This window comes from Myripristis murdjan, chromosome 2 (assembly GCF_902150065.1).
Source record: "Myripristis murdjan chromosome 2, fMyrMur1.1, whole genome shotgun sequence".
In the NCBI taxonomy this organism is placed as follows: domain Eukaryota; kingdom Metazoa; phylum Chordata; class Actinopteri; order Holocentriformes; family Holocentridae; genus Myripristis; species Myripristis murdjan.
In genome coordinates, this window is record NC_043981.1 from 9,106,683 (window position 1) to 9,372,500 (window position 265,818).

Here is a 265,818-nt window from a genome sequence, read left to right on the forward strand (position 1 = left end):
ACTTCAAGCCACCAAGGAAGTCTGTTGCTGTAGGTTTCCTTGGGATGTTGACTTCCAAAATGAGCTTCATCACTGAGGATTGAATCCCTAACCAGCCATAAGGAACCAGGTCTTACAGGCTCATAGCGTCTTTTCTCAGAACTTTGCAATATTTGCTCTCAGGAGGCTGGCTTTGAAAAACACAGCGTCTTAGGCTTGAGTTGACCTCCTCAAAATCCTCATGGTGACAGCCATTTCATCAAGCCACCATGGCATACACCTGCAAAGAGCTGCTGTGAGAGCTTTTTCACTCTTTAGACGTTGGCTTTCAAAATGGAGTTACTGTGGAGTGGAACCACAGAGTCAAAAGCTTATGTAGCCTTCACACTCCATAAGCCACTGGATCACACTGCTTTACAAAGTTTTTCACAGCAGCAACAACATCGTCATTGTTTCCTGCAGGGCAGTGGTCACGCTGGCCTTTACATGTTTTCATATCTCTTCGCAGTATATCACATGATGTTTGTCACTCTTACCATCTCAGAGGCCGACACTTCACTCTGGCGCTTTGCATCTTTTACTGACATAATACTGAATTTGTGTCTTTTCGTAATATGCAAAAGCTAGCTCTGAAGCCAGTTAACATTTTGAAAACAAACTCTAGTTCATGTGTTTAGTGTGGATAAATGGTAAACTAACAAACAGCTGCAAAATGCTAGCATGGCGACCAAAATCCAAACTTTTTCCAGGGTTAAAATAGAGAAACTCATGCATTAAAAATTAACAGTTATCTTGCCTGTTATGTTAGGTTATCAAAGGCCACTGGTTCCTAGCATTCAGCCTGAGACGTTTTATTGTATGCAAAACAACTTGTGTCTTGTGTGTTATCAGTTCAACAGTATGACAGTTAATATCTAAAGGTGATGTGTAGAGATTCAAAACATAGAAATCATGAGGTTATACTGGCACTTGCGGTTAAATGTTTTCCATGATACTTTAAGAAACAGGTTTTACAATACATCCAGCTGGTATTTAAGGTATTAAATGTGTGGGGAAAGGGCTGTTTGCAGCACTCAATGAATTCTTCCTTATGCAGTAATTTAAAGGCTTCCCTATCCTCATAAAAGTGCCCTTCACATTCTCATGAGTGTTACTTGATATATTTGATTTATGACTTTCTCACAGAGCATCCAGAGGGCATTCAGTGAGAGCTGGCAATCAATTGATATTGAGATGCACAACTATGATGGTGAGTATGTTTTTTTTTTTTTTTTTTAATATAAATTTAACTTTTATTGTACGTCATGACTGGATCCCACAGTGCATGTTAGTGTATGCTCTGTGCTCTGAGGCAAACTGAGTAAAAAGAAAACTAAAAAATAAACAAATAAAAAGAGTCTAAAGGTATGTCAGTTTTGAATTCCGGATGATTCCTTGTGAGATAAACCTTACAGTCGTTCATTTTTAAATTTGTGTCGTTGGTCTTTGGGCAGACGTCGCTTTATGCAAATGATGGAGTTGAAGGTTAACTTCTCAAACAGTGTGAGCTTGAGCTTTTTGTCTAAAAAAGAAACTAACAGGAAAACACAGGTTGAACATAAAAGGCTGAATCAAAAGAACTGCCAACATAAATATTACTGTTTTTTAAGGAAAGTGTTTCAGTCATTTCTTAGACATGAGATTTTATGATTTAATTGTATGACCTTGTTTTGCTGTTCAAGCAGCTGCTTTTGGTCTAGAACTGTGGATTTTGACCTGACAGGATAATGATCATACAATATAGTTGAAGGTTAACTTCTCAAACAGTGTGAGCTTGTGCTTTCTGTCTAAAAAAGAAACTAACAGGCAAACACAGGTTGAATATAAAAGGCTAAATCAAAAGAACTGCCAACATAAATATTACTGTTTCTTAGACATGAGATTTTATGATTTAATTGTATGACCTTGCTTTCCTGTTCAAGCAGCTGCTTTTGGTCTAGAACTCAATGAGAGGTTAAATATAGCTTCTAAAACATTCTTTCAAAACGAAGCTTTTCCATTTGCATACTTTACATTTGTATTTTTCACAATCCAAGCACAAATTATGCAGGATTCTTTTCCCTGGTGCAACTTTTTGACCGATTGAATGTATGAACCCAACTAATTTCTGCTCTTGCGAATTTTCTGACAAATTGATCTCGAAAAGACACAGTGATAACGTGGTTGTTGTCTCCCCTCAGGTTTAACCCCACTTCAAGCAGCAGTTTTGTCTCACAACAACATCGTTAAGGAGGTGAGGTGTCTGGAAAATCCCTGCTCGTTCATCATGACAGAGCTCATACACAGGAAACAACTGTATATGGAGTGCATTAGGACTCTGATGCTCATGGGAGCCCGCTGTGGGACAAAGGTAACTATGACAACTGCTATATGGATTTTACTAAGAACATGCAACTCTGGTTTCGACTGCACGTTGGCTGTGGGGTGGCACTCAGAGACATGGAGGCTGCAGCGGTCACCTGGTGCTCATCCCGTCTTTCTCCGTTTTGTTCCCGCAGGATCTGAAAAGTGGGCGGACTTCGCTTCACATGGCTTCTGAGGAGGCAAACATAGAGCTGCTCCATTTTTTCCTTGACCAGCCACTTGCACTGGCTCTCGTGAATGTCGAGGTTAGTCATTTTGCTGGTTTCAAATATGTTTCTGAGTAATATTCTAACATTACTCCAGTGCTTTTCCCGGACAGACAATCAACCTGATGAAAAGAAAAATGACAGAAAGATAAACTTAAAATAACTTATTTCATGATGAAAATGCAAAAAGAACAACTGGTCAAAAGCTGCTGTATGACTAAGTAAAAACAGTTGCTGAAAAGTGATGTTGAAAGAACTAAGCATGAGTTGTGTGACATGATGTCGGTGTGTTTTTCAGACATTCAATGGAAACACGGCGCTGCACATCGTCAGCTCTCTGCAAAATCATGAAGCTCAAGTGGACGCAGTGAAGCTGCTGCTGAGGAGAGGAGCCAACCCCAGTGCCAAAAACATCGAGAATGAACAGCCTGCCCACCTGGTGCCTGAAGGACCCACTGGGGAAAAGGTACAACATGTCAAAGAACATAACCCTAACTAACCAGATTTTGATTGATGGACATGCAAATATAAAAAACCTTATCCCTATGAATCCAAACTTCCACTTTTAAATACGACACTATTCAGTATCACAGATAGAAACATTTACTATTTGAGTTTAATCTCCTATGTTGACTTGCTTAAGTAAAACCTATTTTTCCACAATGGACTGTTAGGAGAAAACATGAAAAACAACCTTTTTTTTCACCAAATCAACCTAAGGAACGAGGGCAGTGACTGCTAGCCAATCAAGGGCAGTGTAGGGCAGGTGTGCAGGCCCAGAAAGTCAATAGTCTCTCAGCCATTCACTCACCCTGCGTTCCAATACTCATACTACCATACTATTTAGTAGGGAAAAAAAAGAATTAGCATGCATATTTCATACTAAACTACATACTTTGTAAGGGCAGCTGCAGTACATACTAAAAGTAAAAAGTATAAGTATGCGATTTGGAACACAGGGTCAGTCATTTTCAAAACTAAGAAAGTGATGTATGATCAGCTCCACCAATCACAGTGCCTCTCACATGTACAGCGGGTTAATCAGAGCTTGGATTGCCGTCAGCTGACTAAATTAGACATTCCTCCCATTTCAGCAGTTAAAAACCAATGATGTACTCACAAGGCTTTGCTTGCAAGAGGTGTGCTTACACCTGCTGCAGGTTAGGGTTAGGGATTTGACCCAGATTGTGGTTGATGGATAGAATTATACATCTGCTACCTCAGGAAGGGTTTCGGAAATGTTTGTGAAATCACTTGAGGGGGGTTTTCAGTCATGAAATGTGTTTTGTGGAGAAAAAAACCTTGACATTCTGCATAACCGGGATGTGTTGTGTGTTCCTCACAGGTGCTGCAGATCCTGAGGGGGAAAGATGTTCGTGTTTAACTCAAAACTCAAAACCACTGTCAGTCAGACAGTCCACATCTATGAAGACATAATTTGCCGACAGGAGGCAGATGTTTGTTGTTTCAATGAAACATGTCCAGTTGTTCATTACAATGTAGTGTTGAAAATGAAAGTGAAGATTTCATTTAATTTTTTTTCTCATTTCATGTGTTGTGATTTTGCATTTACTGTGTATTTTCGGCTCTGAGCTGACTCAGTTTTAAACTGGCAGATAATGAGCAGAGATGGGTTAGGTATTTGGAAGAGTTTAGAGACTTAGACAGTTTTAATGATGATTAAATCATATGAGCAATTTGATTTTGTTAGTTTGTGTTAGGAGCTTTAAAAATGTTATGTATTATCTTATGTTTGGTTGTTAACATAATATAGATGATTGATTGATAGATGATTGTAAAATCAGTTTACTATTTTAATAATATGTGGAAAGTTATGTCTCTATAATCAAACCTGGTTTCTCAAAATCTTGATAGTGTAGAAGAATTAAATGAAAGGCATGTTAACATATTTCATGCTTAGATTACATGGAAAATACATTATAATGTGCAAATAAATGTTAAATATTTCAAAGTTTAAGGTGCATTTAAGCATTTAAGGTGTGATTTTCAACTAATAAAATAAAAATAATTAAACACTGAAACCTTTGAATTTGAAATATTCTCTCATTTTTCTGGAATAATAGTTTATAGAAATTTCAGACATACAGAATAGATTGGAATGATGGTGATGTTTAATTTTTGGGATCTCTGGTTTCTGGACATGGTCAGATTATCCCACAAGGAGTCCTAGTTGCATTTGAAAAACCGGGGCATAAAAACAGCTTCAACTGTAGTCTCAAATCTTTCTGTTACCTTGGATCACTCTGACAACAAGCTACAGAGCTCGGGTCTCATCTGTGCTGTCACACCAAACATAAGTAAATTATTTTGAATGGGTGGGTTATGGCACCTCGATACACTGCAAAACAATCTCCAATAAAAAAAAATGTATTGAATTGTGGGGCTCATGGGAGGGAGGTATTGAAGCGGAAGCTGTCATGGATCAGCACTGCTTTTCTGAGAAAATTACTTCTCTGTTATGTTAAACACAAACCAGCAGTAATCGAATATCACCCCTAAAAACTTTCTACATTTTCTTCGACCTCAGAGAATTAGACATATCGAGAGGGCTTCTGTAACACCAGTTTGCTTCTCTACATCTCGATTTAGTGGCAACTCTTTACACAAGTATTCCTGGTGTGTGTGACATGAGGTCAAACAATCAGCTTAGAGGCTGTGGTGCAAATACAACTCATGGTGTCATAGGTGACAGATAATCCAGAGCGCCAACTGCTCACCAAACTGAGATAATCTGCTGAGGCACAACTGCCCCCTTAGATTCAGTTTTAGATTTAGGATGAGGTAAACTAAGGGTTATTACTAATAAAATTTAAAAATAGCAGTGAGGAATGGATACCTGGCAGTGGATCTCTGACATTTCTGTAATAATGGTTAATATTTATGACTGTGTCACAATCCAATTGTTGTCATTTAGTTTGGATTTGTTTGCAAAATATGAACACTTTTTTTCATAGTTTGCCTCCATTTATCCTTCATCTGCGTGCTGTGCATATTATTATTGCTGTTTTAACTATTGTTGTTTTGACTATTCTCATGGGCTTTGTTTGCTTGTTTGTTTTTTCAGTTTACTTCTTGTGTTAGTCGCACATGTGCGAAATAAAGCATTCATTCATTCATTCATTCATCTGCGTGTTCCCAATCGAATTATGGCTTGTTTTCACTGTGGAATATAGGACAGGGTAATTATGGATACATGCATAGCAGTTAGGATCAGAGGGGAAACTCTTGCCTGTGGATTTCTGAAACCTCTACATATTATAACTTACTGTTGGCATGCCAACTCCCGACATATTTTTCTATCTGCTGTCATGGTGTGAAGAAGTAAAATGCTAACCTTTTAATGCTGAGTGACATAAAGTCCTGTAACAACACTGGCCAATTAGCTGTACTGTGCAAGTATACGGATGGCTTGTTTGAATTTATTATTCATGAGAAGGACAGAGGCATTCATGTACAGAATGATGGTGGCAGTCACAAAAGTCCAGAGAATGACCTGCAATGGACATTTGAACACTAAGATCATCACGGTCAAGCCTTATAAATATAGAAAAAGCAGATTTCAGCACAACAATGCTTTCGGGGGACATCTCTTTGTGGCCTTGGCTGACTGAACCAGTCAGGTATTGATTGTGTCTTCCTCTTCTCCGGCAGCAACAGTTCAGAAACTCATTTCACCGCTGAGCTTTAAAGACACTCTTAGTCCGCACAGGCCAACAAACTCACACAGATGATCTTGGTATTAGGAACGCTTTGTTGGGAACCTCATTTCTTCTTCTTCTCCTGTGTGGTGGTGAACCACTGGTCCAGCAGCTTCTTGCTGTAGTAGATCTGCCAGGCGTGCACCTGCACGGCAATGACGATCACCAGGTACATGACGGACACGGCCGAGAAACCGAAGATGAAGCGGTAGGCCTTGCCGTGCCGGTAGAGCTGCTGCGCCACGGGGAACATCTCCATGGCCCCGTAGATGAGCGGAGCCACGCAGAAGAGGCCGGCGCTGATCATGGAGATGACGAGGTAACTGATGTTGTTGCGTGGCAAGGCCATGAAGCTAAAGATGGAGGGAATTATACTGAGAAGGTAGGGGTACTCCCACTGGTATGGGGAGGCCACCACCTTATGGGACACCAGGCTGAGTTGACTCACCGTCACCTGAGAGAAGACAGATAACACAGACTATCACTACAAAACCTGCTGTTATTACTGGTAAAGCAAAAAACTAGTGTCTGCTGGATTTCCTCTTTGCACTATTCCTGCTGGTGTCTGCGCTTCATCACAGCGGAAAATGTCAGGGTTTGTTCTCCAAACATCAGAGGAAGCCATCTGCTGACGTTCATGTCTGCACAGTGTAAACAACTTGAAAATTGCCCAAACTAGACAGTGAATCAAATTAAACACAATGCATTTGTATAAGATTCGGTTTTATAGTTTTTTTGTTATTAAAGTGTGTCCATTTAGAGAAAGAAAAAAAGAAAGAGTTTGCCATTACCTGAGCAGCCATCAGCACCCAAATCAGCACATGGACAATATTAAGTTTACGGATTTCAGACTTCAAGGCAACACTATGAAAAAGGACACATTGAGGTGTTCAGTCAGTGGGAGTAAGTTAGATATAAATTGCAATACATGTCATTACATTTCTTTGCTTTATAAATAATGTTTACGGTATCCTATGCATTCTATTCAGTGATGTGGTGGGCATCTTGGATCTGCTGTGCTCAAAAACTCTCCCAATCACTTCATCATTTTCCTCTGAGGACTGTAACTACTTTAGTTGAGTGGTAAAAGCATCAACCTCATCTGGTAGTGCTTGGCGACCCTCTCGCGGTGCTCAAAATCACTGCCGTCCGTGCCTGCTGCTCTGGGACCTGCTCGAGAAGCCATGATGGATCCCTGAAAAAGAACATGAATTACAAAATGAAAGCTTCCTATCCACTTCCACTATAGGGATCAGTTCCAACTCTCATCTTTTGAAGCGTGTTTAGTCTGCATTAACACATTTGGATGACTTATGCAGCAAAAGAACATGGCAGGGATTAAACCTAAAGCCACTTTCCTTGCATTTCCATTTCCCCTTCACATGTAATTTATACATTTATAAGCCTTTTCTCATCATTATGGCAGCTAGAAAACAGTAGTGAAGTCTCTCTTGCCTTCTTAATGTTTACAATGATCATAAACACATTTACATCGGGCTCAGTATCACAGGTTTTGATACTGGTGACGCTTGTGGAGGGGGGCGTCAGGTCGCACTTCATCTCAGATACAATCCCATGTATTGTTGTCGTGCTAATCTGGCTCGATCTGGAAACACTTGCCTCTCAATACAAATCAAGCGCCTCGAAAAAGCTTTAAAATGCTCTCCAGGCTGCAACACCACAATAGCGATGCCCATTCATTTGGCATTCATTTAATTCGCACTTACGAGTTGAACCTCGCCAGCTCAGATAATATAGCGGCAGCCACACATAGCTAATTGGGTGTCAACCTGAATAAGTGTCAAATCACCCTTATTTACACTGTATGTGCTAACACTGAAGCAGCAGCAACCCTCGTTTATGGTGTGTATACGTCTGTTGTATCGTTAGCATGTTAGCGGCTGTGCTAACACGGGATAACTTATTAACCGTGTTAGCCGGGGGGAAGGTCTCCGCCAGGAAATATAACTACGACTCAAATGACTTACTTTTATCCACTGTTGCTCTGGAAATACAAAGTACCATCCAATGGAAAGCCTAACTACCACCAGCCACTGCAATGTTAGGCAGTGAAAGTGTGGAAAACAAACCGGAAGTGTGACACCGCAGCTGGTGATTGGCTGTTTGGTTTAGCCTGCAGGGGTTGGAGGTCATTTATCATGCGTTTGAGTTATGGCAGCTTAAGGTCATACACAGAAAGAAATGAGTCTTTCTCACCTTAAAATATTCTTACTTGAACCCCGAGAAAATTAAGATTTTTTTTTTTTTTTTTTGTTCATACATTAATGAATAAGAACTAATGTTAGAGGCTAATGGCTCCCTTACCTAATCAAGAGCAAATCAAGTTATTATTTCCACCTTGGTTTGACTTTGATTCATCTTAAAATATTATTCCTGAATTAATACCTGAAATGGCACATAAAACTGAACACTTAAATTCACACCTATAAATGGAAAATAATATTTTCAGTTGGCTACACTGTTTCGGTATTGTGAAATGACATTTCAGCAGTTCCAGAAAAGCTGTACTAAGGGATATGAAGAAGGCCTCGATTGTCCCTGAATTAAAACAAAGACTGAAATGCCCCTGAAATATCCCTTAATTTTTTTTTATTTTTTTTTTTTTTTTTAAGTCAATTGTCTTCTTATGTGAACTTAAGGGGTTCAGTCATTTCAGACAGGTTAAGAAATCAAGGATTTTCTGTCATCTATTTCTCTCTCTCTCTCTCTCTCCCTCTCTGTCACACACACACACACACACACACACACACACACACACACACAATCATATTAGGCATTAATCATGGGACGCTGTCTCCTGTACAGTTAGGCATGACAGTGATAAGACAACTGATGTTTTTTTTTCCAGTTTATTGTTTTGTCTTTATTAAAAAATAACCAATAAAAGCAATAAACAACAAAACTCACAAATGTTAAGTATTGTTTCACGTTTGCTTATGCTGAGCACCATTGTCCAAAGTGAAAAAAAAAATCAATAAAGATAAAACATTCTTTACATTTAGACATGTTCAGTTCAAAATGAGACATTCATTTTTTGAAGAAGAAGAAGAAGAAGTAGAAGAAAAAAAAATCTATACTAGCATGATGGCAAAACTCATTGAGGAATATTACTTTATCTTTATTTTTGCCAACAAAACAGTTTTTCTGTCTTTTTTTTTTTTTTTTTTTACCGTTCAACACATGTAACACAATTCCAAGTAATCAGTAGTCAAACAAATAAATTACGGAGAGGAATACTGACAAATGCACAACTGCTGTTGAAAGGATTTGTTGTTAGATGACAAATTATGACTTCTAAAGGAAATATATATATAAAAAAATGCTCTCCTACAAGATTATTTTTTGGGAGTTTGGGATGATATTCAGATTGAATGAAATTGTCATACATATGCTTATTTTTAATCAGAAAAGAATACTTTTCATCATATAAAATAGCTGCATTTTCAAGATTCAGAAAAAACAAAACAAAACAAAAAACACTGACGGTTCCTCATGTAATCTAAATTCTTGAACTACTTCATGACCACCCCTCCTGTAAACATAAATGAAACAGAAACAAGTTGTTGTATATTGCTCAAAATGTGAGTAAATGCATTGGACAACAAACACCAATACACTCTTAAGTCCCCCAAAAATATATCCATAATGCAAACAGGCAATGTCTAGAAATGTATTCTGCACTGATATCCTGACATACTAGGTGAATACAATGAACGATTGACTTCTGCAGTATAAAACAACATTATTCCAGAATATGCTTATTTACGCATATAGTATTGATATACTGTGTGGATATTATGATGAATGCATGATGTAAAAAATATAGTCCTCAATTCAAAAAATGATGACAAATGATCTACTTTGACAGGTGTAACAGAAAGACTGACAGACAGAATACTGCATGTAACATGATTATAGTTTGAATTTAAAAATTCATACCCTTGAAAATTATGGATTCTTATATTATCTCAGAATTTCCTCCAGACTCTCAGTATTTCTTCTCATCTACTCTTCAACAACAGCACAGCAACAGACTTTGCTTTCTGCAACAACCAATATAAATGACTACTTATCTGAGGATTTATTTGCATATTTGTTGTTCCCTTGACTGTTCCCTTGGCTCATTTAATTTCAGATGTAATGTGTGTGATACAAAGAAATACTCAGCTGAGTACATTATTACTATGGCACTGATTACTCTGCCACCACCCATTCCAAAACAATTCCACTGCACATACATACGACCTTTGAACCTAAAATAGATTTACCATCATACTGCCATCCCTGTAGTCAACAGCTTGGGTTGATAATGTGACATTATTTCCTCCTTTCTTTAGACACTTTCTTTACATTACATACAATAAATATCCAGAAAAAGTGGAGTGGACATATTCTGCAGCATAAAGTCCTGCTGCCTGATCAGATGGCAGCTGTAAATGCACTTTGTCCCCTTGTTGTAATGGGAGCACTGCACTTCCTGAAGCCTGGTCCAGAGAACCCTTTTTGTACTCATCGTATGTGAACATTACTGGCTCATTGTTCTTCATGAGTGCCACCCACACATTACCTCCTTTGCAGTGGACGTGGTAAGCAAAGTAGTAGATCCCTGGTATGCTACAGGTAAAGATGCCAGTTTGGGGACTGTAGTCCTGATTGCCATTGTGCAGAAGTTTGTCAAAGATGATGGGAGATCCAACAGGAGGGAAAGGATTTGTGAGCTTAGCTGTGAATGCTGGCATCTCTATGCCACTTGCACGAATGTCCCCTCCATTCTTTGGCTTCTTGTGACCTTGTTTTTGGCCATTGTATGGGCCTGTCACAGGAAGGATCTCTCCAAGCTCGGGAGCTACAGCAGGTAATCCTGGAGGACCAGGGGGTCCAGGCTGGCCTGGTTGTCCTGGAAGGCCAGGGAGGCCCCTAGCGCCAGGCTTACCTTGAGGACCGATACGACCTGGGAGTCCTGGTTTACCTTCACCAGGATACCCAGGTTTACCAGGTGGGCCCATTTCGCCCTTTGGCCCTGGGATCCCAGGAGGACCCATTGGTCCCCCTGGTCCTGCAAGCCCGGGAATGCCCTTTGGTCCTTGGTGGCCTTTCTCTCCAGGTTGTCCACCCTCTCCTCTTGGCCCAGGTAATCCTGGGACACCTGGAAGACCAGGTAAACCCTTATGACCATGTTCTCCTTTTGGGCCTACTGGCCCTGGCAAACCTCTTGGTCCTGGTTGTCCACCCTCTCCTGGCAAGCCTCCCTGTCCTGGAGGTCCTGCAAGCCCTTGATCACCTTTTATCCCTGGTGGTCCTTTCTGCCCCCCAGCACCACCTTCCCCTTTTGGACCTGGGAAGCCAAGACCTCCAGGAGGCCCCATTGGACCTGCTGGACCAGGCCGACCAGTGGGACCAGGAAGACCAGTGACTCCTGGCGGGCCTCCATAACCTTTGTCACCCTTTGGGCCTGGAAGTCCTGGCAGACCACCATGTCCTTTGTGACCTTTAGGTCCTGGAAAACCTGGTTTACCATAACCTGGCAAACCTGGACCCCCTGGTGGACCAGGAGGGCCAAGTTCCCCTTTCCTTCCAGGAAGTCCCGGTTGCCCTGGAAATCCATCTATTCCTGGTTTTCCAATTCCTGGCAAGCCTGGTGGTCCTAGTTCACCTTGTTCGCCTTGCGGCCCTGCAAATCCTGGCTCTCCAGGGGCACCAGGTTTTCCAGGTATCCCTGGCTGTCCAGGAAGTCCATTCAGACCAGGTTTACCAACTCCAGGGAGTCCCACTTGTCCAGGGGGCCCTGGTGGGCCAGCAGGCCCTTTCAAACCTGGCAAACCAGGCAGACCAATTCCATTTTCTCCCTTGACACCTGTGAGACCAGGAAGCCCAGGTAGTCCCTTATTACCAGGCTCTCCCCGAGGTCCAGGTTGTCCTGGAAGCCCCTGAACTCCTGGCTTTGCAATCCCTGGAAGACCAGGGGGGCCTGGAAGACCTGCTGGTCCAGGCAGCCCGATTGGTCCCTCATCACCACGTAGGCCGGGCTCACCCCTTGGTCCTTGTAATCCAGGTCCTGCAGGTTTTCCTGGCAATCCTGGCATTCCAGGTTTTCCTATCCCTGGGTAACCCTGGGGACCAGGGGGGCCTGGCTTCCCTGGTGGCCCTGTCAAACCATGGCCTGGCAGCCCATGGGGGCCTTGGGGTCCAGGAGGGCCCGGAAGTCCAGGTGGTCCTTCTCGGAGACCCTCTCCACCGGGACCTGGGGGAGGGGGCCCTTTAGCTCCTCTGGGGAACGTCTCTCCTGTGAACAAGAAGGTAAATCTGATAAATGAAGGTAAAAATTCACCCACTAATCTCATCAAGACTGCTTAAGAAAAGAAATTACTCAGAAATGGTTAAGTATGACTCTTTTTGGTGGAACATGAAACACATTTATGACTGAGTTTATATAAACATATTGAAAATGGTAAGATATGCTCTAAAGGAAATATCTTTACCATTACATGAATGCTGATTGAGTTTATTTGTGATGTGCTCTAGGTCAAATCACTTAAATGTTAAATCAGGAGCAAATCATGATGTTAAAAGGCAGAGGGGAAGCAAGTCAAGTGTCACAAGGATTACTGTGTTTGGAATGTTATCCAGCATAGTTTGGCTGGGCTGGTTGGAAAGAAAGAGATGAGGCCTGTAATACAGATGGTACTGAGTTCAAGACCCACATCAGGGAAATTGCCTTTCAACATGCCAAATGTATACCATGACATAGTTGTTTCATAGCAAAGGAATATCTGTGACCCAAATCTTTTCTGTGATGTCAATCACAGAGAAGTTGCTCCTTACACTAAGCCAGCGCCTTTGTTGCTTTACCCTATCCTTGGCTGAACTAACAAACGTAATCCATGACCAGACAAATACTAAACTTCCATAAAAATCCATCCCAGTGTTTCAAATGAACAGAATGAATGATTAGCAGGTGTAGCTGCTTGTATATACATCATATATTCTGAAACATTCTGCTAAATTGTGTTTAGATATGTCAGAGCAGTGACTAATGATTGGCCAGTTCTGTTCAGAATTACAGTGTATTAGGTGCACCCTGTGGTGCACACACAAATTGAAAACAAACATTATGAAAAGGTCCCATATGGCTTCCATTTGAATTTGGAAAACCCCCTCTGTAAAGCCAAAAGTAGACTGTGTTGCTGCTTTATTAATAACAGAGAAAATCCTTATGTGAAAAAAAAAACAAAAAACAAAAACGTAATAATTATTAAGATTTTTTTTTTTCAACAGTGAGATGAAGTTTTAGGAAAATGCTTGAGCCTCACCTTTGCCCTCAGTCAGCAGCCTCTCTTTGCCCATGTGCAATGGCAGCTGTGGAAGATCTTTTCCAAACTGAGGCAGCACTGGCATCTCATTGCCCAAGTATTGTTGTTGAGGATAACCTTCATTGAATTGAGGCAAGGGTTGGTGTTGCTGAGGTGGCTGCTTGTGTCCATAATATGCCCCACCATGGGCGGGGCATAATAAACACAGCTGGAGCACTGCGACGAGTAGATGGAAAGAATGGAGGGGTACAGCTGCCATTTTCTGCAGTTAAAAAGAGCACAAGTGTTATGAAGGAGGTAGTCATGTAGCGATGTTTCACTGTGTTTGAATATCTTAATACTATAGGATTTCAAGAGCAGTTAACTGAGTGACCAGCACTGCATGTACTAATATTGCAGTCTGCTGATCCAGTTTAAGTTGAGAATGAAATTGAAGTTTTGACATTTTTTTTTTTGGTTCAAACACAAATATTGTCATAAAATGGATTTTCAAACAGCCACTTTTATGCTGCAAACTATGTCAAAATTTCCGTCCTGATGCTACATTGATCCTGCAAGATGTCACTTAAGAATTGATCGCTCAGACTGAGTCCTTCACTGGTTCACACTGTAAAAGTTGTGGTCCTGACCAAATGTTAGAATCACATCTCAGATTTTCCCCCTTATTCCAAAAACGTATCTGGGACAGCCAGTCTGGCCAAAATCAGGGCTAAAATGCTGTAGTCTGAGCCTCACCTGAGTAAATACAAAGGCATAGCTGTCATGTTGATGATTCCAGGATAAATCTCAATGTTATTGTGCTATACACTGCACCACACTTCCTGCTCTGGATCACAAAAGCCAGTAGCTAAAGAAAAGAGAAAGGGATGACATGCAGCAGTGATCCTGGGTCTAATCTGAATCCAGGATGTTTTAGTTAAAGGTACACGGTACACACCTTTCCTGCTGAACCACCAGAATTACAAATCTGGCTACATCATTACACACTAAAACCTAATGAATACCTTGTATATGCTGGAAAATTTACTCGCACGTTTCTGCACTGTGCCTTACATTATGCTCATAATAGAGGCTCTTGGCAACTGTAGTGTTTGACAAATCTGTGGTTGGCTTTGGCCCTCAGCAAACTGCGTGCTCTGATTAGACTCAGAGGTTTAGCTGACGAAAAATCATAAAACAAGGAGATAAACAAAATCTCTCAGAGTCTAATTGTGCACGGACAGCTGTTTCTGAAGCAAGCAAGAACGTCTGCATAGATTCTCAGTCGTAGATAAACAAGAAACAGCAGCACTCGATTACTATTTTTTATTCGTTCAGTATATGGGCCCGTTTACACATACATGGGTATTTTTAAAAACAGACATTTCCCTTCGTTTGTGCCCTTCTTTTACACGCAAACAGCGAATTCGCCTCTGAAAACGATTCTTTCTAAAACTCCGGCCAGTGGAGATTTAGGAAAACTCCCGTTTCACGTTTGCATGTAAACTGAGAAAAACAGAGAAAAACAGAGTTTTAGGCAGCCGATGTCACATTATGCACCATCTGATTGGCTTGCATGGCTTTCTCCTTCTTTCTACACTGCCGCCTATAGCCTTAGCGTAGTTATGATGGCACTCGACAGCGTATTTATGTGGGTTGATGTAAATGAAAACTTTTTTGAAAACTATGCTGTGTGCACGATGTTATTTGGGAAAACAGATGGAAGGAAATATTCGTTTATCAAAATACTCGACTATGTGTAAATGTAGCCTAGGTGTATGTCTCATTAATAAACTACTACTACTCTCTCTCTCTCTCTCTCTCTCTCTCTCTCTCTCTCTCTCTCTCTTTCCCTGCTGTGTCACTCTCATTAGTGTTTTCACCTGTGTCTTGTTACCCAGTTTGCTAGTCCCGCCTCCTCTGTTTTCCCAGCCAGTCAGCTTCAGTGTCTGTTTCCATGTGTCTCCCCTTGTTTACTCCTGCACACCTGCTCTGAATTGGTCTTATTTGCTCTGCCCTTGTGCTGCTCCCTTCCACACCTTCATTGTCTTCCCTCTTAGCCAAACCTCTGTCTATCCCTCCCCTCTTCCAGGTGTGTCCAGTTTTCCCATCAGTTCAGTTCGTATTTAAATCTTTCTGTCAGGTCCATCAATTTTACTTGGTGTTGCAACTGTTTATGTTCTCTGTGTTTTGCCCTGTGTGTTTCAAGCCTGCCAGGATCCTGAGTCTTTACTTCAGTTCCTTTGCCTGAGTTACAAAATGCCTTTCAATTTCACCAAATGTGGAATAACACTTCAGTATAGTTTTGAATATATGAAAAGTGTGGATTCCTTATGCATATGTTAGCATGTTGTGCCATATTACCACAATAATTTATATAAGAAATATTTTCCACATGGAACAAGTAGTTCTATTAATCATTAGAGTATTACATTTCTTTGTAATTAGGGAACTAGCAAGAACAATAAAAAAAACACAAACGTACTTGCCTAAAACTGAGGTAATTAATAGGTCAACTCTACTGAAACTCACCTGTGTGTGTGTGTGTGTGTGTGTGTGTGTACATTCATGTGGTGTGTAAGCATGGATGATATTGGGTCTATCCCTTCATTCACCACTGGGGGGCACTCAACTCATTGCTTTACTCTCTACACAAACACAACGAGGAGACAGCCTGGAGTCTTTGTAGTGTGCTACTGACAGCTCTGGAAAATATATGGTGCTAGTTGCATTTAAATCTGCCATAAATGCAGAGCTTGCCATACCAACACAGACAGAACAGCCTTAATGATGTTTCAAGGCCAGTCGTCTGTGTGCTTCGTCCATCCTGCCGGGGCCAGGCATTATTTCAACAGTGACACATCAACTCTTACAAGACCAACTTCCAATCGAGGGTAAAATCCAAAGAAATAAAACCCTCTGTCTCCTGAATGTGTGCATTCTCTGCCTCTGCCTTTTTTCCCCATATTTACACGTCCAAACAAACCAAGTAAAAGCCTTGGTCTCATTTCCGTGTACTGTGTTACACAGGTCACATGCTACAAAATGAGATCTTGCAATTAGAGGCCCTGCAGAGGACCTGTGGTTGGTTTTGACCAGCGAGCGTTCTTGCAGGGTGCCATAATCCTTTAAACATGTCCATGCTAAAGAGACTGGCGAAACGCTGCCAAGGGCATGGTGTGAAAATAAACGGTGATGGGTGAATGTATGTTTTCCCCTGCTGTGTTAGTTGATTCTCCTACAGAGCTAGCAGAGAGATCAAAGCTTCTCTTTTTAGGGAGCTGAAATAATAGAAACCAGGCTGGATTACATTTTTCTGCACAATTAGTATAAAAAAGTGAGCTGTGGACAGAGTTACTGCAGAACACTTAGGGGAACATAGTCAGAAGTCTGAATGGACCGACTACAGTGTTACAAATGCACAAGGGACTTTACCTAAAGCATGTAAGGAACCTGAAGCAAAAAAGTAAAACTCAATCCATCTGAAATAGAGATTATTCATTCCTGTGAAACAAAAACTCCATCCATGCACTCCCAAGAGTAAACAGTAATTTCACAAACCCTCTTTGTTGTTCTCTCCTGGTCTAAATAAGCAAGATACTGATGTGATACTTTATCGATCACATTAGAGAAATTCTCTCACCCATTCTCAGTGAAGTCAGAGGTCAAGTACAGATCAAAATCTCTTTGAATGGCAGGGACTCAGTGTGTTGCTCAAGAACACTAAAGCAGCTCATTAACACTTAAAAAATAATATATTTCATCAGGAACCATGTACCGACAAGTTTAACTCAAAGAGAAAGTTTTGCACCAGATTTAGCCCAAAAGCTAATTTCTATCTTCAATCTCAGGGCAAGTAAATGTAAACATAATAAAATCACATTACAAGCAAGGCAATAACAGCAGAGGTACAGCTCTGGTTCCATTATTCCTTCCCACCCACAAAGCTCTATCACGTGACACCTCAAAGTCCACAGTGACTAGTGAAAGTGTGTGGGATTTGCTGATAAGCACTGAGAATAGTGCACACAACAGTCAGCTTGATCCAGTGTGACACACTGTCCATGCATTTCAGTAACTGCTGTTTTGACGCCTGTATGCAGTCCTCACTTACAGCAGCAAATTACTCAAACACTGATCCCTTTCCCACCGCAAATAGACTCTCCACCAAAGAGCTGATCATATCATTTTATGGCCAAAGCTCTCACAGAGACATGCTTTCCTGCCATTAAATGTCTTCTCCTCTCCTTTGTCGGGGTTTGTTAATGTAGCCAGGTGTTGCACAGTTTGGGTTTGTGACCCTATATTTCCCCCTTATTCTGTGGCACTCCTCTGGTGCTTGAGGCATGAATGGGACTCTGGACATGCAAGCGATTGAGAGTGTTAGTTACAGTCCAGATGATGAATGACAGGCAGTGATGCAATGCAACATTTCACAGAGGGCTGGGGTTTGTGGTACTTTCTGGCCTCAATGCAGTTCCTACAAGGCACAATTCTGTCTTTGTTTCACAGAGGAGGTGGGATTTTACAGATGAATCTAATAGAATGGTCCACTCTATGATTTTACTTTTGCATTCCTTCTGGGAGGGCGGTATAAATGTGAAACTTCTTCCTTTTTTGGTTGTTTCACTCAATATAAGTGTGATGCAGGTTCAGTGAAGTGGTGCAACCATCAGATTAAATTATGGGGAAAAAATTCTAACTTTGATGTGAGCTAGCCGGGGGAAATTATGGGTTTAATGGGTTAAACAAGTTCTATCTATTACCTCTCCTTTGCTCAAATATAACCCAAAAAGTAAAGGTTCTTGGTTCTTGGTTGGTGCTTTTAACGCAGGACTAACATCTCGAAAAAGCATCTCTTAAGATATTCAGATGGTGAATATCATGTTGAAGGAGATGTAATTGAAATGAAAACATTCTCTTGGCTGCATAGTTGTGGAAAATATTAAAAAAAAAAAAAAAAAAAAAAAGACTGCACGACCTCTAAAACCTCTGTTCAAACAGATTTTAATCACTTTAAAGCTGGAGACTGTAAAGGCTAAAACTGAGTGCACTGAGCAACACAGCACAGGAGGGAGAGGATACTATGTGCAACATATAGATCTAGCACCATGGACAGAGACAGTCTCTCTGTGAGACTGTATGCATGCATACATCCAGGCTGCAAGAAACCTGATACCCTTCATGACACAATGTAAAGTGTGGGGACGCTTGTGCCACTTTGTTTATGAGATCTTTTTCTAGAAGTAGGGAATGGGGAACTAATTATTCAAATACAAAGCACTAATGGAAAGGCCGGTTTATTCAATAGCAAGCCAGAGAAGTATTAATACTAGAAAAGTTGACAGATTTAGGGAATCTAAGATAAAACCAACAAGGTGTCAAATGAAATGATCTCTCTTGTTTCCCTAAGCGCCAATGCAGGAAAACTCTGACGGACCAAATTTTAGTTCCATAATTTATAGGGTTATAATCCATAAGTATTGATTTTCCTAATATCAAACATAATGTTAGACATGTGTTTGCTGAGCTGGATCTCACTGCAGTCATAATCCCTTGTGTTCTCACAATGCTAGTTATTGTGCGCAGGCAAAAAACTGGAGCATGTGCTTGGCTCGGAAATCAGACGTTCTCGATAAAACAATAAGTCAGCGAAACAAAGAGGATGGATCGGTGCTTTGAAACACATGTTTCCCCCCGACCTCCAAGGATATGTCAGTCTTCTCGTTTTTGTTGAGAGAAACCAGACGAAAACACATCCCATTTCATTTACCAGACGCTCTGCGCCATGAGTCATCGGGCTCATTTAGGAAGTTGGATGCAGATTTTTGGGCCGAGCATTGTCTCACAGTGACCCGGTGCGTTAGAGGGACACGGAGCGAGGTTAAGGACGTTTTCAGTTTCAATTTAGGTACGCAGACTCAAGCCAGTCTAAACATTATGTGGTCCATGTCAGTGGCACAAGTTAGTCTATTTCTGAGGCAAGGAAGAGGACTAATTCAAGGGACACCTTGGCATTTTGAACGTATAAACTGGAAGTTTGGCACATTTGGGGAAAATGTTCAGACAACTGGCCTTTAGATAAATATCTTATAGAGATTGGCCCAATGTGGATACTCTGATGTGTTTTCCTACAGTGGAAATACTGAGAACCACACTGGATAATACCTCTTTTTAGCACGTTCATATGTTTTCCAAAGGATACAGCATCATAAGTACTGTTACATCCATGCTTCAGTCTTTGCCCAAGATAAATCCAAAATGAAATTAATCAAACACTTCAAACCCTAATATTTCAATCAAAACACTAGATGGAGTTGGCTAAGGCTTTATTATCTAGGGTCATTGAATGTTACCTGAAACAACATTTCTTTGATTCTTATTGCTGCCAATGAAGATTCACAGCTTGGCTTCATGTTTTAAATATTAAAACAGTGAAGCAGTGACCATTTTAGCCCAATGTCTGACCTCTGTGGCAGCAATCATTGCTCCCTTTCATCCACTTGCTTTAAGAAATGGGGAAAAAAGCACTTTCACCTCTATTCTAATCTAACTTAGCACAATTTCTCGGTGCCACTCACTCCACGGCAGCTACCAGCTACTTTGAAGAGAACAAGCTTCGAGTGCACCGCATGTCATCAGTTCATATCCATTAGTCATGTTTTGGTTTCAAGGCAGCAAAGTGTAATGGGAAGGCATTTCCATGACTGTGACCGTGACTGTACCACAAACCCATTTCAGCATAGACTCAAATTCAAAGTACAGACTGAAATATGAGAGCATTATACCGTACAGAACAACATGTACCTTTGCTTATGATACCAGATTACCTTTCACATCAAATATTTCAGCACTGAATGGGCCACTACTATTGCACTATTAGATATTATCACTGAATATTTCCAGTTTTACACATTTTTTGTGGGTACAAAAAAAGAAAGGGGACATTTGATCTATAGTGGAAGATCTGGGCACTTCTTCCACTGCTGCTAACTTTTATAGAGGCAGATGGGAAAGTGATAGATCTAGGTCAAATAAATACTTGATGCCATTCGGGTGAGGTTGGTGACTCTCATACAGAAAGTTTAGCTATGTCAAAGAACTATTTGGAAGTCAATTTAGTGTACTTTGCAGTAATAGAAGTATCTTAAAAGAGATCGAGGGCGTTTGCTGCAAAAATCTGTTTTTACATGTCACTCTCACACTGAGTTTTACAAATGTTGTTTTTCTTAAAACAAGTGAAAAATGTCTCAGTAGGCTGAGATGTTCCCACTTGTTTCCAATGCAGTTTCATTTGTTTTCTGGGAACAAGTATAAATATGTTGAAACAAGACAGAATGAGGCAAATCAGCCCACCAGGATCAAGAAAATGCCACACACTCAAGACTAATTCAGGAATTCAGGAAACAAGTTGATAAGCATTGCACAGAAGAGGGATTATCTTATCAAAATGACAGATTTTTTAACTTGTTTGAAGATAAACAATATTTTAGGACTAAATATGAGACTAAATGACTTATTAAGATGGAGATCTTTTGCAGAGATTAAACGTGCAGCTATGATTCCAGTCAGGTCTGGAAAGAAACGTGGCTCATAGCTCACAGTGGCTCACACAGCAGCTGCAGAGATTGGTCCAAACCTTCAGCTACAAAAGAAGAGTATCCCAAAAACGACCTCATCCCCCTTCCTGCTCTCTTTTATTTTTTAGTGTTCGTCACGTTAACGAGCTGCAGTAAAGTTTTCACTTCGCTACTCCGGTTCAGATGTTGGATTAACTCAGCTGTCAGCCATTACAATTCCCAAAAGAGGAAACTTTTCCTCCCCCTGCTGGACAGTTTCTGATTCTAACGAGCTAACGGACGGTTTCCAATGGCAATTTTGATTCAAGCCATCTTCCAATTACAAATTATTGATTGTACTGCAGAATCTGTTTTTGGCTAGGAGGATTATGATGGGAAAGATTTATTGAGCCGTTTAAGGAGGACGGCCACTCGGGAATGGAAATTTCATGCAATTCCTGATCTTTGACAGTGCAGTCAATATTTGTAAATGTAAGCAAGTCCTTTCCAAAGCTGGGAACTGGGAAAGCTTGAGTCTGTGGTGTCTTCACAGGACAGAACCTGGAGCTAAGCCATCCTCAGTGCATTAGAGGCTGACTTTGAACTCATGTGTTTTGGGGTTTCTACATCCAAATGAGCAGAAAATGTGCCCGTGTCTGTGCAAAATCAGACTTGTTTATGGTCTCCCAATCACTGTGAGTCGAGCAGCTCCAGGATGGGCTCGGTCTCTGGACGTGACATCATCTGGACGGTATCGGATCTCTTGTTTCCAGCTTTGGGAGAGACCTGATGGTATTCAGCACTCCAGCCTGACCTATCTCATCTCATTTTTACCCCTCTACTGATAGAGGGGTTTTCCCTTTCATCACTAAAAATGTAATCTGTGCCAAATTTTAGGGATCCCACCCAATCAAAGCATCTTCAAAAACACTGAAATAGCATAATCACTCAATATGTCTTGTCAAAATCTGAGTCTCTTTCACATCATGATTCTTCCACACACCCAAAAGCAAGCAGAAATAGCTTATTGGACATCTTTCCCGCTACATTTTTTCACTTTTCATCTCATGCCCTTCTCTGATGAAAACCTTTCAGATACCTCCACACCCTGGACATGATGACACTCCCACGCAACAAAGCCCGCTCGCCCCAGAGTGGATGCCGGCTCTTCTGAACGTCTTTGCCAACACTTACAACCACAGCCGGCTCGGCTTGGTGATGAGCCACAAGTCTTTTATCACCTCTAGCCTGGCTTTGAAAATAATCAAATTTCCATTTCTCCCTCCGTGTTCTTCCCCTGACCGATTCCAGATGGGAGCCTCTACTTCTCAGTAAACAAACCATGAGGAACAGAGGCATGTCATTGCTTACAGATACGGGTGCCAGTCTTAATTGCCTGTGGTCAGGCCTGCTTTTTGTGTTTCAGCGGGTTTGAAGAGGTTTGTACTTCTTTCTTCTCTTGGGGGCACAGACCACTGAAAAGAGTTGTTGACTTATATGAGCCCCTCAGTACAATTCAACAAGAACCTCATCAGACTCATTAAATGAAATGAAGACGGCCTGTGTCATGTAGAAGTGATTTTGTATCATTCAAGAGTGCTTGACACAGAGCACAAACAAACACATGCAAACAAACACAGACAGGCACACCATTTGTACACAGTAAAAGATTTCCATCACAACAAGTCATTTAGTCTTAAAAATGTTTTTCTTGAAAAAAAAAAAAAAAAAAAAAATCTGCCAATGGGATGAGATAATTCACTTGTTTCAAATGTGGTTTCACTTGTTTCAGGATTTTTTTTTTCTGGTAACAGGTATAAATATGTTCAATCAAGACAAAATAAGGCAAATCAGACCACTAGGATCAAGAAAATGACTTGATTCAAGAAAATTCTAGAAACGAGTTGATCAGCATTGAAAACAAGTGGGACAATCTCATCCTGCAGGCAGATTTTTTTTACACACATGTGGACGCGCACACACACACACACACACACACACACACAAATTCACAGACGGAATGTCATGATGACCTGACAGAGGAAAATTAGGTGCCAAAGCACACATCTGGGGAATGCACCTGTGTGTGTGTGTGTGTGTGTGTGTGTGTGTGTGTGTGTGTGTGTGTGTGTGTGTGTGTGTGTGTGTGTGTGTGTGTGTGTGTGTGTGTGTGTGTGTGTGTACGCTTGTGTGCCGAGTGAGTTGTTGCTAGACTCTGTAAGAAAAACAATTCACCTCCACAGTGGTTCTCTTGTGTGATCACCTGCTCTTGCCTCCCCTGGAGACAATTCAGAGCCTAAATATATTTAATTTCCAAATATTCAATCTACTGCATAATCACACATCTGAACCCAATGTAAATCTATTGTCAATACACAAAATAAGAACCTCAAACTGCACAGTCTCCCCTCCTTATTGCATGAGCTTGACTGATTAAATTCAAAAGACACCCATTCAATCTGATAGAGGTAAATAAATTCTGAAGATTGGGCCTTCATAAAATGAAAATAAATGGATAAATAAAACTGATGGTAGTATGTTGTAAAAGTGGCATTAAATCTAAAATAACCAGAAGAATAAACCAGCCATGAGTTTTCTGCATGCATGCCATTTTTAAATCTACACCTACCTTTATATCTTTCTCTGTCTGAGTTTCTTAGTCTTAGTTTTCTTCCACATCCACAATAGCTACAACAAATATTTTGAGCATGCACTGGACATTTTTGACTAATACTGCTTTTGCTCTGTATTCACCGGCTGTCTGGCCCTGTCCAGGTGATTTATCCCAGCTCAAACATCGCTCAGCGCTGCTGTGCAAAGGTCAGTGGCCTTAGCCAGACTGCACACAGAGATTTTTGGACGGGCAGAGGTTCAAGAGGGAGGAAGCAGAAGAAGAAGAAGAGGAGAGAACAACCTGAACCGGATATTTTGATTGAAGGTTTCGCTTTGATTCGCTTAACTTATTAACATCCTTTCTGCTTTAAGGGAAGATGGAGGAAAACAATCCATTCATTCACATAATTCACACAGGAAATACGTGCATTTCGCGGTTTTTCCCATCCTACCTTTCCCTGATGGTAAGTTAATCTCATCATGTTTTCTCACGCAAAAAGAAAGCAAAATGTTCCTGTGATCCATGCCTGCTCCACCCGTCCCGGTTCCCCTCCAACCTGTGTGTGTGTGTGTGTGTGTGTGTGTGTGTGTGTGTGTGTGTGTGTGTTTTGCACTTTTTCAGCATTCCTTCACACCTACTCGATCTCTTTACAGAGTGAGGGCCGGAGTCGCCTTTGCAGATCCCCACAGGCCAAACTGGGGTCACACAAGTGGCTCAGCTGACCTGAAGGGGAAATGAAAAGCTCCGTTTTACGGCGGCTGCACATTTTCAACAGTCGTCCCGAATGACAAAATGACCACGAAGGGAAGTGGAAACCAGGGGAAGCGCCACTGATTTGGAAACAACAGTAAGCAAACATGCGACACCCGTGTTTGCTTACTGTTGCTCTGACCTCTGACACACACTCATTAACATTGCTGCACCCACACACACACACACACAGGTTCACACAGTCTTTTTGACCTCTTCACCCATCTCATCGACAGATTTTCCCTTTCCTACAGTTCTGGGAACCACAAGTCACCGAAAGTCTGACCACAATTTTCATTTCAGGCAGAGAACGGACTGGGAGGAGAATTATTTTCCTATTAGCCTTGAGTTCTGTCAAAACAGAGTATCTGGTGTCAGCGGACGGCATTTAATAGCAACTCAGAGCTAAGAACCACTTCAGGTTTGTGCGGACGTGCGCCAGCAGTTGTTCTCATGTTTAGAAAAAAAATCAATGGGAACCAGGGATGGGAAAAATGCATATTTGAATCAGAAAATATTTACTTTGAAGAGAGCTTATTTTACATGACAAGGGGTTGTTTCCACATCCAAAGCCGTTCCACTATCTTGCAAAGCTGGAACAAACATTTGTGAGGCTTCACAGAATTTTCCAGGCTTTTAGTTTTGCTGTGCACCTCCGAGTTTGCATGTAATGTAATCGCTGCCAGTGGAATAGAAAATTAAAAAACAACACCAGCCTGACTTACATGTGTCTTTTTAATGTCGTGTGGCACGACTGAGTTCCATGCTTTAGATTAACCCCACATTTGTGCTCAGAATGCATCATCTACACTGAATTATAACTTTTTTTCTGCTCTTTTGTGATTTGACTGATGAAATATCGATGTGAAAAATTGTGAGAAAAAATTGTGTTGCAAGGTGTTAATCTGTAATGTACAGAGTTGGTTTTACTAATTTGTCAGCTTATAATTTTTTCAGCTTTTTTTTTTTTTTTTTGTCAGTTATGGCTTTAAGCTGGAGTAGTATTTCAAAAGTAAATGATTATTTTCATTTCCAATAAACCGACCTGATCACTTTCATCTCATGTTTGAACCACAGGATTCTATCAGATTATTTTATTTATGTATTTTATGTAGCCTACATGCTGCTCCATACAAATTGCCCCTTGAGGGACTAATAAGGTTGTTTGAATTGAATTCTACAGTTTGCAGCTGCATAAATATACAGTATGTGAATGATCCTGTGCAATATAACACTATATATAACACACACTACACACTACACTACACTACACTACACTACACTACACTATTGAATCGCTGTTTTAAGAATGGGGTCCACTGAGTGCAAAGAGCAGCTTTCACTCATCATAACTTTCTATGCCAAAAAGAAAAGGCTAACTGCTTACACGGCGGGACACAAAATGGGCAGTGCAGGGTGTCCCGGTGGGTCTGTCCTGTCTCTTTACATAGTATCTGTCTGATAAGGGGAAAAAAAGGCTCAAAGAAAGCCATCACAGAGCAGCTATAAATGTCACCACATTGGAAAAACATCCTCAGATTAAAACGTTTTCACTTCAAACAGACAGAGTGCTCAACAAAACTGAAGCTAAGCACAAATAAAAACCTCCAGACAAATAAAAACTTCCAGTGAAATAATAATAACTGGTAAATGTCCCAGGCTGGGAGCACTCAAATATAATTCGAAAATGACTGGGTGGTGATTATATGTTGCCTTGGGAAACGGATTTCTTCCTGAATTTACTGCAGACGGTTCAACTTTGATGACGCCTTCCCAGGAGGATTTTTCTAACTCATATTTTACCGCTCAGGCTTTTATTAATGATCAGTCGTGGAGGTTTTTAGTAGTCCACGTTTGCAAATTTCTTACATTCTTCCATGTGTCAACTGATTTAATGAGATCATAAAACGGCCAAGGATCATTGAGGCCTTGCTGCAACACGAATGTATCGACTGACCAGTGATAGTAATGGGATGTGACGACTGTCCCGGGAAGCTTAATGTGTTACACAGTCATACTGTAAAATCTGCCACTCAAGGAAAAATATGATCCTCGCTTCCCTACTGTCCAGATGTTTAAGCATTGGAGTATTTTCTCTGTAGATGGGGGATAATAACCACTAGTAGTCCTCTGAGCAGTTTGCAGATACTAGATAAGAAATATTACACCATAAATGTGCCAAATTAAAGCTAATTTTCACTTTGGGGGAACAGTTTCCGGGGTCTAAAACTACCACTTACTATACACAAACAGTGCAAAGCAGAGTCAGGTGACTTTGATTTCATTCTGCATTCAGCTTCTTATTTTTTCAAGCAATTTTCCCCCTCTGCAACTGTCAGTACGTACATCTGGAAAAATAGCCTGAATACCGGTGGTGACAACGGATCCCCAGAGCAACTAATGTCAGAGACTGACTGCTTCTGAACTGGTGTGGAGGTGTGTCAAGAAATGAGAAAGCAAAATACAACTCCCCACTTCGTTGTTTGCAGAGAGATTAGTGACGCAAAAGTGCAACAAATGCTTTTGCGAGAAGTGTGTGTTTATTTTTTTTTCTCCTTTTGTGACATTTCTCAACTGCAAAGTGGCATTTTTTCACTGCAATCCATGTCGTAAATCTGGCCAGAATCGTGGCTGTGTGTGTTTATGGACGTCGTGTGTCGCGTTTGAGAGTGCACGGTATAAATCTGAACTTAGATGACAGGGCACAGAGGCTGTACTGTTCTGCACGGTAGCAAAAAGAGTGTTTAGACACATGGCCTCAAATCACAGCGAGTGCAGCTGTGGGATCCAGAGGCACATTCCCTCCGAGCTACACAAACACTTCCTATTCAGCGAGCGAGAACTGGGAAGGAGTCTGGGTCGAAGAAAGAAAGAGGGAGAGAGATATTATCAAGAGAAGTTATCAAGACGTAAACAAGTCGGGGACATTAACAAAAAAGAAATGAGGAATTTGGGAGATTGCTGGCCTCAGCAGATTGATTCAGATTTACCTCAGGTGTCCCTCAGTTGGTAACAAGATAAAATATTTCAACTCCAGTGCACACGGTGTAGCAAGAGTTCATGAAAGGGTCAGTCACCAATATGTGCTTCTCTCAGGCCCTACAGCCACCACGCTTTCATTTTGCAAACCCAGTCCGAAAAAGCATATCTCAGATACATTCAAACAGCACGGCCAGACAGAGTCAGGCTACAACATTTCATTTTCTGCAGGGTTTCTTCTGCAAAAGTGAAAAATAGCTTGAAGATATTGAGTGAGGCTTTTTTCTTATTAAGGTTCTCCTCACTGGAAATAATGGATTTAGGCCCAGATCACCTCAAATCCCTCAATATTGCAAGTGCAGGGTGTTATCATTTTGCATAATCCTTATTTAGGCATTAAACATGCAATAGGTAAATTTTCTACTATCCCATAGCTAAAGACAGAACCATATGGTATGATATAGTCGCTGATCAATACAAATTAATCAACAATTACCTGGCCAAGCACTGCGGTATCTCAGTTTCCGGTCTGTACTCTGTTTTGGAACCAAAACCCAACACCCGCTGGAATTTTGAAACGCTCCCAATTTAAACAACACTGTATTATCCTGTAATGCCCCTTTAACTTGGAAGGCCGTCAAAGAACACTTTGTTATTTACAGCAACGGCCGTACACAGATATTCAGACTTGTGAGCTGCCCAGTGTAAACACAGTCTTGTACTGTTGGGCACTGAGCAGCTGTCCTGGATCAGCTGGGGGTTAAAGAGAGTGCATCCCATTAAAAACCCGCTTAACCCCTTAAACCTTCATTTTCCATTAAACCTCCCCTTACACATCTTGCAGGTTAGAAAAAACAAATTTTTTTCATATTGTTTGACAGAGGTGTCAGCACTTAAATGAAGCTACATCACACTTATACTGAGCGAAATATTCAACCCAAGAGGCCATTGTTTTATGGCTGCAGCATTACATCATATAGAAAGTATCTAGATGTCTTGTGCATCATTTTATACACATTTCCCTGTTATTCAGTAGGACATATTTGGTATCTTTGTTGGGTGCCATGGTGCCACACTGTGTAGAGTGCACACCCCCATACAACTGAGGCCAACTTAGCCGCAGAGGCCTGGGTTCAAAGTCATCCTGGACCCTGTCTTGCCTCTCACCACTAGAATTTAAAATGTAGTTCTGTATGTTTGAGCAAGAAGAGAAAAGCCGCTGAGGCGATTCGGGCATCTAGTTGGGACGCCTCCTGTGTGCCTCCCAGTGGAGGTGTTCCGGGCACGACCAACTGGGAGGAGACCTCAGGGCAGACACAGGACCCGATGGGGGGATTATATGTCCCGGCTGGCCTGGGAATGCCTTTGGATCCCCCAGGAAGAGCTGGTTGATGTGACCGCGGAAAGTACCGTCTGGGTTGACCATCTTCAGCCTGCTACCATCACGACCTGGTCCCGGATAATCAGCAGAAAATGGATGGGTGGATAGATGTTTGAACAAAGTATAGATTGCTTATGATGAGACAGTCTTGGGATTCAAACTTGAAACCTGTCAGTACAGAGCTCACTTCTCCGGTCAACATGCAGCCGCTGCCCCTCCAGTTTTCTACCTCATAGCAACCAAAACACAGCAAACTGTTTACACAAGAGCCAAGGAAACCTGTGAAAAAAAAGATCCAGCAACAGCCTCTTTTGCGGATTCCAGTTGAGGCATTCTTGTACAATACCGGACCAATTCCAAAAATTTCCCTCCCTATCATCTGGACCCCAAAAGGTGGAAAAATAGGACCTGAACTGTCCTTTAAATTGTCCTTTAAGAGCGATAGTTGTTGCAGTGCACTGGCAGGGTTGCCTGGTGGGTTTGGTCTTTATACGAGAAAGAATCTCACCATCTTCATGGCTACTCTTCTGTAGCTGAGCCTGACCTCTGACTTCCCTGTGGAGGAGAGGGAAGTAAAACAAAGATTTCCTAACGGGGATTAATTAACTATTAGGTGAAAAGTAAGAAACATTATGTCAAATCCTCAATATTTTTGGAGATACTGTGCAGGGTTTTTATCTGACAACAGCGTTACGTGAGGACTTGGAGTGGTGCAGCTCGCCCCTAGCCAACACTCAGAATCAGCTTCCTCCTCTGGTAAGCCGGGACACCCTGAGGCGCTGTAACTACGGACACATGGTTCATCACCTCTTCCAAAATTGTTAGGCATACATCAAGTGTACCGCTGTCTGTTTAAAAAAAAAAAAAAAAAAAAAAAAAAGCTGTGGCCGTACTCCAGGATCCCGCAGCTTTAGATTCTCTCAACTTGAGCTTCTTGACCTCATCTCCTCACATCTGCACGACTGTGGTGTACTTTTCCAGGGTGCTGCTGCTTTGCAGTGAATGAGGAAAGTCCATTTGAATGTCTTGCTGATGCAAAGAGCCCTCTCTACTATTTATTTCATGATTCCCACTGAAGTGCATTGGAAACTATAGCTCTGGCCTGATTTTTATGGATCTTCTATATAATGCTATTCATTCACAGAGAAATCCATCAAATGATTAGAAACTATAAGTTTTCTACTAATTTAATTGCGTGTTTATGCACAATAGCTCCTACCATAAGATTTCACAAAAATATCCAGCTTCACAGGTCATTTAGTCTCATATTCAGTGTTAAAATTTTGTTTTTCTTCACCCAAATGAAAAGATCTGCCACTGGGATGAGATCATCCCACTTTTATCCAATGCTAATCACCTTGTTTCCTGAATTTTCTTAAATCAAGTCTCACTTTCTTGATCCTAATGAGCCTAATGCCTTATTCTGCCTTGTTTCAACATATTTATACTTGTTCCAGTAAAGTTCCCCCAAGAAGTGAAAAGAAAATTCTGGAAACTAAGTTAATTAACATTGGTGACAAGTGGGATTATCTCATCCCACTGGATTTTTTAAATCTCTGAATTTGAGACTAAATTGCTTGAAAGGATAGAGATGTTTTTGCAATGTAAGAGGCAAATGTAATGCTCTTCAGGGTTTATCTGTGTGTGTGTGTCAATTGAATTCCCAGTGCAAAAAAGCTGGGCATGTTCAATATAGTGATAGTTCTGTGTGAGGTGGGGATTACCAATTTTCTTTTGGTAGTGGAACACATGGCCGTGACCCCAATATTTAAAACACTCATAAATTGTGTGTTCACATTGTGCTGAGTGAATGAACAGCGTTTCCCTCCCCAGACAGGCAGAAATCTGGCTGCTATTGTGGGGAGGTTAATACGTGCAGACAGGCTCTATGGCTGCACGGTGGCTGCTGTTGCAACTGGCAGCAGTTTATCACTTCAAACTACAGATTTTGTCCCAGGCACCGTAGTGTGGTGAGGAACGTTACTAGGGAACCCGTTTTTCCCAAACTTGAAGGAAGGTTTGGGAGTGTAAAGGGAATAGAAATCATTGTATGTATGAGATTCATGCTAAAATATCTTAATGCAAAGGTTCCATCCCTGGCACATTTTTTCACTCCAAGATGCTGTCACACAGTAGAAATCTCCATCTTCTGAAAAAATCATTTAGTCTCATAATTTTTTTTCAACCAAGGTACAAAAAATCCCCCAGTGGGATGAGATAATCCCACTTGTCCCCAGTGCTAATCAACCAGAATGTACTTGAATCAAGTGTTTCTTGGTTCAAGTGGGCTGATCTGCCCCATTCTGCCTTGTTTCAACATATTTATACTTGTTCCTAGAAAATAATCTGTCACAAGTAAAAGTGCACTGGAAACAAGTGGGATTATTTCATCCCCTGCTAGCAGATTTTTTTCACTTGGTTGAAGGAAAACAAGACTGAAAATGGAGCTAAATGCCTTGTTACAGCTGAGTGTTTTTATGCAGTGGAGTGGCATGATAATCCCTCCTGTTCCAAACGTCATTATATTGCAAAAGAGGCACAACAACGCAAGACATCTACTAGAATCAAGACAATGGCTCAACAAAACCGATGAGATTATCACACTGGTAGATTTTTGTCAGTTTCTGAACCAAGTGAAACCACATTGGAAACAAGTGAGATCATCTCATTCTAGTGACAGTTTTCTATATATTTTTTTTAACCTTGTTGAAGGAAAATGAGACTTGACTTGAATATGAGACTAAACTACTTTTTTAGATGGTCAAAAATTAATTAATGAAATGCTAACCCTAATTGTCTGTTGTCTTTTCTTTGATTGGTGGGGGGATACCTTTGACATTCTTGATCTTTCTTCTCCAGACCCTTGTCAAAAGAATTCAACATTTTTTCCTTTGGTTTCCTTCAAACGGCTTGTTCACCGCGTTTACATTCCACACTGGAAAGGGAGAAGGAGCACCGAAAGCCTCAGTGTGATGAATGCTGGGTGTAGAGAAACATCATGCAGCTAAAATCCAACATGTCATGACATCCCATTTCCTGGGATTCGAGATGCTGTGGTGTGCATTTATTCATTCTAACAAGTTTAAGCCAATGCTTTTATTCCTCGCAGGTGTCAGCTCTGGATTTCCTACGGATTTGGCAAATGTCAAACCTTATCTGTAGTGATTTTGAAGCCTCTCGGCGGAGGCTTCCCAGCGGTGATCACTGTGAAATACGATGTTTTATGAAACCTTTTGGACATCAAAGAGAGGAGAATGACTATTGAGGAGACTTTCCACCTCCCCATCCCCATGTTCCCTGCCTCACTCCCAGCTGCGGGAATCTCATGTGGGACCTTCAAAAGCAATTATAAATCTGAGGTTGTTTTTCTGTGACACCATGCCAAATCTCTTAAAAAAAAGAGAGAGACAACGATCCAAGTCAACACATTCCAATCAGACGCAGCAGATCTCCCATGCAAGAAAAACATGACACCACAGATATCGAACAGCAATACTGCTACTGTGCATCTCAAGTGCTGAACATGCACCAAAAAGAGCGGAAATAGGCTTCATAACCAAAATATCAGATGACGCTGCACCAGTGGTGACGTACCCCTTACCTCTGTCAGTGTTCTGCTGCTGGGTGGAAATATCACAGGAGTTTGAGGAGTGTGGGACAGGCGCTGAACGGCACCGCTGGTGTGGGCTAGGCTTTTATCTGCAGGTGGGCGGAGCTGCACAAGCTATGGGAGAGGGAAGCACTGGATCTGTGCATGCATGTGTGTGTTTGTGTGTGTGTGTGTGTGTGTGAGAAAGAGGGAGGAATAAAGAGAGGGGGGGAAAGGGGATAACGGGATCTGCGTGAGAGAGGGAGAGGGAGAAAGAGAGAGAGAAACCAATACTTGCATGTTTGGTAGAGAGAAGGAGAGGGCAGTAGAGGAGCTACTAAAGACAGAAAGTCTCAAATCATATCACCTGCGTGGGATTATATCACGAGGAGGAAGATCCTCGTTTGACTTGGACCTCTGAGTGCATTCTTTGCACGGCAGAAAGCTTTAAAAGCAGAGTCTCACTTTAGTTTGCCAGCGTTGGCTGAGGCTGAGAAACTCAGAGAGCAGTCTAGACAGGGAGCAGGCATTTTGTCACTCCTGCACTGCAAAAATGTCCATATTAATAAACCATTTAGTCTTATATTTAATAGTAAAAATCTTGCTTTTCTTCAAAGAAGATAAAAAAAAAAATCCACCACTGGGATGAAGTAATCCCAGTTGTCTCCAGCGCAGATCAATTTGTTTCCACAATTTTTTTTATTTATTTATTTTTTATTTTTTTAAATGAAGTGCCATTTTCTTGATCCTAGTGTGCTAATCTGCCTTATTCTGCCTTATTTGAACATATTTATACTGGTTCCCAGAAAAATTCCTAAAACAAATGAAACTGCATTGGAAAAAATGGGATTATCTCATCCGACTGGCAGATTTTTTTCACTTGGTTGAAGAAAAACAAAATTTTTTGGACTGAAAATGGGACTAAATGTCTTCTTATAATGGATTTTTGTTCTTTTTTTGGTGCAGTGGCAAGATAATCCCTCCTTTTTCAAGCATCATCATCTTGCAAAGAAGGCAGACCCAGGCAGGACATCAATTAGATCAGTAAAATGACATGTGAATTAACAAAAATGATGAAACAAGTTGATCTGCATTGGAAACAAGTGAAATTATCATACTGGTACAGTATTTTTTTTTTCTCCTGTTGTTAATGAAGGTATAAACCTTATGGACAGAACCATGGAATGAACTGAATCCACAGGCTGTTCTCCAAGATCTATTGGAGACAGCTATTTACAACAACTGGTGTTATTGTGAGTAGAAATGTGTTTACAAAATGTCAGCCAGCGCGGTGGAATAAAGCTCTAAAAGATCTCCAAATGCTTTGCTGTACCGAAGTGAGAGGGAAAGACAAAGGGGAGGATTCACATTTTGAACAGCTGGTTCACGTTTGACGAATTAGCAAGTACGTGTTTTTGTTTATGTTTCTCCTCTGGTTTTTAATATGTTCTCCCTCTGTAGGTATTATAAAGGTTTATAAAGAAAACACCCGGAAAACCCCCACCGATTTCACTGTCAGCCACCCTGCGCTGGATCTCACATCAGTAATTTCTGCTTGTTAAAGTCATTTACAATGCAAATAGTCGCGACTTCACGTGGGCATGAAAACACACACACGACATGTTAATATTGATACATGCACGCACACACACAGGCATGCGCAACACACACATGCTTACATTCCTTTGCACTTCAAAAAATCAGTCTTGAAAATCTGTATTTCTTGAAACCAGTGAAAAATTCTGCCATATACCTAATATACCTAAATTTTGCTCTGAATTAATTTGATTCTGTTAAGCTTGATTGCATGAGCATGATGCTAACACTATGGAGGTTAGGTGTTCAATCTTCCATGGGACCACCCATGTGAAAAAACATGAGCACACACGGCACTGCGAAGCCTTATAGATGACCAAATGTATTTATCATTTGTGATTTTAGAGTTTCCAGATAGCGGTCTGTTTTTTTTCCAAATACAGCAGGAAGAACAACAAGGAGCCAGCTGGGTGGAAATACTGACCTCATACCTGCTTGCGTGCAGACTTCCTGTTCATGTACTTATTAACCTGCCACTTAGATCTCAAGGCCAAGTGGCCGCAGCGGAGGGAAAGGTACAGAAAACCTTTTGGCAACACACAGATATTACTCTCTGTTTCCTGTCGCTCAATCAGCTCGCTTTCATCTTGGGGTTGGCGGCCGGCGGTCATGAGTAATGCTAACAGGTGGATGGATCATAAGCACCGTTACAGTATGTTACATGTGCATGCACACACACACACACACAAGTATCCACAGCAAACCAAATTGCTGATTGCTCGGACGTGGTGCGCTGCAAAAGAATCCACAGCAACAAGTCATTTAGTGAAAAAATCAGCCACTCTGTCTGAAACTGTGATAAGGACATTTTTCCAGGGTGTGATTTATGAAGCACTACCATTCTTACTAGCACGAGTCACTAATCAAGCCCGCTCTTACGACATTCACACAATTTTTCCAACGTGAGTTTTTGTGCTCGAGAATTTGGCTGCGGCCCCGTCTTCGCATTTGTTTGCAATGATAGTCCGTGCCTTCGCTCTCATAAATGCCTGTGCAGTCCTTCCAAACACTTCTGTTACTTTTTCCTACTGTTCCTATGCTTCCGTGTGATTGACTGAAACCTTATGAGTCCAGTCGTAAATTTCATTAGTTTAGTGGACACAGATTTTGCCTACTACTTTTAACATGGAGTACGCTGTGCTCCAAAACCAACACTGTGCTAAAGTCAAATGAAATGGACGTAGGAAAAAATCTCTTCTACCTCTCTTTAGCACTAATTTTACTGCTTTTTCCCATCACGTCTCTCTTACATGATTATTCTAGGGGAACAGGATTATTGTTGGGGCACTGTGGCTGTTATCCTTGATCACGTTCCCATTTGTTGCTTACACCACTGTTGCACTCGTTATAAATTGTTCTGGATAAACAGCAGCAAAATGTCTGAATTATACTGTAATATAAAATTTAAAACTAAGCACAAAATCATAGAAACCACAATGACCTCCATCACCTTTAGTCATTTTTATTCTTTTTTTTTTTTTTTTTTAACTTTATGACCATGCAAATCCAAGAGGCTGGAGAATGTTTTTAACCCATTGAGGAGCATCCAAGTGAAAATGTTAAGCTATACAAAGCTGGAGTTACTAGGCTTTCACACAACAGTGTATGTTGTTGAGTGATGGTTAAGAGCAGAGCTGTCCAACCTGAGGTCAACAGGTCAAAATCAACCTCCAAAAATTTCATCTGGGTCTCCCAAATGGTTCCAGTGTTGAAATATTCTATATTTATTTGGTTTTAATGCAACTAAATTATGTGCCAAATTGTGACCAAAATCTGATTTTGAGAACATTTGCTTGTTACAGTGCGTATTATCCAGCATGTTCATTGTACTGGTAAATAGCTGATAGTAAACTGTGCATTACTCATATTGGCCTATTTTGCTCCGTTTATTGCTCCTGATAAGTTTATATTCTCAGTCCGAAGACAGAGTCTTTTTCCCTCTACAATGAGAAGTTTTGGAGACAAAGATTATATCCAACAGCACTAAGGTGATTGGAGTGTTGCTTTACATCAGAATATTTAAATCAAATCACTGATATTAACTCCATCAGGAACAGGGTACAGCCTATAATTTGCTATTTTTGATTTGATTTGGGAAATTTTCCTTTCACTTTTCCCTTTCCTCAGTTAGGCACCAAGCAGCCCTCCTGAAGCTGTTTAGGATTCAGCGACACTTCAGCAGAGCAAATTCTTGCTGAAATGGCTGCTCCAGCCTAAGCTGCCCTGGTTTTAATCACTCGCAGTGCCTGTTTCCAGCCCCTAAATCACACCAGGCTTTTCTAATTTGTTATACTTGCACAATTAAAAAAAATTATGTGTCATTTTTTAAAATATGCACTTTGTATGAGGATGCATCTTGGGACAGCGCATCTTGTGTTACTTTTGAATGCAACATGTGTTAATATTGTACCAGCAGCTGCTGCCAGTAACACATCTGTAACATATGATGCGTCTGGGTGAAACATTTCGTGTATGTTCTCTCAAAAGACACCATGGAGGCAAAGTCAGACGTGCTGTCAGACTGTGTGAGAGGGCAAAGTAAAATCCACTTGAGAGAGAAAGAAAAAGAAAGAAAAAGAAATGCAGCCCTTAGAACTAAATCCGACAGACAAACATTTGGTCGACAAATGCTCCAGAAAATAAAGGGGAAGTGACAAAAAGGATTAACTGTTCAAATGTTGAAGCTTGTAAATTCACATTTTGTGCAGATGCTCGATGGCTAAAATATGTTTACCGGCGTTCCACTGAGGATATGTAGGGATCACAGTAAAAGTGAGACAATTCAGACACAAGACTATGACCTATTTCACAGGCATGGCATTGCAGTCTTTTGAGCTGTGGGTTCTGCAAAATGTGACCACTGCTTTGGCAAAATGTGTCACTAAAGAAAAATGTAGAAAAAGGGTTTAGTATTACAGTGAGCTGACTGCTCCCCAGTGCCTGAAGCACATTTTTATAAAATGCTGGGATTAATTGCGAGATGAGAAGAATTAAACATCATAAACAACCAAATATCACCAAAAAAATCAAGTGCGTTATGATGCATTTCCATAATTTACATCTGTTTAAGAGAATTAATTGAAAAAAGCAAAGCAAAAATCAGCCCCCTGGGGGTTTTGAATGATGATGTATCCCACAAGCAAGTATACATCACAAACAGGAGAGAAGATAATGACAAAAATAGCACATTATGTAAAAAACAAAAAGGATTAAAGCAAAAAAGATCAATGCTATGAGGCATAAACACCATAAATAACGTGAAAATTAAGTAATAATGATAATATGAAGTGTGCTTGGTAGCTCAATGCCTATGTAAAGATGGACAGACTATGCCATAGTTGTAGCTTCATTGTGCTGCTGTTTTCCCATCTGATCATGTGGTTTTCTTCTTTGCATATCTTCATCTGTCCACCTGCACCGTTCCCATCATCCTCCAAGGCAGCAGTTCTGTCTGAGGTCAGAGGTCAAACAGCAGCTGCTCATGTGGTTAAAATTTATGCACATGTGCTGTTTTTTTATTTCGGAAATATGTTTCCATTGCAAATTATTACTTATTTTCCCACTTCCACTGTTCCTCCTTGCTGCGTGTGTGTTTAAGTCTTAGAAATATGAATCCTGGAAGGCTTGGACAGTCTGCCTGATAAAACAGTGTTTTGTTAGTTAGCCCCATTGTAAGTGATGAGACCTCTTGTTTGATATGAATGTTCTGAAAATGCCCTTGTTTACAGGCTCTGTAAGGCTGATAATTGCAAGTGATCTCAGATGTAGATCAGAGAGCCCGAACAGCAAAGTCTGATCTGTATCTTTGTGTCTCCATCCATCATCGGCCCATGACTATGATTAACTCAAAGGCTTTATGGAGGGAGATTTATGAAGTCTCAGCGGATTTCCTGTCTCACTACCACAAGACAAGACCAAGACTATTTGCAAATGTTCATATATCAACCCGGTGTTGAGACATTTCCTCTTGTTACCTCTTGTTTTTTGGCCCGGCACTGTGGAAAAATGCGAATGTCTTAATTTTTTCCCACCAGCCAGTGTTAGTTTTGTAATTCTTTTTATTTGCATGTGTAACCTTGACCCCTCTTAAAAGACACCTGGAAGATTCTCTGATGATGGTTTTGACATTAAAAAAACATTTTTTAAGCCTTTTCTGTTCTGTACTGCAAGGTCAAAAAAGAACAACATGGCAACTTCCAAAGCTCGAATTAAAATCACAGTATGATACTTTGTGTGTGTGTGTGTGTGTAAGAGTGTGCATTCTGTATATACTGTATGCACATTCATTTGTGACTGGTTCACAGAGCTTCCTGTTACATTCTGGGTTCGTTTTCCGTCTTTGCACTATATATTTTTTTTGTAACATTTTGGCTTGAAAGGCACTTTAATCTACACTGCATGTTGAGCCTTGAGCGTAGTTACATGATGTCATCGCATGAAATGATACAGTATAAATGCCATTTTCAGCCATGGAGCAAGAAGGCTATTACTCCAAATGTAATGAGGCAGAACTGTGCGTACATTCCCACTAACAGCAAAAACAAGGCCTCTTCTCATCATATGGTGTGCAATATGACGGTAATGCATCAGTCTACACTCGCTAAGGTATTTTCTCACAGCAAAACAAGTAAAAGCGCTGATTTGTGCTGGAATGGTTTGCTCAATGTGGTCTGAAGTCCGACCAGCTGTTTGCTCACTCTGGATCGGCCTTGCCAGTGGGCACAGTTAGAATTTGCTGTCTGCCTGTTAATTCTGTTGTTTCAGAGCCTGCTTTGAGCCTGGCTGAAACTGGAAATTTTCGTCTCCGTGTTCAGTGGACGGTTCGAGTCTCTGGCAGACGGATGACCGGTGCATAACAAGCAGATTGAGTGGCTTTTGGGGAAAAGGGATCACCTTCATCCCTTCCTTAAAGCCAGCAGGCTGAGTGAGAGGCACTCCTCCACTCTTCTTTCCAAATAACATCGTCTGGCCCACTTTTCCTGTGAGCATTTGATTGAACCTAAGTGGCAAAAGTGCTGTGGAAAGTGAAATGTTGAGACAGTACAAATGATTGCATAGTGCCAAACTTGTTAGCGATTATTTGAAAGTATTTATAGTCTAGACATTGTTGTACTATGTGAAAAAAAATCTAATGTTGAAGCTAGTTAAGGGAAAAATTCTGGGAAAATCAGAGTTCAAGGGGTTAACCTTCTCCAGAAATTAAACGATTTGCTTTTGATGAATAATATCCATGCCACATGTGTTTTTGTAACATTTTAATGTCCATAACTTATTTCCTGGATTTTGAGCTCTATGCTGGCACCGCACACCTGTGAAAAAGATTTATGCAGCCAACCAGGCCGTGTTGACAGAGCCCCACAGCACTGTTGTCTTGACTGCCCCATAATGTAAGATTCATTACCACAGACATGCATGCAGCATAAATGGTAAAGTGTACATCACTTTATAATTTACTTAATTATTATTTTATTAAAGATTTTTCTAACTAATGCTGTATGTAGCAATATCAGGCCTACAGTGCTTAGACCTGGTAAGCTCCCTGTTATGAGACAAATTACATGTAAAGTGGAAAATTATGCATCCTCCATGTTAATGGTGTAAAAAGTACTGCTTTCTACACTTGAAAAAAGAAAAAAAAATGAAGATGAGCAAGTGTGTGTGAGTGATTTCAGTGCTTAATCTGTTTAAGTTCACACTCACTACAATTCTTAATGAAACAAAACCAATAGCACCGACTTTTAGGACACTGTGAATTGAATCCATGCAGATGAGTGTGGCTGTGTGACTATGGATGGGAAGAGGACTTAGTTGATCCTCAGTGTAAAAACGCATCCGTGCAAAGGTTGATGTTAAGAAAGGCCAATTTTGCTGTTTTTCTGCAGCAGATTTTGCAAAACACACATATTCTCTGGCTTACAGGAGTGTAGTAAAGCCTAGTCTTCGAGGATACTGCAAATGTTGCATGTAATGTGAGTTAACATGCAAATTGACACTATAGATTTTCCAGATAATAAACACCCATCACAAAAACCCATCATCCAGTAACACTGCTTTGACTGTCAAATTCATTCATTCACATTTCTAAGGAGATCACATTCCACACCTTGCTGTGTGGCAACGATTTGTGAGAATGCACTAATCATGTCACGAAGGGCTGCTAAATACAAGCAACAAAACTGTTTATATATTTTTCCAGCAAGAATTTTCCTCCGTTGAGGTCACAGCAAATACAGAGCAAACCAAAGCACAACAGTTCCATGTGATATCGCAGGAAATGGATCATTACCCCTTTACTGCCTTAACTAACGTTTCCTGTCGTCATTAAGGCTGCAGTGAAGACAGAAATAGCACAGGGCGTATGGGTAAACCACCTGGTGTTGATATGTTAAGCCGCCCCCCCCCCGCTCTGGCTGTAGTTTGTGGCATGAACACTGCAGCAGTCGGCTTAATCCCTTCCTGTTCCAATGTGCTCCAATATTTCATTTGCTCCTCTATAGCAATGTAACATCTCTGGGCTGATGAAAAAGGCTGTGTGAACTTTGGTTCTGCAAGTATTGCCATGTAATTTTGGTTAAATGAAAAATCCATCCTTGGACACGGATATAATTTGTGATGTTCAAAGCTTTCCAGGAGTGATTTTGTGATTAAATGTTCTTCTACTTCATTTAATGTTCCCCAGAGTGCATTTCCACAATCCCACGGAAGTGGTGTGAGCTTGTTACTTTTGATCATAGATTACAGCCGGCCAACTAGTTCAAGAACTTTTTGGGATGAGCCTATGATTTTGAGCTGTGTCCCAAAAGCACACTACATACCGAACAGTATTTGGCAGGTAGTATGACAGAGCTAACAGATAGAACTGATTTTTTCCCTCATTCCTCCATCCTCTCAACTCTAGATCCTCATCCTTTGATCATCCCTCCATCCCCTTCATCCCTTCATTCCTCAACCCTTACCTGCATCCCTCCATCTCCACATTCTTCATCCCTGTCTCTGGAACTCAGTCCATCCCTGCTCCATCATCTCATTTCTTCACCTTACAATAAACTATTTTGAATTCATATCCTTCTGGCGTAAGGGAAGGGCTTCAGTACGCTGAGGCCTTAAAATGTCATAGGGTGGATTTTACTGTCACTTTAAAGGTGCACTGTGCAGAATTGCAGAGGGTGAATTGAAGTGAGGACTCTTTAGACTCACCTGACAAAAAGTCAAAAGTAACAGGTTACGTGCAACAGGATGAGAGGGGAGTATTTCTGCTTTTGTGCAGTTTTCCAGCCACAAAGGTCTCCAACAGATGGCTTGCCTGTTGCCTGATACTCACATGCCCAATCACATGCCCCCAAAAATGCATGCACTTCTGTATTTGTTTTCAATAAAGAACAAACCTCGTCTATCTGAATAAACTTGCTGGTACGAGGCACAGTAATCAGATTAAAGGCACAAGTAAAAATGTTTGCTGGATTGCTCCCAAAAATGGCTGAGGAATGCAGAGATATATTTAGGTTAGACATATACATGATTTTATGGACATAATTACAAGACTATGATATAATTTCAGCTATTTGGAGATCATGGATGTGATATGAAAATTACTGCAACATTAGTCAAACAATTACAGTAAAATCAGTGATTAATTTAATTTTATATGCCCATAGATTATTCTTTTCAAGTAAATTACCTTCTTTTTTTGATTTATTATTTAAAAAAACTTTGGTTATAACTTAAGCCAAGTTATGTGTTGCTTTGTGGTGAGCATATTTTCCTAAATGTAGGCATATGTGCAGAATTTGGCTATTTTTCCCACTCTCCCACATTGCGTCAACTACTTTGCTATTTGATTCGGAGCACAATTCACGGGCCTTGAACAAGAAGGTAACCTATCGCTGTTGAGATTCCTGCATTTATATGAGAGAATACCGCAGCATTAGGAGAGACTCCCTCTCAAATGTTTTATTTATTTGCCTGTAACTAGAGGCCAAATGCTTTGGTTTGCATTTCATTCGTCTGCTGCCTTTGGAAGAGGAGCCAGATATTTAGACTGGAAACCCCTGATGTTTGGTGGTGGAAAGTAAATTAATCAATTTAGGTGGATCCAAAAGGAGCCTGCTCACAACCTAAAAAGGAGCTGAGTCACTGTCTGTTCATCTGGTACATTGTCTGGCCAATGTCTGGACCCACTGAGTTTGAGGCAAATGTTTGAGATTGGCCTTGACGTGGATCTTGAAGCCCAGCACACTGAATGCCACACAGTAGTAAGCCTTCCCTCACGTCTGGTATTTTTTCTTAGTATTTTGAGGTAAATATATCAGTGTCAAACATTAAAGGAGTCTTCCAGTCATCTCTGCAGAGTGTAGCGACAGATTTCTGTTTTTCAGTCACAGTACCCGCTCTCAACTGGGTTTGATGTAAATGCGGAAATGCGTCATGCAGCTAAAGCGCAAACAAGATATCCGCTTTCAAAGTAAAATACATCCGTTCCATTTTGTTAACAAAGCACAAATGACTAACACAGAGTTGATTAGTGCATTTCTGTACGTTTTAGAGGGTTACTGGGTTCAGTGATACATTCATTTTAAAAAGAAGATCAATACAATTTTTTAGAAGCAATTGATGAAGCAAGGTTTGATACACTGCTCACATTTCCGCAACAGAATACACTGGTCCCATCACAAAAACAGTCAGTAAATAATGTAGCGTACATGCTACCAAGAAGCTGGTTTGAGATATTTTCATATTGACATGATCCAGGCTTTCTCTTTTCATTGATTTCATTTCTCCCCCTGGTTCTTTACTTACCAATAATCAGGTGAGTGATAGACTGTCAACAAGTTCTTGTGTCTCTTCCATGAAACATAAATGTCAGTGCTGTCCAGACATATTAAAAGAACAATTTTACTCAACTGTTGCTTGGATTTCCTCTCTTCCACCTATGGGTCATGTATTAGTGGGTGGGTGAGAATATACAGCTGCCTTTCCGTGGGTAATTTGCAGCAAAGATTATATGCTTTGAAACCAAACCACAGCTATTTTGACCCCATGTCGGGGAATGTCTGAAGGTATCGTTCAGTAGTCTTGTGATGTCTTTTGGGGAACATTTATCAAGTGAATGAGCCTGAAGTTGAACAGAAATGGCTGTTTTTTTGGTGTGATCAAGTCAAAAAGCTGAATTCCTTCCTGCTTGTGTGTCAGATGAACCCACAAAGCCCTGTTTTATTTCGGGCCTTGGCAGAATATTGGTATTAATATCTTTGAAACAGGCTCACTTTTACGCCTCGCCAACCAGACGAGGACGTTGCCATTTTGCCAGCGTCAGAAAGTGGATGTGGATCCCAGATTCTGTCTGTGAGAGATTTGGAAGTGCACACTCAAGCATGATGCATACACATTCACACACAAGCACAAACACATGTGTGAGCACATGTACCACACACACACCACTTCCACTTCCAATCAAAGCCTCTCAGACACCATTTAGACAAACACAGGCTGCTAGGCTGCAGCCATAGCGCCACAACCACTGTGCCATTTAAAACGTGCAACATAAAATACAGATTCATAAATTGCTTGACAGGGAAAAAAAGAAGTGTGTGTGTGTGTGTGCGTGTGTGTGTGTGTGTGTGGGCGGCCAGAAACAGCAAAAATTGAGCTGGCCAGAAGGAGCAAAGTTGAGGCAGACAGTGCAAACAATTCCCAGCATTCCACTGGGGACCAGAGTAAACTGACCCAGGCATTCTGTTGCCACACAGGCCGAAACACAGATGCCCTGGGCTACACTGAAAAAAAAAAAAAAAAAAAATCAATTATAACAAGTCACTTAATCTCACATTCAGTGTTAAAAGTCGCGTTTTTCGTCAAATCTACCTATGGGAGGAGACAATTGTTTCCAATGCAGGTTCACTTGTATCAAAGGCAGAATAAGAAAATAACACTTGATTCAAGAAAATTCAGCTGATTAGCACTGGAGGCAAATGGGATTATTTTGCCCCACTTTTAGATTTTTTTTGTTACCATGTTTGAAGAAAAACAAGATTTTAAAACTCAATATAAGATATTTTTAGTGTATGTCTTTGGGCAATTATTTCTCTTTGTGGATTTTGACCTGATAAGATAATGATCATACAATATAGCACATCTATTTAAGCACTTGTCTCTTTTTGTGTGGTAACACGCCTTGAGGAAAGTTATTTATCGACTGAAATATTGACTGAAGTAAATAAATAACGTCTGCATTTTCCACCACTCACAAAACCAACTCAAACATTTTATTTGGCTGTCAATACTCACTTTGTGTTACTGTCTGATTGGGAACGGGAATGTCAAAGTCACTAAGGGTCATGTATTACTTAAGACTGATTTAAGAAAAGGCAAAATACAGCTAAAACAATACAGTTCCAAAAGTCATTTTAGGTTCACTTAAAATGGTTGGTTGGTTGATTCCTAATCCTGCATAATGTATTCCAGGGGAGGAAACATCTGAAGCTGGCCGTTTCTGGGAGAGTTCATAAACTCCCTCAGGGCTCACAACTCATTGCTATTGTGTTGATGTCTTAGTCTCGACCTTGCCTCACTTTGATATTGATGTTGAGGAGAGGGTTCTGGCAGAGTCAGAGGGCGTCTGAAAGGCATGTCATTTTAAACAAATCCCACCAGGAGCACAAATGAGACCGTAGAGAAGGCGAGAGACAGAGAGAGAGACAAAGAGAGTGTGAGAGAGAAACCGGGCCAGAGAGAGAGAGAAAACGAAGGGCAGGAGACTACCGTTGATCTTCCCAGTGGGTCTGTACTCCCCACCTCTTTGCCTCCTCAGCAGCTCTGCACCCTGTTTGTCCAGCTTTGATGGACTGATCTCTATTTCTCTTAGTTTGCCAGGAGAACAAGTTTTTACTGGCGCACGGTGGCTCGATCTAGTCACACGCTGCGAGATTACACACAGACTGTGTTGACGGAGAAGGGATTTGCAGTCTGATAACCCATAATGGAGTTTTGTTGAATTTTTGCAGTCCAAGCAGTCACAAGCTTGTCTGCTGGCAATAACCTGAGGACGGGATTACGATGCGCAGTATAATGGACACTGAATATAATAGCGCTATAAAAATGGTAAAACTAACAACGGCCTCCGAGCAGGTGCAGATGAAACACGGACTTAGAAATTGCTTTCATTCATACTCGCACACACCCAAAATGACTATCCCATTTCCTGTCTGCAAGTCATTAAACAGCAACAGCAATTAAATGTTTCAGTTCTTTCTAGGAGAACAAAAGGGCCTTGCAAACTCCTGACTCAATAGTTGAACATTCCCAGGAAACATTTTGATCATAAATTGATTTTTACACACCTGTGGAAATATAGTGTCACAATTAAAGCTGATTTTCAAAGTCATGCATATCTTCCTGCACTACTATGTGAAACTGAGACCTAAATTTCTTTCTGATATCAGCTGTTTTTCAAAAACTCCCAGATGTGAGGGTGTGGCTGCGCTCCATGGCATGGCTCTTTACTTTTGTTGATTGCAGCTTCCTCCAAGCCAAGTAACTCAGTGAATTAAATGCATTTATTACCAGTCACGTCCTGTTACTGAAAATCTCCAAACTGTACCGAGGAAAGTGGAAAATCTCATGCTATCAGTGACGGAGAGTGCACCTGCTGCACTGGAGCCAGCTGGACGGGCCGCTTTCTTGAAGCAAATGAGAATGTGGAGGTAGGTAGGTTTTTGTGGCAAAAACTGAGGAGGAAGCTGAAAGCGGCTCCGCAAGCGTTGGCAAACAAGTTAGAGAAAGGCCACTAAGCCTGATAACCTGGCATTGGAGAGATGGTTAACCTCAACTGAAACAGCTATAAACGATCTCTCTGACTCAATTACTCCCCTCTGACATGACATGACCCAGACGAAGAAGCAAAACAGCCCTCCAAAGCTATTTTAATGTGAATTTTTACTGTGCCACAATATTATATTGTGAAAATTTTGTGCTCATTTAGGTTGATGCTAACCTTGGCCTCCTCCTGCCCGTGAAATCTTGCAGAGCTCCATCTGACATGTTGGCTCAAAATTAGCTGTTCATACTGTATATTGTGGCTCTACACACAGGTTTTTACTTGAGGCAAAGTCAGATTATTGAAAAGCCTTAATTCGAGGGGTAGACGATGAAAATGTGAAAAGGAATTCTGCCGTTCTGCTTTATGGGGTGTGAAAACATTAACCTGCAGCATCTGACAACTTCTCTGAAAGGAAATTGAGCCTCGCAAATCCAAGCCCATGAAATACAACATAATGTTTTCCCCTGACACCGGAGACACACAACAGACCAGCTCTCACATCCCTTCAACCTACACACACGTACTCAAGCACAGTGCTACGTCTGTATTTTTCAAGCGTGGTTCGCCTTGTAGAGCAGATTCAAATAATTCGATGGCTGTGCGTGAGAGCTCACAGTAAACTGATTGAACCGAACTTGAATATGTTACAAGAAATACAGCAGGCGGCGGGTGCAGTGGGACTAATTGACTACAGGTGCGAGTGGCGGCAGTTTGCCTCCTCTCTCGGGCTACTGGTATTTACAGCTTTCTCACATAAGCTGTTTGACAAAACGCTGGCCTACTGCGGGCATCTGTCTGTCAGGGAATATGCAATGCCTCCCTCTCTCTTTCTCTTTCTTTGTGCTATTGTATGAAGTGCCAAGTTCTGAAATGCTCCTTCATCATTCAGCACAAACTAAGACAGACGTGACCGCTGTAAAATTTTGGACGTAGCTGCTGGTGTGCTTTTGCCGTGTGTCCTAACTGGTATCGCCTGGAAAACCCTGTATAATCACTGGATACACAACACGGTATGTAGGATTTATGTTTGTGAATGGGTGAGGGGCAGCAATGACTGTCATTTGCAGGGTTCCTGTGGGACATGGAATTCCTGAAACGCCATGGAATTGCAAAAAGTCTGTCTCAGGCAGGGAAAGTCATGGAATTTATTAATTTAGTTGTGGAAAAATCAGGGAATTTTACATCTGACTTTGAGCTAAAATCCTGCCTTTAAAAATTTGTTGTACTACATTTATGTATTATAAACTCATTAAGAACGCATTAAGAAGAAAAAATCCTCAAGTTTCAGTGAAATGGCTTGATGTGATGAGACAGGCAGCCTCATGGTTGTTTTCACTAACAGTTTTGAACTAAACACTCATACAATGTAAGCCTTTGGCCACTGAGTGAAAGGTCAGGTGGAGTTGAGGTGGGGATGAATTGATGAAATGTCATTAATGTTATGTAATGTTAGTTTGAGAATACCATCAGTTCCTATGAGGCCCAACAGTGATGCGGCATTTTTTTGCAGACTGGCATTCCATGGAATGTCTGAGCTCCCGCCTCGACCAATAAAGTCGTGGTGATGGATTTACAGATATGGAGGGTCAACCAAAGGTCACCATTGTCTTAAACATTTGTGCTTTTAGAGATACACCTTGAGACGTGAAAACATGGCAACTGTTGGTGCTACAAACTTCAATGGAGTTTTGACTGACACATATTGACCAGATGGCTGTTCATTTTGGGGTGAAATATTTCTTTAATGCAATAATAATGTAAGACAGACATTATTCATCCTCATGGAAAGTTCCTTCTTGAGGGAGGTCAGAGGTCAGGGCAGCACCACTGGAACTAGTAGGGATTCATTGTCTTGCTCAAAGACACTTAAACAGGGTGGATGCTTTCCCGCATGGAGGCTTAATCCTGGCTGGAGGTTGCCGCCCGACTCACTCCCTCAAGCTGGATGTAGACATGCAGTCAGTGCACAAATGTTTAGTCTAACGTGTTTTTGTTATTGTGTGGTTTCTGAGCATCCCTTCCAGTACTTGGCAGAAGGGCTTGGCTGCTTTTTTTTTTGCCTACAGGACATCCTTCCTTCCCACCCTCTCCTTTCCTGGGGCATTCCACATGAAGTAGCCAAACAAATGACTTCAGTGGACAGTACTTTGCTCTTTTTGCTCAGAAGACAACAGTCCACAGTGGTTGGCTCTTCAGCATCAGAGCTGATTGCCATGTTGAACATCAGTCAACCTTCTGGCTGGGCTGTTCATCTTTAATTACCCTGACGATGAAGAGTTTCATCACATATTTAACCATTAGTGAATCATATTACAGTACAGGCTTTTGACATGACTCCTAGATGAAAGACTGATTGCTAAGAATCTTTCAGTCAGCTTTAGCATAATGAATACAAGCAGTTAAGGGCTTAAAAATGACCTCAGAAGTTCTGTACATTACTAGACTGGTGGAATTTATTTAATTTGGCCAACTGTAAACCGGTCCAGAGTTGACCTCTGAATTAGACCTCTGAATCAGCCGTTTAGATGTGGGAGAATTAAATAAAAACACATCAGTGTTTATACCTGTGTGTCTTGTTTCCCTTCCAAAGACATCTGATGATCTAATGAAACTCTATATTTCTCTGTTCTGACCAGTGATTCCCCCCAAAAGAAATCAAGTCAATTGGGCTCATGTGGTTTAGACCTACAGCAACATGAATGCTCACATTCAGTCAAGGTACTGCGGTACCTGCGGTCATTTAAGGTGGTTCAACACATCGGATCATCAAAGGAGGGTATTCTCTTGTGGAACATTCCCTCGGTTGTGGATTTTATCACAATTGGCACAAGACCGGAGTGGCAGGTTTCACACTTTGGTTCCATGCTGAGATCTGGATGCTGTCAGTGAGCACAAAACTCTGCTCATGCCTTGTTAGACTTGGCACCACAGCTGATACATGTGTCACAGGCCTGACATTCTTTAGACTCAGCCCTTGCTCTCACTAATATACCTTTACAGGGTTTTCCTTGGCAGGGGGACGGAGGACCGTCTTGCCTTGGTGTCCAAGTTAAACAGAACAGCGTTACAGTGGAGGACAGATGGCCAGGGACAGTGTGCAAAGACTCTGAAACTAAATAGTGTTGTCGCACCAAAGGCATTCCCTTGCTGAATGGCCCTGACTAACCCTGACACCAAGTCTGATGTTCCACTGTTTGAACAGATGGTAGATGTCCAAAGCACTGCCATCTAGTGGCGGCTTGGAATAAAGCACTTTTGCACACTAGAAGTTAAGGTACAAATGTTCAGAATACATGCAGCCAATATAGTTGGTTCATTGTGCAGTTTTATGTGATAATTCATGGCTTATTATCACTAGTCTGAACTTATATCCATACAGAACATTAGAAACGTTTAATCTCTGTGTCCATTACAACATAACATGGTTTCTAGTCATTATGGCTATTTTGTAGAGAGGAAAAATATCATGGATTGAGAGGTGATTTAACAGTGCCTAAATAGAGAGGAAGTTTATCCAGCCCCAAGGCTAAAGACATGAGCAATTTGTGCATAATCCATGACCCACAATTCCTTGGACCGGGTTTCCAACTGTCTGCTTGGACTCCATCCGTAAACAAGATCTGATTTCTGAAATTGACGTATTTGAGGTAACGTTCTCATGCCTCGATTTATTCTGAAGTGCAGTTGAGGGTTCCAGGGTTGGCAAATGCAAGCAGGGAACCTCGGAACATTCAAAGCTGTGAAGGAGAAATAAGAAAACAGAAATAATGTAGGAATAACATAAAAATAAAAAGGAATTCTCTGCTGCACAAACCAAACCCATTTCCAAAATCAACTCATTGCTCACGAGATGTTTTTTGAGGAGGTAAACTCACAATTGAGGATTGTACTCCATTGATATTAGACTATTAAATTTAATGGCAGGATATGGATCCATGCTCCCCACCCTATAGTAATATTACTCGATCTGGTCTTGGCCTTGCACTGGTGCCTGACCATCAACGGAACAGCTCGCAATTTTTCCCCCCACTGCATGTGTGTGTGTGCATGATATTATTGAGGAGGAGAAACTATAATCCCCTGACAAATTCTGAGGATTATACGCAGAGTGAAATGAGCCTCCCAGATTGCAGGAAAGTCAAAGATCAAGTCCCAAAGGGAGGACAGTTAAGATGGATGTTCGTCCAGTTGTCAAGACTGTGGACGTCTGTAGGACAAATCTGGCAAATGATGGACAAATCTGACCGTCAGTTCAAACTTAATTTGTAACTTTAGAAGGTGTCCTGAAGCATTCCAAATGTCAGTGCAATTTTCCCTGCACCACTCTTGCTGATACTGAACGTGGGGTGTTTTTCTTCTTCCCCGCACAGACCGATTGATTGGGAGTTAATGCAAGATTAACAATGCTACACCCAAATCGCTTGTCTGCTGTCCAAGAATTACTGGAGGGAAATTACCGTGGTTTGAGCAGTGCTCATGCCTCATTTCCAAGTGTTACAGTGGGAGAACGGAGGAGATTTGAGGTGAAATAAAATGTCCACAGGATTACTGGCACCTACAGGAAACTTACACAAACAATATTCAGCATATTAGAAAGTGCTTAGGCTTTGATTAGTTATCCACAGCACAACCAAAACATTTGCATCAGTCAAAAAAATCATATATAAGTCATGACATAAATCAAAGCTGTAATGGGCTGTTTTCAACTTAAAATATATAAACCTCTGATTAAAAAATGTTTCATCCAAAATGAATTAATATAATTGCCATTTCAATTTATTTTTTTGAAACACTCAACTCATATTGAGCCAACTTAATCCATAGTACAAATAATATAAATCTGTGCTCCTCATTGGGCAATTTGTGGAGGCAATGACAGGGAATTGCATCACCTGTTGACATAAATTCACCTTTACATTTTAGGAAAAATGTGGAAGGAGAACTGGTTACTTGTCAAATTGGCAGCGAGCTGGCCTAGTGGTTAAAAAGACTGTCCCCTCAGGAGACTGGGATTCATGCTGTGTTCATGTCATGCTGGATTTCGGTAAATATGACCTGCTGAGGGGGAGAAGCTGTTCCTGTCAGACTCCTAGTGGTAAATGCACAGATGAATAAAATAGACTTGCTGCCGAATCCAGTTCCCCCACTTAGTGTGATGAATTGCAAATGTGAACCTCCTCATCTCTGCATTCTAAGACAAACATCAAAATGATCAGTACGTTTCACAGTAATTATGACTGCTGCGCTTGATTTATGGCTGATTATAAATTCATAATTATTTTGAAGGTGTGTGTTCCAATGAAATGACACATGCAAACACTTACAAGTTGATGATGAGTTGTCATTCCAGTCTCATGTTCCTTTCCATTTGGCGTGTGTTGGCAAGTAGTCACCCCTCTCACTCCTGATCTCTCTCTCAGTGTGTGTGTGTGTGTGTGTGTGTGTGTGTGTGTGTGTGTGAGTGAGTGAGTGAGTGAGTGATTAATGGCTAGCAGACAGCCCATGAGCAATAGGTTAAATGAAACTTTCATCTGGTCATAGTAAACTGATTCAAAGTGTTTTTCAGTACTAACATCACTAACATTTTTTTAATTTTAGGGGGAAATTACCCCATGGACAAAAAAACACTGGCAACTCATTATGATTGCCTCAAATAATCACAAGTCGCTGCAGGCATGCTAATCAAGCCACATTTACAGGACAGAAGGCATTTAACACCAAGAAAAAAAATCTTTAATGGAGAGAACCTAAAAAAAAAGTCTTAAGCAGAACAATTGTCAGTCACATCACAAATATTACATCAATACAATGTAAATGGGTGCAACACAAGAAAAACTGACATGCAAAAAGGAAAAAAAAAAAAAAATTTCAAACTATTTTGCAAAATCTATTGTTCAAGTACATTCTGAAGGAAGTGGTCTTGTGTGCAGACGGTTGCTGTTTCAGTCTCTATACTGGCTGGACATTGTGTCGGAAAAATGAAAAACCATTCTCCTGCTGCAACTGAAGTGCCCTTGAGCAACACACGACCCCAAACTGCTGCGGTGGAGCTGCTCAACAACCCACAAGGTTTAACTTCTTACTGGCTATCCTCTTTGATCGTCTGAGACCGGGGTTTTGATCCGCCTCTGCAGCACTTAGCGTGACTACAGTAGCTTTCTTTCTGGTTCGCCTGGCGGGCGGCTGCTCTGATGTGGACTGTGCTTTCCCACTATCAACTTTGCCTTGAGTTTTCCCCTGTGAAGCTGTGGTCTTGGAGGCTTCACTAGTGATTCTTGTGCTCACAGCTTGCGAAGACTCAGGCGGATGTGATTCTTGCTCTGTGACTTTCCTCTGTGGCATTTTGGCTGCTTTCACTGTTTTTGTAAGCTTTTGTTTGGCATCTTTAGACTTCTGTTTTGTCTGTCTTGTTGACGTCTTCAAAGGCTCGTGAGTGTTCTTGTTGCCAGTATCATCTTTCAGGCTGGCCTGATTGTCTGTTTTCTTGTCCGCCTTTCTGGCCCTTGTATTTCTCTTTGTTGGTTTACTTTGGTTTGTTGTGTCGTGCAGTGTTTCCGCTGTTTTATCATCCTTTTTTCTCTTCCTCCGCTGAGGTTTTGGAGAGTCCACATTGCTCTCAATGGCTTGCGGTTCCTCTTTAATATTCAAGTCTTCCACTTCTACTTGTTTCTGCTGAAAACCATAGTAAATTCTTGTTAGGCCATCATCACCCCTCCATCTCCACTCCTGTGACTGCCCAGGCAAACATGAAGACCAATTAGTGAAAAAGAAAAAGTTGATTCTCACCTCTGCTTTGGCAAGTTCAGATTTCAGGTCGGATAACTGTCCCATCAGTCCTTGTATCTTCCGCTGAAATGGCAGATAGAAATATGAGGAAAGCATTGATGACCAATGAAATGCGATGTGAATTAATCCAGGCCCCACTCACCAGTTTACTGAGGATTTGTTTTTCTTGCTGCCCAGTCTCTTCCATCTCTGTCTGCCGCCTATCACAGAGATTTTTGATTACTTACACATTCAGTTTCGCAACACATGAAACATTTATACAGTACATCAGTGTATAGATATGCAAGTTTGCATCTTCCAAGAGATACCATCTCAAGAGATACCACATGACTCCAATACAGAACTTCATTACTCATTTCATTAGTCATTACTTGTCGGCCAGCGTTGTCTCCATCTGAGTTGTTTCCTCTTCTGTTACCCTTTGGATGTCCTTTTCCTTCACCCTGGCCACAAGAGACTTGGATTCCATGTCCATTCCCTCGGTTAAAGGCGAGGTGGTCTTGAGAAACACCTTGGCCAAGTCAATGAGCTCCTCACAGGAGGGAAACTGACACGTCAAAAGCAACAAAAGCATCAGTCTTAACAGAATCCCTTTATTCAGCCTCCAAGTACATGTGCAAGGAATTTGGCTTGGTGTTTATGGAGCACATTAGCGGTGATTACACACAAATTACTGAAAATAATTGCCAAAAAGGTGTGGTTCTGTGGTAATTTTGCCGAAATAAAATCCAACATCTGAGGGCATTCTCCTGGCTCACAAGGCCAAGGTGCAGAGCATGTGCTTGAAGCTGTGGTTCAGATCCGTCTCACAGCCTCTGCTGCATGTCATCACCTTTCTCATCTTCTCTAAAAATTTTCCACTGTATATTTTCCAGCAGACCTTAAATGTCAGAGAAATCACTTCAGAGGATTCATCATTCAATCCAACTTTTATACCACAGCTTCCCTTAAAAGAACGTTTTTTGGAAAGTTCTACGAGGCAATGCAAACGCTAGTAGAAATGCCTGTCATCCACACAGGCTTACACAAAAAAAAAATTATACAAGGCTAGACGTTCCCCAGAGGAACAGACAGAACTCATGCACAACAACAGAACAAATGGTTCCTCTCAGCTGAAAACATCCAACTCCACTTTAGATTTTCATGTTTCAAAGTTCAGGTGAAGGATTTAGACGGGTTCCTCTAAGGTTGAGGAAATTTTTCAACCCTTTAGGATACATGGCAATTTTTAATTCTTACCTGCTAGCTGCTAAATATAAACATCACAACATTCGTATAATTTTGTGAACAGTGTACTATAAGATGGATACGTCTTGCTTGTCATTCAGCAGACAGACTAACCTTCCTGAGTTCGGCCTGGGTTTGCTCCTTGGCAGCCAGGGCCAGCTCCAAGGCCATCGTTTCACTCTCCAGCTGCCTCTCGACCTCCACCAGTTCACCCTGAGAGCAGTCACAGCATCGCATTACATCACCACACCCTGATCTTTGTATGACAATTATAATTAAGCAGTGGTCAGTTGAGTTATATTCAGGGCAGTGTGCCATATTGATGAAATGTGTCTCAGCCACATTCTCAGCAGATAAACAGATATTCCTTGCATCAGTCCTGCGATGACATTTTAAGGGATCAAAGGATTTTTCTAAATTTTGCATTAATTGAAGAGTAATCATTTCAGTTTTCTTTTGAGGTTTATGTCCAACTTCTGAGTGGACTGTTCTTGAACAGAGACTAATTAAATTTCTGAAATGACAGCTTAAAGAAGACACATTACACACTGATTTATCTATTGCTGCTATGTACTGAGATTTTTCACATTGCACCTTGGGGATGGGCAGGCGTGCCTCAACTTTAGCGAAGCCGTCTTAAGCCGTCACAAGCGCCTTGACTGATCTGGAAAACCTGACTGTGTAAAGTTAAGAAGCGGGGAACGCAGGCTGTTTGTGAAGCCAGAATCACCTGCAGTTTTTTGATGCGTTTCTCTTGTTGCATCTTTTCAATGAACTCCAGGTCATCCGCCGTCAGCTCATATCCCTCCATCCCTCTCAGCATCGAGTTGGCATCAGCAGCCTCTGGAAGGCTTGCTGAGCAGACTGAAATTTTGCATTTCAAACATTTAATGAGGCTAAATGCAGCTAAATGATTCCACATATTGGAATAAAAAAATCAAACAAATCATACATCACTTTTTCCATTAAATAGAGCATCAATGCACAGGACATGTATCTGACCCTCTTCTTGAGTTCATGACACTCACTTGTTGATTGAGTGCGGGACCTCTTTGATGTTTTGTTTGTCTGTGAATTATTCATGTCAAATGTCCTGTTTAAGCTAGATGTTGGCTGCTCTAGGGAACCTGAAAAAAAAAAAGTTAATCAGGCTTAAGTACACAAATATCTCCTGGGTAGAGTTACTGTACCTGATTAATGTTGCAGCCACTTTCAGATTACATTGTACAGATATAATTCCTCAAGTAGATTTTGATACCCGACTGCACTGTACCAGTTTTCACTTTGTTTTGACTGAAGGTTTATGTGCCATGGATCATCTTGAAACATGGTCCAAATCGCATAGGTTCAATTCCAAAAATGCCTGGGTATCATGCTGATAGGTCTTTGACTCTATATGTTTTTGAAGATAAGTGTAAAGCCATCTAAAAGTGAAGATATCACAGCAAATAGGTGAATCATAATGAGGTTTTGTGGATATCACCCACCACTCCCACCGCTGTGATCACTCACCTGTGAAATCACTGGACAACGCATCCCGGTTGTGTTTGGGTGTTTTGGGACTGTTGAAGTCAAATGTCCTGTTAAGGTTGGAAAATGACTGATTTTGAGCTTTGGCATCTGTCTGAGAAGGGGAGAAAATCAGAGTTGGACTCGGAAAGACTCTTATAAGGCTAAGAAGTTTAATCTGTCACGGATTTGACATGGACAGATGCTGAAACCACACAATCCGATTTCACTGCCACTCCACCTCCATCTCCATCTCCATCTCCATCTTGATCTCCATCTCCTGCTTCGGGTCTTTTGTGCACTGCGACCCCACATGTGGAGGGACATCACCATCTGCCACATCGTCACTGCAAAAATCCAGCTGCCTCTTCACTTGATTCAGCGGAGGAGTCCTGGTGAGTTGCCTGCCTGTTGGAATAAAATTTACACCACCCCTATTTGCCCTCAAAATTACATACATGTTTGTCACTTTACAACAATAAAATTCCAATAAAAAATCCCAATTAAAAATCTGTATCAAAGCAGGCCAGTTGAACACTATAGTTTCTGTCCCTTTGGTTTGAGAAGGTGCAGTGTGTCATCCTCAATCAGTGGATTATTGTAGTCACCTGTGCCTGTTGCTCAGAGTGGCTGATTGCTGCTTTTGACCAGAAGATGGCGACACACTGACAGGTTTGAAGGGGGACTTGGTGGTGGCCACAAGTTCATTTTGTTTTGCACAATTTCAAATACATAAAAAGAATGAAGAGAGCAAATAATGGACAGTGCAAGAAGAGACAGAAATGCCCCACCAAAATGAAGATACATTTTTTATCTTCATTTATGTTATTACACAGAACACAAAACTGGCATGCAGTATGTAATATGAGTAGATAAGTGATGACAAACTAAAAGTAACAGAAACATTTAATAACAACAAACAATAACAGTAATTATACCAAAATAAAAGCAGAAAATATGAGTGAGTGATATGTATGACTGTGTGATGAGTGTGTGTGTCTGTATGAGTATTGACTACTGTGCAATTATTTCAATAACAATAACAATAATGCATGACTCTAAGTAAAAAAAAAAACAAAAAAAAAAACAAAAAAAAAAAAATACAGAAACCAACTTTTTAATTTGGGATGACACATGGCAGCTCAGCAAATATAGTTAGCCTAAGTAAAATAATAGCTGAAAAAAGGTAAAATAATGAAAATATTCTACAGTTTAACAGTGGCAATAACAGCCATATTATTATTAAATGACATGCTACTGCTTTCACCCATTACTAGGCTTCTATTACTACTACTACTACTAATGCTGCTGCTGCTGCTTCTGCTATAATAACCACTATAAGCCTTCTGCTACTACTATTACTACTATTAATATTACTCCCACTATTACTGTTAGTAATGGCTCAGATGGCATGGTGTATATAGCTTAAATGCAAAAATAACCTTAAAAACATACTACCGGTAATTATATTGCAGTGTGTACTTAACAAGATAACATGGTATAAAAGAGAAGAAAAAAAATCATATTAACAAATCAACATGTAAAGAGTAGATGTGCACTTGTGGCTCCATGAAAAGCAATTTGGTTTAAAAGGCGTAAGACTATGTAGAAGTAATCATGGATTGTACATTTAGATAAAATAATTCTGCGCGAAAAGCTCAGATCTGTAATTTTGTCCTTTTTGAGTGAATTTTTTGCTCATATTAAAAGATGATAAGGTCCTTTATGTGCCGAGGAGGTGTCATGGTGCCATTCAAAGCGCCTTGCACGTCTTCAGAAAACGTGCCGTTGTTACTCAGTAAGTCTGACTGCGTCTGCCTGCCTCTGAGAAGTGAAGGGTTTTGGAGATGCAACACTTTCATCTCACGTCAGCGAAAAACCCTCTTCTGCTGCTGAGAATTCAAAGGCGCGTTGCGAAGAGAGGACATGAAAGAGAGCCACATCATAGGCAGAAAATATTCTGTCTTCCTTCAACAGCGCTCGAAGAGAAGGAGGGAGAGAGAGAGAGCAAGGAGAAGGCAGAAAGTCAGTGCCTGTGTTACTGAAAAGACAGACAGGCAGACAGACAGACAGACAGGCAGGGGACCTAGATACAGAACAGCCAGATAGCCAACCAAAACTGCCAGCTATCTTTAAACCGAGCTCTGGGTGTCACACTGCCAGTCCCACATGCTTTGTGGAGCTCCAGGAACTCAAGATGAGAGTGAGTGCTGAGTCGTAAATACCTCTGTTTTTAAACTGTCCGCTCCCATAATGCCCAGGGAGAGCAGGGTGGGGTGTAAATTGGTGCTTTATGACACCGACCTGGCACACTGATAGCCTGGTGGAAAAGATTTGCATGGTTTTACATTCCACCTGACAAAACTTTTCCTCAAAAAAATAATCAGACTTTTGCATATCAGCAGTTCCTTTGTGATGTGGGCGTCTGTGTCTGCTGTGAGTGTGGTCACCACCGCTGCTCCGACTGAATAAATATTTGAAGAAGAATGTCCTTTTAGGTTCATGTGAGATATTTAACTACTTTAAGCATTAAACTACACTTTCTAGGTCCTGGAAACGTTTTGGAAACATCATGAAAATCTGGTTCAGGCAGCATAAACTCTATAAATTTTGATCAACCAGTTAAAAAAACAACATACTTGACCATTTGGGATTTCTGTTGTGACTGTTCAAAAGTTGAAAATCGCTTATATAATACATTTTACAAATACGAATACATTTTTTTTTATCCAACCAATTGCAAACTGTTGTTTCAGCTTGAACTAGAATTTAAAAATGGAAAAAATACGTAGATGTATGTTTCTTATACAGTGTAAAGTAATTAGAACATAGACCACCTTTCTAGTGGTCGTGGAAATTAAGCTAAAATTTATGGAAGAAGTCATGGAAAAGTTGATGAAAACCATTTGTGGAAGAAAAGAAAAAGTGTGTGAACCCAGAATCCATCATGTGAAATCGAAATAGGCCACTATTTTCAGCAAGATCAAATGAATCCACTTACGTCACCCTGTTATATTACATATAAAATGACTTTAATAAATGAATAAAGAGAAGTTTTTCCCCTTTGCAGTGACTTTGGACATCATGCCATGTGCTTTGCAAATAAAGTCACAAAATGACTCAGATAGTCAAATTTACACCCCCGTACACAGACACACACACACATACACAGATCCCCCATGTCCACTTAGACTCTCAGATGCTCATTTAGGCCATCACGCAAGCCTCTTATCTGACTCCTTTGACACTCTGCTCACACTCACACTCACACTCACACTCACACTCACACTCAACTAAAGCCCAACCGGCCACCGAGGCCCGTAAAAGCTCTGCAGTGCTGGGAGAAGTGTTACAAAAAGGCCATTTACAGCTGCTGTGACATGTAGCGTATTGAACAGGCCGAGCAGACAGGTCGTAAAGGGACTGATTAAACAGCACCCTGGTGGCGGTGTGTGTGTGTGTGTGTGTGTGTGTGTGTGCATGTAAGAGTGTGTATGAGAGGGACAGGTGCTCTGACGTGCTGGAGCCTAATGTGAAATGGGTTGGTGCCACTGACTCGACTTGTCACTTATTGCTGGAGAGGTGGAGTTGTTTAACCCTTTTAACCTCAGCAAGAACAAAAAACATTGTATTACCTCGTTTCAATCCTCATTTCAGTTCAGTATTCAGAAGTGCCAAGTGCCAAAAGTTGAACCCACTCTTCTATAGCAGTGCTCACTAATACATAAAACTCATATAAAACTTATAATACTCACTAATTGCACTACATTAAGCTAAAAATCCAAGTTACTTCAAAACTGTCATGATTATTTTCCAGAAATTAACATTAGTGTAATGTTAACTCCAATTCTGAGCCAACAAAACCTTTTTGTGCACATGTTGGTGTAGATTTGTGCTATATTTAATGCATATGCAATGCTGTGGCTCAAGTTGAATAATGCTACCCAATTTTAAATATCTAATAACACGTCCTGGTGTAGGAAATGATGGGGTGGAGATGAAGCAGTGTCGCATTCTTCTCCTCTGTCTCATCCACAAATTCTCTATATTTAATCACCTTAGAGTGCATTGTTGCTTACCTATCATGATGAGTGTGGGACACTGATCCACTTGATATTTGCTGAAAATAAATATCCATCCACTCAGTGTTATTGATAACGGATGAAAAGGAAAAACAAGGTAGGTCGGGCTGCACACTATTGTGTACATAACCAAAAGAGTAAAACAGTGGAGCAAGGCAGGAAAGCTCTCTGGCAATAACCATTTTTCATAAATGTAGCAAGCACACATTCATTACTTTGCTCAAATGATCTCATGCTGTGCAATTTGCAGCTTGAAAGTTGCATAATCACACCTGAAGCATATGTAGATTGCATCAACATATAGCAGTTAGGCTACATTTGCACTTGCTGGAACCGTTTTGGAAGGCCAAAAGGGATTTTGTGCATAAATATGTAAGGCTGGAATTACATGATGCAAATTCCACCATGATGTGCATCATTACACCAAATAATGATGCACATCCAATTAATGATTTTCATGGGATGGTAGGGACTGGAACTGAATTTCTATCTTAGTTTCAACGTGTACATTCAGCCTAATGATATATTCCCAAATTGTGTATACATTGTATATATTTTGGTGGGCAACAGTAAGTGAGCTAGTTGTGTAACTTAGTATACCACTGCCCACTGGATGAATACAGTGATATTCCTGGGTATTCCTGGAGGGTAATGTGACAGGATACCCCCTCCCAAAACACACACACACACACACACACACATACGCTCATGCACATGTACAAATACACACAATAAGTATATGTATACACACACAAACCATTTACTTACCCACATCCTCTATCCCACCATCTCCCACCTCCGCCCTCACACACACACACACACACACACACACACACACACCGCAGTCGTCTGCTGGTGATGAGAGATGGGTAGCTGGAAACTTCAAGCCCTGCAGTTTCTGACGTGCCACGTTCAGAGCTGTCAGTGAGGTTAATTTTGTGATGTTTGTGATTAGTGGCTGGGATTCGGTTACCGTGCGCCTCGGGACTCGCCTGTGACTCCGCGCTATAATGTGTCAGGACTTGACAATGATGTGAGTTTGTGTGCGTGACTGTGTATTTTGCAGAGCTTTATAGTTCAAATTGTCACTGATATATGAAGTCAACCGCACTGATCCACACTAAACGAACGCGTCAGGTCAAGTCGCAGAGATTATCTTGTTTTTCATGTCCAGACTGCAAAAGATGTTCAACACAAGGTTTTGCCAACAGAGGAAAGACATAGCACGTGATTGGATCAACTATCCATCAATCATTAGCTAACTGTCCAATCAAATGAATGTCTTAGGGCAAGCACACTGGAAAGCATATTACCAGCTTTTTAGCATGTTGGTACATGATTCATTCCGTTTTTGTAGGGAAGATCTACATTAATGTCCTGTATTGTTTCTGTTTCTCAGTTCAGCGCACTATACTTTCTTGTATTATCACCTAAACCATGTCTGTAGTCCCTCACAGGGCCCTGATTGGTCCGACCATTTCTGGGTTAGACCAATCATGTGATCTAAAATTGGAGAGGCCACAGCTCAAAATGAAACCGAGATGTGCAGCATGTAATTCCAAGTTGGATAACAACATTTTTATCACAAGTCAGAGCTCAATTTTAATGACTTCCGAGCTGAACGTTGAAGCTGAATGTTGAAGTTAACATTTTATCATGTGCAAGACTTCCGGTCAGGCGCCTCCGGTCATTGGCTAACTCAGCTTTTCGGAAACGCTCCCACAACACCCTAAAATAGCAAGTTAGCCGGGAAGCGTTCAATCGGAAGTGTAGCACAAAAAACTGGAGGTTCGACTTATTGTTTATTTCGGCATTCTGAAGTTGGATAGACACGGGATGGGGCAGATAACTTTATATCACACAGGTTACCACAGTTCGTCTCAGGATGGAGTTTTGTGAGCTCCCTTGCTGCTGTTGTAGGTCTGTTATTCTCCAATATGTTGGTAGATGGGTCATTTCAAGCTTGTGCCTGTTTATAAAAGGTGATTTCTGAAGTGCTGAGTGGGTCGTTTCATGCCAGAGCTGAGATCATCGAGAAATTAGACCTTGTGGGCTGAGAGCAAGCCAAAATGTCCCTGCAGTGTCAGTTTGGTGTGGCGTAGGTGGGTCAAGGCTCTGATCAGTGATGAGACTACAAATAGAGGCGGGTGATTCAGGGACACTGCCTCTGGAGTTGTCTCAGACCTCTGTTCTCTCCCACTCCCTTTTCTTCCATCGTTTAACCCAGGGCCCCATGTAAGTGCTCACCCAAGTTTAATAGGTTTGTGTGAGTATCATCTTCCTGTTCCAGTCAGAACAGCTGAGTCACTCGCCATCTTCCGCTGCGTGCTGGAAACTCCTCTTTTCAAGAAGTACCTCACGTCATCCTCTGCCCACTGAATCATTCTCCCTCCTCTGAAAAATTCCTTCCATCTCCCTGGCTCTCATTTTATTTCTTTTCCTGCCAATTTTACCTCAACTTTTCATTATGGTCAAAGGAATACTGACCTCAGCGCTCCTTGCAGTTGGTTTCGACTAATTTTGGCGATCTAGAAATTCAAGCTTAGCAAGCTGCACTGGATACGTCTCAATTAAATGAATTAAATCCAAATGTAAAGTGCAGTAATGCATGGGATACTTTGTATCGACACTTGGCAAAAAAGCAAAAAGTGTTTCATTGATTTTATTTTACAGTTCAAGACAAAATTGCTGACACAGATACTCACAGATCAGCACTACTGTAGGCTGACTTGAAAAGTTATACGAGTGAAGTTGTTACTGAATGATGGCTGGTTCCTACAGCAGCATATTGCTATCACAATGGGAAAAAAAAAAATCAGGTCACTGTCACATTATAATGAGACACTTTTGTTGTATGAACAAAATCTGTTTCTGATTATAATGATATTTTTATCTTTTCTTGTTTTTATGACAAACCAGTTTATATCTTGTTATAACCAAAATCTTTTCTCATTATAATGACCAAAAAGTTTGTATGTTATAACAATGAAAGTTCCTTGCTATAAAAAGATAAATTTGTATATTGTAATGACGAAAAATTATAATGAGAGTTCATGACATTGACAAAATTTCATGGTAAAAGAAGTTGGTATTTTGGTAGAACAAAAAAGTTTCTTCTTATGAAAAACAAGATAAGTTGTTATATCATAATAATGAGAAAAATATCTTTTTTGTGGCAGCAATACAGAGCTGTGGGTTCCACTCGCCGGGAAAATCTGGGCAGGACAAGTGAACAAACGACAGCCTCACTTCTTCAGTGACTTTCACCAATTTACCCTCAATCAGTTAAGGCACTCAGCTCCAGTTTAAAGGTGATATAGTGGAGCTGGGGAGCTCCCAGGCGAGATAGTGTGTAATGGAGTAATTGTAAAGCACTCAGCAAAGGCTGTCATGCCACACACACACACATAAAACACACCACACCTGGGTAAATAAAGGTAAAAAAAAAAAGACTTGGCGAGGAGATTTACAGCAGAGTGTCAACAAGAGGAACCAGTGACAGCTGGAGGAGTCTGGCTGAGTCCTGACGCAATTCAAGTCACATGCACGCACACATGCATACACACATACACACACACACACACACACACACACACATGCACACACACTCATGCATACATACAATTCCGTCCTTATTTGGTTCCCATTCACTTCGATTCAGTATTTTCATTGTTTTGTTGGCATTTGTTGGTCTCATGTGAACCAAATCCCTTGAAAAGACAACTAATAATTAATTAAAAAATTATTTATTTTAGCTTTGCATACCATACAAATCTGCCAATTTCATAATTGCGTCATAATTTCTGACCTCTGTTGAAAGCTGAGAAAGACATTGCATGTGGCTCAACTGTACATGATCCTCCTGTCGTGTTGCACAGCAGAAAGTCACCTACTTTTTAAAAGCGGTGCAGGGGTCGGGACTCAGAAAAGGCTGGTCTACTTTTGGCGCGCCCCCACATGACTGGAGTGGTAAGTGGCTTTCTGCATCTTAGGCCTCAAGCTAATGCATTGTATTGCAGAGTGAGAGTTCAGTCAGATTAAACACATTACATACAGATTACACACTATGCAAATTCAGCAGGTTCGTCAAGGCACATTAATGGCTTTTTGTGAACATCATACATCATACAGCATACATCAGACACATTATGTTATAAGAGGTTAGGGCGTTCAGTAAAGTATATTAAGTACGTAATAAACTTTATTCATAGTGCACTTTTCAAACCAGGATTCACAAAGTGCTTTACAATTTTCAAAACGAGGCAAATGCCCACAGGCTCAGCATAAATAAAACAATAAAACAGTGATTTCCATGTTTGAACTCAATTTGAGTATTTGCATGGTCCCTCTTATGGGTTCAGAAAATTCTGCAGCCCTCGGAGTTATGAATATTTTACAAAACTAATTATCTAAACCGAAAAATGTACAGGCGACTGTTTTCCTTAGTTTCTGAAAATCTGATATTATGGATATACACTTATTTTGGCTGGACAATAGTGATATCAAAATGGCTAATAAGAGTATTGAGAATAATAGTTCACACCGCAGTTGAAAACGAATGAAGTATACAATATATTGCAGTGCCCTCATATATATATTAAGTGCTGTGACATACAACATTTTATCTGAGGCTCCCTAAAACACCATGACTGCGACATTTGTTTTAGTACCAGCTGACTGCCGGGCAAAAGGAGCGCTTAACTTGGCAGCCTCCGTGCCATTTTTATTTTCATTTTCCCACCGAGCACCAGGGCAGAATAAAAATGCCTCTCTGAATTTTGACTTCCCCTCCACTGCCCCCTCCCCTTGCTCTTTCTCTCTCCCCAGGGATAGCCACAGACTCCCAAGGGCTCAGTCCGCTGTCAAGGGCCATATGGTCCACTCAGAGCTCTGTGTGTGTGTGTCTGCTCGCTGGGAGGGGAGCCGCGGCTCAAGGTGTCAGAAGGGAGGCTGGTTTAAATTTAGCTGCAACAGGGCTGATATCTGCATGGCAGGTCCTGTCTCCTGCTCTCTCTCTCTCTCTCTCTCTCTCTCTCTCTCTCTCTCACTCTCTCTCTCACACACACAGCCTTTCCTCACAGTCACCAGCCACAGACATCATCACCACTCACTCACACACATACACACACACACACACACACACACACACACGCAGCAGCTCCCTCAGTCTGACAGGAGACGCGCTTCTTCTTCCTTCCTCCCCTCCTCCTCTTCCTCCTCTTCCTCTCTCCCACCTATCACTCCACCTGGATTGTACAGAGGCCAGCTGAGGACGCGAGAGAGCGAGCAGAGAAAAGGGGACTCTCACGGACAAACTGGGGATTCACATTGAGGATAGTGCTTCATCCCAGCCGGCAGGCTGAAGGCACAGCCAGTGGCACTGCAGAGGCACAACAGCAGACTGGGCTAAAGCTTCACTGCCAGAGGTAAGCTTGGCTTGGAGGAGCTGTGTGTTGCAGTCAAAATGATGTGTGTGTGTATGCATTTGAGGGTGGGAGCTTGGATGTGTGCTCACACCTTGACAAATATTTAAACTCTTATTTTGGAGCTAAATAGGCAAATGCAAATGAGAAAGATGTGTGTTTGTATGTGTGTGTGAGCATGTGTGTGTCAGCATTTTGGAATATCTCCCATGTTGTACATGAGAAAAGCTGGTCATGCTGAAATTCCGGGCAAATTCTAACTTGATATGAGCTTCTCTTTTTTTCAAGCTTTTTTTTTTATTTGCAGCTCAGCTTGGCATCAGAAATGTTTTCAGCATATTGCAATTCCTTAAAACTGTATGCAGGACTGTATTTTAGTATTTTTTTTTTCGCTTTCTGGAAGGAGCACATAGCCCAGGTGTCTGTCCAGTCTCCTGTCCAGTCAAAAGTACAGCTGCGTTGACACAACTAACTAATGCTGATTGGATCTGCAGTGCAGGTAGTGAATGGGACTTTATGACGGTTGTAGTGGGGTTGTAGCAAGGTTTTAACTAATTAGACAGAAAGACAGCGATTAGAGACTATGGAAGGCTCCCAGGGGCGCGAGGAATCCTTGTGATCTTAATTTAATCTGACTGGATTGAATTTGCTCCAATTGGATTTATTTTGGCCCTCACTTTGCAACATATAGCATTTTTTTTTTTTTTTTTTTGAGTTTTATAGCAACTGCTTCTTGCATTTGCTTTTATTTTTGATTACTGTTTAAACATAACATGGCAATCTGTTTTTGGAGACTGACTTTTGTTGAAAAAGGTGCAAATGAATTGGAAGTTGGACTCGCTGAGGGGATCAGACATGCCAACCAAAATAAATCAGCCGTGCTTTTCAATTGAATCTGCTGAGGGGAGCATAACCTGATATTGCTCCGGCGGTGGCGATGCACCCCATGGTCAATTTGCCCACCACATCAAAGCCGTAGCGATAATTCATCGGTTTCTGTGCGGCGATACTGTCTTGTGTGGACATTGGTGCTGCAGGACGGGCCGTATTGGTTGCAGCCAGGGAATTTCCAAATGGCAGCGTGTCCATGAGAAGCCACGGCAGTGTCATACAGTATCTGAGTGCAGGGAGGACGGGGGAGGGAGGAGGAGGGAGGAGGGGGGTCATATTACCAGGCCTTCACCCGTGTCTCAGTTTGGAAACGTCCTGAGGGAGAGGGAGCGAGGGATGGACCAGACAGACAGATAGACAGGCAGACTGAGTCAAATGTCATGCCAATAAAGCCCCTTGAATTGAGCTGAATTGAATTTTGAGAGAGAGGAACAGGGAGAGAGAGAAAGGGAAATTCAAACAGAGAGACGGAGATTATTATTATCCCTTTTGGCTTAAAAAAATAAATAAAAAAATACCAAAGCCATTACCATGTGCTGAGCTGAGGACGTACCGCGCTGGCTGGTGTGTGATATTTTGATGATGTGTTGGTATCTGGTGGTCAGCAGAGTCAAAAGGAGATGTTACCAAGAAAAGCATTAGCATGGGCTCTCAGAGATAATCACCATGTATTGTGGTTTGAGGTCACTCACCGTATTAATAAAGACGAGAGAGCACTATGGGTGCTTTTGCAGTTGCACAAAGTGATCTGTTTTTTTTTACTTTGATCTTGTCATGGTTATCTAAACAGAGAGAAACCAAATGAAATGTGACTTTTCTCTGTCAGAGGATGACAAACAGCCAACATTGGTCAGTGTCGCTACAAAATTACAATGCATGATAATGTAAAGATATGGAAAATGTACTTCCAAAATGAGATGCTGCAAAAAATTTCCATCTTAACAAGTCCTGTGGTCTCACCTTCAGTGTTAAAATCTCAAACAAGTGGAAAATCTTCCAGAAGGATGAGATAATCCCACGTGATTTCAATGCTAATCAAACTATTCGCAGAATTTTCTTGAATCAAGAGTCATTTTCTGGATTCTAATGGGCTGAGCTGCCTTATTCTGCCTTGTTTCAACATATTTAGGTTTGTTCCCACAAAAAATCCTGGAACAAGTGAAACTACATTGGAAACAAGTGGGATTATCTCTTCCCATGGGCAGATTTTTTCACTTGTTTTATGAAAAACAAGATTTTAACACTGAATATGAGAGTAAATGACTTCTAAGACAGTGTTTTTTTTTTTTTTTTGCAGTGATATAATCTTTGAGAAAAGGTTCCACCTTTATCTTTTCTCCCACATGATAAGAGGACAAGCGCGCTTTATTGACCGTGGGATGAGACTGAATAAACTGGGTCCTGGGGTGAAAAAAGTTTAATAACTCCTGCCGTGATGAAACATTCCCTCGCATGCACTTGCGGCAAGACTCCCACTAATCTCCTTTGTGTGAGCAAATATTTGGGCTGACAGAAGGACACCCCCAGCATTCTCCAGATGCAGCTTTAAAAGGCTTGGGACCAAACATTTGGCATGTGACTGGAAATGACAGGCTAATCTGTTTAAGTCCATACAAGGGGCAGAAACCCTTAGCCCTCTGGTTCTAGTAATCTGCCGCCAGACACAGTCATCGGGAAGTTTAGGGCGTATGGCATGTGTAACGCCATAAGCCTTAAAGTGGAGTTAAAACTGAGCTAAAACGGAGCACATTTATGCATTTGGGTGTGAATATTTGGCTTAGAAGCATTTCAAATTGATTCACTAGTTCGCAGTTTCTCTTTTGAAATGATGCAAGACAGTTCACTTTAGTGCTTTAGCCCAAATTTTATATTCATTAATAAATGCATGCAATAATATAGGACTATTCTTTTTCTTCTGAAATGTGAAAACCAGTCATTACTTGTTCCACAAAGTCCATGCAGTTGAATTTATAATTAATGCATTTATAAATTAACTGTTGCACCTCCAGTACATACAGTGAGTGTGCAGGGTTTTCTAAGGCCACAAGAATGGGGCTTTCGAGTACGACTAGTGTGATCAGACGTCTTCAGGTGCAGCTGAGAACATCACCGTGGTGAATTTGGATGACTTGATCATGTTTGTCGTCTCCGCTGCGCCGCACCTGCCTGCATATTGCTTTCCTTTCAGGGTGATTGACAGTTTGAGGGTAGTCGGGCAGAGACCGGTAAGCAAGACGTGTATTAAGGTGAACGTCCTGCCGCCTTGAGCTTCACCAGCTGCAGGTCGGATTAGAAGGCCCCGGCTTGGCATCACTGAAGGTGTTCGATTCATCAATGGGCAGAGCTGGGTGGGGCTGTGACTGCTGAACGTGCAAATGAAATCAGAGCAAATCTCGACTTGAGCGGCCAAACATTGTAAGAGAGATCAAACCCCCGGAATCTAGGAGGATCAAAAAGACTGCATTTTTCCCAAGGTCGATGTTTTTGTAGGGATTTCGATGGGCTCGTTGCCCTGAATAAATCAGTTTAAAAAGACTTGCTGCTTGTCAGTAAAGACCTGAGTAAGCACAATGGAGCATTAAGAGATAAGGTGCTTGATGATTCTTCATCGCTGCAAAAAAATCAGTCATTTAGTCTCATACTGAAACTTTGACTCTTAAATCTACCAGTGGGACGAGATAATCCAATTCGCATCTAATTTAGTTTCACTTATTTTGGGATTTTGCTAGGAACAAATATATTAAATATGTTGAAACAGGGCAGAATAAGGCGGATCAGTTCACGAAGATCAAGAAAGCGACACTTCATTCACAAATTCCAGACACAAGTTGATTAGCTTTGGAAATAAATGGGATTATATCATCCAACTGGCAGATTTATTTGATCGTTTGAAGGAAAACAAGAATGTAAGGTTGAATATAAGACAGAATGACTTTTTAATATGGAGATTTTTTTTTTTGCAAGGATGCCTGAAACTAGCAGTGTGGCACGGGGCAAAGAGTCTGGATCAACAGAGCTTTTTCAGAGTTTGGAGATCCCCGTCGTCACATCATGATGGAGGACCCAGAATTCTCCGTGGCGCCCCTGACAAATGTACCACAAATGCAAAACAGATAAAATAACATGACATGGAGCTACGAGTGGTGAGAAGTTCATGGGTCATAACTGTCATCCTAACATGCGGTGGCCCCTGATATCAGCTCATGTTATGACCTGCTTCACAAAATCAAACCGCCAGCCTTTGACGCAGGTTTTTAGCTTCCACGGTGGCGAGCATTAGTGCTGCTGAAGTGTCCCTGAGCAAAGATGATGAGAGACAGGGACCATGCAGAGATCAATAAAGTATCACATAGCATTCTGGGAAGGGGGTGTTTCAAAACGAGGTCCAAGTCATTTACCGGAATTTGTGAAAATTGGCGAGGTGGCTTGAGATCACTTTATGACAAAAACAAACTTTGCTTTTGTCTTTTAAAAATGGATGAATGTGCTGATGTCATTTCTCTTGAGCTGTCATATAAATGATTTAGAGCGATGCGATAATGATTGGGATCTGCTGGACCCAACAGTGATCAAAGTCTTAGTCCCTTTGATTTCTAATTAATTTATTGCATGGGGGAACGGCGGCGGTGGAAAATAACAGAGGCGGAATTTCAAAGCCCTGACACAGAGCACAGGGCTTCATCTGAATTGTTTAAAAGTCTTTCATCTCCTTGAAAGTTTTGCTGGATTTCACAAAAGTCTCTGGGGGAGATCTAAATGAAGCCGGAATTGCTCACAGAGCTCCGTTCCAAAGTTGTTGTTTTTTTTTGTATTTGTGACACATGAATCTAAATTTGAGCATGGGAAAGGGATGCAGAAAGAGAGCACAGCCTAGTTTAGTTTAATTGCTCATAATGAAACCATGATAGGTTACGCAATGGGAAAAAAATCCATCTTTACCATTCATTCAGTGTCATTCAGTTTATAAATATTGTTTTTCTTCAAACATAGTAAAATAAATGTGTTGAAACAAGACAGAAGAAGGCAAATCAGCACACTAGGATCAAGAAAATGTTAATATTAACTTACATTAATGTGCATGTTAAATAATATTCCAAGACAAAAAAAAAAAAGCTCAGATATGAGATATGAGATGAGAAGTTGTGAGAAAAACTCACAACTTTTACGAGAAAAAAAATCAATAAATTGTTTTTCTTATATCATCGGATTTAGCAACAAATAAATCCTGGTGATTTTAGACCACAATGACAATATTATCATCAGCATCTGGACTTTGAGAGACATTGCTGTGACTTGGGCCGATTCAGAAGAAAATAATATTGTAATTCTGTGCTAAAATCAGCAGGATTTCCTTGTTACTAAATGCACTGCAGAGTATAACTTGATGACTGCAGGCCTGATACACAGCAAATGGCAGCGTCTGCAGTGTGGCTGATTTAACCTTGCAAAGCCATGTAGCTCCTTTATTAGATTATACTAAAGACAAGTATAAGAAAAAGTATGGTTTTTTTTCTAATAAATTTGTGAACTTTTTCTTGTAAATTTACAACTTTAATCTCAGAATTTTTTTTTTTTTTTGGAATATACCCTTCTCCCCTGGCTCCATCATTTTTTTCCTTCCTACACTGGCCCTAACACGCCGTCTCAGACACCACTGATTTCAGTTTAACAAAACACACAGAGATGATTCATCTTCACACTGTGTTCCATTGTTTAAAACATAAAACTGATTGAGCTCATGATTTTATTTTTTTTTTATAATTGAAAGTCAACATTGTAAGCACAAACATGATGTTGAAATTCATTGTCCTGCTCACTGACAAATTACTTGTGTATTCCACGCTTTTATGTCAGTTCAGGCTAAACGGTCTTCACTCAGGTTTAGTATAGTTTAGTTTAGTGTAACATGACATGTGGCCAATGTGAAAACATCTAGGACATTATCCAAAAACAGCAACAGATATGCAGATTGTGTCCATTGTTGGTAAAACAGTCACAGCGGTGAGAGGGTGACAACACTCAGTGAACACCGCTCCAGTGGGGTCGACCAGTGCAAACAGGTTGATGCAGAAACACATGGCGTTCCCCTCGGACCGCTGTGGTTGTTTCAGTCCCACGGATCCTGTTTCCCCTCACAAAATACCAGCCGGTCAGGGCACTGGGAAAAGAGCACTATATATACCGAGAGAGAAACACTAATGTTGTCCAACATCAGCCGCTCTCGCTCGCTGCCAGGCCTGCGGGGCAAGGCTGCCAGGTCGAGTCGAGTCGAGTCAAAGCCAGTCGAGGCAGATCTATTTGTGCAGCGGGCTCGCACGTCGCAAGATCAGCTGCAAGGTGCTTTCGCAGAACCGAGTCCCACAAGTGACGGCAATTCAGCGCAAGAAGCACAAGTGGCTGTCAAAAGGGAAAACTCCATATTAGGAAGAAGTCTGAGCCACACTAAGGGGACTGTGCTCTCAGTGTCATCAGTTGTTAGACATGTTGTGAGTCTCTCTCTGCCATACAGCAGCCTGTGTCACAGTTATTCAGAGCCTTCATTTTGAAGTGCAGAGTGTGAACAACTTGGATATTCTCCCTTAGATAAAATATTTGTCACCAGTTTGTCTGGTAAAACATGCTACAGACAGACAGTTCCTTCTTTTAATGCTTTTTTTGGTTTTGTCTTTTTTTCCTGACACCCAGGGTTGAAGCGTTTTCCCCAAGCTTGATCCCGTGTGCATAAACAATTAACATGGCATAGTGATGGATGGCCATCTGTGCTGCACAAAGTTAAAACGATCAGGAGCGGATGCTAGCTACGGGCCTTGATTTTATGTCTGAAAGTGCTGTGTCATGGAATCTAGACACGCCTCATGCAAGATGGATGGGAACATTCAGTACTATACCTCTGTACCTGAGGTATAGCTGCTCTTTAGAGGAAACCACATCACTTGAGCAGACAGTTTACATCACCCTTGATAAAATCCACACTTATGATCATAATTATATCAATATTTTTGTGAATTCTTCACAGCAAGGAAACACAAAAATCCCCTATTTTCTAACCAGATTTAAAGCACATGTACAGGTGCGCATGAATGCAGTGCAATCCAAATCACATTTCCGAAACAGGAACCCAGTCTGCCCACTCAGATTGGATTTCAGGCGGTTTATTTTTTTCCATCTCGCCCCATGCGGTGCCCATGAGACGTCCCATGTTGTGACAAGAAAAGCAGAGCAACAACAGTCACAGTGGAGCAGGCCAGTAAGAGAGAAGCAGGGTCTTAACAAATGAAGAGGTTTCATGTCACCTTTCATGAATCTGTTCTGCACCACAACTGGAAAATGCATTTGTTAAAACAGAATGAGCCGTGGCCAGACTTGCATGTCAGGGGCTTATTGTAGCACTCGGGGTTGTTGGACAGAAAATGTGCCAACCACAGCTGTGAAGACTGGAAGTAAGCATAATGCTTTATTAGATGACAGTGTCATGTTTAAGATGCATCCGGAAAAAAAAGAAACTCTGCATATTTTTTCCATTTCCTATACATTTTGAATATTTTGACTTGACAAAACAACAACAGGGAGATATCACATGCAGCTTATGCTGATAAAAATGAGTAAATAAATATGATGCATGCAGGGTCAGCTTGGCTTAAAATGATCTTTTGTAATGTATATTTTATTCTGTCAGCACACCAAGCAGTGAAAAGCAGTAAGGCTGCAGGTTAAAAATAAAGACTCATTCTTAAAGTTAATTGGCAGAGCAAAAAGGGGCAGATAATTCATTCACCATTTAAAATAAGACATGAGACAGTGTAAATACATTCATATTAGTGTTATTTTTCTAATAACAGTGATACACAGAGTAACTGAGGCCAACTGATGATTATGAGCTGCATTGCACTGATGTTAAATATGACTGAAGTATCATCATACCAGAAAATATTGATGATGTCTGAACAGAGGTTTAACCTGATCCTGGGAACGTAAGCCCCCCAAACTGTCACTGCACCGCAATCCTGAGTTTACTGAATGCCTCTGGTGTGGTAAATATACAGCAAGGTCCCGCTGAACTTGAATTCCTCAATGAGCCATTTGTCAGGGCTGATGCTTTCCATGATGCAGCAAAACTTTTCAGGCTGTAACGCAGAACCACGTATGCAATGCATTCCACAGAGGCTACAGGCCGGCTTACACGTCACACAGATCGCCAGGCTCCTTTGAAGAGCTCCAGTCCTAAAAACTTCACTTGACAAATGATTTCTGGAGGTTAAACCCAACTATGCATTTCCTGGTGAGGTTACTGACTTTTATGAATTCCTGAGCGCGTTGAGTGGTCATTGTAAATCAACGGGACAGCATCGATGATATGAATGAGCAGCCATATCCAAAAATTCTTGGCTGAAGGTTAAAGACAATCAGAGGGGAAATTTGCACCCCTATATAGGAACGAGTTATGGGCCAAAAAGCCAGGTTCACAAATCTGAAGACAGTGTGTTTGTGTCAGCTCATAGATCACGTCCCACTTTTTGTAAATGTAATCTGTGTAGATCAGAGAGATACGACTGACTGGAGATCAATCACATTCCTAAGCAGTTTTAAACAAGTTAAACTTGGCTCTCAATAGTGCCATGGTTTTGATTGTGTCACCATGAGACAATTTCTTTGCATGGCTTTGCTCTCAGCATAATGAAAACTCAGCTAATTCTTAACATTATCAATAGAGGACACTAGAGCATGTGAGCTATTGTTGATCAAAGATGATGAGCTCAAAAAATTTCTCCCTCGTGCAAGCAAAGGTCCCTCTTATGAGCACAGCTTAGCTTGCGTGATAGCAGTGCATTATTTAATTGAGCTCAGTGTGACTTAACCAACCTCTATGTGAACCGGTCACGACTCGCTGCTATTTCTACACTGTATTCTCACTGGGGAGCTGGCTTTGGTTGTGAAATTAGCAGCATATGCAGCATGTCTGGGTGAAGGTGCACAGGTGGTGGCCTGATGCTAAATATGCACCAGAGAAGAAATAAATATCACCAGGATGCCCTGTCCCGAACACTCCCCCCTTTGTCTTGAGCTCAAACTTGCATTGTTGCCCCTCTCTGTGCTTTGGCGTTGCTATAGAGATGGATCCTACAACTGAGATGAGAGGGCTTAGCGTGGCTTTGGGACTTTGCGTGGCTGTGGCATTTGTTAAATGACAGGGTCAATTATCAGGCTATTTTCTGACGACCCAATAACACGCTCCCTGCTCCCTCTTATTTAAGGGAACCGAGGCAGAGCGAACGAGGACGGAGAAGGACGGGACAGGGACGTCATATTGGGAAAAATGTGGGTGGGGGAGAACAACTGCGCACTGTGGTATTTAATTTACTTGCTTTAGCGTGGACAACATTTGCCAAATTTGGGAAATTCCTCAATGGGAGTGATTTGCACCCCCGATGTGTACCTCCTTACGACGTCATTGCCTCTTCCCTCCGTCGTCCTCTCTGGTAAAGGGATTTGTGCTTGGCAGCTCCCGGCTCAGGCAGAGTGCTGCAGCATGGAAAGGGGCCCAGGGCTTGACAGCACATTGTCGGTGGGGTGAAGGAGGGTACATTACACCCATCTGCCAAGATGACTCATATTCGGTGCAGGGGGCCAAAGCCACAATATCGTAGAATTACAGTGCTTTTATGGTTTGTTTCCACGTTGTCAGGGGTGAACTGTGGCTTTTGCATTGTTTGTCCTAAAAAGTGCATCACTGTTGTTGCACAACAACCTTGTAACTCCTCTTTTAGTTGATTTTCCATCTTTCTGCTTGAACTCAGGGTTTGCAAGGGTTTTTATGCACACAGTGTGTTGCATAATCCCTTGGTCCTTACAAGACCAATTCAAAATCTAGTGCTATAAAAATAACCAAGATGTGTTTATTATTTTTTTTTCTTCATTCTTTGTTGGAGATGCGGGGTTTTTCGTCCGATAGCCTGATCTGCATGGATGACTCATAACTTGCTACAAGACGGTGCGTCAGGTCAGAGCTACCCAGCCACAGAATTACAGTGCTGCCAGGGAAATTACAGCGCACAAATATGGGGAGGTTTTTGAAAAGAAAACTCAATTCTGCTGGCCGAGCAACCTTGGATGGCTGCTTGGAAGATGCAGCCGCAGAACAGTGAGGCGAAGCTGCAAGGCCAGAGAACTGCTTTATTCTCTATTGAATCTTTTCATGTGTTGAGTTCGCCAGCGTCAAACGCTGTCTAGATTGTGGCACACATGGATACACAAAATCACAGGCCTCTTTTCCAGTGAGGGCCTGGCCAAGACTTGCTCATTATTCATAATTCTTTAGATCCCACAGAATAAAAATAATTTCACTGTTGCACCCATAGATGAGCTGGTAGCCCTGGTAATGTAATCTGACCAACAAACAACAAGAACAACAACAAAAACAAAAAACAGGGTGTACAATTGGACCTTGCTCCTTAGGCCTGCTGTGGAAAAGGGACTAATGTTTGATAAAGTAAAAACAATAATTTTGAGGGTATTTGTTTGTTTGTTTGTTTGTTTTGTTTTGTTTTGGCTGTTTTTGACTCCCTGTTTTGGTCTGTTTTAGTTCCTGATCAGTTTGCTGTCCTTGAAGCTGCTTTTGTTTTCATATTTTCTCAGATAAATGTGCTAATACTAAATGTTAAGGCAAAGGGTCTGGTGTTCTGGAGGGACTTTTGGATAAATTCTGTAATATTCTTCAAACATTTGCATTTGAGATTGTATTATTCATTTGTTTTTGGCAGTTTAAAGGAATTAAAGGAACCGTAAAGACGCATAAGAGATCTAGAAGACAACACTAAAAACTGATAGAAACTCTTTCTGCTCATTGTACTCACTATTAAGAGTACTTGTGTTGATAGTACAGTGACTTACTCAAATATCTAGTACTTGGCTTTACCTTGAGAGTTACTGCCTTGTACTAATAATGAAAGTTCAATTTAATCTCCTGACATAAATTTGTAATTTGATTAATAAACCTGATCATGGTTATACCAACAAGATGGCCAAGGTCCCCCTGGGTGCAAAAACTTAGGCCACTGTTATGTATGTCAGCACTTTATGAGAACAAATCAGTACTTTGTGTGTAAGTCAGATTTACCCAATCGATTTGTCCGACCATTTTGCTGCCGAGCCCTGGCATTCACTAACATGCTGACAGCAAGTCAATGCTCTAATTACAGCTTAGACCAGACAGTGTATTTCAATTGTAAACAGCCCTGGGTGTGATTCATCAAACGGCTTATTGAACAGGTTGCCGGGCAACTGGGCTGCGGACAGGCTGGAGAGGAAAGGGAAAGGTGGAAGAACAAAAATAAATAAATAAATAAATAAATAACAGGGTTAGGAATACATTTATACCTTTCGAGTAGAGATTTATAGACATTTTGAAACAGAGTTTAGATTTGATGAAAGTCTTTTTACTTTTTTTGCCTTGAAGGAAGCAGGACATTTAAAAGGGGTTTTAAGAGATTTTTATTGACCTTTCAGCGACCAAGGAAGTTCAGCTTTGACAGGTCTCTATGGTGGCCTGCTGTGGACATAAATTATAAACTCACATTTTTACAATAAAGACAAGGAGGCATACAAATTAGAGCAGAGATGGAACATAACATGTTTAATGAAGACGCAGTATATCATAGTACTTTAACAATGGTGCAGCTTTACCAGGTGTGTTTTTGGCATTTAACACTATTCACTCACTTGTAGCCCATCCTTCATCATTATAAATAGAAAAACAAGCAAGCTGATGGGTGAATTTATTTCAAAACAGAGCAGCAAAGTAAATTTCAAAAGCCAGACATCTCAGCAACTGCTGAAGTAGTGATGTTCTTTTGGTCAACAAACTGATCAGCACCCCTCAGTTATTAAATGCTGTACAATGGAAGGGTAAAAATCTCACTAAAGTCACCTTTCTTCAGGATCAAAAACATGGTTAAAAGTGATAAAGAATTCCCCAGCTGTTGACAGGAAATGCATTTTGAAACTCCAAAGGCTGGGCTGTAATATTGCAAGTGCATTTTCACACCACAGAGGAAAATATGCACATCCCCCAGCTATTGCATAATTAGTATTCAACACACTGTGTGGACAAAGGAGTGTGCTGTGCAGAGACTTCCCAATTTACTTGCCATCTCGCCATCCAAGTCTCAGTTTGGCAGTGGGTTCTTTATTTTCAATTTTTTAATATTTTATTTTTGTGCAGTATCTATTCAATAGTATTCCATCCTTGTACTAAGATAATGCATATACTGTATATGTAAAGGAACATCCATACATACATACTGTATACACATGCAGGTGCAGCCATGATGGACGTACACATGCTCACCTCACTGTTTTGCACTTTCGGGTACTCGCAAAGACTCTTTAAGCACAGGCTCTGCCCTCTGCTTACTATTTGGGTAACAGGTCTCTCCAATCATAGACACGCTCACTGAAATTTGCATGTAAATAGCCGGCCAATCAGGATGGGCTTACCAAGTCCATGCCCCCCAACCGGCGTCATCCATTCTCAGCAGTTTAGTGTGCTTATAGAAGTAGGGTTACAATATTGTAACCTTTGTTCTACCTCACACAGGCTCCGCCCTCTACTGGACTCTTTGGGCACAGTGGGTGGAGCCTGCTGAATAAACACCCAGGTGTGTTATCATTAGACAAGAACCACTCTACTGCCCTGGCCCGTCTGCTTTTTTTAATCTAATCCGCTAAACGGAAAAAAGGAGGGGCCCAATTTATCCCCAGTTAGACATGTAGCATGTAAAACCTCGAGACATAGACACGCCTAACCTTTGCAGGGGTCAAAGGCCGTGCGAGAGACCCCTCCCCTCACCACCCCAGCTCACCAAGGAGCATAGGGTAATGAAGTGTGATGTATAATGCCCAGGTGGTGTCAGGTGTAAAGACAGCTGATACACACACACCTTCTTCTCATAGGTCGTGGGTTGCCATAGGCATGCCAGACCCAGAGAGGGAGCCTGCCGTGTCCAAGAGATAGAACATCTGTATGATCAGACGGGCCGAAAACCGTGTCGCTGCCACACATATGTCCTCGATGCTCAACCCACTCAAGACGGCCGAATGTGCGGCAAAGTGGGAGAAACAAAGGCTGGCTGGGCTGGATGAGTTAGAAGCCCTCATGCAGTTGGTTGACTCTTTGGGGTCAACGTGAGCCTGACATGCTCCTCCATTGTCCTTATCACTACCTGGAAGTCTTTCTTGACCAAAGTCAGCAAGGGAATAACGTCAGTGAGGCTCTGGACACTGAGGAGATGTTGTCCTCCTCCTGAAATGCCAGCGACACATCCATGGAGCACTGATGCTGTGGTGGAGGAGAGCTACCAGCCGGCTTGGGAGGGGTCACGTCTGGATTGGCATCAAGGCTGTCCAGCTCACAGACGTCACGCTGGAGCAGGATCTTGCCATCGAAGCACCAGAAATGGTCCCACCGCTGCTGGTCTCTGATGCCAGCAAGTGCCCGGCATGAGTTCACTGAAGAGAGAAGGATGTTGACGGCCAGGGCCTTGTATACTGTGTAGATTATGCACACACTCAGGAGACATGTCCTGATTGGCTGGCTATGTACATGCAAATTTCAGTGAGCAAGTCGGTGCATGTGATTGGAGAGCACTGTTACCCAAACAGTCCAGTAGAGGGCGGAGCCTGTGTGCGATAGAACTCTCACACACACATGCACACACACGCACACACACTTTATAACTCAAAGCTGTAATACAAATACTGTCTATTAAATTCAAGACTATGCTTTTGAATTGCTGCAGCTGATATTACAGCAGTCTGTCACTCTGGCAGGTGCGAGATTTGTGGGCTTAAAACTTTGGAAAGACGCTGACATTGGGAATGAGCTACTGACTTTACTTTGATGACTGGTACCTAGAATGCAACACAGACGTGTCTACTGATAAAATGCCACTAAGTCCACCAGCCATGGTTATACTGACAGATTTTTAACATTTTAAAGTGACAACTTCACAGTCTCACTCTGCCTGTTTTTCTTAACTGTTGGAAAGGGGCTATGGTACAAGCGTGATAATGCATTCCAAGGTGTCCTGAAATTGAGAATTCATAAATATTTGCTAACTTAAACTCTTTCATTGCCTGTGTTGGTTTCAGATCACGGGTAAAGCGCCCCCTCAATCAGCAGTTCTTCTCAGAGACACTTGATAAATGAAACCTCGACTATTGGCAGGGCAGATGTAGCCCGGAGCAGAGTACAGTAGAGCGGCGCTCAGCTGGTCTCGGTCCAGCAGCAGCAGGTGATCTCAGCTCTCACCCTCTCCCCTCCAGCCTCTACAGTGCGGGGGATTGGATGACCCCTAATTTTAGCTGAAGGTTTGTCGGCCGCTGGACGGCACGGATTACAGGGTGATCATTCAAACCCAAGCTCAGGCACATAAACACAGTGGAGGCATGTGAAGGGTGTGTGTGTATGTGTGTATGTGGATGTGTGGGGGGGGCAGCCAGCCAGCAAGCCAGTGCAAACAGACTTAATAAGGGCAACACCACAGGCCACAACACTCACTGCCCGTGTAAGAAACATTGGGGCGATTTCTTCTGTAAGTGTGATTAGTTTCCTGTGATGTTTCAGCAGACCCTTGCTGCTCTCTTTCTCTTTGATCATTTGGAAATACTGCACTTTGGGCATTTAACCATGTGTGCTACCCATCAGACATTTTAGGCTAAAACACTGACTAATCACAGCTGTTTACCCTTGGAAAGTATCTTGCCCAGGATCCCAAGGTAGTCAGTGGTGTCTGAACACATGCACTGCAGATGAAGTGACAGCATGTGGAACAGCTGATGGATGCTGTGACCCTGTAATCCTCTGCTGTCAATCCTCTGCCACTACACAGATGGATGGACAGAGTGGGAATGCACCAGTGCACAGTGATGAATATCTGTGAGCTTTTTGTTCATTTGTTTGTTTCCTCATTTCTTCTTATATTTTTTCTTTTTCTCCAAAAGTCTCCCAGTTCTCCTAGGTAATTGACTTTTTACCTCTATACTGCAAAAATATCAGTTTTAACAAGTTATTTAATCAGTCTGTGTTAAAATGTTGTTTTTCCTAATGCAGGATTTTTGAAAATGTGGGATGAGATAATCCCAAATCTTTCCCACATTTCTAACGCTCATCAACTTGTTTCCAGAATTTCCAGAAAAGTGTCATTTTCTTAATCCTAGTGGGCTGATCTGTCTTATTCTGCCTCATTTCAACGTATTTATACTTTTTTATGCTAAATTAATGAAAGAAGTGAAACTGCATTGGAAACAAATGGGGTTATCTAATCCCACTATCAGATTTTTTTTTTTTTAAGTTGGTTTAAAAAAACCCCCACACAAATATGCGATTAGATGACTTGTTAAGATGGAGGCTTTTTGCAGTCTACTTGTCATTTCAATGGTTTGATTTTGCCATCTACAGTGAAAAAGTCTGCTCTCTCACTGTCAGTGTCATTACTTATGTCAGTACTTGTCTGAGTGACTCATCCCTTCTTTTAAGTTCATTCACGGGAGGGCTGAAGGTGAAAGCCAGAGTCAAACTGATGGTAAATAGACTGTTTAGACACAGAGTGGTGAGAGAAGGCGATGACCATTTACATAACTTGTAGGATCGTGTAGCACAGAGGCATACACTGTGGACAAAGAAGTGACAGGCTGCTGACCGGCTGATGCACCCTTTGACCCTCTAATCTCCTGCTGTCAGCCCTCAGTCAGGGGACGGCAGTACAATAGTTTCTGTGTATGCTCCTTTAAAACAATGGGCTCTGAATAAGTACCACTGTGGGCCAACCAAACACTACACCAGCTTATTAGACTCACCATTTTCCCCTTTTCGGGTTGAAATCTGACTGAGACTACTCTTGCACTTTCTCTCAATTCTTTGGGACCAAACTAACCTGTTAAAAAAAACATAACTAATGTACCTTAACATCTCCTAGTTTCTGGAAAAAGTTGACTTTTTGGACTTTGAGCAAGATTTCTAACCTACACACGTAGAAAGTGTCATAAAGGCAATCTCCAAAAGTGGTTCAGAAAGTTTTTAAAGCACAGAGGCAGCCAAAAATTTAAGTACCTCTGTGCACTTTGCAAAAAGTTTCAGGCACTGAGGCGATTTGGACTGATGTGTGTGGATGATGTGGATGAGGACAAGCTGAGCAGAGCTGTGTCATTCACATGCCAAGAGCTCTGGTGGGGAAAAAGCCACTCCTAAAAGTTAAAAATTGCTGCCCTCTGCTGGCTGAGCAAAGATGGGGTCCCAGTGAGGGCCCCTGGTCGCTATGAACAACACCAGTTAAACAACATCACTGCGGAGGCATGCGAATTAACCAGTGTGGCAGGGGAAGGAAATACGAGATGGCACCGTATAAATGTGAGAGTGCAACGTCCCTGTTTGGCTGTCAGGCTGGTGTCAAGGCAGTCAAAGTGTATGTAAATACCCAGGCTGGGTTATTATCATCAGCTGAAAGTATGTTGAAAATTAGGTGTTAAAAACCATTGTCATAAACTGACATGCTAAGAAGTAAATATAGACTTTGAAGGATAACTACTTAAACTAACTGAATGAAACGGTCTTGTCTGCATACAGACACTAAAATAAAATAAAAATATGTCAAAAAATAAGACAAATGTTTTTAAATTACATTTTTTCAAACACAGGGTGAGAAAGAGAGTCAATTTTGGGCTTACAAATTATGGCTATTTTGACTGAATGCTTTTAATTGCAGACTATAATTTGCAAACATATGCAAGAAAACTGAACTTCTATGATTACACGTTTGAGAAATACCGCTCCCTCTAAAAATACCAAAACTGGAACTGAAACTAAATAAAAACAAAACACTATGACACTACGACTACCATATTAAGGTGCAAGAATATACTGTGTTTTTTGTTATAACAAACATGCTGATTATGATGCCTCATAAGAAACCTATAAAACAGCCACATGTCTCATTTACATGACCCATAAATAGTTGTTGAAGTGTTTGGTGAAAAACTACTGACTGTTGTATGTAATGCTTCATATAATGTACTCTCTGCACCCAAAACCCAGAGTGGTGTCATAAAAACCAATATCTCTTATGCATTAACTTACATGTATGATCGTTTTATTATCTGGAACAAAACAGAAATGAATACAGCTGGAGATTATCTGCTTTTGCAAAGGAAGTCTGCACCTACAAGAGCGAGTTTGTGTGTGTGAACTTATCCCTATAAGAGCAAGTGAAGGCGCACAGCATCAGTGCAAGCAGTGGAATAAGTGACTCGCAGGGGAAAGAAGCCATAATGATGACACCATTTCTTACAAGAGTGTGGAGTCCTTTTTTTGTTTTTGTGCCACCCGGCGCTGTGAATCACAGTGCTTATGTTAAATCATAAAGTGCAGCATAATAGACCCTTTTCAGCGCAGATATTTTGACATGAAATAGCAGGTGAGCACAGGTGGGAATATTAACATGAGCATGTGGATTTAATGTTTTTCTCAAGTTGGCTGCTGCGAGGAAGGTCTATTTTGAATGTTACACAATGATTTGTGTGTGTGTTTGGGTGTCTATCAGTCTCTGCTGGCATTACATGACCTGATCACTATCTGCAGGGCATGTTTTGGATGAGCCAGAGAAGATGCGGGTGTCAGTGTGGCAGGGTTGCGGCGATTTGTCTTCTGCCCCGGTGGGCCTTGTGGTGACAGGCCAGTTCAGATATTCACACCTCTCCAACACTGGATCTGTCTGGGGCTGCTGTGTCATGCAGGGAACCCCGCACCCTCAAAGCGGGAACACAGAAACAGGGGATCAGGTTTTTTAGCTCGGGACATCAATCTGGATTTATTTTAAGGGGAAATTCAGGAAGACAGCAATGACAGGATCAGATCTGCTCCATAGAATTAAAATTTATGTCAATTAAAGTAGACTTGAATCAAGCATGAATCAAACTGCTCAGAGAGAGATTTGGAAATTGAGCCAAAGGAGTGTTAGTGTTAGTGCTATACACTATACATTGACAATTGCTGAATGAAGACCCTAACCCTAGCAGTGTTGTTGTAATGTTAATTTTAATATCATGCACATTTACTTGTAACAGATACAACTTAAAATAGTCTAATTTTCTGTACTGGCATTTATGTCTCATTCTCACATGACAAATCGCAGTGCACATTGCACTGATCTTTCATTTTTTATACATAGTGAGAGATAAATATTAATTAAACTGACCACAAAATTATGCATACTAAATTCCCATCTCATTCCGGCATGAATGAATGAAATAGCTACTCCCAAAACCCCATTCCATATCCATAGTTGTTGTGGTCTTGGCAATGGTGAAAAAAGATACAAAACAGTTTAATTGTGGCAGTTGTTCTCCTGAACTTTGTACTGTTCCATTTTATTTTTTTTCTTCTTCTTATCGTGCCTTATCTTATATGTACCAGGTACTTCTATACCACAAATATGACATGGTTATCTGAGGGGAATGTCTTGGATTGCATTGTTAAATACTATATCAACCCAGCTGCCCGAATAAAATGTTGCTATTTCACATTTCTACAAACCAACAAAAACATTGAAATGTTGCATGTTAACATTTAGACTTTAGCCACTTTTGTTTGCTTTGTTAGCTGTGTTTGCTACCAAACCCACATGGTTAAGGTTAGGAAAATGTTAATTGTCATAAAAAAACAACAAAAAAAAAACAAGCAATGTCCTCTTGATTGAGTCACTTGCCACCCTGCCTACTTCTGAATGTACCATTTTTGCTCAATTTATACTAGGTCACAACACTGTAAAACATTCAGTATATTCTTATTTTGCAGAAATGTAAAATGCCAACATTTTTTTTCTTGGCTACTGGGCTGAATATTTTGATTCGGAGCAGTGGCTAGTATCTGTAATGGGTACACTCTTCTACTATACCCAACCCTGTCAAGTCATGCCCCCATGTACTAAAATACACCAGTGGGCCTGCCAGTGAACTAGATGACCCTCTGCTTTTGGGTCTTATTTGTTCTGTGTCACATACAGATGGCTGATCTTACTTCCACCTCCCAGCCTCTGGTAAGTCAGACCCCAACAGGCCCCAGCACCTCTCCTTCTCATAATCACCTGCTGCATAAGAGACAAGGTTACAGTCTGATGACACTGCGCTTGGTGCACCTGCCAAGGCATGAAAGCTGATCGTTGGCATTAAATACGCCGAGCATGTTTGGACCATTTATTGAGACTGTCATGGGAGTCCGCAGGGCTAAGTATAGGCAGAGTCAAGTATTTTAAATGTAAAGACCAACATGGAAACAGCAGGCTGAAGTGCGGCTCAGCTCATGTGCGTCATCTTTCTCTGTTGCACTGAAGTTTGAATCGAAACAGCTTGACTGGCCCCATTAAAATGTAATTTTGTTCTCGTTCTGGTTGAAAGGTCGCTGAACTCCTGTTTCCAAGCAAACTTGTCTGTTTTGTTTTTGCTGTCTTGACCTTATTAAAAGTGGAGACTTTGGCAGAGGGTCGGACAAAGTTTGTGCAACTGCAGTTACACAATCTGGACTGTATAGAGCTGCAAAATTAATGAGAATTAGAGATGTTACACATGCAGGCTTGCACACTCTTCAACAGACACGCACACTGTAAAACACCGTCTCAGCATTTGGAGCCAGCCATGAGATCATGAGATAGATATTCCCATGGCAACAGTATTTCTCAACATAAGCAGACAAACAACCTTACAGTGTGTGTGTGTGCATGCATTTACGTGTCCGGTCCGGCAAGTGAGCCTAAGTGCATGTATGCTCGGCCAGCTTTCATCATTTAACATCAGACTTGGCCTTGGTCCCAGTCTGAAAACTCCTTAAAATGTAAACCTGGCAGAGGATCCTCCATCTCAGCTTGCATCCCCATCCACGGTGCGCTCCATCTTCCTTCCCATTCTCCCAGCGGAGAACAGATTGCCTCCATTGTCTATACATTGTACAGCTTATGTCGTGCTACTTGAATGGACTCGGAGATTGTAAACAGATTCATTAGTTTGTTTTGGCTGCGAGGAAGTTGGATTTGTGTCAGCTTGGACTATGTGTTTTCTCTGTCTCCCATGGTTTATAATTTGTCCCGGGGTTCATCCGAGACATTTTTCCACATGCTCTAACTCTGTTTCATTGTCTCTCTCTTACACTGTCAGTCAGCGGCTCGGTCTGTAAGCAGATATTTTTCTCTCTGTATGTCTTTCTGCTGTTTTCTTCCTCTCTTTATTCCCTCATTTGTAAGGGCTGAATATACATTGTTTTGGGAGATGTGTAAATGAAGAGACTTTAAGACATCTGGATGATTTAAAGGTGCAACCTCTATTGGCAATATGGCGCCCCCTGGTGAAAAATATTTATTTTTTTGCAATTTATAAATCTCAGTCTGTTTTCTTCACATTGAAATACTGTATATTATCTGAATTTTTAAGGACTGACAGGGCGTGCCAAATAAATCTGAGCTGTTTGTCAACACAATTCAACATAATTCAAACTCCTCAAACATCTGCAAGTGCACCCACGTTTTTCGATGGTCAAATAAATATCAGATTTTACAGTAACTGAGCTGTGATGGACTGGCAACCGATCCAGGCTGTTTCACTGCCTGCTGCCCAGTGCACGCTGGGATATGCTCCAGCCCTCATGATCCTGATTAGGAATATGTAAGTTTGGAACATGGATTCATAAATTTTGTTCGTATGAAATGCAGATTTAGTGTTACAGCAGTGAGATTTATTATCACTGTGTACCACTTCTAACTGGATCGTAAAGTATATCCTCACTGCCCCTGCAAGATAGGGGGGCTGTGCTGTCCAATGGGCCCTGCCCCTGTCTCTTAATAGCTATTATGATAAGAATTAAAAGAAAAAAGACATTTTTCGTTATTTTTTAAAAATGACAAATACATAGGGTGCACATCATGACATTTTCAGAGCCATTATTGGTGTAAAAATAAACCAAATAGTTTTAAAAAATCTTTGCTGGTCCAGCTCCAGCAGTTTAAAATTTAACTCAATCATCTGTGTCCAGTGTTCGAAAATAGACCGTTAAAATCCGTTGTGCATTTGAAATGACTATGAAAGATGTTAAAATTTGCCTGCCCTGTGCTGCAGGAAAGGGGCCCACGCAGGGTGAGCTGCAGGGGGGCCTCACATGTCTGCATTACTGTGCTGATTTCTAATTAAGGGAATGTCACCTGCATGCTGGTCTTACCAAGGTGATGAGGTTATTTCATCTCACTGGGTTTGGAAATACTCAGTGGAAGTACACTGTTATTAAATCTGATCCCCATGTTCAGAGATGTGCTTGCAGTGGCAGATGTGCAAACCTGACTCCAGTGCAGTTTCTGGCCAGTCCAAAGCATTTCATTGGATTGCATCATCTAGGAAGACTACGGAGAGGCCTTGATGTGAAAACGTACGGCAGCGTTGAGGCATTTTAACAGCTATAAGCCCTGTAGCAGTGAATCAGTGTCATATATCGTAAAGCTTTTAACAACTGCATGCCCATGTCTGTGGTGAAACATCTCTGTTTCACTGCCTGATCGCCTTTGTAGTGTTCCCCCTCAGCCATTTTGGAGGAGTTACGGCCCGTGTCCTGAACTGTGCACTACTTCAGTGCACTGGAATTCCCAAACGACTTCTCTTGTTGCTTTACGGTCCAGCAGAGTTGGCGCGAGCAGGAAACATCTCGGACGGGTTTATGGCGCCTCATCCACCCTCCAGGGCCGGGTGCTGATCGCTACCTGTTGCCATGGCAACCCCAGCACTGTTTGTAAACATGTCACCGAGTTTTTTAGCCCCGTGATGGAAACCCCTCCAGCGCAGCACGCTACTCTCTGAAAGGCACCCAATCATTCCCTGGGTGCTATTAGCAGTATTGATGCATTTAACACATTTAACACTCTAAGTGGTGCAATACAAGCAGGGACACTATTTTTAGGATTTACAATGGAAAAACTTCCCTCATAACCCCCACACCTTTTACTGAGGTATTTGTCTAAAAGTGTCTCAGTTTCTTATTGCCACTAAGTAGAACCAAATCTACAAAAATCTACATAAATCTTTCTTTTCAGCTGTAAGGTTGTGCTCTTTCTGCATGCACGCTTATATTTATTCATCCATTATTCTACTATTTTATTGTGGTCTGAAAACTGCAAAAAGATTACCTCTGCTGCAACTGATATATGCAAATCACTGGATTCTTAAATGGCAAAAACTACCAAACTTACTGAGTGAACTTTTTTTTTTTTATTTTCTTATCAAGCTCATTTCAAGATGTTTTAAGTCCGCCCTGCCAGATAAGTTTGAAACTCAAACTTATTCCCAGAGGAAAAGCAATTCTGGTTCTGCATGTTATTACTTTAATCATTAATGACGTTCAGCTTCTTCTTTTCATCTCTCTCTCTTTGCGTGTGTGTGTGTGTGAGTAAAGACATACATGCCCTCATATTCATCCATAAATACAGCTGTGAATGCGTATGCAATGGTGTGCATGGGGGGGAAAAAAAAGAAAAGCAGATGCCATTACATTATTCAAGCACAATACATGTCCAGGAATGTCTGTTGGTGACCTTGTTGCAGGGACATATCAACAATAAAAAAGTACATACTGTACCGGCACGTGTGGTACACAGCCTGACTTCCAGCGCCAGGGGAAAGTACATGACACAAAGTAGACAGTAAAGTCTACATTAGCCAACTGCACGCAAACAGTGAGCCTGGAACCACTCCCTCACCCCGAGTCAAATGTTAGCAATAAAGAGTAAAATATCGCCTTTGTAAATCACAACACAAAAAAGTCCTATTCGATTACACAGCGCAATAATGGATGTGACCATATGTCCATGTGTGCCCACATTCATCCCGGCTGCACAATACTTTGTGGTATGAAAAATGAGCAACATCCGATCTCATTTTACACGGATCAGGCTTTGTTGCGGTCGCGTCAGTTCATGTCCCAGTTAACACACTGTCTTACTTCTTGATCTTGATGCATGACGTTACACTGTTTACCAAGCCGGGAATCAGGGGAGTGAGGATACATAATGCAAAATTCATGCCAGTGCAGGCCTGGAGTTAAACTGATGCAGAAACACATGAAAACAATTTTAAACATGATTTGCCATATAGCTTGCTGTCTATGATAAATCCATTTTCCCTTAAAGCCACGTGATAAAAATAGCTTTTCACTGGACGTAGACTAATTTTGTGGGCTATTGGGAACACTTATCTGACAAAATGTTTACTCTAAGCTTTTGACCCGCTAGACAGTGTATTATTCATCATTTGCAGAGATTTATTGCGTTGCAGGGATTTGAAAATGCTATGGCTATAATTACATTCCTTTCAAAAAGCGTCAACTGTTTCTTTGAATGTGGGGGGGCACTTTGACATTCCTGCAACTAAACATCACAAACACAGTCTCTGGAAACAATACTCTTGAGATCAGACTGTAAAATGTTACTGAGAAAACAGGATGCACCAAAAACATGTGGTAGGAGCCAGTTTTCTCAGTGTATTGACATGCCAGGGTGACAAATCTTTTTTTTTTTTTGGATTTGTCTGCACAAACATAAAAATATTAAGCCAAAATTAGGTAAAAAGCCCTAATTCTGACCGAAATGTGAAACAACTTTGTACCTAACCAAAACCCTGCCACAGCTGATAGAAAGTCAGTAAACTGAGAGGGGTCATTCAAGTCTCGGATCTTTACAGATAATCCCACTGGTTTCCAATGCAGTTTCACTTGTTTTGGGAATTTCTCTAGGAACCAGTATAAATATATCGAGACAAGGCAGAATAATGCAAATCAGCCCGCTAGGATCAAGAAAAAGACACTTGGCTCAAGAAAATCTGGAAGCAAGCTGATCAGCATTGGAAACAAGTGGGATTATCTCATCCCACTGGCACATTTCTTTCTTTGTTTGAAGAAAAACAAGATTATTGCATTAAGTATGACACTAAATGACCCGTTAAGGTGGAGATTTTCGCAGTGAGCTAAGCACACTCTGTTATCGTCAGTGTCAGGTGAAAACCTCAGCGGGGCCGCTCAGGAACACCAGCTCGCTCCGTAGCAACACTGCACATGTTTGGGTTTTTCCGGTGGAGTTTTGAAAATGTCTCATAAACCCAATTTTCTCAACTCACAGAGGACAATGTAATCCCTCAGCTGGGCATGAAGAGGGATTTTCACAAAGTTAGGATCATGTGTGCACTAAACAGTAACTGCTGACTATTAGATCCTCTGTCTGTTTCCAAAGCATACACACTACCGCTCTTCCACTCTTTCCCTCTCTCTTCCCTTTCTCTGCTCTCGTTTGATCTGCGTTTCTTTTCCTCTCAATCATACTGACAGGCCCATGATGTAAGACCGAAAGAATTTACACTGTAATTCAGCAGTAGCTCTCTGTATCTGTGTGTGTGTGTGTGTGTGTGTGTGTGTGTGTGTGTGTGTATGTGCAGCTGTGGGTGTGTTCACTCATGCATATGCTTTCTGTATGTCTATCTGCTCGCCTGCCAGCCGTTCACTCAGATTGGCGTTTGTATGTACGTGCGTGCCGCCATGCGTGGCACATGTGTGTAATGGATTTGTGTGTGTGTGTGTGTGTGTGTGTGTGTGGCAGAGAGGGACACGGAGGCATGTTTTTGCAGCACACCTGCTTCCTCACCTTTCAACCTCTTGACTTTAACAGCCCACCTCTCCCCTCCCCTTCCAGCTCACATGAAAAGTGAAGTCATCAGTGAAAAAGCACAGTGCCCATTGTAAAAGACGGCGATACACTCGTGTGAACGCACTCAAACGGTTCAGTTTGGCTAAGTTCTCGGCAAAAGCAAAATCATGTTTGGAGAAACCCGGGTGTAATGGTAAAAGTGTTTCACATGGCGCGCTTTCTACGACACAGTTTAAACTGGGCTAATGATTGAGTGGGATGATGGAACAATTTGTTGTGTGTGTGTGTGTGTGTGTGTGGTGAGAGAAAGATGGTGCGAGGATTGCCAGTCCCAAGAATCATAATGAAAATCCTAAAATTATAGAGAGAGAAAACCCAGGGCAAAATAATACACTTTGTAATTTTTTAGATGTGTTTAGACGTGTGATAAAATGACTGGGTGGCCATTCTGGTTTAAAAAAAAAAAAAAAAAAAAAAAAGAAAAAAGTTAAAGTGGAGTCGCCAGTGAGTGTGTGACTGGCTGACGTTGTGAGTAAATAGGAAATCTGCTCGCTCGTTGAATGAATGAGTCTTTTGACCTGGTGGCCGGTTGCAGAAACCTTGGTGGTCCCGGCTAGACGAGCCCAAACTGCCAAGTGTTTCCAGTAACAGCTTCACTTTTGGCTTCGGACGTGTCCTTGCTGCTTAATGAGTGTGTACACGGTAATGGAAGGGCAGGGGGAAAAAAAAAGGAAATAGGAGAGAAACAGAAAAAGAGAGAGAGAGAGGAGGAGGCGGAGAGTTATGAATGAATAAGCAGGTGTCATTGCAAAAGTCAAGCTATTTTGACAGTTTTTTTTTTTTTCCATTTTGTAATGACTTGCTTTGGCTGTGTCTTCATCTCTCTCTCTCTTTCTCTCTCTGTGTGTGTGTGTGTGTGTGTGTGTGTTGTGTATCCACCATATTATATATGAACACCGAGAATGAAAATCCAGTTTCTGTCTCCAAATGAACGTCCTATAGCTTGAAGGCCTGTTTGCAAGGTGTCGCCCTCCTTGCCAAAACTTGCAGCTAAGTCCCTTGTAAAAGACCCGAGCACCTGTTTATTGTAATATCGCCTTTTTGGCGCCGATCCAGACTCACAAAATGAAAAATGATGGCGGGTTGCATAAGCTGGTCTGACAAAAAACGCATGGGATTGGCTGGGAGGGGGATTAGTAAGAGAACAAATCATGGTTAAGTCATCTCTGTGCAGTTTTACACACACCCATTCATTCATGCTGCTATTGTGTATGAGTACTTCAACAGATGGCAATGATGATGTAGTATGATTGCATTATAAATACAGGTACAAACATGATATTAATTATCTACTCGCAACGGGTGGAATTTATGACGTTATGTTTCCAAAAGTAACAAAGATTTTTTTTTTCTCCAGAAAACAGCCATTTCATTCTTTGTTGTTACCATTCATCAATTCATTTTCCATTGCTCCAATTCAAACTGCCTTTCCCAGCATGCACCAGGCCAAAGTTGTTTATCAGTCAACAGTTTACTTTGGTAGGAAGTTTCGTAATGTACAAACAATGTCCTATATAAAGCTCTGAGGCATTCTCCGAGCTCTCATACCTCATATGGAAGCTAATTAACTTCTCATGCTTTGGCAGCTTCTCCTTCGCACATTCCCCGAGCTGACGATGTGCAAAAACACAAAACGGTCATGGAGAAACTATCTGCGCACACAAACTTTTTAAGAGTTAGTGTTTTCGTCTTCTCCGGCGAAGACAGGGCCAAGGGAAATTTCCAAACACCATCTTTTACACTTGGCTTGTACTTGGCGAGCGCGCAGACCCCGCTGCCTTCCAGAGGCTATTTACACTCTGTCTTTATTTAGGTTTGTACCGTCCTGCTGCAACATCACTGATGTTGAAACTGAACAGTTCATAATGACTAACAAATGGGAATCTCTCAGGTTTCATCATACCGAGGTAACAGGACAATGAAAACAAGGTCAATAACTGCAAAAATTGTGATATGTTGCTTAATATCACTTTGTCTTTTCCTTATTATATCTAAAAAGGAATACATTTTTGGATTTGTATTGGTGAAAACCTGAATTAAAGAGCTCATTGTGCTGTTCCCATGACAGCAGTGCACTTTTATTTTTAAATCAAATAATAAATCAAACGTTTTATTACCTTTTTTCAGTCTCTTGTATAGTGGTTAACCTTCAAATCTTCAACATTTGGACGCATCAATGGGCAAATCCTAGTTTCTAGTACCATCAAAGTAACAGTGAAACAGTATTTTTAGGGCCTTTTGCTCCCTTAACGTGATGTACGTCCTGTTGAAAAAGGCTGTGGGCGGGGCTTAACACAGACAGGCATCTGCCAAAGGTGTGACCCAATGGGTGATCAGTTGGGGAGAGAGCAGCTGCTATATTCGATGGGAGTGCGGAGTATAATTGTTCAAAAATGCGATGTTTTCAAAAAATATTTTGCCATGAAAAATTAGCTACCGGTTTAACAAAGTCATTTTTCAAGTCATCACAACTTCGTGTAACTGATCACAGTTTGCTAATGCAAAATTCAGGCCCAAACACTCAAATCCAAAACTCGGATGGTTTTCAGTCCCATCAGTGCACCGTTTCCGATCAGTGTGACACACTCCTGATCCATCTTGGCGATGCTGCGGTTATGTGATACTCATACACATGTGGGAATCCCCAAACAGGGCCACGCTAAATGTCTGCGACCCGGCTCAAACCCTTGAATCTGCTGCACAGTCGCAGCTCAAACCTGTCAGTCTGTGTGTTTCTTGTGTTTGTCCCTCACAGCATCACATCCTCCTGGAGCCATAAAATCTTGACATGTTGTAACTGAGTCCGAGTGTGACTAACTGTTGTGTTTTCATCAGAATTGATTGCTTAAATGGTGAAATGACTCATCAGAGGAGTACTTTTGTCAAAACGGTAGGGCTTTCTTTTATATTGTTGAGGCAAAGATGCATAGAAGAGAGTAGTTCCATCTATACACACTTCAACAGGTTTATCGGCGAATACACACATCAGCACACACTTTGACCCATTTCGTCTATCGCCTGTAGCCCAAATCTGTGAGTTAGTAGATGTGGAATCAGTCTTTGGCTGCAGGGAATTACATCAGCCCTGAATCATGTGGCACCTTGCCTAGAGTGTGCACAATGCAATCACCCAGCCATCCTTCTTACTCATAAACTATCAGAGGGCCTCACACAGAGGCTGGATACATACTGCAGGCTCTTGAGCAGACTTTTAGTTTTCTGTTTGAGCTCCAATTAGGCCGTCTCATGCAATTTCAGAGTGAACTGAAAACTGGAATGGTGATATTTTCATAGTTTTTCTCCGAGGCGCCACTGGAACACCGTTGATGCTGAAAACCTCCTTTCACAGTTTTATTTATTTATTTATTTTGTTGGCATTTCTGCTTTATTGGATGGATGATAGTAGAGAAAGTGAGGAAAGCTGTTCCCCAGACTTCACAGATACCGTATCACAGATACGTTACACTCCTTAGCCCAAAGGTTTTCAACTTTTTTCATGTTGTGGACCCCCAAGTTCACTTTTGATACGCCTTGGACCCTCAATTTGAAGTGATTTTGCCTTGTGGATCCTGATATTAAAAGATTTTTTTTATATTGTGTTGAGTATTACATTGTTTAGACTATTTATATGTGAACACTGACAAATAGATTCAAAGTACGGAGATTTAGTTGGTTATTAATTTGGATCGCCACTAGTCACTACCAAGGTAGCAACTACTCTTCGTAAAGTTTCATCACAGCACAAAAACATTACATCCTAATGCAAAAAAAAGTAACAGCTGCAACAAAGAAAAGAACAAAACATAAAAAGAAAGAATCAACAACCATAAACTTTTCATTAATGATAGTTATAACAATAACAAAATACACAAACAAGATTAAAGCAATGTTAAAATAATCATTCACACATTTTTTATTGTTACAGTTCCCAGTGAATTCAGTTAGAGGGAAATTAATGTCCTCCTCATTTTTCTGAGGACCTCTTGGAAGCCGCTCCAGGACCCCCAGACCTCACTTTGAAAGCGGCTGCCTCATCCAATTGAGCTACCAGGATGCCCGAGATGTTGAAAGCTGTCATCTGCCTTAAGGAGTATCTCCTTACAAATAACATCATTATTTTGTTAGGACTGCCGGATACACATGACAAAATAGAGTAACTGAGGACATAATTGTGAAATACCATCGTCAGTCGGGACAGCAGCGTTCGTTTTCCGTGTACTGGAAACCTTGTGACTCAACCCTGATACATGGCGGATGATGTAATGCCCCGAGGCTGATTATTCTCTCTCAGATCAAACGCTCAGATATTGGTCTCAGCATGTTTTCATTTCAGTTCTATTTCCTCTTTTGGATATATTTACTTTAGCCATGCATTGTGCTGAAACAGTAATAAATTACCAGGCAAAGGACGAAGGTCTGCGGCTCACAGCATTCACTGATTTATCATAGTCCAATTTATCACAGTCAGCGAGTCCTTGAGTGGCCCATTTATACACCAGATGTCACAAAGACGCACAGTGTACTCCAACCAGACTTTGGTAGGAAGCCATGATGCTCCTTCTTCTTCTTTGCAGCCTCTTAGTTATCCATGAAGATGTGGCTCCTTTTTCCAGCCAAGACACTCCAAGCCACCTTTCATCGTCTGTAAAACTGACAAATTAGGTGCGCCGAAGACCACAGCATCCCTGTCCGCCAGTGCCTAAATCCTCTGGCAGACTGATTTTGGCTTCCCTTTTGTCCCGATTTTCCTAGACCAAATTTTCACGTTGCGGGTGAATTTGTCAGTTGTGAATGATGGCCGGTGGCCTCGGGTTATTCGGTGTGACAGGCCGAGAGTCGAGGCTCCAAAAAAAGGTTCTGGCGCTGTCAAAAAATTTGTGGCATAATTGTGCTCTGTGGTCGGTGGTAGGACGTGGTGATGACTCTATTCCGCCGAGCGGCTAATAATAACACGGCGAGCGAATGACAACATGCCATGCTGCTCTACATGACAAATGTGGAAGTGCATGTGGATTCAGCCCGGCTGTGCGCCTCAACACAAGAACATGTTGCATCTTGCAGGACGAGATCCCATCACACATCACATGCATAAAACATAAAAAAGATTCTCAAAGCTGCACTGTCTCCAGGTGTCTTTTTAAAGGGACAATCCACTGTAAAGGCGTTTGAACATAAGGCTTTTGATGACTTTTTTATGGTGGTGTATTTTTCTTGTTCCCTTGTTTTCCTGGCCGATGGTAGACAACATGATTTCATGTCAGTTTCCACTGCAGCTGTAATGGAGTTTAATAGCTGAACAAAATGGTAAAGGTCAGGTTTTGGAGTCAGTCCCAAGCATTCAACAATCATACGGGGAGAAATCCATCGTCCAAGAGGAAGAGATACCGGCGAGAGCAAACTCAGCAGACCAGAATAAAATGCAGCTTTGTTGTGTTTTATGTGAGTGGCATGACTTGCTTCTGTTTTCTCAACTAGAAAAACTTCTTCTTTTGTTGTTGCTGTCATTATAGCTATCTCTCCACCTGCACATGAGAAATGTAAGAGTTCAAGCCCCTTCTCTGGGGATCATCAAAAGGCATTTGGAAAACATAGGAAATCATCAACTTAAGCAGAAGTAGATAATGCATCTTGAGGGGAAGTGGGTACAACAGAAAGTAAATTACATCACCTCATCACAAAATAACTCCTGGAATACACTGAGCATCAAAGATTGATGAACCATGACAGTGGAAAAGCATCTGAGAGTGAATTTTTCCTTTAGTTCCTTCCAAGTCAAGGTCATGGAATCAGTTTTGGCCCATTAAGTATTCTGTTTTTTGTTTCATAGCGCTGTCTTGAATGGTTGCAGAGATATATTGAGAAAAAAAATGCTTTGACAGACTGCAAGAAATCTCCATCTTGACACTTTGTTTCATCGTATATTCAGTGTTAAAATGTTGTTTTTTTCTGAAGAGATGAGATAATCCCACTTGCTTCCAATGAAGTTTCACTTGTTTTTGGAATTTCTCTAGGAACCAGTATAAATATGTTGAAACTATGCAGACTAAGGCAGATCAGCCCACTAGGATCAGGAAAATGACACTTGATTCAAGAAAACTCGTTGAAACAAGTTGATTAACACTGGAAACAAGTGGGATGATCTCATTCCATTGCCAATTTTTTTTACTTTCATTTAAGAAAATTAAGTCAATTTTTGATGAAATGAAGTGTTAAATTGGCCATTTTTTTTTAAAGTGTACACATACACACTCAGAATAAAACAAACAATTATCAATAATGCACAAAACTATTTTTTCTTCATGTGTCTGCCCAGCAGGTAGAGGAAGATGCGATCCCGCAGCAACAGTCTGGAGGATGCAGCCAAGGCCAAGCTGGAGCAGCAGCGGGCGCACACACGCAGGCGTACTGCAGAGCGGGAAGAGCCTTCAGGGAGGGCTGGGGGTCGGAGCCGGCACCGGGAGCCGCCGGATGACACGGGCACCATTCAGAGGAACCACAAAACAGGCAGGAGCAGCGCCAGCTCCAGCGGGAGCGGCAGTGCCAGTGGCGCTGCAAGGAGCAGTCGCAGAGAGAAGGGCAGGGACCTTTCTAGAGATGACCTCCTCTTTCTTCTGAGCATGCTGGAGGGAGAGCTGCAGGTGAAGGAAGAGTGTGTGTGTGTGTAGTTGTCAGAGAGACGGTACAGGAGGTTTTTGCTCTTCTCTTCTCTTCTCTTCTCTTCTCTTCTCTTCTCTTCTCTTCTCTTCTCTTCTCTTCTCTTCTCTTCTCTTCTCCTCAGGCTACTAATAGCAAAATCCAACAAAAACTCCCAGGTCCAAAGTTCCTGAGTCTTGCTCTGGGGAGAGGTTTGGGGCTAAGCCACACACCTTAAGCCTTTTTTGAGTTTGCCTTTCCATCACAGAGCACAAGAGTGGAGCTCTTAATGCAGATATGGCAGAAGTATTCTGTGTGAAACAGCAGAACAGTAAACATAGAAGATGTCAAAGCTGTCATTATACTCATAATTATTCATTACGTTTTTGAAAAACAGTGGGGTTGATACTTTTGTGCTGCTTATGATGTACCTTTTTTTCAGTGAGGGATGTTCAGAAAGTGCACCACATCAGAAAGTGCCATTTTGGGACCCGGTAACTCAAGCCCAAGGGCAAAAAGAGAGACTGGTCTCTGTCTTGTAAACAGATATAAAGGTTCCTGGTTCCTCAAAAGAGCTCATGCGTTCCCGGAACAACTCCTGCAGTGGAAAAGGGGTATGAAATGACAGGAGATGATTCAACCTGAACAGACTTGGATTCAGCTCTGGGAACACTGAGCCATTACAGCACCAGGCAGGCCTGCACACATGGCATTGCCCCAACTAGTACAGTGAGCCACAGTGGCTCAGTGGGCAGTGAGCACTCAAGACGGATTAAAAGCCCTGGTTAATGGACAGCTGACAGCTGAAGCTACTTCCTGCCATCCCAGCGCTTGAACCGGGGAATCCCCTGGTCGTGCTGGTGTATGTTTGCATCTATAAAAAATACAGTTAAAGCCAGACGTGCTTGGTTCAAGGAAACTATAGGACAAGGCTGTAGAGACAGAACACTGTATTCATTTTGAGCACCATATCACCTTTGGCTTTGATCTAAAAAGAGAAATTTTGGCCTTTTGCATTATGGATGTTGTTTCTGTAAATGCCCTTATCCCCATTTTTAAGAGGAGAAAGCTTTACTCTGAGCTCATGTCTCTATTATATAGATATAGAACACGTTTGTCATATGTTTATGCTCTATCACAACGTTAACTCCTGCTCACTCCCCCACTACAGGCCAGGGATGAGGTAATCACAGTGCTGAAGGCAGAGAAGATTGACTTGGCCCTGCTGGAGGCCAAATATGGCTTTGTCACACCTCAGAAGGTCCTGCAGGCCCTGCAGAGAGACGCCATTCAGGGCAAGGCAGATGTTTTCCAGGAGGATATCTACGAGAGGCCCATGGCAGAGGTAATATAAACTCTAAACAACAACTAAATGTGTGACTGAAACCTAAAACACACAAAAACTCCATCTCCTCCAAACAAAGTAACAGTGAAATCCAGTCAGTCTTCATGATGTTTTGCTCTGAAAACTTGTGCCATTAATTGTGTTTCAGGGACAAGCCTCCACTCAAAATCTAGTTTATGGTGGCACATTTTGCCTTTCGTACTTTTCTTCATTCCATTTTACCCAAATTTAATCCATCAGCACATAGAATCTGATGTTGTGCCTTACCTTAGTGACAATTTGAATGTGATGGGACACTCTTTTTTGGGGTACCTGCAATGACCTCACATAACGTGGAGGCCTGAATGCAACTGGTTTTCATGCTGTGGCTGTCATGCTCATTTGTATAATTTTTCATTTTGGTACCTTTTCGCATTTTGATCAGTTTTCCTCTCTGCCATCTTATGCTTCCATATTTACAGTATTTAGTCCAATTAAATTTAACTGTGGTGTGTTTACTCCTCGGTGCAGTTTGTTGGGCAGGTGTGAAAACAGTAATTCCACTTACGTGCGGACCAAACCAATGAACATGCTATGCATTATGGGTTGGGCATCTCTTGACGTGTGAGCTGGCAAGGTGCTCAGTTCATTATTTACCTACCTTGTTCTTTGAATGCCAAGCTAAAGAGATCATTGTAGGAATGCATTAGGACTTGTTTTCTTACAGTGATGTCATACTGATATCTGATTGCAGGGTGTCTTCCTTGGAAAGAGTGGATCACCACGTTGCTGACACACAGAGCTTTAACAGGCGTTTATACTGAGTGTGTTCGTCAGGATTACAGTGGCCAGTGTCACCAGTCAGAACCACAGCACCGTGTGTCATGTTCTCTGCATGCTGACAAATCCACCACTGTGTTCATTTTCAGTCAATGAATTTAAGTTTTTTGCGAGTATGTGTTTATAGTCTGCAAATCTGCTCAAATGTTTGCAGTGTGTAAATGGATGGACCAAATAAACAAACCAAACACATGAAAAGTATCAGTGTCACTCTGATTTGGACCAGACCGCTGCTTCTTGAAATTGTGTCTGGTCTGCAGCTACCTTTACAATCTCAAACCCCTGATGACCGCTGTGTCTGACTAACATGCAACAGTACAAACGTTACCGCTTACTTAAATTAAACTGTCACGTGTGTGTGTGTGTGTGTGTGTGTGTGTGTGTGTGTGTTTTTCTCCCTCAGCTGGACAAGTTAGTGGAGAAGCAGAGAGAGACACATCGGCGGATGCTGGAGCAGCTGCTGATGGCGGAGCAGAGTCACAAACAGGCTCTGTACAAGCTGGAGGATGAGAAGAGGAACCACGGGGAGTTCATGAAGAAGAGCGACGAGTTCACCAACCTGCTGGAGCAGGAGCGCGAGAGGTTAGTGCCGCTCACTGCTTTCAAACAGGGAGAGAAGCTGCCATCCCACCCACCCATGAGGAACCTAATCACAGTTTGAGCCGTGCTCCTGCAGAGTCTAAATGTGCTTCCAAAGAATTGTATTTTTACTGCTTTCTTCTGGTTTCTAAATACCATTTCCCCACCAAGAAGAAAGTGTGGAAAACACTGGGATGGTTTGATCGTAGAAACCCACCAACCACCTTTCCTTAATTGTGCCATTTAACTAATTTCCTCTATTGAATATGAAAGGGGCCACTAGCTGTGGAAACAATGGTCAAAATGAGATTCATGTTGATTTTTTCATTATTTTGGAATGCCTTTCTATGTCCTCCTGCAGCTTTGAGTTGGAAAAACATGTCTGTTTATCATCCAGTCAATTGCCTGATTTGTTGCAGGTTTGAACAGCTAATCTAACGTTAACCGTTCCAATCGTAATTGTATTCCGCATCACCAAAGTGCTAGAGGTGCTGTGAATGAAAAGAAACAAAAGAGATAGGGCACGACTTGCACTGTATGCTCCATTAATGCCCACTCAGCAGAACAGAAGAGCACTAGAAATTTGCACACAAATAACATCATAGGTCTGAATGTCCGTTCGTGAGTTCAGCCACTAAGTATGCCATTAAACTGAAGCCAAAATTACAACTGATACCGCTGGCTCATTTTAGCCGGCTCTGTCAGTTCTCATAATCACACTGTCTGGCCTGCGCCCCGTGCTGTACTTTAAGTACGAATGTCTTTACAAGTCAATGTCAGGACGCTGCTGAGAGTTACAGGGCCTCTTTAATCATTTCAGCAGACACTCAGTGGAAGCGTGGTGACCTGGGAGGAGGAGGAGGAGCGGACCGGCTGTCTTTTCCCATGGCCTTGTGACGGAGGATAAAGACAGGCCGATGTTTTTTTAACCACGCATTCTCTTAACCAAGTATATGTTTATTTACAGCCCGGGGGAGTAGTGTACACATATATGTGCACCATATCCAAACCTGGGAACTGCCCAGTAGAACCACAGCCCTCTGCTGCTGGCCACTGAATAAACCCACTGGAGTGGTTGAGGATTAAAGGCTTTGCTCAAGGGTACACTGCAAAAAATCTTCAACTTTGACAAGTCATTTCATCTCACATGAAAAGGTAAAAAAAAAAAAAAAAAAAAAAAAAATCTGCCTGTGAGAGAAGATAATCCCACTTCTTTCCAAGGCTAATCAGCTTGTTTCCAGATTTTTTTTTAATCAAGTGTCATTTTCTTGATCCGAGTGGCTGATCTGCCTTATTCTCCCTTGTTTCATCATATTTTAACAAGATTTTAAAGTATGTTATGTAATATTGCATTGAAGTGAGGACCCTTAAAGTGCAAAATTTGATATCTGAGACTACATGGTTCTCATCAGGCTTTACTTGCTGATAAATTACAGGCTTGCTCCACCTTTTTTTGTCAACTGAGTCGAAATTGTCCTTTATTGAGTCAACCCTCAACTCTATATACTGAACCTTTAACACTGAAAGAGACGTAATTACTTAAAATGGAGTTTTTTTGCAGTGAATATGTTGAATTAGGCAGGATAAGGCAGATCAACCCATTAATATCAAGAAAATGACACTTGACTCAAGAAAATTAGGGAAACAAATGGATTAACATTGGAAACAAGTGGGGTTATCTCATCTCACTGGCAGATTTTGTACCTTGTTTTCAGAAAATTAAATACTGAATGCTCAATTTTAGATGAAATGACTTGTTACAGTGGGCATTTTTGCAGTGTAGATTGATGGTGACAGAGGGAAGAAAGATTTTCCCATACAGCTCAGGGACCTGAACCAAAAATCCCTGGCCATGAACCTCTTCGATACATTTAATCACTAATCACTGCTGCCAAAGTATAAATGTCTTAATAAGGCAATGTCAGCATTATGTCAGTGTTTTTTTTTTTTTTTTTTTTTTTTTCAGAATTTGAAGGAAAATCCTTGCTAAAACAGAATTCCCATAAGGTTTTTCCCATGACCAGGGGCAGTCAAATTACTTTTATCCTCAACTTTTATTGCACAAACCTGGAGAGGAAAACCAAGACTTTTTCTGGAGTCGATCCAGTGACAAGACGTGGGAAACGTACATTGTGGACAGACAATTTAAGTTCACGCTTATACACACAAATAAGCTTTACATTTACAGCACTGCCTTATTTGTGCAGCAGAGGAGAAGCCCGTACAATACGCCTGGAAAGTCAACCTGTGTGCCACAGCTGGTCTGCATTTCACTGTCAGCGTAGGCTGCTTGGTCGCAAGGGCCAGTTGAACATTGGATTTTTTGCTCTCTGGTTTCAGCAAAGAAGTGTCCATGCTCACAAATCCTGTCCAACCTGTCCAGAATCATAGGATTAATAACATTTGAATTGTTTCACTGGGGATTTTTACTTTATACTGAAAAAAAAAAAAAAAAATCTCCACCTTAGTCTCTTATTCAATATTAAAATCCTATTTTTTTAATCTGCCAGTGGGATGAGATAATTCCACTTGTTCCCAATGCAGATTCACTTGCTTTGGGAAGTAAACATATGTTGAAACAAGACAGATTAAGGCGGATAAGCTGACTAGGATCAATAAAATGACACTTGGTTCAAGAAAATTCTGGAAACAAGTGGGATTATCTCATCCAGATGGCATTTCCCCCACTTATTTTAAGAAAAACAAACTTCTCAAGACTTTCTAAGAGAATAAATGACTTGTAAGATGGCTATTTTTTGCAGCGAATAATAGATTTGAATTGCTTCAGCATGATTTTTGCTCTAAAACTTGCCTACACTGACCCGTACGCTGAAATCCTGGTAGCACCTGAACCGACAACTGCTGTAAAGTATTATAATGATTTTTAACAGTGCATGAACCATTTAGAGGCTCTCATATCAGCCTAATAGCATGTTATATCTCTTCATGAGGCAAATTGGAACCAGCTTCATCACTGTAATTTTATCCACGTGATGATAGGAGGCACTCAGTCATTACGCCGCATGTGTGTTAATATCCACTCTTACGCCGAATTATAAATCATTACGAGTATTCTTATTTTACATTACAAGCTTGTCGCAGAAATCTCAACGCCTCGAAGTGATCCATAAAACGCTGTAATGCGAGATGAGCTCAGGACGGATGATTTTGAAAAGTGCCAAGGCTGAGACGCCGGAGGCCGAAGGTGGAAACATGGTTGAGTGATGTTTTCTGTGAACGTCATGTACAGTAGAGAGCAGTTTACCACTTCCTCTGCACTATCATATATCATACATACACAGAAAACCATGAACACACACACACACAGGCATACACGTACCCAGCAAAGACACACACATGCACCATCAGCAATTAATTTCACAAGGGAAACACATCTGGACATCAGCCCATGGTCTATTTGAGAAAACCACATCATTGCACTTTAGCCATACCGGGTTGTTTGAGTTGGATCGAGCAATGGTGCGACGAAGGTCTGCGCTTTGTCACCGAGCACGTCAGGAAGGACAGGCTGCCATGAAAAATATGGCTCTGTCCAAGGTCGGCCTAATTACCGTGTGAGAAAAGGCAAAAGATTTATACGACTGACCAAAGCACAAAAAAACACCAAAAAAAAAAAAAAAAAAAAAGCCAACCTAATAGCTCTGAAGAGCATCACTCACACTGAGCATTCAGCAGCAGTAGACAAGATGTCAGATTACCATGGAAATAGCTGATGAGGGTGTGTTTTCAGTGCCGGGGCTCGCCAGCAGACATCCAGATTGAGGCCAGGGTGACTGTGTTTGGGAGCGGGTGAAGTGTGTAAAAGGGTGCTGCGAGGGGGGTGGGGGGTGGGGGGCAGGGGTTCCAACATCTGCCATTGTCATCTGTCTTCGGCGGTTGGACACGGCCCTGTTTATGTAGCCGAGTTACAGTCACAGAGCGTTTGGGTGCACGCGCTGCAAAAAATGTCTGCAGCAACGAGTCATTTCATCAAAAATTCAGTATTAGATATGCAATTTTCTTAATAAAAAGTTTTAAAATCTTCAAAAAAGATGAGATAATCCCACTTTTTTCTATTGCCAATCAACCACTTTACAGAATTTACTTGAACCAAGTGTCATTTTCATGATCCTATGGGCTGATCTGCCTTATTCTGCCTTGTTTCAAAGTATTTATGCTCCACAAGTATAAGTATATTGGCATATTTGTGCCACAAAAGTGAAACTACATTGGAAACACATCTGATTTTTTCACTTGTTTTAAGAAAAACAAGATTTTAACACTCCATATGAGATGAAGATGGAGATTTTTTGCAGTGTGGAGCAAAGTAAATGTGTGTGTTCGGAGGTGTCCTCTTACCTCATTCCGCCCCTGAGTTTGTTTGTCCAGACAATCCTCACAAGAGACGTTATATTTTTTAATGCCGCCACCCGGATAATTACACTATACTGCTATGAGCGATCGTGAACGAGTGAGTGTGCATTTGGGGTTTCGCTGCTGTTAAGAGTACTCCTTTTCCGGTTCATTAATAAGGCGCCAAACAGCACTCGTAGCCGAGAGTGTAGTTGCTAAGCAGGCATATGAAAAGCAAACAGAAGTGAGGTTTGCTGAAAAAAATGTCTTCAACTTATGCATGTGTTTAACCTCTTTAACCCAACCTCTCATTGGTGAGTTTGTCATAACAAATGCACACCGCGTAGCCAAGTTTTATTCAAACCCGCAGAAATTGATTTTAAATTCTAGTGGAGATCCCAAGGTTTCCAAAGATACCAAACACTTCCAATTATCGGGAAATGTGTATAAAATGCACATGACATCTCGATATTTTCAATTGGATGTAATAGGGCAGCAATAAAATAATGGCATCTTGAATAGTTCATTCAGTATAAGTGTGATGGGGCTTCAGTGATGCATTGCAACCAGCAGATACACAATATGTGTTACATTATCATACAATATGGAAAAATGTGTGTTTTCTTAACTTTGAAGCCACATAAGGGGAAACTTGAGGAAAAATCAGTGTTCAAGGGGTTAACCTGCAGTGAATAAAACAGGGAGTAGGGTGGTCTGTGTAAATCAAATGTGTGAAAGCTCTATTTCTGTCATGCAACAGTCCACTGACCCTCAGAAGATGCAGAGGTAGACGTGTCATCACGACCGCCTCGAGCGAGAGGAAACAGACGAATCCCCGAGGAGCTTGGGTAAACGACGTCTTAGTCCTTCGCCCAAGCAAAAAGGCTCGGCGTTCGCTCAGCGGCTTCTGTTCTGCTCGGCGCTCTTTCCAAAACATTATTACAGAGGGCCAAAAAAAGTGCAAACCGAAAAAGCCGTGAGTTCGAGAAGGAAAAACCCACTTATCACTTGTTTGAGGAGAGAGCTAAAACAACTCGGTGTGTTATGAGAGCGGCGCGCTCCGCCGTGGCTCGCCATGTATGAGAGGCGCAGCGCCGCACCAGGCTTTAATTTCACGCTCGTTAATCCATTGTTGCATGATGCATTTTAGCTGGATGTAATCATTTCCTTTTTCTGGACCCTGGAAAGCTGCAACTTGTGATTACAGCCCAGGGTTACGTGCACAAGGGTTTTGGAAGGGACACCAAGCCTTTTCCCCTTCTTTCTTTCTCTTTTGAAGGCGCTCACACACACACACACACACACACACACACGCCGCACATTTATAAGCTCCAAGTCTCCTGCTGGCTTTTATTTTTTTATTCTGACCTTTTTTTTCATGGCAGGAAGCCTCTGACTGTTGAGTGACCCCCTCCCTGGAAGCCCTAAAAGCATGTAAATCTGGGTAGGAGGGGGAGGGGGAGGGGTGGCGTTGGGGATGAAGCCGGTTCCCTTCTGATTAATTGTCAATTGAGCAGCCCCGTCCATGAGTGATGACCTCATCGCACGCCGGGTACCGCAGGAGCAGCAGGGGTGTGAGAGCAAGAGCGGCATTCTAACCATCAACAGATGTTAGTTAAAATGTGACTTCAGCACGCAGACACACACACACACACACACACACACACACACACACATCTTGCACGCAGCTACGCAAAGCAGGCACTCGCTCGCCTGCTCTCCTTTGTTCTTTTGTAGGGAACTGAAGGGCAGGGAGTGAATTTTACGACCTTCTATATCCTTTGGTTTCATGCATAGCGTAACCCCGCAAGATACTTTAATCCCTGCTTACGTTTGGAACATGCTGAATGATTTTAGTGTGTGGGGTTCAACTAATGCTGGCAGTGATATATTGATCCAAGAGGGGACCGCATGGGGATACGAGGCCGGAGTCAAACCTCCAGTGCATCCTGCTGTCTTATTTAGGATACACTTTAAAAGTGCTCTTGGCAGCTTTGCACGCTGATGGCTGCAAATGTCAGCGTGGCGGCGGCCGTTTCAAAAATGTAATTTTAGTAACCAGAAAGCATGTAACAGGGGTTTGAGTGAACTGCACGCTGCATACTCATGTTTACACGTCCAGCCGGTTCTGATTGTTTTATGCTTTTATGGAAGAGAGAAGCGAAAGATTAAATGTTAAAGAGGCCGACTTTCTTTGGAAGGAGCACTTGTCTGCAGAGTTTCATTTCGGTACATTGCAAACAAACAAACAAACAAACAAACAAACAAAAAAACACTAGCCAGAGCCTCAGTATAAAAAAATATCATTATACTCTACTTATACCATACTGCTGCTGCTAGTGCTACGCGGTTGCTGTATTGATTTATTTTCACGGCTATAAGATCTTCCATGAATGGTGATAGGATGCTTTGTTTTTCCAGAAAAATCTTGCCTATAGGTGTATTATACTTAATATTAGTCATAATCATTGCACAGTGACCCTGAGGAGGCCTAAAGAAGGCAGTCGGGAAGTTCAATAGTCAGTCGCTACAGTAAAAAGCCGCTTTGAAACGTCAACAGATAAAATGGAATAAAGGAGTACTGATGCAACTTGTTGGCATGATAAGTGAAAAAGCTCTGGAATTTCCATAAAACTTGCAATGCAGATAAAAAAGCACAGTAGCCGGTAACGTGACACCGCATGACCTTCATCTGCCTCTTAACGGCTCGCAGGGAGAGCAGTATATCCTCATGCCATCTGGTTGACTTAACTCCAGCAGCGGTGACATCACCCACGTGTATCAGATCTAGAACATTCCTTGGCGATGCTATCACCGGGGGCCAAGATGCTTATTATCCAGACCTACCCTGTTCTTGAAAACGGAGCACGGCGCTTTTTTGATTTTTTTACGATCTGGAATTTCTCGTTATTAATGATCGGCGTTCCTGCCTCCGCGGGTTCACCTCGGAGGCAGGTTGTGAACTCTGCAGGCGAAAAAAGTTATATGGTATCCTCTACAAATGGGAACATGTTTTAGGAAGTTGTCAGGCAGCTGTTGCACTGTATATACACAAGCCTCCACCGCCAGCGCGAGCAGGATCTGTCTTCACTTATTCCTCGTTAAGATATTATCAGCACAACCCAAACTGTTGGTGAGGCGACGGGAATCTACCTCATTCATCAAGCGCTGCTGACAAATATGATTCCTGCGCTCTCGGCAAAGGCTGTTTAGTCTTTCCTGGCTCCGAGGAATAGCACACCTGTATTCCTCCCAAAAACATTTCATCCCCATGCGTGCTATACATTCCTCTTCAAAGCAAGGGTGGAGATTTTGATGTGATGGATGAAAGTGAGAGGTATCTGATATGAGGCTTTTTAGAAACGTGACACAAAATTGACTGGTCTGCAGGTTTCTGCGTATTAAATGATGATGAGACTTGCCTTTTGGTAGCTGGTTTATTAACTCTTTGGCTTTGCTGGTCCCATTGGTGAATCCCATTGGAGGGAAATGCATGCTGCGTTGCCGAGCTTTGTTCAAACCCACAGAGCTTGATTTTAAAGTCTATTTTAGATCCAAAGATGCCAAATATGTTCTGCCAAATTACAGTGAAAAGTGTATAAAATCATACACAAAACATCTAGATATTTTCTATTTGATGTAATGCTGCAGCCATCAATCTATTTCACTCAATATAAGTGTGATGGAGCTACAGTGAAATGTTGCAAACAGCAGATGCATGAGACACTGCCATAATATTCTGGATTTTTTTTTTTTTTTTTTTAACTTTGAAGCTACTTCAGGTGAAACTTAAGGGAAAATCAGAGCTCATGTGGGTTAATGGTGCATGTCACAATGATGTTTTTCCGCGCTCTGTGTCAGTTTGTTCCTTTTATGGCAAAGAGGGGTATCCTTCCAGCAGGCCTTACTGGATGACGTTACTCCGATGTCAGCAGTTGTGTGCTTTGAAGCCCCACCAGTGTGCGCCCATGTTGAGGTCAGGAAATCACACAAATACGGCACATTCAGCGACACCCTCTAAGCACACATCCGACATGCGGCCACCTCTCTGCGCTCTTTCAAAACAAATTCTGCCTCGTCTCCAAGTGCGTCAGAGCATCGCCGGGCTTCGCTTCTCAGAAAATGAACAGCAAATGGCTTCGGCTCAGTGGTTCTTAGCACTTTACCAGGAAAAATTTTTATTAGAATGCTCCTTGGCTTAGTGGTTTGCTTCAGCCAAGTAATTAAAGGGACAGTTCACTGCCACAAACATCTAGTTTGTTTCTGTGTGATTTGGCAAGGTTTCCTGTCTTTCTCCCTTCGCCCCATCACAAACGGACTGGATGGGCATTCGATTGTGGAGCTGAAGCAATCCAAAAATGTACTTGTGAAAAATTCTTTCCAAAAACAAAGTCACACATTTCCACATATAGATAATCCACAGCTTTTATAGCAGAAGAGTTTTGTTGGGAACTATTTCCTGTGGAAGAACACAAGCAAACTGCATTTACCGACACTAAGGAGTATAAACTCGATCGGATGGGTCCATTTTGCCAAAGTTCTTCAGCAACAAATACAAATACATTTTCACAGAGTCTATAAGTGGGAAAATATGTTAATATTAATTACATGTTTTGGATTTCGGATGAGCAAACATTTTAAAGAAATGTGCAAGACAGTACACATGGAATTAATGAAACCTAGCCACAGCAGGGCTTATAAAAATGAAATAAAAACTATGAAGAAATTGCAGGTGTTAAAATGATTTGTTTTATAGTTCTCGGTGTCTTCGTGGCTCAGTTGGCCTAGGTGCATGCCACATGTACAACATGGGCTTGAATCCACACTGTCTCTCTCTATCTCTACTTTTTTTTTTTTTTTTAAATTGCGCAAACTTGATAGTTCCCTGAAGTTAGTCCGTATAAAATGCCCATAGGAGCTTAAGGCCGAGTTTCCTGAGTTGTTGATATAGTAACAAATGGTTTCCAGTGCTCGACACTCTGCCAAGTTGTTGTTTGTCGTTACACTCACTGCCCATATGGCCTCTGTAAATAAACAGGGCCAGTGTGGATCCTTGTGCAGCACAGCAAAACAGCTTGTGTTTCTACCAGTCTCTCCTCCCGCATGCCAAGTTGTTATTAAAAATATGATTTCTCACCATTTTCAAATATTTTGCTAACAGAAGAAACCAAATATGCCAAATATGACGGCTGACATTACAGCAGGCTAACAAAAATACAAAGCAGATGTTTAGATTTGGGTTACCTACGATCTAAAAATATGTGATTTGGATGGGAATGGGAAAATGACGGATGAGCGCGTACCCGGCCAGTGTCGTTTTCCCACTTATCCCCGCCTCTATTTGTGTATCTAGATGCTGTCACTGTATCATTCAGAGCGACTACAGCAATGTAGGAAAAAGTGAGTAGCGACTGACCTAATTCAGGCTGGTCAGCTCACACTCCCTTCTCTGCTTTGGCCAGATAACGAGAGGATCTCTCCGCTCTTCTCGCTGATTTGTTTGAATCTGGCAAAGATGATAATACGAAGGGCTTTTTTTCCCCCTTCTCTCTCTCTCACCTTTCATCCCCAAAAGCTGATGAATTGTGGTTTGGCAGCCCTGCTAAATTATTGAATACTTGCAACTGACTCTGTACATGTGGTGTTTCATTTGATTAAAGGTATTTTGAGATGTGCTGGATGAGCTTTTGATGCAAAAACTGACATTCTATGACAAAATATGTCGATTTTTTTTTTAAGTCTGTGAAGCACCTCCATACATGGGCAGTTAATATTGAAGTGAAACAGGCATGTATTTTCTTTTTCTTACTTTTTTGTCTTTAATAATTGAGGGAAAACTTACTGGTCCAGCACCACCCTGGAAAGTTTTCCATCTTGAGGTCAAACTCGTCAAAAAATCTGCGTCGTATCTTTAGGCTGTCAACAAACACCTTCATACTAAATTTTCTGGACATAGAAAAGGACATCAATCACTCAAGATGAAAGAAACAAAGTGTAGATCCTGTGCTATGAGAAAAAGAGGGGAATTAATTATGCATGTCATATTTTGCTCTAGTTGGCACCAAGCAATCGCAGGTCACACTCCCCTGATGAGCATCCTGATTCAAGAGTCTTCTCATAAACAAAATATGAACCAATCTTTAAATAGACCCACGCTAAGACCACTGACATTCACACAACTCGCCACACTTGGCTCTATTTTTGACCATTGCTTCACCGTGGACACGCAGGTTTGGGTTAATAGGTGTCTGAAGACAGAAGCCAGTAACATAAAGCAGATCCCCCTAATATGAAAGGGTATTTGGATGAGCACGCTCGCTCTCTGAGTGTGTGAGACTGTCAAAACATTACTCCACTACCCCTGTAAACTGGGTGGTAATTAGGCCCAGAGAGCCGTCATTGCATGGCGTAATGTGATTACATCTCACTGACAGAATGCAGCGATTAGACCTCACCGACCACAGGACTCAAGACTCACAGCTCGTATTTTTCCAACCTTCTTCAGGCCTTTTATGAAAGGGGGGGAAATCCACCCTAAAATCAGAATTCCCACACTCTGTGCTCTTTCTGTGATAGCTCACTTGGTGAGTGTCTAACCTCTTGTGAAGCCAAAAAGCAAAAAACGTAACGTGTGAGTTCATCAGGAAACTCCTTCACTCCTGCTCAGTTGGCAATGAATAGTTTGGTGACACCGTCTGAGTCTTTCTTTGGAAAATAGGCACTTTTTCTGGTAATGTGAGGCAAGCATGACAAAGTTCAAAGAAATCTCCTAAGGGTCCACAAAGTCACATTTCATTGTCACTGGAATAGCTGCAGAAAGTGTTTATCTGCACTCGCTTGCGTTCATTAATATTTATGTTACTATATAAGCTCCTAGGAGTAACCTAAGCCAGTTTGTTCTGTTTTAGGGTGTGCTTTCCAATTTAAAGGGGTACCAGGCTTAAAGGGAATACCTCAGGGTTTACGTATGGGACTGGACTAGGTTATCAGACTTAACGGCGTCTCCTTTTGGGCAGTCCTTCAGTCAAAGAGGGGACAAAAAAAAGAGGGTTCAGTTACTGGTACAGTGCAAACATAAAGAGGAGAGGGTGATGTAGTGCTTTGTGATGGCAGGGCTGCGGCCGTGGGTTTATCACAGCCATGATCGTGGTCGGTGCCTAATGATGAAACGTCAAGTTTTCCAGTAAAAAAAAAAAACGCTGGATGGCTAATCAACTGGGCCATGGTACTGTGAAAGGGAGTCTGGTGCCATTTAGTTGCAACCCTCCAGCCCCTGTCAAGACCTGAAAAAAATTCCAAAACAACCGAGAGGACAACTGAATAGAAGTTGACAAATTATTATGGTGACTAGGAATCTGCGAGAGTGATGTATGAGCTAATCTTCTATTTGTGAAGGGAAATAGCACCGAGGGTGGAGTGAAGGGGTCACGGAGGAAAAATGCAGCTAATGTAGAGGTAGCATGACATTTTCTACGCTTGCTGTGAACCATGTGTGGCCTCTGCCAACGCCGCAGACAGCAAACGACGGCGAGGGTCGGATTGCGACTGAGAAAATCCAAAGAATGACATGTAAACTCGACATTGTGGAGGATACGTTTACCAGCCGGCGAGGCTAATCTCTCTCATTTACCTTCCTCTCACACTTGTTCTTTGCAGACACCCCTCTTGAGTTACAGCTTGGCAAAACAGGCCAAAGGGAAGCAAAGGGCCATTTTTTCCCCCTGCGCTGTCAGGCTGGAAGGAAGCGACAGTGAGAACTTGGACATTACGTCCTTGTAGCTGGCAGCTGCAGCGTCTGAACAATGAGCCTGTGCCTGTTCTCCCGGCCAGCTCGGTGTCGAGATAGTGAGTGAAATATAGAGGGAGGAAGGAGCTTGCCTGGATCTGCCAGCTGAAACGTCTCGTCGTGGTGAATGGGCTCTGTGGACGCCACCATAATGAACTGTGCAAACAGGGAAAATGAATGAAAGTGGTGACATTTCTTTTTTTCGCCCCTTCAGTTACTCACAAAGACGGGAGTGCTGCTGTTCTGTAATATGTCACAGGAGGTGATGCAAAAGAAATCTGTTTCTGTCATTTTAGAGGTTAATAATCGCTGCAGGTGAGTACAGATGAATGAATATTAGGCTTGGGATGTTACGGTGTGGAACGAAGCTATTATTTGTACCAAGAAGTGGAAAAGTCACATTTAATGTCTAAAGCGAAAGCCGAGGAAAAGTGAAAGTTAAAATGTTTAAAACAATAAGAGGTAGTTGGGCAATGTGGCAGATGAGTGTTGTAAGGAAGTTCATGTCACCGCAGCTCATAACCTCATATCCTGTTCCAGCTCTTAGGCAGGAAAACTTGATTTTTAATTTTTAATTTTTTTGGTATGGGGTCTTGTATTCTATATCCTGTTTATTTACTGATATTTTAATGTGGAAAAAGCGTATTGTAGTTGTTACTGCAGCTATGAGCAAATGAACATATTGCCATGATAATAAGATCAATGTTATTTACTGGTAAACAGCAGGTTTTTATATTTGCTGTGGCTGCAGGAGATACACGTGAATCAAAAAAAGATGTTTTGGAGAAAGAGGCTAGCGATTGCGTTGAAGGTGTGCTTTCGCGTCACGTAGTTTTTGATCCTTGTGATTACATAACATCTGATAAATTTCACCTAACCTTGGACACACAGAGGCATTCTTCATGGTGGCGTCATGGGATTTTGTGGGATTATGTAAGCGCTGAAAAACAAGGGAAAGAAAATATACGTACCAGATGCGCCATGCTGACATCCAGTTTGTGTACTTTCCCTTGTACCGAACTTGAACACACAGCTATTGGGGGAATTTTACGGGATTTGTGTAAGATTGAAAATAGGTCTTGTAACTTTCCCTGGGTGCGAGGAAGCAACAAATTCGGAGGTGGTAACCGTTAATTATTGATGTTTATGGGGACGAGGCTTCAATTTAGTTTTCCTTGACATAGTTGGGCCGAGGAAAACATCGCTGTTTTTGTTTTCTGGTTACGTGTGAACGCAGCTCTATTTGTGGCAGGGAGTTAAGTTGTCTTGTAGCCAATTATCTCGCCAACAGTCATCAGCTCAGGGAATTTGTTTGTGTTGAAACTGTGCGCTGTAAATCTCCGTAAAACACAGATGAAGCAGAGAGAGAGAGAGAGCAGGAGGTAGAGAGAGCAAGTGGTGAGTTTGCGGTTAGTGTGGGAGAGGAAGAATTTGAGCCTGCGTCCTGGAGCTGGAGGGGGACCTGTCGAGACAGAGGTGGTCGGGTGTCAAGCGGTGATAGAGAAACCAAAATGTAAAACTTTGGGGACCGGCTCCTTGGCGGGGAACAATAGCGAGCTGTCAGTGGACCACCCTGTCCCAGTGCATCCTGGGCTTTGACAGGTCGCTCGAAAACCAGGAAATAGAAGCCACGGTTGGGTCTAAAATTTCTTCCTCCTCATCCCTTGGCCGGGTTCGGAGCAAGGTGCTGGAGATGATGGATGAGAGCGTTTTCCTGTAATACCACAAGGTCAAGAGATTGAAGATAAGTTGGCATTGGCTTGTCTGAATATGGCAGTAAATATTATCTTTTGAGACCCACCTTTTTCCTCAAAAGTAACCATTGTTTTTTATCAATATCTGAAGGAAACCAACAATACTTTATGACTGCGTGTCTGGGAGCACTGAGCTAAAAAAAAAAATGAGTTTTTTTTTTTTAAATAATAAAATATGGAAGCTGTATTCAACAGTTTAAATTTTTACAAGCCCACCAAGCCGTTGCAAAACACTGCAGAAATGTAATTTAACTCTCAATAATATGCACGACTTAACATGAAACCAAATTCTGTCTTTTATGGCAGGAGCACAGGAGACTGAGGCAGCGCCAAGCTAATTAATAGACCAGTAGAGCAGGCCCAATAGCTCCCATGGATAACAGCCACCACATGCAGAGGTACAGTTTTTGGGTTGTGGCATCACCGCAACGTCCACCTTCCTGCACCCCAGACTCAGAGCGATACTGTTCAGAGAAATCATTTCCTGAGTGAAAAAGTCCTATTCCAAGTAATCGTTTACTTGGGAGTTATTATTCCAAGTGCTTTTCCGTGATTAAATTATGCAGTCAGTTTAGTTTAAGGTTTTACTCAAAAACCTCTTGTTCCCGGTGCAGCAGTGTCCCGGTGAGGAGTGTCAGCTGCAGCCACAGCGAAATGGGGGTCAATTAGCGTGATGCACTTGCAACATTAAAGCATAAAGACGGAGATAATGCACTCGAGGGGGGGTGCGGCGGGATTTAGAGCTGCCTGCTGACTTCACTATAAAAGATTAGAGTGATGAAACCGGACTTTCGTCAAAGTCCAGGGGCTGATATCTAAGGGCAAACGTTTTGGACTTGAGGCGGGAGCTAATCCTCCTGGCAATGACAGAGGGAGGCGGCCTTTGGGGAGGGGGAGAGAGGTGAGGAGGGGGGTACGGCTGAAGGGGTTTAAATGGGTCTATCCAGTTTCAGGAGCCTCTCGTGGCTTATTGGAGGGGCATAAAGGAGAAAAAGGAAGTATCCATGTCAGCGAGGAGTCAGAGAGGGTCGCACACTAAACCCTTATGAGGCTAACTGCGACATGAAACGCCTTACTCATGCGCTTTAATATCTTTTTTTTTCTGCTTTCTTTGATCTCCTTTGGTTTTGATCTGGTGACCTGAATCAATGTGCGGCAGGAAAAGGCGAGGTTTCTCTTATCTTTGGCCGTCCCAGAAAACCCTCGTGTTCTCCCTGTGATCTCTTTATCTTATCTCCCCTCTGTCTCGGCCGTACAATGCGTGAAGAAATACCTTTTCTCTCTCATAATCAAGTCAGTGTTCTTGTGTTCTGCCAATCCAAAGAACACTGGCAAACCTCCTTCCCTCATATTACATATAATCTGTTTGACACCATGCAACAATTTAACCCAATTCTTGTAAAGTGTGCGCGTGCCAAGGAGGAGGTATCTGCGGTTTGGACCAGGCACGAGCGCAGGAGAATGAAACAGGGAATAAATACTATGCCTGGATCTCTCTAATTTAATGTAAGTATAGCATGAGCTCACTCCAAAGGCACACTCATTTTTTTTTTTCAAACAAAGAACATTATGAGCTCACATTTCAAGAAGCCATATATTATAGGGTGTTTTATGCGCGGCCCAAAATAACACAAAAATCCAATATAGCAGATATGTTTTTTTGTTGTTGTTTTTTTCTGCAAGACCTTGGCTTGGGCTCACTGGCACTGCGCAGCATCCAGACCTAAATATTGCACTTTAAATGGAGGCGTCTTTTGCTGGGAAGGGCAAAATTGGATGTTTTGAAAGTTTAAGGGTCATTTGAGGCTCCGAAGGAAACTTTGTTTGCTGTTTGTTTTGGGCTCGTTTAAGGCTCACAAAAGCGGGCATGCGACAGGAAGGTTGCTCAAATTCCTGGGCCACTTTGAAAATTTGGGCAGGGAAAGTGAGCAAGTGTCAAAAAACTGCTATTGAGCTTCCCTTGGGCAAGGCACATAAACCCCAGCTGCTTTAGCAGAGGTGCTGTGTGCTTAAAAGAGGGAGATTTCTGTGTTGCCAATTCCCAGGTGTGTATCTAATTGGGCTTCACAGTGTTGCTGAAAATAAATGTGCATATTCATAATCTTTCCCTGAATAAAAGGCCTGAATTTGAATCGAGGCTTATAAAGAAACAGGAGACAAATTCCCTTGTTTGTTTATCACCCCAAAAATGTTTGCTGCTTTAATTTCATACAAGAGACAAACAGCTGCACTGGTTTAAACCCTCCCAAATATCTGTTTAATCTCACTGCAGCTCCACTGAAAGACGATGTATTCAATTAAATAGAAAAAGAGATGCAGACAAAAACAGAGGGTGCATGAAAAACAGAGTGAAGTGCTGCTACCAGCAAGAAAAACATCAATAGAGCACAAAACATGAATAAAAAGATGCGGGCAGTGAGAGAAGCCTGGAGATGCTCAGTGTAAAGGCTGTTTGGCACCGCACCGCTGTAAATCTCAGAAGACAGGGAATGTATTTTAAAATAGCATATAAGACGGCGTTTTGTTGTTTTTTAGGTTTCATTTTTACATTCTGCCCGAAAAATGTCTTGTTAACCTCTAAGGATCAGGCACCCTGCCAGGCTTAATTGCACAAAAACAAAATAATATCGCCCTCAGTCCCCATCACACTGTAAGTCAGTAGACAAAGCTAAACCTCACAGCCCTAAGTGCTAAAATGCCTTTTTGGAGCCCGTCCAGATGTGAGCCATCTGTTGTGTTCAGTCACTGAGGTGAGACTGGCCGTGTCTATCCAGACGGTGACATCACCCAGAATAGAGACGGGCGAAAATCCAACTTTCAGCCCTTTCATTAATAACTCCGCTGATCCGAGTCCTTTCAGGCTGCCCCTTGACATGCACTCAAGGTGTCCCGCTGGTGCTGTTGATCAGCATTACAAGCCTCATGCCACCTGGAGTCCGACGCGGCCAAGAGACCACAAAAATACTGCCGCAATATCACTAACATGCCCCTTTCTTGTACACTTCCTTGCATGGTTTCGAATTTTATGGACTGGCATGGCAGAAAATCATGCTTGAAACACCTACAAAAGTACAAGCGTGCAAATGTGACCCGTTAAACCCCAAGTGTGGGATGAAAGTAGACGTGAACAAATCGCAAAAAGGTTTTCTGCTCACTGGTGTGAACACGCAAAAGTTCAAGCGCAGATTTTTTTCTCCACACTGCAAAAAAAAACAAAAAAAAAATCTTATGAAGTCATTTAGTCTTGGATTCAGTGTTTAAATCTTGTTTTTCTTCAAATAAGGTGAAAAAATGAGATGAGATCCCACTTGTTTCTAGTGATGATTTTCTTGAATCAAGTGTCATTTTCTTGATCTGCCTTATTCTGCCTTCTTTCAGCATATTTATACAAGTTGGATTATCCCATCCCACTGGCAGATGCATTCACTTGCTTGAAGAAAAACGAGATTTTAACACTGCATATGAGACTAAATGGCTTGTTATGATGGAGATTGTTTTTTTTCTGTGTAGTGCAGTGACCACCGTTCAGTCACTGCATCCTCCAACCGAGCTGACAGCTTCCCAGCAGCACCTTGTCACTAAATCCTGGAAAGAATTCTGTTTTCCATTTATATTTGAAACACATTCCCACAAACCATACCTCTCCGGGTCCAGCTATAACATCAAGTGACCGACAGTACAACTCGCGCAGGCTTCTGCCCTGCAGTGGATCCAGTCCCAGCTGCTAGTACAAAACCACATAATCCCTTTAAATGCAGGGGAGGTTTCTTTGATTGCAGAGAGGTACCGTAGAATTAGACTGCAGCGAATATCGACGTCCTGGTGTGTCACATGTGGAACGGGATGGAGAGGGATGTCATTTTGTAAAAATTTACAATACAAAATACAGAGTAGGGAATGCACTGAGTATGTGGGAACGCTTTGCAGGAATTTTTTTCCCCCTTGAAAATGTGTTTCCCCTGCTGGTTTGTGCTCGGCTTTATGGTAATGCCAGGAAAATAAAAGATTTTAAAATACATTTCACAGGATTACAAGGAACACATTGCAAAAATATCCAGCTTAACAAGTCATTTATTATGTTTAATGTTACACTCTTGCTTTTCCTCAAGCAAAGTGAAAAATCTGCCAGTTGGATGGAATAATCTCCCACTTGTTTCCAATGCCGTTGTCACTTGTTTCAGGAATTTTTTTTCATAAAGATGGAAAAATAAGACAGATCAGCCCTCTATCAGGAAAATGACACTTGATCCCTGCAAAAAAAACCTAAATAAATAAAAGTAGCATCAGCAACAAGTGGGATAATCTCATCCCAATGGCAGATTTTTTCCTCTTCTTTCAAGAAAACCAAGATTTGACCACTGAACATAGACTAAATGATTTTTTTCTCAGTGTACAAGTGTCTGCTGTACAATGAAGTCGTCAGGCTATACATTAGTCTGCTTGTCACTTTTTAAAAGCGTTTCTCCCAGGATGATTTCCTTGGTGAAAAGGGAAACGCATTCTTCAGTGGATACAAATTTTGGCACAAGAGAAAGAAAGCTGTTGGATGAAACGCAATAATTTGTCATTGGTTGGATTTGTCCCAGTGACATGGCAGCTACATGGTGTGAGCCTCGGCCTGCTTCTCCTCACTCTAATTCCGCATCGGAGACAATTTGAGGCCGGTTGCCAAGTAATGGGATAATGAACGCTCCAAGCCTGAACAGGAAGTCAGCAGACAATAGAGACAGCTCGGTCCAGGATCCCAAACCGCCGCCCAGCCGGGGTCTCATCCCCTCCAAGCACTCTGGGAGAGGAGTGATGTCATCCAGACAGCAAACCACACACTCACACAGACACACACATACTCACACAGACACACACACACACACACAGTACATCATGGTTCTGTCTCCCTAAAGTAAATTCCAGTGTCACGCCCCACATCCCGAATCACTATCATTTACATTCCTCGTGAACACAAAGAGGTGAAGGTCTTTATCTGCGAGCAGCGAGTGGGAGGATCCAGGGTGAGTGAGCAGTTGGCTGGCCGGGATGGAAACGCTGAGAGAACAGCGGGACGATAAGGCAGGCGGAGGAAGAGAGAGAAGGGCGGGAGGGGAAGGAGAGGAGAGGAGGCGGCAAGGAAGGGAAGGAGAGAGAGGAAGAGACGGGATGAAAGTGAGGGACCAAGGCCAATAAGCCATGTAAAGGAAGTTGTTGGAATATGTGGCAGGTCACTGATGGGTCACAGTGCTGGAAAAGTCACATCAAACATCACCAGCCTCACTGAAGAGCCTGGGTTCCCTGTATTTTGTGCAAAGAGCAAGGCGTCTTAAATGCAAATACATGATCTACATAAAAAGTGAGAGGAGAGGAAAACTTCAACACAAGAGAACGGCAGTTTGACACTTTATTCAGGGCTCTTTCACATAATCCGGTCCACCTACACAGTTTATATCAAGGTTCATTTCACACTGCCGTTCAAGTGACCCTTTTTGATATTTCCATTGTGAATGTAGAGCGGCTTGAATGATGAAAATAGCCTCCACAACAACAGCTGATAGGCAAAGAAGTCTGAAAGAAATGGTAAGAGGTAAGAAATGTGGCATGTGACAAATAATCTTTAAATGCCACTCACACACACACACACACACACACACACACACACACACAGACATACATCTATCTATGTATTCTCTCTCTCTCTCTCTCTCTCTCTCTCTCTCTCTCTCTCTCTCTCTCTCTCTGTGTGTGTGTGTGTGTGTGTGTGTGTGTTTAGAGAGAGAGAGAGAGAGAGAGAGAGAGAGAGAGAGAGGTTTGTTGCCAAAACTTAACCCAAAGTATTAATAATAAGTTGATTTACTTTCTCATATTGAACTATTAGAGCTGTTAAAATGGCAGGTGGCATGTCCAATTCATACTATTATTCCATCATAGTTATTCTAATGAAGGAGCATAAGGTTCACATAATTTGCCTCCACAGCAAGTAATTTGTGATTTAGAGTTTACGATCATTTTATAATCGTGTCTTTTCTTAGATTTCATTACAGCGTACAGGCAGTTTTACAATCAGTAATACTGTAAGAGCAGCTTATTTTATAGACATGATTAAGTACTGTTCTGAGCTATAAGCTCTCAATCAAACTGTTCACGCATGTAATGCAATAAGAATCTTTTTCGATTCTATGATGTTTCTCCAAATGTTACAGAATCACTGATATAGTTTTGTTTGTTTTTCATAATAATACATGACTTTAATTCCCTTTGCATGTAAGTCATTAGTTCTGAAAAATGATGTGTGTCATCTGAGGGCTTGCTGTTCTCTGGAAGTGAACGGAGCCAAAAGCATTATGAGAGGGTTCGGTTAGATGACGACTGAAGACATCTGGTGAGCTCTGTGAATGTCAGGGGTGTGTCTTCTGCAGAGAGAGAGAGAGCGAGGGAGAGGGAAAAAGAAAGAGAAAGAGAATGAGAGAGAGAAAGAGAGAGAGAGAGAGAGAGAGACAGGGTTTGACAGTGATGGTGGGAGGAAAACAGAGGGAAAGAGAGCTGGAAACTCAAAAAAGAAAGAAATGGAGAGCGATCCGGACAGAGAGAAAGAGATAGAGAGCAAATATACTGCAGCACACTCTGAAACTGCTGATTTGCTAAATTACAGCCTTTCAGCGCATAAAAAAATAAAAATGTCACTGATAAAATAGAAGACTGAAATATGGCCACAAAACTATATATTCAACATTTTGAGACAGTTTTGCCCTCAGAAAGCGGTTGGAATCAACAAATGGGACAGAATGAGGCCAACTGGATCAGTGGCCTTGAGCGGCCTTGATCTCACTTTAACTATTTACACACAAGACAGGCACAGGCACCGATACGTGCCCCGACACCGTGTGTTTCAGAGGTAAACCACCATTAAGTTGACGTTCACTTGTGAGGAAGCAAACCTTTTAAAAAACATGAGGGCGATGGGAAGCTCATTTCAAGTTTAGACATGACCACACTGCTGATTTTTCTATTTTTTTTTTTTTTATATATACAGTAGTGGAAAGGCGACTGAACTAACAGACCATCAAAGTAATTCGGACCTTCTGGATCCATCGCCATTCCAAAGACTCTACTTTGCTTAATATTTTTGGATTTATTTGTGGACGTGGTGTGGAGTAAGTTTTACCATAAATATACATATACATATCAATCTATCAATCTATGATGATGATGATTGGTGGATGGGAAGCAGAAACCCTATTAGTTTTTGCCATAGACAAAAACCACGCAGCCCCGCCTTGGCCTGCACAGTGCTGATTGGTCAGATGGTGCTGCAACAATCATCTAAAATGCTAATGTGGTAAAATATTAGAATTAGAACAGACGTATCTCATGTCTCGCTTCGGTTCCCATCATCAACATATGCATCTCAAGCCGTTAATTCGGCATGGCAGATGTTATTGACTTGTGGCGGAGATCTGACGCGGGGAGCTAACATATGCATGGCGTTATCGGAGGTATGTGCCATCTAGTTAGCCGTGCACCGCAGCTTTAGAGTTGTCCCTTTAATCTGGCCAGTGGTGAAATAGCAATGTGATGACGCGAGTGGAGCATATTTAACAGAGGACTTTAGCTCTTAGGCTTTTTCCATAAATGCTGTTGTGAAAGAATAGCCAGATTAGGAAAGCCACTTCCTGTGTTTAAAGATGCTGGACAGTGTTTGCAGATAAGTCAGGGAATGAATAAATGAGAAAGATATCTCTGTAGGAGTTGGACTGGACTCTTGCCTGTCCTGAGACTCTCAGCTGTAGCAGTTCTCACTCATTTGTTGGGTCTCTGCAGTGACATTAAGGGGGTCAGCTATGCAGTATGTAACTGTGTGAAACACTGGGATCAGATGTTTTATTCAAATGGAGAGAAAATCAAACAAAACATTACATCCATTTCCTCAAAACTCAACCCATTTGGCTCACGATCACACCCTTTTTTTCCAAGCCGATGCCTTTTGCAGCCTCACCCAGCATTTATATTCTTTTGCTCCCTCTTTAACACAGCCTCAGCACTGAACGCTTTGAAGTGCAGATATGTTACCGGCACAAATTCACCCATTGTACTGTAGCAAGCTGCAGGTTTGCTGAGGAAGGACATGTGGCTGTGGGATGTGCATGTGGCCCCTGCAGGGTAGACAAACATTAAGAGATTAGCCAGGTTGTGGCTGCACTTTTAGTCAAGTGGCAGCTTCCTCTTCTTAACTCATTGCTTTGCATAAACAGGCAACCAGTTGAGAAGGCTGGGATTCATTAGAATACAGCCTAAAATGAACTTTATATAAAAAAAAGAATGATCGGTTGCTTTACATGCAAAAATTATGCAAGATTTGGACTTCTTAAACAAATTCAAATGTTAGAGTCCTCCTTTTTAAAATGGAATATTTCAGGCTTTATAAACCGATGAAATTAGATATATAGACGGACGGATCAACAAGCAAGCAGGTGGGAAAATACTGGCCCGAAAAAAATTCAGGCTTTACGACTTGATAATTTGAGAAAGCTCTGCTGCCTGAAATCTGATTAGAGAGACTCTCCCCTACGCCTTCATGGGCTGTTGGAGATCAATGCTAATCCATCAGGAAACCATCAAAGAGTCTCAAGAGGCAGATCCACCCTGCTCACCTGACAGCTGGACAGATTAGTGTGTATGTGTGTGTGTGTGTGTATCACTTCCTTTCTTCCTGTGCACTTTGCTGCCAAGTTACAAAGATCCATGTTCTGTTGTTCTGCTGCTGTCATTGTGTAAATGTGGCTGCGAGCTCGCAGATACTTTTAATAACTATTTTATTACCATCATGCACTTAACAGTAAGAGTCTGGCTCAGTTACACGTCAGACTGCTTTGATAAATAATCGTGTGGGGCAGTGCTTCTCAGCTGGTGAGTCATGGTCCAAAAGTGGACTGTGAGTTGATTCTGAGAGGATTTTCATTTAATCAAAAAAAAAAAAAAAAAAAAAAAAAAAAAACTATTGTGAAGAATGACAAATATCCGGTACTTAGTGAATAAGGACAAATGTGCAACTTGGGGCCAAGTGAGAACCACTGTTGTAGGGGAAATAATTTACTGAAGTGTTCAGTGGAAATCTTGCAGCAAGTCCTGATTAGTTCACACGCTGTATCCAACTAAAAATGGGCAGATTCCAAAAATGCAGCAGAAATGGTGACCACTTTTCTCTGTAGGTGGTGAAATATCAGCACTCAACAAACACGGAATGAAAAAAGCCGTTTTGCCTATTATTATATAGTTATTTCAGATCAGTTAATGCTAATTTCCATTTGTGTGTTTGAAACAGTGCTTCACCACACTTTTGGACCTCTGGTACTCCATGGCCGATGCCAAGATCTCACAATACATGTAATGGCTGGTTGTTCTGTGTGCCCTTGGGCTCTGAAATCCACCACGTCTGTGAAAACAGCTATCGGAACATCCTCCTTAAGTGTTTGCGATTCACATCAAAGTCCAAAACGCTGGAGAGGTAATGATTATCAGCTGTACCAATTGATGGCAGCAGACACACACCTGCCCTGCCCACTACACACACAGACACACACACACATACACACATGCACCACTCTATTAATTTCTCACTCACTGTAAGTAGGATCCTTTAAGGCAATTGCTGTTATCAGTCTGTAAATTACAGCCTGCCTGCCTGGTCCAGCCCTTCAATCTGAAGCTGTTTGACTTCCTATAATCTCATAGTCATATTGCTGCACGGTGTGATGACGCCTTCCCATCGTTATGCAATTGGCCATAGGGAACTGTTTGTTCTTTAGCTGGAAGAAAACAAAAAGTCCGCCTTTGAGCAACGGAGAAAAACCCAAGTTCCCCTCGGCTCGTTCACCGCCATTTATTTGTGAAATTGTGCAATGGCTTTTGCATGGACTTCTCAGGCTCTTGGATATTTCTAAACACTTGCGGGACCATGAAACAATTTCTTTCAAGAAAAATAATGAAGCAAAGAGTGAAGAAAGGCAAACACTGCAGTTGGAGTCACAAGCAGAGAAGGAGAACTCACATATTGGTTCGTGTGGCTTGTGAGTGAGGTTCGAATGATTGGGTGGATTCCTGCTCATGTTACACTGATATTAGGTCTTTGGGACAGGTACCGACAACTCTGACACATTTTGATTTTCCGCTTTTTTCAGTAGCGTAACTGTAACTGGATAGTTAATTCTCATTCTTTTGAGTGTGAAGGAATGTCTTGGGCCCTGAAACAAAAAAGCATAGCTGCCCCTCCCAAATGGCAAATGCCAACACTACTAACCCTAACAAGCATTTTAAGGAAGCAGAACACACAGACGACATGTGGACCTGTCAGACAAAGTTAGTTTCGTTTCCTCTGATGGTGTAACTGTAGCTGGACAGTTGATCTATGTCGTTTTGAGTGCAAATCTTGAAGTTAAAGCTCTAAAACGTCTTGTTAGCATCACTAGGTGACAACTTACGAGTGACAAGCGTCTCGTTGTGAAGAAAAATGGCCCAATGAAATCCACCATGTCAGAGTTTTCTCTTACAAAGGAAGCAGATGTACTTTTTATGATATTGCTACTAAGTTCCCCGAGGGTTACTGTTGGTAGAGGAATGGTCAAGGTCACACACCTTCCCCACCCACATAGACACCAGCACACACACACTCACCCACAAGGTTAAAGGTCCTCGGTCATGTACATTCTTCTGCAAAAGTAGTGTGTGTGTGCTTAAAGAGTGAGAAAAAGTAAGGAAAGGCAGAATGAGAGAGAGAGATATGACACAGGAGAGGGAACGATGGAGAATAAGAACAGTTTGTGGAGAAAAGGGGCAATCAAGTCCACGTCTAGGGGCCATCCTCAACCACGCAGAAAGTACAACACACCAACAGCGAACAAATGCTCTTCAGCCAGAGAATGGCCATAAACACTGATTTTGACCTTAAAAGGCCAGTGAGCGAGTTTCCATCCTCGTGTTCATGTATTTAACAGTGGAGCCCACGCTGAGGCCCCAGCAGAGAGAGAGAGAGAGAGAGAGAGAGAGAGTGAGAGAGAGATGCAGAAGAAAAACAGAAGGAGAGAGAGAAGTTAGAGAGAGAGAGGAGGGAAGGGGAGAGGAGATAAAGAGAGAGCGGGCACAAAGCAAAACAAACAGAGAGAGAAGAACTGGGAGTCAAAGTTCGGAGTGGATGAAGAGAGTGAAAGAATTTGAGAGAGATAGACAGAAAGAGAGAGAGGAGGAGGCATATGGATGTGATTACAAGGCGATGATGTCATGTATGTATGTCAGGTAATCAGCCCCTGGGCTCTGCGTATCACACAGGCATGTGTGCATCAGACGGCCCACTCACTCAGACAGCGCTGAATGTGTAGGGCAAGACTACGCCTCGTCTGTGACAGCTGCACAGAGATGGTCTGTCTGTGCGGTGTGTGAAATTGCACACACACACACACACACACACACACAGGAACACATCACTGCACAGGACGACAGTATACCTTTGTCTTTGATTTGGTCTGTTCCTGCCACATGCAGATGGTTGATCAGATCCTTATGAGAAATCAGGCCCCAGGTAGTTCACGCACACACACACACACAGGTTGCGACAGAGCAGTAAAAAGAAAACACACATGCTAACGTGTGCCAGACAGACTGCACACTCACATAACACTCATATGGCGAGTCCTCACACTCTGTGACAGCTGCAGCCTCCATCTGGTTTGAACATTAATGGTTTATCAGATCCCTGCTAGATATCAGGTACCAGTCATTGCACACACACACGGACACACGCACGCGCTGACATGGATGTCTTCGTCTGCACACACAAACCAGTGATTTTATGCATTACATATGACAGCTGTGCTTTTCGTCACATTTAGTCGTAGATGGTCTAAGTAACAGAAATCAGGGTATCTCGTATCATGTGTTCACTCACATAACCCAAAATGTAAAATCCAATCTTTCTGAAGTCTAAGGAGGTCACAGTTGGGCTGAAATCCAATGAGAAATCATTTTTGGAGACTGACGAAAGCAGATCGCTCCATCTATGTAGCCCACGTTTCACATGGAAATCGGATGCTGATGAAACACTTTTTTTTAATTTCCAGGAAGTCCTAGATCCAATGAAAACTATCAGAGTGTGTGTGATGGCCCACGGTGACATGGGGACACGCCGGAAGATCCCATCATGGGATTTAATGATTATGAACACTTTTTTTTGATGAACCACAGTCATTACTCATCCAAACCGAACCCTGAACCTCTGCATTCTTCTGTGAATTGTCAGCGGTATGGTCATCCCAGATAGGTTACATAATAGTCTTCATCTCACCGCTATTTGTCATTTGGCATGGGCTGTCACAGCAAACATGTTTGTGTGGCCGGCTCTTGTGTTTGATCCCTGACATCTGTTTCAAGTGTACTGTACACAGGGCCCTGAATACGTCCAGATTCAGAAATAGAGTACCTAATTTTGGATGACCGAATTGTTTGTTCCAAGAGCAAACAGTTTGCTGCAGGGAAACAGGAGACAACACAAACCAAAATACATCACGATTTAGGACTGAGGCTCAACAGACAGTTTCTGGACTCTGTGACACTGTATGATTGTGAAGTACTGCCGCTTGAATTGCCTGAAATCAATCCAATTTATGTCCATGGTTTTACTCAAGTGTGCTATTCCCATGCCCTTGACGCAAATCAGCACAATGCTTCTTTAAAGGCCCCTCAGAGCTTCAGCGAAGAAAACCTCTAAATGGTACATCTGTATGATGGATATGAGGCTGATGAGGACAGAGGTGGTGAGGAGCTTCATCCACTGTCGGTGAGACGGATCGCTTGCTTGCTGCTGTTTGGGTGAAAGTTTTGTATTTCATTCTTAAAGGAGTAGTGGCTAAATGAGAACTGAGTCACCTCACGTGTCAGGCAAATCATGTGTGCCACAAAACCAAACACACCAGAGAGCATCACTTGATATGAAGCAAGAGAGGAATATTTTATTTGCACTGAGCAAACTGATAACATAACAAAAAAAAAGAAAAATGCTTGAATCATTGTGGATAATTGGCCGCTTTTTCAGTTTACAAACACAAATATAATGATGCCAAAGGAGCAGTGACAGCTGCGTCATATTTATTGACTTTAGATTGACAGTAAACATTTTATTTTGCTCAAAATCCATCTATGGACATCCAGAGGAAAGAGTGGAAGCTCTCAAGAGAATACAGATGTAGCCTGTTACAGCCAGTCTTCAGACAGGCTATGCTACCTTAATCTGTGGGTGCCTTAATATAATTAGCAACTATTCAGAAGTCTGCAAATGCTTTCTAAGTCCCCTGGTGTAAATATTTGGTTTGAGAGCCGGCACGAAGAGGAAATAAAAATGATCTCAGACAAGGTAAGCTTGAATTTTAGTCACTGGTTCAGAGGAATAAACTGTTCCAAGAGCGCTTTAGAAACCCCATTTATAAGCTTAAATTATTTACTTTTTTAGAGTCACTATCAAGAGACTTTAGAGAAGTTCAGAGGCTGAGCCCACTGAGCTACACAAAGTGACTGAGGCCTGCCTTTGCTATTAGCCAGCACCCAGAGGAAAGACTGAAAATCTCTCAGCAAAGACACTCTGAAGCTCCACGGCCCAGTGGCTCAAAGTGATAGACTGCTGCCTCTTTGGTTAGATGGTCTTGGTTCAAGTGTTACGCTGACTTTCCACTGTTCTGTTGTGAGTTAATTTTGAGAGCCAACATCCAAGGCAAAGACTTAAAAGCTCTAAGAAAGTCTCTCTAAAGCAGAATGACCCAGTGGCTCAAAGAGTTGCACAGCTACTTGAAACACTTCTGAGCTTTTGAGTTCAAGGCATCAGCCTGAGTTCTTCTATTAGGTTTTGAAAGGAGGCAGCTCAAGTACAGATTGAAAAGCTCTGAGAAGTAACTTCTTAGTGCAGTGTGACACAGTGCTTTGCAAATTTAGCTGTCACTATGAAGAGTTCAAGGTTGTAGGTTCAAGCCTGTATTTTTTGGTGTTTTTTGCATTCCAACAGTCAGAGTAAAGACTGAAAAGTTGTCCCAACACTATGTTGAAACTGCTTGATGTAATAGCTCAAAGCACTGAAGTGCTGCATGTGTGACTTTGTCTCATGGGTTCAATCCCCGAGCATGTTGGAGAATTTTGTATACCAACACCATAAGTAAAATGTGATAAGCCCTGACAAAACTTTGTTCCCATGCTTAAGACTCAGTGGCTCAGTGTGTTAGGCAGCGGCACAAGGATCTTGAAGTTGTCGCTTTAAGAAAGACAGTCAATTTTGAGAGCTGACAGTCACAGTTAAGACCTTAAAGTTGTAACAAACATTGCATTGAAGCAGCTCAATGCACTAAGTGGCTGCAACGATGACTCAAGCTCATGGGTTTGAGTTTTGGGTGCCAACAACCCGAGTAAAGGCTGAAAAGCCTTAAATAAACACCAGCAAATAATCAAGACCTGGTGGCTAAAGGTGTTGAGGCGTTAACATCAAGAACTTGAGGCTGTCAGTTCAAACCTCAGGCAGTCACTTTTGAAAGCTGACAGCCAGAGTATTGACTTAAAAGTTGTACTAAACACTAAGTTGTAGTAGTGAGATGCAACGGCTCAGTTCGCTAAAACGCTGCAAATGTGACTCTAGCCTGTGGGTTTGAGCCTAAGACAGTCCCTGAGTTTTGGGTGCCAACACACTGAGTAAAAGGTGAAAAGCCCTAACAAGCCTCCTTCAAAGAGTTAAGACCTGGTGGCCTGAGGTGTTAGACAGAGCTGCAAGACTCTTGAGGTTCTGGGTTCAAGCCTCAATAAATTTAGTCAGCAAATTTTGAGAGCTGATAGTCAAAGGGGCGCCTTAAAAGAGTTAAAAACTTCTAAAAGCAAAGCGGGCAGGTGGCATGAAGGGATAATCCCTGCCCCAGCAACACCAGGGGAAGATCAAACTGCTGGTTCAAATCCCCCTCCAGCACAAACCAGAGCTGGCCAGCTCCAATCACCACCAAGCACAATTGGTCCACCACTGGCACAAATCAGAGTCAGCCAGCCCAAACCACCAACCATGATTGGCCCACCACCAGCACCAATCAGAGCTGGCCAGTTCAAACCACAACTGTGATTGGCCCACCACCAGCACAAATAAGAGAAATCAGAGCTGGTCCACCACTGGCACCAATCAGAGTTAGCCAGTTCAAACTATAACAAACACAAACTACCACTACCAAGTGTGACTGGTGCCATGACACCAATCCCAACAAGAAACCAAGTTGAAAAGATTCAAGAGTGTTGAAAAGATTCAAGAGTGAACACCACTACCAAAACAAGTACATCTAACACCCTCACTGACTAAACTATAACCAGCTTCTACATACATCAGGCTCTTGTCAGGAGGAAGCCTACCTATAGGACACTCCAATTTACTCAGTGTCTTTATCAGTCACACCAAATTACCTTTATAGTCAATCAGATTGCAAAGCACCTTTAGCAGTAACTTTACTCAGTCACATCATATTGCAAAGTACCTTTAGCAGTAACTTCACTCAGCATCAGTCACAAAGTACCTTTACTCAATCACAAAGTACTTTTAGCAGTAACTTTACTTAGTATCATTATCAGTCACTAAGTACCTTTAGCAGTGACTTTACTCAATCATATTGCAAAGTACCTTTAGCAGTAACTTTACTCAGTGTCATGATCAGTTACAAAGTACCTTTAGCAGTGACTTTACTCAGTCAATCATATTGCAATCTACCTTTACTCAGTCACATAGTACCTTTAGCAGTAACTTTAACCAGTCACATCATATTGCAATGTAGCTTTAGCAGTAATTTTTCTAGTCACATCAAATTGCAAACTACCTTTAACAGTAACTTTTTGGAGCAGCCAAGGCTTGAACCAACATTCACTACACCCAATAGTGCCACACAATCAGGCACTGATACAGCTGAGCTATTCTTCAGCTTGCAAAGCACCCTGTTCTTCATGCTATTTCTACTAATATTCACACTACTGATAACACAAAAACCAGAAGCTAAGCTGGGATTCAAACCAACAACCTTGCACACAACAAGCAACTACTTATCTCACTGAGCTAACAACCAACTGTTGATAGGACTTCATCCAGCACCTTATTCATGCTAGGGTTCACACTGCTGAAAACAACATTGGGGAAAGGTTGGGAACCAAACCAGGAACCCTAGACACAGCAAACCCTTGCTTATCTCTCTGAGCTATAGCTGGAGCAGATTGACAGTCCTTTTCAGCCTATTTTCATGTGTGTTCAAACTAATTATAATAGGCAGAAGTGTTTAAATTTGAAGCAACAACAATACTGCTTAGCTTTGAACTTATACATGTTGTACTTATTTGAAATGGTTAAGATGTAAGGCTTGAACCAAGAACCTTATGCACTATAGGCACTTGGTTATACCACAAAGCTATCAGGGCTATTCAAATGTGAAGTAACCATCTGGAGTCCTGACAGTGTTACACTGTGCCAGTCAACTTGTGCACCAGCAGTGAGTCCTGCCACACCAATATGACACAATTTTTAAAATGCAAATGCAATTTAGTTATCCACTACTCTGCACACTGAATTTTCTGGATCCACGGTTATGGCAGGATTACCGTGTGATAAGTCAGCTCTATACATATTTGTCTTTTCTCTGCAGTCTGCAAAAGTCAATTCATCACCTCCTGTGTGCAGACAAGACTACCCACCAATGTCCATACTCTGAATCAGAATTCACAGTATCAGTAGATATGAAGTGCTACAGCCCTTTCATGATTTAAACTGATGATATGACAGTAGTTTTACATAAAAATGTTTGCATAGTGGAGCTTTAAATTGCTTCAGCAAGAAACCACTATGAAATATAGAAAATATCTTACTTCAGCAAAACTGTTTTCTTCAGCTTGGCTGGTAGTGCTCATAACATTTGGCAACAATGTCCTCATGACATGATTTATTTAGTGGGCAAGAAAGAGGAAAAGTCTTGCTCTTGTTCCCTTGCACTACTGGACTCACTTATTCCTGCAACCGCCTGCCTGCCTCACTGCCTGAACACACACAGTGACAGAATGGCCCTTTGTGTTTGAGGAGTGATATGTGTTGTAGAGGTATATATGACCCTGTATATCCTCTTGTGCTTAATTTGTCCTTTGAAGGAAACATTTGACATACAAAAGTCTTTCAATAAATATTGATATTCTCTTGTTAATGAGACATAAATGAGTGAGGTAAGAGGATGCGGATGATCGAAGTAAAGGTGGAGGCATTGTGGACTGAACATTGTGCCTATAAATAAAGGGTCTTGTAGGTTTACCAAACCAAACCTCACCATGAATAATGAGTTTCAGAGCAAAACCTGCAAAAGACCCTGGTGAAAATGGGGCCAGGGTGGTGTGAGTGTGGATGGATGAACTTCTGGAAACTGAGTCAGTAATCCCAAACAGTTGTATAATAGCAACACCATTAAGATGCACAACTGCCCAGGAATATGCATCAAATGTTTTCTTTTAAACTGAAAGATGTATTAGGTTTATGCTTACAGAAAGGCATTGATAATAACATCAGAGAGAATAGTGATATGTTCCATTTTTTCGCAGTTGTTTTTACTAATCAGACATCTGTCACAATGAGAAAAAAAATGCATTTTTCCTTCACTTTCTGTAAAACAACATATTAGCAGGGCTCGGTGCATCAGGAGTGCTATTGCTAACAAACCATTTCAGTGAAACTGTCAAAATGTCATGGGATCCCTTAGGTGTGGGCTGTGGATATGCGTTTCACATATTACAGATATGTGTTACATGTTTTTTCTTGTTCTGCTCCATTGGTGTCATTTACAAATCTCCATCCAAGAATTTCTTTATTAAGCTCTCGTACGGACAAGTTTCTTCTTTTTTCCTCTTTCCTCGGCAGAATAAATGACTTAAGCTGACAAAAGCCAGAAGGAAATACTGTAACTCGAACTGCTTGTCTCTCTTCACTTACTGCCTTGCCTCCGGAGCAATGACAGACCGGGCAGATATTTCACACGTTACATACGTCAAGAAACACCTTTCCCCCTTTTCTGGCACATCCTCTAGTTAAACAGTTACTTTAGGAGGCGCTCTGTCTCACACACACCCAGACATGCACGCATGTACATGCACACTCAGACTTACACACTGCACAAGCAAGCACACAACCCCCTCTTGTGCTTCTGCAATGCATAGCTCCATATAAGGACATGCTGATGATGTAATGCTCCATAGGCAGGGAGCACATCCCTTATTGTTTGGTCTGACTGCAGGAATGCCCACATTACAGCCACTAAGACTGTGAGACACACACGCAGAGGGAGAGTTGAGAGTTGAGTGCGGTACGGCGAGATAATCAGCTTATGGCAGTGGCGGGGAGACCTCTGGCTCAGGTAGGCAAACTGATCCTCACCACAAAGCGTGAATTTGGGAAAGGAACTTTCAGAAAAGTTGGTCTTGTGTTGATAGGCTCGGGGAAGCGCAGATGTTACGGGCAACATCACTTTATTCTGGTTGGCTCGACTTGTAAAAGTTCTGTAATGCAGATGTTTCATTTTGTTCTTTAAAGGAAAAAAGAATATTTCTTTAGTCTCAGAGTTGCCATTTGTTGTATAGGTAACTGTGAGTTACCAGCGAAAAGTTTCAGGATCAGACCTCGTAAAAGTCAGAAAAGTTTAGCAAACTCAGTAAAATAATATTTTAAAGCCAGTAAGTAAGTAAGTAGGAAAATAGTTAGAGGTAATAAAATAAATGTAAAAACACTTTAAAATCTATTGCAGTCATTTATTTATAAACTGTTGGGAAATGACTGGGGAGCAGTGTTGTAAGGTAATTGATTAAACATGTCATTTTGTTGCTTTTAGATGACATACGTAACGAAATATCAAAATACTTTTTTTTTATCATTATCACAAATCTCAAGAGGTAACTGTTTTAAAAGGATGATCTGGCTAGGTCAGTGGTCTGACGTTGTGAAGATGAACATAATCCAGCTTGAATTCTTTGTTCTAGGACAAAATAAAGCACCTAGCACAACTTATTACTGGCCATGTGTAGTTAATATACAGGAATGTGTCGGTAACACTGCTGCAGAGATAACTTAACAGTTTTAGAGGAGATACTGAGAGGTTTGATACAGGGACAACAGTACTATTCATCCACAAGGAAAAGGCAAAAGGACAGTCCAAGTCGTACAGTCCGACAGAAACTGGGCTTATCTCTGTGCTCATGTTCAACATGCATGTACTTCCATTAGTTATCAGCATGGCATCTAGGACGTATTGTGGCATTTGAAGATATGAAGAATGTTTGACAGAAACATTATTATCAGTTTGATTTAAGCAATGACTTTTCTTCTTTTCTTCTCCGGTAATCTGTAGCTGTGGGGTAAATAAGGTTATTAATTCCAAATGTATATCCACCAAAAAATGCTGCCTGCTCTTAATGTGTCTGCCTGCATGAAAATGAAGAATTTTACGCACTATTTTATATTCAAAATAGTATCATCTGTGGTGTTGAGGTACTAACTAGTGAATTTCAAGAAACATTTTTTTTTAATCCAAAGTGGATATTCAGCATTTTAGAATGAAACTCTCCAAACGAGTTCTTTTGTAAAAACAGTAAACTTTTAGGTCAGTCAAATCCAGAGCCCTTTTCTCACACACAGGCAACTCCATGATAAAGCACTCTGACTGGGAAGTGACTAAATATCAGTCCTGCATATTATATACAAGCTGATTGCACTCTGGGGGGCTATCACTTACCCTCAGTAGACTTTAAATAGAGTCCGAGCTTCTATCAACATCCCACATTTAAAGTCTGTCAACCATGAAGACACACAGGCCTTTATCGACAGATCTCTTTGGCAGCAGAGGTGGTCAGAATATATTTATCTGTACATACATGACCTAATCACGCATGATTAGTAAATGATACAGCAACTCTGACATATGGAACGGGTAACGTAGCTTTAAGTAGAGGGTGAGCCACAGTTTCCAGCTTCAGGAGCCACGTAAAGAGAGGGAAGCCCTCGGTGAAGCCATAATGGTGCAGTGCTGCTGGCAGAGCTCGCTCCCTCGTTAGCTTGACTGCTCCCAATTGGAGTTTTTTTTTTCTTAAATTGCATTTCTACTGAATGAGATAGTGTACAGCTGAGTGAGACAGACAGATAAAAACTGGAAGGAAGTGTAACAAAGACAGTGCAACAAAGGTCACAAGCTATATTCAGTCCTGTAATGCTGCGAGCACATGATTTCGACCTTAGCACCCTAAGCCACTAAATCACCCCCTCTAAATACGCTGTGGATGGGTGTACATTGAATGGGAAGGGTTGGTTACCATCTGTACCCACACCCTTTATCAACTGCTGACAGTGCAAAGGAATGATTTTCCATAACACATTAACTCTTTGTGGTGGTGGTCATGCACTGCCAAAAAAAAAAAAATCCATCTTGACAAGTCAATTTGTCCCATATTGAGATTTAAAATCTTGTTTTTCTTCAAACAGGGTACAAAATCAAATAAACTATCATCTAGTTTCTAGATTTTTTCTTGAATTAAGTGTAATTTTCTTGATACTCATGGGCTGATCTGACTTATTTCGACATATTTATACTTGCTCCAAGAAAAATTCCTGAAACAAGTGAATCTGCATTGGAAACACGTGGGATGATCTCATCCCATTTTTCACTTGTTTAAAGAAAAATACGATTTTAAGACTGAATATGACAGAATTTGACTTAAGAATTTTTTTTTTTTAACTATATGTTATGTTATAAGCTGATGTTTAGGCTGTAAGGTTCCTGGTCATCATGATACATGTCATCACTTTAATATGTATTACTTTGAAATAATGTTCTTTCAGGATGCAAGAACCTCTACATAGGAAGGTTGCTTTCTAACAACCAATGTAAATGTGTGATGAGACAAAATACAAACATATATTAAATATTATAGAACAGGAAACGATAGCTCTGCATTTCCTGCACACAAATGGAAACTGCTTGATGTACAAACTGATATTCAGTGGAGAGAGACTGCTCAGTGGAACATCCAATCCCAGAAATATTTTTGCCACTCTTACCCCAACTCGGGCTCCTGACATCCACAAGAGGTGTTTTTCAGTTCCAAGCAAAATATATACTGGTTCAATTACAGGATTATTTTCTTTGCCAGAGCTCAGGTGAATGATGGAGCGTGTAAGAATGTCTATTCTCATCCTAAGTTTCAGTCTGCATATCGTCTCCCCATTTACAATATAGACAGACGTGCGCGTCTGGACTAAATTACATCCAACAACAAAACTGTTCTCAGATGTGGTACAGCTGCCCAAACGCAAATTTATGTGTTTGTCTTTAATGTAAAAAGGTTTAGGGACAACTGATCTGGACTGACATCTCTTCACATCCTGCAAAGTACAAGGAAATCTTATCAGAAAATTATAGTCCCCTTTGGAAGTGCAAGTGTCAAGCCATTAGTGTGTGCAGGAATACAGTTCATGGCCTCTCCTCACAAAGGACTTCACTGATGGAAAGCGCCCTTACATATGGTACACAGGATCTATAACAGCACTTAAAAGTAATTAATGTTTTAAAATAGGCGGGCTAGGCCGACTTGCTACTCCTCCTCGGGTCCAAAGTCCATTTGTCATTCTACTCTAGCTGATGACATCACTAGAAAAACAATGGGGACAGAGATAAGAGACTGAGTAAACGGTGATTACAGGGAACAAGCTACATGGCAAGACTGAATTCTGAGTCCCTTAAAAGAGCTGTAAATTCTCAGCACTTGCATGTGGTTAGATAAGGTGTTACTTTTAGAATAAGATTTGCTGTTGATAAGATATGATAATAAAAATGCCCAAATAGCAACATATATTGTGTTGTAAAGATTGTTGTCCCCATTTTCTCTCACTATATATGTGTTTATCCTGCTTATCCTGCTTAACCTTGTAATACAGGTATTTTGTGTTAAAATTGGATCTATTGCAGATCAAAATGCATACAGAAAGTTTGGTAATACTACAGCACAATCCATAATGAGTTATAATAGGTTATTAGCCCTAGAAGCTCTCATAACAAGCCTACAAAATCTCACATCCTCACAATCCATTCTAACCACACTAATGATTAATTTCAAATAATTGTGAATATCCTCATAATATTTTATTGAGTGTTACCAGTTGTGCAGTCTGGATGTAATTGCAACACATGGATCCATTTACATGTGTCCCCCTACCTCCACCCACCCTTTAGCAGCTACTGAAGTACAGGGAAATGACACACACTAGTGCTGGGGAGTGACCCACCCTACCGCACTTACATCATGCCCTTCAACTAAGTGTACATGTGGAATTAGTGATCCCTGAAAAGGGGGAGGAGGGTTCTGTATAAATTCTGTGGGAGTGTAATTGCCTTTGGAAGCAGGGGGAATTCTTTCAAAAATATAGAAAAAACAGGGAGGGTAGGTGGTGGTGGTGGAGGTTTTGGTAAGGGGAGGAGGGTTAGTAGTAGAGGAACCCCTTAATTAAAGGATTGTTCCATGCCAGTGGGCCATCTGTGTGGAAATGCCTGGCAGCTGCACACACAGCAGTCATAACATCCCCTCCCCTGACGCTCAAGGCACTTCGACCTGGTGATATATGCATGTGGCAGACACAGTGACCCCGGGATGCACACTGTACTTTACGCACTACTACTGCAAATGAGTCCACGGGCACATGTGCACTGTACCTTGACATCATTTGAGTAATGCGCACTCCATCTGGGGTTTAGGAAATATAGAATTAGTTGTAAAAAATAAACTGATCTATTCTTGACTGATAGTGTTTTTTTTTTGTTTGTTTGTTTGTTTGTTTTTAAACCAGACTGCCTTGGATTTTAAGCTCTACAGGTCAGCTTTGACAGGCATGAATTAAAAAGATTAACTGAAAAAGTGAATAGACATTATCAGAAGAATGGTGCCTTCAGGTAGTCTCAAAGGAATGCAAGATTTTGATAGTATATACAGGGGAAAACTTCAACTGCTTATCATTACTGAGCTCACCATCAGAGATCTTATGGCCAAATGTTTCATTCTGTGTCATTTTTCTAGGAAGCTGACAATAGTCATCATCTACATTTGGCATTCCACTGAATTTAGTGAGAGAGTAGGAAAGCAGAACACCATAGCTGTGTTCCATTGTCCTGTTTCCTGTTTCATAGAGGATATGTCAAGTTGTATAGTATACAAAGTACACACCCAAATACTACGGAAACATTTTCAGATTCGATGATTGTTAAACTCAGGCCCAAATATTTACAATAGCATCTCAAGTTTCCAAACCATATGAGAATTAACTGGCAGCAAGGGAACTAAAGAAATTAACCACAGGTATTCCAGATACTACTAACCTGAGAGAGTTAAAGTACATTTTTTTATGATGTGTTAAATTTTCCATTGCATAAAGCCTTTAGTTCTCTCAGAAATGTAGGGAAAATAACCCTGTTTATGGTGTGTCAGTCCTTGGAGAAGTGGGCCTGATGGGAAATGACAGTGGAGGTGTAGAGTATCTTAAGCATCCAAGTTGCTACTCTAAATGCATTTGCAAAAAATAATTTAAATGATTAATGTATTATGTAAAATTAGAAATAGTGAACAAGTGACAAATGTGATTAAAATGAAAACAAATTTTGTGAAAATGTATTGTCAATTTGCTAATGCCATGCACTTCCATGTCATGCAAATGATTTTTTTCTTCTCCTTTTCTTATAGATTGAAGTTGTTGATTGATCAGGAAAAGGCCTACCAAGAACGAAAGGAGGAAGAGAACAACAAAAAGGTCACAGGCCTGAAGGAGGAACTGACAAAACTGAAGTCATTTGCCTTGATGGTTGTAGATGAACAGCAGCGCCTCACTGAACAGCTGAACCAACAAACTGTTAAGGTCCAGGAGCTGAGTGCCAGCGCTTCACAAGTCCAGGAGGAGCTGAGCTCCGCCAATGCCCGTCTGCAGGAAGAGGAGCATAAAGTCTTTCGCTTGGAGACTGAGCTGCGTGACCAAGCCGGTCGATACCACCAGGAACAAGAGGCCATGACTGCCAAATTGACCAGTGAAGATGCCCAGAACAGGCAGCTGCGCCAGAAAATGTCCACTCTCAGTAGGCAGCTTGATGAACTAGAGGAGACCAACAAAACTCTACGTAGAGCTGAGGAGGAACTGCAGGAACTGAGAGACAAAATTAGTCGTGGTGAGTGTGGAAACTCCAGTCTCATGTCTGAGGTTGAAGAGTTACGGAAAAGGGTGCTTGAAATGGAGGGAAAGGATGAAGAGTTGATCAGGATGGAGGACCAGTGCAGGGACCTCAACAAGAAACTGGAGAAAGAGGCTAGCCAAAGCCGGAGCCTGAAGGCTGAAGTTGATAAACTCAACCACAGAATTATGGACTTAGAAAAACTAGAGGATGCTTTTAGCAAGAGCAAACAGGAATGCAGCTCACTCAAAAGCAACCTTGAGAAGGAGAGGACTGTATCAAAGGTTTTATCCAGTGAGCTAGATGTCTTGAAAGTCAGGGTCAAAGAACTGGAGGCCGCTGAAAGCCAGTTGGCAAAGACAGAGCTGACACTGAAGGAAGATCTTACCAAGTTAAAGACACTGACAGTCATGCTGGTGGATGAAAGGAAGACAATGGCAGAAAAGCTAAAGCAGATGGAGAACAAGGTTCAGAACAGCACTGGTAAACTTCAGGCTGAACAGGACAAAGTTACATCAGTCACAGAGAAGCTAATTGAAGAGAGCAAGAAAGCACTGAGGTCAAAGGCTGAACTGGAGGAGAAAATGTGCAGTGCTACCAAGGACAGGGATGACCTGAAAGCCAAATTGAGGGCTGAAGAAGAAAAGAGTAAAGACTTGGAGTCTAAGCTCAGTATGATGAAGAAACGGCTGCAATCACTAGAGACCATTGAAAGAGAATACCTGAGGAACAAAGCTAAAGAGGAACACATCAAAACACCCATTGCCAACCGCTTCCAACAGGAGGACAACAAAGTCAAGGACTTGACACAGGAGGTGGAGCGCCTTCGCCGCAAACTTAAAGACATGAAAGTTGTGGAAGGCGATCTCCTGAAGAATGAGGAGTTAGAGTCACTGGAGAAAAGATTCTCCAATGAACAGGAGAGAGCCAGGGCCTTGATGGAGGAGCTGGAGATATCCAGGAAAGAACTCTCAAAGTACCAACTGGCTGAAAAGAAAGAGTGCAGCCAAGAGCATGTCCTTTATAAACGTTTGAGGGAAGAGGAGGCAAAGTCAAGTCATTTGACAAGAGAAGTAGCAGCTCTCAAAGAGAAGATCCATGAATACATGGGAACAGAAGAGTCAATTTGCCGCATGAAAAATGACCATTCTACACTGCAAAGAAAACTGACCCAGCAGGAAGTCAGAAACAAAGAACTCGCCAGGGAAATGGAGACTCTCACTCGTGAGCTTGAGAGGTACAGACGCTTTAGCAAAAGCCTCCGTCCTGGCATGAATGGAAGACGCTTTTCAGACCTTCATGTTTCCACCAAGGAAGTCCAGACAGAGCCACCTGACCTCCTGCCACCCAACTGTCAGACCATGCCACCACTGGAACGAGCTGTGGTGAACGGAAAACTGTACGATGAGAGCGAATCTGAGGATAACGCAAATTACAGTAACGAGCTTCAGCTCTCAAAATGCAGCCCTACGCTCATCAATAATGTTAACAACCTAAACAACAACATGAGAAGAGCCCGAGTCCCGTTCCTCAAGAACAAAGAGAGCCCCCATCAGGTGAATGGTAAAGTGCAACCACGGCAGAATGGCAACCACGGCGATGTGGTGTTGACCCACAGTCCTGGGCAGCCTCTGCACATCAAAGTGACTCCTGACCATGGACACAACACAGCCATGCTAGAAATCACTAGCCCAACCACAGAAAACACCCAGTCATTCACCAGCACCGCTGTGATACCCACAAGCGGAGGCCCCCCCAAACAGAGAATTACCATCATCCAGAATGCATCCATATCCCCCACTGCAAAATCTGTTTCCCCCACAACAAAGTCTAAAGGTTCCCCAATGTCTGATGGACCATGTTCCCCTGATCGGGCCTTATCACCCTTCACTATGTCCACTTACTCCAGAGCGATGACCCCCGACTCTTCTGGCTCTGTGACACCCGACAGAGCGATGTCACCGATACAAATTGTGTCGGTGACAACAGGCACCCCGGACCGGTCCCTCTCCACAGAGCCGGTAGAAGTTGTGGGAGGTCACGCCATCTTCCGCGTGACCCCTGAAAGGCAGAGCAGCTGGCAGGTCCAGAGGTCCAACAGCTCAGGGCCAAATGTCATCACCACAGAGGACAACAAAATTCACATTCACTTAGGGAGCCCCTTCATTCAGAGCATCAGCAGTCCAACACAAACGCTGAGTCCATGCCACACACCTGGGCTCCAGGAGCAGAGGACTCAAGTGCTGTCCAATTGCAGTGCCCCTGCTGCCAAAGGCAACAGCAAAATCACAAGTAGCATCATGATAAAGCCCACCTCCACCCCTATCCAAAGGCCATCACAAATTACAGTAAGTAATGTCTATGATTGACCCGATACCCCCCAAAACCCTTCATCCCATCCTTTGTTTATGAATCCCTCCCATTAGATCCAATAGAACTTTTGCCCATTTAACTGCCCTGAGTGCCTTGGCGTTATACCCTGATGCATTTAAATGTCTGTTTTACTGGATTTATAAATAGAGAGCTTACACAGGGGTTTGGATGTTTAACTTACTTTGGTTTGTTTAGTTCTGTTTGATATGTTCAAACATAAGTTTGCATGAGAAACAATATCATTTGAAAGCACTAGAAAATTTGACAGTACACCAGGTTTTAACTTATGTGCACTTACTGTATACTCAATGGTAAATTTGCCATGTAGTCAGACTAATCACACTGATGTATCATATCAGTTCTTTTTACACTTCATATTACACATCTTGCATTTTGATTAAGTTGTTTGATTTTCTGAATATTAAAGTGTGCAAAAAGGAAGTGTTATGTTTTAGTTTGTCATCCATGCTTGCCTATTTCATTTATTCACTAAACCCAGCATGTTTTGAATGTTTAAAATTAAAAATAATCTGAGGAATATATCAGATTGAAATCAGTTGTTTGATTTGATTTTGGTGCATGTTCAGTAATGTCTTAACACCTGAAAATTGAATTCAGTGTTATTATGTTACAGGCTTTTGTATAGTCATAAAAGGTTATCAATCACTTGTCCAGATTTGAAAGAAAAAAAAAAAACTGTTAAAAATAACACTTTGTTAGATCCAATTAAATGATACCCAAGTAGAGGAGTTGTCTGAAAACCCTTTGTGCTCATATGCTGCTTTTACAAGAAAACAAGAGAGAAAAGCCTAGGGATTCTGACATGTGTTTGCTTGCTTGAGTTAAAATCATAGGCTGATGTCATAGTTTCTCCTTACATCTAGAGCACAGAAACCCAGTGACCGAGAGTGAAAACCAGCATGATTTGAACTTGGAGTTCTCTTAAATGATACAATGGAAACTCTGCTCCAATCCCTTAAACCGTAGAGTGGTGCTCCTAACAGAAAGCTGCTGTTGGATAAAAACCTTGTATTTCCCCAAAAACGCAAGCTTTTGTGGAATTACACAGTCGTTCTTCTCCAACAGACATTCATTTATTCTTGTAATATGGTTACAATCATGCATTATTGAAATATGGATACAATTTAATGAAAAAAGACCATGAAAATTTTCATGGCATTATTTATTTATTTTTTTTTTAAATCTGCAATTATGTTTTTGCTTGAATGATTTAGTTTATTGGGTATGAATTTAATCTGCACTAGAGCAAACTGATCCTCATTAATCAGTAGACATAAGTGATGCATTAGCAGACAAAATCACTTTATCTGCCTTGGGATGTATGTCACAGGAGAATTCAAACAACAGAATATTTAATGCCTGATCCAAATCAAGAAGACTTAGCCAGGTGATCCCTTCTTCTGCTTCTGAGAAAAACACTCAACATGATATTAGTCACTAAAATTCTGTACTTGTTTTAATGTTAGCAAAGCTGCCATATAGACATTCTGTTTTAAGCTTAGGGCAGTAACATAAGGTTGTTCTTGTCTCTGATAGTGGAGGACAACTTCTTGTATTTTTTTTTTTTTTTTTTTTTTTTTACTTGTTTATTGCTTTATTCTCATCGGAGCACCTTTTGCCAAGAAACATTCAAATATATTTTTAAAACCTTTGTGTCACCTTTTGCCCGTTACTTGGAGCCCTGCCCATGGACAGTGCTCAAAAAATTGTCTCAAGTATCAGCACCCAAGGACACAACCTAGGCCATAAAAATTCACTTGAGACGATCTGTTATAACATGTGGATACGAAAACCACCTCTGTATTCTTTGATAGGCCAACCACACTGTTCTCTGAGCAGTAGGATCCCACTTAGCAAGCTATTTAATGGGCAGTAACCTAAAACTCTTGTTTTATTTTGCTTTCTCCATTGAATCATCTCCTTTGACATGACTCACCGGCCTGAATTATGGGTGTTTCTCCATGTATATGCATTCTTTTAAATGTGGTTTTATGAGCCCACATTGGAAAAGTGACCACATATGTGCGTTTTGTTTAAATTTAATCTTGACTGAAGGTCAGTGCAAGACGACGGGGGATGGAGACAGGAAGGGAAGAAGAGAAGGGAGGTGGGATAGGAGGAAAGGGGGTAGGAAGGGGGGTTGATCCCATCAATTACAGTACAATGATAAATGTCATGACTTAATGAAGCTAATAAAAAGTAACAAAAATACTGAAAAAAAAACCCATCTTATTGTGAGTTTAGCAGGTTTTTAGTAGGGTTTTAGCAGAGTTTTAGTTTTGGCATCTGCATGAGTGTAAGTTAGAATAAGACTAAATATTACTTGCATATAAACTATAATAGTCATACAACAATAATGATAGCTGTCCATTGCATTGTATCACTATTTAACCGACTTTAGGTAGCTTTCAAAGCCCGGCTGTGGAACAAGTCGGTACGTATATTTCTGGGGATTATGTGTGCTTGTTTACAGACACTTTGCCAGGCCTACGTCACTGTTGGTACTGAGGATCAAATGAGGAAAATACAAGCTGAACCAGCAGCACTCATGAAGCATGAAGAAATGTGCATAATGAAATATTTAAGTGACGCAGAAGTTGATCAACTTACACTAATTCTGAATAGATTTTGAAATGCCCCTTTATCAGCTCTTAGGAAAGGAGTGGTTGATTGGTTGAGATGGACATCAGGTAGACAGACAAGCCTCCCCTTACTAAGCAGTGAGCAACTCTCCATAAAACTGCTTAACAGAGCTATGCACATCCTCAGTATCAGTTAGATAGAGCAAAGCAATCCGTGCAAAAAAAGCAGAGTTGCTTCCACTGAACAAACCACACATCCAAAAGTATGCATGCACACACACATGCACACACACACACAACTCAGTGTCACTACAAGCAGATGATTAAATCAAGCATTAAATTGATTGAGTGGGAAGGAATGCAGCTGGAGAAACCGGATCCAAAGTAGTCTGGCCGCAATAAAATGATGCAGGGCCTAAACAAGATGCTATTCATTAGACCAGTACTTGAGCCCATTGAGCAGCTGAGATTGCTGTCTGCGACCTCAATTACCCCCTGACTCACACTTTACTCACTCCAGCTTACTGAGGGCCAAATTCATAAACTATACTCATGTAGCCCAGCCAAGGAAGACAGCCCACCACACTTTATCCCGGCCAGAAAGATAAATGTGGATCAAATGACACTACGAGCCAAAGAGGATTTCACTGAATACTTGCCTCTGTATACTGAGGACTACAGTCTTATCATACTCAATATACAGTATTATACCTTGTTGCTGGGAAACTATAGGTTTGTGGTGGAAATGTAAAGAAAAATCTACCAAATCATGATACTGGAATTTTACATCAACCTGGTGTCTATTCAGTCCAGCCAAGAATGTCTAATTACCGCACTGCATCCTTGCCAGAAAGATAAGTTTTGTATTAAGTGTCACATTGCAGGCGAAAGCGGATTTCCTCCACAATGATAATAATCACAAAAGAATTTGCACACCTTGACCGACAGGCTCAATAACGCCATGCTGGGACAATAAATGGTTTGGAGGGGTGCTAGTTAGGCTTTCTCTAAACAAAGGCCTTTATGTTGCGTGTGAGTGTGAGAGGATATGCACTATGAGAGTAGCCTCTCTCCCACCGCAACACAAGCACCAAAACAAACCTTGTGTTTGGTTACTATGGAGACAACCGCGCCGGTATTGCAGAGGAAGTGCTTAGTCGAACTCCTGCTGTACTGCTGATATACGAGAGAACAAAGCAGCACATTAAGGCTCACTCCATGTAAAATCAACAACGCTCCCGTGACGTGGAGCCCACACAAGATTTTCTGGCCCATTACCTCTGTTAAAGCGTAGGCTCTACTTACTCAGAAATTTATATCCCATATGTATATTTAAGGATATGGTTCACTGCAGATTTTAAGGTTAATTCTTGAAACCTCAAGCCACATATAAAATATGGCCGAGCTTTTTCGGGGGAAACTCAAAGTCACACCGGTTGCCGAGTGGTTCGGTGTTTGGGGACAGTGGTGTGATGAAACTGATGGCAATGCAGAAGCGTTTCAGTTTCACTCTGAACACATTTAAAGTAGATCTGGGGAAAAAGCATTGTTTGACACAGAAGTGTTTCCTTTGTAACTGAGATAAGAGGCATGGCAGGGTAAAAGCAAATGAAACACACATTTATTTCATTCATTCGGAACCGGAGCAGAGGACAAAAATCATTTGAAATCACTGAATGATCTTATTTTGTTCAGTCTACCAACTTTGATTCCTACAACAAAGAAATCTTGAATTACTGCCTGTGATAAACCCCTATGGGCAAAATGTCACAGATGTCTGTGTTGCAACATGGTTTCCATTACATGTACAGATATAGTCATTACCACATGCTGCAGTTATATAAATTGAAATTGGTTATAGCCACTTACAGGGATAAGCTGAAGTATGGTGAAAGGGCCTCTTGTCGCTGCATATTACAAAACATAATTCCCTTTTTCAGAAGTAGGTGCTGGGTAAATGGAAGAACAGTCAATGGGGGGAAAAAGGTGCCAATCACATCCTTTGATATCTTTGAACAGAATAATTGCATCCTGGCTATTACCACAGCATGGAGATTAATTTAGTCTGTTTTCATCCAAGCGTGTTGAAGCAGGCGAACTATGAGACTGCAAAAGAGCAAAGAAGCTCAGATGTGACGACACTGTTGCTCTGTCCTGACTCTACAATGATTTATACATCACATCAGTCAGAGAAACACAGAGACAAAACATAAATGAGCACAGTCTAAACTAAAACACACAAAACCGAACACAAACACAAAAAAGTTTATGTTCTTGAAATGTCCTTCATTCTCATGAAGGAAGAAAAGCAACAATTTCTGAAAAGGAACAAGGTCTTAGAAACATGAAGAACATTAGATTAGCTTCAGCATTACATTAGAGTGAGCGTGGTTACATACATGCTGCATAATTGCTTTTACAAATTACAGTCTGAGCTGAATGTCCTTATTCATATTTGGGAAAAAAAGGAGCACTGCAAACAAATGTGGAATGTACATGGGGAAAGAGGTAACCTGGGTTAGTGTTAGTGGGATATGATGTCTATTTATCTGAGTATCCAAGAATGTTGGCGTGTATGTAAACACTTTATGAGGTGACTGCACAGTAAGCTGAGCAGTGAGCTATTTGAGAATATGAAAACTCTGATGTTAACTCCCATGAGAGAGATTTCCCAGGATAGTGTTTTTAAATTGTGATGCAAAAATAGCCTGTTGCCACTTGGACTTTTAAATTAACAGAGAAAACTGAGGATGTATTAGGAGTGACATTCAAAACGCCGATCCACTTCAATTACAATTCCATTACGAAACCAAGATTTCTCAAAAGTCACCGTATTTACATGGTACATACAGTAAAAGCTTAGTTGGAACAAAAAGTCTCCTCTGCAGGATTTGACTCATTCATGATGTGATGTGTCTTTTTCAGATTCTACCAGCTACTATTCACCTAAAACTTCATGTAACTGCACAGAAATCTTTTTGAACCAAGGCACTAAAAGGCAAAATTCATAGCATCTCATCACCAGCTACTGCACTGTTTTCTTTATGTATACTTTTCTAAAAAGTCAGTGGGGCCAAAGTGCAGCAGTAGCAGAACAACATGCAGAGAAAGAAACATGCAGCTAAACTTTCACAGTGTTGCTGTGCTGTTCATAAAGTAGCATTTGGTATCACCTAGTGGCCAGTTTCAGTATTATAGCAATGCTGCACTGAGCTACTGTAAGCTACTGTAAACCCAGGCCAACAGAGATTATTTAAACTTCACTGCACTAACATTGCTAAGATTTTGGAGATTGATTCCAAATCAAGCTTACTGTTCAAAATCCATCTTGCATTCATGGCTATTCTAAATTGCTTTGTGTAAACACTTCTACAAAAAGGGATGTTGACGTTATTGATGATCTTCTAAAATGTGAATAATTTCCTAACTGGTTGCCAGCAGAGATCAGACTGCGCCTGCTGGGTGTAAAATTTAAAAAATCTGAATGGCTTGAAACATACTGAGTTTTCTGTAGCCTTGTAACAATCTCTTAAACCCTACTGTGGAAATTGCTGCAAGCCACTGAATTAGGTGTAAATCTTGAGCGTATTAAGCCACACCCAAGGGCGCGGGAAGGGTGGTGCTGAGGGTGCTGCAGCACCCCCTGCTGAGGAGGGGTGGAATAAATGTCAAATTAATTTTACCACATTTCAAAGTCATTTTCTTTTGAAAATGACTTGATTGTGGCAGTCACTTAGGGTGTGGACAGGAGAAAGTAAAACGTGTATTAATCTACTGCACCTAATGCAAGGAAAACGAAAAACATGTAAAACTGCAGAGGGGCAATCACACCGAGACACATCAGGCGGCACCATCAGTCGGCACCCCCCCCCCCCCCCCCCCCCACCACCACCACCACCACCACCACCATACGCAGCACCCCCTGGCAAAAAGTAGTTCCCGCGCGCATGGCCACACCTGTATCCAATCACCAATTTTTCTTCACTTTTGGGTCTTTTCTTAATTTCCCAGATGAAGTGGATTAAGAAATAAAAATAGATAGCAAAAATCATTTTTTTTGTCTGTTTTTCCACTGTTTTTCTCCCTTCTCCAGATACCTATAGAAGCATTCCGACGACCGGGACCTACAAGAATCCCCAAACCTAAAGGCTACAGCTCCCCAAAAGGGACAAACAGCACGGTAGCCAACCTGCGACCGCAGAGCAAGGTGCAGCCGCCACAGGGCGCTCTGCCCGGCGGGAAAGATGGGACTACCCCAACGCCTGCAGCCAACAACAACCCAAACCTCGTCAACCGCAGACTCTGATAGATGTCAAAGGGATACTTTGATAGTTTGAGTTCATTTTATTTTTTTTGCCACTTTATGGGACAAAAATGTAAGATTATCTTTAACTGGAGGAAAACTACATCCAAATCCAAACTGTCAAATGTATCGCTTTACTTTTTGTTGCATCTTTCGCAATGGAAGATAATTCAGTAGATTTTGAATCCTCATCTACGGTGCTATGAGGACGGCAAAGTGCAACTCCTTTTGTATTCATTTCATGTTCAATGTATATACACTGTATTGCTGTAAAAATTATCATACAAACCTTTTAACCTTTTAGTAAATAGTCGCCATGCCCATTTGTCTCCAGCTCGCTGCCACTGATTTGTGTGAATGTAGTCACTGTGATTGGGAAAAAATTAACAAGCTGTAGTCATGACAACCACTAGAGTAATAAATGTTGTTGAAAGAATGTTTACTTGTATTGTGAGTATCTGTATTGATCATCGATTACTGTATCTGCTGCAAGCGCCAGTTAACGATACAGCCATTTTATCCAATTCTGTGAATGGAATACATGGATATTTTTTAATAAGTTGGCAATAATGTACATACAGGTATGTTACTGATGTGTTGTAATGAAGCTTCTTTAGTGATAATCTTTCAAATGTAACTTTTGTGTTATTTTTTTGGTTATCAATAAAGACTTTTTATACCTTGCAAAGGATTAATGGCTCATCTGACTGAGATGAATAAACTGTAAAGCCAAGATGGCAAATCAGGCCATGGTGACTCCTTGTATTTAAACTGTATCCTGTTGACTGTCTTTTTATCTATATATCTAAAATCCAAATGCAATTTAACTCACAACAGTTATACTCAACAAATGCATTATGATGACAAAAAGTGGTGATAATTAACATGACTAACACTGACAGTATGCTATATGGCAGTTTCGACAGTAACTGCTAAATTTTAGCCATTTAGCCAGTTTTAGACATAACAATTTGGAAAGTAACCGGATAGGCCATGATGGGCAACATTTCAAGATTTTGTTTTGGATATAAAGATGGATATCTAGTCTCATATCCTGATAGATCTAATATTGATACAATTCCCAGCCTTCTAAATCATTTCAGAAATCTTCAACTCTGTATCTATTCTGGTCTTGTCCAAAATTCATGCAGCAAAAAAAAAAAAAAAAAAAAAAACATCACTATGTAACAAACCCTGCATGTGGTTGATTTACAATTCATCTCACTTGCTTGACAGTAAAGTTGCGTAGTATATGTATCCTGTTACGTTACATAATAAAAATGATATATTCTGACTGCACACACTTTTTAGGGGAATACTTTTAGCATACAACGAGAAAGTCAGACAGACATTTTAATAGTGGCAGATGTGCTACAAATAAAAATGTAGCATAGAAGACAATTTGTGTTGGAAACAAATTCCTGGAAACACATTTCCTGAACTTTGTAATTTTTCACAGCAAAGAGCCGTCCAAACCTCCCCTTGTGTTTTTGGTGTGAGGCCACACTCCTGTCACTGCTGTCCCGTCGCAGCAGTGTTTATGGCTGAACGCAGTGCGCAGAGGAACCGCTCTTTATCCTCTTCTGTCTCTGTGGCGCAGACCCAGGAGCGACACGGCCCCTCCAGGACAAAGGCATGACACACATCTGGTACCAGACACATGATTTATTTGTTACTTTCATTATTAATAAGGATTATAAAGAAAAGATTTATGCAGTGGGGAAGATAAGAAACATGAGGGAGAAAAGCATTCATTTTCAATTACCAAAGTGTGTGTTTGCACTTACAGCGCGTGTGTGTGATCTCTCTGACAGCCAGGCTGCCAACAGCTACAGAGGCCAGGAAAGCGTGTGTGCTCTGGTTAGTGAGCATGAACGGTGTGTGACACACACTCCTCTGCGTCAAGACCAGAGCATCGGTGAACAGGAACAAGCCCACGTCTGACACCTGTTCATAGGTCCTGATCTCACACACACACACACACACACACACGAATATGCACAATAAGGGCAGTACTTCAGTAAAAGTTGCAATTTTTTAAAAAAGTATTATATGATGAAAATCCACAATTGTATATGATCTGATAAATTATACAGTAGCTATGTTGAGGCATTCTTCTGTAGGGGCAATACATCTCTCGTTTTCAGTGACATAAATGACAATTACATGAAATTAAAGGAAACACAAATTTACTATTCACAATGCTGGAAATTTATTTATTTAAGAATATGTCTAAAATTGAGTCTAAACATGAGCTTCGTCAATTTCGGAGACAAAACCAGCTGGTGTGTGTGCATTTGGGACGTGGGAAAGTTGCATTTTTAAATACAATTTTTACAGCTGTTTGTTTTCCTCTCTCTTAGCGCCCGGATGGGTGGTGTTTGCCACACGGGGCAATGTAATCAGTGCCTGGTCTATTATGAAGAAAGACCTGAAGGTCAATTTATTATACTTCCCAGTGAAGGATAGATTCCCTGATACTGTGTGAATTGTCCTGATGTGGAAAGCCCCGCCCACCTAGCAGTCCAAGCAGATTAAATCAAACACCGCCTGACTGACCCAGTTCCAACATGTTGTTGTTACCTCAGAGAGTCTGGGATGTCTTCATTAGGGCTCCGGAGCAAAGCAGCATCCTGAGTCATTATCAGCTGCCTGTTTCCTTCACACAGGTGCTATGCATACACACACACACACACACACACACACACACACACACACACAGGTTTACATACAATTTTGAGAGTCAGTTGGAGAAAGCTGAAAACTATGAGACAAATGGAGACAAAGAGAGAGAGGGAGAGTTTTACCGGACAGCCGTGGATCATTTGTTGAGTTTCCTCCATCACTCTGTCTCTCTCTGAGTTTTTCTTCAACTGAATCAGAGGAGAGGACACTTTATTTTGTATGTGTTAGAACAATGGCTCTCAACCTGTTCTTTTTTTTTTTTGGTGTCAAGGACTTCCCAAATTGATACACATCAGGCCATGAATCTGCATTTGATAACATGTATTCTCACGGATCTCCAGCTCCATCCAACTCTCTATACTGTAGACCGGCAGATTAACAGAGGGGAGTGAAACCTATGAACAGTCAATCTAATACACTCTCTCATTGGACTCATTTCTAGTCAATGAAATTAAAATGGTCAACATTTTTCTGGAGACCCTCTGGAACCCCTTCAAGGACGTCTGGGGTTCCCGGGACCCCAGATTGATGACCACTGTGTTAAAGTGTGTGTGTGGGTGCATGTGTTTTATATGGAGAAATCACAGCACCACACAAATAATCTGCATATCATTTCATTTGTGCTTAGTGTTTTACACACAGTGGAGCTACAGCACTTAAGTGCTCACTGCAATGTTTCTGCATACCTAATACATACTGTGCACTGAATTCTTTGCTCCTGTGCAAGACAACTTGGTCCAGTAACCTATAATTATCACCAGTTTGAACTACTGGAACATAATGACCTGCTACACATGTCTGGAAAAGGAGTTTCCAGGAGAATGTAACAGTTTTTATGTTTTGCAATAAATTTAAAAAAGTCTACTCCTTTGCATTTTTGGTTGGCTTGCAGGTTGGCTACATTATATTTGGGTTATATGTGGATTTTGCAGAAACTGTGCCGGGTTGCTTCTGAGTCACCAGGGTTTATGGGAAATGTGGCTAAAATGCCATGTAGGAGAAAAACAATATTACTGGTGTGAGATAGAGGCTACCAATCATCTTGATCATGGTTTTATTTCTTTGCAGCAATTATACCAAAGTGTCCCAATTAATTAGCTGATGAGTCTACAGTCTGTGACTCTGGCAAACACTGGGGTTCATTTCGTCTGTTAACACTCCTATAATGCTGGTGGTATGTGTATGGTACCTTCTGTATGAACTCTCTGTATTGCCGCAGTGTGTTGAGGGCGGAGGAGAGGTGTGTATGGTCAGGGTGACCGGGGTGTGTGTGTAAGGCCAGAGCTTGGAGCAGAGTCACATACTCCTGAATCCGCCACACGGGGCACAGCAGCAGCTCCTGCAGGCTTCAAACACACAGACATGCACACAAACATGCCTTTACATGTGGAAATGATATCATAAATTATATGTCATGATTACATCTTTATTCTGTATTTGTAGATATATTTTATTATACATATAGTCTACACAGGTTTTTAAAGGTAGAGGGTTTATAGATATTCTAAAGATATATTTGGTATACATACTTTTATTATTTTAGGGTATGCAAAGGTTAACAATATATATTTTTCTCTTCTAGTGTTGATAGATATATTGACAGTAGGTTGATAGTTTCCTAATGTGGGATCAATTAAGTACATCCATCTATCTAGCTTTCCCTTCATCCATCCTTCCACTGGAGTCAAAGATATATATTTGAAGGAGCCTTGAAAGGATATTGATAATCTGGGAAGCAATAAATACATAACATTAAATACATAAATACTTTCCATGAACTATAATCATAACCTTTTGTAGACCTAAAATAAACTGTGTGACACATTTTCTGTGTGTTTTCAAAGACTATGTGAGAAATATGGTTGGAATTAGGATTTTTTTTTCAGTGCATTATTTATAGAATATGCACTAACGCCAAAACATCTATAACACAAAACTTATGCAGGCAAACCTGTGCAAAAACTAAGCAAATAAATTATAATACTGAATTATGTGTGTGTGTGTGTGTGTGTGTGTGTGTGTGTGTTCTGACGCAGGTTACCTCAGCATGTGTGTTGGAAGAGTTCTGTCTGCTCTCTTCAAGAAAGCCCGGAATGCAGGGTTTGTCTCCCTACACTGCCCCACACACACACACACACACACACACACACACACACACACACACACACACTATTCAAACTATTTAAAAAATGGACATTATTCATACATTTATGATTAGATCAAGAGTGCATGTTTGATTTCTAGAAAAAGAAGCACCGACCTTTGCAGCCATTTTTCTCACTGAGATGAGCTCATTCCCACAACACACACACACACACACACACACACACACACACACACACACTTTCGATGTAAAAGCAGAACAGAATTTCTTACCATGTCGATGGTGTGGAGAGCAGTGGGGTAATTGTTGAGGTAGTTGGTGTAGACTTTGAGTTTTGAGCACAGCCTTACACACACATCTCCGATACACTGCTCTGCACCCCACTGCTCCAGCCTGGCCTCCAGTTCTGTCTGAAATACCCTGAAAAAAACACACACACACACACACACACACACACACACACACACACACACACACACTTAAATCACTGACATCCACACTGACAGGCTGAGATAAACAACACTATGTTGACAGTGCTTATGGATAAAGAGAAAACCTGGATGCAGACACACACACACACACACACACACAGAAAGTTTGCTATTGACCATGTGTTTATATGTATTTGTGTTCACAGTGTATGTGTGCATGTGTATTTGAGTGTTCAAGTTTATATCAGTGTGCCAAGTACACACATATAAAAATCTGTTTGCATGTGGATTATAGCATGCACGGAGCTCCAGTTGAGTTGTGTGTGTGTGTGTGTGTGTGTGTGTGTGTGTGTGTGTGTTCACTTGTTGAGCTGCAGTATTTGCTTGACAGGACTGAGGACTATGTGGATGTGTGCGAAGCTGAGGATGACTCTGTTGGAGTTCAGAGCCGCTGAGAGAGGCTCATGGTAAACCTGTGAGAGGGGAAACGTGATGAGGAAACTTTTATTCACAGGCAAGAACAAACACAACAAACCCACCAGACAGGATGACTGAGGAAAAGTTTTATTTTCAGTCATGATTACTATCAAAGGCAGAACTAGCAGCTACCTTATTGCCATAATTGAGTGATGTTTTTTTTTCCAGTACATAATTTACAGTCTGTATGTGGAAGTTAGATAGAGCTGACATTTGTCAAGGACTGCAAAAGGATTGTCCACTTGAAATAACAAATTAAATCTTCACTTTGACACCAGGTTATCATAATTACAATTACAGATGCCATATTTTTAACATCTATGTCTAGCTTTCCAAGGATTTATATGTGCAGACACTTAAACTTAAGATGAATTGCTGATTGGTCCAACAGCCTAATAACTGTTGGTTTGATTCAGAGGCTGAATCACTCAATCAGCAATCAATAAGCCCAGCCAATGATGAAGTCAGGAACCTGTAGGTATACTGTACCTTTAGCACAGCGCCCAGTCTGCCCAGATACTGAGCCTCACTGTGATGCAGCTCTCTGGCTACTGCACCTCTCCAGTCTAACACTGTCTGAACAAAGAGAGAGAGAGAGAGAGAGATCTGGCTAGTCTATAAGACAAATTCTGGTTTTCTCTTATGTATGTGCACATATATTGGCACATAGTAACTGTAAGTCACAATTAGGGCTGTGTAAAACTGTATCACTGTGGTTTGGCGATTTAAAACACATACCTGTGTTAGTTCAGGTATGGTGCTATGGTATCTCTGGGAGCAACTGGGACTCGGTCCTCCTCCTCTTTCCTCTCCCTCCTCTCCTCCCTCCTTCTCCTTGTTCCATCCAGCCAGGAAGTCACAGAGGAACTCCAAAGGTCTGGACTGAGGAAGCAACAGAAACATTTGGTCCTTGGTTCTTGTTCACTGGAAAATCTCCTTTTCCGTTTTGCTCACCTCTTCCTGTCTGGAGAGCGCGGCGAGGCCCTCAGTCAGAGCCTCACACAGATCTTTAGACACACACAGATCCTCAAGGCGGATTCTCTCCCACAGGAAATGACCTGTAGGAGCATGGAGAGGTTGTCCAGACAGTGCAAGAATCACCGTGAAACCTTTTGCTCTACTTTTTGTCTTGTGACCCACCGAGAGCGCGGCCCCTGGCCTGCAGGCTGAACCGCTGCAGCTTCAGGCCCACGAGGCCCCTGAGCTCCCCCAGAGCCTCCTCCATCCACTGGGCCTGCCTGCACCAACCCTGCAATACACCCTCACACATGTACCGCAGTGCTGGGGCCGCTGCCTCCTCACACACACTGTCACACACACTGCCAGCAGACCACTCACTCAGGACTGGAGGAAGGAATAAAGACAGTAATGGTAGACTGATACAGGACGTTCCCGTATAGAAAGGAAGTAGCTTTTATGCAGGATGAATGGAGGAATTTTATACAGAATTAAGATACAGGGTGTAATCTATTTCTACAATGGTTATCAGGCTGAACATTTCTCTCTCTGACTCAGGTATGGGTGAGGTTATAAATATCATTGTTATTACAGAATAACAGAGAAATGTTTAGCTAAATTTTCAGTGCGTGAGTAAAGGTCTTGTGCATCAGTTTACTCACTGTTCTGGAAACCCCCGGTGGCAAGACCCATCGGAGCCTGAACCTCGAGACCGGTCAGATTGGACAGAGTCTGGATCAGATTTACACCTGATGCTGTGGGAGAGGAGAGAGACAGAGAGACTGATGAAGAAACAGCTAAGACAGAGATTAAAGTGGAACTGGAGTCTGCGTGTAAAGCAAATTTTACAAACCAGATGCTGCCAGGGGGGAGAAGATATCCACACCTCCTCCTTCCTCAGTTAGCACGACCCAGCCGCACAGTTTTTCCCAGAAGTCTCTAAGGTCAGGGGTCAGGGCAGTCCTCTCTGATAGGCTACTACCTGTCAAAGGTCAAGAAGTGGATTAATGGACTGCAAGTCAGGTGAAGCAGAGGGAAATCAATACCAGCTCTGCTCCCATATTTAAATAATAATACTCCAATGGCACATTTATGAAAGGTGATAAGTTACTGATTAAATGCAGTAGCATGCTTTTACATTTCCTTTCTGCCAGGCTGACTTCCAAAACGCAATTTTTTAGGCTCTGCACATTTTAACTGTATCTATTGGGATTTGATAGAGTTTCATAAGCCTAAGGGGTCCTAGAATTTTCTTACAGTCGACTATGAAATCTGTAATTTGACGCTCAAGTCTGAAAAACAACAGATTTGTTACTGTTCTTACTGAATATTGTAGTGACAATATCAGCATGCTGTGAGTGATGAACTTAAAGACATGGGCAAAGTTTCCTGATGTTGCTGAATCTTGACTTGAAAGTCACATGGAATGGTATTTTGATGGAGTAGTGTCTCTGAAATTGTTTTTCATTTTTTTATTTTTTATGTTAAGGTAGGACAAAAGGTCAGGAAGAGACTGTTCAAAAAGTCAAAATGCTTTGTGCATAATCTTGATCATAAAAAAAAAAAATCAGATTCTTGAAACTTAAAGAAACCCCACAAGGATGCAATGATGTTGCCTGTGAAAAAATAAAGCAGATCTTCAGGGCAGAACAGGCAAAAAAATTGACAGACTTCCAACACAGCCTTGTGTAACTTTGAAAGTTGAGAGGTTGCAGGTTTTATATGGCAAGGTGGGGAGGTGATTCTTGAAAAATACATAATGGAATTATTGGTTGAACAGTTTATGTACATCAACAGGTTTGCCAGGGAGTTTTCCAGGAAGAAAAAATGAACCTTGGAAAACTTAGGGAATTCTTTGAACAGTGATGTCTCACAGCACCATGAGAGATGTACTTTTTAGTGGAAGACCTAACCTGTCACGGTTTCCTAGAACAGTCCATTCATGGGACTCTGGTCTCTCTTACTGTGAAGCAGACAAATCTCCTCTGTTCCTCCTGGAGCTAGCAGGCCCAGCCTCTGAGCTCTCTGCCCAGAAAGAGCCCTCTCCACCTGGGTTAACAGAGCCGAGAGAGTCCCTCTGTGGTCGTAAAGAACCACCGTCACCTCTGTCCTCACACCACTCAGCACCAACTAGATCGAAAGAAACAAATGGAGTGAACTGTTATGCATTTGTTTCCCCTCCCTAATTCTTCTTTTACTCAACTTTCATTGTACTTTCTGCCTGAATTTCTGCATCAGACCCTCCACTGTCTTCTAGCTCATACAAAAGCCACAAAAGAGACTTAATATTTCTTCTTTTTTCTCTCACCTCATAGGCAGGAATCCTGTTGGACAGCAGCAGTAACAGGGCAGGACTGGAGCGATGGATGTGTGAGTCTGTGTGTACAGATGGAGGTCTATACGTCAAAGAGGACAGCGCTCCACTGGCCTTGCTTGCACTTCCACTGGAGAGGGACATGAGGTTTCAACTCAGACACATTTAAGCCATTAACACAGTTTAAAGACGCTTGTGCCATCCCAGAAAGTAACATTTAAAAAAAAAAAACAGCAACATAGGCCTACTCGAATATTAGTTTTCACTGGAATGAATCTTTCCACTGTATTTGATAATACCATGAAGAGGTAGAAAAAAGGGAAAATCTCTATGCATTTTATGTGATGATCCAGATGTTCAGGTAAATGGAATGTAAGAATGGTGCAGTCATATACTTTGAATGCAATATAGAGCATCAGTAAAACAATTTCCCTGACTACCTGACTGGACTGGAGATTTGGGCTTTCTCCAGGCTCAGAGCGGCACTCATGGATTGTCCCAAGCTGGAAGATCCTCCAGTCCTTGAAGACCAGGAGAGGGAGGGCCAAGAGCTGAATGTTATCCCCGACCTGGGCCTCTCTCTCTGGGTGCTGCCGCTCCGGGTTCCTCTTGGCTGAGCATTGCTGCCCCAGGCTCTTCTGGTCCTCAGAGAAAACTCTTTACATACAAAGAGAAAATACTGCTCAGTAGACAGGCTAAACATCAACATACAACAAAATATTTATCGATCTTTCATAACCATATCTGCTTTACAGGACAGGTACAGTGGAGAGTGAAAGATACCATGTTGCACTCCTAAAGCCTGGTTTTCTCTATCATGGTCGGGGCACTGGATAATCCAAACCCAGTACCCTACACAACCCCATTGCCTTTTTAAGGATCATTTTGCATGGCATTTCTGCTTCATTTTATAACAGGATATAGAGGAAAGACAGTGGGGTGATGATATGACACTAAGTTCATGTGGTGGATTTAAGCCCACAGCACCGCAGATGTAGGGTACACATCTTGGCTGGCTAAATTTGCCACATCAGAAGTGACATTTCTTCTCTCCTTTCTCCCACCTTCCCTTTTCCTTCAGGTCCTCTTTGATGGTCTGCCTGCCTCTCCTCTGCTTTCATCTCTCTCTCTTTCACTCGCCACCACTCACTCTTCTCCTCCTGCAGGCGCTCTCTGATCATCTGTCTGATCCTCCTCTCCTTCTCCCTCTCCTCCTCCTCCTCCGTCGCCCCCAAGCTCTGCTGGTTGAGGGTCCCGTACTGCTCGGCGGCCTCTCGGGGAGTGAGCCAGTCCAGGGCGGAGACGCAGGAGATGTAGTGGTTCTTCCAGGCTCCATACTCCTTTTGTCCTGGGCAGTAAGGCAAGAACCAGCCCTTTTGGATGCACCGGCTGGCCCACAGGCAGTCCTGGGACAGAGCAAGGTGAGGGACTGCTGGTCATTGCTTCCTCGGGGATTACTGATCCCTAAGCATCTACTGCTCAAGACTGGGTGGCACCAATGTGAATTAAGATAATCTAGGATAAGGTGAAGTCAAAGTTAGCAAGTCTTGGTTCAAAATGACCAAATCTGTATTTTAAAAGAATCTGAGCTGCACTGCACCATCTAAATTAAAGCCAGAATTTGTATACATTTCAAAAGGGTTAAAAAATTAAAAGATAAACAAGTGTGTAAACCTGAATAATATAATCCAGGTTTAGACTTGTTGGTGCAACCCAGCCTAAGACCTTTAATCTACATTCGTCCAGAGAAATTCAAATATCTAATAAATGACTGCAAATCTTCTTACCTGCTCTGCTAGGATCCTCCAGTGCCAGCTGACCTGGGCGGCGGCGCAAAGGTCACGAGGGTTCAGGAACGACATCACATACAGAGACAAAAACCTTGGCAGCACGGCCGTAAAGTCCACTCGGGTCACTGGGATTGTTTCAACCAGCCAATCCCTGCAGTACCTGCTCACAGGAGCAAAGGGTTTGAATTATAAATGTGATTACCCTTCCTGAGTTGGAAGACAAATTTCACCCTCTGGGATCCATGATCACATACACCAATTAGCGTTATCGAACACAAACACTTACTTGAGCTGTGACTTGGTGCACCGTGTGAGCAGAGAGTGCAGCAGGTGTTTCCTCTGTCGGTCGGTCCACAGGTCGAACCAGTGCAGGAGCAAGCAGAGCCTCTCCTCAAACAGCTGAGAGCCAACGGGACAACAAACTGGAGACAATCAGTGAAGAATGCATGGAAGGTGCACCTCCTTGCATAACCGTCTGATAACTCTGCCAAAAACTACAGACTGGCTTACAAAAACACCAATCAACACCGTGGGAATGGCAGCTGTCCAAAAAATGTATAACAAGATGAGGGTTTAAATGCAAAGGTCTTGATGGGGCCATCAGTTAGAAGTCTCGTATAATTGGGGTCAAAATCCTGCCTCATTTTTTAATGCATCTTTGGAATGCAGCCACTCCCATGTCACTGTAGATTTTTCCGAAACCAGGAGTTATATTTCACTCATGTCACCTTAGATTTCATTTTTATAAGATCACTTTTCAATCAGGATACATAACATCACTGTTGAGTCAAAACGTTTTATCTCCCGAAGGCATCTTTGAACTAAGACTAACAGCTTTGGTTTCAGATTGACCACCATGCATTTAGAGCTTATCCCTGTTCTTTTAAAAAGGTTGAGGGAGAGGCATGTAACCCCTCAGGTGAAATTGAGAATATTGGAGTTATAAGACTCATACAACAACAGCAACATGATTGATTCTATTTCTAAGAAAGTAGATCCAGGTAATTTTGCTTCTTTATGTATCATGAGCCCTGCTTTCCCCTCACCTTGTGATTATAGTCAGGGAGCTGAGGGAGGAGAGAGGCCAAATGTACTGTGCAGCGAAAGGCACTTGCTAATTGCAATACCAACATTTCTCTTCAAAAAGGCACACGATAACAGCAGAGAAAATCTCCTGTCGTGAATCATTTGTTTTGCTATCCATGTCAATATGTTGGAAAGTAGAAGGACTCCAAATTAATTAGAATTGTATGTCTCCTAGAGAAGAGATATTTGGTTTGCTGTAAAAATTGCCATGGTCATGCAATATTGATATACCCCATATACACTGTGGCTCTGTTAAAAACAAGTTGAGCAACGCTCCTGCAGAGAAAAATAGAGATATGCATAGTTGGATGGGTTAGCGAATAAAAGACTTGTTATTTTTCAGCACTGATTTCTACTTAAGACAGGAATATCAGTGTTGTGGATAACTTTATGACACTCAAAGCTAGTTTTGTATTCCTAAATGTAGCTAAGTGGGGGACTCGGTTTTCTATGCAACCATTTCTACTTAATTTTAGTAGAGGCCTACAAGCATTGCAGAAAGAAATCCTCCTTTCTCTAAAAAAAAATATGCAAAGGTATAATTTCCTCATTTCTTTCATTTTAAGTTGAGTGTGTAAGTGTTTGCCTTTGGCTGTTCATTGCTGTTGTATTTATTTCTCCTGGGTTCTGCTACAACTTTTAGTCAGGCATCCATGAGCACAACGTATCTTAAAGTTCAATTTTATTTTTTGTCAATAATCTTAACCTGACCACTCCTGCCATCTGGTGGCCAGTACTATAAATGTCATGGCTCATGAAAACTGCTCTTAGCAAACCCTCGGGATATTTTTGATATATTTATTTATTTTTCCAGTGTGTCTTTATTATCTCTGACCTGCTGGTTGGACTGCTTGTTGACCAGGGGAGTCCAGGCGCTGAAGCGGGTGTCGGACCTCAGGCTGCGGCCCTGCTGCGGCTCATAGTCTGTCCCGTCCAGCTGCCACCGCTTCACCGAGTGAGGCGCCGACCTGCCCTCCAGGCTCAGGCTCGTCTCCATGGATGATCCTGTTTTACTCACACTTCGGTTTGGATAAAAAAAAAAAAAAAAACAAAAGTCACACTGCCTGTCTACTGCACCCACCTGCTCCTAAAGATGTCCCTAGGTACAACCATTTTCTTTTTGCTGCTGTCTACCCTCTGCTGCCAGTATCCCTAGAGACGCATCAACAAAGCGGAGCGCACATTCCTTCACACACACTCCTCCGGTTTCCCAGCTGCAGATCATTAGTGGCAAAGAAGCTGAGTAAATGACCAGGACAATCATATTTCAGAGAAATATGAAATTTGCTTTCCCCCTTAAAACACCATAAACTCTTGCGAATAAAATAAGTTTTATACTATTATGACAAAAAAAAAAAAAAAAAAATCTAAGTGCCACCACAAAAGCCCTGAGCTGATATATGTTGTGCCATACTCACCATAATATGAAACACAGGTGATGCAAATTAAGTCATTAATTAAGCTGTACCTGTTTAGCAGCTTAGTTAGCCTTTATGTTGTTTGGGTAATGCAGTATCCTTGGGATCAGTCTACCTATTTAATGCATTAATTATAAAATATTTCTATGTGTTTCCTCACAAACCTATACCTCAAAGCATTTAAGCATTATAGCCTGGTGGTTTCAAGAAAAAAAAGCTTTTCCTTATTATTGTGCAAATGTATGCAACAGTATGAGCATAATGAGTTATGTGCCCTAAACAACTTATAGTAATTTATTTACACATGGCCCATTGCTACTACACAGTATTGCCACTGTCTGCTGCTATGCACCATTTTACCTTTTTATCATATGTTTCACTTAATTGCTCTATTTATTACTATTGTCTCAACTGTTTGTCAGTGTCTTATATGTTCTTTAATCAATCAATCTATCAATCAAACTATTTATATAGCATCAAATCACAACAGAAGTTATCTCATGACACTTTACAGGTAGAGCAGTTTCTACTACTTGAAAAGGCTAATAAAGTATTTATTTATTTAACCATTTCCATCTGTGGTGTGTGAGGTTTCTACCATGTCTTGGTGATGAGTTTTTCCACCTACACACAGACAAAATCTTCATCTATCTTATAAAAGGCACTGAGACAGCAGGTAATTAAATCAGACAACAATTTTATTATCCTGTTTGAAAAGTAAACAAAAATAAAAATCATCACACAGCTTACTTACAACAGCCGCAAACCGTGAAATCACACATCTCCATCAACATCACCATGGGCTAAAATTAGAAGCGACTAAATAAAATAAGCTATCTGATTTAGAATCAATGCAGCGTCATTATGATTATTGCCTTCCACCTGCGTTTTCAGTATGCAAACTTACACACTATGTAAGTCACTCAAAATATTTTTTTAAACAATAAGGCAAAAAGGATTAAATTAAAAGTAAGGCATGATTGCGATGTCAACATTTGGATGACTCAGTGTTTTCCATGGTCAAACAACACACCTCTGATATGTGCAGTGTGTTTTGCATGCTGCATGGATGTGTGCAAATACATTCAACACCAGACACAGTGCTGCGGGTGAAATCACCGGGCCACTCACATGTAGCAAGGAATTACATGCAGAATCACATATTTTGGAAAAAAAAAAAAAAAAATCACAATGTACAAAAAACTATGGCCAGTATTTGTCAGAATCTGAGAATTTGAACTGTGTATTCAAATATTTTTTTGGGCTGATTTGAATCCCCACAGTTGTTTTGGCTACTGACAACTATCACTTGTAAATCAGAAAACGTTATTTAAGCTTTTATTCATTCAAAGTTAACCAGACCAAAGCTCAACGTTTGATGCTGTAACAATTTCTTTTGAACACACAATATTATTCAAAGTGAATCTCTTACCAATGGGCCCTCTAGCTATATTCTGATAAGCCTGACTCTGTGGCTTCATTTTGCATGGATCATGACCTTGCTGTTGACCTGAGTGACCTGCAACCCGTGACAACAGAGACAAAGTGCAACACAGTGACTTTACGTCTTTGCAAAAAGCTAAAAGGAGCAAGTCTGCAGTCAATTCACTTCAAACTAAGCTGATTTACAATAACTACAATTGCAACTGGCAAATAAGATTATTCCATTAGACTAAATAGGCATATTTTATGCGATTAACAGCTTTGTTAAGCGCCATATTGCAAATCCAGACTTTTCAGGCCCAAGTGTAACTGGAGTGATCTGAGCACAGCTTTACTTACAGAGACCATATGACAATGACGCACCAATGTTAATACTATGAGAGATAAAGGTGAAAACACCAGGCTTGTTTGCATCTTCTCCAATAGAAAATTAGACTGCATCACCTTTTTGGAAGGCTGTTAGATCTTTATATTGGAGAAAAATGGATTACATTTTTGTCTTTTCCTACTGACACCAAGCTTACTGTAAAGTCTGTATTGTTCATTAAAATTAACTGATTACATTGTTACATTTAGTTCTCAGACGTGGTATCAGCAGTGAGGACGAGGTTATCAGTGCACCCCTGATAGGACATCTGACAATACATCCATGCCCTCTGTACAGAGAGTGAGAGCTGGTGTAGAGCTTTGTGAATACTTTGTGAGGAACAGTCTGTAGATCCAACTCCCTCCTCCTGCCCCTGAAGATTAAAGACAAAAACTAAAAGAGGAGAAAGGAAAGAGCGAGAAGTCACATGCTGGCAGTCCTGGGGATTTCCTGGGTGTCGGCTAAGTTCAGTTTCTGACTGGAGCAGCGGGGTTATGGAGAAACACTGGTGCAAATGTGAGAGGTCTTTTAACAAGTTTACTACCTGCTTAATTAGATTTTAACATAGAACAGCCACTTAAACAGAACTAGTTGAGCATTTCGCTTACATATCTGTAAAAGAAGTCATGAATGATACAACCCTAATGCTATAGGCCACAGAAACCACTTACCTCCAGTCTTAGAAGAAAAAAAAATCCTATAATAATGCATAGGTTATGAAAACAAAGTGGAGCAGATGTTTGTAATATGTCTCTCTGCATGAAACTGCAGTTCCTCAAATAATTTTGCCTACTTTCAGTTACAGATTTTTCTGTCGTTTATGTCTCATCCTTCTGTCTGTCCTCTGCTCTTTCCAAGATTATTTGGTTTGAAGCTATATTTGTTGAAGCTTTGAGAAGAAATACACAATGATATGACGGTACACTGGTTTCCTACTCCAGGACAACACTGCTGAGAATGTACTGTGTGGCAACAACTATGTGGGGGGGAGGCCACAAGGTGGTGCTGGGTGAATGTGCCACAAGTATGTTTTATGATTATTATTTTTTATACAAAAAAAATATTAGTGCTTCACAGAGAAACATTTAAGTGCAGTGACCTTTAACGACTGCAAAAATAACTCATTAATGCCTGCAGACAGGTCAGTGTCAAAAGGATACATTGAAGAACTTAACTCCTCCAGCTGTGAAGAAAAAAAGGAACAATTTGAACATATTATTTACATGCATATTAACGCATGAATAGCCATCTGAGGACAATGTAAAACATCCTTGTACTTTATTTGGACTTTGTCCTGCATGCAAAGAGAAGTCGGGATTATTTTCCATCAATAAAAAAAACATCAACCTGAAACTTGCACTGAAAATAAGTGTGACTGAACAAAAAGCTGAGCACTTGTGGTTCAGTCTGCCACAATGCTAAGAGCACACACACCATGTATAGTACCAGTGTGAATAATGCACACACACATATACCATGGATAAAAACACAATGGGAAAGATCCACCTTAGTCTACAGTCCTGCATTGTGCAAAAGTCGGGAGTAAGTGGTTGCAAAAGCAAAGGCACATGAACTAAAACTAGGACATAAAGAAAGGCAGACAAGTGCCCATAGCCAAAAGTTATTTTCTGCTACAGCAGCAACCACAACTTTCAGAGGAGACACTGATAGAGGATTTGGAGGCTTAAGGTGTAAAAGGATCTGAAGCATTATATGTGGTGCCCGTGGCGTCATTTACACTAAAGTTATGTTTTTAAATATTAAAAATCAATGAGTTGTACTAACTTTGTTCGATATGCGATCGAAAGCTTAACTCTGTTATGACAGTCAAGGTCTAAGTGCTGTGAATCACATTTTAACTGATCACACTATCTCACAAGTATATGACAATATCAAGAATAACATCAAAGAACATTTTAAAGGTAAGACTCCTGTTTCTCAAAGTGTTAAGGTGAGATTCCTGCAGACTTACATTGAGCAGCAGTTTGTCCATGTTGGTGTCACAGGCCATCTTCCTCTGGTCCTCGGGCATTTCGTCCACCTCGCTGTAGAGGTCAAAGTGCAGACGAGCCAGCTTCTCCTGCATCTCTCTCACGTGCTCCATCTGGTCAATGGAGCACTCGTTGCCTGAGACAGAAGCAAGACAAAACACACAGAGCCAGGCGGATGTCATATACTGCTGTTCCACTCTTCAGGATTTAAACACTACCTTTCCTTCCAAAGTCTGTCACAGTCTCCCTCACTTAATTGATCTACTACTGTCACTTTCAGCCCTTACTTAACAGTCTTAAGTGATCAAGTTTACTATAAGATACAGAAAATATTATTTTAGAATCATAAATTATTGTATGCCTACATAAGTTGTGGGCATGTTCAGCAATTTTCTGACCAAGAAAGGACAGATGTCTGCATCAGGTGCAATTCCTGATGCAGCTGATGCAGCATTAGCATGTTGTTGTTACGCTATCAGTGTGCAAACCAGGCTATGATTTGGCTGAACATTGTCCAGTGGAAACAAGACATTATCCTGTTACTATTGACAACACAAGTAAACAGTAATTAAGCTCAACCCATTAAGATTTTGGACAGATCTAAGAGAAAGACTCCAGAAAACTCCACAAACTTCCCTGGGTGAGGCTTTAGACATTCTTGTTTTTCATCTGTATCATTTAACTTAAGTAGAATTAACACATGATGCAATCCTGGATGGATAAGCTCACCCCTTGAAACAATTTAATGGAAGCACAATGTAAAAGCTGTGCAAGATTGTGATATCTAATTTTATCTGTGAGACAATGTATGCATGTGATGTGTTCCTTTGAAAGGCAACTTACCAAAGGCTTGTAGTTTCCCTGAATGGAAATCATTGAGGAGACTGAGAAGGCCATTCTCCATTTCTTGCACATCCGAAACATCCGTCAGAAAGGAGTGCTGGATGATGGGAGCCGTCTGGCTCTGGTTCTGATTCGCTTTACCACCCAAACCCAGCTGGTATCTGTTTTTGTCTCGGACTGTCCTGGACGGCAGAAGAGGAGAAAGGAGAGCAGCCAGTCAGGAAGCAGTGTTTGTTGCTGGATGATGACAGCTGAAATGCTTAGTTCTGGTTAGCAGAAGTAAGCATCAGGTGATGAAAATAAACGACACTAACCCAGATTTCCCAAACTTCCCCTCGGGCATCAATAAAGTATTTCTGAGTCTAATCCTGATACCGTTACTTACTTGTTTCTTCCAAGTATTTCAGAGCCAAATAAGATTCTCACCAAAATTCCCAAAAAGAAAAATGCTGACAGCTGTCTAGATGATACCTCCTGTTCTTGCTTTTCTGGCTGGAGTGAGTCCCGGTGTTGTGGCTGTAGCCGACGTGTCTTCCCCCGGAGGAAGCGCTGTTCTTACGGCCAGAACCGCTGGTCGGACCCGCCGAGTTGGTGGAGGGCCTGGGACTCTTTCTCTTCAGCTTTCGCTCCTCCATGGCCTCATGTTACGGCGCTGCCTGGTGACCTGGCTAGACGGTGAAACACGACAGCTGAAATTGCAGGTTAAGTGTCAAATCAGCGGGGCGGAAAAGATGTGATGAATGACAGCGCCGAGGCGAGCAAGCTAGCGTTAGCTCGATAGCATTAGCCACACCGCTAATCTTCAACTTCGGCGCTCGTTTACACACCAAAACCCAACATAAACCAGTGAAAACATCCACTCACTTTTCCAGAACGACAACCCCTATTGCCGTCGACAGCACTGACAAGTTGTTAACACGATTCAAACATTTGCTAAACCATAAAACGTGATGTTTACACCTGCTAGCCAGTGAAGTCTGTAAACTCCTCAAAAACTTCCTGTTTAGATGGGACGCAACACGAAACACTGAGCAGGGCTGCGTACCAACATGTACGCACCCGCCCTTAAGCCCGTCCTACACCCGGACAAAGACGCATGTAAAGGGAAAATATGTCGACCCAGTGGCTGTTTTCGGGTTAAATTATTTGGATTAGCACAATGACACTTATGAACCGTCTAAATATTACAGTAAAGTGGTGTGTCACCTCCCCTGCCTTGTAGTGCCCTTCGTACCTCACTAAGTGGAACGCTCCCTCCTCTGTCCAAATTGTCCGAATTCCAGAGAGCGACACACACACACACACACACACACACACACACACACACACACACACACACACACACACACACACACCTATCCATTTTCTCTACCCGCTTATTTTAGTGTACAGATTGATGCACTTTAATACGCCCTATTTTTCTTTCTTTCCTTTTTCTCACTTCTATTAACTCTGACAGAGATGTAATTGCAGCAATCAAACGCAAGGGGGAGACAAATGAGCATCCAATAGCTCTCTCTCTCTCTCTCTCTCTCTCTCTAATTTATGAAGTTCTAATAGATGACAAACGTGTTGGAAAGAGCTGCTTGTACAGTTTAATTAATTAACTCAGTTTTTCATAAACGCTGCCAATATTAAAATTACTCATCAAGTGGATGTTAAGGGACTTATTTGGCTTTCATTAGCGAGGCCAGATATCTTGCGGCCTCCTGAGAGAGGAGTCAGGTCTGAACTTTTGGGAGGTCTAGATGAGGCTACTTCAGTTACAGTCAAATGTTGAATAGCAGAGCAAATTGCAGGATTTCATGCAGTTTTACTGCCACTCAAGAGAAAAAAAATACTTCTGATTTTCAGATCTTTCCATCTTTTTTGGGGATTTACACTGACTTTATAAGTCGCTGTGGAGGAAGAGCATCTGCTACATGCCTTAAGTATAATTAGAATTATAACTGTCACTGAAATCCAGTTTGCAAGTAGGAGAAATGTCCTGAAAACACTCAAATGTACCTCAAAACAGGAATGTATGGATCTGTGTCTGCTTTGCTCTAGTTCAGGCGTGGGGAACCTTTTTGATTGCGAGGGTCACAACAGTATTCATCAAAAATATTCATCAAAAGAAAGAAAAACATATGTAAAAACCAAAACTAACCTTATTTGCATTGAACTCAATCCACAGTAAACTGTATGTGCAGTTGGAGTTGTTGGACATCTGTAGGCCTATAAGTGCAGTATGAGAAGTGTATGCAAATGAATGAAGAGTGATTTTCAAATTAAAAGTTTTCTGGGGCAGTGGGCTGGCTCTAGTTTGAATAAACCCCACAAATGTGAAGAAGCTGCTCCTATGACACAAAGCTTTGCCACAAAATACAAAATAAAACTCAACATGCAGACCGACTGGGCAGCAGGGTGGCACAGTAAAGAATGAAATCGTCAGCTGGGGTGACCCGGGTCAATCATCAGTGTCAGCAAGCGCCTGCCCCTCTCAAACGCCCATGAGCAAGACACTTAATTTGAATCAGCAGAAAAGGAAGATGCCACTGTTTTATGGCTCAAATAGAAAATATCTAGATGTCTTGTGTGTCATTTTATACACATTTCCCTGGAATTCAGCGGGGCATGTTTGGCATCTTCGGAAACCTCGGGATCTCCACTAGAATTTAAAATAAATTTCTGTGGGCTTGGACAAAGCTCGGCCGCACAGCAACGACAAAAACACACACAGGTAAACAGGAGACGCGAGGGAGCCGAGTTTGATTTTAGCAGGGTTTCCAATTTATTTCACTCGATTTTAATTGGACATTTTGGTCCAAATGGAAGTCTCCCGTTTCTGTGAGTCGGTGGTGGCAGATGTCTCTCTCCCTTCCTCTCTTTCACTTCCCTCTCTCTGTGCTCCCTTACTTCTCCTCCTTCCTGTGCTGTGTATTTATGTGTGTGTGTATGTGTGTGTTTGCTGCGTGACAGTGGCTGAGTGAGGTGAACCAGGATAAAATGTTACAGATGAACACATTTAGAGTGTTGCATCCCCACAGCCATTAACTCAGTGGATACACACACACACGCACACACACAAACACACACCTATCTCTCATCCATAATTGCAGTGTAGCTGCTGTTTAGAGAGCTAGCTACTAGTTATGGCCAGTTCATTCTCTTCTCATCTGCATGGCTGCTTGAATTATGCATCGGATTGAAAATGAATGACAACTCTTTTAATTACACACCACATCTTCCTGCCGATTCCAAGTTACCTACTATTTCTAATGTCGCATTATTCCAGCGTTTTAACGGCCTTACTTTAGCGACCGAAGACACTGCGATCTGGGGCCAAAAGCATTTGAAAAAAAAAAAAAAAAATCAAAATATTTTGGTTTTAACTTGCGCTGGAGTTAAAATGATTTGTTTACTTTTAATGAGAAAGTTCTCGAGAAAAATTGTATGTTCATTGTTTGAAAAACGGGAGCCGATCTCATTCTTTCAGACTATTTTTTAAACCCCCCTCACTCTCTTTCTTTCTCTCTATGGATTTGACCCATAATCATAAAGCATAAACATTCATATAGTATCAATTGGAGGATTACAAGCGTGAAAGCTCTCCTATTGTTTTTCAGTGGACGTCTGTGTTCGATAATGTATATCCCCCAGTGTGACGGGACACTCAGGGGACTCGTAAAGTAGATGCTGTGTGTGTGTGTGTGTGTGTGTGTGGAGGTCTGGGGGGAATTTGGGTTGAGCAAAAGGTTACAAGCATGTGTGTGTGTGTGTGTGTGTGTGTGTGTGGGTGTGTTTTCATCTCAGCAGCTGTGACCCAGAATAAGACATGTTTTTATCCCCTATGTTCCTTCATCTACCTCATCTACTCCTATACAAATATGCACACACACACACACTTGCGGCAAGTATTTCCTGTTCAAACGGAGCAGATTTGTATCTCCTGTATGAATAAAAGTCCTGTGTGCAGAGGGCAGCCGGGCATCTTGTCCTTGTCTTCCGTCTGTAGGGTGTCTCTCCTCACTGCAAGGACAAGGAACACAGAGTACACACACACACACACACACACACATACATGCACACACACACACACACACACACACACAACACACATAAACACACAGAGAGAGAGTGACAAAGAGAGGGATGCGTTGGGACATTGAGAGGTGAGAGAAAACGATGATACAGAGAGAATGAGGCAATAAGAAAGACTGGGAAAAATTAAACAGAAGATCTTTATCCCTGTATTTGAATCTATAGACGGTCAGTTTTTTGGCCTCCAATTTCTTCATTGATTTCAACACAAAAATTACATTCATTTTCATGAGGTTTCCATCATTTATACATGGAAACTTGTGAGGTTTTCATGTCCAGAATTACCTTATGCACCAAACAAGTGAGAACAACCTTTTTCTTTTTTTCTTGAACGGCTTAAGTGAGCTACTTCAGAAACCACCAAACAATCTGCTGGAAATCCAAGTGGAAAATGTGCAAAAGTTCTTAAAGTAAAGCAGGGGGTAAGAGTTTGATGCCTGGACTCCTCCCCCTCTCGTCTTTCTCTCGAGGGCTCGAGTGACCTGGCTTGTGTTATTCCTGCCTCACTTGCATTACAAAAGCATGAATCTTACATTTTACGTTTAGATGACAGATGTACACAGCCTGACATGTTAAAGCTGACAGTAGGAATCCCCGTTGAGCAATTTTACATTGACTACACATTTAAAAGATGTCTAAATGGCTGTTGATATCTGCAATAAACTCTGCTAAATAAGTTTTAAAAGCCAAAGTTTATAACTTACGCCTTGTCTAGACTGCAAGCGTCACGAGCTGCGACTGTGAGGGACACTCTTCACCTCAGAGGCTGGTTACGGTTTATTTTTGTTGCTGTTGCCATTCTGTTCGATTTAATGGGACTGTTACAATGCATAACTCACGCATAACGTGCTGATACTGGGCAAAATGGAATAACGGTATTGGACGTTTTAACCAAGACAATTATCTGACACCAAAAGCGCTGTCAGAAATATCAGCAAACTGTCCTGGTTTTCTCCATTTTCTGGCACGCAGGATCCTGAATTTTTCAAATGGAAGGGGAAAAGAGAGGTTTTATAGCAATTATTTTGTCTAGTGACGGCGAAATAATGGTCCAGTCCACATTGATCGGTGAAAGTGACACACTGGTGCTCAGTATTGGCATTGAAAAAGTGCTACTGGTGCATTCCTATAGATTATGTCCTGCCTGACTGGCCAACAGGCGAGGAGTGTACTCATTCTAATTCTTTGTCAAATTACTCATCTTCTAATCCATTTCTGTGGCAAAAGCGAATGGGAGTGTCTTGAAATACCAATGGGGTTGAGAGTTTGTGCTCCAGAAAAGAATATTATGGGCTAGAAAGTGAGATTTCACAGGCATGAATCTCAGCAGCTGGTGAAGCGATCATCCAGTTGCCGGTAAGGATAAATCGCATCCTAAAAAGAAACACTTATTGCCCTTTTAAATCACAAATGATTTACTTTCTCGCTTCTTCCGGTCGTCTCGCTGTCTTTCTCCCCCTCTGCCAATCCCCGTCTCTCCTCTTCAACTCCCTTTTCTCCCTCTCATTCAATTCCCCATCCCCCTCCTCCCTCCCGTTCCCCTCTTCCTGTCCTCCTCTCTGCGTCGCCTCTCTCCACTCTGTAGAGGGTCCAAGTGACATTTGGCTGTCCCCTGCCTCGAGGGGGTCCAGGAGATGCAGACGTTTTTGGCAGGCAGGCACAGGGACGCCTAGGGGTCCTGACGGGGACTCCTGGACCAGGAAGAGAAAAAAAGCCCACATCATAAAATACACCCCCAGTCAGAAACGCTCACACACTCGCAGGAGCAAACAATTGCACATGCAGACAAGAGCTACCACACACAGACACACGCATGCACCTACCAATCAAACATACAACGGAGGCACAGTGGATGGTAAATGAGAGAGGGCGAGGGAAACTGCCCCCGCAGTAAAGTTTAGAGAACAGAAAATGAATCGCGGTTTGAATTTGAATAGCCAACGCTGTGAGGTTAGAAAGTGGCTGGCCGGCTTTACTCGGCTCTCATTCCTTATGATCAGGTTATCAATACTGACAGCCCTATCATATAGTCGACAAAGTGAATGACATCTCAATCAGTTTTGTGCCTATAAACTTGAACTATATATTCAGTAATCAATAAAAGTACCGATCAATTAATAACATTTAGAGTATGTGGTGGAAAAATGGAATTAGTTTTGGTGGCGAAAAAATAAAATTCATGCATTTCTTTTCTCCTAAAATCCAGTCATTCAGTCAGCCACAATGTCTGGAAATTGAAAAAAAAAATGCAAAAAAAAATAAATAAATAAATAAAATAAATCCTAAATTTCGTTAAAAAAATTCTTAAAAATGTATTACAAAAAGTGAAATAGCCAGTATACCTGAATTCAACAGCCTACAATTTACAGTCTTGCAGTTAAGAATTTAGTAATTCTGTAATATTTTGTAATTATTCCATATAACTTTTAAATGTCATGCTATCTTGATTATTTGATCATGCCTTAATTCCCTACAGCAATATCATAATGATCATTTCCAGTTAGTTTGAGAACTCGACTGAAATCTCAGACCGAAGCAGAAACAACTGAGCAATCAACTTGTAAGAAATCCAGTCACATCATGATTTTGTTTAAAGAGGCAGGCATGTTGTTCAAGGAAATTCTTGAAACGGCTTCCACCTCTTAATTTGTTTGAAAGGAGCAAACTGAGAAGTCAAGATCTGGGTTAGGGGTTAAGGTTGTTTCCAAATTGCACTTCCCAGAGATCAGCTGTCATTCAAACACTGTGGGTGGGATTTTCGAAAGATGCCGTTTGGTTTTCTGTAGGTGGCGCTGTTTTCTTTCCTGCAATTTCCAAATGTCTGTATTTTTGCATGCCTGTAACTAATATAAAACCTGAAGGAGGATATCCAGGCAGGCTATTTGCTGTCCCCACGCCCACATGTGCTTTAAAGCTGCATAAATCCTACAGTGTGAATGTGTGAGTCCTACTGGAACCCACTTCTTGAAGCCTTGCTAACGTGAAACTATCGCTTCAACGTAGAAAAAACTTTTTCCCCCAAAGCTGCTGGTTCCAGCGCTTCACTGAGGACACATCAGGCTTATGCTGGATGAAATCTTCAAACTTTATGGCTGCAGCGTTTCATCAAACAGAAAATATCAAGACATCTTACGCATAATTTTATACACATTTCCCTCTAATTCAGCAGGACATAGCTGGTCTCTTTGGAAACTTTGGGACCTAAACTAGAATTTAAATTGAAGCTTTGTGGATTTGAACAAAGCAACATTCATTTGTGATGACAAACCCACCAGCAAGGCTGAAGTTTAACTTGTATTCGAATTGTGAAATGCAGACTCTCTCTGGAGCGTTCAAAGATTGTGGAGGAGAGAGGCTGGCTTGACACTGTGGGTATGGACCGCATCGCTGTTGTGCTTCTAGATAGTCCAAAGATTTATTTATGTGAAATTTGTGGCTGCAGAGAAGCCAAAATGAAGCGTGAAAACAAGACGACGGGACTTGCTCAGAGAGCTGTTTTCGTTGGCTATCCTGTTGGCGCGTCTCTCCTCACCTCCCACCACTCCTGTCCCCTCCGCGGCCACTCACACATCCATTTTTTCCCCTCCTCTCTGCCGCGTCTCTCCGGTCTCTTCGGAGAGATAATGCGCCGGTCATCAGGGGGAGCGAGGGAGCGAGGGAGATGCGGGGCTAATTGCGGGGTGCCGGAGCTCGTTGGCGCGGCGCTGCCCGCTGTTTTGGCTCGGCCGTAATTACCTGGTTGCCGCAGATGTTTCACACCATTGTTGTACAAACAGAGCGAGAGAGGGGGGGACGGATGGATGGACGGATGGAGGGACATAAAGAGGGAGAGACAGAGGATGAAAGAGATTAGTGGGGGAGAGATGGAGGGAGAGGTCTTAATGACAAAGCAGCGAGGCCAGGTCTGTCAGACAGCTGCAAACTTCTCTACATGAGCAAAGAAACGGGAAAAAAAACACGTTTTCTCCCTCCATCCATCCATCCTTCTCTCCATTCTTTCATTTTTTATTCATCTCTTTCAATCCATTATCAAACCAACCCTTTTATATTTGCACCTTGAGTGTTGATGGGTGATAATAATTCTTTGAGTGTATGTGTGTGTGTGTGTGCAGGGTGCAGCCTTCCCACCGAGGCAGAACAAAGTAGCGTAATAACTCAGACACTGAGCTGACCCTCTCTGCTGCTCTCAAGTACACTTAATGGATGTGTGTGTGTGCGTGTGTGTGTGTGTGTGTGTGTGTGCATCTTTCTGAGTGTCTAATCGTCTGTCTGTTCCAGTGTATGTGAATGTGAGTGCTTGCATGTGTGAGTGTGTTTGTGTGTGTGTGTGAGATGGCAAATCTGCGCTTATGCATGTGTGTCCATGTGTTTGCCTATGTGTAAATGCGTCCTGCTCTCTTATGTGTGTGTGTGAGTGAGTGTGTATGTGTGTGTGTGTGTGTGTGTGTGTGTTCAAATAGCTGAACCCCTCCAGGGGTGAATTGTTATGGATGCTGTTCTGTTGAAATTACTGTTATTTGTTTCCTTTAAAACAAGCTAATTGCAGCGTAGTGGATTGCTGCTACTCGTGTGTGTGTGTGTGTGTGTGTGTGTGCATTTGTTTGGTTCCTTGTTTATTGTTTGTTTGTGTCGCATTGCAGACCCCTCCGATTTCTTTAGCATGGACACATTTTCACTCCGGCGTCAAAACTCATTCTGCTGCAGCTGCTGGGGAGCTATTTGACTTATTGGCCTTTAAAAAAAAAAGAAAAAAACTCCAAACAGAACGCACCGAAAATGCAAATTATCAGCGTATCAATGAATTCTAATAGAAATGATGAATCATGCATGCGTTGCTCCACAGAGACAACAGATTATTGACTCTTTGGCGTTTTTATCGTGAATTGTTATTGTGTCCGCACGTCTTTCTTGTGTCTCTGTTAATATTCATTCAAATTAATAACTCTCAGCACAAATACTGATTCAGGTGCTGTTTATCATCATACAAATACTCATCGTCTCAACAAGTTATGTCTCCTGAGCCTCTGTCAGCAGAGTTTTAGAGTCATTAAACTGTTTTAATCTGCATAAAGTGAAACAGTTTCTGATAACCCATATGAATATCTATTACATGTGACTCTTTCTATTTTACATATATAGTCAAATATTAGGTAAGCATGTATACCCTCTGTTTATGGTCATATACTCTGTGTGCAGTCCATATGCTTCACATATATGTACATATATCATGATGTGTGTCATGATATGTGTTGCATCGTCGCGAATACCCAACCATATTACATATGAGCCTCCATACCTGATTAACATACATGACTCCCAAAAATGGGGGGTGCATGTTGATATGAAAATATTCCAAATATGAATATGTTTCATTTAGTTTAACATGGATACAGTACATATCATGTGTGTATCTAAATTATTAATTTCTGTATAACCTACAGTATTTAAATATAGAGGAACATAAAGAACTTGCACACTATGAAGGAAAAAAAAGGCCAAAAATAGAACAACAGAGGTAAAAATTATTTTGGTTTACATGGTGACAAGATGAAAAAAGTGTAAAATAAATAAATAAATAAATAAACAAATAAAGAGGGCATTTTATTATTTTGAACTTATGCAGTTGAGGCTGTTTACTTTTTTTTTTTTTCTCATCCTCGCTCACTCAAAACTATTTCTGAATTTGCTGCATGCAATATTGTTACAGGAGATATGAAATATGCCACTTAATCTAACTATAGTAGCTGCAGTGTGTGTGTGTGTGTGTGTGTGAAAGAGAGAGAGAGAAAGAGAGCGAGACAAAGAGAAAGAAAGTGAGAAAAGGGAGAGAGACACTTTCCATGCTGGTGTTTGGTGGGTTAAGTGTGTGTGTGTGTCGGTGTTAAGTGGGACATCTCAGACAGACAGGCCACCCTCTCCTGCAGCCCCCTTGTCTGCCAGGCAGGTGAGCCAGTCTCTCTCTCTCTCACACACACACACACACACACACGCACACACACACACACACACACACACACACACACACACCTGCCAGCTCCTTCACGTCCCCCTGTGCCAGGTACGTCTACGTCCCGTCTTTGTGTGCGAATGAAAGCGCCGAGAGATCTGAGGAGGAAGAAAATACACACGGCATTCTCACGGGGGGAAGAGGGAGGGGGAGGCGGACGAGAGGAGGAGAGGGAGAAGAAGAGGTGGCCTCGCCTTCCCTCTCATCCCTCCATCCAACACTTCTCCTCCTTTCGTTTGGTTCCATTCGTTCGTCAGTTCTTTTTCCTTTTTGTGCCGTTCCATGCGCCGCTCTCTCTCTCCCTCTCTCTGTCTCCCTCTCTCTCTCTCTCCCTCTCTCTGTCAGTCTGTCTGTCTGTCTCTGCCTCCACTCTTCTCCTGTCCTCCCTTTCTTTGCGCTCCATCCTTTTTCTCCCCGCTGCATCGCTCGCTTTCTTTCCCATCCATCGTTTCCCCCCTCTCTCTACCTTTCCTCGCCTCTCCTCGTTCCAGTTTCCAAGTGCTTGGACGGGGCTGACTGCTCCGGTCACTGCTCAGGGAGTACGGCGAGCTAAAGTAGGCTGCATGTAGAAGAACATCACACACACACACACACACACACACACACACACGTGCATGCACAGGAACACACACACTTGAACAAACAAACAAAAAACGAGGCCCCCTTTCTCTTGCTCCAATTTCAATTGTGTCTTGTTTGCTACCTGCGTGCGTCTCTACCTCCTCCAGATCCCGAAGCTTATCTGTAAGCCCAGCCTAGAAAGCATTATGAGAACTGGTCTAACATCATACATATCCAAACACCAAGCGTTCAGAGATAAGCTTCGCCTGCTCTTATCTGAATCTGCTCGTCGCCGCTCCAATCCAAACCAAGTTCAGCACAACAGAACTGTACCAAAGTTCAACCCGGCACATCGGGAAATATTCACTCTCTCACACTCGAATCCACATTTCCTGGAACTTGTTTCGGCCTCGGGGATTAAACAGGCAATACGGAAGGCGTTTACTCCCCCGTGCAAAGCAGCGCAAAAGTGATCGGCCATTGTGTGTCTGCCTTGTTGTTGATGAGGCTGATGATCCGCACCAGTGACTCGGCAATATTTGGCTTTCAAAATTCACTTTCCCTCAATTTTTTCGAACTTGAGGAAAGAAGGTAAGGTGCCAAAACACCGTGGCTGCCGTTTTGGACACCATCTTCAGCGCCATCATTCACCAAGATTTGGGAGTTCCTGAAAGTCACTGATTGTATTAAAAAATGTGAGTTTGCATGTGTTCATTCCCCTCGCTGAGCTTCATCATCATCGTCATCATCATCATTCTCCAAATAACCACCATCTTCATTTTCATTATGATCATGGGAGCTGCGTCCATTTCCTTATTCTTATCCTCACCGCCCTCCTTATCTTCCTCCTGTTTATATTCATCATCAGCATCATCAGCATCATCTTCATCATCTTCATCGCTGCATATTGATTCGTCATAGCTCTCCAAGCGTCCGCTGACCTTTCGTGTGAGGTGCTCGTTCTTTAAGACTTCAAGAGGCGAGGATGATTGATGTGTGATCTTTGATATCCTCTGAAGATGTGTGTGTGTGTGTGTTTGTGTGTGTGTGTGTGTGTATGTGTGTGTGTGTGCGCACACATGGGTAGTCGCTTAGGACCTCCTATGGCTGAGGAACCAAAGGTCCTCAGGGTATTAGAGTAGGAGATCAGGGAGTTGGTTCACACACACACACACACACACACACATAGTGGTGTCTCAGCGACCTCTTGGTGAGTTCAGTAGCAAGGCGTGGTGAGAGTAGTCGTTTGAACCTGCAGATCTTAAAGATCACAAACACACACACACGCACTCACACACACAAATACTAAAAGAAGGGAACGGTTTAACCTCTTTCCCCCCTGGGTGCTGGATGGAAGGATTGGACTGATGGAAAGAAAGAGGGGGAAAGAGGAAGAGTGAGAGGAGAACAAGAGGAGGGAGGAGAGACAAAAGTGAGTGAACAGGAGGAAGAAATAGACGAGTTGGACAGTTTGCTGATCAGCTTTTTAGTCCAAAAAGTCACTTTTTACTTGTGACTCATTTCAAATGTAAACTTAGTACCTTCTTCTCCCTGGAGGCAGTCATTTGTTCCTCTTACTATTCCATTACACCACCAAAACTGGTGACTGTGCAAGCCACAAGTTTGCATCACTCCATTACATTTCCTGTTAGATCAAGAAAACTAAACTGCAGTGAAGACCAACTTTCTTCAGTGTTGTGTCTCTTTGTTCCAAAAAACAAAGAAGCAGGCGTAAAATAAAATGTTCTATCTTTTTCAGTGAAAGGATGCCTAAGGGATTTTTTTTTTTTTTTGGATAATTCATTTTCAGTCTGATAAACATGAGGTATTATCTGATGTAATTCCATCTATTTTAATTGGTAACTTTAATATCATTACTGAAAATAATATTTGCACTACTGAAGGTACTTACGCTGAACAATGTGTAAATAAGACAGCTTTGGAGTTGCTGTGAGGTTTGTTTTTTCACTTTGACGGAGCTAGGCTAATGACTCCTATAGACTTCAAGTCTTTATGCTAAGCTAACACGAAATGCTACCCATAAGAACCGAACCACTGGACGTACAGCGGTGAAAATGATGTTGAACACCTTGTCTCAGTCTGGGTAAGTCGAGAAAAAGGGTACTTTGCCCCACTAGCTTTATACTGAAATACATTTTACTGATACTTTTACTTTAGTAACATTATTTTGGCATGATGGTATTACTTCTACAAGATTTGAGGTTGTTTTCGGCTACTGAGTGTAGATGCACGGCACTTGAAGAAATCAAAATCAAACTACAATGCGTTACCACCCGAAACTGCAACTGCCTGATAAAAAGAGACGGGGAGAGAGAAAGAAAGGGGCAAACTGTTAGTGAGAGAGTGAGAGAGAGAAAGGAAGAGAGACAGAGTTCACAGATGAGCAGGAGGAGGAGATAAAGAAGAGGGAGAGGCAGAGGGGAGAGATGAAGGAGAAGAGAGGAGTCTTTAATGTGCGTGGGTCTTGTAAGGTCAGACGGGGGCTGGGGAGGGGGGGAAAGGTTACAGGAAAGGTTACCATGATTTATTTAATCACTGATCAGTCAGACACAACGCGCACGCATGCACACACACACACACACACACACTGCACACACAAACACAAATACTCACGTACACGCACACTCTCATTCTGTCTTTCGCACCTTTCTTCTTTCTCGTACACACACACACTTAATTTTTTTGTCTGATAAAAGAAAGACGTGATGAAGGAGCATGTGAAGCGATGGGAGTTCTTGGTCTCATGACTCCAAAAACGTTTTCCACATACAGCGGAGAACAAAGACCATTTTAAAGTCGCTCTGCGGAGAGTGGACACAATATCGGAAACACATCCTCCCGAAGGACTTTAACTTTAACTTTAACACAGATACACATGTTAAGCTGGATGCCCATCAGTAGGATGCATCACTTTAAAAAACAGATCTGGCAATCACTGCCTCTGTATGTGAGCACTGAAAGAAAACATACGGCAGCTCACAGGGATGGCCAACAAATTGGTGCCTGATTGCAGATGCTTTGGTCAAAAAATAAATAAACACATAGATTTAGCCTCTTAAACTCCCCACTGATGGGTTTGTCATGGCGACATGGTGGAGCTTTGCTCAGACACACACAGATCTGTATCTAAATTCAGGTGGAGATCCCAAAGTTTCCAAAGATACCAGATATGTGCTGTTGAATCACAGGGAAATGTGTGTAAAATTATGCACAAGAAAATCATCAAAAAAAAATGCAAGATTGTACTTGTTGTTCTGTGCTAAGTAAAGGATTCTTACTTTTTTGTCACAATCAGAGAGCCTCAGATTTTTGGACTGCTCTTTCCAGATGGGCTTCATTCACACCAGAGTTAAACAGTCTTTTCTTATTATTGTCTTTTATTGTTTGTGGAGCAACCTTGAGAATCAGAACATTTTCCAAAGCACAATAACTTCAACAAAATTCAATTCACAACTCATGTGAAAACTTGTGAGCTCCATAAAGCAGATATCTATGACAGCATTGTCATACAAGAGCAGTTCAAACAGGACATAGAAGTAAGAAACACAAAACCTCGAGTGGAGAAAGGTCTAGTGTCTGATGAAACATCTTTCACGCTTTTCCCTCGGATGACTTTTGGTTTGCAGAAAGCTCCAAAACGCTTTCATCTTTCATCTCCCACTACCTGTTGTATTTGTCCAGCTGAACTTTGTGCAAATCGGTTCTTGATTCAACTGGATGACGGCAGAAACTAGCGGCACCACTGCAACTACAGCTGCGATTTGTGAACTTTCGAAAGTGTTTTGGCCCAAATCCCCGTTGGATTTCTAACCCAACCTGGTGGTGACATGAGCGCCGGCTTCCCTGGAACGTGTAAAGAGGCACAGGAAGACTAAAGAGAATAGGAGAGTGGTGCAGCGCCTGTGCATGCAAAGGAACGCTCATGAAATATGGAAGACTTTGGAATAGTCAATGTAATTAATGTTAGCGTTGAAACAAAACGTCCACCGCTGCTGTCACATCAGCCGATCTGCCCGCACACACCACACGCGCACACGCTCACACACACACACACACACACACACACACACACACACACACATCTTATTAGGAAGAGACAGAGGGTAGATGGATGGAAGGGATGATGGGAGGATGAAAGTGCTACACTCGTTTTTTTCCTGCCTTTTGTGGCGGAGAATGCCCCGAGGCAAGATTTAACAGAGGGAAGAGACAGAGAGAGAATGATAGAGGAAGTGAAGGGTGGAAAAAAGGGACAGAGGGGGGAAAAAAGGAGGTGTCTCGGTGACAATGTACCCCTCCATCCCACCGCCGCCGCCCTGGCCCCCTCCCCTCATCCCACCATCTCTCCCTCTCCCTGCTCCGCTCTCCGTTGTCTCGCTGGAGGCCCTACTAGCCCTTTGCAGGGTGCGACCTTGGTGGTCAGTGAGCTGCTGTGAACAAGGAAGAACCGGACCATATGGGAGGAGAGAGAGGGAACGGAGAGAGAGGTGGCATTCTTATGCCGTCATATGGCATTTATCGTAAACAAAACAGCATTCGCTTCAACATCCAACTAGTAATTACATCTTTAAAATCTATTTTTCTAACCCAGCATAGCCAGCTGATCTTGCATGTACATTTTTGTTTTACTCACGAAATGTGGCCTTAAAAATGGCACGAATCTTGTATTAACACGCCAACAAGCTGGTGATATGTGATACTACCAATATGGCTGCTCATCACAGTTACTGCTGTTTATTGAGCTTCAATGATCTCTGCCATGTCTGCAGTTCGTTTGACGGATTGGACGTTTTAGCCAATGGCAGACAGGCGGTCGATCCACTCACCTGCTGCGTATTTTTGTGTTTTCTCTGAAAGCTTTGATGCATCCGACTAGGGCAGCAATTATTGTGCATGTATTCGGGAAAGGCGCCATCATATCAGCTGCACCACCATTAACTAAATAAATCCCAGTTTAATGCTGCTGTTGTCATGCATGCCTTTCAACCCAGCAACCATCTTAGTTATTTTTACCTTTTGACACAGACCTGAAGAACTGCAATGCTAGCCTCCTTTACTTTCCTGCTCAACTTTACAAATAAAGAAAGTGAAAGATAGACAGATAGACAAAGCAATAATGATGAAAGTATCACTGAATTTGGGTTTAATTACTTTTAAAATTGGGCTGCAACCATTATGAGGACTTAATTTTCCATTCTTCCATGTTACTTATCTCCTCTTCACATATATCTAAACTTTCAGTGAAATTGGAGACTCATGGTTGTACCAGGAGGTTGATATGAACGCTGTTTACAAGTAAACAACAGTAAATACCATGTGAGATGAGCGTGGCATCGACCTGGTTGAGGCCATACATTATCCCTTTCTCCCCCTCTAATGCTTTCTCTGTCTTATTCTCTCTCTCTCTCTGTCTCTCTGTCTCTCTCTCTTCTCACACACACACACCGCTCACCGTCTGGGCTACATATGTGCTCCTTCACCCCTATCTCTGGGCCAGGGCTCGGGGCAGCGGCCCTGCCACCTTACCCAGGGCAAGGGCTGCATATGTTGGGAAGGTGGGCGCTATGGAGAGAGAGGGTGGGGGGTGGGGGTGCAGCAGATGGCTGAGCCCTAAGGCCTCTGCTGGTGTGGCCGGTGCTGTGTGTGTATGCGTGTGATGGGGGGGGTGGGAGGTAGGTGCGAGTGTGTGCGGGTAGGTGGGAGGAGTGCCTTTGTGAGTGTGTGTGTGTGTGTTTGAATGGGTCTGTGCCCGTGTGTCAGTGTGTGTGTGTCCATGCAGGTTTTCTGCTTGGAAGGATGGATGGAGGAGCACCAGTGCAGAAGAACTTCTTCTGGTCACGGCGAGAGAGAAAGGGCTGGAAAGAAAAGAGAGAGAGAGAGCGACGGAGGGAGAGACACACACTGAGGAAACATGCAGGCCATCTGCAGTACAGCTGACCAGCGACTAACTGAGAGCCGTCTCCATTTTGGCTCATAGGAAAAGTCTTCACAGCCATAACGATCACTAACATCAATAATAAAATGCTTATTATTATTCATTTAAAGGAGCAGTTCATCAAAAATCCAAATTTTGCCAGTTGAAACACAAATGTCTTTGCATATACAACACACAGGCAGGTAGCTCATGCAACTGCATCACAGCTTTCTCCAAAACAACTAAAGTTAGTGGGTACCATTTGTTTTAAGTGCTTAAAGGACAAAATATGATAGCTTGTGCATTACGTCAAAGCCAAACAGTTGCATCCTTAGAGTAAAATATCCATATTTGTACTTTTATTTAGCACAAATCTTTGTTCATGTGAACACCAAACCAAGCCTTGCTCGTCCACGTTCTGCTCAGTGAGAACTTCCTTTCTCATAACACACACGACACACAAACTGAAAGTGTTGGGTTTATAAACCAAGCTGTTTTAAGCTTCATTCCCAAGAGCTGACATTTTCAAAATCGTTAAAGTTTGGGCTTTTCCTGGATGCTGCACTCGCAGGTCCTCGACTAGATCTTTTCCACTCAAATTAGTAAACATAAAGTAAAATGAACTGAAGTATAGATCTTTTCCCCTGTGATCATTTGGCTTCCAAAGATTTGGATCGTGCTGCACCAACTGTGTAGAGTAATTTTTAGAAAGTCATTTTTTGCCTTCCTGGAACTCTAAAAAAGTGTGACCCACTGACTTCAGTTGTTTTTGAAAGGACTGCTGCACTGGTTACTTCCCCGTGTGTTGCATGGACAAAAACAACTGTTCCTTTGCAGTGGCAGCATTACCTGTGCACTCCATCTACTGTGCCATCTGCTGTGCATTTTGAGGACTTCTGAGTGTGTGTGTGTGTGTGTGTGTGTGTGTGTGTGTGTGGTTAAATCACTTTCAACAGTTTTGAGCAAGTGACGCATATCATGCATTTCTGTGCTGCACCGTTCAGCTGAGGTCTATAGTAAGCATTATACCAAGATATAAAGGAAAATTCACCAATTCATTTATTCTCACTTTCTTAGTGCATTCGATGCCATGTTTCTGTGACACTTGCACTGGAACAGATGAACTGAAAATTTGGATGGTGTAGCTGGCCTTGGGTTCAAATCACTGAAACACTGAAAAATCGTTGGTTGACTTCTGGGTGGCACTGATTTGAATCTATTTTGAACGATAAAATTTCTTCTCATCTCATCTCACTTCATGAGGTTTAATATGAAAATCAAAACTATGACATTTCCCAAAATTTAGCGGTCTTCACAGGTCTAAAAATTTGTTGCTGAACCCAAAAAGACCCAGATATGAACTGCCTGGAACCGGTACTAACCTGATTTGAAAGCTGGGACCCCACTCATGCAGTACTAAGAAATGCTGGACCCAAACCTGAAGCAGACCCATCCATTATTTGAAAAGTTGGTCCTGGACCCATGTAGAACTGAGAAATATAAATATAATATAAATATCAATGTAAATCAGATATAAACCCGACAGGAAGACACAGAGCTGATCAGCACCGATTTCATAGCTCAGGTGTTACAATTGACCTATAAAATGTGGATCTGAACTCGTACAGGGCTCGGGTCCTAAGGTTTCAACCCATAAAGACCTCTACCACAATTCACACGAAAAATAAATACAGAGGGGGCATATTTAAAGCTGCTTTGGTCAAATATATATAAAAACAAACAAAAAAAAAAAAAAAAAACAGCATTCCTCAGCATAAGAAACTTCCATCTCTAAAATGACTGAAATTAACAAGTTAGTTTTTAAAATGTATTTCTGGAAATAGCAGCAAAACAGTGATTGGACTTATCATATATTGAAAATTATGTTGTTTTATTATTAGCATTATTGGAATAAAAATAAAGTGTGTGGTAGGCGGATGGTGCAGGTGATAAATGTCCTTGATATTCCTGAGTGTGTACATGTGTGTGTTTGCATGTCATATACACACATTTGCACATGTGTGTATGTGTTTTTCTGTGTGTATGCAGGGTCCATGTGTGTGCATGCAAGCAGGTACAAATGCATTGTCCTTCTTGTGTGTGTGTGTGTGTATATGTGTGTGTGTTTGTGGCCTCTGGCACCCTGTCTCCTCTCTACCCTCCAAGGAGGCGAGAGAATCCGTCCGCCCTGCCCTTCCTCACACCAGGGGAAGGAGAGAGAGAGAGAGAGAGAGAGAGAGAGAGAGAGAGAGAGAGAGAGAGAGAGAGAGAGAGAGAAGGGGAGGGGGCAGAAGATAAGATATCAGTTTTGTCCTTCATCTCTCCCACAATCCCCCTCTTCTGCTCCATTACAGATGAGGAGAGCGTCCCGAAGACGCTTGCAGGTATGACACAGCTGCCACGCTCTGAATCACACACACGCACGCACATACACATACACACACACACACACACACACACACACACACACACACACACACACACACCTTGCAGGTATGGGCCAGTTGCCATGCTCTAGATAATAGGCTGTTGAGGGTGTAGCTTGTTAGCCAGCCACAGCTGACATGCCAGACACACAACACACACACACACACACACACACACAAACACAAACACACACACCAGTTGCGAGAGCCAAGAACTGAATGGAGAGCAACGAGGGAATGAGGGAGTGATGTCTCAATCTTCCTCCATTCCTCAGACCTCTCTCTCTCTCTTTCTCTCTCTCTTTCTTTCATTCTTTCTTCCCCTCTTCTCCTCCATGTTACTTTTAAATTCTTTTGTTTTTACTCAATTTCTATCAGTTGCACCCTCTCCTTCTTTTTCTCTGCCTTTTTTCTTTCCCTTTCCTCCTCATTGTTCCTCTTCTGCTTTATTCTCTCCATCTTTGTCTCTCCCTCTCTCTCTCTCTCTCTCCTTTCGCTCTCAGACAGATGGGCCGGCCTGCTGCTCCTGATGTTTCCGTTCTAATGACATTATCAACAGTAAACTGGCTTTGGATCGTCCAGCAGCCCATTCATAACCATTTAGCTCGCACCTGTTTGGAAGAAATGGCAGCAAGATGTGTGTGTGTGTGTGTTTCTCTGTGTGTATGCGAGTGTGTGTGTGCATGTGCATGGCTGTGACATGTAAGAAAGGAGCTGATCATACGGTACTGAACCCTCACTCCTACACACACACGCACACATATGCACACACACCCTACAGGCTTACAGAAGGTCATCGCCTCTGAGAATGTCTGTTTGAAGTACGGACCTCTGTCACGAGCTGCTGGGGGCCTGATTCAGTGTGAGGTGTGTGTGTGTGTGTGTGTGTGTGTGTGTGTGTATCCATAACCATGAATGCTGATATGTGTGTTTTAATTGCCGGTGCTTGTTTATGTGCCCACATGTGTCTTAATGTGTGTTTTTATGCTTGTAAGTCTAATCCCTCGTGCCTCTCTATGTCCCCAAATTGCAAATAATGTGGGGAGTGTATGTGTGTCCACTTGTTTGTGTGTGTGTGTGTGTGTGAGAGAGAGAGGAAAGCAGGTGCACCAGGCTGCGATGTGTCCATTCCTCCTGGTAATGGATACTAATGGCCCTGGGCAGGCCTCCATGGAGTAGGGGGCTGGATTTGTCTCTTTGACCCCATCCCGCTGCCCTCACCCTGGGAGGGAGGAGCCGAGGAGTGGCAGGGCCGGCGGGGGTCTGCACGGGTCGCCATCAGCACGCATAACACTCAACATAAACATGCACCGCTCGCTATATGAGGCGACGAGGACACACACACACACACACACACACACACACACACATATATAAAACATAATGTAACAGCAGGATCATTTTTGAATGCAGACACGCAGTAAAAGCTGGATGTGGTTTCTTGAGTTTTAAAGTATAAAGGCCTGTTCACACCCACACTGTTAACTCTGTAATGGCACCTTGTTGCTCCAGCACTCACACTCTGATATTTCAAATAAAGTATCGCTGCAGTGAATGCATCATTCCCTTCTTTCTTATCTCTTTAATTTGATTGGATTGGATGGAAGTGTTTTATTGTTCTCTCTGCATCTGAAAGATTAAACTGAAAATGGATCACTGTGACGAGCATGTTTTTGCATTACTCCATGGCTGAGATGTTATATGTGATGTTAAATATAGGAGTGTGGACATCAAACAGAAAAACTCCCACTTTTTATCAAAAAAGTGGAAAAAGTCAGACAGAATTCAAAACTAAAATAAAAAAAGTAACATTTCTGCTCTGGAACATTTTTGGCTGAAGATTTAAGCTCTTGTAAAATAACGTTTTATTCAGTAACAGTAATATAACAATAACAACATTTGTAATAAACTGCACAGTTTGTTTATAGTCTACCTGATTACTGAGTTGGATAGTGAGGAAAAATATCTGCTTCTAGTGGGAAGGAAAAAGAAAACAGAATGTTTCCTGTTAGAAATATAACCTGTGATTGCTGCATCTGTTCGTGCTATATCACCAGTAAAACACCAGTGTCAGGCAGGGTGCGCATTATAGACAGACATACCGTCCCTGGAGGTATGCACTTATATCCAAGGCTGAATCGGTGCCATTTCAACGTGGCCACTTGTTTACTCGCGTCGCACCTCTTCAAGCCAAGGAACCCTTTGGACCCGAACAAAGAAAATGGCTTTCAAGGATGTGATTGCCGTGTGCCACGTGCATTAGGTGTACATTTTTTCACAGGAGTCAATGCCTTACGTGTGAATGAGACATCAATTAAGTTAATGTGAATGCATCTCATTGTGCAGTCAGTTTCAGACTGCTCTTTTCACGAGGCTTCAGGATCGCTCAGTCTTTCAAATTAAAGTCACCAGTTGAGCCCAGATACTCCTTTAGTTATTTAAAGGAAAAATCCACCCTTACAAAATGACTTACTTACATAATAAACTGATTTTCGACATCTACTAGAATACCCTTTTTTTCCAATCCTTGAAAAGAGTTGCTGTTGATGCAAAAAAAATAACATTTATTCAGCGATAATACACAAGGAGGTGTCCCAGTATAGGTAAGTAATAGAAAACCTTGGAGTGCATTATTATAGCATTTATACCATGGCCACTTTCCAACATTTAAAATAAAAAAAGAAAGAAAAAAACGATTCATAAAGTAATATGATCTGAGATAAAACTTTCCTGCCTGCATTTTTTTTTTTTTGTACGGGTCAGACTTATATCTGATATTTAGCTCACATCATTCAACTTAAATCATGACACTGTGTCCAGTTTTAATGGACGCTCTCCAGCCAATTAGATTCAACAAGTTTCATTTAGACCGCCGTCAGCAGTGAAAGTGGTTTCTCTACTACAATGGATTTTCTCTTCATATGATTTGGTTAAAAATGTTGAAAAAAAAGCTCTTTTTGATGATGAAGGGCTGACGCTGAACGCTGATGTTTTCTGCTCATGTTAGCCGAGCTATTTTGACTGAAGAAGCCATTTTTTGGAAAGGCTTTTAAGATCCATTGTCTCTAAGGTTACACGATAAACTCAGATTTTCTGCACCAATAAAGATGTGTTTTTTTTTTTGGAATCCATTGGCCCCCAAGAGTTGCTGAATTTGCTCTGGCTTTCCCGCTCTCCAAGGAGGTGAATGTCAGAAAGAGAGGAGTAGTTCAGGTAAACAGGGCTCTCAGGGGAGAGGTGACCTTTGGGTTCACAGTCAGGGGGACGGGGAGAGAGGGAGGAGAGAAGAAGGAGAGGAGAGGGAAGGGCAGGAAGGAAGGAAGGAAGGGAAAAGAGACGGGGAGGGGAGGGAAAGGCAGGGAAAGAGAGACAGTGAGTAAAGAGGGGAGGAGGAGGGCAGAGGACAAGACAAAAGGGGAGGACGAAGAGAAGGAGAAGTGATGAGAAAGAGATTTGAGGACAAAGGGAAAAACGAAGGATAAAATAAGTTTCCCGGGCAGATGAAAAGGGAGGGAAAAGAGAGAGAGAATATGATCACAGTTCCCATGATAAGATGAAGTCTCCTTGCTCACACATTCTAATCCGTGCATAAAACATTTAGCTCTGCATCTGTGTTGACTAATACACTCCTGATCAGTTTGGAGGTGATGGCTAAAAACACAACTCAGCAACAAAAGAGGAGAGACACCTGCTCAATACACTAAAAGCTGATATATAGTAAAAAAAAAAAAAAAAAAAAAAAAAAGCAGCTTTTAATTTTCCTTTGATTGAGAGTTCAGGCCCTGTTTCTGTTTTAATGGTGTATTTGGACAATGAAACTTATTCACAAATCTAACTCTAACTAACTGAAACAAATTATATATAAAACCAAGTCAAACGATTTATTTTGCTTTTATTTCCCCTCTTTGGACCAGATCCAAGTAAAACTGATTCTCAATGTCAGTCTCAATTGTTTCTCTTCAACTTTCGGTGCCACCCAGACACTGAAACAGAAAGGCTTCATTACAAAACCACATGAAATCAGTTATTCTCTTACAAAATGATTGGTAGCAACGTTTTGAAAAGGGATGCTGCTGTCTCAAATGGCTTCGTAACCTAATCATTGAGTTGTCAAAATGATCACAAATGTACTATCACACACCTCAAGTGGCATTTTTGAAAAGGTATCCTTCAGTGAAGCGTATTCATTAACCGGCATATGAATGAGAAATGTTGCTCGTGGACTTATGAGCTGCACACACATGGATGGCTTGTGTCCGTTTTTTTCTCAGAAAACATAAGGGACGGGAAAAATATTACTAAACATGTCTCAGTCATAAATGTGAGAGGAGAGTTTGATCGCGGCGCCGTTTGATCAGCCACACATTTATCTTAAAAATTATATTCAAAAGCAAACTTTGTCTAGTAGCAAATAAGAGCCTGGAGGAAGTTTGATTTAATTTCAGTGAGCCAGCTATATGGATTATTATCATCATACACACTGCTGGTAAATAGCTGGCTGTGATGTCACGTGCTGCCATAGAAACACGTCCTTTTTCTTGTGGTGGAAGGGAAGGCTGTGCTTCAACAATGTGATTCTCAGAGGAGTGCTAAACCAAAATTTTGTCCTCCTTGACTTGAAAATTTGGGATGTGCTACCTTTTCACATTTTTTGAATACAGTGGTCCCTCGTTAATCGCGGGAGTTACGTTCTAAAAATAACCCGCAATAGGCGAAATCCGCGAAGTAGTCAGCTTTATTTTTTTTACAATTATTATAGATGTTTTAAGGCTGAAAAACCCCTCACTGCACACTTTATACACTTTTCTCAGACAGGCATTAACATCTTCTCACTTTTCTCTCTTGTTTAAACACTCAAAGTTCAAACCTTCGTAGAAAAATAAGTCCAGTAAAAAAAAAAAAAAAAGCATGCAAAATTGCACTAAAAAAATCCGCGAAACTGCGAGGCCTCGAAAGGTGAACCGCGTTATAGCGAGGGACAACTGTATGTCGTTTTTCTTCTTGCTGTAAAATGACATAGCCAGGGTTGTACAGTTGTCCCTCGCTATAACGCGGTTCACATTTCGCGGCCTCGCTGTTTCCCGGATTTTTTTTTTTTTGTGCAATTTTGCATTTTTTTTTTTTTTTTTTTTTTTTTTTTACAGCGCATTGCGTTCTGCGTCCTCATTGGCTAAGGGACTGTCGACCATTGTCAATCAATCTCCTCCGTGCCGTGTCTCCTGTACAGTACAGAATGCGTTCATTCTATAATACTGGACTTAATTTTCTACAAAGGTTTGAACTTTGAGAGTTTAAACAAGAGAGAAAAGTGAGAAAATGTTAACGCCTGTCTGAGAAAAGTGTATAAAGTGTGTAGTGAGGGGTTTTACAGCCTTAAAACATCTATAATCATTGTAAAAAATAAAGCTGACTACTTTGCGGATTTCGCCTATTGCGGGTTATTTTTAGAACGTAACTCCCGCGTTAAACGAGGGACCACTGTATCTTGCTCTTTTTCCTCTTGTGATCAGACTGACAGGCGGGTGGTGATGTGGCCTCTGCCCTGTATTTGATTTGGTTGAGTTTTGTGCTGGTTTGCTTGCTGCACATGTGCTAGGAGCGCCAAACAGCGCGGTACATATTGTTCGGGTTCAGCGACTCAAGCCGCCGCGGTCCGGCTTCAGCGAGGCTCGCCCAACGTTTGAGCGATCGGCCCTCAGCAGGGAGGGCCGTGCGTGTCTTGACTCATCAGTGAGGCTCTATTCTGATCCATGTCTCCTCTCGGCAGGTAACTGCCACAGCGCATAAGGTCGAGGCTCTGCGCTGCACGGGAGGCTCGCTGGAGGCACAGAGAAGTGACGGATTCCCTTTCTCAGCGTCCTTCCATCTTCGTTCTACCTCTCGCTCTCCGACTGTTTTTTCTTCTCCTGCCCTGAAACTTTCTCTTGCTCTTTCGCCACCCCTCTTTCCATCTTCCGCTCTCTTTCTTTCTTTCTCCCTCCCTCTATCTCTCCCTCTCTCTCTCCCACGGTGGCGGGCAGACAGCAATAGCCCTAGGGAAGTGCTTCGCCATGGGAAGGAGCCTTGGCTTTAAGTGGCTCTAAGTGGCTCTCGCTGTTTGTCTCTTTAGTTGTTTATTTTCTCCTTCGCTCGCCCCGGGCAGGTAGGAGAGAGGGACACTTAGCGTCGGGGAAACCGCAGCGTGGCCAGGCGGGGAGGTTTAATAGTGCTTAGTAGCCCGCAGAGTTCACATGTTAGGGAGGCAGAGAGGGACAGCGTGCGAGTGTGTGCAAGTTTATTGTTGTTGTTTTTTTGTGTGCGGTCGCGTGAGGGCGTGAGAGAAAGAGCGTGTGTCATTTTATCATTAGAAATGTTATTGGGGTGTGCGAGTGTGTCGGAAAGCTTGTGCGCGTTTTAGTATGTTTTAATTATAGCGTGGGTATGCGCATGTGTGTGTTTGTGTGTTTGTATTGACAAAGCTGAAAGGTCCAGGTATGACCTTCTAAGATGACATTAGTTGGCATTGATCTGCTCCTGTTTCATAGTTTGTCTCACTGTGACGACCAACAATGGCCCTCCATTGTTCTGGTTTTAAAGGAAAACAGGTAGACTACTTCCCCCTGACTCAGAAAAAAAGGCACAACAACTGTATTGTTGGTCAGTGACTCAACTCAGGCAGGGAGATTTAGACCTGACCGAAACCGAACCCCCCCCCCAAATTTTGTTCAAACTCAAAATGAGAGCGGCCGGCTTAGTCACCAGGGAAAAAAAAATAATGACATTTTACATTTCTGCAAACCAATGATGCACTGAAATGTCATGTTTTCAAGTTTCGTGACGTATAAAGGAAGCAAAAAATGGCACGTTAGGAGGAAGGTGGGGTTGTGGATGGCATAATCAACTCTAAATATTGAGATCTAACATATTTTTTGGTTCAGCAATGGTGAAATTTCATATTGGTTTCAAGCTCAAAGGGGAATTAAAGGAGGCGTACAGTCCTAAATGAAAACTGATGTTATCCTATGTTCAATATTCAATGTCAAGTCAAAACCACATTGAAATTTGAAGGAAAACCTCAGCACCTCTGGCTTCCCGCCCTCCTTCCAAACTATTAAAATAAACATGACTGCCTTTTCTCAGGTAAAAACAGCAAATAAATGTCCATGAAATCCAATCCCTGTGGAAGCATAATGTTTTGGGATTGAAATGTGTGTCCAAAAGTTTCCTTCATTATCGCCTAATGCTTGGTTTGAACATGACGTGATCAGAGCACGGGTCACTCAAAGCAGCTTCAGAGCAGGTCAGGGATGTCCTGGGACGTTAGTGGTGTGAATGCTAATGCCCCCCCGATGCCCCAACAACAGAGGAAGACCACCTAGGTGTGAAACTGTAATATGAATAAAGTTAAATAAAGTCTAAAGTCGGATAAAAATGGAGGCGGTGGATGACTGCTGTGTGAGTGGGCAGGAGATAAGCAATAAAATAAAAGTGCGGATGATACTTGTGATGAGAAGACATGAGACTCCACTTCAGAAAATCTCCATCTCGACAAATTATTTAGTCTCATCTTCGGTGTTAGAGTCTTGTTTTTCTTCAATCAAGGTTAAAATTATACTGAAAATTATACCCAAGTAATTGCAAGGGCTCAGGAATTAAGACAACATATGCATGGAATATGTTGAAGGGGATCAGAAAAAAAAAAAAAAAAAAAAAAACATGAGTGAAAAACATAAGCGCTAGAATTATCCAACACAATTTATACCAAATCATTTGATGGAACACAGTTGAAAACGACACCTTGCCTTGGCAAATGTTGTAAACTTGGCAACTGGCTTTTGTTTTTTTTTTTTGCTTGTTATTCCGCTCGCATACATTAATATGCAAATCACGACCAAATGTGATCCATGGCACAAAAAAAGAAGTTTCCTCCGTCAGGTGCATTCAGCATGTAGTTTATGTGAGCCTCTAAATTTAGCCGCGTGTTCGCAAGCGGGCTTTAAAGCGCCGGCCTCTCGGTGGGTATCAGCAGAAGGTAACTTTTTGTTTGTTGGCATGAGAACGTGTTGTTCAAAGATTAAGGCAAATAGGGGTTTAATTTCTCTAAGTGGTATGCAAGCATGAGCTGTGAATCCATGCGAAACGCCAGAGAGCATGTGTTTGTGGATGTGTGTGTGTGTGTGTGTGTGTTTCCAAGAACCTAAGCGAGTGCATCTTAGTGTGTAATGTGTGCGAGGCCAGGCAGATGTACTGACAGGAATTAGCGTTCTCTTAAATACTCACCTCACACACGCACACACACACACACACACACACACACACACACACACACACACACCTCACCTCACAAATGAACACTTCCACATCATAATGAGGATTACGCGCATGGCCTCACTTGCTCTTCTCATCCCCTTGCAAACACACACACACGCACGTACACACACATGCACAGACCAACGTACACACACACACACACACTTCTGCAGTTGCTCATCTGTCCCTTGTTTCCATCCTGCCTCCATCCCTCTGTCTTGTTCTGATCCTTGTTCTCTCTCTCTCTCTCTCTCTCTCTCTCACACACACACACACACACCCCTCCAGTGTCCTCGCTGTCTCAACTTGAGCAGCAAATGAACACAATTAGCCACGGCTCCACAAACACACACTGGGGTATTGTTCTGCTCACACTCACTCAGACCTTAATCTGCTGTTCCGGAGGGACCTTGCGTGTGTGTGTGTGTGGATGAGCGTGTGTGTGTGTGTGTGTGTGAGAAGGCAGTCGAGGGGAAGCGTTGCAGGGCCCAGCTGACAGAAGGGGCTTCCAGGCCTTTTTCCCTCCGAGGTTTCCACGACGATGATCAACTCCTCGCGCCTTAGTCCTTGCTCTGCTTGCCTCAGTACACACACACACACACACACACACACACACACACACTCTTTCAACGCTGGCCCATTCGGCTCGAATGCATTTCAAACACACACGTGCACCCACAGCCTTCGGTCAGAGCCAGATGTTATGGGGTGAACAAAGGCATGGAGTCACAAGTTACTGTTCTCAACAGCAGGTTGAGCCTCAGGTCATTATTAGCACACACACACACACACACACACACACGCTGAACAGTGGACACACTCACTCCGCTGCACACCCGCTCACCATGGCCTGCGCGCTGCTTCTTCCCCTTGAGCAAGTGTGTGTGCTGCCTGCCTAATTAGACAGCAGGTATCTGCCTGACAAGATTTCTTGCAAGAACACCTACACCAGCGGCGGCTTAATGACTGCACTTTAAGATGCCTGCCAGGCCTTTTCAGCCGAGTGTGTGTGTGTGTGTGTGCTGTATGGCAGAGAGCGCATAACAGCCAGCTCTTCTCCCGGCTCCGAGGCCACAGCAGCCTGTAGCATGCAGCATCAAATCAACTGAGGCCCAACTCCAATCCTGACTCTGAGTCTTAGGCACATTCTACATGTAAACTGACTCTATTTGATCTATATCTGGAGTAGAAAAGGCGTAGGTGTTGCATCCCTGCCCAAGAATCTCAATGTGGCATCATGGATACCCTGATTGGCTGACCTGGAGGGGCCTTCCCTCTCTCTGTGTGTGTGTACTGACCTCCTCAGTAGAAATCTATCACACTTTAAACTGCATCATGTCCAAAGTGGATCATGATTGTTCAAGGATAAGACTGAAAGTAAGTTTTCCCCCTTTTTTTTTTTAACAGTGTGATTCAACTCCAGGAGAACCAGGCCGAAATCCTCCCTGTCTCTGATATCATTACAGCAACAAAGTGTTAAAACATGTCGGGTCAGAGCCCCGGGCCCGCTGTTAAACCCTCTGAAGAAACCATGGAGAACTGTTTGTATTGTGCGCTAAAAATCAAGTACCGTCACCTATTTGGACGTCACCTTTGCTCTGCATTTGACGATTTTTTTTTTTTTTTTTTTATGAATTCCTCCACCAGCAGAAGCCTGTTTTGTGTGACGGCCGTGAGAGAAAGAGAGACCCAGAGCCAGACACACAGAGAGGGAGTTGTGGTATGTCTGCCAATTTGACTCTGCTGTGTTTACGATGACCTTCCCTTCGGTGTGAGGTGCTGTTCAAGTGCCTCTGTCACCATGACAACTGGACTTTTTTTTTTTTTTTTTTTGTTAGTGGCCACTCCAGCGTCTTTCTGCATTTCATTAACGTTTTCAGATGTTAAGGCCATGATATGCAGGCAACACTTAAAAAGAGTGAGTGGCGACTTTGGCAATCATTTTGACGGGGTTTTATTACACGCTTTCTCCTTATCGCCAGCCGTGTTATTTGGATTTTAACCTGCGTGCCAAGCCCCCATCGTCGCTGAAGTCAACATCACTCGCACCTTTCGCTGCCTCAAACAGTTGCACATGTATCATGGACTTAAGTCCTCTTGAAAACCTGTTAGTTTAACATGCTTCTGTTGACACTGGTTTACTTGTTACACTTATTTTCTACATTTTTCTGCCGGACTACTTCAATCCTGCCCTTACCGTCAGCGGGTTTGTCATCGCTGCGCTTTTTTTTTTTTTTTTTTTTACACTTTTTTAAATTCTAGTGGAGATCCCAAGGTTTCCTAAAAATTCCAAACATTTCTCTCTGAATTACATGGAAATGTGCATAAAATGACGCACAAGACATGTAGATATTTTCTATTTGACGTCATGCTGCAGCCATAAAACAACTGCATTTTGGGTTTGAACATTTCACTCAATATAAGTGTGATGCAGCTTTAATGAAGCGTTGCAGCCAGCACATATACAATATGAATGCGACGTTGTTCTACAATATGGAAGACAATGTTTATTATTATTACTTTATTTTATTTGAAGCTGCTCAGTCAGGGTGCAGTGGGTTCATTCTGCAATAACTGAAATGTTTGCTGCTGTAATTTTGTTTTCCAAAATGCCTGTGCATGTATTGCACTTCAAACAGAAATGAAGTTGATTGTTTGAACTTAGGACCAATTTAAAAAAAAAAAAAAAAAAAAAAAAATACTCACTTGAAATCATGAGTCATCTGCCAAGGTGAGAAATTTCCAGTGCGCAGACAAGATCAAAATATACTGTATCAGCTGTAGTGGATGTTTGATTCGTAGTATTAAAGAATTACATTACATTAAATTATTTGATGAGGAAAGTCAGTGCTATCACTGCAAATCCCTGCAGACAGAGAAGAAAACAAAGAGCAATGTTTATCCATTCTCATGCAATAAAAATGATTTCCAAAATTCTGCTGTGAACAAACATCCTTGGCTTTTTCCTTTGTTTGCCTTCATTTCTCACAGTGCAGCCAGTGCATGGGAATGGTTAAAAAATTAATCATAATGAAATAAAATGTGATTGCCAGTGCGACCAATTCCAGTCCAGATGAAAAGCTTTTCATCAGGAAGTCTTTTTCCATTCTCCTGTGAGTGACAATGAGAGGAGCTGAACCCTGTGAAGCACCACAGTGGCATTTGGAGTGGACACACACACACACACACACACACACACACACACACACACGCACACACACACACACACACACACACACACACACACACACACACACACAGACAGTCATTACCATCGCTGCGTCGAGCCAGAACTCAATCTCAAAGTGCACCAGATGTGCTCGCTCGTGCAATTATTCCAGCAAAGACATTGGCTCAGATGTATCTGTGTGTGTGTGTTTGTGTGTATGTCCGTGTGTGTGTGTGTATGTGTGTGTGTGTGTGCATGTGTGTAAAACACGGTCTTGTTGGAGCTGTAAATGTCTTCCATTTGAGCTGCTGGCTGACCTTCTAGCTCTCGGTTTTTCATGTTTAGCCTTTCCCAGTGTTCTCACCTTTCCTGCCAAGTCAACTGTAGTCTCTCGCTCTTTCTGTCTCTCTTTCTCTCTCTGTCTCTCTATCACTTGCTTTTTTCTCTTTATTTCTCTCTCTCTCACACTTTTCCTATCTCTTCGTCTTCATGTATATGTGCATTGCTATTTTTAATTTTTTTTTCCTGTTTTCCAGTTGACTTGTTTGATGAAGCATCCATAAAAAAAATAAATAAATAAAAAAAAAGTTGGAAAATTGGCTACAAATGCGTTCTGTTACACTATATTATAATGGCAAGCGCTTATGAGGACAATTATAAAATTTATAAAAAGTGAATTCACATTTTTTGGAGAGCATAATTTGACATGCTCTCAAAAACTGTGAATTCACAATTCAAAACATGTTTATAAATCTTAATAAATAATCTGTAAATATGTATCTATCATATATCTATGAATAATGTTGAAACAAGGCAGAATAAGACAGATCAGCCCACCAGGATCAAGAAAATGACACTTGAGTCAGGAAAATGCTGCAAACAAGCAGATTAACATCAGAAACAAGTGGGACTATCTCATCCCACAGGCAGATTTTTGTCACTTGTATGGAGGAAAACAAGATTTTAACACTGAACATGAGACTAAATGACTTGGCAAGATGGAGATTTGAGTGTTAGAAAGCATTTATTAACTGTTTTATGCACCACTTATTAATACTTCAATGAAGTGTTAATAAAACATCTAATTTGTTGACAGATTTTGCACTAAATTTTGCATCAGACCTCCTCAGCTTTAAATTCAGCCCGTCTCAAACAAGTGTCACATGCACACACACACACACACTCTCTCTGTCTCATGCGCACACACACACTCTGAAACCTTTGCTTAATGTGGCCGTTGGCTGTGTCACCTCCGCGGTCCTGCACTTCACGTGACGGCAGTGCCAGCTTTGTTTGGGTAAATTGCTGCCGCGTAATTTGCATATGTCTGTTCCGTGGTTACCAGTTCACATTGTTTTTAATAGGAAAAATATGCTAATGCTTTTATGTGTGTGTGTGCGTGTGTGTCTGCGTGTATTGTAATAGCACGAGGTGACGGTGACAGAGGTGAGCGCGTGTCACGTTAACACACGCTGCCACTATTATGTCCATTTGCATTCGTCCATATGCTCCTTCAACTCAAGTACACACATTTCCCGGTAATATATATTGTGACGGCTTGTTTTGGTGGATGTACAGTGGAGGAAGATGAAATTCCGACCTGGCGATGCGATTAGCTGAGAGAAGCTCCCAGAATGCCCCCGGGCACCGGCGTGTAGGGGGAGGCGACCCCGCGTTAGTACCGACGTGACCTCTGTGTTAACTGGAGATTACAGTGTATTAGTCGGGGTAAACAACAATTTTCCTGCCTGCCACCGCCCTTGTTTGTGTTTTTATTTATTTATTATTATGTGTTTTAATGCATCCGTGCTCTTATTAGATGGCACGCGGCTGAAAAAGGCAGGGGAATAGAAAAAGTGACATCGATCAGAGTTTTGTGTAAATTTGATAAATCCCCTGCTGGTCATTCTGGTGTCGGCGTCCTTCCCTTTCCGCGGATATTGATTCATTTTCCTCACCCGCTCATTCCCAGCCAGGGTCACACACCCTCTCCCGCGTGTTATGGCTATAATTATCTGTGTTTCTACTTGCGAGCGCACACCATTTTCCCTCAAAGCGCACGGTCAAATCATGTTTAATTTGTTCACACTGCTTGCATTTCTCTCTCTCCTCTCATATCTCTGTCTGTCTTTGAAAAAAAAAAAAAATCAAATCAATGCAAATATGATTTATTACCGCAAGTTTTTGGAGAGAGACGGAGAGTTTGCTTTAATAAAATAACCAAGCCATAAAGTGGCATTGAGTATAAATACAATGCAACAGAGTGACTTGCAAATGCAGAATAGCCGGGTTGGTCATGTGACTACACTACAAGGGAAGTGTAGTTCAAAGAGTGTCGGCTGGACTACAAAACACAAGGCTCTGTGGGTGCAACATGTTTTAGCCTCACATTCAGGATTAAATTACTAAATAAACTCTAAAAACTCTTTTTCTTCAGACTCCATTTGTTTCCAAGGCAGTTTCACTTCGTTCAGGATTTTTTTTTTTTTTTCTGGGAACAAAAATAAATTTGTTGAAACACTGACACTTGAGTCAATTCTGGAAACAAAGTTAATTAGCTTTGGAAATAAGCCGGATTATTTCATCCCACTGGCAAATTTGTTTTGCCTTCTTTGAAAAAAAAATTAAGACTGAATATGAGACTGAATGACTTGTGATGATGTTTTTTGCAGTGCACGATTTATGCCCTGACTTGATAATTTTGCAATTTCAAAACAAAGGTCCGCCATGTGTCGCTTGGTTTATTTAATAATATTAGGATAGATTTTTATTTAACAATTAAAACTACATTTTGATTCCCACAGGCTAAGGCATCACAAGTCATTCATCCATCTGTGTCGCTCTGCCTGATTGTGTCCATTTGTCTTGCTACACCTGCCTCCTTTTCTCTCCCCTCTCTTTCACTTCTCTCTGACCCTCCTCCTCCTCTTCTCTCTCTCTCTCTCTCTCTCTCTCTCTCTCTCCTTCTCTGTAAAAGCGTTTCCTTTCCCCTCTTCTGTGCTCCTCTCTCCAATTAACTGCGGAGGCATTTTATCCTATGATTAGTATCTTGGTTGTTCGGTGGGCAGGCTCATTATCTATGCGCCCCGTTAGTAAAAGCCTTAACGATGCCTAACGAGACGTCTAATCAGACTGGTTTTAGCCACAAAGGGCTAATTGCAGCTGTTGCTTCTTTCCTCCGTCGCGGCTGAGAGAGGCACAGGAAAACCTGTTTGGATTGTTGCTCTTAGTGAAGAACCAAACACACACACACACACACACACACACACGCATATACATCACAGGTCACTATAGAATTGCCACTTAACATGTTTGTTGTGTGCTTGTATGCTCACTCATGTGTGCTTTTGTTTTAATAACCATATAGTTGGTGTGTGTGTGTGTGTGTGTGTGTGTGTGTGTGTGTGTGTGTGCTTTCTCTGCAGGGCTGACAAGAAGGCCTGAGACTGCCTTTACACACATACACACACATGCATATACATACTACAGCTCAAAAACCATTTGGCATAAAGCTAGTAGTACTAATATGCACAATGGAGTGTGTGTGTGTGTGTGTGTGTGTGTGTGTGTGTGTGTGTGCGCAGATCCCTTTGTTGATGTTCTCTCTGATTCTGTGCCAGCATCACATCCATCTGTCTCTATGCACCGCATACACACGCACGCACACACACACACACACACACACACACACACACACACACACACACACACACACACACACACACACACACAAAGGTGAGATTTATTTTGAAAAGGTAAAACCCCCCAAATAATGACTTTTATTTTCCTTTTCGGTGCAGTAATCATCACGACACACTTCAGTAATGTGAGTGTGCTTCATTTCCTCCTCGTTGCCAAATTATTTTTTTCTGAGCTTTACTCAGCATTTTATAGAAATGCAGAGAGACCAGTGGAACAAACACACACACACACACACATACACACACACACACACACACACACACAGTGCAGTAAATACACATCACAACTTGCAGATTTCCATGCAAACCATGTTTTTTTTAGATTATCAGTGAATGAACCAGCCTGTATTACATGAGTGGGATTTGAACCCATGCAGTCACAGTACACTGGTCTGCTAAACGGGCCATTTACAGACCTTTTCATGCCGTGAATGCATCAATAATTATGTTTCAGGACGGGACTGATTATGTTCATTCATCCTCGATAAGATTCATCACAGAATTGGATGAAAACCTCCTGTTTTAAATACCAAACATGTCCTGCTGCATTACAGTGAAATGTGTATTAAGGGATGCACAAGGCATGTAGATCTTTTCTATTTGATGTGATGCTGCAGCCATAAAACAACAACATCTTGGCTTTGAATATTTCACTCCATATAAGTGTGACATACTTTCACTGAGGCATTACAAGCAAGAGATTGAGAATGTGTGTGTGACACAGCTGTATAATATCGTAAAAAAAATGTTTCTTCGAACTTAAGCTATACCTAATGGGGAATTTTAAGGAAAATCAGGGTTGAGGGGATTTGTGATAGACCTGTTATGTGATGAAACGTCACAAAACAGAGATGAATGTGCAAGCAAAATTAATAAATTTAAACACAGCTACAACAAGTTGCACACAAAAAAGCAAAGGACCTCCATTTGTTCGTATATTGTTTATATATTGTCTATATTATTTGTTGTTTGGGATGGATTCCATTGCACTGGAACTTATAATAAAAAATATTTTTTAAAAAATCACTGCACTGTGAAGCCTGCTTTCAGACGTGGGGCTGTTTTTTTAAGGAATATTCAATGATTGCATTCCCAAACAGTACTTGTCCATTAAAACCAACTGCATAAACAAAATAGTTTCTTGGCATTCGCTGATCAATATTTCAAATATTTAAGAAACTTCTACCCATTATGTTTCCAGAAATAAGTGCAACAATGCTTCAGAGTGAGTTTTACTTTTTAGTCAGTGATCATTTTGCCATTTTGCCACGTTCTCAGATGGGGCATATTCTCAAAAATCATTTGAATTGCAAGAAATCATGGAACAATGTTTGCACCGGTGACAGGAATTTTCTTCTTTCGGGGGAGTAAATATGTGACTGCAGTTAATTTTGCAGAAATACATACAAAAAAATGTGCATTTTTAAATGAGTCTGTAGTTTTGTGCGCTTTCTGTTTGGCATCTTTAAGCGATCCATTTAACTGTGCAACACGGATTTCACATCAAAAGAATAGACCGGCAGCTCAGACTCAGTTTTTTTTTAAGCCGTTTTTGCCAGGAAGTTCTGTTCCTGGGATTAGAAAAAGTACATATTTACAGTCACAAGGCATTCTGCACCAGAAGTGAACCATTACCGTAATCACCTGTGTCCCTCATTGGTATTTTGCTGCTTTGACTGCATGACAGGGCTTGTTCAATTGTTGGGGATGGGATGCAGTAGCGGGCTTTGGCCAGCAGGTGGGGACGTGCTCAGCCTGTCTCCCTGCTGCAGCCCTCTCCTCTTTCCATGGAGCCAGCTCTGCTTTCTATGTTTTTATATCCTGCCATCTCATGCAAGTTTTCAGGATTTCATGCACACGTTTTCACATTATACTCATAATTTACTCATACATCAGCAAAAAAAAAAAAAAAAGCCTTTTATTGATTGTCTGGCTCAAGGAAGAGTTAGGAACATGCATGGAATAGTTTGATAGTCTTTATGTTGGGCCACTTTATTCCCTGATGACCCTAAACTCGACTCACAGAGGCACTGGAGGTGACACATCCTTTCGAAGTGCACTGAAATCCAAAGGGGGGTTTCTGCACAACATTTGTAGTGTTTGGAATTCAAAAAGACATTTACATGCTAGAGATTTTTGATAACCAGGCTAATAACTTGAGGAAATTGCACCTCTTTACTGTAATGCAGCCTTTAAAACCAGGAAAATTCCCAAATGACATTTTTTTTTTTATTATTCATTAGCTGTACACCTGCGGGTCAGCTGTTCTTCCTGGTGTCATCCTTGGACATCTAGGCTCTCTTCACAATATCGATGTAATATCAGAGATGATGCACAGACGGATGATCACACTTGGGGTATTTACAGGAGGGAAATCAGTTCCAAGGTGATTTCACTACAGAGGTGGGACCCGAAATGCTGCTGTTTTGTTGTAAAAAAAAAAAAAAACAACAAAAAAGAAAAAAAAAAAATCAGTGACAGCTTTGTTTAGTAGAAAAAATAAGAGTTTGCAGTTTCTCTCTCTCTCTCTCTCTCTCTCTCTCTCTCTCCCTCTCTCACCTTTCAGCCCGGCTCTCTGGAGGCTCTCCTGGAGTGTATTTTATTTGTCCTGCCTGAGAGCGCACTTCAGATGGCATCTCTTTCCCTGTGTGTGTGTGTGTGTGTGTGTGCGCGCGTGCGTGTGTGCGTGCTGAGTTCACTGGGTCCTCTTTTGTTCAGTTCAGTAAGTATGTCTGTGTGTGTGTTGACCTGATAATCTGTGTGCTTTATAGAGTGCTGTTCACACATCGGTCTCCACTCTGATCCCAAACCCAAACACGCCCCCCCCCCCCCCCCCCCCCCCCCCCCCCTCCTCCTCCTCCTTTATCAAGCCACACACACACACACACACACACACACACACACACACACACACACACACACCGCCATGGTATCCCTCCATCATGCGATTAAAGGATCATTCTCTCCCTCCATCCTGCCTTTTCCTTTTTTGTTTCTTTTTTCCAGGTGATAGCGAGACACACCTTTGGCCTCGGAGAAGTAAAAAAAAAAAAAAAAAAAAAAAAAAAAGCAGGTACAACTTAAAACCACAATTTGGTTCATACACGCCATCGTCTGAGTTTACCCTCTGATGCTTGAAGCTACAAGGAAACAGCCTCTCCTCTGTAAAGCAGTGTTTGTCCAGCTGAAACAAGTTGGAGCAGGATATAACAAGAGGAGCAGAGCTGGATCATGGAACCAGGGGGCCCGGGGCAAAAAACCTCATGTGGGCCCCCCTGCACCATTTGTGGCCTGTGCTTTCATAAAACCTCCAATAAAAGAAATAAAAATAATGAGACTGTTTCCTTCTGTCTCCTTTTCCTATAATGTGTAGATTGGCTGCTATATTTTATATTTTTTATACTTTCATACAAATAGTTCCACTCCATTATAAATAAATTAGTGCTCGCTGCTCATGCTGAACATAAGATAACAAAGCATGAAGAGTTTAGAGGAACTAGTAATTTCGATATCCATGTCTATGATGATGAAACAATTCTTTAACATTTACTTTTATGTTTTTGCTGTCTGCAAAACTACCATGAGATGGCCCACATACTCAGAGAGTTCCCCAAATTTTAAAAAGGCTGAAGAGATGATGGAATATATTGTTCACCGAATTGTATATTGAATGGTCGGGTCAGGGGCCCCTTGTTGGTCTGGGGCCTGGAGCCTGAGGCCCCCATGTGCCTGGTTGGTAGTCCTGCCCAGGTGAGGAGGGACCGTGTGAAAGTGTTCAAAACTTCTGAAATGTGCTGTGTAGTGGCGTCACAAATTGCACATTTTTAAAGATCTTGGCATGCAACTATCACGTCTGGAAGAAAAGGAAAAATGAGTTTTTGGTGGTGAAAACTAAAAAAAAAGGATTGTTTTAAAAAAAAATCTCCATCTTAGTAAGTCATGTACTCTGAAAGCCTGGGTTTTCTTCAAGCAACTGACCGTTCACCTGTTCTGAAGAGAAACAACATGTACCTCAGCTCTTTGTTAAATCAGTGCAGTTTTTAGGGTAAATAACAGATCAATGTTCAAGCTCTCTCTCTCCCTCTCTCTCTCTCTCCCTCCCTCCCTCTCTCAGTTGTGCTGATCACACACTGAATCCCACGCAGATCCCAAAGTCAAACACAGATCCTTTATCAGAGAACACACTCCCACATAATCCCTGGATAACTCTACCTGTGTGTGGTGTGCGTGTGTTTGTGTACATGCATGTGTAAGCGTGACTGCTTTTGTGTGAGTAAGTCGGTGTGTGTGCGTTTGTGCACTTGTAGGTGTGTGTATCCACAAGTACACAAGTGTGGTCTGCATGTGTGTGTGCGTGTGTCCTGTAACCTGTCACACTCCTCGCTCGCCGTGTTCTTGAGGCGCTGCGGCTTTTCAGAAATCATCTTTAGAAGAAAAGTATGAAATCCAGTCGGAAACCTGGGAGTAGACTGAAATGGTTGCTTTTATTTTTTCCTATTCCCAGTGCAGACTACCACCTTTGTACTGAGTCCTGTACATCTGTACACACACACACACACACACACACACACACTCATTAGCTGGGTTTCCATCCAAGGCATTTTCTGTAAATTGTGATATACAGGATGAGATGCCAGCGAAAATTTGGCCGTGTGGGTAAATGTTGATATGTTACCTTCATCGTTTTGTGAAACCAGGACCAAAATATCTTCCTGATATCAGTTCAAAACAGTTTCCAAAGCTGTTTTAATAGCCCTTTGTCACTTCAGAAATTATGTGATAAATCACTATGGAAACTCCTTCAATAAATAACCCTGCAGTTTAAAGACTTTGGCATTTTAATTGGTAATGTATATTCTAGCATAGCAATATTTTACATTTATAAGCCAATTTATTTCTTCAAAACCCCTTCAAATTCTTGGCTAAAACAGACCTAATTGGTGTGTTAGGTTGTGGCGACAGTGTGAAAGTGTGTTTAAAATACGTTCAAGAGCTGAACAGCATAGCAGATATTGTAAGTCGCTGCTGAATAAGAGCATCAGCTTAATGCTGAAATACCTCGCATACATGCAAGCTGAGAACTAACCTCTTGAGGAAGTAAGTCATGTCTTTCTCTTCAATGAATCATATCGTTCCCACATCCTCCGCCTCCTTCCTCTCTCATTTTAATTTGCTCTCACCGAGGAAGAAGAAAAAAAAATAACACTTCTCTCCGTAGCTCTTATCTGTGCTCTTTTCCTCACATTTCTGTTTAAAATGATCGTTCTCGAGTTGAAGGGTTGCTGTCGGATCACGGCTGGCTACACATTCCTTACTATGCTGCAAAAATAGCCATCTTAACAAATTACTGAGTCTCCTGGCGAGTCTTGAAGGCTTGTTTTTCTTAAAGCATTGCAAAGAAAAAAAAATCTGCCAGTGGGATGAGATATTCCCACTTGTTTCCGATGTACTTTTTCACCGGGAACAAGCATAAGGCGGATCAGTTGGGAAAACGTAGGATTATCTCATCCCACTCACAGAATTTTTTTCCCACTTGCTTTCAGAAAAACAAGAATTTAGCACCGAGTGTGAGACGAAATTACTTGTTGATATGGATTTTTGCGGAGTGCCACTTGTTTGTAATGTTAATCTGCTGAGATTAGCCGTTGCACTCATTGTAAATCACACCGGATAAGATAAATCCTGAAAAAATCCCGGTGCGTTGATTGACATTAGGGAGTCAATTTCCTCGCCTTATTCATATTGAAGCTGTTCCATGCAAAAGATGGTTATAGTTTGGTCTAATTTAGCATGTGACCCTAGTTTTCACTTCAAAAAATGTTTAAGGAGAAAGGGGAAATATGTGGGTGTGTGTTTGTGGGGGGGTCGGAGGGCATAAAACAAAAAGGAACGATGCAAAATGATGCTATTCAGCTCCCAATGCATTTTCAAGCAAAATCTAAGGGGGGAAACGAATCTCTTACCGGGGGGACTTTCGCGCGCCGCGATGAGGCAGAGTAGAAATAAATGTCTAATGCTTAAATGGGGCGCGCCGAGGTTTCCTTGTTGATGTCAATTACATCTTTAATTAGTGCATGTGTAATGTAAATACAGTCTGTTTTGATTGCTCCTGTGCCTCCTGTCCCACGGTAAAACAGATTTTCTCCCTCATTAGGCAGTCACTCCTTCAAGTGCCTCCGTCCCACAGGACCTGCCCTGGACGAGTGTGTGCGCGTGTGTGTGTGTGAAAGACAGCGAGAACAGGGCGGGGGAGCAAAGATCCATGCGGGAATGTGCGGGAGAAAAACACTAATAATGTGGTTCTCCTTGTGTATCTCCTTATGCATTTATAGCTCATCACAAAGCACGCAAACGCTCTTTTATGCTGACCCTGTTCTGTTTAGTCTGATTGCTCCTTTGGCTGTTTTCAATTGCTGAAGATGTCATCTTTTTTTTTTTATGCCTCATCATCACTCCTGGGGTCTTGTGTGAATGCTGAGGCGCATAAAAGGAAGAGGGACATTTGAATAGGCAAAGCGTCAGCGTCCCTCAAAATGGTGTGATAAGACGAGATTTTCTTTTCGGGAGACGCGGCGTCTTTATGCGACCACGAGTGGACTGCGTGGCTGAGGGATGGATGCTGTCTTCATGTGGACGTGACTCTGTGTGTGTGTGTGTGTGTGTGTGTGTGTGTGTGTTGGCCTCATCTCAGACTATTAACATCCTCTCAAAAGGGACTGGCTTTGGAAAGTTTCTGGCAAAGTAGAGTGGGACACTGACGACGGCGAGGAATAAAGGGCAGCAGGAGGAGAGAAAGATGAAGGATGAAGATGTGGAGAATGAAAGAAGATGGGCGGGATGGAGGGATGAGAGGGTAAAAAGAGGGGGTTTGAGGAGGCATGGTCAGAGGGGGGCAAGAGCAACGGAATCAGGGATGAAATAGGGCAAGACTGAGAAAAAACAGAGGAGAGAGAGAGAGATGGAGAGAGAGACTGAAAGACAGAGATGCCATGTGTTGCACACCTGAGCCCTGAGAAAAGGAGGGGGTGGGGGGTTGGAGGAAGTGGGGGAGAGGAGGAAAAGAGGAGGAGGGGGGGTGAGGGAGGGGAGAATCAGTTCCACTACACGCTCATTACCACCTATTCATCTGGAAGACATCTCTGCACAGATACACTGCTGGCAACTGAGCTGGCCTCATGTGTGTGTGTGTGTGTGTGTGTGTGTGTGTGTGAGTGTGAGAGAGAGTGTGTGTGTGTGTGTGAGTGTGTGTTAGAGTGCATACAGAATCATTTTGTCTCATATCTTTTGAGAGACGTTACAAATGAGACATGATTCTGTGTGATGATTTTGAACACGATGAGACTAAATGACTTGTTAAGATGGAGATTTTTTTTTTTTTTTTTTTTTTTTTTTGCAGTGTGCCACATGTTTGTGATATTAATCCACTGATATGAAAGTTTACAATTGTTGCACATAGAAATCCTTAAAAAAAATGTTGGGATGATGGATGGGATGATGCTTAAACCATTCGTATTGAAGCTGTTTTGTGCAAAAGATAGTCATGGGTTGGTCTAAATGTGTGTTTTTGGTACTTGTTTGTCACATTTTATCTTTGTCAAAAAATTATAATTCTTGCAAATTGCTTATATAAGACCAGAATCTATCATACAGCCAGAAACCATGCATATTCCACTTTTTTGTCAAATAAGCCTCAACAGTTCTTACTTCAATTAGCGGTTTTGCATAATGCACCCATAATTGTTCAGCCCTGGTGTGTGTGCATGCGTGTATTTGTTGGTGCGGGTATATGCATGCACATATGTATGTACATGTATTTTCCTAATAATGGCTCCACATTTAATCACAGCAGCATCATATACCTCCTCTGCTCTTTTCAAGTCTTTTCTTTCCTCTATACAGGCTGCATGACTTGTGCAGGCCTCCTCTCTTACCTTGAAGGCTGCCGCAGAAACCAAACCCCTTTAACATGAAGAATACGGCTGTATACATATGCCTGCTGAGGATAATGGAAGCCGACATATGCTCGTTATATTATGAGGTCTCTCAGTTTGCCGGCTCTCCTCCGAGCCCATCAGGCCGGCTTGAGCCTTTTAATATTAAGAGCATGGTTGAATATGATTCTTCTGAACAATGCAAAGCCACTCAAAGACAAGAGCGCTCAAGGACAACACGGTCTAGTAGGAGATGAGAGGAATGTGCATATCTATATCTATACACACACACGCACACACACACACACACACACACACACACACACACACACATCTGTTTCAGAAAATTTAGAACTTCCAATCCACTCTAAACTCATGAAAGAGAAAGTCCAAAGTAGAGATGCATGAAGCGAGACAGTCATTTCACCCAATTTCAATTCACAATTCACCCAAAATGGCAAAAAAAAAAACAAAAAAAAAAACAAACCAAACCAAAACAAAACAAAGATATATTCCCATTTCCCCTTAGTGCAGTCTATTCATCCATACAGTTTCTGTGTCTTGGTGAGGTTTCCAGTCTGTCTCTCTTCACCCCAATACAGAGGGACTAGATCAGTATTCATTTATAAAGATCAAACCATCAAAAACGCACATGTAAAAAATCCCAAAAGCCACAGCTCCATCCAAAAACAATGACAGATACCCAACATAATCCACAGCGCTCAGGAGCAAAGAGTCTCATTGGGAACTATTTCCTGTTGAGCTGGTAAACTGTATCCATCCCCACATTGGCGGCGGATGGATGGATACAGCTTCCCACTATTGGAAATTTCTCCAAATCACACAGAAACTGGATGAACAGATTGCACTATGGCTATGTGGGAAATAACTTTTGTATTTTTGGTGAACTGATCCTTTAAGAATATATAAGCTACTCAGAACAGAATGGAAAATACACACTTTGCTCTTGCTTTGCCCTCACTATGTGACCGACAGACTCAACCTATGTGTTTTAATTCAAAGCTGCACGATGGACTTCCACTGTGGATCTAATCCTGAGAGGGATGAAAAAAAAAACATAAAAATGGATATTTATGTTGGTTGCCACTGCCTTTATTGAATAATTTTACACAAATCTTGTAGCCAAAATCTGTCAGTTTCTTCAGCCCTCCAAAAACCTCTAAAATTTATATATATTCAAATTTATCACGACTAAAAAGTACTGACCAAATTTTCCTGCACTTAGGAAATTGGTGTCTTCACACATCCTTGTCTGCTTGTTTATGTGTTTGTGTACTCATGTGCTTTTTTCGTGTGTGTGTTGGTGCACGTGTGTGGTGCCCATATGCATGCGTGCACGTGTGTGTGTGTGTGTGTGTGTGTGTGGTACAGCTGGCAGCCTTGCAGACAGGTGGGCAGGCAGCGCTTTCCTTCCAAAGAGTCGTAGCCTCACAAATGTTCCCTCCTCCCTCCTCCCCTGCTCGCGTCGCCTTCCTCCTCGTCTCGTTAGCTGCTGTTTTTTCACGCCGCTCTGCGTTGTCCCAATCTGGAGGGACATATGTAGCCACGCACCCCCCCCCCCCCACCACCACCACCACCCTCGTTGGGGTTCCGAAGAAATTGTCCCGCATAAATATTGCAAATTAGTGAGACCAAATGGCCTTTTATGAATTCTTCTGTCACCAAAGCGATTTCAAATGACCGGTTTTATTTTCTCGCTGATGTACATCTGTTGAAGGAAATAAACAAGAAAACAGACGCTGACTTTCCTCTGTGTCGGCGTGCATGTGGATGTGTGGGCGTGCATGTGAGTGTGCATGTGAGTGTGCATGTGTGCAAATGTCCTTGTGCATAACACGCGGATCTGTTTTTTCAAATACCCTTTATTTAACAGATAAAACTTAGGGGTAACTGACAAACCATACAAACAAAACATGAGGGAAAAAAAGTGTGTGTGTGTGTGTGTGTGTGTGTGTATCCACAGATGCCAAAGCTTCTGTATTCTCCCACCTTGAGATTATTTAAAAAAAAAAAAAAAAAAGAAAAATCAAATTTAACTACAAAATGATATTATTTAAATATGTTTCCTGCAAAAAAGATGCAGTTTCCATAATTTGGAGAAAATCCACAAAATCGAAAGTGAACATGGGTTACATTCCTATTTCTCCCATCCAACTACGTCAACACAGCGACATTCCCAAATCTGGGATGCTCCTGTCTGCTTCTCCTTCCCAAATAGAGCTATTGTGTCGGAGCGAAAGGCCGGCCCTGCCGAGACACAAGCAATGTCACCCCACCAGTTTGAGCATTTGTCCGTGTGTGCATGTGCATGTGTGTGTGTGTGTGTGTGTGTGTGTGTGTGTGTGTGTGCGGTGATGGAGAGGATCGTGCCAGAGCCCTCTGCCCCTCTCTCCATCTGCTGAAGCCCCCCAGGCTGGACCAAGGTCACTCTTCTCCTCTCCTTTACCGTGAATGAATGTGTGTGCGAGCGTGTGTTCTCAGGCATGTTTGTGTGTGCATGCATGCGTGCATGTATGTGTATGCACATATGTGTGTGTGTGTAACAGGAACAGGAAGGTGTGTGTGAAAGAAATTACACACAGAAAGCAGGAGAGAGAAGTTGGAGTGATGAATTACTTAGTTTAGTCCAAGTGATGCTTTTTTGAAGTTACACTGTAAATATTAAAAAAAAGTATCATACAAACTATTCCATATTATACTTGTATGCATTATAATTACAATCATAGCTGATAATTAATGGGAATCAACAGATTGGTTGGAGGACAAACCAGATTGCTTGGCTGAAACTACCTGATCTCTAGAAACACACTGTGGTTGCCACATTTTCCACAATAGCAGAAAAACGTATTTCTTTCCATTTAACAATACTATAGGCAAGAAAAGAGAGAGAAAAACAATTTTATGATAAAAAAAAAAACGCCCTATGTAAAACTTCCCCTCCCTAAACTTCACATATAATAATCTCACCTAAAAAAATAAATAATAAACAAACTGTCAAGTGCATAATCAACTAGAAAGCTCTCAGTAGAGTGTCTGCCTCTGCCAATATCATACAGCTGATGAGACATGCCAGTTTGGCCAGTTCATTTTTGTCTCTTACACTGTGCAACTTTTCCCACACAGGACATTAATTGTAATGTGAACAAAGGAGGTTGCCTTGCTGGTTATGAAGTTTATAATGTAATATATGTGGCCTTAAAGTTTTTCACACAGCTAAAACATGAAGATCTTTAAAAAGGTTCACAAGATGGTACCAGACAAACACTGTCTCAGCCTGGTTTTCCTCTTGGAGCAGTAACTGATCCCTCTGCTGTGTTTATATCATTAAAATAAGCACACAGTGAAGCACTTTGACTCGTGCAGTAACACATTAAGTGAGGATGCTCATAGGCTGAGGCAGTGGGGTTTTCATCTGGGGACAACAACGACTGAAGCAAAGTGTTACATGGAGCCGAGCACGAGGAGCAGGAAGGTTTTAATGTTGACTGAAGGCAGGTGGAGCACAGAAATCAGAAACATACAGGCTGACAAACACACACACACACACAAACACAATGAACAAACAAGAACAAGAATCGGAGCAGGACTGAAATACACAGTGAACTGATTGGCAAATTGGACACACCTGGAGAAGGGCGGGGACAGAGGATTGGCTAAGAAGGTAGACCATCATGGTGTGACAGGAGCAACACTAAGGCAAACTGGGTAACAAGACACAGCTGAAAACACTAAACCAAGCAGAAGGCTGAACTACGAGGTGAGATGAACAGGTTAGTGCGGAGTCTGCCGTGTCACGAAGGCGGCTCTCTTTTGACCCGGCTTCGTCACCATGGTAACAGATGCTGTGAGCATAACCTGCTCCGGACCAGGTTAAGGTATAAGCCGAATCTCCGGTCAGAGTTTTGGCTTATTATCAGCTTTTTCCCCTGTTTGCTTCAGGGAATACATCTATTAACCCTTCACTTTTTACACTGAATATCATCCACCAAATACAAGAATAATAAGCCATAGCTGCTCCATCCCACTCTGCATCTAATAACAAACCGGTTAAAAGTCTATCACACATCAGCCTAATTTTATATCAGTTCAATTAATTCACTTGATATTGAATACTACAGTGATTTACATGTATCCTTCCTTATAGGATAGCGAGTCTTAAATGCAGACCTTGAGTGCAATGTTTAATAAAATTTACGAATTTACACGATCCACATTTTTTTTTTGGTCCTCCTGATAGCTCTCCATAATGACAATTTGTTCCTCTTGAGTGAAGTAGGACACACAGAGACATAAAGTCCATAAAAACACAACAAAAAAGTCCATAAAAATAAAACTACCTTCACTCACTGCCTACCAGACATAAGAAATAAAGCTGTAAATCTGTCTTTTTTTTTCTTGGTACGGATTCAAATGTTGCATTTTAGATGCATTTTACACCAAAATGAGCAGTGATGATCATCTGTCGTGAGTCAAGGTGCAAAAAAAAAAAAAAACTAAAAGTGCTGCAATTTTTTTTTGTCCTTGAAAAGTGCAACAATAATAAACTTATTTTTTTTAAATGACAAATTATTCTGCTGATAGAACACATGGGCTTGGCAAAAAAGCAGACATCGCTCCTCTTCAAATCTCCAAACAACACACACACACACACACGCACACACACACAAACACGCAGACACACACACTCACAGAGCAGAAGCCAAACATTGACAGAGTGTTGCTCCTTCTCTCAGTCTTAAGATGCGCCTGTTTCCTCCAGAGGGAACAGACTGGGCACAACGCCAGACACTGTAGTCCACTTAGTGGCTAATAGCTCACATAATCACTACACACACACACACACACTCACACACACATACCTGCATACCCTAGTGCATACACACAGATGCACAATAATAATAAGCTTAATTTATGAAACGTCAAGTGTCTAATGAAGAGTAGGGCCAGGTTTTACATGCAGAACATCTGTGGTCCTTCGTGTTAAGCTGTGATACAAGTCCTGAACTGTGTGAAAACATGCCGGGATTATTACTTCAAGGAGAGGCTACAGCAGGATGCAGAAGTCCAACCTCCCTCTAAAGGCTCAGTGATGTGACGATCTGGTGATTGCGGAGGCCTTGGAACCTCTTTGAGTTCCTCCTGGTGCTAAAAAACAGTCATGATTCTCCTAAGCAGTGTGTGTGTGGTGTGGTGGTGTTATCTTGGGACATGGGACCATCATGATGGAACACACCGGGGGCTACAAAATGGCCTTAATGGCTCAATTGATAGAACATGTCCTTGTTGCTGTGGCCTGGCAAAGTGGAAATGCTCAAAAAATGATTTACAAAAAAAGGCCTCATAGTCCTCAGTTGATTTTCAACCTTGAAAATCAATCATACGACTCAGCGGCTCAGCGTGTATAGCTGACCTGGAAACAGGCGTTTTGGGTTGGAGACCCTCTTTGGATTTTCTGCAAACTCTTATACTCCTTCGGCTCCTTATGCATCATTGTGCATTGGCCTTGTATGCAATCAGTTTCTTCATAACAGCCCTGACATAGACAAGTTTGTGCACGGCCATCTCCTGGTGTGTGTATTCCCCGAAAAATAATGACCACTACACGTCTTCATAAAAAAATCTATTTGGTCACCTATTTCTGTATAATCTGGAGTGCTGCTGCTTCACCACATGTATGTAAGAGCCCACTTTTCCAACAAAGACGCAACCTTGTGATGTCACGACAGCCAGTCAAGTATCACTGGATCGTTGGCATCATTTTGTTATTAATGAAACATCAGCAAGGTGAGGAAATCTGGTCATGCGTGTAAAATATATACGCATGTGTGTTATGGTTTTGTATCCTTGCTGCTTTTCACTATTTGTGTAGTGCCTGATCAGTCAGATCAATTACAAGATTTTGATCTTTTGTTTTTTTTTTGTCTTTTGTTGATTTTGAAATTTTGTTTAAAAAATGTCACATGTGCTTTTTTTCCTACTAAGACTGTTAAAGAGACAGTTCACTCAATTTGAATTTTGCATTTTTATTTTTTTTACTATTATTTAAGTCTATCATCCATCTTATTATCTTAAGTCGGGCAGTAGCGATGCTCTGCTTCTCTTATGTAGTAAATTTAAGCCTTGAAGACAGGATGCAGCTGTTCACATTTGATGTGTACTGTACTTTGTGACAAATATCTTATATTACTGTGGGCTTGAGCTTAAATACACACACGTCACTTTGCATACAGAGAGGGAGAAATGTCACCTTACTCCTGCAAGCTGTTAGCCCAGCAGAAACTGCAAAAGAGATCGCACTTTAGGCATTCCTGGTATCTCCGTCATCAAATTGGTGTCTACGGGCCACAGGAAGATGAAAGAATTAAAAGAAAATAGGTGAGGAGAGCAGTGAAAGAGGGAATCAGATGTGCTCTTTATCTCCTGCTCTCTTTTTGTCTTGGTGAGAGCGGAGGTGGGCAGGTAAGTGGAGATATGAGTACATGGCTGAATTTTGAACACACATATGTGAACCCCGCTGGGCCTCGAGCCCCCCCACGGTGACAGGGAGACCCCGAAGGCAAGCAGGTAGAGGGAGGGGAGCCAGAGGAGAGGAGGAGCTGAGGAGAGGAGAGGAGTGGAAGGTGGCCAGCGCGGTGTTAAAGGTTTTGGCATCTGAACCTTCGCTTGCTACACCAGGCCAAGCCTAAGCTCTGTCCCGAGGCCGCGATCACACCATGGGAGGTCCCCCATTCCTCCGTGTGCATGTGTGTGTGTTTGTGTGTGACTTACGGATGTAGGGTGTGTGGTAACAGCGGGGGACATGAAGTGATGTTTCTATCTTTCCCTGGAGACTTCCTTTCAATCCATCCCTCCCTGCATCTTTATCCAACTGCACCTTATTATCCCCCTATTGGGTATCATACCTAGTTGTGTGTGTGTGTGTGCATGCAGAATACCCACTAGCTATGCTCCAATGCACACACTCTAGGAGGTCCGCCATTCCTCAGCTTACTCTCACCGGTCTTTCACACACTTGATTGACACAGAAAAGCATAAAAAAGACCATATGCGAAACATCTCTGTAAAATTTTCAGTGAGTGGCTGAGTTGCTCTATACTGTGTTTTTCAACACAAAAGTCATCCACAATATGGAGTCAAATTTTTGTTTATTGAGATCTTAATGCAGTTACACACGGTCATCTTCACCATGTGTAACGGCAACACTAAAGAACATTTCTCTGACAAAACAAAAGTGACTGCTTGGTTTTTATTTTATTTTATTTTAATTTGCAGCTGATCAATCATTTACCAAAGGGAAAGGTGGTGAGTATACGATCTCATATTTCTCTAAATAAATTCTAAATGAAAATCATTTCTATGGCATGTTTTTGTCCTATCTTGTCTGGGCTAAATTCAAGATGTGTCAGTTAACTAAGGCAACTGCAAAAGCAATTCTGTTCATCCCGCTGCACAGCAGCATGTATTTCATGTAAAGTCCAACCAAACTACCATTTTTATTTCCTTTCCCTCACTGTTTGCTGATGACAAAATACTGGTGATTTCTCACTTTACTGTGGCACAGCCAGGAAAGTTCACAAGAGGAAATGGAAGAGCATTGAGGTGCTGCTGCCTCTCTTTCTTTTTCTTTCCAAGAAAAAGATCAACCCTGACCCTGCCTTCTAACTTTTACAAGTAATATAGATTGATGTCATTATCTTTAAAATAACAAAAAAAAAAAAAAAAAAAAAAAACATTTATCACTTTTCACTTTATAGCTGCAGTTGTCCTGAAATGTAAATGTTAAGTGATGCTTCTTAAGTGCATTTTGAAGTCATAAACAATGCAGCGGCACTTACACTGAAGCTTGTACACGTATGCACCGATGTTCATGTCACTGATTTCCCAAACTTGCATAAAACCAAGTTTGGATTCGTGGGCTCGTACGCAACACCTATGCAGAGACACTTTTCAACCCCAAATATGCATCAAATAGTGTAAGTTTATGTGCAAAAATGCTGTTTTCATTCTAGTATAAAATGCACTTTTGTCTACAGTGATTTTAATTGTTTCCCCATTGTCGTTTTTACACCACATGTTAGGTCCTGTTGTTACTGAAACTCATCTATTAAGGATGAAAGTCTCAAAAATAAACCACATCCTGTACGAATATTCTACATACTTGGCAAACTGAGGTGGTTGTGATGTCTGACTCTCGTGTTACCTGTGCATCCTGGCTGTTAATTCAACCTGCTGTTGCAGCTGATGAGACGCTGGTTAGAAGCCACAGGTTACGTTTTCTTTGTCTTTTCTAATTAATCTATTCAGCCCACCATCCTCTGCACACAAAGTAGCTGCCAGCCCTTTCTCACGGCAAAGTTATTAAAATATTAAAAGCTTGTAAAAGCCTCAGGTCAACAAGGAATGCTGCTGCGTGAATGTGTTCATGCTGTGTGTGTGTGTGTGTGTGTGTGTGTTTGCGCACTTGTGTGATGTTATGTTTAGATACAGTGTGCATCTCAAGGTGAGCCTATCTCCTCTCTTATCTGCTGTGTCTTCAAGGTGTACTGTTGATTGGTCGATAGGCGCGCGCGCGCACACACACACACACACACACACACACACACACACACACACACATACACACTCACACACACTCACACACACACTCAGTTGTTCACCCTCTATTCATTAGCTTGCCATTTGCCATCCCCTCATCTGCAATGTCTACACAACTCACCTCTATTCTCCCAGCCCTTTACACCTTAAAACTTTTATAAGCTTTACTTATCCTCAAAGAAAAACTGTTAAATTATTAAAATAATTAAAAATATTAAATATACAATTCTTGCAAAAAGGCATCTGAGAAAAAAAGCCTTAAGAAAAAGCAACAAAATGAGCCCCTTGTGGATTTCTCAACTAAATAGCAGTGAAAGCGTAACTACTGATTAGAACGTGCCCCCAGGTCACCTTGTAAATCTGAACAAAAGCCAATGAGAAAAGTCATGAATCGAATGCAGTCAGCAGGCACTAATCAAACTCTTTCCTCTGGAGTATTCTTAGGAAGGTGGAGGTACACGGAGGTGACAACAAGTGAGCTTTCTTTCCTATCCTTGCAGGGTGGAGACACGAGTGAGGAAGCATAGTCGTAGACATTGGCTTTATCTCACATGGGCTCACAGCATATGACTTGAACTAATGAGAATAATGGGATTTCACATTATCGTCTCATCACGCACTGTTTATCGCAAGCTTTTCAAGAAGATATTTCATAATTGTGGCATGTGCAACTCTGCGTGGAGAGTCGTCGGGGGGTCTCAGCACAGAGTCGTGCACCTTTGGATTTGTGGACCACCGGAGACAGTGCTGTGGTGGATGCACTGCAATGATTGGCTGAATTATTGTTGTTGAAGAAATGGCAGAAGAGAACAGTGCTGCGTCACTATGGCAACACCTCAACTTTGGTCTCTCAAGCCATTTGGGCAGCAAGACTTGGCTATGACTCCTCTGTCTTTTAACAGCAGGGGACTAAAACTTTTCTGATCATCAAGTGTTGACACTTCTGCTGAAATGCTCAGCTGGGACAAACGTACGAGCCACAGGACATTCACACAGGAGACCCAGGTTCACTCTCTGAGGGGGGCCCATCTCGCCTCAGTGACACAATTTTGTTGGGGCAAAGACCTTCGCGTATGACCGAGACTGCCTCCTGTTTTCCATTTTGTTGCCTAAACCTAAACCCCCGAAACAAACATGTAACTTGCACACTCGTTCACGAGAGATTTTGATTTTAAACATTCCTAATGTAAGGACAGAATTAGGGAAGACTGCTTTTCAATTTTATGCAGAATGACTTGCAGAATGTCCTGGGTCTAGATCACCTGATTTCTTTAGATTGCTTCAAAAACGTATTGTTCAATGTTCTGCAACCTGTATGTAATTGTGAATCATGATATTATGTATGTTTTTATTGTGTTTTGTAATCAGGGCGTCATTGGAAAAGAGAGCTTGCTCACAACTGACCCTCCCTGAATAAATAAAGGAAATAATAATAATGTGATAAAAGTGACGAACCCCAGTGTGTCTCATGCTGACGCTGCAGTTTGCCTTTGACATCGGTGTCAGACACAGGACAGGCATGACAACGCTGCAGTATCTGACGACCTGGGAATGAGAAGGGCTTGCTTGTCTGCATCGCAGTGGTAAGCTTGTATTTAGCTAAATAACAGCATTGACTTGAAAACAGTTACAGATAAATGACATATCTCAGGAAAAATAGAGACATATACAGATAAGTAAAGAACATGTCTTTGAATTTAACTACTAAAGGGCCATTTATTTCAAAAGCTATTCATTGTCCCCAACTAGAAATCACCTATGGAACCATAAAGACACGGTGACGTCAGACTTAATTTTGTCATTTCTGAGGTCAGTCTATGCATGAACACATGGACTTCGATAATCAATCAATCAATCAATCAATCAATCAATCAATCAATCAATCAGTCAGTCACATTGTCTAATAACAATAGAGGGCAGAAATAGATGTATGTTATTATAGAAACTGGGTATTCATTAAGCCTGGTAGAAATTGGGGCTCATGAACGCAAACATGATTACATGTCTGAATAAAGCATTATAGTGTGATGCTGCATATAATGATGCAGGATATTCCTAAGAAGCCGTTTTCTCTCTTTTATTGGTACCTTGAGTAGATGATTTGTTTTTTTCCCTATGAGTGCACTGGAAATTGTCTGCCCATTTACACCCATATTTCAATTCCTGCTTGTGTAGATGAAGAAATTCACACAATTTGACTAAACAGGACTAAATTTTTAGTCCTGTTCAAACACACACACACACACACACACACACACACACACACACATACACACAGACAAAATAATGTGTTCTGCATTAATGACAGACAAAAACTGTACATAACACACACATGCTCAAACACAAATGTAGAAACCCAAGCACAGGAACTTTCAGAGATGTACCTATTGGTTTTAAACACACACACACACACACACACACACACACACACACACACACACACACACACACACACACACACATACACACAGACACACACACACACTGTTCTGCATACAGAGAAATGTCACCTTACTCCTGCAAGCTGTTAGCCAACCACTTCCATGCCAAACCACCCTGCCCCACCGGAACATGGAGCGAGGAAGAGGAAGTGTGTGTGTGTGTGTGTGTGTGTGTATATGTGTGTGTGTGTGTGTGTGTGCATGCATATACAAGTGTGTGTGTCTGTGTGTGTGTGTCCATTGGACAGCTCTTTAAAGTAGAAAGTTGCCCGAGGCAGAGTAGGCTGAGCGGACGGAAGACAGGCAGATAATGGAGCGGCGTCCGTGTGCCAAGGACTGCACCTCAAAGTCACACACACACACACACACACACACACATGCATGTGCATGTGCATGTGCACACACATACACACACACAGACATAAGTGTATACACAGGATGCACAAAAACACACATTCAAGCACCCACCATATACATTTTCTGTCCTTGTGTGCTTCTATTTATCATTTCTACATTTATCTGAAAGCTTTTCCAAGATGTCTCTCTCATCTCTCCCTCTCTCCCTTTCTCTTCTTCTGTCTTTCCCTCGCTCTCTCCCCCCACTATCTCTCTCTCTCTTTCTCTCACCCCTCCCTCTCTCCACTCTTGTCCTATCTCCCTTCAATTTCACATATCTTGAATTAGCTGCAGATAGCCTTAAGTACCCCCTAGTCCACTCCAGATAGGCCCTTATTCACCGATGGACTGATATACAGTATCTGTGTGGGGTGGAGAGGGCAGCGTTTTGGAGGGCAAGCCCACTAAAAGGCCTTAATGTGGATTTTGATGGATGGGACTTGATGGCCACTACAATATATGAGAATAACAACATCATTTCTCCCTTTATTTTATGTGTGACACTTGAAATAGAAATAAATGTATGTTTTTCCACTCCTCATCGTCGACTGATAGAAGTGACCTGCCAGGCGCAGCGTGAAACTTCTCACTGTTGGTCTCCATTCTCAAAGTTTTGGTTAAAAAGCATGAAATGTAGCATTGCCACTTTAGGAGCTCACATCGCTCTTTTGCACATTTGCCAGATTTCTTCTTCTGCAGCACTTTCCACTTAAGTTTCCACTACTAGCTATTTCAGAATACATTTTCTTAAAAACAGAGCAAAAGACAATCTTTGGTATTTATGCTCTGTTACCAAACAGAGGAAAGGTGGTGTGCAAATGAATGATCCCTGACAAATAGTGGAGGATAGTGGGGTGAGGACAACAACTTTCCCTGGAACAGAGTTGATTCAACCTCAACCCAGTCACCAGAATAACAGGTGGCCATTTAACGGTTCTGAAAAACAGCAAATATGCTGAAATGTTAACATTTCTGAATAAAAAATATGGACTTTTAGACATATAGCCAATGTAGTGGAGCCTGGGTCAACGTCATCATGACTGTGACATTAACTCGTGAGCTACTTTAGCCACTTTCCTTTGCTTTGTTAGCTTCGTTAACCACCAAAACTGCTTGGTTAAGATTAAGAAAGGTTTGTCATCATGGTTAACAGGATGAAATGTTAGCTAAGGTTTGCTGAAAACAAACACAGATCTTGCTTGACACATGATTCAAACCCGAGTCTGCAGAAGCAGAATCCTGTTGACTGTGCCATCTGCCACCACATTTACCTTCAAATGCAATATCTTTCACTCACTTTATACTGTCACGAAACTTGGTAATTGGTCTTTTTTGTGTCTGGAAGGTCTCTGCCAGCAGAGATACTCAGCTGCAAATGAAGTGATGTGTTTTATGTATCTGGTTTGTTTGAAACAACGAGAAGAAGGAACTCAAAATTCGATCATTCACAAATTCAAAGACAAAGCTGCGTCCATAATGTTTGATTGACAGGTGATCTATAGGCAAAAATGAGAAGTTCAGCAGGCTCATGATATCTGACGTTTTTCTGTAAAATGTTTTGTGAATTCTGAGTTCTGCCGCTTATGGCAAATTTGAATCAGGATTTTCTCTGATTTACAGAGTACACTGAAGCCTCCGAATCTTCTGCTGGCCTGGACCGTGTGTGTGTGTGTGTGTGTGTGTAACTGTGTGTGTGTAACTGTGTGTTTGTGTATGGTACTAAGGGTGCCATCTTTGCTTTGCCAGTTGGACTGCCCCCAATATGGCAATGGACAGTGAGCACCTAGCCACACACACACACACACACACACACACACACACACACACACACACACGCTCAGTTCTCACTCCTCAGGTGTAGCCTCTGGGTTTGGAAGAGAGCCTTGTGAGGGGACTACGGGTCTCCTAAAGGGACACACAGTGCTGCCTTTACAATATTACACAAACACACATGTTCCTCATGAATATGTACATTCTGCATACACACTCACCTATTTATCAGATACATTGTGCATGTTCAGAAGGACAGTAGTTATTTATTTATTAGTCTTAATTACTGCTCCCACATTTGGGGCCCAAACATTTGGTTTGCTGGTTTTATGGTTTGTGAGGAAGCAGAGGTAGCGGTGAGCGAAAGTGAGTGAGAAAAGGAGACTAAAGGATTAAAGGTGGGAGAGAGAAGAGAGCAGAACAAAACATTGTACGAATTCACAGTTGCTTAATTCTATATTTTCTATATTTTACGACAGGATATTATTGATTCCTGTTCTCATCTTTGTCCCCATGTTTGAAGATAAAGGGAGGGAGTATGGATTGGACTCCACAGTGCCACCACCAGGCCAACAGCGTGTGAAGGTTCACGCTCCTACTTCCGACACTGCTCGGTCAAATTTGATGAACCTTTGGGGAGTGATGCATTTTTACATTGATATCCAGCATCTACAGAATGAAAATGAATAGCCATGAAACTTCAGTGCAACAGTGCAACATCAACATGATGTCAGGTACTTTACGTTTAACGATTTCCAAAGGAAAAAGAAAAGCAAACAACGAAATGGACCCCAAACTGCTGTTTTTAAGCATTTTAGGGTGGATGTTTCCTTTAAGGAGAGATGAAACATGCTTTTACAAGAGGGTACTGTCTCTCCTTCTTTCTTTCTTTCTTTCTTTCTTCTCCATATCCTTTCTGTTCCTGTGTCACTCCCTCCACTGCAGGATCAACATGTGCATGTATAGGTGTGTGTGTGTGTGTGTGTGTGTGTGTGTGTGTGACATGGCAGAGTAGTCTTTATAATCCCACTATCTTGTCTTTCACACTACAACTGTCACTAATAATCACTTCCAGGAAAATAAAGACAACTGAAATGAGCTCTGTCTTGGCTTTGACACAAATGTGCACACACAAACACACACACACACTCCTTTCTACTTCTCCCCCTCTTCCTCCTCATTCACCCAAAACTCTTTCTCCCAAGCTTCACCTCCTCCTCCTCCTCCTCCTCTGCCTCCTCTCTGTCCTGCACTGGTTAATACTCCAACACATTTGATGCAGACTGCATACACAAGGAAGGTCAGCAAGACATCACTGACACTAATAAATCATCACAGTGATTATTCACAGCGTGCATGTGCATCTATGTGGATTAGTGTGTGTGTGTGTGTGTGTATTCCTTACATGAGGAATTTGCATGCTTCTGTGATGATATTTTATTCACGACTCCTCACAGCCTCGATCCCCTGCAGAAAAGCAGGAAACAAAGATCCCGCTCCCCCGCACAAAGGTGGTCACAGTTCCCAGCATGCATCATTTAGCGCATCGTTGCCATCAATGTACAGTGACAGGTGACCGCCGCAAGACATATTAAAGAATAACAATGACGGTAGCAATCTCTCCAGCTACCAGTGGAAGCGATACACACAACAAAATATGACTCTGTCAAAAATGAATGACTCTGATGGGTTGTTTCCATTTCTTTCCTCCAGTAAATGGAAATTTACAGGGTCATTTATGGACAGACCGGTGAGCTTTAATGACTTAAAGGCCCAAGAAACCCATTCAGAATCCGTCATTAAATTTCAAAGAGTCATGGTTGTCCATCTCAAAAAGAAGGCTGGTAGCAACTGAGGCCATAATGTGTAAGAAAAATAATAAAAATGGATAAAAAATCCCCACAAATAGGATGAAGTTGTACTAAAACATAATAAAACAACATGCCTGATTATGCAATATCAAATGAATACAAGTTTTCCCTATCACAGCAGTAATATGCACAAGCAAAAACACATTAGTGAGTAAAATGAGATACATATTCACTTGATTTGTATTGCGACTAATTCCTGTATTTTTAAAAATGATTAAGAAAATAGACAAATAAATATTGCTGATCGCGAATTCCACAGCAAAGGAGATTTTTTTCCATGACTTTACTGTATACCTGCTCTGATTGGACACACATGTACCTTGGGACAATAAAGTCACCGTGTCACTGTAGGTGCCTGCATAAAACCCCTATCTCAAGTCTCAATAATGAAACTGAAAAAGATAATCAGAGACAGTACTCCAAGCGAGCACAGTTCTCAGTTTAATAAATACTTCAAAAACGGTTCATCTCAAAACTCAAAGGTGCAGCGTTTCTTTTCTTCAGCGTGTCTCTAATTCACACTGATCTGCATGAACATCATGAATGTCAAGGTTAGGCGATGAAAGGCATCGGCGCTTTGTGTATCATCATCCCTGACTTCAACGGCCTGAATGAAATTTAAATTTTTAGTCTTCTATAATTCTTCACTGGTCATTTCATGGTCTGCAAATAGCAGAGACAGCAAAACGGGTAGAAGCTGACATTGCTCACATCATGGCAGGCCAATGAAAAATACATCTGACTGGTTGACTTTTGTTTGGAAGACTACTGTATTATATCTCTTTGCCACTAGGCTGGTGCCAGTGCAGAGCCACTTCTGCCTCGGTGCCTTTTAAGAACCAGCCTGCATTTTGACAGCTTTCATAGCTGTACGTTATGCACTGGAAGTTGGGTAGAATTTCGTCGGAGGCCCAGACTGCCAACAGAGCACTGGTCTCTTCCGCAGAGAACCCATCTTTTCACTGTCGAGAAGGCCTCTGGTGGTGGTGAAGCTGAGGCTAAATCCGGGGAATCTCACGTGGTAGCCCCTCTCAAGTTTTGGACCAGCAATTTTGTGGAGCTGTTTAGGCACTGGAACCAGTAGAAAGGCATGGAACTGGTTCTGGATTAGGCACCGGCACCATGTTGGCAGAAAGAGACATCTTAAAAATGATGCTTGTGGAGTGGTTGCATCCATTAAGTGTGTACTTAGCGCTTGCTACAGTATGCTAACTCAGCATAATTTTGTCATGTTATAGGAGCCAAAATCAAAGTAGCAACACAGATATGGTTTTCCTGTTGAAAGCCTCTCCTCTTGCTCTGCCAAAAACTGGTCAGACAGGACATCAGCCACGTTACATGCTACGTGAACACACGTGCACACACTGATCGATACGTCTACTGTAGCTTCAACGCTGTGCAATGTGTGTGTGTGTGTGTGTGTGTTTGAGTGTGTATAAGTGTGTGCATGTGCGTGTGTTTTTGCACATGCATGTTCATTCTGGCTTGTCCTTGAAAGTCAACAAACCCCGTCAGAAAGAAACTAATTTAGTCCACAATCAATGAGGCTGCACACAATTCAGATGGCTGTCTTTTCTCTTCACAGACAATGAAGAAAAAGAACATTCTATGTGTGTGTGTGTGTGTGTGTGTGTGTGTGTTATACATTAATTTCACTCTCAGTCCTATAATTTGCAAGTCTTTTCAAGCCTTTCTATTATCCCTTGGCAGTTTCTGCAAAGGATGCCCTGGGCACCTCTGGCCTCTGTGTGTGTGTGTGTGTGTGTGTGTGTGTGTGTGTGTGTGTGTGTGTGTGTGCGCACGCACGTGTATGTGTGCCTTTCTCCTGATTTGGTGTCCGTGTGCAAAATGTGTGTATGTACTTATGTACTTTTTTCTGTGTGTCTGTATGAGTCAGTCAGTGTGTCCATATGAACATGTGTATGTGTGTGTGTGTGTGTGTCTTTGTCCTCTCAAGAGGAAAGAGGGGTGTGTATGTTAATGACTGTTTATGTTTCTTGCTATCTGAGTCTGTTCTATTCATGTTGGCCATGACGGCCTAATATCTGCCTGTCAGACAACTTCTATTCAGACTCCTAACAGACTGGAGACTGATACTTAAGACACACAAAAAAACACATACACCTACGTGCAGCACACACACACACACACACACACACACACACACACACACACACACACACACACACACACACACACACACACACACACGAACAAACCCTCTTTGTAGATTAGTGGGTGGTGAAGGAGCCACACTGGGCATTGAGTGCCGTTCTTGCTCCAATCAATTACTATTCATTTATTCCAAAGGAATGACCCTGCCCTGATCTGAAGAGTTATTATAAGTGTGTGTGTGTGTGTCTGTGCTCTATTCTCGAATCATTTTAACAAAACTTTCTCCCTGTCTTTCTCTCTGCTTCTTTCTCTAACATCGGCGCTCTCCTCCTACCTCCCTTACCTTCTTCTTGACTCTCTTTCGCTGAACCTCTCCATCATTCATTCACCATCCTCCTCCTAGTCTCATTTTGTTGCTTTCCCAGTAGATAATTTGTTATTTTTTAAAAGGGGGGGGCAGCCAAATGGGAGTACCAACCTGCTCCCACACCACTGACAAACACCCCCATGAACATCTCCCAAAAGATACTGTTGCAGCATGCCTTTACCATAACTCTTAAAAAGAAGAAAGGTAATGAGCATGCAAAGGCACTTTTTCTCCAAGTTCTGTTAAGTTCTGACCGGACCTCTGTTATGCTGCTGCCACAATTTCTTTTACCGCTATCGGCTTTTGTGCTCCTCTTCATGAGGGAGAGGAAGAGACCCACAATCAAATCCACTTCTGTATGCTACTTTATATGAGGATGGCAGGATTATCATATAAGCCTAGCCTAATTCTTGATATTACAATCCCGATTTATATTTGAATAGAACTGCTTTTAGACTAAATACATATTTTGTGTAGGGTTATGCATTTACTGGATGTGGACATTAAGCATTTTAATAATGCTTTTGTGTCATGTGTCAAAACATACCATAGTTTTGATGGTGTAAACTTAATTTTGAATTATGTTACAGTAGCAGCTGAGTGCGGTGTGGTCAGTACAGGTTTATTTCCTCAGGCACATTACCTGCCCCGCTTCAGCACCATGGACAGCGCCACGGATTTATCAACACACAACACAGTGAGGCTACTGATATTTCAGAGCCGTGGTCGGCGCTGTGGATTCTAACTTGCACAAACCTGAGTCAGACAAAGGATCAGTGTCTCCTGTGTGCCCTGCTCGCCTTGTTTCCTTGTCTCCCCTGTCAGTCTCAGTGTGTTTGTGTGTGGTGTGGGTGTGTCTCCTCTCTCTTCTGCACTCTACCTGCACTACCTGCCGTCATCTGGAAATCAGCACAGCTGCTATTCTTGTCATCTCGGTGCTGCTACAGAAGCCGGAAGCCTAACACAATATGATGGACGTGCCACGCTTCCTGCATTGACTATGTGCCATTCTTCCAGTTTTTGCCCGCTTGCAAGTTTTTGCCAGTTTGCTTTACCTGCCCACCTGATACCTCATTCCCTCCGTCGTAACCTCACCAAGTCCACCTGTAAGCTCACTCAACCTGCACTCCACTGCCAAGACTCATGCACCTCCACCAAGGCCTGAGCACCAGTCTGCCTTCATCCTCTCTGCAATTTACCATTGAAAAAAAAAAAAAAAAAAAAAAACATTTTTTACCCCTGTATCTGCCTGCCTGGGCTGCATATGGGTTCTGCCTGCATAAATGACATCATTTGTCCTTCCATTTCTATAGCTTTGGTCCTTAGTTAGCTCCTTTTTTTTTTTTTTTTTTTTTTTGATGTCCTTCCTTCCCTTTACCCCTCATGTCATCCTTCTTCTCCTAACCCACAACTGCCAGTCAATAACTACAAAGTCTTACCATTAGCCACCATACCCTTCCCTGTTTTTAAAATCTCAATGGTCTCAAAACTATTGTGATTATTTTCTAGCAATTAACACTGGTATCATCTTAACTCCAGCTAGCCGAGCCATTTTTGTGTAGTTATATGCCTTACTTGATCCACATCAGCTGGTAGCACTGAGACTGCAAATACAAATCAGACTGGGCACAGAGAATTGATTAATTTGATTAATTCCTATAGTGGATCAGCTTATTGTGCTTTATTGCGTCACACATTTCAAACTGGACAGTGTTTTTGAATAGCACTCTCATATCACCACGGTATACGTTGCTGGGTTGTACAGTAATTGTTGGAAGGGTAGCTTTTGGGGTAGGTTGTCATAACAAAAATACAAAAATATGGTAGTGATGACAGGTCCGCAAATAGTGGTGAAATTTCATACACCCCTCCTATTCAAGGCGCTATAGCCTCGGTGAATGGACACAGTACAGTAGCAGGGAGAATTCTTCATGTGGCTGAAAACACCCCCCTCAAAAAAAAAAAAAAAAAAAAAAATTCCCACCCCAATTTCAAAATCTGGTACCCCTCTCGCCCCCCACCCCCACCCCTCTACCCCCCCTCGCCAGCTTTCTACTCCATTGTGTCCATGTAAAGTATGTAGTAAAGCCTTGTAGTCCTAATGACATCCAATTTCAGGCCCTTCACATCCATTACCAACAATACTATTATCCCCCTCTCTCTCTCTCTCTCTGTCCTCTCTCTCTCTCTCTCTCTCACACACACACACACACACACACACACTGCATTAGCCTTGGGAGAGAACATTATGGAGTGGTGGCATTGGTCTAAATGGAATACTTTAGGGTGTGTGTATGTGTTTTTGTATGTGTGTGTGTGTCTGTGAGTGTGCTCATACAATTAGCTCATGTACAACTGGGCAAAGTGAAGATAGGTGGAAAAACTTGATTGCATGATTTTTGCACTCACTTTATTGCATTGTATAGTTTATCATTTTTCCTGATATCAAACCTTATATTCCCTCGTTAAGAGCTGTAAAAGCATCACCAACCTCCTGGATATCTTTGCCTTGTAATTTTTATTTTATACATTACATTACTAAAATTCAACTACTAAACTGAATGCAGTTCTTCAAGGTGTCAAGGCAGGTCACCCTGTCTCTTAAATGAGGAAATCTGATGCGAATATATCTTCTCTATCAGCTGATCTTCTTTTCATTTACATATTTTTCCCCATAGCAAGGTATATATTTTTCACTATTTTGCTCTTCTGCTATTTTTTCAGTGTTACTGCAGTATAAGATGGCACACAGTGGGGAAAGATTGAAAAATTGCAAAAAAGTGTTACAGTTTTTCCTTTAATGGTGTGCCTTTATTAAGGATGTCTAAAAACAAATATAAAAGAGCTTGCTGGCGAAACGTTTATTGGGAATAAATGTCACAGTGCAAGAGTATTGAGGTGAGTTTTTTTGTTTTTTTGTTTTTTTGTTTTTTGTGAAACATGAAGAGAAACAATAGCAGGCTGACAACAAAACATGAAAGTGGATCTGAATTTATATTGTTGGTATTACTTTGTAAAGTGTGATACGTTTCATTTAACAAAGACCTAATTAAGATTTCTCCCAAGAAGAGACAGCAGACAATTACCATAAATTAACAGGCACCGCCCCTTTTAGAGCTGTGCCCCTCCTTGCCCCTTTAAAAACGCTATTATTATGTGAGGGGGAACACTGATACATGAAATGGATGCATTAGTGGAATAATCCAATTAATCGCTTTGTGAGGCCATTTGGATTTTAGGTGTAGCTCTGAGTGGTGCTCTGGTGGGGAAATATTTGTAGATGTGAAAGGGATCAGTGTGGTAATTGTTCAAATTACACTCCACATGTACACTCCAACTTAACAGATTTTTTTTTTTTCTGTATGTCATTAAGATCCCTTCATTGTTTCATTTTAAGTAAATACCTAAACTTAGTATATACTGTCTTGAGCAAGTCACACAAATGGCAGTTAATTAAAACATTGGAAGTTGTACTGTCCAGTAAATAAGCAAGCAATTCTTTTTTTTTCTTCTTCAACAGAGAAGCTGTCTTCTTCCAGTTTTCCTACACCCCCACCTTCTCTGCTTTCTCATTCACCTTTTTGTTCCAAAACTCCCCATCTTGCACAGCCAATATAGCCTCATTCTCTCCCTCGTCTCCTTTTTCTTTAACCCTTCCTTCCACATTTTTTTTCCCCAAAACTTTCCCTTCCCTCACTCACTCCCACCTTTGGCTACACTCTTCCTCACTCTTCCTTTCTCTCCCCTTTGCTGCAAGAACCAACAAGTCCACCGGACAAAAAAAAGAGGTCAGACTTCTTACCCGAGTTTCGTAACGGTTTCTGAAGAGCAGTACACTGTGCATTGCAATAATTAGTGAGCCGCGGCAGGACAATAGGCCCTGCATAATCAGTATGGAGATGCGTGCCTGTCTGGCTGCCTGTCTCTTTGCCTTTCTCAGTCCTCTCCAACCCAACCACACACTCATCCAAACCTTGCACCTTTGGAGTATGTATTCATTTCTTTGGCTTTTTCATTCTCTGTCTGTCTCGCCTTCTCCCTCACCTCTCACCTGCTGATTCCCTCATGTTTCTCACTTTGTTTCTCCTTCTGCCCTCCCTCTCTCTGTCTTCACCCCCGTCTCCATTAGTTTTTGTCTTTCGAGAGCATCTCTTTCTTTCCAGAAAATCTCTATCAGCCGTCAGCCTCTCTCCAAGTCGCTGAAGCTGTGGAAGGAGACTGTCTGACTGACTGACAAAACGCTGGCTCGCTTCAATACAGAGCAGGGTCAAGAGTGTCTGTGTTGGTGTGTGTGTGTGTATGGGTGTGTGTGTTTAGTGTGCGTGTAGGTTTAACTGTGGTATGTGTGTGTCCAATGTAATGCAGGGTCAAGAGCCTCCACAAGAGTCTTTGTGACTGTGTGTGTGTTCGTGCACGCAAGTGCATGTCTATCTAAGTAGTAGCTTTTTGTACTCCACCATGCAGTCACATACACACGTTTGCTGCAAGGATGAAGTGAGAACAGACAGAGACTGGCATCGCTCCATATAAGGATCAATTAAGCATTAAGCATTAAGTATTAACATTACCAATGTGTGACATTTTGCTGGTCTCTATTGATATAAAAAAAATAAAAATGAATAGATTCATGAAAGTATTACATTTGCCGTTCAAACGCTCGGGTGAATTCACAAAGAATGGATTGTGGCAGCTGATAGCACCATGAATTGCGCATCACTTGCAACTGCTATCTGCCCCGTCTCAAGGTCCGATCCACAAAAGATATTTAGCTAACGATATTACAGCGCAAACATGCAGCTGAGTGCAAGTTGCTTTTGTTTTGCGTCCAACTGTAATTACCCATGTGGCAAAGTGTAAATGTTGCCTTTGCACCAACAACACAGCAGGCAGGCTCCACGTCATCCTTGACGTCATCAAGTACAGCAAAAATTGTTCGATCTAGTTGGCAATTTGTATCTGCCAATGATTTCAGTCTCAGTTAAATCAAAAAGTGATATTCTCATTTGAAATATTGCCTCTCAAGTATGTACGATGATGCCCTTACCTGCTGCCATGATCACTGGAAAGTCTGGGCGTGCCTCCCCTTGCACTTCAGTTACCACCAACTCATTTAACTGTGTGTGGCTGTTAATGCTGGTCTTGGTGAATTGGACTGTTTTTGCAATGGGGCTCATTTGCATAGAAAGGAACCAATTTTGGGCCAAATGTATGCATACTGCCTAATTTAAGTGCATGCAAATCGCAAAGGTGCACTGCGATGCCATTGGCTTGGCAATGCAGTTGAGGGTGCATTTCACCCTTTGCGGGAGCTTAGTGACTCACACAGTTTCTTTTTGTCTTACTTGTGCAGGTTTAGCGGCTACAAAAGGTGTGCAATCCTTTTGGGAATTCACCCCACGTAGCTATCCCAAAAAACAAGGAAGTGATGAGTTTTACTGTATGTTTCCAGCAGCAGCAGCGGTTCTTTTGGAATGTACAGTAGAAGAAATCAGCATGATCAGCGATAGCCACCATGCAGGGACGGTTTTTGCTATGGGCAGTGTGGGCAACTGCCCAGGGCGCAATCTACTTGGGGGCGCACGAGAAAAAAAATCGCCAGTTTTCTAGACTACCGTATTGACCCGCACATGCCATCAGTGCCATCAGTCGGCATCAGGCGGGCCGGCCGCGGCACCGGCCGGTACCGCGCCCACCCGGTCTGGTCTGCCGGATCTGACAGGTGAGCGGCTTAATGCCGGCCAGTGCCGGCTCGCTTGATGCTGACTGATGCTGCCCCATTTGGAGTAGTAACATGAAAAGGCACAAGCCAGTAATTTCACCTAGAGCGGCAACATAGGCAGAACCGCCACTGCCACCATGTCTGAACAGACAATAGTGATGCATGGACTGCAGTTAAATCTGCAAGGATTGGGCAGGCTGGAGCTTAAAAAATTACCATTTTGGATAGGTGAGGAAATGAGGAAAGTTTTAACTCCAACCTACATTTACATAAAATTACTGAAAGCAGCCTTTCTAATCTTTAAAGTAAATCGTTAAAGAAAACACTCAATACAACATACCATAAAGAAATCACCTGTACAGACTGCCTTGCTCAACAAACTTAAAAAGCAACACAGCCCAGAGGGACAGGTAGAGTTGGAGTGAAATGCCCATGAGGGTGCATGGCTCTAAACAGGAGAAAATAATTAATTACTGGCTGTTTGACTGACAGGTGATCTCCACCAACCACAGCGGAAGACTCATGAGAAGATAGAAGAGTAGAAGAAGAGTGGAGGACTCTAAACGATGGATGATGATGGAATGTGAAGAGGGAAAAAGAGGATAGAGAGAAAGAATAATGGACTGCACACAACCTGTTTCAGGCTTTTTTTTCTTATTAGATGCAGTGTAGTTACTGTTGATGTTGGTTACGATACGATACATATAATAAGATACAGTAATTTCATCCTTTCACCATGTGAAACCATGACATTAGAAAGACAGGGTGGATCTGTTATGTGTAATTGACTTAATCACTTCTATTATACATTTGCTATCAAACTAGAGCCGGACGTCACAGTATGTTAACTTCAGTGTCAGCTACTGTAATGCTATGGAAGGCTTGCAAGTTTTTTTGATTGCAGCTCTAAACTTATTCCACACCACATCAATGAAAATAAAGACATTCAATAATTTAAAGATCGCCGCAGATAATTTTGTAACTCAATGCGTTTTCCCATTCTTCTGGCATTCATCTGGAAGCTTAAGTTCTGAATCAGGTTATTGATCTAGCCAATACCAAACCATACAATATGATACAATACAACATGATGCAAAATTAAAGGACACAAAATGACGATGGATATGATGTGATTGTTGTTGCTAATATTAACTTGTCATTGTTATGTTTGGTGCTTGCTGTAATGACAGATGTGCTTGTATTTGTGGTTGGTGTGATTGCTGAGAGTGTAGTATTGCTGTGGGCTTTACCTGGCGTTATCATTCAAGCTGCTGTTGCACTTGTCGCTGTTGTTATTGCTGTTGTTGGTGATGTAGCTGTTGTTCGTTTTGGCTTGGAACCACTATTTTATAGACAGAGGAGAGAAATACACAGACACACACACAGGCATGCACGCGCGCACACACACACACACACACACACACACACACACACACACACACACACACACACACACACACAGAGGATTGTCAGTCAGGATAGTGTGACTTGGGTGTCCTCCAGAGCAGATGGCTTAGTGCAGAGAGGGAGAGACAGGGGAAGAGAAACAGAGAGAGCCGAGTTTGTGCTTATAATGAGGTCACTGTCAATAGTTTGAACTGCTAAAATTTACATTTAAGGGAACGGCTAAGATCAATATTTTAAGATACTGCTTACTACACAACTTAAAATCCAGTGATAGCAACACTTGACCACAGCCTTTTGAGGAGGACAGTCACCGTGTGCAGTTTTGTGAGCGACTAGATTCATAAAATATGAAGTAAGCAACTTATTTTACAGATTATCGCCATTCAGTGTGTCATGACTGAGCGTAGTCTGGATTAGCACTCCTGTTAAAGACGTTTGCAGCATTTTCACTTGGTGAAACTGCTGGAATGCATCCACTCAGCCAGTTTGCAGCATCAGAAATGGAGTGCTGCTATTACATGCCATAACAGGGTCAAGCATAACAGCACAACTCTGCATGCATCTGTTGTGCATGCAAAATTCAAAACTGACTGACCTCGAGAGGTATTGTCGTCTTCTAGTTATCCCGTCAGGCGTTTATTCGATAAGGCAAAAGTGACACACTGGCCCACATCCACGATGCTGAAAAAAACATGAAGAGCATGAGCACAATAAGTGTCTCTGCAAAGTGCAAATTACATCAGACATGTACTGTATGTTGGCCCAACAAGGTAATCAATCATCCACATAAGTACCTCAAAGCCAAAACATTATCAAGGAAAATGAAAATGTCAGAGTGCAATCACGAGGCCATGTCCTGAGGATGGTTCATAAACAAAACACCTGAAACTGCCCTTGAAGACATCATAAAGAGAGAGAGAGAAAAAAAAAAAAACATTTACCTGGGTTGAAGCTAATTTCATGTCTCACAGGGTATGAAGACACATGGGCAAATAAAAGATGTACAATAACAGTGCTGTGTAGATGCACCCTCATTTACATATCAATGCAGAAAGGCAGCAATTCAGCCTTTGCATATGTTCCCATTTAAGCTTTCTCTGAACAAATTTACATACTTAAAATCCATCAATCCAAGGTTCTATATTTGTATGATTAGAGGGGGAAAACATGACATTTTGGATTTGAGTCTAGACAACTAACCACCTGTGTGACAGTGAGGAGAAAACACTGTCGCTCAGTGAAAGAAAAGGTGACTTTACAAGTTCAGTAGCTTCCAAGTTACAACTCAATGAGGAAGGCTTGTCATACTAATGGGCTGTTCATTGTGCAGCTTTGGTACTGATGTAGTAACCTTCCATGCATCATGGACCTTGATGGAGAACTTGATAACACTACACACGACAATCTCACAGAAACACAAGCTGTTGCGCAACTACATCAGTGACCCAAAAAGAAACATGGAGATAGAGCTACTCAACCACGATTGTCTAATCATCACATTTTGGACAAAATGTGGGGGAATGATGCAGTTTTACTCTGCAATGTGGCATTTTCAATATAAACCTGACACGCCCACCACAGTGCCACCACGGGGCCAACGGGGCCCTAAGCTTTATCCTCAGGATCTCAGACACTGCTGGGTCAAGTCTGAGGATCCTGTGGGGAATGTTGCATTGTTACACTGATATCCAGGATACACAGAATGAAAATGATGGGCCCACGACAGCGCCACCAAAAGGCCTGAAAGTCCCCAAGCTTCAAGCAGCAAAGTCTAAGACACTATAAACACACACACATGCAAAACCACAGCAAAACCAAGGACAACTTGCAACTTGAAAATCAATGGCGAAGGCAAAACTGCAACATGTATTGTGCCCCAGGCTTAAGGAAACTTGCTTTTATTGTTGTTATTATTGCTATTTCAAACCGTAATGGCCTCTAAGTCATGTTAAAACGCTATCCAGGAAAGTCATTACAAAGAAACATAATTAAAGGATCACTGTGTGCGATTTAGATTGAGTTGAAGACAGAAATGGGGTATAATAATCAGAAACATGCTTATTAATTGTGTATAAAAACAAGTCTTGGAATGTTTTCACAAAGTTAGAATAGTTATTTGAATAAGCTTGGCTGTTGGTTTTACTTGTGCTTTCCTGCCGCTTTGCCACGTTTCGGCAGCAGCTCACACCAAAGTACAAAGTAGCCTCCACGAAAGCACACTTTGCAGTGAAAGAGTGGCTGACAGAAATATAACATTACGTTTTATTTCTGAGTAACGATCATACCTCGGGGACCTGACTGCAGTGAAAAGTTGAAAAGATTTTGCCTCCTTGATATAAAACTCTTAGATAATTTGAGAGTGTTAGCCAGAACAAAAACCGTTTCTCACATTGATGTCAAAACTCTAATAGTGGCAAAGTGTTTGATTTCACATGCAGGTGCCTCAAGAACAATTTGCCGACGTTATACCAATATGGCGATACACGAGGGTATCATATCGCCACAACCAGCACTAATCTTATGTGTCAGTTATGATATGATGTTTTGCTAAATAACTTAATAAAATGACCTTGTCACTTGTCCAAGTCGTCTCGGATGACATGCCATGATTTACTGGAGTTGAGAACGGCGCTCCTTTAACATCATTAATTTAAGATACATTCTCTTTCCAGCGAGGGAAGGACGAACTTTAGTGAGCATTAAAGCAAAACAAAAAAGAATTTTATCAAAAAAAAAAAAAAAAAGAAATTCTCAAATACGCTCTTGTGTTCTTTAACTCTCCAACGTACTCACTCTCTTTTAGGAAATTACACGAGACTTATTTGATTTTTTTTTTTCCCTGTCTCTAGTAGATTCAGAGGAGAGTTTACAAAAAGATGACCTCTGTCCAAACATGGGTTTCTTTCAAAGTGATCAAAGAGCAATTAAGGAATTTGTAAAGAAACATAAAAATCTGGATTCAACTATTTAAATTTGGACATCTTCGCTTAATTGAAACGGCGGTGCACATTAAAAAAAGAAAAGTTAATTAGTTTTTTTTTGTGCTATTGGTGACTTTCTATTAGGCTGTAACAATTTGCATAAAGGCATAGCTATGTCTGTTTAGGACCAAACCAAGGTCAGCACCTTTCTATTTACCTAGCACTGCTGTTTTTGGAGGGATATTCACTACTTACTATTGTGAATTTCAAATGAACTTGAAGTTTCCTTGAATACTGCCAATCGCTCGAGCAGAAAGTGCACTGACAGTGTGTTTATGTGCGGCGGGGAGGAGAAATGAAGATGTTAGCACACACTCCTCAACACACGCGTACAAAAAAAAAAAAAAAAGTCTTGATCACACAAGCACACAAACGCGTGCACACGCACAAAAATCCCAGCAACACACAAATAAACACCGACACGCTGCCCATGTTTTAGTGACGACCCTGTGTTTTTTTTTTTTCTTCTTCTTTTTTTTTTTTTTTTTTAATTTGCATATGAGGTTGTTAATTTTCTCAAAGCCGCGGACTTAATGAGTGGATGGCTGAGAAGCTGAACGGGATGCAAATAATAACATTTGATAATGCAGAGCCACAAAAGAGGGGCTCCCATTCACCGAGATGGGACTTGAGGTAAATATGCACAGTAATTATATATCAGTGCACTTTAATTATCAGGCTACACGGGGAGTGAGAAAGAGAAAGAGGGAAAGAAAAGAAAGAGAGGGAGAGAAACAGTGAATTAGATGTAACAGCATATAAATTAAACATTTGAAATAAAGACACAATGAAAGAGAAAGAGCGAAAGGGAGGGTGAAGGGAGGAATTAGTGGAAAAACCAGAAGAACCGCAGTGATTAGACACACACACACACACACACACACACATGTACACAAGTTATTTGCAAAACTGACCGACTCGCAAGGCATTCATTTTATGTGTGTGTGTGTGTGTGTGTGTGTGTGTGAGTGAGCACAAGTCCTCGCTGCAGAAATCAATTGGGTAACAAACCAATTCTTTCAGTAAAAAGCTCTTATTATAGATGAGAATCTTGAGTAAAAAACAAATCAATAACCTAAAGGAAGAGCCTTTGTGTGTGTGTGTGTGTGTGTGTGTGTGTGTGTGTGTGTGTGTGTGTGTGTGTGTGTGTGTGTGTGTGAAACTCTTCTGATGTTAGATCACGGTAGAGCCGATCTAAGAAGTCGAATTAGCTGTTTACACACTAACGCAATGCATTTTTTAAGTAACCATGTACTTACTTTTTCAATAAAGCCTCTTGTTTTTTATATGATTATTTATCTTGGTTCTTTTGTTGGTGTAAAAACAAATACATTTAAATCTCTGACTGTTGTCTAGGCACATAGGCAGCATAAGTTTACTGTGTTTCAGCCAGAAAACGCCAACAGCAGGGTCAAAAACAACCGGAACAGGGTTAAAGTTTCCCCAACCATTTTAACTGGTGAGTGAAAATCACAAATCTGGCTGTCATTCCTCTTATTGCCCTTCAAAATTAAAGGTGGTACTATAGAAAACAAGTTTCTCCTGTTTTTGGCATGCATTTAGGGGCCTAAGGTGTTAAATGATCTCAAAAAAAGTGCAGGTGCTTGTTAAATAGCGGCTTAACAAGGTGCTCTGTGGGAAATGATGTCAGCAGAAAAACGAGCCAATCAGAACTGGCGTCTTTGGGGCCTCATCAAAAATCAACCAATCATTTTGAGTTTTCAGTTTGCATCGGCATCACACACCCAGGCTTCAGCTGGAACGAGGGGCAGCAGCTTTTGTTAATGCCAGGGAGGAGGCGGGGCCACCAGAGCTGCCAACCAATCAGCATTCAGTGGCTCATGAATTATGAATGAATTTCTCCAAAACAGCTTGTTGTGCCGGAGCAGCCCTGGAAAATAATTAATTATTATTGCAACTGTTTTATTTCATTTAAATGAAAATGAAAGCGCTTCAAAGTGGAAGTGTTAAGCAAGTGCTCCAGCAATTACAGCGATGAAAACATCAGCTCACACATCTAAGCTGCAGCCTTTTCAGTTCCAACAGGCAGGATGTTTTCACTTTGCTGCACAGTTGGTTGGCCTCAACAGCATCCAGACAATATTGGTACCTACAAGGGGGACTAAAGCCCACCCAGCCCTGCTGGAGTGGATTTAAACTCCATTTTATTACAGTTATTGACTTTTGGGTCCTTTCAAATCTTGGTGGATGATGTCATGTGGCATGCTCAGTCCTGGTTAGGGTCACAGGTCCAACTACCGTCTATACATTTATCTGCCAATCAACTGTTTATTGCAAATTAAACCCGAGAGACAGTGATGGAGAGAGGGAGAAAGAGAGAGAGAGAGAGAGAGAGAGAGAGAGAGAGAGAGAGAGAGAGAGAGAGAGAGAGAGAGAGAGAGACACAGAGAGAGAGAGAGACAGAGGGAGAGACAGAGGGAGAGAGAGAGAGAGTCAGCTCTTTAGAATGGGAATGAGGAGTGGGTATAGAGTGGACAGATGTGCACTAATGTGTTTTGGCCAGATCTCTGCAAGGACAAAAGCACACACACACACACACACACACACACACACACACAGAGTTAGTCAGCCAACATACCTATTATCTACTCCTTGATGTTCCTTTGTGGTGGAAGGGACTGTAGAGCTATGAAATGGTGATGTATCCTCTCTCTCTCTCTCTCTCTCTCCCTCTCTTTGCATCTCTCTCTCCATCTGTGTCTGTTGTCTTTGTTGTTTCACTCTCTCTGCGGTAACTTGTTGAAAATGTCACTTTGATTTCCAGTGCTGTTACGTTACATATAGTCACAGTCACGTGCGTGGCAAACCCACACCGATTCATAAACGCGCACACACACACACACACACACACACGGACATATTAGCTGTTTACATGGCAAGAAACCCAATGTGTCATCCAAGCGTCCGGCGCATCCTCTGCCGCCGTTTTCAGCCAATCACACAATTAGAGAGCTGATGACCCATCTGTTCACATGACTGGCTGATGGATGTGTGTACGGCCGGGTTGTGTGTGTGCGCGCACTCGCTGGGTGAGTCTTTGCGCGATAAGGGCCGGCGACCCCCCCGAGCACATCTAGCCGGTGACAATTTTCTTTTGTTACCCACAAAGCAGCAACATTTTCCGAGTGAGACACGGAGCTAATGCAAGCCCATGAACAACTTAATAGCACTTGAGCCGGTTTGCCAACTTGGAGAAATGATTTCATTCAATTAGACTAATTCTCCCCCTCTCCCCCTTTCCCTCGCGCTCTTGTTCTCTGGAATGAGTCATTTGTGATATAATAGCCACATAATGGCTTGAAAGCGGGTTCAGCTGGAAAAAGACGGATGTAGGATGAATTAAAGGCAAAAACAGAAGGTAGGAGTGAGACGAGAGTCGACCTACACACACTGTATACACCGGATTTATGAAATGGAACCGTTTTGGTGCATATTTTCATATGTGCAAACACACACACATACACACACACACACACACACACACACAGCGTCCCATTTGCTGTCCATTAACAGTGTGTGGTGCCAAGCGATAGGAGCGGCGATAGCATCTTCTTCGATGGTATCTGTTATCGAAGTACACGCGTCCTTCAGCCGTCCACCGTGCTATCGCTCCTCTCATCTCTCCTCTATCTCTCTTGCTATCCGCCCTCCTGCCTCCTCACCTTGCCTCTCCTCGCATCCGCTCGTCTCTCCATCCACACTCCTCTCCTCGCTTTTTTCCCCCTCTCATCTCTCCTCTTACTCCCTTTGTGACGGCGATTGATTTGTCTTATTATTCATCATTTGCTGCATGAAAAACAAACAAACAAAAAAAAAATCCACAATAAGTAGTTTCATGTTCAGCGTCAACATCTTGTTTTTCTTCAAACGAGGTAAAATATCTGTCAGTGTGATGGGATAATCCCACTTGTTCCCAATGTTAGTCAACTTGCGTCCAGAATTGTGGGATTTTCTCATCACACTGGCAGATTGTTTTCACTTGTTTTATGAAAAACAAGATTTTAAGACTCAACATGAGACTAAATGACTTCTTCAGTGCACCGCTTGCCTTCGCTTATTTATTGTTTTTGGACAACACCTTCAGGTCGGACTAGCCTTCTGATGATTTCACAAGACTGGCTTTATTTATAAGGCCATACATGAATCCTAGCCGGTACTTTTCTTTGAGGCTTTTCTCTGAGAACTGTGTCTTTGGACGTTTATGCTGACAAATGCTACTGTGACAATGACGAGCTATACAACTACACTGACCTGCTGTCCTTCAAGAACCGTGTGAAATAAAATTCCTCTGTACCTGCAGTTCATACATCCAAGGTAGAAACAAATACGTTTTGCATAACGGACAACACAAATCTGGCGAGCAAACAAACAGCTTCGAAATTGCTGTTTTGTTTGAAACAAATGCTTACTCTCTGGTTTTAATGTAACTCCAGATGTCTAAAACCAACTGACTGCACAGTGAGTCCAAAAAAACTAAACAATATTTGCCTCATCTTTTAGATTTTCTGCACTTTCTTTTTCTTTTTCTGCACCTGTCATGCACCACGTCCACTATCACCACAGCAGCAAGTAGGCTTAGATGTTACCTTCAAATGCTCTCCAAAATAATCCAGTGCTGCAGTCATTTGTGGTGAGAAATAACATAATAGCTGAGACTGGAACAAAAAAATGAGCCATGCAATCTCACTCACTGCAAAGGTGGATACTAAAATGAATTTCTCCTTGTCCAAAGTTTGGTAGGAGAGTCTTATATTTTACCCATTAATTCCGCCCAACAGTGAGCATGTTAATAGTCAGCTCTCCAAACCTGTTACCCCGAGTGGAAGCAAAATTTGTCACATGTGATATTTGTCCCTATATGCTCCCTGATCTCCTGCTAAAGTTAGATCAAATACAGTCCAGTGACAGAGTTACAGCAGAAACTCGATATGCGATTAGGGCCTGACTTGATTCCACCTCACAATTTCTCTTACTCTTATATGACGGCCCTCAAAGTGAAAGGAGAGAAACTGTTTTCAGTCTGAGTCCATACCATCATATGGAGAAGGTCAGGAATTTGATTAATGCAAGAGTGGATATTTTCAATAAGAGTTTGAAATTACAATACTGTATTCGATTTATTATTCTCGAACTTTGGTCCTCTTGGCAGATTAACATGAAAGTGTGAATCTAACACGCACACACACACACACACACACACACACACACACACACACACACACACACACACACAAGAAAACACACACTACCTCGTCTGTCTGCAACTTTGACTGGCACTTGTGTATGACAAGCGGCGGGGGTGCACATGCACCCACACAGACACATGCACACACACCAGGACGTGCGCACAGAATTCAATTTATAATCAATTTATGCGTTTTTCTTCAAGTGGTCTCTTCAGGTAAAAGGTTGAATTGGCCGTCCGCTTCCATCAAGGATTCCTGCTAAGTACTGTACTCACCTCCGAACAGGGAGGGGGGGTGGAAGACAACTTGTCTCTCTGCCTCTTGTCTTTCTCCCTTTCTTCATCACCCTTGCCCACACACACATACACACACAGTCACACACACACACACACACATGCGGCTCCTCCAGGAGGCAATCAAGCTCTTATGGGAAGGTTGGAGTAGTTCATATGAACACCGCGCTCTGAGTGGTTACTTGAGTCATGAGGTCATGTCTTACCCACAACCCCCTCCCTCTCACCCCTAATCATCTTCCATTACCCTGTTTGTGTGTGTGTGTGTGTGTATGTGTGTGTATGTATGTGTGTGTGTTTGTGTACTGACGCATGCAAGTGTGTGCATATGAACGCTCATATGCATCCTTGTGGTTTACGTCCAAGTGTTGTGTAAGCATCGATGTATGTGTTTAGCTGGATGTTTGCATCTCTTTGCATGTGTGTGAATATTGCGTGTGTGTGTGTGTGTGTGTGTGTGTGTGTGTGTGTGTGTGTGCATGTGAGAAGAGCATCCTCAGAAAAAGCAGGGGTGGCAGTGAGGTGACAGAGGAAATGAGGGAGAGAGAGTGAGAGATTAAGGAGGTGACGGATGAGATTGTTGATGGGAAGGAAGGAGCGGGGCGAGGAGAGGAGCGAGGGCAGGAGAAGATGAGGGGTGAAGAAGGGGCGTGAAGGAGGGATGGAAAGAGCGAGGAAGAGAGAGCTCTCCAGGCGAAGAGGGTGGTAATTACTTTAGTTCCTTCTCTGTCTGTCTATTTGCAGTTTGAATGAGTTTGGAGTGGACGAGGTATCTGCACCAATTCACCGCTAAGGAAAAAAAAAATCAATCAATTAACCGTTTTTTCATACCTATAATAAAAGAGCTATGTGTTGCATTTGCACATCAACTTTTCAGCGATGGCAGATGGTGGAAGGACGGAAAGGCTGATGAAAAAAAACCATGTCCAGCATGTTGATCCTCCTCTGTGAAGCCAAAGAGGAGAAAGTGAAGAAAGGCTGGGGAAGCAGGGACAAAGTGTCACATCCTATTTGCGACAAGACGCAACACAGTTTGGGGGTGACGCGGTTTTAAAGAAATATGTTGTATCATTTTCATGAAACAATTATCCATGAACATCAAACCGAGTCAAGTTTTTGTGCTGAATCTTTTTCCCACAAAGAAATGCATGGCACTGACTGGTTTAGTGGTTTTCTCATGCAGCTGTTACATAAAGTCCAATGTAAAAACTCTATAAAAATACGTTTTAAAGAGTAATATGGAATTGAAGTCACACTATCATAATTTAAAAGCTCTTATTAAAAGACTTCAAACATGTTTAACCTATGCATTTTTCAACATTAACCTTTTCCTAACCTTAACCATGACAGTGAACATTTTCCTAATCTTACCCATGACATTTTCCTAACCTTAAGCAAGTAGTTTTGGTGGCAAACGACACTAAGCGGACAAGTTAATGTTACCGCAGGCTCCACATCATTAACAAGAAATGGAAATGCTCATATTTAATGCATTTTTGGTTGAGAAACATTGACATTTCAACATGTTTGCCATGCGGAAACGAGAGAGGGATGTGCATCATCACTTCCACAATCAAAAAAAAAAAGAAGAATTCGATCCCAGGAAAGTCTCAATGCAAAAAAAGAAGAGCAAAGAGTGATAGAGTGATAGAAGAGAGTCGAACAGCAAACCTTGACTAGTGCAGCTTTCAAAGTGCGAGAAACACCGGCAGCACCGGTGTGCAACAGAAGGCAACAATCATTTCCACCAGGTTTGCACAAATGAGATCATTACATACTGACGTTTCAAAATTATACACCCGGCACTTTTAAATTCCTTTGTTTCTAACAAAATATAGGTTCACCAAAAAAAAAAAAAAAAAAAAAAAAAAAAAAAAAAGACAATCCTAAAATTTTCATCATCTCGGCTCGTCTCAGCTGATGATATTCAAAGGCTTCTTCCAGCTGCATTTTGTTTAATCTTAGAGCTCATCAATAAAATCTATAATTTAAGTGTAAATTGGGAAAGGCTTGAGGAATCACCTGTAAATCAAACAGTGTGGGCGGGACTGTGACGTCTTTCTCCTTCTATTTTCTAACTACCCAACTCTTCTTCCTCTGTTTTGCCCACTGAAAATGTTTTTTTTTTTTTTTTTCCGTGGGAAAAACCAACCTGACTTTGAGTGTTTAAAACGGCAAATGTAAAAAAAAAAACCTGAATCAACATTGTGCTCAAAAAAATCTCTCTTGTGGAGTCGCACAAGGCCGCGGCCGACAGTGATGATGTATAGGCGAGCCTGTGGCCATGCCCTTGTCAAACATGACCACTGTACCCACTGATGGATGGATGGATGGATGGAGGGGAAAGAAAGAAAAGAAGAAAAGGTGGATGGAGAGGAGAGGAAGGAGTGATGAATGGTGGGAGCCGTGAAAGCCTGAGATGAGATGATTGATGGAAAGGGAGAAAGATCGGGGGGAGACAGCGGGTGACGGGGCAACGACAATGTGGAGTCATGGCTGTCTGTGTGTGTGTGTGTGTGTGTTTTGATGTGTATCTTTATTAAGGGGACACATACACTTGTGTCCTGACAGTGCACCTGATATTTGTGCTTTGTGATGTGCATGAAAGAAGAGGCATAGAGGGGAAAGCGACAGGATGTGTGTGTGTGTGTGTTTATGCCTGTGTGTGTGTGTGAGTGTGCACGTGTGTGTGTCCCAGGGTCAAGAAGGTGCTGAACTCCGTTGCGCGTCTTTTCTCTGATGATAAATTGCTGCGTGGATCACCGCAGGGGGAACAAAAACTCTCTCATCCGTCTCTTCTCCCTCCATCCTCTGTCGGTGCCTCCCTCTCACTCCTCTGTCTCCTTTGCACGGCTGGAGCCGGTGCTTTGACAAAGGAGTAAAAAATGAAGTCAAGAGGTGGCAAAGCCTCCAACCGGAGGAGCATCTTGCACAGAGGCAGGGGAGGCCGACTGGTCAGGCGGGGGTGCAGTTCACCCCTTTCAAAGTTTAGATGGAGCAGCGATGAAAAAAGTCTGTTTTAACAAGTGCTTTAGTCTCATATTGTTTTTCTTTAAACAAAGTAAAGAAAGAAGTGGGATTATCTCATCCAACTTGGAACATTTTTTTCAGTTGTATTATATTTGTATGAGACTAAATGACTTGTCAAGATGGAATGGGCCATGCTGGAAAAAACAATCTTTTGCGTGTGATTCTTATTTATTCTTATTTTATCACCATTCTGTAGTATAGAGGCTCAAATATTCAAGCTACCACTGTGTGAAGCTGTGCCAAAATAGATCTGTGTGTGTGTGAGTGTGTGTGGGGTCAACAAACTGAAGAGCTGTGGTCTTTTCTCTCTCAAAGAAAGAGGTCTGCTGTGTATAAGTAAGTAAGGATTGTCGGGTTTCAACCCGGCAAACTTGCGGCAACAAGCATCGTTCTCTGCACTTCAGGTTTTTTTCCCTCAGTCAGTCCTCCAAGTGACAATCCACCGCATCTCCCTGGTGACCATCTCCAAACAGTCGTCTGGCCCGAGCATCTCCAAGACACACACTACATCCTGAGGGCTCTCTGTCTGTCTCTCTGTCTCTTCCTGTCTCCCTCTCTTGCCCACTTATCGTCTGTGTTTCCTGTCTCATGTCCTTTTGCTTTACTTTGTCCATTGTGTTTTTAAACTCCCTCTCTCTCTCACTTATTGACAAGATGTTGGTTATTATCACATCCTCAGTGTGTGTGTGTGTGTGTGTGTGTGTGTTTGCACTGCGGGGACATTCCTCGCGGCGTCAAGAGTGTCACCTATTAAGAAGAACAGCAATCAAACACTGCTTCTCTCTTCTCGCCCCCCTCATCCCTCTCTCTTCTCCTCTTTCCGGAGGATTAAAGCGTTTATTTGTGCTCGTCGTCCTCTGGGACGCGTCCTTGTCCCCTCGCCTGTTTTCCTCTCTCCTCCGTCCTTCTTCGCTCCTGTCTTAGTGGCGGTTTTGTGTCGTTTTCAGCCCGTGTAGACAAAACGATGCAAACTAGATGTTTAAATCTCGGTTTTGATCATTCATAAATAAATGACATGGAAAGGAATTTATATATTTGACCTAAATATTTTTTAGTGGCCAAATGTGATTCAGCTAAATGTGATTCCATGGTTTTTATTGTGGTTTTACTTACTTACTTTCTTACTTTTCACAAAAAAACAACATTCATGACTTTCCAACTGTCCAAATTGGCATGTTGATGTTGTCATGCGTTTCTTTAAATGATAATAATTTGTAAAGCTATAAATAGTACACCTTTTTCAGAGCAGTCATTCTGAACCAGCAGGATGAACACGGGAGTTGCTAGTTAGATTACTGATGTTACCCATTACACTGACAAAGTGTAAATGCCACCTCGCTCACTGCAGCGCACCAGCCAAGTTGTGTTAAATGACATTAAATGAGTCCAGTCCAGTCCCTTGGCATTTTGTGTGTGTGTGTGTGTGTGTGTGTGTGTGTGTGTGTGGCCTCTCGCAGACATTTAAAGCACCACACCGCTACTATTTTGACCTCTTGTCAACAGCTGTGATTGTATCTGTCCCTCTCAGATATTGGTTGCCTACGTGCGTGCGGAGTTCGCTTCGGTGGCTCAGAAGCCGAGGCTACAACCTGACCCAGTTTACTTTCATTCATTCACGCGCTCGTTCAAAAAAAAATAAATAAATAAATAAATAAATAAATAAAAATGTAGAAGTTGCTTTGTTGTGAAAGTTGTGAATACTTGGAGTGCACGCGTCTTCACGAACATTACAGTAAATTCATTTAAATTCGGGCACGTGAAAGGAGCTACTTGTGATGTGTGGAATGTGTGTTTTATTTTTTTTTTTTTTCTTTTTCTTCACCAGCAGCCCCCGTTCAGGATTTATGCAGGTGTCCTTCTATTCAGTATCCTTAAGTATGTTTTATATGTATTTTCACATGGAGCCAACTGTGAATGAAATCTTCAAAAGTCCGTCCTTATGCACTATACCGCTTTCTGTGCCTTTGTGAGGGTGTCCTTGTAAAAGTTAAATCAGTAACAAAAGAAAATAAAAATCCATATATGTGTGGCATGCCGGAGAAGGAAAGAAAGAAGGAAGGAAAGAAAGAAACTGCGTGTATAAAGACGGTAAATATACATTTGTAATAAAGCATGTTGTATTTTCTTGTGTATTTTTGTGGTAGGGTGCCTTTTAACCCACCATATTTCAAGTTACAAAAATCTGCTGTAAATAGGGAAGAGGGCATTGGGCATTAGTGCAGACGGGCAGGATCTGCAGTCCCTGTTGGACCCTTTCTGTGCACACACACCTGCCTTGGAAACAATATGTGCGCTTCCACAATTTTCCCTCCAAAGCCCGCACAACACAATAAGAAAGGAAACTCTCCTCCTTTTCTATATGACTTTCCAAGGCACTTGGAAGGCACTATTCCCCCGATCTCCCATTCCCACGGAGAATCACATTGTTCCAGAAAGTATAAATAGAAATCAAGAAAAAGTAAGTTGGAGACACAAACTTTTTTTTTTTTTTTTTTTTTTTTTTTACAATTTCCTTTAAAGTGAATCCACTTTTAAAAATCATCTTCGTCCGTGGAGTCCAAAAGCGTAAGCCGGGGAATAAACTTCCACTAATGCTCGTCCATGTTTTCCTTCAAACGGGCCTTCAGTCGCAGTAAAAAGGACTGCTGTCTTGGCTGCCATTACGCTGTATAGACAGACAGTATGGCACTAGAAAGAAACGTGTCTGAAACCATATGCTCGGCTGAACACAATGGCCGTCGTGCAGCCGCGCCTATCTATCCTCAAGACGATGCAGGAGAGCGCACGGGGGAGCACACACACGTAGACTGGAAAAGGCGCACACACACTGTCAAATCAGCTTACTCACGCGTGCCACATATGGATATATATTCAGACTGTGAAATGTTCCTGTCCCCCCTCTCTCCTTGTGCATTTTCTATCTCGATCGCCCTCCTTCTTCCCTTTTCTTTTTGCCTGCTTTCCTCTTTGTGCCCCCGCATTCTGTTTCTGTGCCATGCAGTAAAAACAGGACGCATGTGATAGACCAGGAGGCTCCTCGCTGTCCCTGGGCACCATGTGTGTGTGTGTGTGTGTGTGTGTGTGTGTCAGCAAGATAGGTGGACACAGCTGTTGGCTTAAAACTTCCTGTATTCCCTGCCATGACCCCACCGTCACCCGGAAGTATTTCTCAACACCGCGGTCTGAGTCTTCCTGTTTGGAGCCACTCCAGGGCTAAGCAGCTTGCCTGTCACACACACACACATGCACATATTCACACAAGGATGTATCTGTTGTCCTTTTCCGATCCTTAGAGAAACGGAAAGAGGAAAACATGTCAAGCACTATCAGACACACACACACACACACACTCGTCTTGTTCTCCTGTTGCTGTTTCTTTCCTGAAACACTATAACCTCCTCTTCTTCTATGCTCTCCCACCTACCCTCTGACCGCTAGATTTAACCCTTAAAACGCCGATATATAGGTACTTTTGTGAGGCCCTGCAAGGTAGTAAATACGCTGCTCGTGCACGGCGGCACGCACAGAAACTGGAAACCGGATCTTTTCAACTTGAGCGTGACCCGTGGCCGTGACCGCCGCCTGTCACTGCACGTCTTCGCCGTTGTCATAAACTCTTTTCCCCTCCGCTCCGCTGCGAGCGAATGAATTAAAGAGCATCGATAAATGAATAAAGAGTTGTATGAATAAAAACAAAAGGTGACGTGACCAATATGAGTGGCCCTCCCGGTGCTCTGCTGTCCGTGTGCGTGCGTGTTTTTTGTAAGTTTCAGAGTGTGCCTATAAAGGTGTGCTTGATATACCTCCTCTACGTAGTGTGTGTGTGTGTGTGTGTGTGTGTGCATGCGTGTGTCCAGGGGCAGGGGTGGAGTGTAGAGCGCCACTCAAGAGGCCTTGTTGGGAGCCAAGGCCTGGGGCTGGCCTGAAGGCACAGCCCGTCTGGAGGAGCCCTTGGCCGGGCAGCAGCTGAATAAAACATGGGACGGATGTGTCAGTCTGGAAGGCCAGGTGCGCTGGGAGGCCCCGCGCCTCTCCGCTGAAGATAAACAGATGCTGCAAAGAAAGAAAGGAAAGAGGACAAAGACATGCCGGCTCGCAGCCTCGTCTCACTTCTTGCCGATCGCGCGAAAGATCCCGACGACCTCGCCAAGCTTCACCTTCCTTTGTAGAGGCCAGGCTTAATTTGTCTGAGGGCGAAATGTGACTCATCCCTGTCATCTTTACACTTGCTGTGAGACTGACGTGGATCTAAAAGGGAGAAACTCAGTGTTTTATCACATATTCACCTGCTCAGTGTGCTTTGGTCTCAGTGTTTTGTATGCTCGCTGTGATCGAGCACTTGCTGTACGCTAAAACTGACTGTGTTCCTTACGTGTGTGTGGAGGGGTGTTCATTTGTTTATCTCTACAAGAACTACATGAAAAATGTAGCTATTTTATTACAATAACAGCCTATTTAGTAGTAATTAAAAATGAAAATGTCTGCGTTTTAATCATGTTTTTGAATGGGGAAAAAATAATGTCACACACACACACACACACACACACACACACACACACACACACACACACGTCCGCCTCCCCTCTCTGTGGGTATGTGTCACTTGATATCTTGTCCCTAGAGAAACTTGGATTCTTAAACAGTTTCATTTGATCACTCCAAATGAAGGCAGAAGCCTGAAACAGTTATGCCAAAATCAAGACATTTCACAAGGATCCATGAAACGACCAAGACATGAATACATGTTTATTTCAAGGGTCAGATATGACTTCAGTTGGTTGTTTGAGGTTTAAAAGAGGCTGCAAAGTCGCCTGTGGCCTTTTGAACAGATGATAGTTTGATTTTTCTCGACAAAGTATCACTTCTCTGCAAAGCTGTTCTCATTTGTGAAGTGTAAATCTACTTGTGACACATTAAAAGATGCCAAAACCCCACAACATTTGACATATTTTGGTTAGACAACATGCAATATGCTGTAGAGCTTCACAGGTTATTTATAAAAGGTTTGTGAATGCCTCTGGTAGAAACCTGAGTCACACAGTTGCATGGCTGCACAACAACATTTGCACACATGCAGCGATAAAGTCTGAAAGTATGAAAGACTAGTAAGAGTTTAAAAATGGCTGATAATGAGTGGATTCAATCGGGCTAAAATGTACATTATGAAAATGAAAACCATGAGCCATAACAGAAATCTGAAGCCCATTTGCAGAACACACTGAACATGTTTAAGTTTGAATGGTGTGTGTACAATATATTGTACATTTTAACATATTTCATTGTCTTGACTGTATATAATGTATAGTACGCCATATATTAGTGGACAATGTCAGCTGCAAAGAAAATGGATTAAAGTGGCTGCAAAATGGTTGTGTTAGGGCCCTGAAATGACATAAATATTATCATATGTAATCATACTTATCATACTGACATAACACACAATTGAGATTGCAATGAATCATACTCTGAGTGTGATGTCTTTATGTCTTCTATTTCTCTTATCCATTTTTATTCTCTCTGTACAATATGTACTGTATGTCTGTCTCTCTCTCTCCACTGCTGTAAAACACAGGTGTATGTTTTGTAAGTGTGTGATAATGAGTTGAGTGTGTGGGTAGGAATGAGTATGTGTGTGTGTGTGTTGTGTGTGCATGTGTGTATATGTATTTTGCATTTGAATGAAATCTGAAGAGCCCCATTGTGTTTCTATAGCACTCAACGCAAACACAGCTAGTGTTTCACAGACGCCTTTCACACCTCCTCAAGTATCTGTGTGTGTTTGTGTGAGTGTGTGTGTGTGTGTGTAAATAACAAGGATGTGGGTTGTTTTCATGATGCTAACACTAAAATGGGCCTGCGTTGTGTAACACAGCCTTGGGAGGATTTGTTACACAACTGAGGAAATCAAGCTGAAGGTCTAATATGCAAAAGTGCCATACAATATACAGGTAAAGACAGAAGAGAGGAGGTGTCACAAGGTGTACAGTTTACATGACTACACTAAAAGATATAAATACTTTATGTGCTGACATGAATAGCTGCACTTTTTATGTCGGAAAAACAAACTTTTGCTTGTATTTGTGAATCACTGCAGGAGAGAATATCTCCGCTATGCCTCTCAACCCTGCCGGTCCCATTGGTGGCTTTGTCATTGCTGCGTGGCCGCGCTTTGTTCAAGCCCACGGAAGTTTATTTTAAATTCTCGTGGAGATCCCAGTGGCTCCAAAGATACCAAATATGTCCTGCTGAATTCCAGGGAAATGTGTATAAAATGATGCACAAGACATGGAGATATTTTCTAATTGATGTGATGCTGCAGCCATAAATCAGTGGCATCTTGGGTTGGAATATTTTACTCAATGTAAGTGTGAAATAGTTTTAATGAAGACACCCAGTATGGCAACAAGTCCTGCAACCCATACAGTCAAACAGGCCATTTTGTTCCTAAACTCTATTATGACTAACAGGAGTGTTTCCTAAAATAGCGCCCCTACTGGCAGCAGGGGATATGGTACAAGTCGTGGTACACATGCACCAACATGGTCACAGTTTTGTTAAATTTAGGTGCCAAAACTACTTGGTTATTTGGATAGATGTTATGGGTAAGGGTAAGCTAAGGTTAAGGTTAGGGTTAGAGGACCTTCGGTGTCATGATGACAATAATAAACACACAAAAATGAACAAACTGTAACACATGGAAACAAACATCAGGCTCGCTTCACACAAGAATCAGACTCCAGTCTCCCATTTGAAAGTCTGTGTTTTGGTGATCCATCCTGTAGGTCACAATAAGCTACTGGACAAATGACCTATAGGTTCATTTTGAGGGGAGGACAGATCAGAGTTCATGGGGTTCATATTTGGGTTATGATGGAAGTTGTCACATAAATTTTAATAGCGGTAGTTGCCTGCAGAATATTTCCTCAACCTGACTGAAATCATTCCAGTTGAAGATTTCAATTGATATGTTGACAAGGACGCTAAATAAAGTGATCTGCTGTCTAATAGATTTTTCAAAGAACTTTTCAACACTTTGTTCTCCACCAGCCACTCAGAAGAGGAAATTTAAGTTCAAGGTGCTCAGCTGATATCATCCTTCCTGGGTAGTGAAGTCCTCACTCACGTCATGCTTATGAAGATCATCAACTGGACGTCATAGTTTACCTACGTCTTTATTTGCCCATAGTTTTGGGGTTAGGGTTAATTTCCAACCTGATCTCACAGAAATACATGAAATGACCATGATTTTCTTAATGCATTACATGGTGGTGTCACAGAGTGGGTTAACACTATGTGCCGACACCACGGCATCAATGCCAAAGCAAAGTGCAACTGGAAAAATTTACTTGGCACCAAAACAGGTTCAAATTATGTGCCACCAACATGCCACAATTGTGAACGAAAAATGGCGAGAACCTAAACTTGAACCTAAGTTAGCTTTACACAGGAGTGTAGGGCTCGGTTAAGGTTGGGGAAAAGGTCATGGTTGATGTTAGAAAGTTAACAGGACACGAACAATTCGTTCATCTCACGTGTTTCTGTGAGAAAACAAAATAATGAGGTGAGAATGTGATCGATCGTCTTGCAGACCAACTTCCTCAGAAAGGGAACTTGCTGACAAGTCAGAGTGCTCCTTCAACTCCTTCGATCAAAAGTGAAGTTGTCGTTTATTGGGACAATCGACTTTTCTCTGCGGCTACTGTCCTCTCAGCCTTATCGCTGTTTGCCAGGGTTAGAACTGGGGGGAAAGCGGACGAAAAGGAAGGAGGCACAAGAAAAGACGTGGGATGGACACCGACGGAAATAAGAAAGAAGAGAGAGGTGTGAAGGGAAGAATGGGAAATAAAATAAAGGGGCAAATGGCAGGAGCGAGAGGCGGAGGGGAAGAGCACGTAGCACATCAGTTATCTCGGCCTCTCAGTGTTAGCTGATAGAATTGAAGTGTTTAGCATATATGCTAATCGCTCACACAGGCGCCGGATTATCACCAGGCGCTGCCAAGAGTTGTTTCTCCCTGCCTCAATCCCTCCATCCCTCCATCCATCTATCCTTCACTCTCTCCATTCCTCTGGCTACACCTTGTTCCTCACTTTCAGCCTCCTGAAATCTTTCCTCCCTCCATTCTCCCACTCCCTTCATCTTGCTCCTCTTTATTTCTTCTTCCTGCCATAAAATCTTTTCTCATCACTTCTTTCTTCGCCTCATCCTTCTCTCTTTGTTTAATCGAATCAATTTAATTCTTTAAAACACTATAACCCCAATAAGTGCAGAATAGAAAATGCCAGAAGCAAATACAGGAAAACTCTAGACTAAAGCTAGAGTTAAAAAAAAAAAAAGAAGAAGAAAAAGTTTAACAGAAAAATGATCTAAATAAAATTGCCAGTCTCAATCACATGGATGAATAAGAAAAATTAAATTCACAGTAACAAAATCTGATCATATAATCTATATATAGCCAACATATTTCAATTTAAATCATATGACTACACCTTTTATTTTCTCCCCATTTCATATGTTGTGCTACCTTGCAATGATTTTGGATTAAGATTTAAATATGCATATTTTACCTAAAGGAAGAATTGTATTTATTATTATTTACTTTATTAACAGATCAGATTATTATTAGATTACTCAAATCGCCCGACATGATGTTTTTTGGCGTCAGCATGAGGTTAATTGAAACTGAGCTCATCTAATTTTTAATATTTGTCCACAGACTCATCATGTGCTCACATGTGGCCTCCACATCTCCTCCTTCACACCGTCATCCTTTTTCCACTGCCTTCCACTCTGCCTTTCTGTCCCCTTCCATCCCTCCCTCTCTCTTTTCCATCCCCCTTCCCTTTTCTGTCTTCATTCTCTCCTTCCCTTCCCCTCTTTTCTCTCACTCTCTCTCTCTCTCTATCCCTCTATCTCCCTCTGTTCTATCGACCAGCGCTGGGGAAGACATGCTGCTCAGCAAGTCGAACAAGGCAGCAAGAGTTTTACATGCCCACACACACACACACACACACACACACACACACACACACACACACACACACACACACAGCGATTGGCTCAGTGCAGCCTAATAATAGATGATTGGTCATCATGGGTGGTGGGCTGAGAAAAGCACACAGTAGGAGTTAATAAAAATGAATATATTAGATGGCGAAAGAGGGCGAGATTCAGAGAGGAGGAGAGAGACAGATAAACAGAGAGAGGGAGAGAGAGAGAGAGATTTGCCGTTGTTTTCAACACGGGGGGGTCGAGTTCAAGCTCTCAGAGGTTATCTCGCTCATCCACGGTGGCCGCTGTGCAAATATTTTACTAAAGATTTCATGGCAACACACACAGCGCGTGCTCTCCTGAGCTTTTTCTCTCTATATCCCCCCACCCCAACACCACATCACACACACACGCGCACACACACACACATTTGGGCCAAAGTCCTTTAAAAGCCACTGGGTATTTTACGCTCTGCATCTATCTTCTCTGTTGATGTCGCAGCTTCCTTTTGTGGATTTTAGGTATTTGGCCAGATCAGTGGCCTGGGGGCAGCTGGGCTTTGTGTGTGTGTGTGTGTGTGTGTGTGTGTGTGTCCACCCTGATGAAGTGTCCTTGAGCAAGACACTGAGTCCCTAAGTGCAGTTTTGACCTCTGACCTCCTTGTGGAGAGGGACAGAAAAAAAGAAAACTTCCCTACAGGGATCAATTAAGCATCACATTGTTGTTAATTATTCTTGTTATTATTAATATTAATAAGCATGATTAATTTCTGTCAAAGTCATACCAGATACATGTGTTTTACTCAACATTACAACAGTGTATTATTTTAACAGAGACAGGAAATTTATACATAGAAATAAAAAACCCATGTACATTTGGTTAATTTCTCTCTCTCTTTCTCATTTTTGATTTTAGTTGGTTCAGTTTGTTGAAATAATAAAGGTTTATAACACATATATATATTTATATTTTCTAATAAATAAAAAAAATCATCTGAAATGAAGTCAACAGGCTTATTTCCATGGTGGACCTTGAGGCTTTAACAGCAAGATGTCAAAGCAGACAGTGTCCATGTCCTTGATAAACCTGCTGCCTCAAAAATACCATTTTAAGTTATACCACTACTATTAGGTTACTACTACTACTACTACTACTACTACTACTAGCGATAATAATAATAATTATAATAAAAACAATGATACTAATAAAAAGCTTAATGACTTAATGACTTGCACTGATGTAGCTATTTTAACAAAATCATTCCACATTCAATTTAAGAATTAATTTATGTTATATTATATCCCTCTGCAAGACTTAAAACAGGAAAATCATTAAAACTTGTCTTTTGTTGCCTAAGCATTCAAACCTCTCTCATAATTAAAACTGCATCACTGTTGCATTTTTCTTCTTTATCCTGTCTGCACTGATTTAATCAATACAAACACATATGTATGACTTTTTAAATACCCTGTATAATGTATATTTAAATTATATTATGAGAAGGAAAACATGCAAACACATGTTCCTTCATTTATTTCTGTATAAATATTGGTCTGATATTGCTAATGTTAGCTCGGTGCTGTGATGGAATACAATGCACTGGGTGTTTGACTGCAGCACGGCGGTAGTGTGTCACTGCCAGTTTAAAAATAAACCATACATAAAGACACAAACAAAACCTCTGTATTAAGTTAGTTTTCCCTGGCCGGGCTCAGTGCAGCATCCACGGGCTGGCTGAGAGTTTTTAATATATCTCTTTATGCGTATTCATGGCGTGCGAAGAAACTGTCAGCCGACATGAATAAAGTGAAACAGACAGCGCTGCTTTTCTCAGGCACAACACAGCCACTGGCTACAAGGGGTTATCATATGGACACACACACAAATGTATGTATGTATGCATATTTTAGGGTATTAATAAACACACGGATAATGAAGATGCCTCTTGATTGCAGAGGAATGGTCCGGCATGGGACAGGAGACACACACACACACAGTAGATGTTGCGCATTATTCTTCTGTCATCACCCTCAGGCTATCTGTGTCTTCTGCAGAGCAGCGTTTCCTTAGATGTCAACAGTAATGGCTTTTAATGACATTTATGTATGCTTGAAACACAGAAAACAAACCTTGACCCACAAGTGTCTGTTCAGATTAAACCTCTCTGCCTCCTGCTCTGTGATTTTTGTATCTCTGAAGACGCCCCATCAGTCACAAACAAACTTACTGCACACTCACACAGCCTCAATACATCCTGCACATAAACACAAATCCAGATATTATATTTATCACTGCTGCCACGTCTCATGTTTTTGGTGTAAGACTCAAGCTCCCCAAACAAATATCACGCCAGTTTCATATATGGGCTGGTAAAACGTTTAAAATCTAACTTTTAAAATATAGTGACATTTCACGATGATATGAAAATGAACTTTCAGAGAGTTCAGAGTTTCTTCACACCCGTATTCCATCGCCTTAATAAAGTCTGCCAGGTTATGGAGATGCAAGTTTCACACAGTTTATTAATGCGTTGCAGGGTTTCTGGGTAATGCACTCTTAAAAGTTCAGGCAGTTGTGTACTGTTGTTGGGGGCTGCCAAACTGCTCTAAGGTGCTTTGTTCAGTTTTTAATTAAAAATAATTTTCTATAGCCAATAGACAGTATTTACAGATTGTTATAGTGACAGAGAAATATTTCCATCCTGGCTTTATTACATCTTTTTACTCTCTCTCTCTCTCTTTATATATTTGTCTTCATCTCCAACTATCTCCCTTTCTCTTGGCATCTCTCACTCCTTCCCTTTCCCTGTTCCTCCAGCTCTCTGCCCCCTCCTCCATTTCTCTCGCTCTCTCTCATTGTGAGTCTATGTCTCTCGCCCTCTTTGCTGATAGTGGCAGACTACAGCAGGGTCCTGGTGTGAGGTCACAGGCAGCCTTCTTGTAGCATATGGACTTGTTTCCTTCCAAGAAAACCCTAGCCAGATGAGACCACACACACACACACACACACACACACACACACAGAGTACACGGACAAATACAAATGCACATCTATGCAGACAAGCATACTTACACGCATGCATGTTCATAAACGTGAGGAGACATGAAAGACATATACATAATCATACTGTAAAGTGTGCACAAACATGCATGCAACCTTAGATGTGCACGCACGCACGCACACACTCGCACACCCACACACACCCACGCACTGACAGTGGAAGTGGAAGTGTGTGAGATTAAAGAGAATCTGATCTCTCTTCTCATCTTCTCTGTGACCTCGAGGCTCAATCTACTTCACTTGGAGTAATCTTGGTTTTAAGACACTCGTACACACACACACACACACACACACACACACACACACACGCACGCACACACACACAAATGATGATTTGTGGAAATCTTGGGGGAAGTGTAAACTGTTGCACACACACACACACACACACACACGCACACACACTCACACACATACAAAGAAATACAGTGGAAGACTATCTAGTAATCTTCAGCAAGCTTCAGCTGTGAGCTCTTGCACACACACACACACACACACACACACACACACACACACACACAAGCATATGCAGGAGGACACACACACATACACACACACACAGAGCTGGTAATCTTCCAGCCAGCTGAAGTGTAATCAAGAAGGAGACAGCCATATGTCTGAGGGTGCTGAGCCTTGGCCTCTTTCCTCCTCCTCAGCCGTCTCTCTCTCTCTCTCTCTCTCTCTCTCCAGTCTCTGTTTCACTCTCTTCTCTTCTCTCTCTCCTTTGCCTTCTGTCTCTCCTCGTTCAGTCTCTGTCCTGTCTTCACATCAGTCGGGGTTGACACATCCTTAATCGCTCTCAACAGTATCAGCTGATGTGTAATAATAACGCATCATCATTTTGCGACAGCGGGTCATGCTGTCATTTAAACACTTTCTAACGGCGACAGTCTCTCGTTCGTCTTTATCATCTTGAGGCGTCACATTTGAAGGCGTGATCTATAACTTAATTAGCTGCATTCGTTTGTATGCATGCATGTGTGTGTGTGATTGTGTGTGTGTGTGTGTGTGTGTGTCCTGGTCCCCTGTGTGGAGACAGCTGGTGTGGCAGTGACCCTGCTTGGAAGGAAACCTCTTGCTTTTTCATGTCTGCCTTCCCATGATTCCCGGGGCTGTTTGGGTCTGCGCAGGTTTGGGGGTTTTGGGCACTAACGGGTCTGACTGCGAGAAAATTAAACTCGATTTGAGAAAATTCTGGAAACAAGATGATTAGAACAGGAAATAAGTGAGATTATCTAATCCCACTGGCAGTTTTTTTAAACATTAGTTTAAGACCAGAAGGGTTTTTAAGGCTTTTTAACACTGAGATGCTTTGCAGTGTGGTATTTTTCCTGAAGTCAAACACTCTTCTTCCTCCTCTCTCTCTCTCTCTCAATCCCCTTGTCCATCTTCTCTATGTTTCCTTCCTTCCTTAATCCATCCCCTCCTCTTCTTCCACTCCCTCTGATGAAATGACCATATTTAATCCTTTGTTTCCCTTGGGAGAGATGTAACTGCATTAAGATGGCAAATCCATGTCTTTACAACCGCTGCAGATGTCTTTCTTTATCATCCTTCTTTCGCTTTGTCTCCTCTCCTCATCTCTCTTTTTCTCCCTCTAAATCTTCTAAAGCTGTTCTTCATAATCTTATGCCGTTTCACCCAGCTCTCAAAATGGTACATGTGTAATCTCATATTATAGTTTGTCATCTTTTAAAATACATTTGATACATTTTTTTCAAACATGCTGCACTTCCCACTCAAAAATTGCATATCCAACTTTCAGCATATTGACACCTACTTTTGTACAGGGTTGAAAGTCATGCACAATATAGGCCACAATATAAGTTAAGAGACAAAATAGTGTCTTTTTTGATTAATTTCAGGGATTATTTAAAGCATCATCTGTGTTATTATGCAATAAAATCTCTCAATAAGAAATTTTCCAAAAGATGTAAAAATATCATATCATAGTGTAACTGTAACACGGGTCAACCACGAGTCAGGATCTTGACCAGATTAGAGGATTTGCACGAGAGGATGAGGCTCAAAATCCCACATCTTGATTTCCTCACAGGCCTCCTTGCATCTTAGTTTACTGAAAAGCCCTCCTGATCTGCATCACGCTCGCTGTCCCGCGTCAGCCTCCTCTGTTTACTGTCGTTTGCTCGCTTTTCTTTCTCTCCCCAAGCATTTCCCTGTCACACGATCATCCTGGCTCACAGGGATGATGTCAGGACTTGGTGACCTCGACACACTTATTTCTGGTTCCTGCAGTGTCAGCAATCAAGACGTCAAAGCTTCTTCTCCTGTTGTGATCGCTGCAAGTCATTCTGGGTAAGACTGTCAAGGAAAATGACTAAATATGAGATGTGAAATGCAATGGAACAGCAGCTGAACATCAATAGATGATAATTCTATTTTTTCAAAGTTTGTATCTTGCATCACATTTTCAGAGACAAGAAGAAATTTAAATCATGTACAGTTGTCCCTCGCTATCACACGGTTCACCTTTCGCGGCCTCGCAGTTTAACAGATTTTTTTAGTGCAATTTTGCATGGTTTTTTTATTTGTTTGTTTGTTTGTTTGTTTTTTTTTTTTTTTTTTTTTTTACAGCGCATTGTGTTCTGCATCCTGATTGGCTAAGGGACTGTAGACTGTTGTCAATCAATCTCCTCCGTGCCGTGTCTCCTGTACAGTACAGAATGTGTTCATTCTATAATACTGGACTTTGGACTCTGGATTTTTCTACGAAGATTTGAACTTTGAGAGTTTAAACAAGAGAGAAAAGTGAGAAAATGTTAATGCCTGTCTGAGAAAAGTGTATAAAGTGTGTAGTGAGGGGTTTTACAGCCTTAAAACATCTAGAATAATTGTAAAAAATAAAGCTGACTACTTCGCGGATTTCGCCTATTGCGACGTAACGTAACTCCCACGACAAACAAGGGACCACTGTAAACCAAACTATACAATCTGGATTTCTAAGAAGTACTAATGGCCAAGTGACCAGTTTGTTTGCTTACCCTGATAACTGCTGACATCCCAGAAAACTGATCAAAATGTCTGACTTTCCCTGTCTGGAATACAGCTGTCTAAATTCTATGATATTCCAGGAATCTCATGACCAGTGGCAAACCCTGACATTTATATTTTTCTGATAATGAGGATTGTGAGGCCATCAAAAGCTCTTTAACACTTTTTCAGCAGCAGGAAACTGAGCAAAAAAAAAAAAAAAAAAGGATTCCACTGGTTCCACACATCACTCCCTTTTTGTCTATCTCTCTGCCCATTCAAGAACACAGGAACGAGGTGCAGATGTGTCTGTTCTTCTTCATTACACATTAGCCACTCATCCTAGCAGACCTTGTGTGTGTGTGTGTGTGTGTGTTTCCCTTGGAGTCTTTCCAGGTGTCTCAGCGCCACCCTGCTGATCAGACAAGCAGAAGAAAAGCTCGGTGTTTTTCTGCTCCGCCGGCTCCGGCCTCTGCTTCACTCCTGTAGGCAGGAGCCAGAGACTCTGAGCGCGGCGGCGGCCACTGCTAATAAGGACAAACGCAGCGGTACGACTTGATGGTGAAAGCCCGGTTCGCACGGGATTAGTATCACCAGGGGACCTCTGGTGATTTGTAATAACTGCGGAGGTCATGTGAGATCTTAATCTCGTGCGGCCATGTCCATAATTTATAAGGTAAAAATTACAGTGCAAATTCCCAACCATATTTTGGCACACATGCCTTTTTCTGCCTCTTTCCTGGTCAGGAATTATGAAGGCTCATTATTAAGGGATTATAAATCAAACTTTCAAACAAATCAAATGGGATGAGGCAATCCCCCTTGTTTCCAGTGTTAATTGACTTGTTTCCAGAACTGTTTTGAATCAAGCGTCATTTTCTTCATCGGCCTTAGTCTGCCTTGTTTCAACATATATTTTTGTTCCCGGTGCGTTCTGTCTGAACAAGTGGGATTAATTCATCCCACTGTTGGATTTTTTTCCACCTCTGCTAAGAAAAACAAGATTTTAACACTCCGTGAGACTAAGAGGTTTGTTAAGATGGAGATTTTTTGCAGTGTGTTGGCGTGGAGCCTATGCTGCTGGACTTTGCCATTTGCCTCAGTGCCTTGGGCTGACACACACACACACACACACACACACACCACTCATGCACACGGGGGCACAGAGGTTAAACAAGGAGAAAAGACCAGCTGCTTGCTTTCTCTATGTTCAACAGCAAATGAGAAGAAGAGAGAAAAGGGAAGAGTGGAGAGCGATGAAGAGATAGAGAGGAAGAGGAGGGGGGAGGAGAGGAGAAGTGAGGGAGCAGGTGAAGGGTACGAGGGGAAAATGCCACAAACTGCAAAATGGCCACGGCGCACTGGAGGAAATGAAAAACCAGCCGGTAAAACCATTCCACTGGGTTTTCTGATTTAATAGACTTTCTATTATAATTACTGTCTGTAAGCCTTTTTTCCAAGATCACCTTTGTTTTATCAGCCAAGAAGTTCAGGAGGATTATGTGAAATAATGCACAAGTTACAGAAAATATGCAATTATGTATGTACTTAAGATTATGTATAAGTTATAGCTACTATGGAATATTACTTCAGTGCTTTTGTTTGTGATTTTACGATGACGGTTGTTGTCTGTTAACAGATACACAGCTCCTTCAAGATTATCCAATGTGATTTTAACACATTCAGTTTAGATTAATAACATTTAATACATGTTTGGGGATGATTTTACCTGTTCACTTATGTTATCATTCTTACTGGCCATGGAAATAACAATATCAGTGGTGACAAATGACAAAACAAGCAATACAAGTTGTCCTTCAGAAAGTCCTTTATGGACATAAACACACACTAATCTCCTCCAATAATAATAACCCTCAAGTCACCCAACACACAAGTACACACACACATATTGACAACTCTTATTATCAGCTTTAAAGAAGTGTATGTGTGTGTGTGTGTGTGTGTGTGTGTGTATGTGTGTGTACACACGCATAAACACACACACACTGGGTCAATTCTAAGATGCAGGGAGGGTAATCAGGCTTTTCAGATCAATTGGACATCAAACACAGCTCAGTGTGTGAATTTTATCCCCTACACCTACAACACACATGCACACACACACACACACACACACACACACACACACCTGATATCCAACTGAAGACAGACAGTCAGACAGGCCAATAGGCTGACAGACAGAGAGACAGACAGATGTGGTGAGGTCGATAAAACTTTTACGAAAAATTAGGCATAGACATGTCTGAAACACACACACACACACACACACACACACACACACACACAACAGGATTTGTCCAAAGACAGAGCAACAGACAGGCAGGGACACAGACAGATACACAACGCTCCCCTGTCTTCCACCTTGCTGCATGCCACCCTTGTCAAAACAACAAGTCCTCAAGCGGCAGAACACACGATTTGCCAGTGACTCTGAAAAACGACACACATGAGCCTGTCAAACGTTGTGTGTTTGCAGATTTGCTGGTCTTTAATGCTAACAGCCACAATGTTCACAGTTTAGTTAGCTTTACGCACCAAGACTACATGGTTAAGGTTAGGAGAAGGTCACGGTTTGAGTTCAAATACTTTGTTGTCATGGGAAACACCTGTCTTGCCTCACATGGGAATCAAACTCCAGTTTCCGGTCTGAGAGTCCAGCTTGTACTGACCCATCCACCACCACAACCACCTCCTTACACAGACGTTGTTGCTCTTTATTCTACGTCACCCATGAGGTCAATGTAAACCGTGGTCATTTTAACCCCCTTGAACAAATGACCACTGTGGCCTTTCTTCTGGTGAGGTCAGGCTGTTTCAAAAGCTTTACCACTGACGTGTTTCTTGCCATCTCTCCTAAAATAAAAGCAGCAGATGTTCGAGAGGAATCAGGTCTGTGTTCCTGGGCGTGGACAGAACAGGATGGGATGGGACGGGACGGGATGGGATGGGACAGTGCCACTCTGCTCTTTGCACTTCTGCTGAAAAAACAGTGTGGCACTCTGGTCTGCTTTTGAGTCTGGGCTTTAAAAAGAGAAACAGCATTCGATGGTGTTTCCACAGGAAATGGGGGTATGTGTTGTGCATGTATATATATATGTGTGTGTGTGTGTGTGTGTGTGTACGTTTTGTGGAATATTTTGACAAGGGACAGAGGCATACAAACAGACAACTTCTAGGACACACAGATACACCGATAGACACACAGATCAACTTACAGACAAATAGGAAACAGTTTCAGAAAAACAGACACCTTCGTCATGAACACAGATATCGTGACGACCATGCTCAATCAGTAGCTTAATTTCAATGCATTTGTGCATCTTAAGGGGACATTTAAGGGGAAAGTCAGCGTTTAAGGGGTCTAAAACAAGTCTCCTGCAGTGACAGTGGAGCACTTCATATTAAATTCTTCTAACAACAAAGCAACAGAGAGAAAAACTACAAAACATATGGGCTGGGAGCCCAGGTCACATTCCACACTGAATCCATGCTTTCTGGCTACTCTGCTCTGTGCTCGACTTTGAGTAAGATCTTGTGTGTCAATGTGTGAAACTCCCTTTGAGTTGCCGATGAGTCTCTGAAGAACTGTTGAACTTTGCTTGCCCTTTTGACTAATTTTCAGTGATGAAAAGATTTTTTTTTTCCCTGAGCTTATTGTCTAGGAAAAACTGTATTTTCCACTTCTTGCCATTGCCAAATGTGTGGTTTGGGCATTGTGGATCTGTTATGACTGGTGAGAGAAAAGTAGTTAAGTCTACAGCGTTCTTATCTTCTAAATGTGGCTTGGTATCCAACTTTAAGCAATGAAATTGTTGCATATTGTCTTCATTACGACTGGATCCAAATGCACACATTACTTTTCACTTCAGAGAATAACATTTAGAGCAGTTATGCAAGCACAAGCCAAGTGAATTCCCCGTCATCAGATGTGCAGAATGGGTAATGACAGATTTATTCTTCCTGATATTCAACAAAAACGCATGGACACACACACACACACCTATCGGATGCATGTGCATACACACAGCCTACTTGCACAAAGTCACGTACGCATGTGCCCATGGACAGAAATACACACACACACACACACGTACGTTTATAGGCGGTGATTCAACTTTCTTTACTGCTGTCCGCCGATGAGGAAACACGCGGGCCATCTCAAACCTACTTGGACCAATCAAAGAGTGGGTAAGCCCCATGGCCCCATGGGTAAAACTGAGCAGTTTTTATAGAGGCATTGTTCTATGTTTGTACAGTTCAAATGGAGTTCAGGACACTGGTTTGAAAAACCACGCAAAGATCCTCACTTGTGTAAAACAAGACAGAAAGAATCGGCGTTTACATGAAAGCTAGGAGATCTATCATCTGAAAAAAAGCACTGAATACCATCACAATAGACAAATAAAATCATGATTATTAGTTTTGTTACTACTGAAAACTCCATCTTAACAAGTAAATTTGTCTGATATCTTGTCTTAATATCTTTTTTTTCCAGGTAATAACATCGAGGTTAAGGTTAAGGTTAAGGATAAACAGGGGTGGAAAGATTCTCAGCAGGGATACAAATCTCTACAAAACACTGCCAGTCATTCAGCTCTCCCTGTTTTCAGGATAATGGGCTTTTGGTCCAATGGCATCGCACCAAAAAAATCTGCCAGGGGTATGAGATAATCCCTAATGTTTCAACTTGCTTCCAGAATTTTCTTGAATCAAGTGTCATTTTGTTAATCCTAGTGGGCTGATCTGCCTTGATTCAACATATTTCTACGTGTTCCCAGAAAAAACTCCTGAAAGTGCAAAGTGCATTTAAATCAAGTGGGGAATCAAGTGCATCTCTTCAATCTATATAATTCTTACTTGTGCAGATTGAACGCACGCACCTTCTTTTGATGGTGAAATTTGAAAAAAAAAATTGTCCACTTCCTGTGTGGGTTCAGACAAGAGGTGAAACGACTTTTACTTCCGGGATCAGAGGTGGAGGGCAGGTGGAGGACTGAAACAGCTGAAAAACAGCTGCATCCGCACAGATATGGCAAAAAGTTTGTGTGTGTGCGCCTGTGTGTGTGTCCATCCTCCTGTCGCACCCAATCCACATTTGTTTTCAAGATTTCTTCATTAAAGTTGGAGGCAGAGTCATACATATATGCAGACAATGCACACAAAATGCCGTCCATTGAGCCGGTGCCCTGAGGGACGGTGCAGGTGAGTCCTTCCTTTTGTTTGTTGGGGGAAACATCGCTGCATACCTGCTGCTCTTTGTGCACGCTCGCTTTTGTGCTCTGCTTGTTCCTGACTGAATTCACCTACTTTCATGTGTGCATATTGTCATAACTCACTGGGGGCAACTCTAGAGGAATACACATCTGCTTGCGCGCGCACACACACACACACACACACACACACACACACACACACACACACACACAGAATTTACCATTGATTGAACCAACTCAATACACTCACAGACAGTGTCGGCTTGAAGCTGGAGAGGACAGAGCCTGTGGCAAGGTGATTGAGAGAGCACTGTGTGTGTGTGTGTGTGTGTGTGTGTGTGGTTGGCTGGCAAGAACAACTGGTGACATCTGCAGATGAGTGGCACAAAAGGCAGACATTAAAAGGTGCAGTCTCTCTGTGTACCTGTCTCATGTTTTCTGTTTTTCCAGCTCTATTTTTTCCAATCTATCTACTTATCTATCTATCTACCTATCTATCTATCCATCCATCCCACTATCCTCTGATGTGTTGGGGTCTTTGGTAGTGTGATCCAAAATCGCCTGCCGCTGCTCTTTGGGCTTCAAACACACAAGGTGAGATCAGCACACATGAAACGATCTTAGAGAGACAAAAAGATGGAGGGAGAGAGAGAGAGAGAGAGACAAAGGGAGCGGATAGAGGATGTGGGGGAAGGAAAAATCACAGGGATAGGAAGGTGGTGCGGGGGCAGAGACAGATGATGTAAAGAGAGAAATAAGACTGAAGTAAAAACGACAACAACAAGACAGACGACCTGACAGACGGTAAGGCCTTGTTCAGACTGCAGGCAAATCAGAAGTGTTTCTCAAACCAGATCTGTGAGGCAGACTGCTGCTGACCAACCTGTCTACCTGTCTGCTTGGGTTGCTGTGGTAACAACGTAGGTATCGGTGACTACATCTGCTGGTGATGTGGCTTTCCAGTGTGCAAGCAGGAGAAACGGAGATCCATCCATTTTATTGACGATACTGTGATTTCCCGTTCCTGTGAAGGCAGCATGGAGCTGTAAAGAGCGTCTACACTCACCGGTGTCAACTGGCAGCTTCCAGACCAGGCACACCAGGCATTTTTACTTTCTTTTGCAACTCGCTGCAGTTTTTACTCTTCTCGTCATTATTCTTTAGTGTGAACAGTTTATCCTTGGTATTGTTTCAGGTATAAAATTAATACTCCCTTATTATAAAATATTAGTTAAAAGCAAACACTCCACCTTGATACAAGCAAGGTGACTGGCACAATAAACCAAGGAAGCTCAGAAAATGAAAAAAAAAAAAAAAAAAAACTGGACTAATGTAAAATAAATGACTAAAATCAGACTAAATCAAAACAAATATTTCAAGAGATGACTAAGACCTAACATTAATATTCAGAGTGGAACATTGTTGTTTTTTCTGTGTTTTTTTTTAGCACTTGTCTGATACACATGTCTGCACCAGAACGTAAGACATGGACAAAGAGAGAGGGCTGTGGTCTTGTTGTGATCCTGCCTGCCTGCGGGTGTTTCAAATGGTGCCAAGTGCTCGGTCTTCTATTAAAAAAAAGTCTCTGTAGCAGAGGAAAAAGTTATGCCTCTGTTTGTAAGGTGAATCCACTAATTCATTCCAGTTCCCTCTGGTTTTCAGACTAGTCTTGGTCCATTAGCGATCTGCACATCACACTAAAAAGAGACAGAAATTCCTTTAGTCTCGCCAAGACGTCCTCTGTTGGAAGAAGTTCAAGCAGCCCTCCAAAAAAGAAAAAAAAAAAAAAAAGTTTTCAGTTTTAAAGCGCTCACCCTAGTCAAGCAAGGACAGGCGAGAATTAAAGTATTTTTTACATGTCCAAGAAGCCATTGTTCTCATCAGGACAATTGTTTTAGTTGTGAGGGTTTCTCTGTCTGCCTCGCAGCAGTCGTGGCCGTAGCGAAGCTCTGGGCAAAGGGAAGTGAAGGGCACCACTAGCTCAAGGCAAAGCCCAGTAGGTAGCATGAGTCACACAATACACACAAATATACACACACACACTCTCTTTTTCCACCGAATGCTGTACGCTTAGATTTAATTTTACATGTTTTACGAGCTACGATCCCAAGCAGGGCAGAGTAATGGATGTTTTAGCACTGCAAACGTTTTTTTTTGTCTGGACACGAAAAGCGCCCGAGGTGTGGGGTTACCGGGGAATTCCTATGGGCTGTGTGTTGCAGCAAGGTCGGCCTGTGTCTTCAGTTTGCATTTTTGTCGGCCGCTGTTTGTTTTGCCTCTTATTGAGAGCTGACGCTGTTCCCCTGTGTGCGTGCAGCCTCTTACACCAAGACGAAACCGAGCCATCTGAATTTTAAAGAAAAAAAAAAAAGGCCAAAATATCAGCGTCAAAGGGAAAATCAAAGTCGGAGTTGTGGAAGACACGTGGAAAAGGTAAGAGGAGGAAAAAGGTCATTGAATTCTGACTTAAACAGTTTGGCAGATTTTACTAATAAATCTGTGAGTGTCTTTTTTTTTTTTTAAAGTAGGAGAAAAATGTCAAACACTATATATAGGCCACACCCTCCTAACACACCTGATGGTGACTAGACCATCATCCAATCAGGGTGAGCGAGACCGTCACAAGGCTTTCAGCGAATCACAACTGAACAAAGAGAGACAGGTGCTACAGCCAATCAGATCGCTACAAACAACATTATGTCTCACATCACATAAACAAATTGAAATTGTGGTTTAATATATTTAAAAATTATAAAAATTGTCTCTTTTTTTCATTGCAAGATCTTGGCATTTCTGCACTACAATCTAAATATAGTTTATGCATCTGGCCCCCCTGCAGGTGTCATAACAACAAATGCAAAAGCTTACTATAAATTGGATCACTGCTGTGTTATATTAATGCAAATCACTTGAAGAACACACTGTTCCTTGCA

The 265,818-nt window shown here is 41.9% G+C and overlaps 7 protein-coding genes and 1 long non-coding RNA gene across 13 annotated transcripts; 2 read left to right on the forward strand and 6 right to left on the reverse strand.

The window, feature by feature from the left end:
- Nucleotides 1-2,294: 2,294 nt before the first annotated feature.
- On the forward strand, nt 2,295-4,620 carry LOC115374924 (NF-kappa-B inhibitor zeta-like). The gene is made up of 4 exons (XM_030074088.1): nt 2,295-2,368; nt 2,517-2,627; nt 2,887-3,054; nt 3,934-4,620. The coding sequence occupies exons 1-4, from the start codon at nt 2,318-2,320 to the stop codon at nt 3,970-3,972; spliced, it is 369 nt and encodes a 122-aa protein (XP_029929948.1). The 5' UTR covers nt 2,295-2,317; the 3' UTR covers nt 3,973-4,620.
- Nucleotides 4,621-6,006: 1,386 nt separating this feature from the next.
- Nucleotides 6,007-8,432, reverse strand: jagn1b (jagunal homolog 1b). The gene is made up of 4 exons (XM_030074075.1): nt 8,296-8,432; nt 7,405-7,502; nt 7,099-7,171; nt 6,007-6,761 (listed from the first exon to the last, which is right to left on the reverse strand). The coding sequence occupies exons 2-4, from the start codon at nt 7,491-7,493 to the stop codon at nt 6,372-6,374; spliced, it is 552 nt and encodes a 183-aa protein (XP_029929935.1). The 5' UTR covers nt 7,494-7,502; nt 8,296-8,432; the 3' UTR covers nt 6,007-6,371.
- Nucleotides 8,433-9,422: 990 nt separating this feature from the next.
- Nucleotides 9,423-32,592, reverse strand: LOC115374390 (collagen alpha-1(VIII) chain-like). The gene is made up of 3 exons (XM_030073263.1): nt 32,502-32,592; nt 13,639-13,900; nt 9,423-12,611 (listed from the first exon to the last, which is right to left on the reverse strand). The coding sequence occupies exons 2-3, from the start codon at nt 13,895-13,897 to the stop codon at nt 10,675-10,677; spliced, it is 2,196 nt and encodes a 731-aa protein (XP_029929123.1). The 5' UTR covers nt 13,898-13,900; nt 32,502-32,592; the 3' UTR covers nt 9,423-10,674.
- Nucleotides 32,593-51,610: 19,018 nt separating this feature from the next.
- On the reverse strand, nt 51,611-56,008 carry LOC115373401 (myosin-11). Of its 2 annotated transcripts, none has more exons than XM_030071786.1 (9): nt 55,664-56,008; nt 55,426-55,537; nt 54,942-55,040; nt 54,644-54,777; nt 54,028-54,126; nt 53,058-53,233; nt 52,829-52,886; nt 52,687-52,749; nt 51,611-52,569 (listed from the first exon to the last, which is right to left on the reverse strand). In XM_030071786.1, the coding sequence occupies exons 1-9, from the start codon at nt 55,880-55,882 to the stop codon at nt 51,955-51,957; spliced, it is 1,575 nt and encodes a 524-aa protein (XP_029927646.1). In that variant the 5' UTR covers nt 55,883-56,008; the 3' UTR covers nt 51,611-51,954. The 2 variants fall into 2 exon arrangements, with proteins under 2 accessions (XP_029927646.1, XP_029927637.1); XM_030071777.1 differs by having other exon boundaries at nt 51,611-52,572; nt 55,664-56,007.
- Nucleotides 56,009-64,667: 8,659 nt separating this feature from the next.
- On the forward strand, nt 64,668-147,065 carry LOC115373471 (filamin A interacting protein 1-like). 2 transcript variants are annotated; one of them, XM_030071890.1, is made up of 6 exons: nt 64,668-64,930; nt 95,903-96,227; nt 97,394-97,567; nt 98,790-98,968; nt 136,634-139,460; nt 146,182-147,065. In XM_030071890.1, the coding sequence occupies exons 2-6, from the start codon at nt 95,916-95,918 to the stop codon at nt 146,392-146,394; spliced, it is 3,705 nt and encodes a 1,234-aa protein (XP_029927750.1). In that variant the 5' UTR covers nt 64,668-64,930; nt 95,903-95,915; the 3' UTR covers nt 146,395-147,065. The 2 variants fall into 2 exon arrangements, with proteins under 2 accessions (XP_029927750.1, XP_029927758.1); XM_030071898.1 differs by lacking the exons at nt 64,668-64,930; nt 95,903-96,227; nt 97,394-97,567; nt 98,790-98,968 and adding an exon at nt 131,194-131,274.
- Nucleotides 147,066-147,731: 666 nt separating this feature from the next.
- ect2l (epithelial cell transforming 2 like) lies at nt 147,732-159,541 on the reverse strand. 2 transcript variants are annotated; one of them, XM_030071910.1, is made up of 21 exons: nt 159,071-159,541; nt 157,436-157,548; nt 157,147-157,309; nt 156,510-156,765; nt 155,800-156,016; nt 155,354-155,489; nt 155,010-155,175; nt 153,899-154,027; nt 153,708-153,800; nt 153,229-153,432; nt 153,043-153,146; nt 152,827-152,970; nt 152,578-152,694; nt 151,975-152,084; nt 151,453-151,600; nt 151,118-151,191; nt 150,266-150,422; nt 149,199-149,264; nt 148,975-149,063; nt 148,179-148,351; nt 147,732-148,037 (listed from the first exon to the last, which is right to left on the reverse strand). In XM_030071910.1, exons 1-21 carry the CDS (start codon nt 159,230-159,232, stop codon nt 147,904-147,906), a joined length of 2,955 nt encoding a protein of 984 aa, XP_029927770.1. In that variant the 5' UTR covers nt 159,233-159,541; the 3' UTR covers nt 147,732-147,903. The 2 variants fall into 2 exon arrangements, with proteins under 2 accessions (XP_029927770.1, XP_029927776.1); XM_030071916.1 differs by having other exon boundaries at nt 152,578-152,664; nt 159,071-159,540.
- Nucleotides 159,542-160,330: 789 nt separating this feature from the next.
- On the reverse strand, nt 160,331-165,336 carry ccdc28a (coiled-coil domain containing 28A). 3 transcript variants are annotated; one of them, XM_030073594.1, is made up of 6 exons: nt 165,162-165,336; nt 164,769-164,961; nt 164,298-164,479; nt 163,436-163,590; nt 162,624-162,646; nt 160,331-161,941 (listed from the first exon to the last, which is right to left on the reverse strand). In XM_030073594.1, the coding sequence occupies exons 2-6, from the start codon at nt 164,930-164,932 to the stop codon at nt 161,887-161,889; spliced, it is 579 nt and encodes a 192-aa protein (XP_029929454.1). In that variant the 5' UTR covers nt 164,933-164,961; nt 165,162-165,336; the 3' UTR covers nt 160,331-161,886. The 3 variants fall into 3 exon arrangements, with proteins under 3 accessions (XP_029929454.1, XP_029929463.1, XP_029929446.1); XM_030073603.1 differs by having other exon boundaries at nt 164,769-164,986; XM_030073586.1 differs by having other exon boundaries at nt 164,769-164,965; nt 165,162-165,335.
- A 4,609-nt stretch (nt 165,337-169,945) lies between these two features.
- On the reverse strand, nt 169,946-231,776 carry LOC115374749 (uncharacterized). The gene is made up of 3 exons (XR_003929656.1): nt 231,697-231,776; nt 230,945-231,036; nt 169,946-170,071 (listed from the first exon to the last, which is right to left on the reverse strand). It is a non-coding gene; the product is annotated as an uncharacterized LOC115374749 (long non-coding RNA).
- Between the last annotated feature and the right edge of the window lie 34,042 nt (nt 231,777-265,818).

Coding starts and splice junctions, on each gene's coding strand:
- LOC115374924 (XM_030074088.1), top strand. CDS start 2,318: ATGGAGTGCATTAGGACTCTGATGCTCATGGGAGCCCGCTGTGGGACA. Junction 2,369..2,516: donor GAGCCCGCTGTGGGACAAAG/GTAACTATGACA, acceptor TTGTTCCCGCAG/GATCTGAAAAGTGGGCGGAC. Junction 2,628..2,886: donor TGGCTCTCGTGAATGTCGAG/GTTAGTCATTTT, acceptor TGTGTTTTTCAG/ACATTCAATGGAAACACGGC.
- jagn1b (XM_030074075.1), bottom strand. CDS start 7,493: ATGGCTTCTCGAGCAGGTCCCAGAGCAGCAGGCACGGACGGCAGTGAT. Junction 7,172..7,404: donor GCCAAGCACTACCAGATGAG/GTTGATGCTTTT, acceptor CCTTTTTCATAG/TGTTGCCTTGAAGTCTGAAA. Junction 6,762..7,098: donor GGGTGCTGATGGCTGCTCAG/GTAATGGCAAAC, acceptor GTCTTCTCTCAG/GTGACGGTGAGTCAACTCAG.
- LOC115374390 (XM_030073263.1), bottom strand. CDS start 13,897: ATGGCAGCTGTACCCCTCCATTCTTTCCATCTACTCGTCGCAGTGCTC. Junction 12,612..13,638: donor GCTGCTGACTGAGGGCAAAG/GTGAGGCTCAAG, acceptor TCTTGTTCACAG/GAGAGACGTTCCCCAGAGGA.
- LOC115373401 (XM_030071777.1), bottom strand. CDS start 55,882: ATGTATGTAATTTTGAGGGCAAATAGGGGTGGTGTAAATTTTATTCCA. Junction 55,538..55,663: donor AGATGGAGATGGAGATGGAG/GTGGAGTGGCAG, acceptor TCCCCTTCTCAG/ACAGATGCCAAAGCTCAAAA. Junction 52,887..53,057: donor GAGACAACGCTGGCCGACAA/GTAATGACTAAT, acceptor TCTCTGTGATAG/GCGGCAGACAGAGATGGAAG.
- LOC115373471 (XM_030071890.1), top strand. CDS start 95,916: ATGCGATCCCGCAGCAACAGTCTGGAGGATGCAGCCAAGGCCAAGCTG. Junction 96,228..97,393: donor TGCTGGAGGGAGAGCTGCAG/GTGAAGGAAGAG, acceptor CCCCCACTACAG/GCCAGGGATGAGGTAATCAC. Junction 98,969..136,633: donor CTGGAGCAGGAGCGCGAGAG/GTTAGTGCCGCT, acceptor CTTTTCTTATAG/ATTGAAGTTGTTGATTGATC.
- ect2l (XM_030071910.1), bottom strand. CDS start 159,232: ATGGAGACGAGCCTGAGCCTGGAGGGCAGGTCGGCGCCTCACTCGGTG. Junction 154,028..155,009: donor GGAGATTTGTCTGCTTCACA/GTAAGAGAGACC, acceptor GACCTTTGACAG/GTAGTAGCCTATCAGAGAGG. Junction 148,038..148,178: donor AGAGATCACACACACGCGCT/GTAAGTGCAAAC, acceptor GTCTGGTACCAG/ATGTGTGTCATGCCTTTGTC.
- ccdc28a (XM_030073594.1), bottom strand. CDS start 164,932: ATGGAGGAGCGAAAGCTGAAGAGAAAGAGTCCCAGGCCCTCCACCAAC. Junction 164,480..164,768: donor CAGAAAAGCAAGAACAGGAG/GTATCATCTAGA, acceptor TCTGCCGTCCAG/GACAGTCCGAGACAAAAACA. Junction 163,591..164,297: donor AGGGAAACTACAAGCCTTTG/GTAAGTTGCCTT, acceptor CTTCTGTCTCAG/GCAACGAGTGCTCCATTGAC.